This window comes from Lemur catta, chromosome 1, assembly GCF_020740605.2.
Source record: "Lemur catta isolate mLemCat1 chromosome 1, mLemCat1.pri, whole genome shotgun sequence".
Lineage (NCBI taxonomy): Eukaryota > Metazoa > Chordata > Mammalia > Primates > Lemuridae > Lemur > Lemur catta.
The window spans coordinates 173,350,698-173,639,055 of NC_059128.1; the positions used below are offsets into that span (position 1 = coordinate 173,350,698).

The 288,358-nt window shown below is 40.3% G+C and overlaps 4 protein-coding genes, 1 long non-coding RNA gene and 1 pseudogene across 8 annotated transcripts; 4 read left to right on the plus strand and 2 right to left on the minus strand.

Annotated features, from left to right (window-relative positions):
* The first annotated feature begins 11,522 nt into the window (after window positions 1-11,522).
* Window positions 11,523-123,958, plus strand: RASA2 (RAS p21 protein activator 2). 2 transcript variants are annotated; one of them, XM_045539357.1, is made up of 24 exons: window positions 11,523-11,695; window positions 33,512-33,629; window positions 39,159-39,262; window positions 49,544-49,638; window positions 59,248-59,324; window positions 72,356-72,439; window positions 74,122-74,194; window positions 77,762-77,838; window positions 78,781-78,882; window positions 85,199-85,355; window positions 85,665-85,813; window positions 86,301-86,415; window positions 86,845-86,919; window positions 88,152-88,275; window positions 90,498-90,604; window positions 95,324-95,407; window positions 95,841-95,918; window positions 99,760-99,833; window positions 100,373-100,482; window positions 116,624-116,706; window positions 117,356-117,564; window positions 118,284-118,387; window positions 119,086-119,275; window positions 120,884-123,958. In XM_045539357.1, the coding sequence occupies exons 1-24, from the start codon at window positions 11,557-11,559 to the stop codon at window positions 120,912-120,914; spliced, it is 2,559 nt and encodes an 852-aa protein (XP_045395313.1). In that variant the 5' UTR covers window positions 11,523-11,556; the 3' UTR covers window positions 120,915-123,958. The 2 variants fall into 2 exon arrangements, with proteins under 2 accessions (XP_045395313.1, XP_045395314.1); XM_045539358.1 differs by having other exon boundaries at window positions 100,373-100,479.
* Window positions 123,959-157,463: 33,505 nt separating this feature from the next.
* Window positions 157,464-199,498, plus strand: LOC123630070. Of its 2 annotated transcripts, none has more exons than XR_006732588.1 (11): window positions 157,464-157,506; window positions 160,863-161,091; window positions 162,862-163,014; window positions 170,410-170,558; window positions 173,160-173,300; window positions 174,042-174,187; window positions 178,042-178,137; window positions 187,767-187,899; window positions 196,518-196,624; window positions 196,954-197,134; window positions 198,789-198,831. XR_006732588.1 is itself a non-coding variant. In XM_045539359.1 (11 exons), exons 2-11 carry the CDS (start codon window positions 160,912-160,914, stop codon window positions 199,362-199,364), a joined length of 1,230 nt encoding a protein of 409 aa, XP_045395315.1. In that variant the 5' UTR covers window positions 157,464-157,506; window positions 160,863-160,911; the 3' UTR covers window positions 199,365-199,498. The 2 variants fall into 2 exon arrangements, 1 of the variants encoding a protein (XP_045395315.1); XM_045539359.1 differs by lacking the exon at window positions 196,954-197,134 and adding an exon at window positions 199,353-199,498 and having other exon boundaries at window positions 198,789-198,901.
* Window positions 184,131-184,640, minus strand: LOC123630091 (annotated as a pseudogene).
* A 7,709-nt stretch (window positions 199,499-207,207) lies between the features above and the next one.
* RNF7 (ring finger protein 7) lies at window positions 207,208-215,599 on the plus strand. Of its 2 annotated transcripts, none has more exons than XM_045539361.1 (3): window positions 207,208-207,514; window positions 212,856-212,903; window positions 214,665-215,218. In XM_045539361.1, exons 1-3 carry the CDS (start codon window positions 207,340-207,342, stop codon window positions 214,781-214,783), a joined length of 342 nt encoding a protein of 113 aa, XP_045395317.1. In that variant the 5' UTR covers window positions 207,208-207,339; the 3' UTR covers window positions 214,784-215,218. The 2 variants fall into 2 exon arrangements, with proteins under 2 accessions (XP_045395317.1, XP_045395318.1); XM_045539362.1 differs by having other exon boundaries at window positions 207,251-207,507; window positions 214,665-215,599.
* An 18,699-nt stretch (window positions 215,600-234,298) lies between these two features.
* Window positions 234,299-267,605, plus strand: GRK7 (G protein-coupled receptor kinase 7). The gene is made up of 4 exons (XM_045539363.1): window positions 234,299-235,071; window positions 236,362-236,799; window positions 258,476-258,750; window positions 266,961-267,605. The coding sequence occupies exons 1-4, from the start codon at window positions 234,460-234,462 to the stop codon at window positions 267,295-267,297; spliced, it is 1,662 nt and encodes a 553-aa protein (XP_045395319.1). The 5' UTR covers window positions 234,299-234,459; the 3' UTR covers window positions 267,298-267,605.
* A 5,644-nt stretch (window positions 267,606-273,249) lies between these two features.
* On the minus strand, window positions 273,250-273,593 carry LOC123630113. The gene is made up of 2 exons (XR_006732591.1): window positions 273,478-273,593; window positions 273,250-273,362 (listed from the first exon to the last, which is right to left on the minus strand). It is a non-coding gene; the product is annotated as an uncharacterized LOC123630113 (long non-coding RNA).
* Window positions 273,594-288,358: the final 14,765 nt, after the last annotated feature.

The following is a 288,358-nucleotide window of genomic DNA, read 5'->3' on the forward strand; positions in this document are numbered from 1 at the left end:
TGGAATAGATTAGACCAAGGAGTTCCCACCTGCACCAGAGAAGAGGCCTTGAAAGCAGCTGAGTTGAGTGTTAACAGGCCTTCACGCACTGGCCACGATGAGGGAAAGGTGAGTCAGCAGCAAGCCTGGGGGCGGACATTCGCGGAAAGAGCCAGATGGAGGATGTGGGGTCTGGAGTGGCAGCCAGAGCGAAGGCTGAGCCATCAGGGAACACAAGCAGGCCGTCCAAGCCAGGCGGGACCAGACCATAGGTTCTGTAGATCTAGCCTCAACCGCAGGTACTCACAAAGCTCCCAGGGTAGAGCCAGTCTCACCCCGAGAGGCTGGATACTCACCCCAGGGAGTACCCAGACCACCCCCACCCCCACAGCAGAAATCAGCAAGGATGTAGAAGATAATGCATGGATCTGAGGACTCCACCTTCTCTCTGTCTCGACGGGGTCCTTTAGCCACAATTCCATAAGAAGCCCAGACACTGTCTTGAAAAGATAGAAAAAAAAAATGTAGGTATGTAAGAGACTAAGCATTTTTTACCTAAAGGATGGACGATTTACCTAATGTATCTATTTAAATAGTTGTTCCAGAATATTTTCCCTCTATTCAGTGGTTGGAGGTTCATAAGGAAGATAAGAACAATTTTAGAGAAAAGAAGATGCTACGTCTTCTTTGCACATCTGTGAGCAGGGTGAAAAAATCTGCAACCTTCACACATATGAGTGTCGCCAGCTTTTCCCGTCCTCCTCCCCGCTGCTAAATTTGGTGCTGTTCGGGCTGTTCAGTCCCTCCCATCCACCCACACCCGACTGTGTAGAAGAGCTCAGAGGGTCCAGACCAGATCTTTGGGACTTTCAATCCAAAAGCAGGAAAATAAGAGAGGGAGAGAAATGGCATATGCTACATGGGTAGATTCTAAGGAGAAAAGAATAAAAGAAAAGCTTTTCTTGCAAGAGACCATGGAGAGCAGGGGCCAGGAATGTATTCAGACACATCGTGTGGGAGTGGGAGGACAAAGAGAGATGCAGGGAGAAAATGGGTGGATGGCAGAGCCTGATACCGTGGGGAAAGAGAGTGAAAGAGCCTGATTTTGTTGGATATTAGAAGACAAGAGGAAAACCATTTTCATAAGAACTGCTTTACACCTGTAGTCCCAGCTACTTGGGAGACTGAGGCAGAAGGCTCAGATCACTTGAACCCAGAAGTTCAAGACCAGCCTAGACAAACAACGTAGCGAGAGCCCATCTCAAAAAAAAAAAAAAAAAAAAAAAAAAAACACTTCTCTAGACTACATACTTGGATCTCACTTATATTCCTTGGATTTAATAGTAAAATTCCTATCATGACTTTGCCTCTTTGAACTTCCCCCATTTAGGTACTGAACAACACAGATCTCAACTATGACAGGTTTACAAACATAATGACCCTGTCATTATACAAGAGGGTGATTTGTCTCCTAGGGACATTTGGCAATGTCTGCAGACATTTTCTATCATCACAACTGGGAGATACTGCTGGCTTCTAGTTGGTACAGGCCAGGGATGCTGCTAAACGTCCTGCAATGCACAGGACAGTCCCTCACAACAAAGAATTGTCCCAGCAAAGATATCAACAATGCCACAGTCAAGAAACGCTGAAATAGAAAAATGGAAGAAGGAACACTTGGTTCCTTACACCTTCCCTTTCCAATAACAAATGAAAAGACAGCTTTTTTCATTTGAAACGTTTTTTCAAGCTCGTAGTATTAATTCTTAAGCAGCACTACATACATACAGTAATCTCAGCCTAACCATAGAAACTGGTTTCCTAAAATCCTTTAAGGTGGAAGAATTCTGGTTGAAGAATTCCAGGCCCTGTGGAAAAATAATAAGTTTCTAGAAAATTCATGAACAAACCTTATAAATATTTTTGTTCTCAATATGAAAATGTGAAAGTAGCACACCAAATAAGATAGCTATCCCATGTAAGACATGACCACCACGGGCAATCATGGTTACTCTCCATCCTGTGCTCACTGCCAGAGAATCCTCAGAATCCAGCTCTCCTCCCATCCCACTCCTCCCAACACTTTCACTCAGCTACTAGCACATCTGTACATAAGATATAGATACATAAGATACTTCTGGTACATAAGATACATCTAGTATGTAAGATATTCACTAAGAAGGGTTATCAGGGGTAAGGATGTTAAGCATCCGTGGTATATTTGACCCCATGTCCAAACGCTTTGGAGTGCAAAGTCTCCTAATACTGACACCATGGGGGACAGGGGTGGGGAGGGAATCTTGGACATAGAGAGCAGTGGGACCATAGCAGCATCAGCATGGAACCACCTGGCACATTCAGAGAACTGCAAACATCTTTGCATGTCAGCACATAGAGTGCAGGAATCTATCAGTTAGATTTCCTGGTTGAAACAACAGAATCTAACCTAGCTAGTTTAAGCAGGAAATGAATGGTTTAAAGGTATTGGGTAGCTAACGATCTCTTGGAGAGTCAAAGAGTAAAGTTGAGAAGTTTTTCAACCAATAACAATACCCAGGTCACACATCTGGTCAGTATGCACAGACACCGTGATTTGCACAGGACACAGTGGCCAGGGCCTCTGCCTCCACTCTTTGAGGTCTCTCTATTATGCTGTGCCACCTTCACTGGCAATGTCTTCTTCCTCACACTTGTGTGAACTGAAGTTATTCATGGCTGTAGTATCCTGGGGAAAACTGAGTCATCTGCATCCGGTTGCAAGGAAGGTTATGAACTTCAGAAGGCTCAGGCTGGACTCAAAGTCCCGAGGCTCATTCAAATTAAGTAAGAAAGAGAGCTGTGATTGATTGGCAGTGTTGACCGTGGATATAAGAAAGGTAGATATGGTAATGTGTTACAGACTGTTTGTGTCTCCCCAAAATTCATATGCTAAAACCCCAACCTCCAGTGTGACTGTATTTGGAGCTGAGGCCTTTAAGGGAGTAATTAAGTTTAAATGAAGTTACACGGGTGTGTGATTCAGTAGGACTGATGTTCTTATGAGAAGAGACACCAGAGAGCTCCACTCTCTTTCTCCCTCTGCATGCAGGCACCAAAGAAAGGCCATTTGAGGACACAGTGAGAAGGCAGCTGTCAGCAAGCCAGGAAGAGAGCCCTCACCAGAGACTAAATCAACTGGCACATTAATTTTGGACTTCCAGCCTCCATAACTGTGAGAAATAAATGCCTGTTGTTTAAGCCACGCAGCCTGTGGTATTTGTTATGGCAGCCCCAGCTGACTAGTACAGACTTGTGGTACACAGGTCACACAGTTCCCATCACTGCCTGAAAACTTTCAATTTGCAATTTCTTCATTAAAGGTTTTTAGGTAGGAAAATCATATAGTCCAATTTTCATTTTTTGAAAGACAACTCCTGTAGCAACATAAGATGGGTAGAGGTGGGGAAAGGAACAGATAGAAAGTAGAGAGCCTAGTAAGGTGGTGTCACAGTAACTCAAGGGAGAGATGATGAGAAGCCTAGCTAAGCAGTGACAGAGGGAATGAGGAAGTAGATGGATTTAAAAGACATTAAAGGGGTAGAATCTACTGGATTTGGTTATTAAACAGAAAAGTCAAGGAAGAGCATAGAGCAAGAACTCCCTAGTTTTTGGCTTAGGTAGTTGGGTAGGTGAAGGTGAAATTCGTTCAAGCAGAATATGGAGGAGAAACATGTTTGGGAGGAAAATTAACTCATTTTTACAAAATCTCACAGTATTGATCCACAAGATACTTATTAGTTACATGGGAACCTGGCCACTTTTTCAGAGGACAAATCTGGTAGACACTACTCTTAACCAAGGGAATGAAGTTAACATTGCCAATAATTGAATAAATGTTCACCATGTGCTTCCTGATAAGATGAGTTAAGAGGAACTCAGCATTGCTTATGAAGTATCCTTGCCAAAAATTCATAAGACAAAATGAGAGATATTCTACAAAATAACTGGCCTGCATCCAACAAAAATAACAAGCTTGTGAAAGATAAGGAAAAACCAAAGAACTGTTCCAGACTAGAGGGAAATAAAGACACCTAAGAACTGAATGCAACTCATGATCCAGGTTTTTTTTGTCCTATGAGGATTATTATAGGCCAGGGTGCAGTGGCTCACACCTGTATTCCCAGCACTTTGGGAGGCCAAGGCAGAAGCATCGCTTGAGCCCCGGAGTTTGAGGGTTCAGTGAGCTATGATGGCACCACTGCACTCCAGCCTGGGCAGCACAGTGAGACTCTGTCTCAAAAAAAAAAAAAAAAAAAAATCATCATGGAGCAATTAATGAAATTTGAATACAGCCTATAGATTAGCTAACATATTGTTTCAATATTAATTTCCTGATTTTGGTAAGTGCACTAGGTCACTTAGGTAAGAGAATTCTTGTTTTTAGGAAATATACTGAAGTATTTAGGGTAGACAGGCCACATCTCAAATGGTTCTGGAAGAGAGAGAGAGAAAGAAAGAGAATGGCAAAGCATAAAAGCACATATTGTTACATTTTTAACATTTGGAGAATGGATAAAGAGTATACTTAAGCCTGAAATTTATATCAAAATTAAAAAGTTCTTTAAAAGAATACATTTATTCTGGATCTGACAAGTTAGACACAGATGCTTGTGGTTACCAAGGTTCAGTGAATTTTTTTTTTTTTTTTTTTTTTTTTTTTTTTTTTTTTCAGAAATGAGTGTCTTGCTACATTACCCAGGCTGGAGTGGAGTGGCTATCCACAGGTACAATCATAGTGCAGTAAAGGCTTGAACACCTGGGCTCAAGCAGATCTCCTGATTAGCTGGGACTACAGGTGTGCCATTGCACCCAGCTTCAGTGAATTTTTTGTCTAGGGGTCAGTATTCTTCCTCCATTCCTGGACAGTGAGCCCTTGGTGACTTTATCTCCTGGGTTCAGGCCATCTCACCTTCCCTCTCCCTCACTGGCATCATGCCAGGCCTGGCCAGATACCTCTGGAAGACGTACAGTGGGCTGCGCCATCATGTCTGCTTTTTCCAGTCATTCAGATTACGAGGCTTCACAGGCCCTGGGGCAGGAGCAGCCTGGGTTTGGTATGGAACTCACTTTGCCTTCCTGGCTCAGTCTCAGGGTCCCGGCCTAATCAACCTCAACGTTCCTGAGCCTCATCCCTCTTGGACTACCCTCCTTTCAGGAAGTCAGACAGGGTTTCTGGACTACTCTCTTCCCAGAGTGGGGAGACCTCCCCCAGGCAGTCTCCTTTTAGGGTCCATTGCTTTCTTCTGTCTGGGGGTGATGAACAGCAAAGTTGGCCGCCCCCTTCTTACTTCCTTGGTGCAATGGGACGGTACTATGGGTGCCTCCTCATATCCTACTGCAAGAGGCCAGGCCACCAGTGCAGAATTTGCAAGAGTCTGTGAGAACCATGCTAGGGGCCAGTGTTAGCCATCTCCCCACTCTGGACTGTAACAGGAAGAGGATGGAAGAGTTTTCTGGAAAGTGTTATTACTGTGCAGTGGCATTTCTCCATGTCCCTCTCATGAGTAAATGCAAAAGAGTGTCTCCTCTCTTCTTAAGACAAGTGAAAGTAATCACCAAGCGAGCCCTCAGAGAACTTGGGAGGTGTCCCTGGAGTGTGACAGACCTGAGAAAACTAATGGCAAGCAGCTGAGGCTACTAGCCTAAGGTAGGGAGGGAAACGGAGAGCAGGAGCGAGAGAGAAGGCGGGTGAGAGGGAGATGCACTGAGTGGGAGCTCGCCTTCCATAGCAGGTGTGCACAGACCACCCAGGAGGGACTGACCTGGAGACTTCAGTTAAAGAGCTTCATCCTAAGTGGGAGGTGGCAGGTGGGTTGACCCAGCAGAGAAGTGGACTGAAGCAGTCTAGGAGCCGTGTGTTTGAAGTTGTCTGTTGCTAGCCGGAGGAGACGTGTTCAGAACAGAGATTCTCCAGGCAACCCACATAAGTAGTCCACGAAGGAAAGAGGTTGCTTTGAGCATCAGACTCTGAAAATAGTAATGCCAGATCTTGCTAGGACCTGACAGCTCAGATGGGGCCATTTCTCCTGTCCCCTCGTCCTCTGGACCCTGCCCACTCCAGAGGAGTCAGCAAACTCAGCAAGTGCAGAAGGAGCCCAGAAAAAGAGCAATAAGTCAACTTCATCCTGCCCTCTCTCTCCTGTAAACCTCCCAGCTTGGGGCAGGTCTGAATTATCACAGGAGAGGCGATACTTTAACTTTGAAGTGAGAAGTTTTGATTATTATTCTGAACTGGACACTTAAATTACTGAAATGACATTTTTGGTAACTAAAAGTGACTGAAAAAGCAGTGGAGCCTGTGAGACTTCACTCAGGGCTGGGAAAGCAGTAGCTGCAGAGGAGGGAGAAAAGATCTTAGAGGAGGAAATCAAATTGTTTTATACCCTATAGAGTCCCACTTGTGAATAAAATGGCCACTGTAGAATTGCTGGCTCCTCCTCCAAGTCAGGACCCTGCCCGTCTAGTCAGGTCCCCTCCTTCTGGAGTCCTTTTTGGTCTCCAGGGCAGCCTGTGCCTTTCTCTGCTTGAATAAGGTTCTCCTATGTCTCTCTTCTGGAGCCAGCTTTCTGTTGCTGTGGGCTAACCCCCCAACCATCTTTTTCACCTCAAAAATACCATGAAGCTGCTCAGACCTTTCTGTAACCATGAGGAGTGACTGCCTCCCAGAAATGGGTTCTCCCAACCCTCACCACTGGGAAAACTGCCCACTGGGGGACAGATTTTCCTAAGATGGCAATGAAGTGGAGTGATTAGTGATGTGCACTGCAGTCAGATTGCATCGGTTCAAATTTCAGATACTTTATTTACTATCTCTCTGACCTACACAAGTTCTTTAACCTTTCTGTGCTCAGAGACATCATCTGTGAAACGGGAATAACAAACAGCAACAATCTCAGCCTGTATAGGTCCACATGAAGAGTCTAGCACTCAATGAAGAGTGAGCACTCAATACATGGCACCATTTGTTCCTGTGTTTTGCTAGAGAGTAGAGATACTCTTCAGAAAAGCTCCCCTCGGGCCTGCATTCTTGAATCTCAGTCCTCATCGATGTTTTCTCCTACTCTGAGTTTTGCTACAAGAGGGTGCTTTGGGCTAGCTCTGTAGCCAGCTCCTTCCTAGCTCCACTCAGGTCTCCTTCCCGTTTCCTGAGAGCTGGGAAGAACTCCAGGGCATCATCTACCCAACCTCCACTCTATTATTCTCCTAGGGCACTGGGGAATGGACTAGGATGTGACACACAGATCTCCAACCTGCCATAAGCACAGCCAGATGGGTATCCAGCTCCACACTCCTTCCCTGACTGCCAGAGATGCAAACTTAAGTGTATGCCAGTCAGGTTGAGTAACAGCGTTCTCGGCCTCAGGAGACCTTAGCTATGTCTGAGAGGATGGAAATAAGCTGGGTCATGGCCTATGGTCCTCTGACCTGGCTCTCACCAACTGAATAGAGCACATCTCCAAGGTTTACGTTGAATGGATAGATCAATCTGCCCTGACAGAGAACTTTTATGAGTGCAGAGTAGAAGATGAAACAAGTGCATGGTTGCCCAACTTTTCCAGTTTTCTTTTCACATCCATTGTTTCACTAGTCTAAAATGACAAGAAGAGTGTACTGGGAGGATATGTCATGACAGCTCAAAAGGAAGGGGGCTGAGAAATGACTGAAATCACACTGGCTTAAGGGTATCAACTCCCATGCTCCAACATTCAGGCTTTTAAAGTCCTCTTCTAGGAACTAAGCAAACTTGAAAATATTTTCAATGGAGAAGCTAGAGGCTTTAGGATAAAAATTTGTCCACATATTTTGGACACATCCTTGTCATGGCCTTATTTGATCTTGAGTTAAAACATTAAAGAAAACTTAAGTTTTCTTAATATTCAAGGTCTTGCCTCACTTTCCACCACTCCAACATTATCAAAAAGAAAAATGCTGATTGGATTTAGAAGTTGTTTATAAAAAGTAACTTGAGTGCATAGTGCTTAATATGCAAATAGTACTCTGATGAGATAGATGGGAAATCAAGTCATCAATGACCAAAGGAACCTGCCTCCCCAATAGTCCACCAGAAATAATTCTATCTTATGGGTATACAGCCCTGTGAAAATGATCTACATTTAAATATTAAAAAGCAAGCACATTTCTCTTGCCTGATTCACCAGAAAGAAGGTAATAAATAACAAAGGGCCAGCAGATACTCCTTATGATGCCATGGTTGGTATGTGCTGATTCAAAAATATGACAAGTTCTCAAATTAGTTTCTAGTAGCAGAACATATTTTTCTTATTAAGAGACAATGTAGTTTTCCTACATCAGCCATTATGAAGCAAGCCAGTGTATGAGTTAAAATGACTGAATGGGTTAAAAACTGGTGAAGCAACAGGAAAAGACATAGTAGTGAATGGTTGCTCACCAGAATGGAGAGGGTTAGAGATAGGAGTGATGGCCTTTAAATACATTCATTAATAATTTGAGGAAGGAAGTAAAGTGCAAGTCTGTGTATGATGCAATATTGTTCCAGTTACTAAACATCATGAAGAAATGAGAGGAACTGTAGATGAATTTAAAACACAATGCAGGGGCAATAAAGGGGATGAGATGGAACAGCCTTCTTGTAATTGTACTATGAGTAAGTTTTATTAGTCTTTACAAAATTTTATTTCCCAAATATTTTATATTAACGAAACATTAACCCTACTAAAGAGCTCTTCAAAGTAGGCCAGTATCAGTAAAAAAAATTAATGTCCTTAAATGTTTGTTCAGAAATAGAGTAGTTAGAAGTGACTTCAGATGAAATGGAGTTTTGGATTTTAGTGAAACAGTATGAGCCTGAAATCTGCAACAGGAAGACTGCCTGGAACAAAAAAAAAGTGGAGTGTCACTTCTTGTAAAATTGTTTTCATACTTTTAGTGACAATTTCATAATAGAGTTATGGACTTGGAGTTCAGCTAGTGAAAAAGAAGGGAAATTAGAAGAATCTGGTATAGGTATTGATACTTTAAAGAAAGGAACAAACCTTCAAAAATTAGCTTTTAATTTCAAATTATAAGTTGTTATTAAAGTTTTCCATTTCTATTTTAACCATGTGGACAGGTATGATAATGAATAATAAATACAAATCAGAATTTTCACAAAAGGAAAACTCCAGTCTGCAGAGTGGAAGAAATAAGTGAGCTAATAGGATTCCACCCATTCATTCAATAGGTATTTCTTGAGGGAGTTTAAAAAGTGAATCTAGGAGAAGAGATGAGACAAGCACACAGGCTCATGTAATACCATTGTATTACAGAAATAAGAACCCCTGTTTACGAGAGAAAGATAGATGGACAAAGCACTTGGCCAAGCTGGAGGAAGGCAACAGAGTTCGGCTGGTGAGAAAAGTGCCTCAGTGTGTCTGGAGATAAGAAGAGTCAGGTAGGTTGGGTCCAGGCCTAACCTTGCACATTTGGCTGAGGAATTTGAACTTTATTCTTTAGTTATTTCTAGCACTGTTCATGACCTATAGCATACACTTACTTGCTGGCTGAAGGGATGAATGAAGCCATTGATGTGGTTTTTTTTTTTTGAGCAGGCAACTGACAAACTCCAATTTTTGCTCTAGGAAGATTAATGTAAGTGGTGTGTAAGAGGAATGACAGGGATGGAAGACCTATTACAAGAATTCCAGTCAAGAGCATGAGGTCACATTTCCTGAGTTAATCCTACTACGTGCTCAGCATTCTGATAGATGCTTCACCCACATGCTCTCAATAATTATTTAATCCTAATAACAATCCTTTGAAGAAAGAAGAGTAAGTATAGCAGTCCCATTTCACCGTTAGAGAAACAGGTTCAGAAAGGTTGAGTAACTTGCCCAAATGTCACATATGTAAAAGGGCATGCCTTTAAAAATAAAGCAAAATCCAAACTATAACACATTGATACTCTTCAAATGAAGATAATTTTAACAAGGGCAATGACAGGGGATGGAAAAGAAGGGAGAAAGAAAGATTTTAGCAGAGTCAGAAGGATGTGGCATCAGAAAACAGTATGGGGACAAGGGATGAGAAAAAAATTCTAGCCTGAATAACAGTGTATGGGTATGAACTCAGATTTGGAAAGAAAGATAGGAAATTAAGTTTTGGACTTATTGTTTGAAATGACAGGAAAGCACCCATATAAGAGGAGATGAGTCACTTTCTCCAACAGGTGTAAAGATCACATAGAGGGAATAGGGGTTACGCACAACACAGGCAGAACTGGAAGCTCTGCTCCTCAGCACCAGACATATGCCAAACTCTGGCCGTTCCCTCTGGCTGCCCGGCGTTTGCACCAGCTGCTTCTACTTCTTGGTACACTTCTGCCTCTCCCTGCTTGTCTTCAGTTCACCCCATCAGGTGCATTTTCTAGGAAGTCTCTCCTGACTCCCCAGTTCCCCCACCCTACTTCTTGTCTCCCAGTGTCTCTGTCCTTTTCTGTGTCTTCCTCCAGACTGAGCTACCGGAGGGCAGAGGTTCTCTTCACCTTGACCTCTGAGTAGTCTCTGAGGTTATCACTATGTCTGATCCTTAAAAAGTATCTGTTGACTGACTTCTGTTGTTGTCCTGGAAAAGAACCACCCTGCCCTATTAAGTCACGGTTTCTTCCTTCTTAGGGCAGCGCAGTTAACAACCTCATGACCAGGAAATCATCTTCCTCATCACATACCAGGCAGGGTATTATTCATATGGTTTACTCACTGTATAGAGTTCCCTTGAAATAAAGCTAACAATTAGCTTTACAAGATTTACAAATTTCAATCAACTTTTAAACAAGTCCACTTGTGGTGGTGGTGGGGAACACTTCTTTGCTCCTTCTGTTTCCAAAATACACAGGTGGTGGTAGATGCTTCAGAATTTCTCTGTGGGAGGGTCGCGGGCGCTGTACTCATGGTGGAATTGGAGTCTACGGTCCTTTTCTTGAACCGGCTTTTGCGGAGTAGAGGTCTTAAGAGTAAAGCTTTGTGTGTGAGGTGTTCGGCTTGGCGGTGGGGAGCTGGTGGATATCATTGGGGGAGTCGCTAATGCGTCTCTTGACTCCTTTTGAATAAGGTAGTTTTGAGGTCCAGCCATCTACCAAATTCCATTCTATTTTCTTTCCACTTGGAGTTCCCCTGATTGGGAAGGGCCTGTATTTTTCCCAAGCGTTAGGAGATGTGGAGGTCTGTTCATGGGGGAAGCCCAATTCCCAGGAGGATTTAGGGATCGCCCGCCGGCCGGGGCTTTCTCTGGGGGTTTCAAGGCTGCTCAGAGCCATGACTAGCAGCCACACTTGGCCTGCGCCACAAGGCTGGGGTTCGCCTCTTCTTGGGCAGTCCGGGTTTGTGGGAGGCGGGCGCGGCGATCGCGGAGACCCGGGCGGGGTGGGGGCGGAGCCGCGGCCGGGCGGGGCGGGGCGGGGCGAGCCAGGCCGCGGCCCGGGGGCGGGGCCAGGCGCGCAGCTAGCCGGGCCTAGGCCGCCGTTGGGCTCCGCCTCGGCCGGCTACGCAGGCGGCGGGGCTGCGGCACGGGCCGGGCGGCACCATGGCGGCGGCGGCGCCTGCTGCTGCTGCTGCGAGGGCTTCTTCTGAGGCGCCGGCGGCGAGTGCGACGGCAGAGCCCGAGGCCGGGGACGAGGACAGTCGCGAGGTTCGAGTGCTGCAGAGCCTGCGGGGCAAGATCTGTAAGTGGAGGCCGGGCTGAGGGGACACCCCGGCGGCGACGGCCGCGGGGCTGAGGGAGCAGCGGGCGCGCGGGGGCGGCGGCACCGAGACGCGCTGGGATCGCGGGGCCGAGAGGGGTCTGGGGCCTGGGCCGGGCGCCAGCGCTGGGCACGGGCGAGGCTGGAAGGGGGGGTGTGTTGGGGGAGGCGTCGCCTCGACGGGGCGGCGTGGGCTGGAGTTGCTCCTCTCCGGAGGGAGTGGAGAGCCGGGGATGTGCCCGGGGGGCTGGAGCTGCGCCGGCGTAGGGGGCTCGGCAGTGGGGCGCGGCCTGGACGCGGGGCCGCCGGAGCCCGGGGCGCGGCCGGGGGCGTGCGCCGGGGGCGTGAGGAGCTTCCGGCCGCCCTCGCACGCAGGCCTCCGGGCGGCTGCGGGCGCCGGGGAGCGGCCGCGAGGTGGGAGCCGAGCGGTAATTATGAGGAGGCGCGGCCGGAGGAGGAGGAGGAGGGCAGGGAAGTGGGACTGGCCCGAGGGGAGGGGGCCGCCTGTTTCCTGGGCTCCAGAGCCTGTGAGAGGTTGAAAAAGGCGCCCTGAGCTGGAGGAAGCAGGCCGCCCTGGGACCCGAGTGGCTGCCGCGCCGGGAGGGGTTCGGGCCCGAGCACCTGTGCCGGCCCCACCTCGCTGCGGCGGGGACTTGAATTGAGAGACGGCGTGACTGACAGGGACTTCAGGCAGGATGTAGTGGCTTCCTGTGAGCAGGTCTCAAAACACAGTCATCCAATCCGCACTTAACCCACTTAATTCCTTTCCTTCTCAAGCATTTAATTGTTACTTTTGTGAGCGAGGCATACCAGTTGACGAAATACAAAATTTGCTCAGAGTCTTGCTATAGACCATTTGAGTTCAGTCATTTGGACATTTTATTTTAAAAAAATGATCCTTTAGTGTCAGATTGCCATTTTTTTTTCACAGTAGTTTATGCAGACGAAGTGCCTTTTCCCCCGTATTTGTAAGATACATCAATAAATGTCATTTTTGCATTCGTCGAAAATTAGCATTATTTTCTTTTTTCAGTTTTCTTAGGTTGGAAACATGCTTCATGTTTTATGTAAATAACCTTTAGTTATGAGGGGTACTTTTCACTTTGCAGAAGACTGAATTGCAGTAAAATGGCTAACCATGCTCTTTCTTGGGCAGGATGTAAAATTTTCCTCTCCTTGAATAGTGATATTATTAATCGAGCTCAGATTCTCACACTTTCCTCTTTTCGGTTGTTTCTCCTTTCAAGTGTTTGGGGTTTTATTTAAACCTCAAAAGCAAACATTTTAAATTTTCTTTTTATTCCCTGAAGTAGTCCTGGGATCCTTAAGAGATTACAGTTCTTAAAACCTGAAAATGACACCAGAGAAATAGATCTTAGTTCCTAACATTAAAGTTACCTTCTAGGATTTAAAATCTTTCCAGAATTCAGATTAAATCTTATCTTTAATGTGTGCTTATGTCTAATTTAATATTTGAGGAAACTGTAAATGGACCAACGTTCTCCCCTTGAGCTGATTTTCCATATTTTTGCCACTTTACATTTTAGTGTCACTTGATGCTAGGCTCTGTTCATTGTAGTCTCACGGATACATAACTACAGGTTGTACCATGGAACTGCATGTACCCATGTCTTGGAACTGAGGGTTAGGGTTGGGCGACTTCCAGAAGGACTTTGTTGTCCTGCACTTTCAGCTGCTCCATGGCAAAGACCACTAAGAACAGTTTTGTAAGAGGGTATCACTGTAAGTAAAACTTGAGTCTACAAATTTAAAAAAACAATTTTGTTTCCATGGTTTACAGTAACCTCACCACCCAGACTTGGAGATTGATCATCCAGTTGCTGGGAATGATATTATTGCTTTAACCATAATCAAGGTATTACATCTGTTATCCAAGTCAGTTTCTTTGCTGTTTAAATTGCTCAGCTTACAGCTCAGGTCATGGAGTGTCAGCTTCATAGAAAAAAATGTATCAGTATACTTACATACAGAAGGCCATGCCCCTATTTCTTTACCCTCCTTTTAACTGGTGTCATCTAGAGATGGTTGACATTCAGAACCTTGTGAAGAGATGCTGTTTTCTGTTTCCCTGAAACTGACATGTGGGTTTTGTAGGGTGGGGGCTGAGAGGTTGGAAGTGTTATTAGCAGGTGCTGAAGTTACAGAATGGGTTGACGGTGGTTCTGACAATGAAGATATTAAGCAGCTTGAAGGGGAGGGGGTAACCATGTCAGTTTTCCTCTTCACCATGCTAGGAAACCTTGGAAGAAAGCCTGATAGTATCCACAGGCCTCGAGATGTGCTGGCAGATTCCAAACTAACTGATTGGGAGCCTTTGATCTGGAGAGTTAGATCTGTAGGACTGAAAGTGAGCCAGAAAGGAAATGTTCTTATTTCTGGACTTGAGTAGGACCTTTCAACTCCAAATCATCCCAATCAAAAGTGAGGATGAATTGATTTATATATCTTTAAAGTTCTAGGCTAATAGTCCAGGGATTCCATTCTTGTGTTTATTAGTTTTCCCATATACATCACAAGGTGAAATATTAGATTGACAGATTGAAAAACCATTTTTGTGGCCAATTTTAAACAATCCACTAAAATTAGCAATTTCAGATAAGACAATATTTTGTCTTATAGACTGATCCCCAGTTTTCTGAGATCATTTCAGTGCCCTAGGAAACCATGGCAGTTTCAAATGGTCTGCTTCCTTAAGTGTATTCAAGAGGCAAGTTTGGTGATTAGATATCCTAGGGTTGTCATATGAAGCCTTGATAAAAGAAATTAGGGGTGTACTCCACACTTCATTCATCCTTGGGTCTGAATTCCTGTGCAGTGAGTAGCAGGTATGCTAGCACACCTGAAGCACATTTGCATACTCCTCTCCCTTCCCCCCAAAACCCCACACTCAAGCAAAGAAGGGGATTGGGACTTTCTTCTTTGTATATCTTCAGAGTTTATGCTATTATTTTGTGACCTCCTTCTTTTTAGTTACCACTTTTTTTTTAAGTTTGCTCTCACCCAATTAAATCACATTGTAAAAATGTTGCTCAAAGCACCCATTGCCACCTTACGCATGGGCTTATCTTCTCAAAGTATACCAGATTAATAAGAGAGCCAAATGTGAAAATTTGTGTGAATTTTTAGATGTGTGGTACAGCATAAAATCTGTGGGACCATGATGTGTTCCACAACTCATTTGGTCTCCCTGTTATCTTGAGACCAAGACCTAGGGCTATTTGGGATATAGTTAAGTGCTTAAGCTTAGAGGCCTACTGACTTAACAAACCTGGGTTTGAATCTTTACCTAATTTCCAACTTTTGTTAACTGCTTTGTGCTTCCATATTCTTATATGTTAAATGGGGATAGTAAAAACACCTATCTCACAGGATTTCTATGAGGATTAAATAAGCCTTTCTCCCCACTCTTTCCCCCTAAGCCCCAGGAGCTAGGTGAAACATGGACCATCTCTTAGGAAAGAGTAGAGTATGAGATAAAAACTAATCTATGTCTGATGTTCTTGTCCAACATGTCCTGGGGTTTCCTGGTGTACAAAGCTGATTAAAATCAGAAAACCTGTATTCTGCTTCATGCATTTTAATTAATATTCATGTGATTTAAGGCAGCTTACTTAGCTTATCTTCCTCATCTTAAAAATAGGAATAATTTTTAAAAATAGGAATAATGCTTCATCACTAGCCATTGTGCACATGTTCCATCTGCCTGGGATTGTCTTTCTTTTTTCCACCACCCCATATTTATGTCATATTTATGTACTATTCTTTCTTCAAAGGCATGCTGTGTGTGATCTGCCCAGAGCTTTCTTTGGGCCACCTCCACCGCCATCTCTGGCCAGAGGGTGTTAGGCATTTCTGCTGCTGGGGAATCACAATTCCTTGTCCATTATTTATCATAGCATATTTTTAAAAAATTATTTGTTTATTTCTCCCATTAGACTGTGAGCTCTTCCAAGGTAGAATTCATTCTTACTCATTTTTGAAAACCATCCTGGTGTTAGCCAGGTGCCAGAATAGGCCTTTAGAAAATGCCCCACCTCACATGTTATTGTGAGAATGATTTGAGATACTGGATATGAAAGTGTTTTGTAAATTATACAGCAAAGCAAACTAGAAGATGTTAGCATTAGTAAAAGAAACTGTATGGGTCTGTGTCAGAAGTTCATCCTTCTCAAAATTACAGTGCCCACTAAGTTTAGGTCTGAACTGATGCCAGAGTTGCCTCATTAGGAAAAGGATTAAATTTTTCTCAGTGTTCTGACTGCTTATTATTATGGTGTTTGAATATTGTTACCAGACTGTATTCATGAAAATTGTTACTAATTGGTCCTGGATCCTGGAAAAGAAAATTCCATAATCATACTTTACATGTTATTTTTATTTGACATGGCAGGTTTGAATTTTTAAGTAATACTATAAAATATAAATCAAAACATTTTATTAACTATCCAATAGAGTTGAGAGGAGGAGATTTAGAAGGGTTTATTTATGCTAAGAATTCATTTTTATCAGATATTTGAAATAAGATGATGAGTTATTTAATAAATTAATAGAGAGAGATTTAAAAGGGTTTGTTCATGCTAAGAATTCATTATTGTCAGAAACTTCAAATGATGAGTTATTTAGGATGGAGGAAGAATCTATCTTTCAGAGGGATGGAAACTGGAGAGAAAAGGGTTCTTTGTAAAAGTTCACAGAGCAGTCTGCTAATCATTTGCTCTGCGGAAGACAGGAGGTAAACCTCAATGAGTTCATAGAGTTGTTTTTTTTAAAACTTAGAACTCTTTGAATAGACCCTTAAGTGACTGTGAAACTAATGTAGCTAGCATAAAACCGTATCCTTTTATCCTTTAATCATAGATGCTAATCCTATTTCCTTGTTAATGTGCTTATGAAATTATTTGACAATAATATCAGATTATGTGTTTTATCTACTAATAAAGTTCTGTGCTCTTTCAAGAACTGTTAACAAAGTTTTGTTGTATAGTCATATTAATGTAAATTAAGAAACTTTTTATGTACATTAGGACATTTTTGTGGCATATCTTTAGCTTTGTCAATTTTGTCATCAAAAATCCCTAGCTAAAATGACTCACCTTATAAGGTTATATCAGTACATATATAAACACCAGTGAACTAGAACTGACAAATTTGTTACTGTGAGCTTGATTCTAACGATGCCATTAATGACAGAATGACTTTGGGCAAATTCTTTAACCTTGGTGAGCCCTTGTTTCCTTACTTGTAAAATGAGAGGTTTGGATATGGTCTTTAACATCCCTTTCAGCACTTTGATTATTTGAACCATTTGCTTTAAGACAGTACATCAGATACTTTTATTTTAGTACTTAAATGTATTTAGTATACTTGTTTTGCATAAGATTTACTATTTTAAAAATACTTATCTAGGATTTATCCTAAAAAATTTTGTTTTCTGTGACCATTAACTAATTAATTCAGCAGTACATAATACATATCTGAGTGTCTGTTAGGGGACAGTAGTCCACTGGACTGTGAAATGGGCCTAAGCTGTGAACGGGATGAAAAAGGTCCTTACTGTTTTATCCTAAAGTCTAAGCAATAGTTGTTTTTAGACATCTGTTATTCTCAGAGAATTACAGAAATTTAGAGCTGGAAGGTAGAGAACGAATCTAACACTCAGAGATGTCAAGTGTCACACAATTGATGGCTTGTTGGGCACTAGTCCACTGTTATCAAAGTTCTTTCTAGAATGCTACATGGGATTAATGTATTACTATGAATGTTGCAAGTGTACTATATTTAATATATGAAGATCACCGTATCTGTTCAGAAGTGGTAGTAGATTTTCATTGTGCCATTTACACACTCTTATCAGTTCCTTCTTAAGAACTTTGTGAATTGGTTAGTATGGTGATAAAACTATGGTTGTGACCTAGGTGGAGTTGAACTTGGATGTTTACATATTTGGGTCAAGTTCTACATCAGCTGTTTTCATTCCTGACTGCCCATCAGCGTCACCTGTGAACGTAAAAAAAATTCTGATGCCTGCTTTACCCCAGATCTACCGAATAAGCATTTCTGGGATCTACCTGGACATTTTAAGGTTTAAAAGGTTTCATAGTGGGTGATACTGGGCAGCTAGGCTGGTGAACCTCTGCTTTTGTCAGTTAAACAGACTGGGCACAAATCCTACCTTAATGATATCAACCTGCTCTGCTACCATTTAAAGGGCACCAGTTGAAAGTTTGGTGTGGTCACAGGGAAGTTTTAATTTGCTTATATATTTAAAAAGATTTATTAATTCATTTGATTAGATAATACAAATACCTGGTACAAAAAGATATATATACATTGAAAAATATTCCTTTTTTCCATTATTCCCGCTCCAAAAGCAAGCATTACCAGTTTCTTGTGTTTCCTTCCAGAGATTAAACATTAACAAACATAAATATATGTGTGTTAATATATCCCTTCCAACACACAAATCGTAGTAAGATGTACACATTGTTATGCATCTTGCTTTTTTACACTTAACAATATAGCTTAAAGATTTTTCATCTCCATGTATAGAGAGCTGTCTCATTTTTTTAACAAATTCATAATCATCATCTGGGTATGCTACAGTTTATTTAATTCATTCGCTATTGGTTGACATTCAGGTTATTTCTAATCTTTGCTATTGCAAACATTTACTACAATGAATAACCTTGTATGTATGTCATAATAATATGTGTCTATCTGTAGGATTAATTCCTAGATGTTAAATTAATGAATCAAAGTATGTGGGCATTTTTATTTTGAAAATACAATGCCAAATTGCCTTTCACAGAAACAATAGCAATTTAGGCTCCCACCAGCAATGTATGAATTACTATTTCTTTAAACCCACATAGGGTATATTTTAAAACATCTTGATCTTTACTGGTCTGTAAAATGAAAAGAAGGTATGATATGATTTGTAGTTTTAATTTGCACTTTTAAGTCAGGGTGAGGGTCTCTTTATATTTTTAAGGGCCATTTTCGTTTCCATTTCTTGTTGAACTTGTCTATTTTATTTGTTCTTTTTTCTACTGGGTTATCAGTCTTCTTATTGATTTGTAGGAATGCTTGATGCTATAAGGAAGTTAGCTATTTGTTTTTTTTTTTTTAGTGGAAAGATTTTTAAAAAAATCTATGTGCTTTGGCTAATGCCTGATTTTGTTCTTGAAAAGTTGATTGTGAGATCCAGTAAGGGCAGTCATTTGTTGATTTCCTCTACTTATATAGTGTCTGATGTTAGAATAGAGATAGAAAAAGAACTATTTGAGGAAAGGTAGGTGAAGACTTACAAACAGGAATTAAAAGACAAACAATAGGTTGGGAGAAAATATTTGCACCATATGCTTCATAGAAAACAATTATATAACATTCTGTGCCAGGCACTGTGTTAAAGCGCTTTATGTATACTAACTAATTTAATCCCTACAGTAGCTCTGTAAGTACCATTATTATCCCCATTTTACAGATGATGAGGAAACAGACACAGAGTAGCTAATTAACTTGACCAAAGTCAGACAGCTAGTGAGTAGTAGAGTTGTCATTCAAATGGACAGACAGGCTTTAGAGTCCATCCTGTTAACACTTAACCTACCATGCTATACTGCCTCTCTATTTATTAGTGTCTAGAATATATAAAGAATTCATACAAATTTAAAAACAAAAGAAGCCATTAGAAAAATAAAGAATATGATTCAGCATTTCACAGAAAAGAAAATACAAATATCCAGCAAGCATGTGAAAATACTGGTAAAGTTGAACAAAAATTAAGCAGGGAAATAAAAATTTTAAAACATAATCAACTTATAGCAAAAGAAAAGTTTGTTTATTTCAGTTTTTGGTGAGGGTTTAGGGAAACAGATACTTTCCTTGCTGTTGCTGTGAGTGTAAATTGATAAAGCAGTGTTGGAGAGCATTTTGACAGTATCTGCTAAAAATTTAAATGTATATACCATACGCATTTTTATTTCTACCTATCTATCCTACAGCAACACTTGTACATTCACAGAAGAGGCATATACAAAGATGTTTAATGTTGCCTTGCTGGTAAAACGGAATAATTAGAGAGAGGAAAATGGCCAATGTGTTCATGTACATATTCTATAGCATTTAAAAAGAATAAGGTATATCTATGTTATGTACTGAAAAAAAAAACCCCAAGTTGTTAGTGTATGTGTTTTTTAAAATCTCAAAAAATACGTGAAATGCCAAGTTTTAGAAAAAAATTCTCAAAACAATATTTTATCTTTTGTGTGTATGTATGTATATATACATATATGTGTGTATGTGTGTATATATGTATATGTGTGTGTGTATAGGGTTAGGGTTAGGGTTAGGTTTGGGACACACAGGGTGTCCCAAAAATTGCACTACATAGGGAAAATGGGAAATTGTAGACAAATGTACCTTTATTTACAAAACATTCATTATAAAATTTTTCCTTTGTATGTATGGAGACTTTTGGGACACCCTGTATATATGGGTAAATACATAAAAAGAGGTCTGAACAAATGTACAACATTGACAAAGGGAATTAGCCTTACCTGTAATGGTTTAAATTCCTATAAAGAATGTATAATACTTATATATTATGTTATAAAAGATGACTATTGGTATAAATGAATTTGATACAATATTAGTCATAAGCTGTGAGAATCTCTCTTGCTCTACTTTTGAAGACTGTCCTCTCTGCAAAAACAAGAGTAACCAAATGTTAGGTTTTGTAATGTGTTGAGTATATATGGAATAAAGTCAACTTTTCTGGTAACTTTTTATTTTGATGTAAATTCAAACTTAAAGAGAAATTGTAAAAATAATATAATGAATTCCCATATGCTTATTTGACTAATTATTTATGTTAAAAAAGTTGACTTTCTAAAAAATTTAATACTTTGTTTCAGAGGAATGTGGTAAAAAGTTCTGAATAATTTTGATCCTTTAAAATATAACATTTGTGTGAGTGGTGTAGAATATCTTAGTTTTGAATTTGTACGGTTTTATATAAAAATTTCTTAGTAAATAGGAAGACATGAACTATGTTTATTGAGTTTTTACTGGTTTCCAGGTGCTGTGTTAGGAAATAAATTACAAATTATTTCATGTAATCTAATTTCATGAAGAAGACTGTTATTTCTATTTTAGAGAAGAAGCAACAGACAGAGAGGTTATTGGCTCAGGATTTTAAGGGGGCAGAGCCAGGTTTTCAGAGTCTTTTTGTTACCAAAGTCCATGTCCCTTTCTCTACCAAGTTAGATGGTATGTTGGAAGAAATTGATGAGCACATTTATATTGTTAAGAAGTTGATAATTACTCCTAAATTGGCTATGGGTAATGTAATGGATATTCAATAACATCGGAATGTTCAAATGCTACAAAAATTTATCTCAGGACTGTTTTGGGGTTGACAAAAATATTCTTTTTTCTGCCTGGTTCTGCTTCTGTAGGTTTGTGTGTGTACTTTTGAGTGGTTCTTCTAGAACATATACATACACACACACACACACACACACACACACACACTCATCTTTACATGCACGTGGGTACAACTTCTTTATGTATCTGAGTGACACTTTTTTTTTGACAAGTACATGATCAAAACAAGTCCCAGTTTGGCTATCTGGATGCTGTTAGATATGGTCTGCCCTGCCTGAGCTCTGCCAGCACCTGGCTTTGGGCCTTTCTTTTGCTTGTCATACCAGGCTCTCTTGGTCACCTTAGGAGCCTTGCTAAGTTTCATGTAACTATAGGAACAATTGTTCTAGCCCAGGATTCCCACCATATGTGCTTTCAGAGTTTGGTTTCCTACTTGAGAAGGGGTCTGTAAGGAACTTAGAGACCAGCACACGTTCAAAACTGAAACCGGAAGTGGGCAAGGCAAACCACAGGAAGGTCCTGCCCGCAACTTGGTGATGTATCTCTATAAGCCATGGATGCTTCCTGGCAATACCTTGTGAAACTTGCCTTTTCATGTACAGTAGTTTCCTAACTTCTTGTTCTAGACTAAGCTTCAGTCAGAGGTGATTAATATGATAGCAATATAGATAACTGTATGATAGTTATTATGCACATGACTTGTACAGAACAACTGGCCCCTAATTATGTTCAGTAGACGTTCCCACTGAGGAGTTGCAGCTTACCTAGTAGAATATTTTTGAGGAGTTGCAGTGGAATTTATGCCTTAACCTTGACTTTAGGCCTTGTCTGTAATTTTACTTATGATAGTTCAGGTCTTACAACCACAAAGAACAGTTCTTTGTTCACTGAGTCCAGGCTAACTACCTAAATTGTTGGATTCCTAGAGTCCTTTGCCCTCTCAAGTGCTTGCTCAGTGGTACTACCTTGTTTTATCATAGTGCCTTAGGCAGAACCAGATTGCTGGTAGGAATTACTTAATGTGTTGACTTTTTAAGATTATCAATTGAGTGGGATTATAGAATCTTGGATTATTTACAGATATATATCGTTTCCTGGGAGTGAGGAAAATTGCCTGACAGCCCAGTTATCTGACCATGTTAATTTATGCATTGGAAAACTCTACTTACTAGTAGATATTTTAGTAGTTCCCATATGCTTATTGATATCATTTCTCATTCTCTGAATAATATCACAGATGTTTCACTTTCCAGTGGTGTTTTCAAGATGACAACTAAGGAGGGAAATAACAGCTACATAATTTTTTCTTTTCACTAGTTCTTAACACCATCCCCCCACCTTTTCTTTTTTTGCCTCCACACACTACAGCAATCTGACATACTCTGAAAGTAGGGGAATGAATATGAGACTCTTTAGAAGGTCGTGTGTGATGAAGGCAGTTCTTCTCTTCCTTTCTCCATTGAGAACTGTTAAAGATAAGTGAATGGGAGAGCTTTTTCTTGTGTAAGATTTCTTTATCCTATATAAAATATTTATTATTATGATAGGTATATGGAAATTGAATGATAAAGGATAATGTAGCGTGTTCAAAGCATGGTTTTCTGCTACTTTTCTAGTATTCACTTAACCTCTCAGAACCTCTGCTTCCTTGGCTATAGATTGGGAATAGTATTAATAGGGTGGTTGTGAAAAGACTGAATGACTTGGTATACTGCCTGGCATATGCTGAGTTAAGTGTTGGCTCTAACATAAGCAGTAGTGATATTCAGTGAAGTATATTTTCATAGTTTTCTTAATGAATAATTTATCTAATATAAACTTACTGAAGTATTCGTACTTATATGTATATCCAGTTCTTATAATGTTCCTCAGATTAAACTGGCAATAGGTAGTAATATCTAAAAACATTAGAAATCAGTGTTACCGTATGCTTTTTAAATTTCAAATGTTATCTTTCAGAATTTTAGCGTTTTGGGGAACCTAGAAGATTAACTGGTTAAAGGGTTGCAAACTCAAATGTGCAGAGACTAGGTATAATGAAATAAAGGCAGGCAGAGATTGTTATGATTTAGTAAGGTGCGCCCGTCTACAGATTCTATTTAGGACTATGTAGCCAGATCTTTGATTATTAAAGAAAAACTAGAAATAGGGATTTATTTATTGTTAGCTCTCCTAGTTTCTAGATATTGGCCACAAATAATTGCTGCTGCTTTTTTTTTTTTTTAATAAATACTGTGTGCAGACCAAACAAATCTCTGGCTAGCTGACCCCCAATTTGTGTCCTCATTTTAGAGATGTGGAGCCTGAGGTATAGAAAGGCCCGGTGTTATTCCATGCATTTCTTATAATCGAAATGTATTGGCCAGGCACAGTGGCTCACATCTGTAATCCTAGCACTCTGGGAGGCCAAGGCAGGAGGATTGATTGAGGCCCGGGAGTTTGAGACCAGCCTGATCAAGAGTGAGATCCCATTTCTACAAACAAATTAGAAAAATTAGCCGGGCATGGTGGTACATGCCCGTAGTCCCAGCTATTCAGTAGGCTGAGGCAGGAGGATCACTTGAGCCTAGGAGTTTGAGGTTGCAGTGAGCTAAGGTGATGCCACTGCTCTCTAGCCCAGGCGACAGAAACTCAGTCTCAAAAAAAAAAAAAAAAAGAAAGAAATGTCTTACTTCTGTAATTAAAGCCTCACTAAAAAAATGACCTCTGATGTATTCAGTTGTTATATTATAGATTATCTTTGATCACAACCTAATGGCTTGGATGAAGGGAATTGTATACAGATGTTAGTTTTTAAGAATCTTTAGCCAAGGAAAGGCATTAATAGTATTTACTAAATTGTTCATTATAGTTACCTATTTTTACACAGGAGGTTGATAAGGACGTACCAAGGACTAAGGATATACAGATCATTAAATACAAAGTTCATGTTGAAACTCAGATGTCCGTCTCCAAAATACATTAATTTAACTTGCTATACTATATCAATACTTGCATATGTTTTTAGACGTATGTATACCTTTTTCCTATTGCAAAAATTGAAATTAGACTTTAGAAGAAAACTTCAAAGACCTTGTGATATATAACCATTGTATAGATTGTCTTATGCTTACTTATGTGTAATTAGATGGTACAACAGCATTTTAATTTTACTCTAAACTTGTCAACCCCAGAGATTATATTTTTAAATATACATTTGAACCATTCTTACTAATTTTTTTGTTATGAATGTAAATGATACAATTTGCATATTTTATGTCTTTTCACCATCTAAAATTCTAATCTTCTGTTTAGTTTTATATTTCTGTTACAAGTTGAGCATTCCAAATCTTTGAAATCTAAAATGCTCCAGAATCTGAAACTTTGACCGCCAGCATGGCACTCAAAGGAAATGTTCATTGCAGCATTTTGGATTTCAGATTTTCAGATTTGAGATGCTCAACCTGTAAGTATATAGACCTGGGCCTTCCAGATCTTTTTCAGACAGGAATATGTTCCCAGCACTGCTGCATCCAGAAAGACCTTTACAGTGGAATGGAAATACCCTAGGCTTTGGGGTTTGACTTTAGTCACATCACTTTGCCAACTCTGTAACTGTGAATTTTTTTTTTAATTTATGAAAGGGAACAGTAATGCTTACCTTACAGGATTATTGTACAGATCGAATGAGACATTTGAGAAAATGTTTCACTGTCTTAGAGCATCTATTTGATAAATATTTATTTTCTTTTCTGACTTGTCCCAGTAGTGTCTTCCTCTAGGACATGTAGAAACATACATACAGACTACAGCTATAAATGCACACATATAATGCCTCCCAAACATGCACATATGTGCATACTGACATACATGTGCAGAAGCACATACACCAAAATCTCTACCCAGTAGCCTGATATTTGGAATTCTAGTCCTAGATAAAATTTTGTTTGGGAGGATCTGGATTCTAATGACCTTTGCATAGAATCATTGATCTTGTACACAGAGAGTTGGCCATCTCTCCACTTCTGTTAATATAAGTTATCTTATCAATTTTGATTTGGTGGTGTTTATCTTCTTGCTTTAAACTGTGTACTTTTTGACAATGGCTAAAAGCTGCTGTTTTCTATAAATAGCTACATGTATCCCTTCTTCCTTCAGGTATTTACACAGAAGTTACTTAATGAAGCCTTCCTTGGCTACCGCACCCTCTGTCATTTCATGTGGTACCCATTCCTACTTAACATTTATTACTATTATGGCATAAATTTTTTACTTATTTGTCTTATTATTGATCTTTCCATCTGTATTAGCCTAATGAGGATGCAGACTTTTGTCTATTTTGCTCACTGTTGTATTCCTAGCATCTCAGGAGGCACTCAGTAAATATATGAATGTGTGAATTTCAGCATTGGTTTGTTTATTTTCAATACATCCATAATACCTATTAACACTAAAGTTCTTATATTCAGTGCTTTTGGTAACTGTATGCAGGAGACTTTTCCTTTTTTTTTTTTTATTTTAACCTTCGGATCAGTTACATCAAATGGAAAAAAGAAGCTTACATGCAATTTTATGGTTTGTGATGTGACATTAGAACCTCTTTTTTGCCTGTGTGAAAGTTACTTACATTATATACATTCATACTTATTCACTAGCTATTTTATTATCTATTATAAACTAAGCATGGTGCTAAGAATTGATTCCTTCCCTCAAGAAGTTTATAGTTCAGTGAAGAGACAACCAAGTCTCCTTTGCTTGGTTTCTTATCATCATTATTACCTCAAAATGTTAGAAAGCTCTGAGAGTCAGTCTGCAAATTTCTTTCCTACATTTTTTTCTCCTTGTGATCTGGTATAGTCTCATGGTTTTGCAGATATTACGTACTTGCTCATGGTTCTCAAAATTTTATCTCCAGCCAGGACTCTTTGTCCTCTTGACATCTGTACTCAGATGTCTAATAGGTATCTCAGACTTAATATATTCAGTACAAACTCCTGAACTCCCTCTTCAACAAGAGGCTCCTATCTCTGGAAATGGCATCTCTATTCATCCAGATGTTCAGGCCCAAACTCTTCGAAGTCCTCCTTAACACCTCTTTCTCTCACACCCTACAGGCAAAATATTAATAAATCCTGTTGGCTCTATATTCAAAATATATGGCCAGTTGACCCCTTCTCTCCATGCCCATGACTTCTCCCTGATCCAGCGTATTTCTAATCAGGATTATTACAATAGTCTCCTGTCTAATCTGCTGCTTCTACTCTTTCTCTTCTGCACTGATTCTTCTAAAACATGCTTTTCTTATGCTCAAACTCCCTCAATAGCTTCCCACCTCACACAAAAATAAGCCTAAGACTTTCCAGTGGCTTACAAGGCTCTATTTAACCTGCCTCCTCTCCCACCCCACTCCATCTTTTACCATTTTCTCCCTCTCTCCACTTTGCTTATTATTTTACAACCATACTGGCCTCCTTGCTTTTCCTCCAGTGTGCCAAACTGTCCTGTCTCAGGGCCTTTGCACATTTTGTTTTTTCTGCCTGGCCATCTCTTTCCCCAGATATTTGCATGACTTATACCCTCAGTAACTTCCTTTGAGTATCTGCTTAAATATCTTAATAGAAATCCATTCCCTGATGCCCTATATAAAGTAACATTGCCCTCTTACCTCTCTCCACCCTTTGAGCCTGCTACTCTCTCTCTTAACCTACTTCGTTTTCTTCCAGGGCAATAAATATTATATACATACTTAAGAGTTGGTGATGTTTCTCTCCCATGTCTAAATTGTACAACAGTTCCAAATGGGCAGAGACCGGTTTTTATTCATTGTTTTATCCCCAGCATTTAGAACAGTACCTGGCATGTTGTAGGCCTTTAAATATTTGTTGAATGTAATGCAACAAGTGCAATACAATACAATCACTATGGTAGAAGTACATATAAGGTACAGTAGAAACATAGGGGAAAGAATGGCATGACTACCTAGGAATTGAGGGAAGATTTTACAAAGATGCCCTTAAACAGAGATTTTTGGGGGAAAAAACAGGTGAAGGCATTCCATACAAAGCAAATAGCATCACAGATGTACAAGGCATGAGAGAATACAATGTGTTCAAGGAACCAGAAGCATAGTACTGCTGGAACATAACTTGTGGAGGTAAAGATTAAGTAGATGAAGCTGAACATGTAGTCAATGGTATCGCATCATGGAGGACTGGAGGGTTTTTATGCCAGACTAAGGTATTTTAGATTTTTATCCTGCAAAGTGGACAGTGGTAGGTAGTGTGGAGTCATTGAATGCTTTTGAGCATGGAATGATATATATTTTTTTATATATGCATGTGTGTGTATGTTTATATGTTAGGTATCTCTAGCAACAGTGTGAAGGGTATCAAAGCTAAATACAGCATTTTATTCAAGATATATATGATGTGAGATAGGTGTGATGTGGAAAAGCAATACTATCACGTGTGGGCAAGGGGGTATTTCATTTTATGGTCACATGAAAACACTGATGTATATATGAAGATGTTCTTGGCATACTTGCAGTACATTTGCAAAAGAGAAGAAATGTCCAGTGGAGGATTATTCTGTTTGTCTTTGAAAAATCCATGCTTTAGAAGAGGAGACTTAAAAAAATTTAGTTAACAATTACGTTTTAAGTCATAATGCAGACTAGAAAAGTGCTTAAGGAGTACCAGTTATGAATTAAATAAGAAAAGGTATTGTTGGCTGAGTATGGTGGCTCATACCTGTAATCCTAGCACTTTGGGAGGCCGGGGCAGGAGGATTGCTTGAGGTCAGGAGTCCAAGACCAGCCTAAGCAAAAGCAAGACCCCATCTCTACAAAAAACAGAAAAATTAGCCAGGTGTGGTGGTGAGCTCCTATAGTCCCAACCACTTGGGAGGCTGAGGCAGGAGCATTGCTTGAGCCCAGAAGTTTGAGGTTGCAGTGAGCTACAGTGATGCTACTGCACTCTAACCCAAGCAACTGAGGGAGACTGTCTCAAAAAAGAAAGATGTTGTTACAGAATAAAAGAAGTTGTACTTGAATGCCAGCTTCTTTTCTTCATAGAGGAGCAGTTGGTTGTCATTTGATATGCCTCCTCATCTAGATTCATTGTTGAAGGAAATAGTGACAGTAGCAAATACAATCAAGTTTACACTATTTGCTATGGGGACAATATATCTGCCTTTGTAGGACGAATATCTGCCTTTGCATATTGCAGTACCCTGCATGCACAGAATTTTTGAAATGAGGGATGAACTATAAAAACATTTCTTCCTTTCATTCAAATACAAGTAAAAACCATTGCCGTTATTTCAACTGGCTTATTCAAGTATCATCTTAACAATATATTGAATCTTATTACTTTAGGGTCAAAATATGATTTTTAAATGTAAGGATAAGATGGAGGTATCCAAAATGGTACATATAGTTTGAGTGTTAATTGACACTCTCAAATTCATGAAAACATAATACTATATTATTGAGCATATTTTGAAAATCATATCCAGATGCTACAGCAGGAGATGAAGAAATATTTTCTGAAGATAGGTAAAACCATACATAGAATTAAGATCCATTTCCCAAGTTGAAGTATTCACCTTTTGAGTGTACTATGCTATTCAACTGACTATCTGATGGACCACTGAAAGTAGTTTTCAGTGGGAAATTGCTTTATAATTTCTGAGTCCACGTTTGCTACCGATAGCCATATCTACCTGGCAGATTTACCAAACTTGTGGCCAGTGATGTAAAGTGAGATTTTCCAATTTGTTAGAAACAAAGGTTAGAAAAGAAATCAGTCAAGATTAGGTTACAGAATCAACTCTAGCTAGTTTAAGCAGAAAGAGATTTAATAAAAGATTTTAAGTGGCTTATAGAATTGTAGGAAAGACTGAAGAAACAGATTCTGGGTTGAACTTTCAGTAATGGCATTCAAAAGCCACATTGCAGCTGGGCTACCAAGAGAGTTACTACCTTTTTTTAGGTTCAGAAAGGCTCTTGCAGAATTGTGAAGCTATAACTTTTAGCTGTTTGCATCAGAACCTTGCCGCCTCTGCTATGATCAGGAATCTGCCGCTATTAGGAAATAGCCATCAGCAAGTAGCCACTTTAATCAACAAACTATTGTCACTGCTGCTGCCTCTAGAGCCAAGCTATGCCTTTCACAAACCTGTACTGTAGAATGGATGCCTTGTGCCCTTCTTAGTATTCTTGAAACCTATGACTGAATACTAGGACTTCTGCAAATACTGCTGCAGAACAGGACCATCTCCATGAGAGTGCTTGCTAGTAGAAGCAACCTAAACTCAATCTCCATTCTTTTCTGTCCTCCAAATTTCTAGTGAGTGCATCTCATTGGTGGTACTTAAATCACATCCACAATCCTAGCTGCAAGAGAGGCTTGGAAATGTAGTTTTTAGCCTTCTATTATCTGTGGTGCAGGAAGGCATACACTGAAGGAGGTTGAAATGGATATTGAATACTAATCTACCATACCTTCTGCAGGTATAAAACCTGATTCTCCTTAAGGCTAGCCATCATTAAATAGGCTTATAGATAAGTTGAGGAAAATTGCAAATAATACCATCAAACAATGCTGAGAAACTTGTTTTTTAGTATATTTTTATTGTTTTATAATAACACATTTTAAAAAATACCTGAAATTTGTCCTGCACCTCTATGATGAATTAAGTAGTCTGTGGATGTCAAAAGTTTCCTCACATTTAAGATGTGGTTAGTGGATAAAAAAATCTGAAAAACCATCAGAATGGGTTACCTAAACTGAGGAAAGTTTAGTGTTGTCAAATACTGAAGAATGATCAAATAAGGTGGGAACTGAAATAATTTGATTTGGTAGCACTTAATATTATCAGTGTTCCTACACGTTCTAGACAAGGAGTAGAAGGTTCTTCTAGACAAGGAGAAGAACCTAATTGAAGGTTTAGGTTGTGAGTGGAAGGGAACGGTTGGAGGCAGTGATTATAGAATAAATTTTCCAAAAGTTTGGCTTTTAAGGGGCAGTAGATTTGGGGGGAGGGTCCAATGTACATGCTTATTTATGTAACAGAATTGCTAGAGCTAGTGAGGCTCTACTCAAATATCACACACAAGCAAGTACAATCTTCCAAAGTTCTTCACTCTTGTCTTTTTTGTGTAGCTGGATGTGAAGTGTGTACTCTTAACATATTCTCTTTCTGCTTAAGTTAAGAAATACTGTCTTTCTGATAATATATAATAGGTACAACATTACTTTTGTCATGTCTCTAACCATTAGTCATTTTACTTTATGTTGTTTCTAATGTGCCAATTAATTACCACTGTAGTTTGCAGTTTTAATTTAAAGCCCTGATAGCTGATTTAACATATTTGTATGATTGGTGAGCTGGGCATTGATTAGATGAATTAACTTTCAATATAGTTTATTTGAATTTCAGTCAGTAATGAATGTTCAAAAAGTAAAAATTATAATTGCTTTTATAGGAAATGATGTTGGGTGCATTTTTTAGATTACAAAGAATGTAAATTTTTATTTATTCTAAGTAAATATCTGATACTGTCAGGTACATTGGATTCTCCAGATAAAATAACCCTATTGTCTCCTTCTTAAGGAGGAGAGGGTGGTAGAATATCTGCACATTTATACTGTACTGTTTTCTCAGGCTGCACTTACGTAAGTGAAACAGGAACATGTTCAGGGGAGTAATTTAGTGTTCCAAATTCTCCCGTTAGGTATGGAGCATATTTATTATGATCTAATTCCAAATTGTTTATATTCCAGGCCCTATATGGTGACCTAGCTGGACTTTGATTTAAAAAAAAAAAACCCTTCTTGATTATGCAGAGGGGAGACATCAAAGAAAAAGGAGAAGCTAAAGGAGAAGGTTGAAAATAATAAAAATAGAATTGCTGGACAGTATTCTGGAGGTAGTAAGAGGGAATGGGGTAGAGAGAACACAGGTAGATGAATGAGCTTTGTATAAGAAGAGGTATATCTAGTCTTTGGAGGCAGAAGAGAATGGATGGATACAGATTCAGATATATATTATTTTTATGTGTTATTTTTCTTGTGTGGAACCGGTTTATTTGTAAGGACCAACCCATTTTAGGCAATTTTGGGGTCATTTAAAAGGTTAAATTCCTTGATTCTGACTTGAGATGAACATAAATTTGTTTATTCCATTTAAGTGGTGACTTTTAAAGACTCTCAATAACAAATTTAATAACAAGAGTATATTACTGGTACCTTTCCATTGGTTTTCTTATTTTAGCTTTTATAAATTATTTGTTCACTGAATTTTTTATATGTGTTTCTTATGTTTCTACTAGACTTCTTTGAAAGATATTGGTTTAAATGGCCTTTAAAGTTGAAAGAAAGATACTTGGGTTTATATAATCCAAACCTTCATCAGGAAACCCATGCTTTAGTGATTTGTCTGAAGTCATGCAGCTGCTCAGTAGCAGAGTTAAAACAGGAATATTGGTTTTATGATTCTTAGGATAATACTCTTTCTTTTATGCCAACTATATTACTTTCCTAGTGTACTGGTGTACTAATTTCAGCACCCATGCTTTTGTGTGTCCATTTGGCCCATGAGTATCTCATGAGAACTTCAAAACTAGTCTTACTGGGTTCTTTCATATTCATTCCTTCAACAAATATTTCTCAAGTGTCTACTGTATGACAGTCGCTATATAGATCTTGGGGATCAGCAAATTCCCAGGCTTCAAGAATGGGAGAAACAAAAGGTAAACACTTAAGTAAAAATTAGCAGAGGTTTAAATAGTTATGAATGCTATCAAGGAAATACAACGGAGAAATAGAATATGGTGGCAGGATTATCTATTTTAGATGGTCAGGGAAGATTTCTGAGATAGTAACATTTCAGCTGAGACCTGAATGATAAGAAAGCACCAGCTATGTGAAGTTCGAGGGGTAGAGCATTACAGGCAGAGGCCCTAAGCTTGAATGTGATGAATGGTTGGCATGGTTGATGAATGGAAAGAAAGTGAATATTGTAGGGGGTGGGGGTTTAGGGGAGCAGTGGGAGGAGAAGGGGTCAGAGTGGACAGTTCAGTAGGGCTGTGTAGACCATGGTATAGAAGTGGGACTTTATTCTCAGTGAAATGGTATGGCATTGGAGCAGGGGAGTGACTGACCTGAATAATATGTTTAGAAGCTCATACTGTTTGATGGAGAGTTGATTGTAGGATGGGGAAAAGTGGAAACAGAGACACTAGTAAGGAAACTGTCATGTTTGTCCAAATGAGAGATTATAATGGCTTGGACTTGGTGCCAGTGAAGGCAAGAAAAAGTGATTGGATTTGGGATTTATTTTGGAGGTCTGCTGAATTTGCTGCTGATGGACTGGGTATAGGGAAAGAACGTGTTTTAGGGGGAGAAATCAGATAGTTTGTCTGGAACTTGTTAAATTCGAGATGCCTACCGGATTCCACGAAGGCAGTTAAATACTCATATCTGGTGTTGACGAGGAGAGGTCAGGTCTGGAGGTACAGATCTGGGAGGCATCAGCATTAACACCATATACTGCAGGAGTTTGCGTAAAGAAGGAAGAGAAGGTGGTCCAAAACTGAGTCCTGAGGCATTACAACATGTGGAGGTAAAGGTAGGGGAAAAGTCAGCAGAGGGCTAGTGATACAGGAGGAAAGCCAGAAATACTGTGCTGTGGAAGCCAAGAGAAGAGAGCTTTTTAAAAAGGGATGTTAATGTTCACTTGTGTTAAATAGTGCTGCAAAGTCAGGTGTAATGCAAACAGAGAAATGACCGTTTGATTTGGCAATATGGAAGGCATTGGTGACCTCAGCTAGAGTAGTTTCAGTGTTACGGTGGAGTCAGAACCTGATTAGAGAGGATTGAAGAATGAATGAAAAAAAAAATGGAAACAATGACCAGAGATGATGCTTTTGAGAAGTTTTGGGAAGGGAATCTAGAAATGGAATGATATCAAGAGGGAGGAGGTGGAGTCAAGGAAGATTTTTTTTATTTTTGTTTGCTTTTTTAAAATTGGGAAATTTCCATTCTTGTTCAGTGCTAGACAGAATGATCAGGAATTAATGCTGATTCAGGAAAGAAGGATTAATTGTGGAGTAAACTCATTGAAGTAGCACTGGTGGGATGGGATACAGAGCACAAGTAGGATTGCCCTTTCATAGGAGTGGGGGTGCTATGATGTAACATAAAACAGGGACCTCAAATGTCACTTTACATAGCCCCTCCTTTCAGTCTTACCGGTCTCCTTTAGACAACATTGATTTTTCTCTAATTACTTGTGTTTTTTTCCTGTGCCACATGTTATATGTTCTTTCAGATTGAATTCATCCTATAGAAGTCTTAGCAGGAAGCAGCTGTTGATAATTAACACTAATTTTAATTTTTGTGCCAACAGGTGAAGCAAAAAATTTATTGCCATATCTTGGACCCAACAAAATGAGAGATTGTTTTTGTACCATAAATTTGGACCAGGAAGAAGTTTATCGTACCCAAGTTGTTGAAAAATCTTTAAGGTTGGTAGAAAAATTGGTAAATTGTCATTATATATATTGATTGATAAATTTTATGCATTTTCCAGATTGTTATCATAAAGAGGACTTTCTTCTTCTGAAACTTTTACTTTTCTTTTACATTCTGAATTTCTTTTTAGAATTACAGAATGTCAGAGGTAGAAGGAGCCTTAATGTTCTTTGAGCCAGACTGACCACCTTATGCTTGGTTCCTTCTGACAAGAGCTTTGACAAGTGGTCATCTGACATTTGCTTAGTAATGTTCCAGTGACCAAGGAGTTCACTGGCTCCTAAGCAGCCTATTCAGTTTTTGAACTATTTTGACTCTTAGAAAGCTCTTATATTTAGTTGATTAATGTTTATTAAAATGAGAACCTACTATATATCAAGAATTTACTGGATTGTATTTATTCATATGTCCATGAGAACACGGTAGACACAGTGCTTGCTTTCATGTGACTTTTCATTGCCTCAAAATACATCTTCCTCTAAATTGTCCCTAATTCTATTCCTTGCATTTCTGTAGAACAAGTTTCTTTCACATGACACTCCTGTCAAGTTTTTGAAAACGACTATCATATACCTCCATCTGTTCTCTAGGCTAAAGTTTTCCTATTCGTTTGAACTTTCCTCAAAGTACATTATTATTTTGTTTTTCTAAAGAATAAATTACTTCTTAAAGTTCATACAAGTCATTTAACTTAGTAGTGCATTGTCAAGGAATGAATTTTCATCTCTGAAAGTGTAATTGCACCTTGAGAGTATCATAGTAAATTCTAGTTCATGAAATTGTAATATGCCACCTCTGCCCTGTTGTAGTGTTTGTGGACATGATTTTGGTGCAGACCTGTGCTGGGAGGATGCAGTCGTGTTCAGAGATAAGAGTCACAACAAGGGTACAGGGAATTATTGGAATGAGCATGTGGTGGATGAAATAATGAGTGCCATGACTTATGTGAATTGTATTTTAGACCAGTTGTATTTCAGGGATCTGTTTTTGATGCCTTTTTTCCAGCATTTTTCCCCCCTTATGTTTTGTGTTTTCTTTTCTAAAGTTTCCCTTTATGTCTTTATTTTCAGTTTTTATAATTTTGAATATCTATTGAGTTCTTGATAAGAAAAGTATTATATAAAACTGAAAATAGTAGCCCAAACAGATTTGAAGTAATAAGTCAACTGTTCCTGTTGTATTAGAGTTTTGGTGTTCTTTATATTTTATAAATATAAATTTTATTTATATTTATAAATGTATATTTTATAAATATAAATTTTATTTATATTTATAAATGATGAAACTGAGTCACTGAAAGGATGAATAATTTGTCATATAATAAATGAATTTAGAAGCAAAACTGAGATTGGGGACCTGAAACTATTTAAATCTCAATTTGTTATTTAAGGTACACTGATTCTGTAACACACAATAATCAGTGATATACAAAACTAACGAGTAACTGCCAATAAATTGGATACTTGGGGTAGATTCTAGTATGTAGCCTTGTAAATGAGTAATTAAAATTAGTCTTCTTTTTTTTTTTTTTCACCCTTACCTTTCTAGATATTTGTGTTGAGGAAAACGATGAAACCAGTTTTCTTTATCCACCTTAAATTATTTTTATAGACGCACAGCAACTTGGGAAATATTTTAAAGCTAGCAGTGGCCACCCTTAGGTAATTTAAATATAATTATAGCAGATGCTTCTTGGGTTCTGGGTGCTCCTGGCATTTTCCCTTGTGGAATAGGGAGAAAGAATCTGTAGTAAAAACCCTTGCTCACCTTGTTTTCATTTCAGCATTCTCTACCCTTGTGGATATTTGTGATAAGCTGTTAAGCCAAAAGTCAGTAGATGCCATTTGGATTTGTTGTGGGTTCTGGATAGTATATGTAGTCTGGATATAGAGTTTTCATAATAGGTGAACAGAAGTCACATATGGAAACTACAGCTCCTAAACCTCTCCCTCAAATCCTTTTAGGAAATAGGTGGTGTATATAAACATCGTAAACGTGACACTATTTGTACCTGGTGCTTCTCTTGCCCATGTCAGGAATTTCTTCAGGAGTCATATGTATGATCATAAGTCAGTGATACCAGTACAGTATATTTTTAAAGACAGTATAAATTTAGTCATGGCTCCTTACCAACCTTGTTAAAAATTTTCTTCAAATGGATTGATTATTTATTTATTTATTTTATTTTATTTTATTTTTTTTTTTGAGACAGAGTCTCACTTTGTTACCCGGGCTAGAGTGAGTGCCGTGGCATCAGCCTAGCTCACAGCAACCTCAAACTCCTGGGCTTAAGCGATCCTACTGCCTCAGCCTCCCGAGTAGCTGGGACTACAGGCATGAGCCACCATGCCCGGCTAATTTTTTTTTTTGTATATATATTTTTAGTTGGCCAGATAATTTCTTTCTATTTTTAGTAGAGACGAGGTCTCACTCTTGCTCAGGCTGGTCTCGAACTCCTGACCTCGAGCGATCCACTCGCCTCGGCCTCCCAGAGCTAGGATTACAGGCGTGAGCCACCGCGCCCGGCCTGATTATTTATTTTTAATAACATGAAGATATGGTTACCCAGATGTGGGGATTAGGTCATTGAGATTGTGATGATACAGTGGTACAGATGACTTAATAATTCTCATGTTGTTTTTTTTGGCTTTATAATGTACTTAAAAATAATAATTGGGCCAGGTATGGTGGCTCATGTCTGTAAACCCAGCACTTTGGCAGGCTAAGATGAGAGGATCACTTGAGTCCAGGAGTTCAAGACCAGCCTGGACAACATAGCAAGACCTCATCTCTACAAAGAATAAAAAAAATTAGCTGGGCATGGTCACACATGCTTATAGTCCCAGTTACTCAGGAGGCTGAGGCAGGAGGATCACTTGAGCCAGGAGTTCGAGGCTGCAGTGAGCTATGATTGGGCCATTGCACTCCAGCCTGGGCAACAGAGCAAGATCCTGACTCTAAAAAAGCATAATAATATTTCAAAGTGTGTGTGATTTATAAAGAAAATTATCCATTTTATAATTGTTTATAAAATGATGTGAAGAGAAATATACATCATGTCTTTGCCTAATAGTTGTTTTTGCTTTGGTTTCTATGTTGAGATTAATTAGAAGACTCCAGTTACTTTGATAGACCAACTTTAAAAAGTTTATTTAGGTTACATTTGAAGGGAAAAACACAGTGACAAAAGTCAACCAGGCATTATAGCAACTAAAAAGCTGAGCCAACTGTTATTTCTGAATCAGAAATAACTTCTGTAGGAGTATTTTACTTTCTATTTCAGCTTCTCTTTTAGTTATGACATCTTAAAGATACTACATTTCAGAATGATATTTATCTTTTTTGTGCTTTCACCATTCTTAGGAAAGATACACTCTTGACAAAGATATTCACTAGCATTTCAGAGATTCATGTCTTCATAGAAGAATTTAAATTTATCAAAATAGCAATCTTAAAATGAACTTGTAAAGACAAGCTATTTCACAGGAGAAAATCTTTGCAACTTGGGAGTAGGGAAAGGTTTCTTTCTTAGAATACAAAAAGCACTAATCATAAAAGAAGAAAATTGATAAATTAGATTTTCTCAAATTAGAGGCTCCTGTTCTTCAAAAGACACTGTCAAGAAAATTAAACAGCAAGCCACCCCTAGGAGAACATATTCTGACAAAAGGACTTGTACCCAGACTTTAATTTAAAACAAAACAAAAAAAACTAGTAACTCAGTAAGAACACAGAAAACCATTTAAAATATGAGGAGAAGACTTGAACAGATAATTCACAGAAGATGATATATAAATGGCCAAGAAGCACATGAAAAGATATTCAACATCATTAGTAGTCAGGGAAATTCAGTTTAAAACCATTTCTGGTCCGGGAGTGGTGGCTCACACCTGTAATCCTAGCACTTTGGGAGGCCGAGGCAGGAGGATCACTTGAGGCCAGGAGTTTGAGACCAGCCTGAGCAACATAGCGAGACTGCATCTCTACAAAAAATAGAAAATTTAGCCAGGCATGGTGGCACATGCCTGTAGTCCCTGCTACTCAGGAGGCTGAGGCAGGAGGATCACTTGAGCCCAGGAGTTTGAGGTTACAGTGAGCTGTGATGTTGCCACTGTACTCTAGCCCAGGCAACAGAGTGAGACTCTGTCTCAAAAAAACAAAACCCGAAAAACCATTTTTGTCACTATAGATTCTGGAACATAATCTGCAATGATAGAAATCAAATCACTGGTTGCCTGTGCAAGTATGGTGGGGGTAACTGCAGAGGGTCACCAGGGAATTTTGGGGGAGGTAGAAATATTTTATATCTTGATTAGGGTAGAGATTACATAGGTGTATAAATTTATCATGTCACATTCCCTAGAATAGCTAAAATTAAAAACACTGTCAGTACGAAAATGTGAACAACTGGCGTTATTGCTACTGGAACTGTAAAATGGTACAGACCACTTTGGAAAACAGTTTGACAGTTTCTTGTAAATTAAATGCTCACCTTTAACTCAACAATTTCACTCTCAGTTACCCAAAAGAATTGAAAGCATATGGCCGTAAAAAGCCTTGTGTAAACGTTTATAGCGACTTTAAGAGCCTAAACTGAAAACAAGTCAAATGATATCACTGGGAGTATGGATTGCGGCATACAATAGAATACTCACCAATTAAAACAAATGTACTCTACTGTATACACAAGAATGTGGAAAAAAATCTCACAGGCATTAAGCTGAGTGAAAAAAGCCAGACTTAAGAGTACTTATGATTCCATTTATGTGAAATTCTTGGACAGATACATAATGATAGAAAGCAGTTCACTGGTTGCCTGCGGCAGGTACGGTGGGGTAACTGCAGAGGGGCATAAAGTACCTTTCTAGGGAGATAGCAGTTTTCTATATTTTGATTGAGGTGGAGGCTACACAGATTTATAAATTTATCAAAAGTCATCAACCTCTATAGTTTAAGTTGTATTGTATTGTATGTAATTTATACCTCAGTAAAGTTGATTTATTTATTTTTGCTGCTCCGCCAATAAAGTTGATTTTTAAAATAGCTTGTTTTAATTTTGAAAATATATTTTTAAAGTAACATTTTATATAACATTACCCATTTTAGATATTAATGTGTTATTTTGGTTAATGTAGCTTTATATATTTTTAAGACAGTGATGGTGTGAATGACTTTGCCCTCAGGTCTCATTTAGGTCCACTTTAGGTGAGTGTGATCCCAGGCAATTACTGTATCTTCTGTCTATGGGACTCCTGTAAAGCTTTGTTTAGAACTCTTCCTGGCAACATAGGTTTTCTCAGAGTTCAGCTTGGTTTGCCTAGAACATAGTTGAAACTTAGCATTGAGAATAATTTGGAGCTTTTGAAGTTCTTTTCCATGGTATTTTAGTTTACAATTTCATCAACTTTATTGCAAGTGATATTGAGTAGTAATGCTATTATTATTAATAGTGATATCAGCCAATTATTATTAAATTATTTGATACTATTTGAAGTAATGAGCTTCCCCCCTTTTCTCTTTAGCCCATTTTTCAGTGAAGAATTTTACTTTGAGATTCCAAGAACTTTCCAGTATTTGTCTTTCTATGTTTATGATAAGAATGTTTTACAAAGAGACCTTCGCATAGGTACGTACTATTTACAATTATCTTTAATCACAACATTGGTATTTCTATTCATTCTTTAAGTATAAAGTGTTGAAAAACTGAGGAATAATATATGCCCTACATTTCTAATCCTTTATATAGACTTCATGTTCATTTGTGAATTTGATTTTTAATTTGTATGTTCAGTTTAGATGACACTTCCTTAGGGAGGCCTTTACTGATTCCCTAGTCACTGTGTCATATGTTTCCATACTACCTGATGGTTCCCATTCCATAGTACTCAGTATGCTTGTTCATTAGTTCTTTGTTTAATATCTAGATTCTCTAGTTAAATCTGATATTTATGAGGGCAGAGACTTTGTCTCAAAGAGTGCCTTACATTTAGTAAATGTTGGATAAGTATTTGAGTGATTCAAATAATGATTTTATACAAAGGTTGCAGTATTGATCCCTCCAAAGAACATCTGTTTTTGAGGTTTTTCTAATGGAGGTAATAATTCACTTTAATCTAGTTATAGTTTTCTTTCTATCCATACTGGTGATCAATAAATATATTTCTTAAATAATTGTCTGATAGTGGGGTGCAGTCTGTGGGCATGGACTAGACCAAAGCTGACTGGCCACCTATTTGTCACATTCATGGTCTTTGTAACACTATCCTTGTATTTTAATAATAGGCAGAAGTCTAATTTACATTGTCCTCTCTTTTTCTAGTGTCTTGAGTTTCATCATCTCCATCTCCTTTCTGGTTTGAAACATTATCAAGTATCCTACAGCTTAAAAATTAAGCTTTATTTGACTTTGTCCTCTTAACTAACTTCTAATGTTTCTCTGCTTTTGCTATTGAACTCTTTAACAAATGGTCTATATCCATACTCTGCTTACTACTTATTTCTTTTTAAGTATCTGTAATCTGGCTTCCACATTTTTCTAAAAAACTTTTTTGGAGTTTGCTACCATCATTTTAAAGCAAATCAAATCACCTTTTCAAACAATATATTCTTCTTAATTATAAAACTATTACGTGTTCTTAGTGACTGGTAATAACTCTGTACAGGAATAACTACAGTTAATAATTTGGTATATTTCTGCTCATTTTTTATTTCATGCATTTATACATTATATTCAGCTTTTTTCCCTTTTTCACTTAATATCATCTAATGATCCTTTCCCCACGTCACTAATATTTTTCAAAAATATTTTTTATATAATATCCTTTATATAAAAATGTATTATTTTAATCATTCCCTTGTTGGTGAATATTTATGTTTCCAAATTTTTGATATTCCAAATGGTGTTACTGTGAACAAATATCCTTTTGCATAAATTTTTGCATGTCTCTTTTTCCTTAGGATAAGTTCCTGGAAGTGAAAATTGGGTCAAAGGGTATGAATATTTTTATGATTTCCTCTATGTATTTCTACATTGGCCCCCAGAAATATTGTACTAATTTTCATTTCCCCAAGGATGGCATGGGCATAGCCATTTCACCACACCCTGGCCATTCTTGGATATTATCATTGAAAAAAAATTTACCAATATGATAGGCAAAAAATAATGTTATTTTAACTCGTCTTTTTCTGATTTTGAGGAAATTTGAGGAATTTTTCATGTTTGTTGATCTTTGCATTTTTCTTCTGTGAATTGTTCATTTTTCTTTGGAGTTACTTTGCCCATTTTTCTTTTGGTTGGAGTTACTAACTTTTATTTATTCTAAAACATTCTTATTTGTTAGATATGTTAACTTTTTTCAACCATATATATACAAAATATGTCTCTCTCACAAAAGTCAGTTTCTTAGTTTTTATCATCTGCCTCTGTGTCACATTTGACTCTCTAGATTGCTTATTCAACTTGTTGGAAGTCAAGTAATACATATTTTAACAGTGTTATATATTTTTAGATGTCTTTCTCCTTCCGACTACATCTTTACTTATATGCAGACTCTTCTGTTTCTAGCAAGCCCTTAATTATGGATCACCCCTCAGGCTTCATCTTCAGTTCAATTAAACATTTACCACACACTTCCATGAGACATAAAAACGATGAGACTTTTAAGATTTTAAGATGAGTAAGACTCAGGTTGCTCCCGTGCTATCAGAGAGGTAAACTTGTAGTCTCATACTAATATAGTATATTAGGGTTTATGCTGGATGTATGAGCAAAGTACATGGGGCATTGAAGGGAGAACACCTAATTTTGTTTGGTAGGGGATTAATAGAGACTACCAGGGTATGAAAAGGAAGAACAATTTCAAGATGTTAGGGATTGGCAGAAGCAGAGGAGAAAAGTGAATCTTATATTTGTAGTGTGTCTCCTGGAGTATATAAATTACTTAGGAGGAGGGTGATGGAAGGTGAAGCTGGGAGTATAAATTGAAACCAAGCTGTGATGAACCCTAGAAACCATTCCAAATTCCAAAAGCTAAGGAATTTGGAGACATTGGTTTTGAACCTTTTGAGAATATATGTAACTATATATAACTGTGTGTGTGTGTGTATATATATGCGTACATGCACATATTGTATATTATACTTTATATATGTAATCTGTATGCATTGAGTTTGTAGTTTGGAAGTTACTGTTGTAGGCAATGGGAAGTTGGTGATTTAGAATAGGGAGAAATCAGAGGCACAGTATTGGAAAAAGAGACTGTTATGAAATGAGATCAATACGGAAGTGGCAGTGGAAATGCCGCTAAGAGAATGTACTTCAGAGGTTTCAAATAGAATTTAGGGACCAAGGGGATAGAGGGAGTATCAGAAGAGGGAGAGTTAAAAATGGTCTTGTTTTTTCTGTGGCTGTCATTAACTGAGATAAGGAACACAGTGAGAAGCATTCAGTTTTGAGAGGAGGGGTTAGAAAGGGAGAGGATGACTGATTTGAAGAAAATTAAACTTTTATTACCTGGGGAACATCTTAATGGACATTTTGGTTGACAGTTGGAAATACAGATCTGAAGCTTAGAGAAAAAAAGAACTGGAGACATAGATTTGAGAGTTATTAGCATTAAGTGCTACCTGAAGCCTGTGCTGGAATGGATGAAATTACCTGGCAGCAGATAAGGATGGTTTCAGGGAAAAAGAGGCTTCAGCAAAGATTGAGAAGGCATATCTGGAAGGCAAGAAGAGAGATGGGAGAGATTAATATTACAGAAGGCAAGGAGATCTTTAAATGTTGACAACTAGAGAGGTAGAGTAGGATAAGGGTTGGATAGGGACTATTGGTAGTTACTAGCAACCCTTGAGAGAGTATATAACTTTGACCATCATAATATCTTGTTAAGGAAATGTTTAGTAATTTTCATTGTCCCTTTATACATATTATGGCCTTCATATAGTATTTCTTGAAAAGGCCCTTTAGTTGAGGTTTATAATTATGATTTCCAAATCTGCCTTTATTTTTTGTTTATTTTTAAAGTAAAAATCAATTTGAAATAAGATAATTTTTAGTAAAACTAAGTCCTTTATGGAGTGGTATCAGCCGTAATTGTTGCTATGAGAACTTGTTTTCTTAAATAAGTTTCTTTTTTCTTTTTTTTTTTTGAGACAGAGTCTTACTCTGTCACCCTGGCTAGAGTGCGGTGGCATGATCAATCTCACTACAACCTCAAACTCCTGGGCTCAAGCGATCCTCTGGCCTCAGCCTCCTGAGTGGCTGGGACTACAGACGTACGCCACCACACCCGGCTAATTTTTTTTATTTTTAGTAGAGATGGGTCTCACTCCTGCTCAGGCTGGTCTCAAACTCCTGAGCTCAAGTGATGCTCCCATCTCGGCCTCCCAGAGTGCTAGGATTACAGGCGTGAGCCGCTGTTTGTGGCCAATAAGTTTATTCTTATTAAGGGATAAATGTTCTCCTTTTAGTGGGAAATTTGTTTTCCTTTTACATGTAGAATTATTATTAAAGTATACATAGTACGTTATCCTTTCCAGTCAGAAAATAGTCTTGATGTTTTTACTTGTAAGTTTTTAACATTTTTGTAGTTTAACATGTTTTCCTTTGTCATTAACTCACAGTTGTTTTTGTTTTTTTAAATTGTGAGCTATTGGAAATTGAATTCCCTCAATTATTTTATAATTCTGAGTTGCCCAATTGTAGATTAAACTGCGACATAACATGTTCTGGAAATGAAATTTAAGCTAGAGTTGAGAGAACCATCTTTTAAACTAAGCTCTGAGAATGTGTATTAGTCAAGTATAGCTTTAGGGGCTTGTTCATTTTTAATTATCTAAGTAATATATGCATTTTTTTCTGTAAAATTTTTTAAATTATGGCATTATAGATAATACTAAATTACTTTTGACCACTGCCTTTTCCCAGTCCTCTTCCCAGACGTAGTAACTGTTATCAGTTGAGGGCATAATTGTTTATTTTAGGCATCTTTCTATGCTAGGAACAGTTAGTGCAAAAACTGGATTATGGATTAATTAAAAACTTGAGAACTAGCATCATGCTACAAAAAGATAGAAAATTGTAAAGTTAAGGTGTCTTTTACTGTGTGATATATTTTCTTAATTTATAGTGTCTTCTTAAAAAGAAAAAGAGAAGAAAAAAACTTTAAGCGTGTATTTACATTTCCAATGAAGATTTTAGTAATATTGAAATTAAAACAAAAATTTTATCTCCTAATATGTATTTTCTAATTATTTTATTTTTTAAGGGAATCTAGAGCTCAAACAAATAATCTGTGACTATCTTAGTAGATTTTTGTCAGGTTTTTTTTCTTTCCCCTTGGTTCAGATCCATGTAGAGATAAGAGGATTTTACTAGGATGTTGGAGACCTGAATTCCAGTCATGGCTCATTAACTGTCCATGTGACCTTTATCAAATCACTTTCCTAGACTTGGTTTATCTATAATTTAAGGCTGGGTTTAAAATAGCTAGTGTCTTTTCCAATTCTTTGAATTGTAATTTCTGCTTGCATTTAGCTCTTAAGTCAAATCACTGTTTTGAAATTGCCTATGACTACATTTTGGTGTCTGCACAGGGACTGTATCAGTTATCTATTGCTGCATAACAAATGACTCCAGCATTTAGTGGCTTAATACAGTAACCATATATTTGCTCATGATCCTATGGGTTGTCAGTTTGGGCTGAGCTCAGCTGAGTGGTTCTTCTGCTTGTCTCACCTGGGGTCACTAATGTGCAGTTATCTGGGAGATTGATGAGGGGCTGGATGGTCTGACTCATATGTCTGATGGTTGGTGCCAGCTATTAGCTAGACTTCCCTCTCTCCACAGGATCTCATGGTTGGTTCCAAGAGGTCAAGCCCTACTGCACAAATGTAGCACATTTGTTGATGTCCCATTGGTAAAAGCAAGTGATTTAGCCAACACCAGAGTCAGTGCTGAAGGGGACTGCACAATGGCATAGATACCAGGAAGCATGTTTTATTGCAAGTCTACCACAGAGATCAAAATGCATCCACCTAAACCCTATACACTAAGGATTCTAAGTGTCACCATTGGCTCTAAATTGCTGCTGTTGGCTATCTATCAGAATTTGTTCAGCCCTTTTGTTCTATTTCATTTTACATAGGCATTAGCTCTTGTCACTATTCTTATTGGCTCTTTGAGCCATTTCTACTAGTGCCCAAGTAAGAACAGAACTATCAGGATTTTGGCAATTAGTAAACTGTAACAGGTTGAAATTTCTAAGAATATATTGTATCTAAAAATGGGTCCCAAAGATAACACAGTATTTACTGATGGAAAGAAAATGCTGCTTTAAAATGGTATTGCAAAGCTAAGAATACTTTTTTTACTTAGAGGCCAAGAAAGGTGGTTTCTGTGCCCACAGTTCCTTCATTTCTTTTTGTGTTTCCTTTCCTTATCTGATTTTAAGGAACTAATACAGCATCTAGTGTGTGTATGTTTTCTTTTTCTGTCTATGAGTTTGTCAGGCCAGTGTGAAAATGAAATAATGCCTTTAAATGATTTGTTGGCAAATTTGTTCCTGGTTGTTTTCCTTGAAGTTGGTGATTTCATGACTATTGAAATAATTAGTTAACTTTGCTTAAAATAGTAAACACTAAACTAAAACAATCTTTGGGAACATTAGGGGCACAGAATAGGTTTTTAAGATCATAAGAGTTAAAAGTCATTTCTAATGCAGAGGAGGCAAACCACATGTAGACTACAAGTAATTCACTCAAGATCACACAGCTAATAAGTAACAGAATTGACGCTAGGTTGCCAAATTAGTGTTTGTGTTGGAAGGAACATAAATAGGCATACCTCAGTTTTGAAATCTGGCTTCAGCACTTGTTGGTGGGCAGGTTTTTAAATAATATTCAACTTTCTTCATCTGTCAAATAGTGATTATACCCTGTATTTCCAAGATTGTTATGAAGATTAAACAAGAAAATATGTAAGAATGTTTGCTACCTGGAAGATGTTCAGTAAATGCTACCTTTTCTTTCAATTCAATGCTCTTTCCACTGTATTAGGATGCCTACCTTTAATAGGTAATGCCTGCCAGCTTAATGAAAACTCAAAATAACAAATAAGAATTATGGAGGGGGTTTTTGGAGGGTCTTACTTATATTCCAAAAATTTGTCCCTCTCTTTCCTGTCCCTGTCTTTTCCTTCCCCCATACTTCCTTCCCATTCACCCTCCTACCTTTTTTTCTCTTTTATTCTCTGTCTCTCTTCCCCTTCCCACTGCCCTGTTTTATTTCCTAGAGCTGATGACGTATACTTCTTTTTCATATATTATATAGCCTAATAAAGTGCTGGACATGTTGTAGGTATCCTCCTATCTAATGACTTCAAATATTTTTAATTCTTTTTTTATTTTATTGTTATTGTTTTTTAATGTGTGGTCTTGCTAAGCTGCCCAGGCTAGAATTGAACTCCTAGGCTCACACAATTCTCCAGCCGTAAGCCTCCCAGGTAGCTGTGACTACAGGTGTGCACCACCATGTCCAGCTTTCCTCTATCATCCTTATATAACAGTTTCTCTGCCTTCTTGGAATCATGTACTCCTCCTTACCTACTTCTTCAAGCCAACTAGCCTCATGCAACTAATATTTACATATCAGAAACCAGCATCTTAAAAAGGAATGTAAAAATAAGAGTTACCGATAAAATCACAGTGGCTTACTTATGCAGCTAGTCAGGGAATAGTTTCCCTCTCAATTCTTTAGTGACAGCGAGTATCATGATATGGAATAGGGGGAAACAGATGCTTACTTCTGGAATTTTTTACCTGTGACGCTGAGAGAGAATTCTCTTTTGGGAAGGCACCTGTGACAGAGAAGATACATTTCCAGTGATCTGAGTTATAAGTCATGAATAGGGCACATAGATTCCTAGTCTAGTTTTTAGAAGCATTGTTAAATAGACTTTGGTTGGGGGAGACTGAAAATCAGATCACCATTTAGAACACAGTGCCAGGCCGGCTCACACCTATAATCCTAGCCCTCTGGGAGGCCGAGGCGGGTGGATCACTCGAGGTCAGGAGTTCGAGACCAGCCTGAGCGAGACCCTGTCTCTACTAAAAATAGAAATAAAAAATTATCTGGACAACTAAAAATATATATAGAAAAAATTAGCCAGGCATGGTGGCGCATGCCTGTAGTCCCAGCTACTCGGGAGGCTGAGGCAGTAGGATCGCTTAAGCCCAGGAGTTTGAGGTTGCTGTGAGCTAGGCTGACGCCACGGCACTCACTCTAGCCCGGGCAACAAAGCGAGACTCTGTCTCAAATAAATAAATAAATAAAATAGAACACAGTGCCATTGTGATTATTTGTTGAATGAGGGAATGAATTGATCAACACAATAAACTTCCAAATAAACTGTTTTAAAAACTCTCTTTTTAAGGTTGAAGCTTGCTTTAGTGATGTTTGTATATCTCATATGTATGCAAATGTGGACATCTATATGCAGATTCATACATTACATAGAAAACTAAAAATTACAGAAATTGTAAAATAGAGGTTTTCACTAGGAGTCTACTGATGAGTTTCTGTGTAGTCTACCGATGACTTACTGTAAACTCTCTTAAAATTATATGCCAGACATTATCTATGCCTTTTTCTGGGGAGAAGACATAAAAAATACAGCGTTATAAAGATTCTTAAAGGGAGGGGGATGGTTCCCACAGGTAAGAACTTTAGCTATAGGATGTATAGATCTATTTCTGTATGTATGTATGTATATTATTTGTTTTAAAAAAGTATCAAACTCTGTTACACATTGCCTTAACATTTTAGTTATACTTGGTGTGAAATCCATGGTAATTAGAACTACTTGATAGAATTATCATAATCATAATTATTTGTGGCATACAGTATTGAATACTTTGTCATAATTTTGTGTCCTAAGCCATTCCTGGCATTATATTGATTTGCCAAGAATTTGATACCATGCATAGGTAAAACTCATCAAGAGATTTATAAGATTTGTGTCTTAACCTAAACTCTTTCAGTAGTATAAGGAATATTTGGGTGTTCCAGTCAGTGCCTGATTTCTATATTTGGCAATTTAATCTGTATATTCAGTACTAGAAAAATTTCTGTTTTTACCATTTTTATCTTAAATTTAACCAAAAAAGAACTGAAATACATTATTTTCCGAGTGCCATTTTGTACATGATTTGATGAACTATAAAGGCCATATATTCACACAAAATTTTGATCTTCACGTTAGATTTCATTGAAAATATTTCAAAGAAAGTTGTAAAGATTCATATTTGTTGTCAAGGCCAATTAATTTGAAAATTTTATATGTTTTAAACTTTATGTATTAATATATGTTATATGGTTGATAAATTTTCAGTAGGCCTCCTTTGAGTTGTATTAATACAGTTGCCGCTCTAATAAAAATATAGCTATGTATTTTAATATTTTCCTTAAAGTTACGTGCATATGTATTGTTTTTATAATTTGAGTTCCAAGTCAAGAAAGGGAAGATAGGCTTATCAAATTTAATATGGTTAATTTTTTTTAATAACAGCTTTATTTAGATATAATTCATATACCGTCAAATTCACCCTTTTAAAGTGTGTGTATCATGTTCACAACTTTTTCTTTAGTGGTTTGGAAAAAGAATCATATACATTAGAAAAACATGGTAAAACATCAACAATTAGGGAATCTGGGTAGAGAATATGGAAATTTTATGTACTGTTATTGTAACTTTTCTCTAAGTTTGAAATTATTCTAAAATAAAATATTTTTAAAATGAAAAAAGCGTATGATGCAATGGTTATAGTATATTCAGAGTTGTGCAATCATCATGACTAATTCCAGAATAAAACTTTAAGCACAGTTTTTATGTTTGTTTTCCTATCATTCCTTTCTTTTTCACTTGATACACAAAAGTTTATGAATCTTGACAGAAAAATTTCTTTAAGATTTTCTTAAAGTTTTCATATGTTGAACTGAAAAACTAAGATGTGTCTTAAGTGAAAGGAAATGAAGTATTAATGTAATTAGAACACTTAAAATGAAAATTCTTATTTGACTAAAAGAAAGTTTACTTTCTTTAAAGAAAGTTAAAGTAGTTAAAGTTACTACTATATTGAGTTAGTCTATATCCTTTGTTGAAGCTTTTGTGTAGAATCCTGGAATAAATTGTCAGTCATATGCAAAAACTCTGTCTACTTCTTAAAACTTGAATTGAGGAAGGAAGTGCTTTGTACCAACATGGCAAATACTTTATTATAATAAACATTCCTGTTTCTTCCTCTCATACTACTATGTTCATTGTACTCTCTCTTCCTCTGAGAGGTAGAAACTCTTTAGAGAACTGCCTTAATTTTTATATGCATTGGAGCAAAATAATCAATGTTTGCAATGTTTTCAAAAAAGCAAATTTTTAATAATAACATTGTTCTAATCTCCCATAATTTTCAAGTCAATTTTCACTTTAGTTAATGATGTATGATATTGTTTTTTCTTTTCTCTTAATTGGAACTTATAAACTCTTAACAACATATGGTTTATTCATAGTGTTAAAAGAATTGGGGAGATCAGTTTGCACTAACATCGTACGTTGCTTTTTACACTGAATGTGCTCTGGGTAAAAATGTGAATCTGAATAAGTATTTAAAAATACAGTTGCATGTAAATACAATGGATTTTTTAATCTGATTCCCTGATTCAAAATGACCTAGGGAAAATAGACACTTTTTCATTTTTTGGAATATAGAAAAGTGCTTTATAAAAATGGATTTTTATGTCAATAGGTACAAATTATTTAAAAATGTTTTCTACCAAGTATTACATAACAGTGCTAATGAGTTTTAGGATTATACAAAATGTTTTCTTATATTGTTTTACTTATTTTCTGTAGGAAAAGTAGCCATCAAAAAAGAAGACTTATGTAATCACAGTGGCAAAGAAACTTGGTTTTCACTACAACCTGTTGACTCCAATTCAGAGGTTCAGGTAAATATCAAGGCTCAAGTAATGCAAGAGATTGTCACACAGAGAAAAGGAGTGAAAAATGAACTAATTATTACTATTCATGTAGGTAGAGCCTATTATACCTTATTTTAAAATCTGGCATCAAATATTTTAGAGCTTTGGGTTATGTAGAGTTGGAGGGAAATGGCTTTGCTATGTTATTTCAAGAATACTCACATGTATGTGTGTGGCGGGGGGGTTGAGGAAATGATATTAGGGAGGACTTTTTTTCCTTGACTTAGTTCTTCTATTTGAGTCACAGTAGCAAATTATTATTTTTTTAGAGGGTAAAAAGTTTTAAGGGAAAAGATATGTTTTATTAACTCTGAGGAGAATCTCCGGAAGTCTGATTTCATCTGTTCTCATCAGGATACTCTGTTTGTTCTCTAATAAACTAGATTTGGGAAAATGTTATTTATTTAAACCATGCCTGAGCCCACTGTGCAGAGCCTTCGCACCCACACCCACCCTTCCTGTTGTTTACCTCTCTTTTTATCTGAAAGGGTATCATCCTTACTTTTTTTTTTTTTTTTTTTTGAGACAGAGTCTCGCTTTGTTGCCCGGGCTAGCGTGAGTGTCAGTCTAGCTCACAGCAACCTCAAACTCTTGGGCTTAAGCTATCCTACTGCCTCAGCCTCCCGAGTAGCTGGGACTACAGGCATGCTCCACCATGCCCGGCTAATTTTTTCTATATATATATTTTAGTTGGCCAGCTAATTTCTTTCTATTTTTAGTAGAGACGGGGTCTCGCTCTTGCTGAGGCTGGTCTCGAACTCCTGACCTCGAGCAATCCACCCACCTCGGCCTCCCAGAGTGCTAGGATTACAGGCGTGAGCCACCACGCCCGGCCCATCCTTACTTTTTTAATCTGTTTTTTCTTCTTGCCAAAATAATAAAGAGGCCTTTTACAGATTCTGTATATGAGTAAAGATATGTGTATGTTTAGCCATGTAGCTAAAGTTTCTATTTGTTTCTGGAAAGTCTGAGGTTTTCTGTCTTAGAAATTGTTATTTCTATCCAAAGGGAATCTTTTTTTTGTAACCCTGTTTATTTATAAAATATGGTAAGGATTGTGAAACCATTTCCCGAGGGCATAATTGCAAGCAAGGTTCTTCCTCTCTAAAAGAAGTTATAATTTGCCACTGTGACTCAAACAGAAGTTTAAGACAAGAAAAAAGTGCTGTACCCACACCCATAGATAATTTGCAAATAAAGTGCCTGTATCTCCATTTCCTCATAACCTCTCAAACATCCTCTTTGATTAAATGATTAAATTCTCAAAAATTAAATATTTGTGTACTGAAACCCCTTAACTACAAAATATAACTCATACTTTCCCTGTTTTATCTACTTTATCACATTTTAATAATTTTCTTTCCATTGGACCATAACTATTATTCAGATCTCAGTTATACAGTATTGTAAATGATTCATGTGAGAGGCAATGTGAAGAAGTGGAAAGGGTTTAAATTAGAAGTCAAAAAATGTAGGTTCTAGTTTTTTTCATATGTGGTTGCTTAACTGACCTTGAATTTCATTTCTATAAAATGGGAATAAAAGTTGCCATGTTTGATTTATACAGTTGTGAGAATTAAGTAAAATAACTTTAAAAGTCACTAATTGCTATGCAAATATAAAATATTGTCTGTTTACCACCAGTCAATCTGGTGGTCCCTAAAGTGCCTTTATTAAAAGGAAGATATGAACGTTTTAGATTAAAGTACTAGTTTTTCTTTTTAATAGGTTTAACAAAAAGCAAGATAGGAAAAGGCTTTGAAAAATTTGGTCTAAAATAAAATTTGAGGGTTATTTAAAGATTTACTTTATTAAGTACATTCTTCTTCTTATGACCAGTATAAATTTCCTAAAGGATTTAAGGGTTCCAGCTCTCAAAAAATAGAAATCTATATAGAATACTCTTTATATAATTCTTGAAGATGATATTAAAGATTAATATGGAGACACAAGCTTTTATTTGATGGTGTTTATATACATAAAACTTATCTCTGAAACATGAAAATTCTGGAAGCAGCATTTACCTATTAGATATAATAGTGGCATTTTAAAATTTGCTAGGAGTTATTTTCATGACCAGGAGTTACTAACCTTTACAGCTCTTTTGTCTTAAATGATACTTAATTAGTAAGATTTATTCACTATGTAATATAGATTTTAGAAGGAAGAGTACTTTAGCAGGTGGGAGGGATGCATAACACTTTCAGGTTAATGTTAAGATAATGGTACTATTGGGAATATTATTGTCTGGCCCCCAAACTGATCTGGGAATACTAAATTAACTTTGGGAGTCTAGAAGACATAAAAACAGCAGCCCATGGTTCATACAGATCCTACTTTGTCAATAAATTTGTTCGCTTCCATAAATTTTATAAAATTTTACAAAAATATCGTGAAAGATAAGAGCAATTAATGGAGAAAACCATGTGACAGATTGAGTTCAGGAGGAACTCAATCTAATAAATACCATCAGTAATTATAAAGTAATTATAACATGATATACCAAGCACAGTCCTAAGTACATTAGTACATTATGTCATTTAATCTTTAAAATAGCATTATGAGGTAGGTAGTATTACCTCCATTTTACCAATAAAGCAAATGTGATTGACAGAGATTAAATGACTTCTCCAGAGTCACAGAACTACTAAGAGGTAGAACCAGGAATCCAAAAGAGATCTGTCTGATTCTAAAACTCCTAACTACAGTGCTTTACTACCTTTCACTATTCTGTACTATTAGTCATAAAAAGGCTTCAACAGGTTTGGAGGATCACTTCAGTAACATCTAAGTATAAGGAACAGAAGCCTGCACAAATTAGCACAAAGAAAAAGGGAGGGCACATTGGTAAGTTTGTAAGGAGCTTGGAATGTAATTACAGGAACTTCATTTACTATGGCCAATGTGAGCTAGAAAGTTATCGGGCATTTGCAGAGGAGCTGCATTTTAAATGGAGGTTAGGTTTTTATAACAACAGGTAATAAAATTCATATAAGTAAAAATTATTTTTGAAAAGATTCTAATTTCTCATAAAGTACACTGAAGTATTGGGTGATTTGTTTTGGTTCATTGCCACAGAAAATGGTTGGCTTGCATTTGAGGCCATGGTGAATGAAAAATATATACTGTATCTTTAAACTGTAGATCTGCACTCAGTGTAACAGTAGATACTGCAAGAGGCACTGAGACCCACTGATTCATTTCTTCTTACTCATCCTCACTGTGCTTAGTGAGTATAAATGCTCACTGTTTAAATACTGTTTTTTTTCTTTCCCTTTCATTTTGCAAAGTGAATAGTTAATGTTTTCTCTCTATCTTTCCCTCTCATTTTAATAACTATTCACTTTGGAAAATGAAAATGAAAAGAAACACCATTTAATGATTATTTGTATGTCTGATGAGACTGCATGTCTCTTCCTCTGCTTTTCTCTGTAAATATGCTCCAGTTTCTTGTTGACAGCCAAAAATACCACACCAGTCTTTCAGTCTATGTGACCATACAGCCTTCTTATCCTCCAAGATCTGACTCAGTTTTCTACCACAATTTAGAAAACTTGGCGAAACTTGGGTCAGATGTCCACTGCAGTCTAATTTGATATGGTTGGAGGAAAAGTCATTGTAGGGCAGTTCATTTTGGGGCTTTGAGTAGTCAGGTTCCCTAAGGAAGGGGTTGGGGTGGAGGAAATGATTGGCATCTCTACCTCAGAGCGGGAGATGTTTGGTTTCCTAGCTCTACCACTAATTGGCATTTGTACTCAAAATAGTTGCTAACGTATTGTTACCTGAACATCTTCATCTATGAAATGAGAACTTCAGTATAACAGGTCCCCTTGGTTGTGAAGTTCTAGGGAAGTAACATGCAGAAATGTAATTTACCCCTCAAAAGAAAAGATCTTAATAATATTAATAAGAGGGGTTTTGTATGAAAACAGATGAAAAATTTTCAAGAACTATAAACCTCTTACCTTGAACTGTGTCCCAGAGACAGCTCTTTATTGTTGCTGTCAGTGCTTTATTTTTGCTGTCAGTAATGTTAATAATTATTTTCAGTTTTATTTCTAACACTGTAAGATATTATTAGTAATATTTCAGAGTGTATTTTTCTACCATTTTAAACTTATTTTTTTTGTCTTGATTCTACCTTTTGCTGTTCTGCAGTTTTCTTTTCTAGGTTGAACCATTCTCTTAACTTGCTTTAATCTGTTTTCAGACTCTGCAGTGGGTCAGAGGAAGAACACAAATGGCTCCTGTTACCAATGACATTGTGTCTTTAAGTCTAGTGGACATTTTTCAGTCCTCTTTTTACTTGACCTTTTAGCAGCTTTTGATACTGGTGACCACTCCTTCCATTTTGAAGCATTCTCTTGCTTAGTTTCTGGTCCTAGTATGGTTCTGGTTATCATTCTGCTTCATCTGATATTCCTTCTCCATATTCTTTGCCACATAGGTAAAGTTAATGTGGATTATGCTAGTGCCTTCTATAAATCCTCTTTTGGCTTCACTGATCTGCAGCCATGCTGCTATTAATTAGGTCCTGGAACTGACAAGAAACTTTAAGTATTTTCCCTTTCTTATTTTCTTAGGCACTAGGATAAAAAAGCATGTTTTACGTAAGACCAATTAAAACCAAATCTCCCATATGGAGAAGTTGCTGCTCTCATTAATTAAGGGTGTTTGTTTCACACAACTTGTCCAAGCAGTAAATCCAGATGTACTGTCAATCATGGCCTATTTGACGCAATTAGTTAGTTAATAAGTCTTTACCAACAAGCTTGTCTTGAATTTCTGGATCATGCCATAAGTTATTGATTGTTTTAGAGGTTTTTTTTTTTTTTTTAAAATATGTCCTCTGCCTTACCTGTTTGAACAGTCATTTTAAAAGAAATTCGACAATTATAGCTAATAATATATATACCAGGTTTTTAAAAAACATGTCTGATTAAGACAGAATGAATGCAATAGCATAATTCATTGTTGCAGGTTGATTTTTAAAAACTCCATTTGTAAATTTTTGTATGTGAAGTAACAGGAATGAGCTAGAAAAATCTCTCCAGAAAGAATTGTCATTAATATAAGAGATACTAATAAAGCCTGTATTTTGTTTTTCATCTGACAGGTAATTGTGTTCAAATTATTTACAAAGGTAATTTCTATATATAATAACATCTCTCAGAAATACAGAGTTGAGTTTTCCCCCCCTCATAGACAAGCATACCTTGTTTTATTGTGCTTTGCATATACTGCATTTTTTACATATTGAAGGTTTGTGGCAACCCTGCATCAAGCAAGTTTGTCTGCCTCATTTTTCCAACAGCATATGCTCACTTTGTGTCTCTGTATCAGCATTTTTTAGCAATAACATACTTTTAATTATGTTCATACTTGTAATTCGGACACGTTCATTGGTTTTTTTAAAAACATAATACTATTACACACTTAATAGACTACAGTATAGTGTAAACTTAAGTTATATGCACAGGGAAACCAAAAAATTTGTGTAACTTGCTTTATTGTGATACTTGGTTTGTTGTAGCAGTCTGGAAGCAAACCTACAATATCTCCAAAGCATGCCTGTAAAAAAATTTTTCACCAGTTGAAACATACTGATTTCTTTTATGTGGAAATGGTAGTTAAAATTTAGTGGTTTTATGATAAGAACAAAAAAAGTTTAGAGGATTTTAAGTGCATGCATTGTGTTTTGCCCAAACACAGTATTCATCTGAGTTTCTCAAACTATATGCAGAAATTACGTGGTATTTTCTATATGGTACCAAGAATATATGAAATATAAAACTGAAACAATCACAGGTATTTCTGTGTGAATTTTTTGTAAAATTAATTGAAATAGCATATAAAATACTAAACCTTCATACAGTACCAGAATATTGTAAGTTCCCCAAAATTCTCCTTAATTCAAAGAAACGTAATTTGCATATATCAGCCTAACATAATCAATGGTATGAAATTCATATAGAATAATACCTTCCAAGAATTTGTTGTTGTTTTTTTTAAGCCAGTCAAATTTAGCAGTGGGGGTTTGTATACCAATTTTAGTGACACTAATGTTGTTATAAGTTCTGATAACCCACTACCATTGGACTAGCCAATTTGGTTTATTTTTAATTAAAAGTATACAATATATAGTACAAGATATCTGATTTTCCAATATTTTCTGAGTTATATAAAAAGTATACTGTTATTGAACTTTCCTTAGGAGATTGAATAATAAGAAAGCAGTTGTGGCCCAAATCACATTGCATGTTTGTCATCAGACATAGTTCCTTGTGAGAGAGTCTTATTGTTGCTGTTTTACAGGTGATGTCTATTTTCTCTAGTTGCTCTTTTGGGATTTTCTCTTTATCTTCTATTTTCAGCAGTTTTACTGTGCTGTGCCTAGGTGTGGCTTTCTTTATATTTACTATACTTTTGTGTTCCTAGGAATTTTTCAATCTGTGGTTTGATATCTTTCATTGGTTTTAGAAAATTCCAGGCAATTACCACTCCATCTACTTTTATTTCTGCCCAGTTCTTTCTTTTTCTTCTCTACTGGGATTTCAGTTACATGAATAATAGGCCAATTCACTACGTCTCATATATTGCTTGTGTTCTTTCCCTCTCTATGCTTCTTCATGGATATTTTCTACTGACTGACAGACATCCCATTTCACCAATTCTCTTTTCAGCTGTGGCTATTCTGCTGTTACAGACATTTTTATTTTGGTTTATTACTTAGTTCTAAGTTTTTCATTTGATTTATTTTGTAATTTCCAGTTATCTGATAGATTTTTCATTTAGTTTTTTTAATCTTAAAAACTTTTAAAACAGCTGTTTCAAACTCTGCACTTAATTCCAATGCCTGCATCTCCTGTAAATCTGCTGCTTTTGCCATTTTTTTCTCTTGGTTTTCAGTCTTCTGGCATGCTCAGTAATTTTTGATGGAATGCTAGACATTGAAATCTGAAATATGTTGGAGATAATTTGAGGCCCTGAGCGATAGTTTTTTCCCTCTAGAAAAAGTTAATGATGCCTCCCTACCCCCAGCAACTTCTGTTTCTATCTCATGGGCCAGAACTGCATCATACAGCCATCCGTGGTCTCAGAGGAGGCTAGGAAATGTAACTGGACTCATAATTGCCCCTCCAAAAAAAAAAAAAAAAAGACTTGTTTTGCTACAATCCAAATGTATAAAATGATAGATACAGATATAAGCAAAACCGAACTTTTATGTGAAAATAGTTGGGAAGACTAAATAATGTTCCTAAAATGGTCACAGATTTGAGCTTTTGTAACTGAAAAGCAGCTCAAATAATTTTAAATTTTTGTTTATTTTTCTTTATGAAAGCAACACAGTAGAAATGTAGAAGCTTTGAAAACTGTAGAAACTTTGAAAGTCTAGATTGGTAGTATAAACTTTGAAAATCTAGAGCAAAAAAGAAAAGTGAATCTTCTGCAATCCTACCAACCAAAGGCAACTTTTATCAATATTTCAGTAGGTGGCCTTGAAGTAATTTTATACATATATTTTTTATTTTTACAAATTATTATATGCCCTATTTTGCAACTTATTTTTTTACTAAGTATGATGTACATATTTCCATGTTAAAATATACAATGAGATGTAGTGTTTTACAGTTTAGAAATTATAATTTTTTATTTTAAGTCATAATGCCTTTTAATTTTAGTGTTTCACCCTAATAGTATGTGTCGTGTGTGTGCCTGTTCTGTCCCCACTCGCTTCTTGAACAGGTTAATATCCAGTTATGTTATTGTTGACTAATACCAAAGGAATGTTCTGTTTACCAGTCAGTGGGAGTAATGGACATATTAGGTAGGCTCTGACTCAATGATAATGATTCCTGGTAGAATCCCATTAAATGTCTTTTTATTTCTAGGCTTGACTTGATACAGTACTGTGATTTTAGTCGAAAATAAAATGATTATATGTTTTTCTACTATATTTTAATTTTTTAATTGTTTTGGAACTAGAGTAGATCCTAGACATTTCCTGAGAGACAGTTGGGAGTACCTTGTTAGCATACAATTTCTATCAGAAAATGCATGCATGTTAAAATAGTAAAACTGTTTTGAGATACAAATGTTTGTGCAGTTGGCTAGGCTCCCTTGCTAGCCAAGTTACACATACATGCTGGCATGACAGAAAACATTCAGACTTCTAGTTGAGTAAATTGCAAATTACTGCATATGATGGACCATCATGGTCACTCTTGAATAATAGAGTTTGTGAATATTAAATGCAGGAATAATGAAAGGCCTAGTTTATAAATTATATATGATTTTATAAATATCTGTACCTAGATTTTTAATGGAGGATTTATTTTAGTTCCAGCTCCACCTAACTTCTCATTTTACTACCACTGATGCCTTTGTTAATTTAGAGCTTAGCTTTCTCATACAGACTTTTGTGTTAAAATCCATCAGTATTTGTTACTCATTATTTACTACCTATCTAACCCTGAGCTATGTAGCTAGTGGACCTCAGCATTCCTGTATGACAAGTCCCCATAAAATAGTGCGGGTAATTCAGGTTAGATTTCTGTGAAAGAATGTCTGAAAAGGGGTTGTTCCAAAAAGGAACAGTGACTAGAGAATGAACTTTTCTACTTCTGATGGAATCACTCACATCATCAGCCCCTAGACATCACACCCCTGAAGTCTCCACTTGGCACTGTGGGAATTTGTCCTGTCAGCTGGGTGGAGGTAATCCAGCACTGATTCTTAACCAGTTTAGAATTGCTCATCTCCAATAGCAGGGTAGAAATATCAAACTCTAGATTATATTGTTCCTAAGCCTTTGTTTCTTGAGAAGTTGATAGTTTGAATTCCTTTAAATGTATACTACTAAATTTTTAAAAATCCATCTATTAATGGCTGTTTAAGAAAGTGCACCTTTATTTTCAGTATCACATCTTCCCATCAATACTCTTGGCTATATATTGTTATCTTTTGTTTATTGTCTCCCCAACTAGATTGTGAGTTTCTAGTAAATAGTAACTGTGTTTTAGACATCTGTGGATTCCTACCCACTCCCACAGTGGCTCCTAACATAGTAGATATTCTATAAATCTTTAATGTTTGATAAAAGTAAATATTGACAAATTGAGTCTTTACTGACTTTTAGTTTTAAATTTATTGTTTTAGAATTGTATGATTTTTCTATCTTTTAATGATACCACCTCTGTCCTTATTGTTGGTTTATCTTTTCTGAAAAATGCATCCTACATTTTATCATTTGATTTTATTTCAAAATTTCCTAAAATATAAGTGTTATCTTTCCTTTTAATCTATGATAATTGAGATACATAAATACTTATTGAACTGGGCATAAAATTCTTAAATTTGAATACCATGTTTGAAGTAAACATTTGTTTATCTTTTGGAACTTTGATCTAAGTTTTTGGCTATTAGTCATTTAACAAATACTTACTGTAGACAGAGCTCTGTACTAGTGGTAAGTGGATAATTACATATGAGTACCATTTGAAAAAGTACATACCTTTAATATTTTGTCAGTAAAATAGATGACTCAGTTTTGTAATTTTTTTTTTGTCATTATAGGGTAAAGTTCACCTTGAATTAAAACTGAATGAACTGATAACAGAAAATGGAACTGTGTGCCAGCAACTTGTTGTACAGTAAGCATATTTCTTGTACCAAAATAAACTGGAAACAATTCTCCATTTTGCATTCTTTGAATCTTAAACCAATTCCTTATTTTAAATATTTCAGAAACTTTTTCAAAAATTAAACTCTGCTGTGTCATTTCTTTATTAAGTTGATTGTCAATTTATTTTTCTCATGTTTGGTCTATTCAGGTTATGGTGAATCATTAATTCATTTAACCAATATTTATTGAATGTAGGTTAAATTATATATAGGCATTAGGGTATTATAGGGTCACAGATAAGGGTGTCTAACTACCTGGTAGAGGAGAGTTAGAAAAACTTCCTAGAGGAGATCCTCTAGGAATTCTTACACGATAGAGCAGAGCTTTAGAGACCTTGGAGCTAGTCCTAAATGCCCACCTGAAGATTACCAGTATTGATTCCTACCTATTTTGAATTCCTTTTTAACTTTTCCACCCTCATGTCATATTTTATCACCCAGATTCTAATCTTCTGTTTTGGAAATCTGTTTTAGCCCAATCCTGACTCTTTCCCTCCCTCCAAACCTTTACTCTGTGTTATCAACAAACTACCCATGTCCTTCTTCTGGATGTTTTCTTTGTTTTTGCTTTAGTTGGTATCTGAATGTCCCCTGAGGTGCTGAGGTACTTTCATAGCCTTCTCAATCAGAGGCTTTGTTTTTCTATTACACACACATATCTTAGGGCCAGAGCCAGGGAATAGAGTAGATGTCCTTCTGGGAGTAGAGTAGATGTTGCTCTTCTCTTGCTGCTCCAGGCAATAATTTATCTCCTTGCTGATTGTGAAAACCTCAGCTCCTTTGAGGCATTCTCTGTATGTATAAATATATCTATCTAATAGTATATATAGTATTACTTAGTTAATTTTCTTTCTTTTTATTTATGTATTTATTTTTAAGAAACAGGCTCTCTCTCTGTCACCCAGGCTGGAGTGCAGTGGTGCAATCATAGCTCACTACACTGCAGCCTTGAACTCCTGGGCTCAGGCGTTCCTCCTGCCTCAGCCTCCTGAGTAGCTGGGACTATAGATGTGTGCCACCACACCCAGCTAATTTTTTTAAATTTTTTCATAGAGACGGAGTCTCGCTGTGTTGCCCAGGCTGGTCTCGAACTCCTGGGCTCAGGCAATCCTCCCACCTTAGCCTCCCGAAAGTGCTGGGATTACAGGCATGAGCCACTGTGCCCAGCAAGTTAATTTTTTCTGAACTCTTTGAGGGAAGGTTATGTTCATTATGACCATTTGTCTCTTCATATAACACTGTATATATCCTAAGAATAAGGTTAAATAACTCCAGTACATTTATCAAATTCAAGAACTTTAACATTGTTACCATACTTTTTTCTAATCTGTAGTAGTATTCTAATACTTTAATTTACAATTATTATATTCCCCTTTTGTTAACTGTCCCAATGATGTCCTTTGAAGCATTTTTTCCCTTCCAAGAAAGGATCCAGTCCAGGATTATGTGTTATGTTTAATTGATATGTCTTTTTAATCTCCTTTAACCTGGAATAGTTTTTAGCTTTTCTTTGTCTTTCATTTGTATTCACATTTTTAACGAATATGGGCCAGTTATTTATTTATTTATTTTTAATGTTCTTCAGTTTGGGTTTACTTACAGTTCAAGATTTGTTTGCAGCTTTTCCCCTCTTAGACTGAGAGCATATAGTGAAAAGTGTTGGGTCATTAAGTATGAAATGTGCGATTTCCTTAAGTACTAAGTTCAGCAGTTGGTATCTCTGACATTTCACTTTGACACTTCTTTTTTTTTTCACTATTGTGAAGATACATCCTCAGTCTTTCAAATGCCCATTTTGGCTTGTGATTATCTTTCACATTTTTTTTTTAGAGCAATTTTTGTGAAACCATGGATAAGTCAAAAATTTGTGTTATTTTTGAATATGAGTTCCATCATGAAACCAATGCAGTGCAGGCAGCTTGAAATATCACAGAAGTGTTTGGAAAGGATGTGGCTAATGAACGCATAGTACATCAATGGTTTGAGAAATTCCATTCTGGTGATTTTAATTTTGAAAGTGAGCCATGTGGGTGACCTGAGACCAAGGTGGATAATGATGAACTGAAAGCTGTAGTGGAAGCAAATCCATCTCAACCTATGTGTGAATTAGCAGCAAGGTTTGATGTTACTATTCCAACAATATTGGGCCATTCCAAATAAATTGGCAAGGTAAAGAAGCTGAGCAGATGGGTGCCGCATGAATTAAATGAGCATCAGAAGAGAAATCATCTCAAAACTTGCCTTTCTTTGCTGTCATGACATAAAGGCGAACCAGTTCTACACTGTATTGTTATATGTGATGAAAAATAGATTCTTTTTGACAATTCGCAAGCATTCAGCATAATGGTTGGATAAAGATGAAGTGCCAAAACACAGTCCAAAACCAAATATTCATCCAGAAAAGCTAATGATGTCTGTTTGGTAGTCCAGCAGTGGTATTATCTACTACAACTTCACGAAATCTGGTCAGTCAATTACAGTGGATATCTGCTGCAACCAATTGTACAAAATGATGAGGATCCTTGCGATTAAGCAGCAGAGATTGGTCAATAGAGACAGGCTAATCCTCTTGCAGGACCACATGTAACAAAAAATAATGCTGCTCAAACTACAGAGGCTGGACTTGGAAACTCTCTGTCATCCACTGTATTCACCAGACCTTGCACCAACTGTCTACCACTTCTTCCAGGTTTTGGACCACTTCTTGCAAGGGAGAATATTCAATTCTCAAGAAGCTGTGGAAAACGCCTTTTGCGATTTCATTGCCACTCACTCTCCAGGCTTCTTTGCTGCTGGCATAAATAAGCTACCGTTAAGATGGCAAAACTGTGTCGACAGTTTAGGAGCATACTTTGATTAATTGTACTGCTTCTTATTTGAGATATAATAAACTAAACTTTTGACTCAAAATTAGACATTTTATATTTAATGACCTAATACTTGGATTAGACCTCTTTCCACTACTCCCTCCCACTTTAGTTTAATTATGATGGTCATTTGAAACACAGTTGAATTGGTTTGGTTTGGTTGCATTCATTTAAGATTTTTTTCTCCCCATCTTCGTTGGTTTAGTTTTATTTTTGAATATGCAGAATATTAGCATGATTTCAAAAGTCAACACTGTAACAGAAAGTTCCCTCTCCCCACACCTTTTGAGGCAACCATGATCTGATTTCTGTCTGTACAATTTTTGCCTTTTCTAAAATGTCATTTGAATTATAGTCTTTTGTGTCTGGAGTCTTTCGCTTAGCATAATGCTTTTGAGATTGATCCATATTGTTGCATATATCATTCCCTTTTTTATATATTATTTATATCTAGTCATAGCTTGGGTAGATACAGTTATCCTCATTTTACAGTTGACAGAACTGATGGACAGATTGGTGAAATAAGCCCAATTCACACAGGAAGTGGTAGGACCTGGATTTAAACTCTAGCAGTCTCTTAGTCTGTTTGCGTGTTGCTGTTAATATAAAGGAGTACCTGAAGCTGAGTAATTTATAAAGAAAAGAGGTTTATTTGGCTCACAGTCCTAAAGGTGGTACAAGAAGCATGGCACCTTCTGGTGAGGACCTCAGAAAGCTTCCACTGATGGCAGAAGGCAGAAGAGAGCCAGCATGTAGATCACATGGCAAGAGAGAGGGGAGAGATACTAGGCTCTTTCTGACAGTCAGCTCTCATGAAAACTCACTGACTCTTGAGAGAATGGCACCAAGCTATTCGTGAGGGATCTGCCCCTACAACAAAACATCTCCTACCAGGCCCCACCTCCAACACTGGGGATCAGATTTTAACAGGGGATCCAAACTATAGCAGGCAGTTTGATTTTTTAAAAAAAACTTCTTTATTTTGAGGTCATTAATAGATTTATAGGAAGTTGTAAAAATAGTACAGACAGATCCTTTGTACCCTTCTCTCCATTTCCCTCAGTTGGTTAAATCTGAACCACAATATTAAAACCAGGAAATTTACATTGGTACCATGTATTTATATAGTTATATATCATATTATCACATATAGATTTGTGTAACTACCACCACAATCAAGATACAGAACTGTTCTATCACCATAATGATGTCCTTTATGCTGCCCCCTTTATAATCATATCTCCTCTCCTCTCTCTGCCACCATCCCTAACCTTTAGCAAACTCTGCTCTGTCTCATATCTATAATTTTGTCATTTCAAGAATGTTGAATAAATGGAATCATACAGTATACAATCTTTTGAGATTGGCTTTTTTCACTTAGATTCATCTAAAATGTTGTGTGTAGTTTCTTGTAAACAGAATATAGTTAGGTCACTTTTTTTTTTTTTTTTTGCACCAGTCTCTCTTATTTGGTGAATTTTTACCTTTTTAATATATTTATTGATATGTTAGGCTTAAATCTGCCATTTTTGGGTTGTTTTCTATTTCCTGGTTTTTGGTTTTGTGATTTCACTTCCCTATGGATTACTTGAACATTTTTTAGATTTCCATTTTAATTTCTCTATAGTGGCTTTAAAAAAATTTATAGTGTATCTCTTTGTATAGTTTTCTTAGTGGTTGCTTTAGGTATTACATTATGCATGCATAACTTACCATAGTCTACTGGTGTCAGCTTTTTACCAGTTAGAATGAGGTATAGAAACCTTATCTTCTTTTAAATCTCTTTACCCTCCACCACTTATAATGTACTTTGTCTTAAATATTTCCTCTATGTACATTAAGAACATCAAACAACATTATAATTTTTGCTTCAGCCATCTAACAAAATTTAGAAGAGTTAAAAGGAGAAGGAAAGTGTAAGTCTATTGTATTTACCTGTATTTTTTCTCTTTCCATGTTTTTTTTTTTTTCCTTCCTGATGTTTCAAGGTTTCTTCCATCATTATGTTTGGAGAATTTGCTCTTAACCACTCTTTAGGGTATGTGTACTGATGATACATTTTCTTAGTTTTCCTTAATTTCAGAATGTCTTGATTTCCTCTTCATTCCTAAAAAATGTTTATACTGGATATAGAATTCAAGTTGACAGTTCTTTCTGTGCTTGAATTAATCTGAATTAAAATTAATCTGAATGACAGTGGATTTCCCATCAAAAACCATGGAGGGTTTCTGGCCTCCATGGTTTCTGATGGGAAATCCACTGTCATTCAGACTAATTTTCCCCTGTAGTTACTGCATCATTTTTGTCTGACTGCTTTTTAGATTTTTTTTCTTTGCCTTTGGTTTTCTATATTTTAGTTTGTGATGTGTCTTGGAATAGATTTCTTTGGGTTTTTTCTGTTTGGAGTTCGCTCAGCTTCTTGATTATGTACATTTATGTCATTTTCCAAATTTGGGGTATTTTCAGCCATTATTTCTTCTAAGATTTTATCAGCTCTGCTTTGTTTCTCCTCTCCTTTCAGAGGTCGAGTAACCAAAATGTTAGATCTTTTGTTACAGTCCCACATGTCCCTGAGGCTCTGTTCTTTGGTTTCCCCTTCACCAGTCTATTTTCCCTCTATTGTTCATATTGGGTAATTTCTTTTTTTCCCCCATTTATTTTTTGTTTATATATATTCACGGAGTACAAGCACAATTTTGTTACATTGATACATTGCATTGTGGTGAAATCAGGGCCTTCAGTATGTATATCACTGAAGTAATACACATTGTACCCACCAAGCAACTGCCCATCATCTACCCCCTTTCACCACCCCCTGACCCCTTGGAGTCTCCATGTGTCCATCATTCCACACTCTGCTTTCATATGTACACATTATTTAGTTCCCACATGTGAGACCATGTAATATTATATTTGTCTTTCTGTGTCTGAGTTACTTCACTTAAGATAATAGCCTCCAGTTGCAACCATATTGCTGCACAAGACATTATTTCATCCTTTTTTATACCTGAATAGTATTCCATTGTGTATATGTGCATCTTTTCTTTATCCAGTCTTCCATTGGTAGATACTTAAGTTGATTCCATATCTTCGCTATTGTGAATAGTGCTACAATAAACATACAAGTGCAGGTATCTCTTTTATATATTTATTTCTTTTCCTTTGGGTAGATACCTAGAAATGGGATTGCTAGATCATGGTATTTCTATTTTTAGTAATTTGAGAAATCTCCATACTGTTTTCCACAGAGTTTGCACTAATTTACATTTCCACTAACAGTGTTTTGTCTGTATCTTCACCAACATCTGTTACTTTTTTGTCTTTTTAAAAATAGCCATTCTATTTGGTATAATATCTCATTGTGGTTTTAATTTGCATTTCTCTAATAATAAGTGATGTTGAACATTTTTTCATGTGTTTGTTGGCCATTTGTTTGTCTTCTTTTGAAAAATGCCTATTCATGTCCTTAGCCCACTTTTTAGTGGGGTTTTTTGAGGGTTTTTTTTGTTGAGTTGTTTGAGTCCCTTGTAAATTCTGGATATTAGTTCCCGGTTGAATATATAGTTTGCAAATATTTTCTCCCATTCTGTAGGTTGTCTCTTCATTCTGTTGATTATTTATTTTGCTGTGCAGAAGCTTTGTAGCTTAATTAAGTCCCATTTGTTTTTGTTTTTGTTGTTGTTGCCTGTGCTTTTGAAGTCTTAGTCATGAATTCTTTGCCTAGACCAATGTCCGGAAGAGTTGTCCCTAGGTTATCTTCTGGGGTTTTTTTATAGTTTCAGGTCTTACATTCAAGTCTTTAATACATCTTGTTGATTTTTGTATATGATGAGAGATAGGGGTCCAGTTTCATTCTTCTGCATATGGCAATCCAATTTTCCATATTGGCTAATTTCTATTGTTCTGCCTTCAAGTTCACAGATTCCTTCCTCTGTCCTCTTCATTCTTCTGTTGAGCCCCCTATGGAGTTTTTTCTTTTGGTTATTGTATTTTTAAGTTCTAAAATTTACATTTGGTTTTTCTTTATATCTTTTATTTCTTTGTTGAGACTTTGTATTATTTTGTTAAGACTTTATATTTGTTTTAAGCATATTCATAATTATGCATTGAATCATTTTCATGATGGCTACTTTCAAATCCTTGTGAGATAATCCTAAAATTCATATCATCATGGTTTGCATCTGTTGCCTTTTCTCATTTAGGTTGAGGTTTTTATGGTTCTTGGTATGAGGAGTGATTTTTCAATTATATCTTGGACATTTTGGGTATTATGTTATGAAACTCTGGATCTTATTTAAATCTTCTGCCTCTAATGTGCTGGTGGAAGAAGGAGAATGCTTGCTCATTTATTGTCAGGCGGAAGTAGAAGTTTAAGTTCCTGACTCAACCTCTGTTGACACCTCTGGTGGTTTGGAGGTGTTACAAAGAAAGCTATTGTAAATGTTCACAGAAAGGTCTTTATATGAACACATGCTGATCTACATTCTTTTTTTCCTTCTCTTCTTTTTCACAGAGCTTTTGTTAAGCCTCTACTCTCCATACTCATTGAATTGCAGCAACAGAGCTCCAGTAGTAGCTTTGTGGAATTTGTTGTTGATTTCTCACCTTTATAGATATTTTGAAGTTCATGATATTCCCAGTTCTTTAGTAGTGCTGCAGGCCTGGTTTCATATGGTTTTCTTTGTGCTCCTTGCTGAATTTTTGGTTTTGGGGGTAACATGGAAAGATTCATATCCTAGTAGTTGCTATTATCCTCCAGATCTAGAAGGTCCCCATTGCAGCATTTTTTGAACTTTACTAAGACCTCTATCTACTGATCTTTACCATGTTCTTACCCACTCCTGCTTTGACTTCTATCTACATCTTTTTCCATGATCTTTCACTACAGTCATTTCTTGCAGCTTCTCTAAACTTCCCTGTTCTTCTCTTCATTCCTCTTATTTATCTGGAAAAATCCTAATATGAATGAATGCCACAGCCTCTCCTGTGTTCAATCTGCACCTGAATATTGCTGAAGAAAACCACACTGGCTGATTTCACTTTATTTATTTATTCATTCATTCATTTATGTATTTATGAATGAGAGTCTCACTCTGTTGCCTGAGCTAGAGTGCTGTAGCATCAGCCAAGTTAGCATCAGCCAAGTTAGCATCAGCCGAGTTCACAGCAGCCTCAAACTCCTGGGCTCAAGCAATCTTACTGCCTCAGCCTCCCGAGTAGCTGGGACTACAGACATGTGCCACCATGCCCAGCTAATTTATATATATATATGTATGTATATATATGTATGTATGTATATATATATATATATGTATATTTTTAGTTGCCCAGCTAATTTTCTTTCTATTTTTAGTAGAGATGGGGTCTCTCTCTTGCTCAGGCTGGTCTCAAACTCCTGAGCTCAAACGATCCGCCCGCCTTGGCCTCCCAGAGTGCTAGGATTACAGGCTTGAGTCACTGCGCCTGGCCTGATGTCACTTGAAATTCATCATCATAGGCCTCACCTGGGCACTTTTATCTGCCCTGGAGTTTTATGGTGCTTCTCTAATATACCTACAAAATTCTCTGTCACCCGAGACTAGAAACTGGTTAAGTCTCCTGAATCTAAATCTTCAAACTTGTATTTGCATCCATCTTTTTGTTCTTATGTTATAGTAAAGGAGGCGCCCCTTCTCTTGTTGAGAGTGAGTTCTTCCATCTGAGCTCTAAGTTCCATCTGTTTTCCCTGTTCAAGGACTTTGCTCCTTCAGTTATTCCTTCTTTCTCCCATTTCATCAGCATTTCCCTCTCCCCTGGATGGTCTCATCAACATAATAAACATGTTCTAGTATCTCCCATCCTAAAAGACACGCCTCCTCAGACCTCATCTCTGCCAACCCACACTCCACCCCTATTTACCATCAGTATTTCTGTGCTTTCCTTTGAGTGCAGATTTCTCAAAAAAAAAAAAAAAAAAAAAAAATGGAGTAGGGAGTATGTTTGTGTGTGTACGCTAGCTCTATTCACAAAGAAGGCCTAGAAGCAATGTCATCCCAGTAGTAATGACCATACATAGCACCTATATCTTGGTTTCTAAATACTATTCTTCAGTCAGCACTGCCTAGTAGATCTTTCTGTGATGAAGAAAATATTTTATGTCTTCACTGTCTAAAACAGTAGCTACAAGCCATGTGTGGGTATTGAAAACTTGAAATATGGCCAGTATGACTGAAGAACTGAATTTTTAATTTTGTGTAAAATTAATTACAAAATTAAAATACTGTGGCTAATGGCTACAGTATTAGTGCAGCTTCAGTAAAAGAACTTGGACTCCTTTTTGCAGTGTCTGATTTCAGGGCTTGGGCAAGGAAAGTATGAGATGAGCCTGGAGCATCTTGTAGAGCCAGAGAGTAAGGAAGTACTTAAAAAAAAAATGGGGATATGTAGAGAGGACATTGAAGCCAACTTTTGAAGGGACTGCAAATGACAAAATATGGGACAATTTAAGCCTCAAAATAAATAAGGATAAATAGTGGATTAAAACCTATAGAGGGCTTCCAGCAATATGGTGGACTAGAAACAGCCTGCACACACTGCTTTCAAGGAGAGGATCAAAAGTTGCAAAAGAAAAATAAAAAAGTTGCAGATAGATACTCACCTACATATGGATCGTCTTAGAGCATTGTGAATCATCAGAGAAGCAACTGGAGACACACAAAGTGAAGGAGAGGGAAGCTGGGTGAACTGCTAGCAGGATTGGAAGGTACCTACACATGAGGAAAGGTCAGAGGATAGAACTCCAGGGCTCCACACTACCCCTGCAGATACTGTAACCCAAGCTGCAAGGGCCCACCCACCACACCACCATCACAGCAGGCCTCCAGACCGATCAGGGAGCTGCTCAGAGACCAGCATTGCACCAGAAAGCAGGCACAGCAGGGTTCCACTGGCTTCCAATTCCAGATTGCTTCAATTGAAGCCATTCTAAGCTCTCAGCCCCAGAGTGCCCAGTCTACACAGGGGTCAGCTCCACTGTAGTTGCTTCCCCAATGCCCTGGCTGGGCTGGGTAGGGAGCGGGCAGGGCAGGCACTCTTAACGTGTCTTGAGACTGGGTGCTGTGTGCCCTCCCCACCCCTGGTAGTGGGGGGTCCGAGCAGAGCGGGTGCCCATGGCCTCTAGCAGCTGCCACCACCAGTCCTAGGCAGAGAAAAAGCCCCAGCTGCTGCAACTCTCCTGCAGTGTGCTGTTTGCCTCCATGGCCCCACCAGCCGTGAGCCACCCAGCTACCATGGCCCTGCCCAGCATGAGCGGCTGTGACTCTGCATGAATATCCCCTGGCACCTGTTCTGACTGTGACAACCACAGGGGAATGGGACGACATAGGAGAAAAGCTGCATTACAGGCTCTTAGTGCATCTCCCCCGGAGTAGGACACACGTGCACCATCCAGGGACTTCATTTCACTGAGTAAGAGAGTTCCAGCAGAGGAGAACAGGTACACTGCAAACTTACCTGTTTTGAGCTGAGAAAAGGGGTTTCAGATAAGAGGGAACCAGCATAAGAACACTAGCAATGCAAATAGCTGTTTCAGCACCCTCAAAGGATCACATTAGGTCTCCAGCAATAGTCCCCAACCTAAGTATTAAATGGCAAATAAGTTGAATGAGATTGATAAAGAAGTTGAAAACTGGCGTGGTGGCTCACACCTCTAATCCTAGCACTCTGGGAGGCCGAGGCAGGCGGATCATTTGAGCTCAGGAGTTCGAGACCAGCCTGAGCAAGAGTGAGACCCCCTCTCTACTAAAAATAGAAAGAAATTAGCTGGACAACTAAAAATATATAGAAAAAATTAGCCGGGCATGGTGGCGCATGCCTGTAGTCCCAGCTACTCGGGAGGCTGAGGCAGGAGGATTGCTTGAGCCCAGGAGTTTGAGGTTGCTGTGAACTAGGCTGACGCTGTGGCACTCTAGCCCGGGCAACAGAGTGAGAGTCTGTCTCAAAAAAAAAAAAGTTGAAAACCAACACAAAGAAACCAAAAAAAATAGTTCAGGACATGAATGAAAAATTCTCTAAAGAGATAAAATAATGTAAGAAAAGATAGAACTTAAAAAAATGAGAGTCATTTAGGGAATTTCAAAATATAGCAGAAGGCCTTAACAGCAGATTAGACCAAGCAGAAGAAAGAGTTTCAGAGCTTGAAGACAAGGCTTTCAAATTAATCCAGTCAGTCAAAAATATAGAAAAAAGAATAAAGAAGAATGAACAATCACTGAGAGAAATACGGGACTATGTAAAACAAGCTAATATAAGAATCATTGGTATCCCTGAGGGAGAAGAAAAAGCAAAAAGCATGGAAAACCTACTTAAGTTTGGCAGAAAACCCAATTTTTAACCATCTTATGCTTAAAAATTAAAGAGTATTTCTGATGATTTTTATACACTTATACTTTTGGTTTATGGGCATCATTGTTTTGGTTTATGGATATTTTTATAAGCCTTTTTATACTGTATTGAATTTTTCTTATTTATAACTCATAAAATTACAGTAAACTGGGTTTCTATAATTAAAATTTCTCATAATTAGTATGTATATGAGATAAATTTGGTGTTGCAAGGAGAGTAATAATATTTTTAGGCACAATGGGAATATAGAAGGGCACTAGACTTTAGTAATAGAGTTAACAAAGTAGAAGTTGCTTCAAGGCCTGCTTCTTGCAAGTTGCCTTACCTCTTTGAGCCTTACATTGTTACTTTTTCACATAACCTCCTTGAGCCTTGCTTTCTTCTTTAAAATGGCATGATAATCCTCTTCTCAAAGGCAGTTGTGAGAATTAGGTGCATTTTGTGAAAGTGCACAGTAAATTGCAAATGCTATATAAAAATCCGGTGTCATTTTGAGGTTTAGCTGAGAAATGTAACTTTCAAACAGCATGTATGGTGGGAAAATTTGACTGTACCTGAGCTTAATATTAAAAACCAGAATTATTATCTTGGCCTGTGCTTTCTTTGGTTAGTTTAAAAAATTTTTTAATGTGAATTTTGATGCTCAGTTTAATAGAAATGAGTCATACTATCATTTCTCTCTACTCGGAAGTACACCATTCATACTTCAGCCACATATATGATCTGTGGTTTATGGAGAGAAATAGGGTGTTGCTCAACAACCTACATCTTTCAACAAAGAATGCTTTTCAGTGACACTCATGAGTTTTTCTTAGATATTGGAAAATGCAGACCCTTAGACATTAAATTAGAACTCAGTAATATTTAATGAGAAAATTTGAAGAACAGATAACAGTAAGTTGGATTTTGTGTTTTCTGTAAATACCAATAACTATATAATCTGTGCAGTGGATTAGATGACCTTGGTTTTTATAGTCTAAAACATTTTCTGCAGAACTGTGCAGGCTCTGTTACTAACAATTATGTGAGTCCTGCCCTATATTTATGAATCAGATTTTTAAGTGGAAACCACAGTTGTTTCCTTGTTTGTCATTCATGCTTTAGCAGAGGATATGACGCCATAGAGCTGGGTTGATTTGTAGTTTCTCACTTAAGGTTTGCACCGCTTTCTTTTCCTCTGTAGAAGCCACAGCAGTTTTGATGTATTATCAAACCACAAAATGTACCTTGTTGGGTATTTAGCTGGAGGAAGTGTGTTAAATATTACAGGTTGAGTATCTCTTATCCGAAATGCTTGGGACCAGAAGTGTTTCATATTTCTGATTATTTTGGAATTTGGAATATTTGCATTATATATTATTACTGGTTGAGCATCCCAAATCCAAAAACCCCAAATCGAAAATGTTTCAGTGACCTTTTCCTTTGAGCATCCTGTCAGCGTTCAGAAAGTTTTGGATTTTGGAGGATTTGGGATTTCAGATTTCAGATCTTCAGATTTGGTATACTCAACCTATATTTGCTAGTCTCAGGACTGCTTGTGATATTCCTGTTTAGTCCTATTTTGAAGATATAGCATAAATAAATAAAGGCATACGTACCTATATTTTGTGTAGGTAATATATAACCAAACAACTGCAGACATGTGGAAAACAATTTTGAACCCTTTAAATGTATTAATTGGTATTTAAAGATAATGTCTTATATTGTTTAATGTGACTCTAATATGTTAAATCTCTTTTGTTCTACTTTAGCATCAAGGCATGCCATGGGTTGCCTCTCATAAATGGACAAAGCTGTGACCCTTATGCAACAGTTTCTCTAGTGGGCCCTTCTAGGTAATGTTTACTGAATTATTATTAGGTTTTTAAGTTTTCAAGTTTGATTTAAAATTTGAAATGTAAGGTTCTAAAAGCCAATGCTAAATAGTTACTTATGACACAAAGTAATGAATGCTTTGAAAGAAAAATCTTTAGGAGTTCTGTCATATGCTTGTAAACAACCAAGTCCTCTTTTTACAGATAGAAAATGGGTGCCATTTCAAATCTGCCAGACTCTTAGGCTGTGGGGAACAACCTCAGTTTTATACTATTAATGTAGTACTTTAAAACATAAACTTGGCCTTCTTCGTTCATCAGCATTCCTACATTCACATGTCCAAATTTTATGCAGGTAAAATTCTGTTTTAATAAATGCCTTCTCAGAAAAACAAGGTAATTTCCATATTTTTATCTGGAAAGCAGCTCAGGAATGAAAATTGCCTTTCTACTCATGAGATCTGCCCTCTGCAAAGAGAATTCTAAGCTATAGACAAACTGCTGAAGTACTAGAGTGTGGGGAAGTGTGCTATATCATTGATTTAATGGTTTCATAATTTATGAAAAAACCTATAGCACTTACTGTATTTTGTGTTATGTAACTTCATTGTGGTTTCTTTAAGGAACTGATTAGTCTGAACTGTGTCTACAAATTGAATGTTTAAAATCATGACACAAAAAGCACAATATTCTCTCAACACACACACACACACACACACACACACACACACACAACACACACACACACACCCCTTCTCAACCCCAAGATCTCTAGTTATTCTTATTTTTTAGAAAATTACTAACATACCACTTTGAAAAATGTATTTGTACGTGTGCCTAGTACCATGCCTGGTACTTACTGGGTGCTCAAATAATGCTATGCTATTATTATTACAGACAGTTTTAAATTTAGAAGCAGATACTCAATCTTGTAATATTAAATGTTATCAGAGGGATTTATTTTTGCATGTTAAAATATTCAACCTAGTAGAGCTATTTTTGGTTTTCTTTTTTAATCTGTACCTGACAAATTCTTTAGTGTAATTGTTTAGTAATATACAGTTAGAAACTATTTGGCATATGAATTTGTGTTTTATGCCACTCATTTCTTGTCTGGGGGGGAAGTCACTGTTGGTTTTGCTGTTGTACCACAGTTGTATAAGATGTTAACGTTGGGGGAGACTGAGTAAAACCATGGTATTTCCCTGTACATTTCTTTGTAATCTCCTCTGACTCTATAATTATTTCAAAATAAAATGGTTTTTCTTTAAAAAAAAAAAAGTCATTATCTTAGCTGAAGCCCAAGTAAACTAAGTTAAGAATATTTTTCATGTTCCTTGGGTATTTTTCAACACAGATAAACGTACTCTAAATCTCATTGTCTCCCTTCTCACAATTTATTCTGAATTGCTTATATAAGTATAATGTGTTTTAAAAACTCCTAAAAAGCTTGGCAGTCTAGTATAGCCATAGAGAGAATAATATAATATTGGCATATATAGGATATGCCAAGCTTATATATTCTTTGATTTGAGTTTGTAGGGACACATTAATTTTTTCCCCTAAGTAATATTTAAAACTACGGTCTTCCCTGAGTCACCTCAACTTATAAACAGAGGTCAGGCTCCCTGGTTGGAAATAGCATGTTTTATAATTGTGTACTGTTAAGTTCTACAAGGTAAAACTCTACCACATTGGAACAGGAATGACCAAAAGAAGACAAAAGTAAAGAAGAAAACAAGCAATCCGCAGTTTAATGAAATCTTTTATTTTGAGGTAATTTTTTGTTTTATGTAAATGTTAACATTAAATATTTAATATTGAATGCTAGTTGATTTCTTTTTTCAAACCATAACCATAGAAATCATTTTATCAATTAACGTAACTACGCATTTCTCTCCTGAAAGCATTAGAACCATGGTGTAATGCAATGGAGGATCAGCATATAAAACGAATAAAAGCAGAGCTCTCTCTGACTTGGGAGTGAGAAAGGCTAGTGCCACTCCCACTCCCCAGTCACCCTCCTCCTCAACCTCCTCCACCCCAACCGCCTCCTACCTGAGAGGCAGTAGCCACAGGATTCCCACAGTGTACCATTTGCAAACCACTAGTGAAGTCAGTGTGATTGTCATTCAGTAGATCTGAGTTCCAGTCCTAGTTGACTTTGAGAATCACTTAATGAGACTGAAGTTTCTTATCTTGTGAAAGGATAGTGTTATTAATATAAAGGAAAACAGCAGCCCTGCCTGATTCAGAGTTTTTCTAATGCCCAAAGCATGTGAGACTCCTTTGAGACTATAAAATATTATATGATTAGAGCCTTATTAAAGTTTTTTTTAACCTAATTCACTCTGTGGACACATGCTTATTTTCATAGAGATCTTCAGCTGCCTTGAAGTTGTCTCAAATACAGTTCTTTGAAGTTCTTTACTTCTGGAGCATTTGTTAAAGAAATCGTTTTTCAACCAGCTCAGGCAACATAGACCCTGTTTCTACAAAAAGTTTAAAAAATTAGCCAGGCATGGTGGTACATGGCTATAGTCCCAGCTGCTGAAGAGGCTGAGGCAGAAGGATGGCTTGAACCCAGGAGTTTGAGGTTGCAGTGAGCTGTGATGACACCACTGAACTCCAGGTGACAGAGTTAGACGCTGTCTCAAAAAAAAAAGAAAGAAAAGAAACCCTTCTTCATATTATTTGAAAACTACAGAAAAAAATAAAAATGAAACTCTCCTAAAATATTGTGTTCTAATAGTGGAACAAGTTGCAGTTGATATTATAATAACATGTAGGGAAGGTTTGAAAAAAGGAGTTATATTTTGCACTTTTTCTTCTATGTGTGTGTTTTTCTTGGTATTTCAAAGTGGAGAAAGTGAAGTTACCTCTAGTCATGCCCGATTACTGTACTTTAATAAAGCAACACAGGCTAAAGAAAATGCCAAAAGTGAAGTATGTGAACTGTGTGGATGGAAGCAAGGGAGAAAAAAACAAAAGAAAGTATACCAATGTGAGACTTTCCATTTCCTGGCTAAGGACTTGGTGCAGATGTATCATTACGTCTAACCTGGGGACAACAAAGAAGACAGCAACTTAAAGGGCTATTCACACTCTCCATTAGTGCACATACCTTAAAGGTCAAATAGTGTGGAATCTACTATGCTTCATGGATCCTTACAGTAAGCAGATGGGTCTTTGAAAGTCAAGGTCTGACCTGCTTGCTCTACCAAGAGTGCCTGTTAGGCCTTGAAACATTCATTCAGAGGGCCCTTTGCTGAGTTGGTTATATAGATAGATAATGATCAATCTGTGTTCTCTAGCTAAAGCAAGAGACGCAAAGCACATGAGCATGCGTGTACGTAGCAGTAAAATGCAGTATATATTGGGGAGGTCAGATGAGCTCTGCTCCAGCTGAAGTGGTCAGGAAAATCTTGAAGGAAGGATGGATTTTCTTAAGTAAAAGGAAATGGAGTAGAAACAAGGAACATTTTGAGCTTGAGAGGCACAGAAACAGAAAAGCAGAAAGTTACATCCAAAGAACAAGTAATGATTTAACTGGGTTTGTTTAAGGAAATAATGGGAACTATGATCAGAAAAATAAAATAGGACAAGCTGATGAAAGTCCTTGAGTGCCTGCCGAGGGCGCTTAAATGAATTGAATGTTTTTGAGCTTGGAAGTTATAATGGTAAAGCAGTGTTCTGGAAAGAATTAACTGTGATCTTTGACCAGGTGGCTTAGGAAGAGAGAATAAAGATCAGTAGACTGTTGTAGTTTATGTGTAAAAAAAAAAAAAAAAAAAAAGGAGGAGGGGCATCTGTTTCAAGAGAGTAATACAGAAATAGAGAGGAAGGGGCAGATGAGAAAGATACTCCGAAAGGCAAGGTAACAAATTGGTTATAGAAACAGGGAGAAAGGAAGGAGTTGAGTGTTGTCTGCATGGCTTCAAATCTGGAAAAATAGAAAAGTTAGAAGAAAGAAACATTTAAGTGTTTTAGTTTTGTAGCATAATACTTGAGGTCTAACATATAAAATCCTCCATTAGGGAGTTCGTAACTAAAATTTCAGATGGGTAATAGTTGTAGATCGAGACTCAAGACTTTTTTATGAAGAGTCAAGAAAGCCTAGGGAGTAGAGGCATACAATAAAGGAGAAAAGTAAAGAATCTCAGTTCTGTCACTTATTAAGTATTCAACTTTGAGTATGTCACTTAATTCTATACTTTAGCTTCCTCATTTTCAAGATGAGGATAATAAATCTAGCCCTTCCCCCTCTCAGAACAGTGTTCTGATGAACAAAGGAGATAATGGATGTGAAAGCACTTTGTAAACCATATAGCACTGTGCAGCTCCAAGTTGTTTTTAGAGCAAAATGAAACATAAAACCTTGGAGAATACCCATATTTATAAATTCTGAGAAAGAAACAAAGCAGCAGAAGGTTACCAGGATAGTGCCTAGGTAAACTGAAAGAAAAAGTGCTTTTGGGAAAGGAGGTGTGGTTGTGTGATCACTACATCAGATAGAGAGGTCAAGGAAGGTGAGAACTTTTAATTAAGCATCAGATTTGGTGATGAAGAGAGATTTTAGGAGGGTGATCTGTGAGGAAGTCAGATTATAAGGAGTTACTGTAGTGAGTAGATAGGAAGTACAGGCTTTAAGAATGGTTTGCAGTTTTAAGATACCTGTTTAAGAAAGGAAAGAGATAGAAAGACCATAATTTACGAGGAGAATTTTTCTTAGACTTGAGTGAGGTGAACAAGCTGGTAAAGAAAGCTATAATTTAAAATAGTGAATAATGCTTGCTGCATGCTTATTGCATACTTTGGGTGGGGTAGCCTTAGAAAAGAGGAGAATCGTCTGATCCTCTAGTTGAGAAAAGGATGAGAAAACTCATCAAGGTTGATAGTCATTGAGGAAGTTCCTGCCAATGGCCTTGATATTTTTAGCAAAGATGTGAGAAGGAAATATAGGTAGGATTGGTATCTTGAGAAAGGTGGGGAAGTCTTTAAACAGTTGTGAGCAAATGCAGCTTCATTGAAGTAGGATGTTTTCAGCCTTTAAGTCACCAGCTGACTGACTACCTATCAGCTGGAGAACCTAATGGTGCTATATATTGAGTGGACAGGAATGGCATGGAGGCAGAGATTCTTTTGATTTTTTTTTTTTTGTACCCTTATTCTTACCTGCCAGCTACTTCCACAGTTGTTTTTATATTCAAGTTTGGGGTAAAACTTAGGCATTTTCTTCTGTTTATATCTATAATTGAATGTTTTGAGGGTACTTATTTTTAAGTTCTAGTAGAAAAAAGATACTTAAAAAAAATTTTTTTTACTAAAATATTTCATTTACAGGTAACCAGATCCAGTAGTTACACCAGAAAGTCCCAGTTCCAGGTAGAAGAGGAGGACATTGAAAAGCTAGAAATTAGGTGGGTGCCTTGAGGTTTTACAGAACTGATTTCTTTCTGTGCCAAAAGAAAATCCTAAATTTAACTGAAAAAGGTGAGTGAACCAACTGTAATAGAATTCTCTATAGCAAGTTGGTTGATGAAACTTAGAGGAACATGCATCTAATTTAAATCAAAATTGTCTTTTCAAAATCTGATTTCTTTGCAGAAATAGTCCAGATATATTTATTTTATAAACAAAGATGACCTAATTTTTACCTATATTGTATTAATTTTTAATTTTTCCCAAATTTAATTGTTCATTAAATTTCTGGATCATAGCATAATGAATGGAAAAGAAATTATATCTCAGCAAATTTAGAAATAATTTTTTTATTCTTCTTAACATATCTGCTGTCTAACAGAAATGTCAGTGAGGTAAGAAGATAATTCAACAGGTGCATGTGTTTGAAGTTTGTGCTGTTTCCTAGGTCTTAAATATCTATGCTGTTTGGGAAGAGAAAATTTTATAAGTGCATGTGTAGGTGTGCTGTTAACAGTGTGTTCATCTAAATGGTATATTAATCATGTGTTTGTAGTGATCAGGTAATGTATTTTTTAAAATCACCTATCTTTACATGTTAATTGGTTGTAATCCCGAAAGAAACTGTAGTCTTTTGTTGGTTTCTTTTCTCAAATTCAACAAAGTAACTCTAGTCCTTATTGCTATAAGCTAAAAAAAAGCCTAGACTTTCAAACTAGGAAATTTAAGTACCTTCTTTTAGACTATTTAAAATTACTTTCTGTCCTTTGCAATAAAAGCAACTGTAGTAGTTTGCTTTCCTTGTCTGGAGAGTGAAGTATATGACATTGCTAACTCTCTTTCTTTTAAGCATGTAAAATTAATGCTATAATGCAAGTCAGAGTAATTTGAAACTATTTGGTGGTGTGTTCTCTTAAACATTGTTTGCAAAAAATTTTCAGGATCGACTTGTGGAACAATGGAAACCTGGTCCAAGATGTTTTCCTAGGTGAGATTAAGGTTCCTGTGAATGTGTTAAGAAATGATTCCTCTCATCAAGCCTGGTAAGAAGACAAGCATTCTAGTGAATTCCATAGTTTAATCCTCTTTAATACAGTGTATATGCAAATAAATTCTTACTATGAACATATTTTAACTTTGCCGTGGAATAAGGCAAATGTCATTAACATTGATGTGATCATTAATTTATTGTTGCAGAAATACAAGAACATTGATAGTTTTATGACTTGACCTGTGGTACTGAGATATAAGAACTGAATTGTCGAGGAATATTTTTCTGTTCAAAAACAAAGTCTTAATTCTAAGGAGAAATAGAAAACATTTAAAACATTATATAAGAGTTGCCCATGTAAGATGCTTGGTCACAAATCAACATGTGCAATTCAGAAGCTTTATTAGTGGTCATGGGAGCTATAGATATTTGAAAGCAAAGGGTTTTTCATTCGGGGGACTCAGTTGTTTATGGGAACCAACCAGTGATTTTCCTTCACCACACTCCATTGAAATGCCCTATGAATGATCCAGTGTTATTTTCTGAATGTCCAGGGTCTTGATGTTGTTGAGCTGATTCAGTCGATAACACTTTTCAGGAGCTCTAGGGGTTCAATTATGGCTACCATATTATTTTACCCTTTCATGACTCTAACAGTGATATTAAAATGATGTGAGATTAAACTTAGTGTTCAGACATTAAACTGATGTTAATTTCTGTACCAGAATCTATATGAAACTATTGTTTTTTTCTGTCTTCATATCACTTAAAAGAATGTGTATCTTGTCTCTTCCAGTAGGTTGCACAGTATCTTTCAAACTAGACATGGGTTTCAACTGAGTATTAATGAACCCATGCCTTTGTCATTTGCCTTTTAAGGACCACTTTTTAGAACTCAATTTCTGCTGCCTAGAAGAGGAGTGTGTAGATGTTTTTTATAGGCATCAGTCTTATTTGTCTTTAAAAGAGCCTGCCTCTCTTGATTGGCCATCAGATATCTTCATTTTAAACTATTTCATCCTTAAGCGGTTATCTATCCCTTGTAGACTGATTTTTAGATTCCCAAAATTTTTATTTTATTTTTACTACTCCTTAATGCATATCTAAGATTTATTAGTCTTCATGATGACATTTTGTATGTTATAATTTCTAAAATGCATCCATGGAATAGAAGAAAATTAAACTTCACCATGAAAAATTGATGAACGTTTTGGGCCCATCACCTTCCCCCTACACCGTGTCTTCTATCTTCCATAAAATAGCATACATTTTAAAATGAAAATTTCTAAACTCAATTTGTCAAGTTTTTAAAATTGTATGCTATACTACTCAGCACAGAAGGGAAAAATGAGTTATTGTGCCTGTCAGGGCTAATATTCAGTTGATAATGCTTTTCAGGAGCTCTGGGAGGAACTGTAGATGTTTGTATTTAAGTAAGAGTATCTCCAGACATGTTTTCTAAATTTGGAACAACTTTGTGCAGATACCTTGGCAGGATGTAAGAGCATTAACAAACAGAATGTTTCATTCAGAACAAATAAATTGTATTCCTTATAGGGTTGGTTTTTTTTTTTGGCCAGTAGTATAGATATTTTTAAATAACCTGCCCAAAGTATAATTGGTAAAATTTATACAGCAGGATATAAACATCTGCTAATTCACTTATACTTCCATAGATGTAAGGAAGTATAAGAATGTGAATGCCATTTCCTTTTAGAGTGGAAGTAAAACTCTTAGCCTCCTTCCTCAATTGTAGAGCTGTAGCATCACCTTGTGGGATTGATGGTAACTGCATGAAAACTCAAGAAAAGATTTATTTACCCTCAGGATTTCAGGCATATTCTTTCTAATCTTGGTATTAGGAAAGAATAATTAGGGTTGAAAAAATGTCAGTTTGCTTTCCTTTTTTTGCATAATTTCCCTTAGTATTTGTCTATTATAGTCTTCCAAAAACTGATTTTTGATGGTTCTAATTTAATTGTATTCTCAAATTATAGCACGATGATTCAGTCTCCTTCCTATTCTATTCTTGGCTATTTAGTTCCTTAGTAGTGATGTGTGTTTTTTCCTGATACTTCTCTCAAATGTTAGGATTACCTTGTTACTGTTGATATTAGCTAATTTTTTCTTTAACCTATATAGATAATGGAATTTTATAATATACTCCTATGGTTCATAGGGTCGAAGGTAAAAATCTGTCCCCTGCCTCTGACCCCCAGCTATTCAGTTTCCCTCTTCTGAAACAGCCATTGGTTTTGAGTTTCTGAAAATATTTTATGTACATACAGGAAAATACATGTATAACTTTTCTCCCCGTCTTTACAAAAATGGACACATACTGTGTCATGTTCTATACCTTGCTTTTTTCACTTAATATGGTAGAACTTCATAAACATTTGTTGACTCTTGGTAGTATTAATAGTTAATTACTGCCTTTGTTCAAATCCTCTCTCTGCTATTAACTACCTGTGTGACCTTGGACAAGCTACTCAACCTGTTTGCTTTTGCTTTCTTTAGCTATAAAATGGGGATGATACAAGTAGTGCCTGCCTCCTAAAGTTGATAGACAATGAAATGAGTTAATAAAAATGAGCTGCAAGTACTGTTAGTTGGTGTAACTCATGCTATCATTGTTATAATTATTAATTATTGCCACTGTCCTCACCATTATTCCACATCAGTACATATAGAATTTCTGCATCCTTTTTTTTTTTTGCATAGTATTCCCTTGTTTGAAATGCTATAGATAAAAAGAACCTTAGGGATAATCTAGTTCAATTTCATTTCACCAGTTACCTGAGTGTCAGAGAACTTAATGTGTTTTACCTTTGTGTAATTGTACAAATTGGTACAATAATTTTCCCCAAATGATCCAAAATGTAAAAATAAACATTAAGAAAAGAAAATAGATATCATATAAGTGTCTTTTCATATTGTAATTTTTACTTTTGAAAGTGAGATTCACATAGTAAATAAACAGTTGGCTTTTTTCAACATAAGCACTTTATACATGATTTAAAACTAGATTAGTATTTTACTTAAGAGGATTTGGTTTTCTAGTTTGCTAATTTTGACACCTTTTGTCTGAAAACATTTTCTCTCTTTTTTTTTTGTCTCTCATTTTTGACATATCTCTTTACTATATGAATTTTTAAAATGTAATAAGTCTTGTATCTTTAGTTAAAAAAAAAAAAACCATTGATAAGGAACCAGAAATAACATTGAGGTATTAGTAGAACTGTCTGTTTTCAATTATTCTCAAATAATTGAAAAACAATTATTTTCCAGCTTATGGAACATTATGTACAAATAATTGTAGTTTAGGGTTAAAATTTTCCAAATGCTAATTTTTTTCTGTTAATGGGCTGTCAAAATTGCTAACTCTTTGAGAGCATAAGGACTGCTCTTATGCTTGTCTAATTGTATTATTAAATGAAAAAAAATGTGAGAGCAACTTAATGCCACTTTCAGTTAATTTTCTTTATTTTCTGTTTCTTATTCTTTCAAACTGAAATGCTTCATTCAAAAACTGAAGGAAGTATATTTGAGTTTAGGGGGTTTTCTTGCTTACCTAGACCTTATTAGGTATACCGGATATTCCTTAACTATTTAACAAATCTTGAGGCTTTTCTTTTTATCTCTGATTCATACAGAGGATTACTTAGTTCACAGGGATCCTTCAGGTGGCTTATTAAATTGAGACTTTGTAATAATATTTTAAAATAATAATCACATTTATACAGTTATACAGATAACTATCTATAATTACTATTCATATATTTAGGTGGTAACAGTTATATACTGTATATATAGATGTTTTATATATATAAATAACATTTACATAATGTTTACTGTGTGCTAGGTACTATTCTAAGTGCTTTACTTATATAACCTCTTAAGGTACCCCTTAATTAACAGATGAGGAAAACAAGCACAGAGAAATGGAGCGACTTGCCCAACTTCATGCAGCTGGGATTTGAGCCAAACTGTCTGACTCTAATTTGTACTTGGGTATATTTTTTAATATATTTAAAACTCAAAAACAGTCTCTGTTTTAGGCTTTTGGCAAAGATTTGAGTGTCCCTTGCTTATAAAATATTATTTAAAAGGGTTGGGCATGATGACTCACACCTGTAATCCCAGCACTTTGGGAGGCTGAGGTGGGAGGATTGCTTGAGGCCAAGAGTTTGAGACCAGCCTGGGCAACATAGTGAGACTCCATCTCTACAAAAAATAAGAAAAACTAGCTAGGCATGGTGGTTCATGCCTGTAGTCCCAGCTTCTCAGGAGGCTGAAGCAGGAAGATACCTTGAGCCCAGGAGTTCGAGGCTGCAGTGAGCTATGATTGTACCACTGCACTCCAGCCTGGGCTACAGGACCCTGTCTCTATTGGGGCAAAAAAAGAACAACAAAGTAAGGGATACAGAAGAAAACACTATGGTAAATGATGACAATTATTGCAGCCAAGTGATGAGTACATGGAGTTGGTGGTGAGGGTGTTCATTATTATTATCATCATCATTCTTCTCTCTACTGTTGTGAATGAGCATTTCCCTAATAAAATGCATTGGTTGTCAAAAAAATGTAGGTACCTGTGCCACTTGACTCTTTGTATTTTTTTTTATAAATTTAGTACTTAGCCTTCTGCTTTAAGTGTATAAGGCTCTGTGCTATCACTGCAACTCAGGTTCACTTTTAAATGTGCTGATTAAAAATGAGGTGTCTGAATTTGCAAGGCTGCAGAACATATGCTGGATTGTGGGAAATTGACCAAAGTAATGCCCTTGTCAGGAAGGTTGGTGATCAGCAAGCTAAACTTCCCTTAGAGGTACTTCTGAATCAAACAGGCTTGTTTCCTGTGATCTCATTGGACATATCTTTAAATCACTCTTTCTCAAATCAGAGAACAGACATTCTAAAAGTTGGTCTTCCAAGACAGGAATTCCTTTTTTGCAGGGTAGTGACATAATTTCTGTATAATTTCTTCTCCTCTATTATCCATCCCTTCATCCTTTAAATTTTGCTTGGTTAATTCTCTTGTTCTCTTTTCTATCCTCATCTTTTCTTTCTCCAGGCTAATAAATATTCTATTAAACTCTCTTGAATTTTTAAACAAATTTAGTCTATTAGAGGAGGCCATAAGTGATAAAAATTAAGTATCAAAACTACTGATACTTTCCTTTATAAAAAGCATTTCAGCTAATAAGTGAAGGAGGAATGAAAGAATTATAAAATTATCATTTTGATGATTAATGGCTCTAGGCAGTGATCATCAGTGTCTGCTAATATTGCAAAAAGAGAAACAGACTTTTGTGCCTCTTGGTGAAACTATACAACACTATCAATGAAGTGTTCTTGCCAGAACATCAAATCTGAATCTAACCAAGCCTCTAAATCAAACTACCAATATGTAGGAAATACAGAGAGGACAAAGGAATATGATAAATGACATTCTGAAGATAGATAGTAATAGAGTTAACACAGTCACAAATGTGGATCAGGACAAACTACCTGATTTCTTGGGAGTTTGGGGAGAATCTATAAATTAAGAGAGACTTAAGAAAGCTGTTAACCAGTTATAGTCTATGGACCTTATTTGGATTTGAGCAAAGTGTAGAAAACCATTTATGATAAGTTTGGGAGAATTTGAATACTGAGTAATAATGATTTGTTTAAAATGATATATGAAATTATAAGATACTTGGGAATTGCTTTAAAATAATGCAGGAGTGGGACAGGAGAATGGGTGGAGACATGGCTGAAATAATATTAGTCTTGAATTGATAATTGTTAAAGCTAGGTAATGGGTACATGGGCCTACTATTCTCTTTACTTTTGTATGTGTTTTTAAATTTCCATAATAAAAAGTGTGTTTGAAAAACTGTTCGGTTTCTGGTTTTGGTACTACAGACTTAAGTTCAAATTTTTACATATAGAACTTACTTTGAAACAAGGTCACTTATGCCTTCTAGTATGTCTTATTTATTTTAACTAAATGTTTCTTTCTTGAATTCAGTTGGTAAAAAATTATTTTTGATAATACATAGGATTTTAAATGTTTTGCCTTTTGTTATTTTTTTCTAAACTTGCAAGCTAATCAAACTTTTATTCAACCCCTTTGAGATCTTAATTTTTATATTCTCTATATTTTTTGTTTCCTGAATAAAAAAATCTATAGCTTTCTAGTCCAATGTATAAATAATATTAAGCTTCTGAAGATTAGAAGCCTGTTACTTATGAAGTGCCCTAACCATAAATACTAAGTTGACATTTTTGATTTAGTTCTTATTATAGTTTAGCTGTTTACTTACCTCACTAGCTTGGATGCTCATTACCGTCTCATGGAATTGATTGTATTTTTACTGTAGGTACTTGCTACAACCCAGAGACAATGGCAACAAGTCATCTAAAACTGATGACCTGGGATCTCTTCGATTAAATATATGTTATACAGAAGACTATGTGCTTCCATCAGAGTACTATGGTCCTTTGAAAACTTTGCTGCTAAAATCACCAGATGTTCAGGTACGTTGAAAATCTTAAGGATCTGATTTAATATGAAAAGGCTAAAATAATTCTGTAAATGATGAGGAAAAGATTCAGAGTATCAAGTCTTACTAAAACAGTAAATAATGTGTGTTTGTGTGTGTGTGATTTACTGTGATTCCAATGTGTGCTCCCAATATTAGTTCTGATAAAAATTTAAAATATTAAATATTATATATAACAGTTTTAGTTAATGAACATATTTTAATTACTTTTATAGGTTAGTGATTGAACATTTAGTTATGTTTCCTTGATTTTGTGCTTGTTTTCTACCTTTCTATATTCCAGCCAATATCTGCCTCAGCTGCTTACATTTTGGGTGAAATATGTCGAGATAAAAATGATGCTGTTTTGCCTCTTGTACGATTGCTGCTGCACCATGATAAACTTGTTCCTTTTGCCACTGCTGTGGCGGAATTAGACTTGAAGGATACACAGTAAGAGTTATATTTTATTAAGTGTTAATTTCATGTTGTTGAAATTGTACCTTAGTTTGACAAATTGTTTTTATAGTCTGAGTTGTTCTGTATTGACCATCCTTACCATATAGTAAGTAGGCTGAAACAAAAGGCAGTTCTTTATCAAAATGTATTCACCAACCATAAGGATAACAGTTAACGAAGGAGTTTTTTTTACTCAGTAATGAAATTTCCTTTCTTACTAATCTGCTTCTTAGTGTAATGATTCACGTATCATGAAACACCATAGCAGAAGGTTTTTTTTATTGATTATGTATAACTCTTATATGTACATGTATGACATTCTAAAAAGCTGAAAACCCTAATGGCAGCAAGCTTTTAAATAGATGGTAAAAATTACTAAAATCATATATATGACCAAAGTCAAATATCTCATATTATCAGTTTCACAGCCTTTGTTTACTATACTTGGTTTCATCTATTTCTATTTCTATTTCTATTTCAGAGATGCAAACACAATTTTTAGAGGAAATTCCTTGGCTACCCGATGTCTGGATGAGATGATGAAAATAGTGGGAGGGCACTACCTGAAAGTAACATTAAAACCCATTTTGGATGAGGTACACAATATACCTCCAGTAATGATAGTTTGTGGCCTTACTATAGTGTCTCTTTCATCAAATGATGTACTGATGGGAATGATATATTCATTCATGTATTACTGAAAAAAATAAGGCTGAACACTTTGGAAATAAATTATTTACTTTTATATTAATGAATTTTTACTGAAAGGGCACATTGTAATGTAATGTACGTAATTATTTCTTTGTTATGGATTTCTATTTTAGCTAGAGTTTTGAATATAAATATTTTTTGGTATAGTTCTTAAAGAAAGTTGTATATATTATATAAGGTATCTCTGGATGGGGATTTTAAACTTTGTTACAGTTTTAATTTTTTTAATTAACTTGCTATCAGAAAAATACTAGTCATTTTCATTTTGTCAAATTATTTAGAAAAAAGTATTAACTGAAACATTTATTTTCCAGATATGTGAATCTTCAAAATCCTGTGAAATCGATCCTATTAAATTGAAAGAAGGAGATAATGTTGAAAATAATAAGGTAAATTCTTATTATATTTATAACTGCATTAAAATTGGTCTTAATTGTGTACCTGTCTCCCACTTACATTGTAATAATGCTATCTGGAGGGATGCAGTGCTGTTTATTTATTCTTTACATAAGCCTTTATTATTAGCAGCATTTCCTGGGACTAGTTTTTACAATGGTATTTCCTCAATGGTTTCACTTTATTTTTGTTCTAGATTATCTCTTTTTGGCTCCAGTGACGATAGTGGGTTTAGGCTGTATCTAATTGCAGCCCCCATTCTGGCTATTCCTTTGGGGTTAAACAGATCAGGCTAAGTGGCACAATGACTTGGTCAATCAGTACTTTTAGTTGCCTTTGGGAAAACAATGATTGTGTTAGGGTCACAAGTTTTCATTGCAGTGGATTACAGTGTCACAATGTCCTTGTGCTTGTATAGTCAAGTTATTTCCTTGATTTCCCTTTGGATCATTTTATTCCCTGTTGCTTCTTGTGAGGTTTATTCACATATTCACCTCTTATGTCTATCAATTCTAAATCTAACTTATTAAATTAGGTCAGTATGTAAATTATTCTTTAACTCTGCGGTCCCCAACCCCCAGGCCATGGACTGGTAGTAGTCCTTGGTCTGTTAGGAACCAGGCCTCCCACCAGGAGGTGAGCGGGGCAATCTATCAGAGCTTCATCTGTATTTACAGCCATTCCCTATCACTCGCATCACCTCATAAGCTCTGCTTCCTGTGAGATCAGTGGCGGCATTAGATTCTCATAGGAGCGTGGACCCTACTGTAAACTGCGCATGTGAGAGATCTAGGTTGTACCCTCCTTATGAGAATCTAATGCCTCATGATCTGAGGTGAAGCTGAGGCAGTAATGCTAGTAGCACTGGGGAGCAACTGCAAATACTGATTATCATTAGCAGAGAGTTTTGACTGCACAATAAATGTAATGCACTTGAGTCATCCCGAAACTATCACTACCCCACTACCCCCCCACCAGCACCCCACCTACTCACCCCCCACTGGTCCGTGGAAAAATTGTTGCCCATGAAACTAGTCCCTGGTGCCAAAAAGGTTGGGGATTGCTGCTTTAACTGAATGAGTTTGGAGAAGGGAAGCAGGGCTTTAGAAAATACTAGATAGTGACTGCCTAATAAGTCTTATTTTCATTACTTATTTTTTTCATAAAGGCTTTTGAAGATGTGTGAAAGTCAAAATCTTAATGTTTACCTTTTTAAATCCTGCAGGAGAATCTGCGCTACTATGTAGACAAGTTATTCAGTACAATTGTAAAATCAAGCATGAGCTGCCCCACTGTAATGTGTGATATCTTTTATTCTCTAAGGCAAATCGCTACTCAGAGATTTCCTAGTAAGTGCCTTGTTTTACTAAACAAGCCATTTCTTTTTCTAAATTTGATTTTTTATAGGTATTAATTGTATATTTGGTTTGTGTGAAATGTTTGAGGTTTATAGGTAGTCTTTAGTTTTTCAAAATGAATCTAGCTTTTTCATATGAATCTAATTTATTTTTCTTATAATCTCAAAACATACATTCCACTTTATTTCAATATAATGGCAACTTTATACAAATAGCAAATCAAAATCACCATTAGATTTAAGAAAGGCAAAAATGTAGAACTATAATATTAAATAAGTAAACATTTATACCAGATGCTTCCAGTTGCATGCATTCAAATAATGGGAATCTTTAGTTTCATACAATTGACTAGATTTAACAGTTTGAGAATACTAAGGTTTTGGTGGTGAGAGATTTTTACAGAAATGATTTTAGACATTAGAAATATTTCTATTGCAACATTCATAGAATTTTGAGGTACATATATCAGTAACTCGCATACTTTAATTTTGAAAAAGTAGCTATGTCCAGGTTTTGCTTAGAAGCATTTCATAAAATTAAGAGTTACTATCTCTTACCATCAGTACTTGGAATTATTCTAATTTTAATGCATCTCTGATAAGTAAATAAATTGCTGTCTTTTGAGATCTGCCTATATTGGGGGGTGGGGGTGGGGATTGGTGAGGTAACGCAGCTACTTAAATTATCAGTCTTAACCAGATATACGAAACTGTAAATTTATTTCTGTAACCATCCCAAGAGATTTTGCTATTTTATCATGTTCTTCTAAGTGTGTGTTCATATGTGTGCACACGTGTACAGCTAACTGCCCCTTGCTTAAATTTACCCAATATTAAAGTGGTGGGGCTGTGTTGTTTAACTAACATACAGATAAATTAAGATCTAGATGTCTTTGCTAATTATAGTAAAGACTCAGTTAACTTCAAATAAGTGTACTAAATCTAGGCTTCATAACAAAAATAAGGGGAGCAAAGATACTAACACATGGAAAGGCGAAGTACTGATTGAATCATGATAATCACATTGACTACTTAGTGAACAGGCATAGTGGTAGCCTGCATTATTTCCCACTTTCAACTTCACAACACCATATGAGGTAGTTACTGCTCCCATAAGATGGATATTAAACTGAGGTTTAGAGAAGTTGAGTGACTTTATGAAGATTACATGGCCAGCAGGGTCTCAAACCTGCTCTTGGCCTACTCCAGAGCATGCGCTACTAATCACTGTACTCTACACTAACCAGTGATCTTGGCCTTAAATCTGCTTTAGCTGTTTAATTCTTGTTTATATAAATGACTGAAAATACACTGTATTTTTTTTTATAAATGCAAATATATCTCCTTAACTATCTTTTTGTTGGCTTAAATATCCTCAGTAGACTACAGTAGTGACTGTTTTGTTGCCATAAAATATTTTATATTCTCTCATTTGTTGTTCTTCCCATCCTGGGAGGATGGAGGTGAAGTGGGGTGGGGTTAGGCAGCTGGTGAAAAGCAAGTATTATAAAAGAGCAACAAATTAAATGACTTGTCGATGGTTACCCATTGAAAAACTTAAAAGAGTTAAAACTCAAACCAAGCCCAGAGATTCTTTCCCTCACCATCTGCTTCTCCACCATCTGATTGTTAGGTGAAATATTGACTCCAGCCTGAAACCAAAGGTGTCAGTGAATGATCAAAGCCACAAGGAGTGTTCAGTTCATCTGCATTTTTATATGGAATATTGATAGATTTTTTAAAGTAAAAATTTCTGCCTAATTATTTTTATTGCATAACGTTTGATATTATCAGCATTTTTAGGGGAAAACTGAAACAACCTAAAAGTGAAAGCAAATCTTGTATCCTAGTCTTAAGAGATTTGGTGGTACCACTAGGTAGTGCTAGATACTGCTTTTATTTTTGTTGTAATTTCAGGAGTCTCTTCTTGCAGATGAGGAAAAAGGTATTTTTCAAATTAAAATATTTCTGAAAACCTAGCAGCTTTGCCTTTTCTTTATTATTTCTTTTGGATTTTTTTTTTTAGTCATAGGATTTTTTCTTTTAATTTAGTCATAATCATTATTATCATTTCATCAACTCAATTCTTACTAGACAAATTGTATTGCTCTCCTATTTAGTTTACATGGGTTTTTTTTTATATTTTTTACTTTTATCATCTTTGTTTTCAATTCAGTGTTTTTGTGCATGACATTTCACCATTTTTTTCTGCAGATGACCCTCATGTTCAATATTCTGCAGTGAGCAGCTTTGTATTTCTTCGTTTCTTTGCTGTAGCCGTAGTATCACCTCATACTTTTCATTTGCGACCTCATCATCCAGTAAGTGTTTGTTCTTCTCAAAGCTTTATTCCATTTTTATTTATTTTTATTAAAATGAAAAGGTAAAAATGAGCCAATTTCACTTGGACGTGTTTTCTTATAACTGATACTGAAATTTACTCAACATTTTTCTTGGCCATTTCTGTCTTTCAGATGAGGCTAAAAATTCTGTTTTTCATTATTGTTAAAAAGATATTACACTAGTGATAAAATGTTAATTGTTGAAGCTTGATGATGAATACAAAGAAGATTTATTATATTTGTCCCTCTGCTGTTATGTGTGTTTTTAAATTTCTATAATACAAGGATTTTCTTTTTCCATTGGTTATAGGTTTAGCTTTGTTTTTTTTTTTAAATAGAACCTACTTTCCTAATTTATTAAAATGGTTTAATCTTGCAGATATTTTTAAATTTCACAGAAATTTGAAGAGGCTCTTTTTTGAAAAGTGTAGGAACTTTTATTGGAACATAATTTGGTATCTCCATATTTTTACTTGTTATTCACATGAAGTGATATTGTAAATATATGAAATTTAAATTTTTTAAAGCATATATAATCCGTTTATTCTGCAGTGCTATTTGCTTACCAAAATCTAAATCTCCATTGCATAGTTTTACAAGTTTTCTTAATATTTAAAATTCTTTATTATTTTTGCTATATATATTAATTAATGAGATTCCTTCTCATATGGTGTATTTTTATTGATTCTTTAGCCTTTTATGTTCCAAATATTTTATAATCTTATATTAATTGTTTTTAGTTGCTTATTTGTATAACAGATAATAATAGCCAACATTTATTTAGTGCTTACTTCAGTACTAGGCTTTGTTCTAACTACGTTATGTGTTTTAACTTATTTAGTCCTCCTAGTAACCCTATGTGGTAAATTCTGTCATCATCCCCATTTAAAGATAAGAAAATCACAATACAGTAACTTCTCCAAGCTCACACAACAAATAAATTATAATTTGATTTTACTTAATTTGAACTGGATTAAACTGAGATTCTAACTCAGTCAGTCTTCACAGTCTGTGAGCTTAACCCTGCTCCTTCCAACCTCTTACACAGGCAGATGTTCAAGTACCTATAATGTATCAAAACATTATGCTCAGCCTCAGAGATTCAGTAATGAGTAAGATACTTCCTAAGGAAACTCGCTGTCAAGAAGAGTTACTCATTGAATAATGTAGTGTAGGGAAGACACATGGATTGTAAACTGGTTTCTGAATGTCTGCTCATCCTTCTGGACAGCTGCATAACATTGCTACTCATTTAACTTTGTGAGAACTGAGTAGAACCATGCTGCAATGGCAGCAGCACACCCTTTCTTGCCAAAGGGTAAATGGTATGTGAGTAGCCACAGCAGAGAGTGGGTCAGTGTCCTTTTCTTCACAAGGCTATCTTTTCTGTTGCTGTGTTACTAAAGCTGTACAGAACTCTGGAGCAATGAAAGTTTGGTAGCAGCATTCTCAACATAAACAGAACTCCTACCTCTGAACTTGTGACTTTGCTTTGTTTTCAGACTAGGATTTGCATATTCCTGTGATAGATGTTGAAATAAAATCCTTCTAACCACAAACTGCATTTGAGGTCACTGTTTTTCAGTCAGTATACCAGAAGGACTACTCCAGAACTGTCATATAATTTTATTTGCTTTTATCTCTACTTTTATTCCTACTTTTTAAGAACCTTTCAATCTAATTGGGGAAATAGGACAAACACGTAAGATGCACAATCTAAAAAATACTGCATACATAAATCTAAAACTAGTACCTGATTACAATGAAAAAAAATAAAAGAAAAATTAGCACATGATTAGTACCAAATATTAGTATTTTTCTTTGGCATTAGTACCAAAGAAACTGAAAGCAGGGAACGATCCCAGTGACCTGGAGGTGATAACATTGTCAAGACCACTATCGAAAGTTGCAGAGCGGTTGGGGAAGAGAACTGATTAAAGGTTGTTCGATTTTATATTTAGATGTTCTTTGAATTTTGAGAAACCAGTTTTAGTAGAGTTGAAGAGAAGAAAATCAGATTGCAGAAGATTAAAGAATAGGTAGTTAAATGCAGTTTTACCTAGGAAATATATCAAAAGTGAGCTTGCCCTGCTGCAAAAAGACATGGGCAAATTTAAGCATGTACACATGTGCACACATACATATATGAATGAATAATTTTTAGAAAACACTAATTTCAAAATATGGATTATGTTAACATTGACATTCTGTCCCCCGTTCTCTGATAACTCCTTTTAAGACCCAGCCAAGGCAGATTTCCCTAACCCATTAGTATGTTACAGGCCTCTCTTACATGTGCCTATATCATCCTGTGGCTCTCTCTGTCATGGCATTTGTCATACTGTTTTATAATCATCTGTTTGTAATCTTTGCATGTGGATTATTGATACCTTAAGAGAAAGGCTGGATCTTTTTCAGGTCTGTGTATCCCAAGCACATAGCACAATTTCTAGGACAGGTAGATACTCAGTAACTGTTTGATGAATGAAAGGTGGTAGCTGAGAAAGGGAGCTTGTCACATGATGAGTCTTTCCTAAACTGGGAAAACCTATGAATGGAAGGGAAGAGACCAGCGGAAAGGGAGAAATTAAAGAGAGGAGGGGAGCTTACAAATGCCAGATGGATACCCTGAAGGATTCAGAAAGAGTATCTTTTTGGTTTTTTTGTTTTTCGGATGTTTTTTAAAAAGATGGGATCTCTCTCTGTTGCCTAGGCTGGAGTAGAGCGTCACACTCATAGCTCACTGCAGCCGCAAACTCCTGGGCTCAAACAATCCTCCTAACTCAGCCTCCTGAGTAGCTAGGACTATAGGCTTGCAACACCACAGCAACTAATTTTTTTGGCGAGGGGGGCAGGTGTGGAGACAGGGTCTCGTTATGTTGCCCAGGCTGATCTCAAACTCCTTGCCTCTTGTGATCCTCCCACCTCAGCCTCCTGAGTAGCTGGGATTACAGGTGTGAGCCACTGCACCCAACAGAAAGAGTATCTTCAAGAGAAAAACTAATGGGGTTAGCCTTGGAAAAAAGAATAGCTGTTCCTTGGAAATATATGTTGAATCATATGGATCACATGAAATTGTTTTATTTTGATCAAAAGTAGCCAAATAATAGCAATTTCATGTGCTGTTTAAGGAGAAAATAGGACATGTGAATGTATACCAGGTTATTTTGAGGTGAGAAATTGAATATTTCAGTTGAATTTAATAAATGTTATATCCACTAAGTACCGATGCCAGGCTGCCATATAACTAAGGTCCTGATCATCCATGAAAGGCAAGGTCACCAATGAAAAATTATGGTGGCAGATGGTAGCAGGAGAAAATTTAGTACAGCTTATATATAGATTACACCAGGAAATCAACAGTATCTGAATGACGTGATTGTCAGATAGTAGTCAGGGCCATGTAAACAAACCTCTGATGTGCGGAAATTATATAAAATATGCTTTGTTCTTTTTTGTTTTAAAGTAGTGACCTGAAACACTAAATTTAAAATAAAATTTGAACAGGGAAATCTTGGTGAAATTCAGTTTACTAGGACATTTTGAAAAATTCTATTTTCTTCAAAGGCAGAGAATTGTAGGGACCTTTTATAGATACAATGAAATCCTGGAGGTCCTAGCTAAAATATTTTCTGAATAATTTTAATTTAGGTGTGTAACTGTTCCGTAAGTATTATCATAATGATCACATCCCAGATATTCCTTCTTTTCCAGATTGCCTTATATCCTGATCATCTCTTCCCCTTCACCTTCATTACCTGTTTTCAATGTGGGGATACTAAAATACTAAGGAATGTCTACCAAAAACTAAACTAAAGCTTTTTGTGTCTCAGTTTTTCTGGGTATATCTTTAGAGAGAAGATACTGTTTACTTGAATCCCTAAAACAAAGAAAAATGGTCTATGTCTTGATAAAGGCGTTGTTTGCACAGATGTGTGGATTGGTGGAAACTCAACAGGCTATACATTTAAGACCTGTTCATTTCACTGTATGGAAATTATACCTCAATTGAACAAAAAAAAAAAAAAAGAAGAAGAAGAAGGAACAAGGGCTCATGGAACACTATTTAGTCAATTTTATTTACATTTACTTATTTCAGGTAGACAGGCCTGAAAAACACCATGGATAATAGACCCAAATATTTGCCCCCCGTAAGAGTCTATATGAACTGGGTGACTTCTCATTTCCTAAGATACATTTGGGTCTTTGCTTCCATGGTGACAGGAGTTGATTGCACAAGCCATATAAAGTATTGAATATGCTTGGAGATAAGTTGAACACATAAAATTTGGAAAACTTAAAATTGACATTTTAAGTTATAAGGTAGAAAAAGGTAGATGCTTTTGACATCCCAAAAGTGAATATAATTTGTTAGGTAATCCAACTTAAGATACTGTACTAAACAACTTATTTATCTGTAATATTGATCAAATTGTGGCTTTAAAAAGTAAGACATCATTAAATAAAATCACTTTGGGAGGAATTGTCAATTACATATGGTTTCTTTAGTCTCTTAATTCCTTAGTCCAGTGAGTTTTACCCAGCCTTAGCTAGATTTTAACTATGTTGGTAGTTTGAATGAACATTTTTGAGTCACTGTTTTAGAGCAATGTAGCCCATTCACTCTATTCTACTTTTTATACAAATTATATTTCTTGAAAACTTAACAGGAGTTTTGGTTTTTTTTACATTCTTTAGGATGCACAGACAATTAGAACATTAACTCTCATCTCAAAAACCATTCAAACTTTGGGAAGCTGGGGAAGTCTATCCAAAAGCAAGGTAAGCCTTTACATCTTTTATTTTGTTTTCACACTTCTAAATGTTGTTATATCCTATGGTTCTTTCTTCTTCACTTACCTTCTTCCAAATTAAAAACGAAACAATACTGAACAATACATATATACAGACACAATAGCTGTCTTTTAGGTAGATATTGCTTCCTAGTCACCTATTAAAGAGGAGTTTCATTTAAACTGATAAACCTAAGAGGGGGAGCCACTCTAGTAAGAAGATGAAGGAGTGATCTATTTATCGGTTTGTCTATGCCATAATCATCTAACAGCTTTGAAAGAAGTCTTCAGAAGCTCTAAGCCTATAACTCTCTGGAAATATTGAATCCTTTTAGGACTTAATCCTCAGCTTAAAAATACAGTTCATTATATTCTTACTTCTCTATTTAACACATATAAATCCTGTGTTTGTTTTTTCTTAGTCAAGTTTCAAAGAGACATTCATGTGTGAATTTTTCAAAATGTTTCAAGAAGAAGGATATATTATAACAGTTAAAAAGGTATGATTGTTTTATTCTGGAAATGTTAACTTTTCTTGTCATACAGCAGGGTGGAAATAACATTTCATATTATTCCTAGGAGTCTCCAGTTTAAAAACACAATAATGTGTTTAAAAACACAATAAATAAACTGTCCATCAAAAAGACTCCCTTTTTCCTCTTACACAAGCTATGTTTTTCAGCTGCAAAAATACCTAAACAAGTTTTAGCAACAGCTACTTTTGCCAGTGTTTTTGTAACACCATTACAAATGTGTCTAGGATTAGGATTTCTCAGAGCATCCCTATTGACATTTTAGGCCGGATAATTCTTGATTGTGAGGGGCTAGCCTGTGCACTGTATAACATTTAGCACCATCCCTGGCTTCTACCCATTAAATGCCAGTAGTGTTTGACAGCCAAAATGCCTCCAAACATTGCCAAATGCTCTCTGAGGGACAAAATTGCCTCTGGTTGAGAACTCCTCCTGGTCTAGGGGTAAAGGCTTAATATGATCCCTGATGTGTAGTGGGCACTAGCCATATAAATTTATGGTAGTAACCTGAGGAAAGTTACTATAAATTAAAATGTACAAAAGCCTACAGTATATAATATCCTAACCTTAGATCTACAACACACAAAAATTACTGTGCTTAGAAGTTGAAAATGTTTTGAAAGGATCTTTAATTTCTGGAGTCCATAGTCCTGAATCATCTAAACAAAATGTAACATTATTGTAAAACCCTGAAAACTTGTAAAGAAAAGTTGTTTTGAAGTACATCTAAACTAGGCTTGAAGAAAGTACTGTATCTTATTTATCACAATCCTAACTTAATGAATCCAAATTAGCAAAGCCAAATTTTAAAGACTTCATTCCATTTCTGTAGCATGATCAGCAGTTCATTGCCAAAGGTATATTTTGTTACAATATATATTTGGACTTTAAAAAAAAATACTTTTATTAGGGACTCAGTAAATGAAAATGATTTAAAAAGTTAAAATCCAGGAATTTTTTTCATCTAGAATGTTGTGCTTTCAACCAAATTTTTTTAAGGCAACCATTGAAGGCTTTTGAAGAGAAAGTCTTTCAAAAGAATAGGCAAAGAAAAAGCTGCCCTTTTATTTTTAGGACATTGTTGAACCATTTGTGAGACTGTGTAGGCAGACTTTTGTTGGCAAGATTATGATGTACTGTCTTTTGTTTGGGGTTGTTTTTCCATGTTTTATGACCTAGGCTATGGTAGCATCTGACTTTTTTTTTTCCTTATAGAATGTGTAAAGTTGATAATGTCAGCAGAGAGAGGATTTAAGGGTGCCAGGAGTTTAGTCTGTTCCTGATCTACCCTGAGTCACCCACTCACTTTCTAATGGACTGTTACCAGAGTATGCCTCCTGTCTCAGATTTGGTTCTAGAATCCTAAGCTGGCATAGAATATTTTGCCCTAATATCCTAGTTTTATTTATTTTTTGAGTTAAGTCTGGTATGTGGAGTGCTAGAAATTGTAAAAGCTTATGAAACCAAATTTCTCATTTCATATTGACACTTTCACTAGTGACATTGACCATCACTCCTAAAGAAAATAGTTTATAACTCCAAATTGTATACTATTCCCCATAGAGTTTAGGAAGGATAACCTGAATAGTTCTATAAAAAGGGTGACCCTATAATTTGGTGTCTAAACCAGGACACTTTGACTATGAATGATTATTGTGAGACAATAGGCATGGTCCTGTCAGGAATGGTTGTGAGCAAACTGGGACCTACAGTTGCTCTGTCTGTAGTCCATCTTAATTAATGTGTTTTCTTTTACTTTATAGTTTGTATTTATCCCATAGTTCCTTAAAATTATGATAAATAATTATAAATAAATTTATAAATATTTGTTAAATCAATCAAATGGCATCAGGTAAATACTAAGAAATGAAATATTCAAATAACTCTGTTACTTTCCATTAGTGGATGGTCCATCTGTGAGAACTGAAGATGTGATAGGACACTTACTTAGTTCCCTTAGCTTAGGTACTTGTACTTGCCTCATCCACATATAATGCAAAAGGAACTTTGTTCTTGTTTTTTCACTTACCAAGATTTCCTTCCAGCAAACTAGGAGTAAACATTCCATTTGAAAACCCCACAAGTATGGGCTCTGGTGGGCAACCTATAGCCAGTCTAGGAGAATTGTCCCTACAAATTCTACTTTACATCTCCACTGAAGCCTCAGTATCATCCTTACTGGAATGTGCTTTGTTTTTAAGTCCTAAGCAGAACAACATAGAAAAGTATAAAGGAAAAGGCAAGGAAATTCAGACCTTCTCTGAGTTTGTAATATCCAACTAATGAACTAAACAAATGGGTAGTTCATTTAGGGGGCAAAATAGGTTTCTTCTCTAAGAACAAGAATTATTCCTTGAACTGCTAATTTCCCTTTCCGATGAAGAGATAGCTACATGCTAGGAAGCCATTGACCAGTCATGGTAGCATTTTTTTTTTTTTTCTTTTTTTTGGTAGAGACTAGATCTTGCTATGTTGCCCAAACTGGTCTTGAACTCCTGGTCTCAAGTGATCATCTCACCTCAGCCTCCCAAAGTACTGGGATTACAGGCTGAGCCACCACACCCAGCGAAGGTAGCATATTTATGAAGTGAAATGCCCTTCCCTGGGTGACTTGCCATTACTAAAGACGGATACTCCAAATTTTGTTAAGCTACCACATTCCCACATTCTCTGTAGGAAGTTTATAAATGGTAATTTGATTTCCAGATTATCTCAGAGAACCCACTCACATTTCATTTATAACTGTGAAAGACCATCTTTCAGGGCTAAAATCAGTTATGTGTAGTAGAAGTCAGTAAACTCTTTTCTGTAAAGTGCCAATGAGAAAATATTTTAGGCTTTGCTGATCACATAAAGTTTCTGCCACATATTCTTCTTTGTTTTTGTAACCCTTTAAAAATGTAACTACAGGTTGAGTATCCCTTGTCCAAAATGCTTAGAACCAGAAGAGTTTTAGATTTCAAGTTTTTTCAGATTTTGGAATATTTTCATTATATATGTTCTTACTAGTTGAACATCCCTCATGTGAAAATCCAAAATTCGAAACATTCCAGTGAGCGTTTCCTTTGAACGTTAAGTTGCCACTCAAAAAGTTTTGGATTTTGGAGCATTTGGGATTTTTGGATTTGGGATGCTGAACCTGTATTCTTAGAAAAACAGGCTGCAGGTCAAATTTGGTCCACTGGTCCGTAGTTTGGTGATCCTTGACCTACGGTAAAGGTTCATAATCCTATATGTAAAATCTTAGGGACCAGAAGTATTTCAGAATTCAGTTTCTCAGAGTCTCAAATGGTAATCGGTATATACTATATGTAACAGCCCCAGTGGAGCCTAGGGTAGCACCCCATAATCAAATACATTAATTTTCATGTAGCATAGTATTAATATGTGAATCCTCACACTAAATAAGATAAATTCAGACTATAAATAGCCTTACACCAGTTCAGGTTAAGTTATATCCCCAGATGAGTTTACTATGAATCAAAGATTAAAAAAAAAAACAACTATCTATATTCAAAGCTTTATGTATTTCACAATTGCAGTTAAGGAATTTTGGTTTGATTTATTTCTATAGGGAAATATATTTTGGGTTTTAAATAACTTAAGAATAAGGTTTTTATAATACACCTGTCATTTGTAAATTAGGGACTTCTACAATTAAATACATGTTTTGTTTTATAAATTATTATTATGTCTATTTTTTAATATTTAATAACTTCACAATATAATCAATGACATGTAAGATAAACTAAATTTTTCATAATGTACCTTATCGCACAGTGTAATATTTGCCCATTTCCCTATTTAGTTCTTGGATGAAATTTCATCTACTGAAACTAAAGAGTCCAGTGGTACGAGTGAGCCTGTGCACCTGAAAGAAGGGTAATTTAATGAAATTAGAAATGAAAATCATGTTTCAGTATAGACATTAAGTAAGTACAAAAAGCATGAGTCTGAGAGTAAGGAGATCTGGGTTTGTGTTCTGTGCTAGAACTGCCTAAGACATCAGTCAGGTAAGTCACCCTCACTATCCTACAAACTTTGGGCATGACTCCCTGGCCATACAGACCCAGAGTTAAAAAAGTTTTGCTATTATGGTAAGATTGTAGGTATGAGAGTGCTTTGAAAAAGTGATAGCACTATTCAGTCTTAAAGTGGTTATTATTGGAAGTTAAGAGAGGGAATCACTCATGTGGCCCTTATTTGTTCTGTATAGCACAAATGAGAATATTAAATTAAAACTTTATTGCCTTAGTATGGCCAAAATAAATGCAGGAGTCATAAATGGCAAAGATATTTTCATATATTTAATATAATCTTACACAACTATTCATATCATTTAAAATCAAAGGACAATTCTTTGTTTTGGATTAACTATTTTAATTTTTGTAGCTAAATGCTTACATCTGTTATTTTGGCAGTGAAATGTATAAAAGAGCTCAGGGAAGAACTCGGATTGGAAAAAAGAATTTCAAGAAAAGATGGTTCTGCTTAACAAGCAGAGAGCTCACCTACCACAAACAGCCAGGTAGTTGTGTTTATGCTTTATTGTGGGGTTTTTCCTAGTCCTTGGTGAAGATTTCTTTTTTGCTGCTTAATGCAACTCCAGTGAGTCCTTTCACTAATATTACTGTAGTTTATAGTTTCTCACAGTGATACATACACACTAAAAATGAAATAAATATATGACTAGTGACACGATGTAATAACATTTTTCTCACATTTCTTGTCTTGCTAAAAATGATGTTCCTTCAGTGTGTTCTGTTTTCTAAAAATCCCTGGTAAATCTCTGCTATTTTACAATCAGTATATAAGGAGCAACAGTTAAACCTCTTAGAACTTGGAAGTTTCTTTAACTCTCAGAACCAAATTATTAAGATTCAATACCTAATAAATGAGAATATTTCCATGGTTTGCTGGAAAATATCAGCCAAAAATGCCCACAGTCATACCACAGATTGTGATCCCTATATAATTATCAGAGTCATCATAGGCTGTTGGCCAACCTAACCCCCCAAGATGGAAGATTTAATAATTTGCCTCCTGAGAAAACTGTTGCCTTCACAAATGGGTTATTAAGTATGAAATGTCCAATTTCCTTAAGTACTACCTTTGACAGTTGATATCTCTGACATTTCACTTTGACACTTGTTTTATTGTGAAGGTATATCCTCATTCTTTCAAACGCATGGTTTGGCTTGTGATTATCTTTCAAATTTTTTTAAGAGAATTTTTGTGAAACCATGGATAAGTCAAAAATTCGTGTTATTTTCAAATATGAGTTCTGTCATGGAACCAGTGCAGTGCATATAGCTCAAATCATCAACAAAGTGTTTGGAAAGGAGGTGGCTAATGAACACACAGTAGATGGATGCTTTGAGAAGTTTCATTCTGATGATTTTAATCTTGAAAATGAGCCATGTGAGCTACCTGAGGCCAAGGTGGATAATGATGAACTGAAAGCTGTAGGAGAAGTGAATCCATCTCAACCTACGCATGAATCAGCACCAAGGTTTGACATTACTATTCCAACTATTGGACCATTTGAAACAAATCGGCATGATAAAAAAAGCTGGATAGACAGGTACCACGTGAATTAAATGAGTGTCAGAAGAGAAATCATCTCAAAGCTTGCCTTTCCTTGCTGTCACAGCATAAAGGTGAAACATTTCTGCACCATATTGTTATGTGTGATGAAAAATAGATTCTTTTTGACAATTTGCAAGCATTTAGCACAATGGTTGGTTAAAGATGAAGTGCCGAAACGCAATCCAAAACTGAATATTCATCAAAAAAGGCTAATCATGTCTATTTGGTGGTCCATTGCTGGTGTTATCCACTACAACTTCATGAAACCTGGTCAGTCAATTACAATGGATGTCTACTGCAACCAACTGGATGAAATGAGGAGGATCCTTGCGATTAAGCAGTAGAGATTGGTCAGTAGAGACAGTCCAATCCTCTTGCAAGACCACATGTTGCACAAACAATGCTGCTGAAACTACAGAGGCTGGACTTGGAAACTCTGTCATCTACTGTATTCACCAAACCTCGCACCAACTGACTACCACTTCTTTTAGGTTTTGAGCCACTTCTTGCAAGGAAAAATATTCAATTCTCAAGAAGCTGTGGAAAACACCTTTGCGATTTCATCGCCACTCACTCTCCAGGCTTCATTTGCTGCTGGCATAAACAAACTACTGTTAAGATGGCAAAACTGTGTCGATAGTTTAGGTGCATACTTTGATTAATTTTACTGATTCTTGTTTGAGATATAATAAACTAAACTTTGATTTGAAATTGGACATTTCATATTTAATGACCTGATATTTGTTTTAAAAAAGCTATCTTCGTATGATGTGATTTGAGAGCTCCACAGAGGTAAAATTTGTGCCTCAGTAGATTGACACGATGTTTAAAATGCCCTCCTTTTAAGTTTATTCCTTTAGCATAAGCATTATCCACAGAAGGCCATTAGTTTCTGATATTTTAGCAAGAAGAAGTTAGCGTCTAGATTGCACACAATAGAATCCCTTTCATCAAAAGTGATCAGGATCCAAAGATGTTCACTTAACCAAAAAGGTCAAAGTAAGAATCATTAAAAAATAAAAAGATACATACATATCTTAAATATTTATGTATTTGTTTACCAATCTTTTGATAGAGAACCAATATCTTTTACTATAGAGCTATAGATTAGATTTCCTCTTTTGTCTTTCTTATGTAAATATACCCATAATGCATCACTTTTCGGGTGATTTCATCAAAGTGAATCTAGAACCTAGAAAATTGAAAAGTAATCCAATTACAGAATCCTTTTAGATTTTCAGGATAGTCACCCTAGTCTTTTACAGCTGTCATACCTCCATATAAATCATCTTTTTTTGTGTGGGTTTGGGTCTCCTCCTTAGAAGCTTTTTAAAGCATTTTCTTCATTTTCAAATAAATAATAAGCCTCTTGGTAGGGGCACTTACTTTGTCACTTTACATAATATTTTAAGTAAATTATAATTACAACATGGAAAACTAGCATAAATTGGTGTGGGAACAAACCCAATGGACTTGATAAGCAAAACAGACTAACAACCAGTGGAAGCAGAAGAGTGCAGGCTTAATAGAGAGTTCGCCTAGCAACCACAAGCATTCAGCATCCCATGAGCATCATGCCATATGTTTTACAAAGGAGATGGAGAGCTTCAGTTAATCCATCAAATCTGTTAAGTAAAGATGTGTTAAAGAGAATTTCTGCAGAATTTCTCTCTTAACAGCAGAGAGTCTCTGGAATGATAATACAAACATCAGGCATAGGGTGCTTTCAGCAGAATCTAGACACATGTTAAGTAGAGTGCTTCAGTAGAGATTCTTGAATAGTAGAGTGATAAGAAAAAATTTTTATTTAATTCTTCCTTAGGAACGGCTTAGCCAGAATGACTACATATGTCCAAATATATTAGTAAGATACAAGAAACGAAATGCATTTTATTTTTAGGCACACAGATAACTTGTTATAGCATTTACATATTCAAATAACTAAAGATCAATAGGCTATGTACTTGCCCTTCCAGACAGGATTTTTTTAAGCTAAGCATATTTTGAATGTTTTAGAAATTATACGTTATATTGACTACTATATAAATATTCTCACCAAGGTATAGCATAGGTGCTAATTATTTTTATATTAACAGTACATTTAAATTAAATTTAAGATAAGTTAGTCATTCCCTATAAGTGAGTTATTTTTCCTCATTTAAAGCATTTTTTTAATCTAAACCAATATTCTAAAGTCTTTTTTGATTTATAATCTTCTTTAAGAATTAGATAGCTATGGGCCACCTACTTCTGGAAAACTGCATATACAAATGAGGATTTCATAGATCCAAAGTCCGTCCACAGAGTTCTCAAGTTAAGAACCTCTTTCTATCTAGTGATCTTAAGAGGATAAAATTCTGTAGAATGATTAGGCTACTTAAGGTATAAAATAGACACATTAGAAGCTACATTGTTTTCAGGCCTTAACAAATTTTAAATGTTGGAATGACAATGGAGAAATGAGGCATGAGGTTTTGAGATTATTTACCAAAGCCTACAGTTTTAAGCATCCATGCTTTTTGTTTTAACTATTTTGATGGATTTTTCCAAAATGTATTACATGCTTCCCTGCCTTCTAAAAAAGAGTTCATTGAACGTAAGTTACATTTTCTAGATGACTTGGGGGGCTACCATTGATAATATTAATTATTATATGGTACTCTGATTTAGTGATGTTTTCAGGGCTGCTTAAAGGTGTGTGCAGATGTTTACTCCAGCTAAATGCCTTTACTCCCCAGCTAAATGCCTTGAACTGCTATGCTTTTGTGTTCCTGTGTTTGCTTTACATAGTTTTTCTCTCTCTCTCTAAGTAAATCTATCACCTTAAATTTCTTGTAATAACCGTGAACCAAGACCAGCCTGAGCAAGAGCGAGACCCTGTCTCTACTAAAAATAGAAAGAAATTGTCTGGCCAACTAAAAATATATATAGAAAAAATTAGCCAGGCATGGTGGTGCATGCCTGTAGTCCCAGCTACTCAGGAGGCTGAGGCAGTAGGATCACTTAAGCCCAGGAGTTTGAGGTTGCTGTGAGCTAGGCTGACGCCACAGCACTCTAGCCCAGGCAACAGAGTGAGACTCTGTCTCAAAAAAAAAAAAAAAAACAGTGAACCATAATATACCATCTTACTCCCATCCCTATGACCCACCTCCATTTTTTACTGCTAATGTCCTGAGTGAGGATGCAAGTACTGTGTTTGTTAAAAATTATACGTAAGAATAAAAGGCTTTGAGTGAGGATGTTGGGACTTTTGCCTGTGAATAAAGTACCTGGGCTTGGCATTCTCTGGTTGTTCAGCAGATGTTTTTGCTTACTTCCCGTTTCCTTCTTGTTTCCTAGATACCCAAGACCGCTAGTTCGTAGTCTCTTCGAAGCAACACTTACTATGTGACTTGGGTATCTGAAAGAATACCTCCCAAATTTTCTATAACATGGTTCTAAATCATTGAGTCTTTCATTCTATCTTCCTGCTACACAATGGTATTCTGAATCAAATATTTCTACCACTTAGAATCAAATAATATGACCCTTTCACAATTTTCTGGAAAAAGAATTAACAGAATTTTCTCAGTTTTAAGGATTTTTCTCCAATAAGTATAAATTTTTGATGCCCACTTAGGTCATTGCTAACAAGCAATAGTAAGCAACTAAGTATACAGTTTAAATCAACATGTAGCGAGTGAATATCAGATACTCAGTTAGCTGTTAGTTATGATTACTTTGGCAGGTTTTTATGGGCCTGAGTGATTACACTTACAGTTTTATATTACTATACTGTAATGTATTCATTTTCTACATAAATGTTTTCCTAGTTATATGCTGGAAGTAAACAAGTTATTGATATTCCAGCCTCTTTATGTCTCATCCAGCCTCATCTTATACGCTCTCCATATGTAGCTTCCCCAAGCTAGTTCTTGTAGTTCCTTTAAGTTGTGCTCTTTAATAGTCATGCTTTTGTATATGTTCTACTTAGAAATTCCTTTCTTTTCTTCTTTACCTGTATAATCTATTGTCCTTCAAGCCCCAGATTGTCAGCTTTTTATGGAAGTTATTTTTAAACCTCTGGCCACCTATTCCCTTACTTTGTTTCTTTAGCTACCTTCGCAGTAACATCTGTCACACTGTGTGATCATTACTTTTGTCCATCTCTTTCCCTAGTCTTTAAGATCCTTAGTGGTAAGCATCATATTATTACTAGTGGCATAAAAGCATTTAGTAAATATTCTTCAAAGAACACCCAGTATTCCACATGTGCTATCACCTGAATTACTTGTATAACCCATTGCTCTAGATTTCTGAAATTTATACCAAGCATACTAATAGATTATTAACAAATTCATCTTTGAAATTTCATTCTTATAGAAAAAGTAGCTCTTGCCTACTTTTGGGAGACCTATTACACACAGATGTGTATACACAACTTCCATGTAATATCAAATGTCCTAACTCATACAGCTTATGGGCAATGTAAAAGAAACTTCCATGATGTTTTAAACATAAATGCTCAATACATTGAAGTTGACTTGGTTTTCACCCACTGATATTTTCATACATAGGCTCTACAATATTTTTTTCTTTGATAGCTGAAGAACAAAATACATCATTGATTCAGTCATGCATTCAGCAGGTACTTTATCAGTACCTACTATATGCCAGACACTGTTCTAGGCACTAGAGAGAACAGTAGTGAACAAAACATACCGAAATCCCTGCCCTTGTGGATTGTATAGGTTAGTACTGATAGACAATAAACCGCAGTAATAAAAAAAGAAAATTATATGTATGGTTATAAATGAGATGAGCAAAAAAGAATTAGGGAATAGGAAATGATGGATTCAGTGAAAGAAGTTAAAATATTAAAAGGTGTAGCCGGAGAAGGCTTCACTGAGAAAGTAACATTTCAGTAAAGATCTCAAGATAGTGAGGGAGTGAGCCATGTGACTATTTGGGATAAGAGTGTCACAGAAATAGCTAACAGTAACAGTACCCAGAACAAAAGCCCTGAAATAGAAGTATGTCTGGAGTGTCTAAAAGATAAGAGAAAGCTCTTGTAGCTGGAGAAAATGAGGGAGAGGGTGAATCATAGGAATGAAGGTCAAAAAGATCATAGAGGAGCTAGATACGAAGGACTTTGTGGGCCACTATAAGGCTGTTACTGTGAATAAGATGGGAAGGCATTGGAGAGGTTTAAGCAGAACAATGACATTGTTTGAGTTGTGTTTTAGTGGGATCACTCAAGTTGTGTGGAGTGTCATGTGAAGAATAGAAGGAAGGGGCCAAGGAGACCAGCTAAGAAGCTGTTGTAATAATCCAGGGGAGAGAAGATAATGGCTTGGACTAGTTGTTAACAGTGGAAGTGGTAAAAATGGATCCCATTTTGGATCTATTTTAAAGATAGTGCTTAGAGAATTAGATACAGGGAGTGAGAGGAAGAGGCGAGTCAAGGATAACTCCAAGGATTTGGGCATGGGCAACTAAAGGGATGAAGTTGACTTTTTAAAAATAAACACATGAGGCCGGGAGCAGTGGCTCATGCCTGTAATCCTAGCACTCTGGGAGGACAGTGCAGGAGGATCGCTTGAAGTCATGAGTTAGAGACAAGCCTGAGCAAGAGCAAGACCCTGTCTCTAATAAAAATAAAAAAATTAGCTGGGCAACTAAAATAGAAAAAAAAAATTAGCCAGGCATGATGTTGGGCACCTGTAGTCCCAGCTTCTCGGGAGGCTGAGGCAGGAGGATTGCTTGAGCTCAGGAGTTGGAGGTTGTTGTGAACTAGGCTGACACCACAGCACTCTAGCCTGGGCAACAGAGCGAGACTCTGTCTCAAAAAAAAAAATAGACACATGGGCTGGACATGGTACCTCACACCTGTAATCGTAACACTTTGAGAGGCCAAGGCAGGAGGATCACTTGATCCCAGACCAGTCTTAGCAACATAGCAAGATGGGGGTCTCGCTCTTGCTCAGGCTAGTCTCAAATTTCTGGCGTCAAGCATGGTGGTGCATGCCTGTAGTCCCAGCCACTTGGGAGACTGAGACAAGAGGATCACTTGAACCCAGGAGTTGGAGGTTGCTGTGAACTAGGCTGACACCACTGCACTCTAACCTGGGCAACAGAGTGAGACCCTGTCTCAAAAAAAAAAAAATAGGCACATGAAGAGTTCTGGTAATAATAGAACTTGTGGCTTGTCTTAGACTGACTCCTTGTAAATAACAGTTATAAACTTCGGGTAAAATATATAAAATAGTTCTCTGAAGAATTTGACCTTTGAAAGAAAGGAATCATGCTGGCTAAGGTATGTATACAGCTTTTCTCCCTGAAAGTACTCCCAGCCTGTACAGTTTGAGTGGCTAAAATTTAAGCAGAAAGCTGCAGTTTTATTGACTTGAGGTGTCAAAGGATGGAGTTTAGGGCTCACAGAGAGACTAGAAATTGAGAAGAAAAAAAGGAAGAGTCCTTCGGTCTGCATGTGAACTCTCCTGAAATCCATAGCTGACTCTTAAATTGCTCAAGTAAGGAGGAACTCCAGAAAGGCTAGTGAAGAACAATAACTGAAAGATTAAAAAAGAAGAGTGAGAGATTTCAGCTTCTGTCATCCTCAGGGGAGACAGAGGTAGCTCAGGAGTAAAGATTATGTTCTAGGATTAAGAATAAACAAAGTAGGCCGGGGTGTAGTGGCTCACGTCCATAATCCTAACACTCTGGGAGGCTGAGGCAGGAGGATTGCTTGAGCTTAGGAGTTCAAGACCAGCCTGAGCAAGAATGAGACCACATCTCTACTAAAAATAGAAAAAATTAGCGGAGAGTCATGGCATGTGCCTACAGTTCTGGCTACTTAGGAGGCTGAGTCAAGAGGATCGCTTGAGTCCAGGAGTTTGAGGTTGCAGTGAGCTACGATGACACCATTGCATTCTACCCAGGGCGATGAAGCAAGACTGTCTAAAAAAAAAAAAAAAGACTAAATAAAGTGTAGTAGGAGCAAGGTATAAAACCAACCCTCAGGGTGATCAGCTAATGATGTAACTGTTCAAGGGAAGGTAACCAAACTTACAATCTCAACAATGTTTCATCCATCATGTCCAGTGTACAATGAAACATTAACATCTTGAGAAGAAACAGGGAATTATGGCACATAATCCAGAGAAAAAGCAGTTAGTAGAAGTAGACCCCTATGTGATCTACATGTTGGAATTAGCGAACATGAACTTTAAAGCCACTATTATAAATATTTCAATGGCTTAGTGGAAAAAAGGTAGTCATGATGAGTAAAGAAATGGGGAATTTGGCAAAAAAAAAAAAAAGAAAGAAAAAAGAAACTATAAAAAGGAATCAAATGGAAATTTTAAAATTGAAAATTACAATACCTGAAATGAAAACTTCAGTGAATTGGCTTAACACATCAGAGATGTCAGAAGAAAGGTTCAGTGAACTTAAAGATAGATCAATAGAAATTAGCCAATCTAGAAACACAGAAAAGATTGGGGGGGGAAATTAATAAAACTTCAGTGACTTATGAAACAATATCAGGTAATCTAATATATGCATGGTTGGTGTCCCATAAGGATAGTAGAAAAAGAATGGGATAGAAAAAAATATTTGAAGAAATAGTGGCCTCAAATTTCCTAAACTTGGTGAAAAAAACATTAATATTACACACCCAAGGAGCTCAGTGAACTGCAAGCATGATAAATACAAAGGAAACTATACTTATACATACAATAAACCAGAGATAGGAGAAAATCTTCCAGAGAAACAAGACAAGTTACATACGAGAGAACAACAGTACAGTTGACAGCCAGCTTCTCCTAAGAAGCAACCAAAACCAAAGGACAAATGGAATGACCTCTTTAGAATGCTGAAGTACAAAAATTCTCAACCTAGAATTCTAGCGAAAATTTCCTTCAAAAATGAAAATATCTGTTAGGTAAATGAAGGCTGAGAGACTCCATTGCAAGTAGGCCTGCACTATAGGAAATGCTAAAGGAAATTCTTCAGGCTGAAAGGAAACAGTACCAGGTGAAACTTAAATTGGAAAGGAATGAAGAGTATTGGAAGTGGTAAATATCGGGGTAAATGTAAGAATGTCTTTTTTTCCCTGAATTTCTTTAAAAAGCAACTGTTTAAAATTTGTAGCATTGAATCTGTCAGGTTTATAATATGTCTGGATGTAAAATATATGACAGTAGCACAAAGGAAGGGGGTGGCATAAATTATTCCAAGGGTCTTATATTTTATGTGAAGTGATATAAGAATAATTTTAAATGGACTATGATGAATTAGGCTGTATTATTGTAATATTTAGAATAAAAAGTTAGAAAAAACTGTGTATAACTAATCCATCCCCTCTCCACAGCCCCAAAAATAAATAAGTAAAAATGTCAGGAAAGGAAAAACAAATAGCAAAATGATAGCTTATGCCCAACTATATCAATAATCACAATAAATATTAATGAACTACATTACCTTTGAAAGAGACTGTCAGACTAGATTTAAAAAAGCAAGATCCAATAATATACTTTCTATGATACATGTACTTTAAATATGAAACACAGATTAAAGGTAATTGGGTAGAGAAAGAAATAAAACACTAAGCAGTAATCCCAAAGTTGTCTTCAAAACGTTTACCAAATATGTACAGATAAAAAAAGCATTTATGAGGAAGACCTAATCCTAAATGTGTACATAGCTAATGACAATTCAGTGTACTTAGAGATAAAATACAGAATTGATATAGATAAATTCACAATTACAGTTGAATATTTTAATATTCTTTCAGTACTTAACAGCTAGGCAAAAAATCAGAATATAGACATTTGAAATAATACTATCAGTCACCTTGATCTAATTTACATTTATGGAGCACTGTGCCAAACAGATGCAGAATATATATTCCTTTCAAATGCACATTGGAACATTGACCAAGGTAGACCACCACATGCTAGGGCATGAATCTCAGTAAATATCAGAAGGTTGACATTGTACAAAGTATGTTCTCTGACTACAACAGAATTAATAATGATAATGATATCTAGGGAAGCCCCAAATATTTGGAAATTAAATAGCATACCTTCAGATAACTTATAAGTCATGGAAAAATTAATAAGGAAATGCAAAAATATTTCTAGCTAAATGAGAATGAAAATGTAACAAACATGTCAGAGTTTGTGGGATATAACTAAAGCAGTACTTAAAGGGAATTTGATTATCTTAAATGTTTATATTCGAAAATAAGGAAAATCTTTTAGGCCTTAGGTTAGGCAAAGATTTCTTACATACAAGTTTGGTCTATAAAAGAAAAAATTGGTAAATTGGACCTCATCAAAATTTAAAACTTTTGTTATTTCAAAATATACCATTAAGAAAATGAAAAGGTAAGCAACAGACTAGAAGAAAATATTTAGAAAACACTTATCTGATAAAGATTTGTATCCAGAATTTTAAAAACAACTCAAAAAGAGAACAAGCCAGGCACAGTGGCTCATACCTGTAATTCCAGCATTTTGGGAAGCCAAAGCAGGAGGATTGCTTGAGGCCAGGGGTTTGAGACCACTCTGGGCAGCAGAGACCCTGTCTCTACAAAAGAAAAATTTTAAAAATAGGAGGCTTGAGGCAAGAGAATTGCTTGAGCCCAGAAGTTTGAGGCTGCAGTGAGCATTGATTGTGCCACTGTACTCCAATCTGGGCAACAGAGCGAGACCTCGTCTTTATTTTTACACACATGCACATGTATGACAATAGATATGAACATTTTATCAAAGAAATTAAACAAAAATCTAATAAGCATATGAAGAGATGCTCAACATCATTATATATTAGGGAATTGCAAATTAAAATCACAATGAGACACCATTTCACCGCAACTAGAGTATCTATAAGACAGACGGTACCAATGTTGGTGAGAATGTGGAGAAACAAGTCCTCACACGTTTCCAGTGGGAATGTAAAATAGCACAACCACTTTGGAAAGCAGTTTGCCAGTTTCTCGAACAGTTAAACATAAAACTACCATACGTGTAACCTAGAAATTCCACTCTTGGTTATCTGCCGCAAAAGACATGAAAACATATGACCACATAAAGACTTGCAATGAATGTTCATAACAGCATTATTCATAATAGCCAAAACTAGAAACAACCTAAATGTCCATCAGCTGGTGAATGGGTAAACAAAATGCCACGCAATAGAACACTGTTAGCCATAAAAAAGAAACTACTGGCACATGCTGCATCATGGATGAACCTCCGAAAATTACTCTGAGTGAAAGAAGTCAGACCCAAGAGATCACATACTACATGATTCCATTTACATGAAATGCCAGAAAAGGCAAAGTTAATAGAGACAGAATGTGGATTAGTGGCTGCTCAAGACTGGAGGTGAAAACCAGGATTAACTATAAATGAGCATGAGGGATCTTTTTGGGGGAACAAAGCTGTTGTTCTAAAACTGATTTATGGTGACAGTTGCACCACTCAGTAGAGTTACAAAAAACATTCAGTTGTACATTTGAAACGGATGAACTTTATGATGTGTAAAATATACATTTACCTGATTAAAGCTATTTTTTAAAAGAAAACAAAGGATTAAAATGAGTTATATGTGGCGCATGCCTGTAATCCTAGTACTCTTGGAGGCCGAGGTGGGAGAATCGCTTGAGGTCAAGAGTTTGAGGATGCAGTTAGCTATGATGATGCTACTGCACTCTAATCTGGGCAACAGAGCAAGACTGTCAGGGAAAAAAAATCGGATTTTGATAGTTTTATTTTAGCTGTGTTCCTTGGAGCCAATAAAGAGCTGGACTTCTGTTTTTGTTATGATGGTAATAATATTTTTTAAATTGAGATATAATTGAGACTTAATTCACATACCATAGCAGTCACCCTTTTAAAATGTACAATTTATTGGTTTTTGGTATATTCACAAGGTTGTGCAATCACCACTAATTCCAGAACATTTTTATCACCTCCAAAAAGAAACCCTGTACCCATTAACACTCAGTCCGCATTCCTCCCTTTTCCCATCCCTTTGGCAACCACTAATCTACTTTCTGTCTATGTGGATTTGTCTGTTGTGGATGTTTCACATAAATGGAATCATACAGTTTAATATAACCTTTTATGACTGGCTTCTTTCACTCAGCATAATGTTTTGGAGGTTCGTTCATGTTGTAGCATAAACCAGTACTTTATTCCTTTTGTGCTGAATAATGTTCTATTATATGGATATACTACATTTTGTTTATCCATTCATCAGTTGATGGACATTTAGGTTGTTAACAGCTTTGGACTATTATGAATAATGCTGTTGTGAACATTCATTGATTTACAAGTTTTTGTGCGGACATGTCTTCACTTCTCAAGACTACATACCTAGGAGTGGAATCAGTAAGTTAATATGGTAATTCTGTTTAACTTTTTGGGAGGTAATGACAATTTTAACTGCAACCTGATTTCAATCATTGAATAGGGAAATTTAATGCACTCACATTTGTTGTGATTACTATGATTACTACTTTGTATTTTCTATTCACTAGGTTTTTCTGTTTGTTGGGTTTATTTTTTCTTTCCTTTCTTTTTATTGGAATGATTAAGCATGTGTGTTTGCTCACACTCTCTCTCTGTCTTTCTCTATCTTGTGAAGGAATTTGGACATCCTGTTTCTATTTTTGAATTGTTGACAGATGAATTTAAACTTACATGTTTATCTTAATATCCACAGTTAATCCAAGTCTCCATTCAAGCTGGGAAAGAACATTAGCATGCTTTTGAATCGTTCTTTTCCTTGCATCTCCCTAATGAAGTCATCTGGAATTTTAATACTTGGTTCTCTTGTTTCTTTTACCTTTTTACATTATGCTGTCTAATGATTTTGTATCCTTGCCCATCAGTTTTCGTGATTTCTTTGCCCAGCACTGTTTCTTATATGATGCATCTGTTTTTTTCCTGGATTCATTATTATTTTGCAGGAGTACTTCCTCAGTGAATGATCTTAGATAGCCTTTATGGCTGATAAATTTTGTAAGTCCTTGTATATGTTAATACAAAAAAGTCTTGATTTTACTCTTACTCTTGATAGTTAGACTAGATTTTTTTTTAGATTTAAAAATTATTTTCTTTCAGAACTTTGAAGACACTACTCCGTTTTTCTACTAGTTTCCATTGCTGCTAATGAGAATTTACTGTTAATCTGATTTTCAGTCTTTTTATTCTTCTCTATAGAAACTCTTAGGACTCTCTTTATCCTTCAAGTCGTAATGTGTTACTGCCCACTATTTAGGTATTTGCCTTTTTTCTCCTATCCTGCCGATAACTTTCAATCTGAAGATTTCTGCCTTTATCTCAGGGACATTTTCATCTGTAATTTTCCCTGGAATACTCTTTCTATTCTGTTTTTTTAATTCTTATTAGTCAGATATTGAAACTTCTAGATCCATCCACTGTGGCTCTTAACTCTTCTCTTTTACTTTATATTTCTTTGATATTTTATACTGTATTTTTGGAAACTCCTCAGCAAAATCTTTCATTTTACTAACTCATGTTGCATTTCATTCCTGTTAACACTATTAACTGTGAAATTAGCCCTGATGATATCATGACAGTGTATGTGCCTGGGAGCAGTATACTTTGTCTACATATGCTGTGTTATAATTTGTCCAGAAATGAATAAATGTAGAATTTTTAGGGTCTGTGCATGCTTTGTGTATTCAACAAATCTAAAAATAGAAACTCCCTGCAAAATGTTAAAATTCTCTGACTGGAATCTTTGTGGTGCTCTTAGAGATCAGTACTCAAAGACATGTGTCCCTCCTGCCCCTCAATTCATTATACTGCTGATTTCCTCAGATGTTATCCTTCTTGTTACATGTGTGTCTCTCCTTCAGAGTGCTGATTTTCCCTAACTGGTGATTTTTTTTGCTGATTTACTCATCCTTGTGTTTTACAATCCAGTCACCTAGTTGAGTGTTCAGTGGCTTACCTACGAGTGCTTATGAGGCAGGGGCAGAGGTACTGATGCTTGCCTTCTAGTGTGGGTACTCTGTACTTCCCTCCTAGGGTCAGCAGCTACCTGTGACATTGCACTGCTCCGCAGCCCAGTATGCATCATTCTGCTTGAGCCTGCAAAGACATGCCTCTGTTGACTGCTGCTTAGCCCAAACCAAGGAGCAGGGAGGGCCTGATTGGCCCAGCTCTTCCAGATGTAGCTCACTGATTAATTATCCTGATGTATATCTGAGTTCCCCCAACCTCCAGCTGTCTGAAGTCCACTGGCTCTGGCTTGAAGTTCTCCCCTAACCACTCCTACTTTTGCAGATATCTTATCCTACATCTGGCTTGGACTGTGGCTTCTTCAGTTACTCCCTCCCTGCCCTACCCTCCAGTCCGCCACCCCCGTAAATGTCATGTTGTCTGCTTTCAGGAGATTGCTGATGATCTTTTTTAATTTTCCTATGCATTTATAATTGATATCTGTTGAATGTAAATGTGGTTTCTCAGAAAGGTTTTTTTCTAATCACACAATTTAAAGTAACTTCCCAATTACTTTGTATCATGCCATCCCAGTTTATTTTCATTGTAGCATTCATCTTTATTTAATATTTGTCTTTTGTCAGTCTTTTGAGACCTAAATGCATGCACGCTCTTATGTGTTCTGTTTACTGCTATATCATACGTGGTTAGAACAGTGCCTAGTATAGAGTGGACATTCAATATATGACAGTTGAATTAAGTGACTTTATCTTTTTTAAAAAATTGTATATCCCATCTGCTTGAATTACATAAATTTTAGATGTTATACCAGAAACCAGGCTTAGTAAATATTCTATGTTAACATCTCTGTTCAAGACCAAAAAAAACCTTTATTAACCAAATAGTTTTCTTTGCCAAAAAAGCTATACATTAATTGGTTCAGTAATATAGAATGCAAAGTTCTGGGCAGGCACTCACACCTATAATCCCAGCACTTTGGGAGGCTGAGACAAGAGGATCACTTCAAGCCAGGAATTCGAGACCAGCTTAGGCAACATAGCGAGACTCTGTTGCTACAGAAAAATTAGCTGGGCATAGTGGTGCACACCTGTAGTCCTAGCTACTCAGGAGGCTAAAGCAAGAAGATTGCTTGAGCCCAGGAGTTTGAGACTGCAGTGAGTTATGATCATGCCACGGCACTCTAGCCGGGACAACAGAGTGAGATACTGTCTCTTAAAAAAAAAAAGTGATGTTCTTAACTTCTGGCACTTCAGTCCACATGTCATTAAAACAAAGCTTAGGGGGAAGTAAAAGCAAAACTTTGATTTTCTAAGAAGGACATTACAAAAGGACTAGAAGTCAGTTATATTTGCTTGTAGTTTCATGACTATATGAAATATATTAATAGTTTATTCTCAGGTAAATTATAAGTTGAAGTACATCATATTCTTATGCCATATTATTATGGAGCTCCGTTAGCAAACTCAAATTTCCTTAACCAAATTTCTAAACTCATAGAATAAGGATTCACTCTAGCAAATAATATTTTTACTTTGTTCCCTGCATCTCTTAGAGTAAACTTTGTAGCTTCAATCAGCTGACCAGCCAATATGTGATAATAATGAACAATTTTTCAGTTTAGAAACATTATTTTGAGGATTGATCCCATAATTAAATATTAGGTTAAAAAAATAGAAAAATTGACTTAGGTAGTCATATTCACTGCTATGTAATAATTCCATGAAAGAAAATTCCATGTCTTGGCAAATTTTGAATAGTCCTCTATTTCTAAGTATATTATTTTTCTTAGTCCCCATATAATTAACATTACAAAATTTTATAACATTCTTATTTTCTACATAGGAATCAAATTTAGTTACACATTTTTCTTGAAAATATTTTAATTTTGTATTGCAAAAAGTAGAAAAGTCACTTTATAGAAATTAATCAAAATTTATCTGTTCCATAAAACAAAAAATATTTATATATACATCATCTGGAAATCTAGGTTATTTGTACTTTTGCCATCAAGAGGATTAGCTTAAACCTTACAGAATTAACCTCTCATCTTTATAAATCTGATGGAAATTATTTTAATTTTGTTCTACTTTTATTATTTAGGCAAAGATGCAATTTACACAATTCCAGTAAAAAACATTCTTGCTGTAGAAAAACTGGAAGAGAGCTCTTTCAACAAGAAAAATGTAAGTTATATAAATAACTGTTTAAAGCTTTCTGAACTGCATACATTAATTGAAATTTTTTAGGAGGTTGTTTTAGTGTTAACCATTAATCATTAACAGTTTGTAAATTGCTAGCTCAAACTCTGCCTTAAAATTGTCCATTATAGTTGATGCTTCATATAGTCTGCCTAGATTATTAAGTTAAAAATCCTTTTTTCAGTACTTCCCTATTAACAGACTTCTGTACATGACATTCAAGTCTCTAATATAATCCAGCCTCTCTCTCCAGTTTTGTCTTCTGCTACCGTTCAGTACATGCCATACACTCAAGCCAATCAAGATGATTTTCTTGTTCCTCTGCTATTTTCCCAGTGCTTTGCCTTTGCTCATACTTTTTCTTCCATCTGAAATTCTTTCCCATTATTCTTATTTATATGATAGTTCATTTCTTTGGACATGTGTAGCTTCTAAAAATTATGTTCTGTTGTACTGCTTAGTACCATGTCACTTAGATTGTCTATGGGACTAACTTGCTTGAAAAGTAATAATTCATAAGGTACCTTAGCAGTTATCTAGTCAAGCAAACTAGATTTCTGTTACGTACTTTTTTTGTGTTTTGTGTGGTTTTTAGACTCTGTCACTAACTTTTTATCTTAATTGCCTTATGAAGATGTTCCAAGTGATACATACGGAGAAACCACTCTATGTCCAGGCAAATAATTGTGTAGAAGCTAATGAATGGATAGACGTGCTCTGCAGGGTGAGCCGATGCAATCAAAACAGGCTCAGTTTTTATCATCCCTCTGCATACATAAACGGAAACTGGCTCTGCTGTCAGGAGACGAGTGAAAACACCCTCGGCTGCAAGCCATGTACTGCGTAAGTTTGTTTCTGACTGAAAAAGCAATACTTCCAAATATGGTATATCCATACAATGGAATATTAATTGGCCATAAAAAGGAATTCACTACTGTTACGTGCTACAACATGAATGAACCTTGAAAACATGCTAAGTGAAAGAAGGCAGACATAAAGGCCATATGTGATCACATTTATATAAAGTGTCCAGAATAGGTAAATTCATAGAGACTATGAAAAGTAGATCCGCATTGCTAGGGGCACGAGGGAGGGAGAAATGGGGCATGCAAATGGATACAGGGTTTCTTTTTGGAATGATGAAAATGTTCTGAAAGTAATAGTAGTTGCACAAATTTGAAACAAAATTAAAAAGGCAATGTAAATAGAAGCACAAACTTGAGCAAGACATCAAGGATAAAGGGTCCTTAACATTCTCTTTCTAATTGCATAAAACAACCTTTGTAGCCCTGTAGACTTAAGTAATGATGTATTGTTTTTGTAATGAAGCATAGGTTCATTATGAAAATGATTTTACTTTAAAATTCCCCTCCTTATGAATAGTCACATAATGATCACACCTCTCTTGGCCCCATTTTATTTAACTGTCAGATGAAACTAAATTTCTGAACTTCTTTTTTCAAAATTCTGTGATACTGTTTTTAGTCTCAAACCATCAAAAGTCTTTCGCATATTAACAAAGTAAAATTTTTCCAATGTCTTTAATTTTATTTTTACTATAGAGGTGTCCCTGCGGACATCCAAATAGATATTGATGAAGACAGAGAAACAGAAAGAATTTATTCCCTTTTTACCCTCAGTTTACTTAAGCTGCAAAAGATGGAAGGTAAATGCATAACTTATCTATTTTTATATAACCATAATCTTTCATTACCAATTCCTGAAGTATTGCTTTGGCATTTTTAAAAAGTTGAAAATACGGGCCGGGCGCTGTGGCTCACGCCTGTAATCCTAGCACTCTGGAAGGCCGAGGCGGGCAGATTGTTTGAGCTCAGGAGTTCGAGACCAGCCTGAGCAAGAGCAAGACCCTGTCTCTACTAAAAAAATAGAAAGAAATTATCTGGGCAATTAAAAATATATAGAAAAAATTAGCCGGGCATGGTGGCGCATGCCTGTAGTCCCAGCTACTCGGGAGGCTGAGGCAGAAGGATTGATTGAGCCCAGGAGTTTGAGGTTGCTATGAGCTAGCCTGATGCTGTGGCACTCTAGCCCGGGCAACAGAGTGATACTCTGACTCACTCAAAAAAAAAAATTGAAAATACTCATAGATCTACCAAAATATTGTTTATATGAAAGTTGGCAAACCTCCAAAGGGGGCATTTTTCATAAATATGTATAAAGGAAAAATAGTACTTTTGCATAAATTTGATTATTCTAATTAATAAAAATCTGTGTATTTTAATTATCTATGCATTGCCAAGGGAAATCTCTCCAACATGAAACACTTGAAAAATTCTTATTTGTACTACAAATTACATTTATAGAATTTCATTGTCTAATCAGAGATTTTACTGCTCCTTGTAGAGGCTTGTGGAACTATAGCAGTCTATCAAGGACCACAGAAAGAGCCTGATGATTATTCTAACTTTGTAATTGAGGATTCTGTAACAACCTTTAAGACAATTCAGCAAATAAAAAGCATAATAGAGAATCTGGATGAACCTCATGAAAAGTATAGGAAGAAAAGATCAAGTAGTGCAAAATATGGGAGCAAGTAAGTAGTTTTTAAGCTGCTATAAACATATTTTTAAACAGTTTGAGATTGCCTCTCCTGCCCTGTCCTCAGCCCTGACCTACAGGCCTCCTGTCTGCTGTCACCTGCCAAGACCTGGCTCAGATCCTTTCTCTTATGCAAGCTGGTCACTGAAACTCAAAGCACCCTTTGTCTTTTCTACTTCAGTGTGTTGGTGCTATACTTTAACACCACTTTTAATGTCATATTCCTTGAATAACAAGTAGTTTTCCATTTTTATTTTATTTTTAACTGATCCTTCTCCTTTATATCTCTCACAGTAGCTTATACATAGTAAGTACTTTTAAAAAGCTAGTTGTGAAAATGGTACAAATAATTTATAGTTGATTTTTTGGATCCATTTCATATGTAGATGGATGCTACAGTGGATAACAACAGCAACAGCTAACATTGGGAGTTTGCATCCTATCATTTAGACTGCTTTTAGCAGCAAGTAACAAACACCCAATTGAAGTGGCTTAAACGATAAGAAATTTTTTAGTCTCACAAATTAAGTCCTAACTTCTGCAGTTGGTTAATTCAGCAGCACAGCATTGTCATCAAGGAACATCAGCCTCAATAAGCTAATTTCTGGTCTTCCTAAGACGTGTCTACTGATAGTCACAGATAAACTGCAGTAGTTTCAAGCCCCACATTTTTATATGGTAGTGTCCAGAGGTAGAAAAGGCTGTTTCCTCCTTACTAGGAGAAAGAAACCTTTTCTAGAATTACCCCCAGGCTCCCCTGAAACACAGGGCTTCCCAATATTAGAACAGAATCAGTGTCCTTTTTGTAAAGAAATGGATAGTCAGGGTATGGTTCTTGAGCCAGCAGATAACGGTGTTTTCCACAATATACACTCTCTCATTGATCCTTACATCAGCCCAACATGGTTTTATCCCCACTTTACAGCTAGAGAAACTCAGGCTCGGGGGAATTAAATGCTTTGCCAAGGTCATACAACTGATTAGTGAGGGGGCTCCAAATCCTGGCCTCACCACTGTAAATACTCTTTGAAAAGTTTGTGTATTAATAACTATATTTTTTATTTATGAATATTAAACATCAGTTCAACAAGTATAAATATTTATGTTCTTTCTGGATAGAAAGCTCAGTTCATTAGAAAGGTTATTGTAAGCATCCTAATCCTGTTTTCTACATTAGTATAATTGGTTCTCTTCCAAGAATAGTAATCCAGTTTTCTTGGAGCCTTTGGAAGTTTCCATATGAGGTCCTAGTCAATATTTGACCATCTTTCTTAAATTGTACCTCCTCCCCATACCCCTATACTACCCCTTCCCACCTTTATTTTTCTTTATTAAAAAACACCAACCTTTCTTGTGCTAAATATTTTACTGACTTTATTTTCTCTGTACCAGGATGTAACTTCCATGATGGCAATGGTTTTGTCTTCTAAAATAATGCCTAAATATAATAGGTCATCAGCAAATATTCATTGAATTAATGAAACAAGACTTGACATGAGAGATTATCATGACAAAATTATAAATACTTAATGGATTCTTTATTTGTCACTTTTTAAAATTTTATATTTTTTAACGTTTGAAAAATGATTTTCTTGTTTTCTAGGGAAAATCCAATTGTTGGGAAAACATCCTAGAGTTTGACCAATTGATTCAGAAGAACTGGAAAATAATTATTTTTCTTGGTATTTTTAAATTCATCATATATTTTGTTCATAGTATTTAAGAATGAACATTGGCTTTAATGTCACCTGCATTCACATTGTATTTAATATTTAATAATTGAAATTAATTGGGAATCCTGGAATTGATAGATTACTAGAGAATTTGAAGCCCAAGATTCCCTTGTATGTCCAGATCAATGTTTCTCCAACTTCTTTTTGATAGAAAGACTCTTCCTAAAGAAGGTTCCTAAAGAAGCTGTGTAACAGAGGGAGAACTCCTCCATAGCAAGAAACCGTCTCTTCTTGTAACACTCTGTTCTGTGGACTTGTTTTACTACCATTAGTGCCTGCTCTTTACTGCCAACATTGTGTTTTACTAGAAAATCCCAATCCATGACAATTCAGAGCTTTCCATTTAGTTCATCTAGACCCTCTTTAGTTAAAAAAAAAAAAAAGAAAAAAAAAATTTTTTTCCTTTGGTCCATCAGTCATTACAGGTTACATTAGAGATAGCTGCAAAAACTTTAGAAAACTGCCAGAGCATCTTTATAAGTTGGTAGGTCCTTTTGCCTACTTAAAGATGTAAACAGAACTCAGATAGGAGGAATCAGGGAATCTGTGCTATTATGTGCATCTTGTTTACATTTGGAATGAGTGATGGCAGATGAACTAAAATGAGACCACTAAATTTTCTTCATTGTTTTAAATATCAGGTACTCATTTTCTTGATTTGAGAGTTCAGATTAACATGACTTCTAAGGACATCTTTTCTGAAAAAGAAGAGAAAGTAAACAGTGAACGAAGGTGGTAGAAAAATCACTTGACTTCACCTGCTATTTCATGTTGTAATAAGGGCCACCATAAGGATGCCCTCCTCATAGTGTTAGGTTGTGATCTAACTCAAGAACAGTCACTCGGCGCACTTTACTAATCTGGACTGCCCCAGATTATACTTTAGGTACTCCATGGTATCTAATCTTTATGATCAGTTGAATGATCAGTGTTTAAGTCTAGAAATAATGCTTTCCTGAAAATGTTTATATTTCATTGCTGTTTCCTTATTGCCTGTTAGCCAAATGGAATTTGGGCAAGCAACTATTTGAATACTGTTTTTCCCTAATAATTTACTTTTGTCCTAAAAACCATAACTGTAAATAAGCAGTCGAAGCAAGTTACCACCTTGAAGTTAAGAGGGATACACTTTGCTTCATCAGTATTAAAAACCATGGTACTCTTTTTTTTTTTGTCTTTTTTAATTCAAAACATTTTCTAAATGTGGTACTTTGAACCTTGGAGTATTTACATATGTTTCTGTTTAAAACTGTGACTTATTAATGTAAGTCTAGCTAGTAGTGCTTTTTTGTTTCCCTGAGCATAAGCTATATTTCAAGATAGAGTTTGCCAATTATGTTATTGGTGGGTAATTGTTGTTAAAGTATATTTTTATTAGGTAATTATTTTTAAAGACTATTGGCACACAATCAAAGTTGTTCCATAAATGATTATAACCAAGCAATGTATTTCTCTAAATGACTGTAAAACCAATTGGTTATATTTAAGAATCAGTACTAGGTAGTTATGGTAGATTATTACTCCTGGCCCATAAGACAAGTTTGAAAGAGTCCTTTAAATTTTATGAGCGTGTAGATTCCATAAACTACACTGATTTATAAATATGAAAGAATTTAGCCATTTAATAAATTTCTCATTCTCAAATTTCATTCAGATTGTTGAAATTCCTTTTAAGAGTCTCTGAAACGTCTACCTGCAACGGACATATGAGCATTACCAAGTACTAATCATTAGTCTTTAGTGGCTTTTTAGTCCTCCGCTATGTTTTTTTAAGGCAAAAGAAATATTCTTCTAACATTTATAATATCAAATCCCCAATTGTTTTTAAAGATCATGGCATGATCAAAGGGACTAAAGCTATGTGCATACATAAGTTTGGATTTGAAAGGGAGAGTTCAGTCATCTAGTTACTTTCTTCACGTGACACTTTTAAACAGCAAGTTTGACTGGAATTTACCAGCTTGGCACAGCCTGAAAAGACATAATGTGAAATTAAATTAATTTTCTTTGAAAGTCTTTTGAAATAAGACACCATGTCAGTAGGACCCTAAGATAATCAAGGAATTTGCTTCCAGGGACCTCATTCCTCTGCTGTTACTCGTGAATACTTTGATTTTTACTACCCAATCTGCTTTCTCTGCCTTTCTCTATCTAAAAAAAATACATGGCAGCTCACTTCACCCTAAAAACCTGAAAACCCCAGGAAGGAAAGAAAAGGATGTTATGGGATGCTTGCCATAAATGCCAATTCTGATTCTTAGTTTAGCCATTTCCATCAGTAAAAATTGTGGTGATCTGTTGCTTATTTTGTTGTTTTGTTTTTGTTTAGCTTTGTTTTTTTAACATTCATTTAATTAGATGATGGAATAGCAAAGGTTTTACTCCCAGGAATATAATTTATCAAATTGAACTTTTTTATTAGCCAAAGAAATGTTTTTGATATCACGGGTAATGGTTAAATGTCAAAACTAGGCTTTTTAATTTTATTATACCAAAAAAAGGTGACGAATGATGTGGCTTTTGTTTCTGTTTCTAAAGCCTGATTTCATTCATCAGAAAGGCATGTTCATGCCAGGTTTTGAAAAACAGATCTTATTTTTAAGTGAAAGCACCTTTAATTTGTCCTAACGGTACATCCTGTAAAGACAGAATTCTGAAAAATACAAGACTCATTCTTGAGTTAAATTACCAATCTTGATTGATATTATCTGCTTTCATTTTTATTAACTTGGAAATTAATATGTTGCTAGTAAATATTGGTTTTTACAGTGTCCAGTTTGAAAATGTAAGTTATCAAAACTTAATGTAGTGAATTTGTGTAACCATGTTGTATTGTTGAGAATGTATTTTTATTTAAATTTTATTTTCTTATCAAGAGTATTATAAAAATTAAAAACTTTTTTAACTGTCGCTTGGAAATAACTCAAATAAACTACAAGCCTGTCTATTCTTTGTGAGACCTTACTTTCTTACTGATTTAGGTATTTCTTGTTGTTTAAAATTATTATACCTTGGCTATTCGTAAGGGAATAGTGGAGGTGAGAAGTCTTCAATAACAAAGAAAAACGAAGCAATCTGGAAAGTGTTTGGTATTCTTTTCTTGCACTTTTCTAGGCTGATTTTTGATGGGCTGTGTTTTTATTTGTTTATTCGCTCATTCAACAGACTTGTTTTGAGGACCTGTGGGGTTCGGGCACCTTGGAGGCACCTATCATTCCCTAGAGCCATGCACATCTGGTGTGGAGGAATATATTCCACTCCTGTCTGGGTAAATAGTTTAGAGCTGGGTTTTCCAGCCTATGTTTGACTTTTGAAGAATCCCACTTTCTACTCTTCTCAAAAAAGAAGTCAACATCAGAGCCTCTGGTTACTCAGGTCTTGCATTGACCCCTGCAGGTTAACCTACCCTGTAGCTTAACCTTCAGTGCATCACCCTTCAGGATGTTAGAATTTCACCATGTTGTGCCATTTTGAGGAGTTATGTAGAAAATATAATGTTACAGCACCAAAGACCAGGTTAGTGGGTAACTTGTGCCCCAACAAGAGAAGCCAGGATCCTTCCCCATTAGTGCCTCAGCAACACTGTTAGCATCCCTAAATAAACCTTTCATAAAACACAGCCCCTGTGACTCCAGAGGAATTTAAAGTTAATAAAGAGGAAAAGATAGGATTCTGAATCTCTAAGCATCTTATTTTTATTGAAACATCAGAATCCCTCTCAGACTAGCCCATGTATAGAACTTGTGAGAAACATCAGACTTAGGGTTCTAGTCTATGATATGAACAACTTAGTTCTTTGAGGGAGAGGGGGCCATAATTTAGTTGAGTTTCCCTTTCCAAATTGTATGATTCCAAAATGGGAGCTACCTGAGGCCAAGCAGAGTCCCTTTATCACACAAGAATTAAGAAACAAGACATAGCTTGGCAGTGCTGGCATATGGTTTTCTACTACTACAAGTAAATGGCAAATGACGATCTCTGCAAATCCTTCTGAGAATAAACTATCTTGGATAGACATGACACACTTGAAAATAAATTGACCAACATTCAGAGAGACCTTGGGTCTTAATTCCTTATACACATCCTCACCTGAGGTTTGGTCTTTTGTGGCCAAAAAGTTTATTCTTTGGCTTGCCATTTTTGCCATTTGACTTCTTGGTTTGGGGACACCATTTGCCACCATACTCTGAGCTTGTGCCTATATTTTATATTGACAGAAAAGAAGGCATGACTTTTTTAATTAAAATAAAGTCCTATTCCCATTAAAATGCCAATGTCATTTTTCACAGATCTAGGAAAAATAATTCTATGCTTCACATGGAACCAGAAAAGACCCCAAATAGCCAAAGCAATCTTAAGCAATAAGAACAAATGAGGAAGCATCACTTTACCAGACTTCAAGCTATACTACAAGGCTATAGTAACCAAAACAGCATGGTCCTGACACAAAAACAGAGACATAGACCTATGGATCAGAACAGAGAACCCAGACATAAAACTATCCTCATACTGCCATCTGATCTTTGACAAAGCAGACGAAAACATACACTGGGGGAAAGAATCCCTATTCAATAAATGGTGCTGGGAAAATTGGATAGCCACATGTAGAAGACTGAAACAGGATCCACACCTCTCACCACTCACGAAAATTAATTCATGATGGATAACAGACTTAAACCTAAGACATGAAACTGTAAGAATTCTAGAAGAAGATGTTGGAAAAACTCTTCGAGATAATCAGTCTAGACAAAGAATTTTTATAAAGAAAATCCCAAAGGCAATCACAGTAACAACAAAAATTAACAGATGGGGACTTGATTAAACTAAAAAGCTTCTGTACAGCCAAGGAAACAATCAATAGCGTGAACAGACAACCTATGTAATGGGAGAAAATATTTGCACACTATACATCCAATAAAGGCTGATAACCACAATGTATAAAGAACTCAAATTAGCAAGAAAAAAATCAACTCCATAAAAAATGGGCAAAAGATATGAACAGAATCTTTTCAAAAGAAGATAGACTGATGACCAATAAACATGAAAAAATGCTCAAGTCTCTACTGATGAGGCAAATGCAAATCAAAACCACGAGATATCACCTAACCCCAGTGAGAATGGCTTTTATCAAAAAGTCCCAAAGCAACAAATGCTGGTGTGGATGTGGAGAGAAGGATACACTTACACACTGTTGGTAGGACTGCAATTTAGTACAACCTGTATGGAAAATAGTCTGGAGTACTAAGTAAACCAAAGTTATTAAAACTGAAAGATTTTTTAAATTAAAAAATTAATTTTTTTAAAAGACAAAAAAAAATAGTGTGGAGTTACCTCAAAGAACTAAAAGTAGACCTACCATTTGATCCAGCAATCCCACTATTGGTGTTTACCCAAAGGAAAAAAAGTCATTTTATCAAAAAGATACCTGCACTTGAATGTTCATTGCAGCACAGTTCACAATCATAAAGATGTGGAATCAACCCAAGTGCCCATCAATATGTGAGTGGATTACTAAAATGTGGTATATGTATACTATGGAATATTACACAGCCATAAAAAATTGGCAAACCTTTTGTAATAACCTGGAGGGAACTAGAGACCATTCTACACAAAGTATCAAAAGAATGGAAAAACAAACACCACATATACTCGCTACTGGAACTAATCGATCAACATCATGTGCACATATGGTGGTATTAATAAAACTCAACAGAAGCCAAGTAGGAGAGAGGGGAGAGGAGGGAACAGGTAAATTTACACCTAAAGGGTACAGTGCACACTAGTTTGGTGATGGGCATAAACTGCACAAGAGTAAATCGTGTAATCAAAATGTTTGTACCCCCGTAATATTCTGAAATTTAAAAAAATAAAGTCCTATCAAGTTTCATTGTTTTCTGCCTTATATTCCAAATCTTATTTGTTTCATACTATCAAATAAAACCTTCGTGCTTTTTATTGATTTGCTTTTTGAGATGGAGTTCAGTTTTAGATACATAAATTTTACTCATCAAGAAAATTCTTTTATCTGGAGCAGACAACATTGTTTTCCAAATTTAACAAATTTCTCAGCTCCATCAAGAACCAAGAAAAACACATTGCCTGCGGAGTTAAAGAGGCACCCATTATTTTAGATGGATTCTCAATGCAGAATTGGGATAAATGATCCCTAGAGATGTATATCAGAATCTCCCTGAAAAAATGGAGGGGCCAGGAGAGGGAAGGTATATAGTTTGAAAAGATGTAGTCCATATTATAATTTTTCATTTGAAAATGGAACTACCAAAAATAAGTAAATCTTGATGGATACAGATTCATAGATGAGGGAGGCCATGATTCTCACCTGGAGACCTCTGGACCCTGAGATTTTTGTGTTAAGTGTGGCACATTTGTTTTTAAAACTAGGCAAACACTGGAATATAGGCTAAAGTGAATTCCAAATCTTAACCCCAAGTCTCCATCCTGAACAGAGACAAAATTGTGTGTCAGGAGTAAGTTTACAGCAAAAATCCCTGCCTCCTAAGATGTTACATTTTGGGAGAATGAGGAAGACAAGTAAAGTATGTCAGATGGTGGTAAGTACTATGGAGCAAAGTGACCGTGGGAAAAGGAGACGGACTGCTATGAATAGAGTGAGGTGGAAACAGTCTAAAATGAGGTGGTCAGGGAGGGACTCTCTAGGGAAGGAGACATTTTGGCAAAGATCTAAAGAAGGTGAGGGAGGGAGTTATGTGGGTATATAGGGAAAGATCTTCCTGGGCAGAGAGAAACCTTGCGATACTCTCTAGACCAGCAAAGGTTTGGGTGTGGCCGGAGCCGCATGAGTTGAGGGGAGTGGTAAGCAGGAGACCAGGGCAGTGGAGGGGTCTAGTGGCTCAGTGATGTGCACCTACCTTTCTTGGATTGCTCTGACTGCCGGGTTGAGAAAAGTCTCAAGGAAGCTATAGGAGGAAGCAGGAGGACAGGGTGGGCTAGTACAGCCATCAGGTGAGGGTTGATGGCACAAAGGGTGGTGGGAAGTGGTCAGCGTCTTGTTATGTTTGATGGTGGAGCCAACAGGATTTGTGGACAGGTGGAATGTGGGGCAAAGAAAGGAGTCTAGGAAGATCCAGTAGCCTAAGCCACTGGAGGCAGGGAGATGACCTTTACTGAGACAGGAAAGACTGTAGGAGTAGCAGGTTTGTATGTGTTTATCTGTGTCCAAGTTAATGATTCCTGGAAGCCAGGTCCAATTAAGTCAGTAAGTACCAGTGCATATTTTATCTATTTTTACACGTTTATTACAACTTCCTCACTAGATTGGAAATGATTCCAAAGATGGGAAGGGGCTTTATCAGACCCCACAGCCCTTGCCCTTAGCTGACAAAGGCTCAATAAACATTCCAAGAAGGGGTGACATGCTCTGGTTAATGGAGCAGCGAGGGCTAGGCTGACAGTCAAGACTGAGCTCAGAACTAGCTTTATAATAATCTTTTTTTTTTTTTTTTTTTTTTTTTTTTTTTGAGACAGAGTCTCACTCTGTTGCCCGGGCTAGAGTGAGTGCTGTGGCGTCAGCCTAGCTCACAGCAACCTCAAACTCCTGGGCTTAAGCGATCCTACTGCCTCAGCCTCCCAAGTAGCTGGGACTACAGGCATGCGCCACCATGCCCGGCTAATTTTTGTGTATATTTTTAGTTGTCCATATAATTTTCTTGCTATTTTTAGTAGAGACGGGGTCTCGCTCTTACTCAGGCTGGTCTCGAACTCCTGACCTCGAGTGATCCACCCGCCTGGGCCTCCCAGAGAGCTAGGATTACAGGCGTGAGCCACCGCGCCCGGCCAAAACTATCTTTATAATCTTGCACAAAAAACCTCTTTGGGTTTGGGTTTCCCTACACATGTAAAATTTTTAAGTTTATAGCTTTAAGAAAAAAGTGTCAGACCCCTACTATGCACTGAGCACTCTGCTAAACCCAGGGGTAGTAAGATGCTGTCCTCTAGCTGCTCACGGTCAAGCTAGGGACTGGCCCAGAGTGATCTGAAGATTTTTCCCAAGTTCAATACCCGGACAACCCCTAGGGTCCCTGCCACCCACCCCTCAACTATTTGTGTAGATAATTCAATTCCTTTAGTGGACCCTTCCGGACAGGATGTTCCCAGATTCTCCCCAAAACTCCATGACCATGGACCACCTGAGCAGCCTGGACACTCTTCAACCCTGCAGAACATATTGCCATCCTCCTCCCATCATCTTTTGGGGAATTAACAGAAGAGAGTCCTGGTCATTCATGAAATAACTGACTTACAAATGAAAGAGCCTGGTGCAGGAAAAGAGCCCAGTACCCATTCTGCGGGTGTGTAGACAAAAAGCAGCCTTAAAACTACAGAGTTGGCTCAAATAAGGAGCGCAGGGACTGACCGTTGCGTTCTAATGCGGCAGCACACACCGGGAGGAACTGAGCACGGATCTCCCCTCCTCTGGCCGGCCAGCCTCTTCTCCACCCCTCCCAGTGTTGACAAGGGACTTGGAGAAATTAAAACCTGTGCCAATGATAGTATAACCATCAGCTGGGGACTCAATTGAAGTTTTTTTGGTAGTGGTTTAAAAGAAAACTAAAAATGCTAAATTTCAAAAATATTTGTAGCAAGAAAATAAAGCAAATCGTTATCTCAAACTAATTTTTATATTTAAATGCCCTATTGTATCTTGGAAATTTTCAACACATTTTACTTAAATGCTTAAGTAAATAAAGAGATTTGCTCAGTTACAAGATTGAAAAGCTTAAATCTAGTCACTCTATGTGAAAACATTTTTTCTGCATATTGAGAAATATATGAAAACCTTTACAAACAGACCACTAAAAGGTAGTAGGGAAGCAAATTGTATAACCTGCACACCTTAAATTCTGTATAGCAGTCAGTGAAAGTGCTGAAGGTTAGTTAACCTTTGTTTTTCAGCCATCCTAGCAAAGGGGAGGGAGGGATTCAAGTTTCCAGTCGTAGTTCAAGGGGTGTTTTCTCAAACCTGGACCTAGTTTCCCTGCAATTTCCAGCAATTCCAGTTCAACAAGCCCCACAGGATGGAGATAGAGGAGGAGCTTGTCCTTTGGCCTCCTCTTCACTGGACTCCTTCACTTGTCATGTTAGGAAGACAAAATGGATTGGGGGTCGGGGGGAGATTTTTCCTCAACCCTGCCACCTTCCTCAGGGCTCCCAGAGACCCTCTCAGGGCCATATAGGTAGGCTTTACAGCGTCAGTGCTCTCATGCCCTCCGCTGAACTAAAGCACACAACAAATTCTAAATAAATGTTATTTTACTACAAAGCCTGGGACTGATCCCCAATCTCATGAGAGGTGCCCAAAACACTGGTAGCCCTCTTTCGACCCTTGATGCCCACTCAACCTGTGGGGGTCCACTGCGGACCACACTTTAAGAGCCATTGGCTGCTCCGTCTCTGCATAAGGCGGGCTCTGCCGGTGACAAAGCAATGCCTGGATGATTTATTTCATACCCTTAGAATAGCTGTCCTCCACCAGAGAGGATTTTGCCTTCCAAGGGACATCCGGCAATGTCTCAAAGGATTTTAGGTGGTCACACCTAGGGAATTGCTATTGGCATCTGGCGGGTAGAGAGCAGAGATGCTGCTAAGCGTCCTACAACACACAGAACAGACCCTGCAACGAAGCGCCGGGTCCACAATGTTGGTGGTGCCAAGTGTCTCCAACAGCTAACAGCACAGGCCTGAGGGACAGCCTGGTGCCACTGACCCACTGAGCAGCCTTGGCCTGTTCCCCACCCTCTGCAAAGCAGTTTCCAGCATGAAATGGAGAAGATCATGACATCTGGCTGGCGGGGTTGGTGTGTGGAACACAGAGTCACACAGCTCAAGACCTCGAGCGTACGAGTGGGTGCTCAGTGAACGCCGGGCTTCATTTTCAGGCCTGTCTACGCTTCCCTCTGAAAGGGGAGCACTGCTCCCTTCTGCTCAGCTACAGAGACCTGGTTGTAACAGGCCAGGGCACCGGGACGCCCGGTTCTCCTCTTGGCTCTGGCCCTGACTTCTCTCTCATACCTTCGGTCAGTGCTGGGGATACTCGTGCCAGGGTGCGGGGGGAAGGCCACCAGGGCTGCGAACTACTGCGGAATCTCCCCTGTGCAGAGAAACCCTGCTTCCCTCAGAGCTGCTGGCTCAGCGGAGCAAAAGTGACTTTGTGGGACTCTGTGCTGGGTGAACTGGCCTTACCTGCGCTATTGACAGCCCTGCTGTCCCCCAGCAGCACGGCCGACGCCCAAAGGCCTCCACACCATGCCCGGGAGGAGCTGGGGGGGCCGCGGGGCCTGAGCAACAGACAGCCAAAGGGCTCCCTGAGGGACAGGGCTCAGATCCCTGCTCGAGGCCCTGGTGGCCAGCAGGGCACAGAATGGGGGCAAGCTGCGACGGTGGCCCCATGCCAGGAGGAAATTTCTTACTGTGCTGAACAAAAACTATCTCAGGCAGGTCCTCCTCGCCTCTCAGTTTCTTCCTCTGTCCTCCCTCCAACCCTCTGGCCCTGGACCTGCCCCTTTAAGCCAGTCCCACCTGGTTCCAGAACAATCCCAGATTGGGGCAGAAAGGGCTTTGAAGGTTTCCACTGCAGCACAGCTTCAAGAGTGGATTCCACCCAGGCTAGGGGTGCCAGATTTAGAAAATAAAACATAGAACACCCAGTTAAGTTTGAGTTTCACAGAAACAACAAATAATTTATTAGCATAAGTATGTTTCATGCAGCAGTTATGTATTTTTATCTGACAATCCTCCTCTGTCCATATTCAAAGCACAGTCCCTGGGCAAGAGCGGCTCTTACGGTTCTGAAGGGAGGAAGGTGCCTGCAGGGGAGCCACCCCCTGAGCCCGGAGCAGCAGGAATTTACAGTCAGCTTTTTTTTCCTTTTCTTTTCTTTTTGAGACAGAGTCTCACTCTGTCACCCGGGCTAGAGTGAGTGCCATGGCGTCAGCCTAGCTCACAGCAACCTCAAACTCCTGGGCTCAAGCGATCCTCCTGCCTCAGCCTCCTGGGTAGCTGGGACTACAGGCATGCGCCACAACACCCTCAGCTAGTTTGTCTATTTTCAGTAGAGACGGGGTCTTGCTCTTGCTCAGGCTGGTCTCAAACTCCTGAGTTCAAGTGATCCTCCTGCCTTGGCCTCCCAGAGTGCTAGGATTATAGGCCTAATTCTGTCATCCACCATGCCTGGCCTATAGTCAGCTTTTGAAGGGAACATCTTCAAGTCTCCAGAAGGTCCTTAGCTTGAGGATGGGACAAGATGCCCAGCAGGCCCGGAGTGGGCCCAACTTGCCCTCCCTGCCCTCCCCCTGCCTCCCACCCACCAGGGCCTCGGCACTCCCCAGCTCCTGGCCAAGCCTCAGGGGGGACTCTCAGGAGACTCGCAGGCCCAGCCTGTGCTCCATCAGGTGAATCAGTGCCGGAGGGGACGTGTGTGTCTCAGAGCCTGGAAGCTGGAGTCAGGGTCCTGGGCTCCATTCCTTGTCAACATGTCCCCTTAGGCAAGTCCCCTGATGATGCCAGTCTCCATTCCTTTCTCTGTAAATTGGAAACAAAGTCCCCTGCTTTCCTCATGGGGTCAGGTGGGGTGGAAGTGTGTGGTCGGTGGTAAAGGAGGACACTGTGTTGAGGGTGGTTACTATTCCTGGGAGCCCTAAGTGTAAGTCTGTGCAAGGGGCCGCGGCTCTTGCACAGAAAAGCAATCTGCTTTTTCCCACTTGAAAACCTAATGGGCAAGAGTGGCTGCAGCGTGAGGCACCAGGGACTCTTCACGGTCTTCTAACAGGAAAGACTATCTGCCGGGGTGCACCAGAGTCAGTCCCCCCTTGGAGCAGGAGAAGGACCACCCCCGTTCCTTCCAGCCCAGAACCCTCACTGTTTGAATCTTCTCACATTCCAAGAATCATCTTTTTGGAGCATCTTCTACCCTTTTTCAAATTCCCATGTCATCTGAACTTTCATGACCTGGGAGAGAGAGCCCAGAACAAGCCCAGACCACCCCCCAGCCTCGCCTGGCCCTACCTCAATGCACAGTTCCCCCGGATCGCCAGGGCAGGGCAAGGTCTGGTGCCCGACACTGGTGTCAAAGTGGACCACTGTTCTAGAAGGGGGGATGGGGCTGAGGCGGGGGGTATTAATATGCATTTTATGAGCACTCTCCTACATAATCCTCACAACAGTCCTGACACTGAGGGAGATTCTGCTGCCCAAAGAGGCCGGGTGACCTTCCCAAGGGGGAGGCTGTGGCCCCAGAACCATCCAACTTGTCAGGCTTAAAAGAACTTGAAAGCAGCCTAGTGAGAGCCTCAGTGCCTCGGTGGGACCTCAACTCCCACCAGGGAGCAAGGAGCAGAGTCCCGGGATGTGGCCAGGCCCACTGACCAGCCTCCAAATGGAGGGGCCCAGAGAGGGGAGCCTGGAGCTCCAGGAACAGGGTCGCTGGGTGAGGAAACAGGGGCTGTCATGGGCAGGCCCGGGGAGGTCTGACCTGCAGCCCACCTCAAAGACACCACGTCTGACACGGGACAACCCAGGAGTGTGCTCCTCTGAGGTCCAAATGGCTCAGCAGGAAGTGTGGAGGGCTGCCGTGGTAACGAATCGGCGGCCAGGGGCCCAGCCAGACCCTGGGAGACAGGTGCACCACGGTGGCGGCACCAGGCCAGGAGCCCTGAGGGCAACCCCGCGTGTGCCCTGAGACTACACAGTACTTCCAAGGGCACTGTGCCAGGATGGGGCCCGAGTTGAGTCACCCCTGCCCTCCCAGGGCCTGCCCCACCCTCCCCTCCCCACACTCTGCTCAGCTCCCTCCTCAGTGCGTGTGCCAGACAGGCCACTTGCCCCTGCGCCTCCAGGCCCAGGTCTCAGGCTGCCTGGACTCCCACAGCGTCTCACTGGCTTCCAGCCCTCGTTCACTGACAGCCGCCTGCACAGCCCATGGACGCCGTCTCAGGCAGCCCAGACGGTACAGGGGCCAAGGCGCAGGCCTCAGCCTCCCTCCTCTCGCCAGGACTGGGCTCTGACACCCAAAACTCAAAGGCCCGTAAGTTCAGGCAGCCACAGAGAATCCAGGATAAACCTCTCTAAGCAGAGTCGTCTCCGGGGAACCTTCCAGGAAGTTCTCAGGTTCCAGGCAGATGCTCGACCCCCAAGACATCCCTGCTTCACCCAAGGCTGGGAACCAGCCAGAGTGGCCTTTCTTACCTCTCCCTATTTAAGTGCAAACCTGGGGACAGAGGGTCTCTTCTTGAGCCTCCACAAATCAGCTTTCCAGCTGTGAGTTCGCCTTGTGGCTTAGGAAAGAAAGAGAAACACGCTGGTGCTTCTCCAAGTGAGGTCCCAGGAGCACCCGGGAACTTGATAAAACGGGAAATGTTCAGGCCCCAGCACAGACCTACTGCGTCTGCGACTCCGGGCTGGGGCTGAGCCATCTGTGTAGCACGGCCTCCACAGGACTCTGACAGCGAGGTCCGGGAGGGTCGCCAGGTGCGGCAGACTCCGCCAGTGTTCCACCTGACACCTGCTGGAGCGGGTGCAGAGGCAATTCCTGGAAGCACCGGCTCAGTCTGCCCGGCTCTGCTGACTGGCTGTGGGCGTTAGCGTTGGGGGAAAGCCCGGAGCTCAGTGGCCTGGAGCCATCCGAGATAAAAAATTAAAGTTCCCAAAATATTATTGTTGGGAGTACTTAGGAAGGCTCTAGTGTGGTGCCTTTTACACAAATATTGTGAATCACAATAACTGTGTTTATCTTCTTTTTCCTTCAGCAAATAAGGAAATATCTGTGGGGGTGCTGATATTTATTTATTTTTGAATGAGCATCGTGGTAGTGGAAATATCTCGTACGTGATTATAGAAGCCTGGGGCTAAAGCACTGCCCCTGGGGAGGAGCGAGGAGTTAATTGGTAAATAATGCAGATGTTCCCTCTTCTAATCAAGAAGCCTGGACCTGAAAGGCCCTGTTTTGGAGTGACATCACTCCAGGCCTCTTGCTCCTCTACCAAAGGCCAGAGCTGGTCAGTGTGAGCAGAAGGCGGTCCTGGCAGAGGGGCTGGTCCAACAGTCTCAAACTACAAGGCCTTTCCTGTGCCTCCATGTCCCCTGTTTCTCCGCCTCATGGAGGAGCTGAGAAGCCAGGTGCGGCTCTGGACTGAGGCCCCTGATCTTGTCTGGAGCCGGCCACTTGGGAAGAGTCCACAGGGGCAGATCCCTACTGCGGCCGCTGTAAGCCTCCACCGCAAACCACATCGACCGATGTGACTCATGCGCTTAATGCAAGAGAAAACAAGGTGCTCCATGTCCCGTGTTGATGGAGCACAGAAAGGAGGGACAGCCCTGTTAAGAAGCTAATTAGCAAGAGCCTGACCCCAAAGCAGGGATGTGTCCCCTGACTCTACGTTCTTGAGAAAGAGGCTGGCTGTGGCTGGCATTTGGAGAGAACACTGGTTTTAAAAATTGGATTAGGAGAAACAAAAACATATATCCACACAGAGGCTTGTACACGAAGGGTTACAGCAGCTCCATTTCTAACAGCCAAAAAGTGGAAACAGCCCAAATGTCCATCAACAGGTGAATGGAAACGGACTATGGAACGCCGCTCAGCAGCATAAAGGAACAATGGCAGATAAACGCAGTCGCGGGGGTGAATCCCAAGGTCATAATGCTCAGTAAAATAAGCCGGTCAAAACAGAGGATGTACTGTGTGATTTTTGTGCACAAAATTCTAGAAAGTGACCGAAAGCAAATCAATGGTTGTCTCGGGGAGAGGGCACAAGAGCTGGGAGGGGTGACCAGGGCACAAGGGAATCAGGAGTGGGGGTGACGGATATGCTCACGTGTTGGTTGTGGTGGTGGTTTTCACAGGGTTCAGGACACACTTCCCCAGAGTATGGCACCTTGGCATATTGAATATTTTAAGCTGAAGGAATTGAGGAAAGGGTCACGCTTACCTTCCCCCACACGCTTTTCCCTTGAGCAGTCATAAGGGCCATCTGAGAGGTGCCCCCCATACCTGGAGGAAAGGAACATCCTCATCTCCGAAGACACAGGATCACAGAGAAGAATCCGAGGAGACAGGCCTTGCTAAATTCCCCGCAGTTTATTACCATTACATCATACCTTTGTCCAGCTATGTCTCTCCATGGCTGCCCACGCTTCATCAAACTTCACATAAAAATACGCAAGGTTAACTGTTTCTTCAGGTCTTCATTTCCTTATGAAGATGCCCGTGTCATGTAAAACTTACGTTATATAAATCTCTATGCCTTCCTCTTGTTAACCTGTCTTTGTTATGGGGCCTCAGTCATAAACCCAGGGTAGGTGAAGAAAAGACATTTTCCCCCTACAGTTTCATGAGTGGCTCAGGTGCCAAAACTTACCAAACTGTACACTCAAGTATGTCACAGTTTATTATATGTCAATACTACCTCAATAAAGCTTATAAATACATGGGTTGACAATTCTCTTTCTTAGAGAAACTGGTCACATTTTTGCTAGAGTCTCTCTTCTTCCTGACTGTGTTGGAATCATACAGATTTTTGTGACGAGCTGTGGACACTAAGAGGGAGATGAAGGCTGTTCCGGGGTGAGTGATGCACGCGTTTGTGAGTGTGTTTGTGAGTATGAGGGGCAGGGAATGAAGAAATGTACCTTCTTTGTATCAACTTTAATATTAGTAATCAACAACTGGAACATTTGTGATCTGCCAGGCTGAGCATTTTACAAATATGATCTTATTTAATGCTCACCCAAGCTTTTGAGTGGATATCATTGGACCCATTTACAGAGGAGGAAACTGAGTCCCAGGGACACTAAGTGGCAGGCAGACCTAGGATTTGAGATGGATTTGTAGCACTATACTCTAACATGTTAAACTGTGGCCATTTGGGGCTGATGTGATTACAAGTGAATTTTATTTCACATATTTTTATTTTAATGTATTTTCAAAACTTTCTACAATGAACATGTACTATTATTACTAGAAGTATTTTTAAGCCTTTATAATTATTATAACCACTTACAAAGTGGTTACGTTGTTGCAAACAATACTTTAAAAACTCTTCTCCCATGAAGGTAATCCACACTGCTTGCTGAGCCTATCAAGTGCCACGCGCTTCATCTTTCATTTTAACCTTTACTTGAGAACGAGAAGCTGGGGCTCGGAGTAGGTGAGTTATGTGCCCAAACTGACCGCGCTAAGGAGAGGGAGGGGCAGGATTGGAACTCGGAGCACTTCGCTGTGGAACAACTCACCCTTTTCATGACGCCAAATCCCACCACACCCTACCGATTGTTTCACAGCCGCCTGAACTGCTCGCAGTCCCCTTCCAGGGTCAGCCCCCCTGCACGTATTTAGCATAGCCGGAGGCATTGTGTCCACCTGTCATTGTTCTGTTCTTCTCCACTTCAGACTGTTTTGGGTATATTTTCCATGTTACTATGGGAAGATTTTCCACTTCTCATTGGTTCTTTAAGGGGCCATGCAATATTTCATGCAGCTGGTGTGTTATAACCACCAATCTACAATTTGTCTGCAATGAGCTTTTCAAGGAGCTAAAAAAGCACCTGGTAACTTACATTTCTCTCCAAAGATAACAAGAGAGAGCACTGGAAGAGGCAGCAACGCCCTTAGGATTAGAGGCAGGTTATTCACATTCCAAAACATGATGGGGAAAGACTCAGAAAAATTAACTCTTTTGTCCTCAAGAAGGCAGGCAGCAGGGTTTGGGGAAAAGCTCAAAGGTATTTCTCCATGTTTGTTGATGCTTGCAGAGCACTTGCCATAGTTCACTTCTACTTTTCAACAAAATCGCCCATTTTTTTTCACTCACTGTAAAATAGAGAACACCCACCTAATCTCTTCCTTGGGGAGTGCACTGATTCATTATCTTGCCACATGCAATTTTTGGCCATTTCTGAGTTAGGGAAGCGTGAACACTGATATGATCTTATAGGACGAGGGTCAGCAAACTACAGCCCACGGGCCAAGTGTGGCTCATCACCTGTTTTGGTACAGTCCACAGTCTAAGAATGGTTTTCACATTTAAAAAATTATGGTAAAATACATAAACATGGCATTTACCATCGTAACTGTTTTTAAGCATACGGTTCAGCAGTGTTAAGTACATTCACATTGTTGTGTAACCAACTTACAGAATTTTTTCGTTTGGCAAAACAGAAACTCTCTATACCCGTTAAAAAACAACGTCCCATTTCCTCCTCCTCCCAGGCCCTGGCAACCACCGTGCCACCTTCTGTCTGGATAAATTTGACTACTTCAAGTACCTCATATAAGTGGAATCATACAGTATTTTTGTCTTTCCGTGGCTGTTTTATTTCACTTAGCATATGTTTAAGGTTCATTCATCTTGCAGCATGTGTTAAAATTCCCTTCCTTTATAAGGCTGAATGATATTCCATTGTGTGTCTATACCACATTTGTTTATCCGCTCAGCTGTTGATAGATACTTGGGTTGTTTACACCTTTGGCTATTGTGAATTATATTGCTATGAACAGGGGTGCACAAATATCTCTTTGAGGTCCTATTTTCAATTCTTTTGGACATATACTGAGAATGGAATTGCTGGATCATATGGTCATTCTATTTTTAATTTTTTGAGGAACCACCATACTATTTTCTATAGTGACAGTGCCATCTTACATTGCCACCAAAAGTGCATAACTGTTCCAATTTTTCCACATCCTCATAAACACATTTTCTTTTCCTTTTATAGTAGCCATCCTACATATTTTAAGTGGCTGAAAAAAATCAAAAGACAAATAACATCTTACAACATGTGAAAATTACAAGACATTTGAATTCCAGTGTCTGTGAATAAAGTTTTCTTGGAACACATCCAAATTCATTCATTTACATATTGTCTACAGTTGTTGCTTCCATACTATGGTGGTTTCAACAGAGAACATATGGCCTGCCAGCCTGAAATATTTACTATCTGGCCCTTTACAGAAAACGTTTGCCAACCCTGCTCTAGGGTCTGCAGCTTCCATGACAGTGGGTCCAGTTGGACTATACTTGAAAGCCACATAGTAACACAGAGTGTTCATCTTTGGAGTCTATGCAATCAGTATGCCTCCCATCTGCCTCCTGGGCCCTCAGCCGCTTACTCAGTGAAGCCCCCAGCTCTGACCCATCACCTCATCTGAGGGCTTTGTCACCATCCGCGATGCCAGAACCCACCAAGGCACTGCACCTCCATCACCTCCAGACTCAGATGAAGCACTTGCTTCAGGACCTGTGATCTGCTTCCCCAGTGGCTGCCCTGAGAGCCAGGTGGCACAACCTGGAAGTGCAGGGGACTTAAAATTAATCCATGAAAGACAGGAATCAGGAGGCAGTGGCAGATAAATTGTTTTCTCTTCTTCCTGCTGTTCCAAAGTACAGTGGTTGCATTTAGCTTGGGCATAAACATACCCGAGAGTGTGGCCAGTGCAGGAAGTCACCACTTCGCATTTGCTCTTCGTCCTTCTGAACCTTTCCCTCATACCTGCTGCCCTGGGCTTGTTAGTTCCAACTTGCTTTCTAGGGAACCCAAGCTATGACACCCATGAAAGATTTTTGTTTGATATATTAATTTCCCCAAAGATTCACAAACTTTTGCTGTTATACAACCTCAAAGGCTTGACTCTGTGCGTATGAAACATGTATTTAATGAAATGTGTTTATTGGTATATTTTAGGTTTTCCTAAAATGTACCATGTCATTCACTTTGTAGGAAAAAACAACAACAAAAAACACATGACACATGTTAGTATTTGGTCACAGGCAATGCAACAAAAAATACTTTCAGAAATTAATTTAGGACACATATGTCAAGGCTTTTGTTAATTACTTAGAATATAAATATACTGTCTCTAATATATAAGAGCTTCTAGAAATCAATATAAAAACCAAAATAGGAAAAAAGTCAAGAAAAATAAGCAAGGAATATGTGCAGCAGGTTTACAAAAAGGGAAATATGGCTTTTTTACATATAGGGAATACTCAACCTCACATGTAATTTTTAAAAATTAAAACTATAAGATACTATTTTTCACCTATCACCTTTGCAAAAATAGAAAGTCTTATACAATGTGAGCTAGGGTAGGAAGAAATAGGTATTTTTAGAAATCGTGTTAGAGATATCTCCTACAGAGAGCAATTTAGCAATATCAACCAAATTACAAATGTATATGGCTGCTGACTAAGCAGATCCATTCAGGCATGTATCCGATGGATATACAGATAGATGTGTACAAAAATCATGTGTATAAGGTTATTCTCTGTAGCCCTGTTTGAAATGGCAAAAGACTGGAAACTTCCTAAATATCCAGTAGGGCTGGTTAAAGAGTTGTTATATCTATACAAGAGTACAAAAGAATGAGAAATACTTGTATGCACTAATATGAAACTAACTCTGAGATTTAATGTGAAGTTAAAAAATGGCAGAGTACAGAACAGAGGGTTCATTGTGCTATCATTTGTGTAAAAGTGTGCATTCTTTACACAAAGAATATCTTTGGAAGGACATACATGAAAAAAATTAACATTGTTTTGAGGTAATTGGGGGATGAGGGATGAACTCACTTTTCACTATATTCCTTTTTGTACCTTTGAAATTTGAAATGTCTGATTATATTACCTATTATTCAAAAAATTAAAAGTTTTTAAAAGATTAAAGTAGAAAACAAACTTCACACATAGAGCAATATGGTAGACTGGATATCCTAAAAACCCCTGACTATAAAACACCTAAAATGTTTTTTTAATATTTTTAAATGCATGTAAACTGACATGAAACTAAGAGAAATTTTCAGAAGCCAAAATTAAAGAGAAAGTACAAAACTAGGAAAGAACCAAAGCTGAGGATATTGACATCAGGGCATGAGGAAAGCCCTGGAGACGAAGAGCTTAGTTTTCAAGGCTCAGGGAGGTGAAGGTGCAGAAGCATTGCCTAGGGCCGAAGTAAGAAGGGAGCTGGCACACAGCATCTCAAACGCAGCTGGGGCCTTAAAGGTGACACCCTTAGTGAAGGAGTAGTCTAGGGAAAATACCCACTCCACAAAGGGAGGTAACAAGAAAATTTGCCAACCCCAGATGATCTTGACTCTGGCTAGAAGGGACAAAAAGGCTTCTCTGAGAAGCCTGAACTCTCCAACTCATTCGAAAAAGTCAATACCACCTTGATACCAGAATAGACAAAAGGCAACAGAAAAAAGGCCAATTTTGTTCAGGAACATACAAGACAAATCCTAAATAGAATATCAGCAAACCAATCTAGCATTGAGTGCAAAATATCATGTGACATAGAAAATCTCCAACTAATTCATCACAACCAGTTACAGATTCCTTTGTTCCTTCTCCATTCCCACTGCTTCACTTGACCAGCCTAAAATAAAGGAAAAAAGAAAATCTATTCACTCAATGGATCACACGAACAGATTAAAGAAGAAAAACAATACCTCAGTAGAGAGAGAAAAAGCATCAAATAATGATTAAACAAAGCTACTGAAAAACTAGGAACCAGATAAAGGATATTTTATTGCCATACAATACTATGGCAAATGTCATTCTTAATGGTGAAACATTGGAAGCTTAAAAAATGGAACAATAGGCTGGGCGCAGTAGCTCACGCCTGTAATCCTAGCACTCCGGGAGGCCGAGGTGGGTGAATTGCTCGAGGTCAGGAGTTAGAGACCAGCCTGAGCAAGAGCAAGACCAGTCTCTACTAAAAAATAGAAACAAATTATCTGGCCAACTAAAAATACATATAGAAAAAAATTAGCCGGGCATGGTGGCACATGCCTGTAGTCCCAGCTACTCGGGAGGCTGAGGCAGTAGGATCGCTTAAGCCCAGGACTTTGAGGTTGCTGTGAGCTAGGCTGACGCCACGGCACTCACTGTAGCCCGGGCAACAAAGTGAGACTCTGTCTCAAAAAGAAAAAAAAAAAAAAATGGAACAATATAAGAATGCCTGCTGCTATCATAACTCAGCATTGTACTAGAGGTCCTAGCTAGCACAAATAAGAAAGGCATAAGATATAAAAGATGGAAAGATTGGAAAGGAAGAAGCCATTAAATCAGCTGATAGTTGGAAAAGTAGCAGATACAAAGATGAAATCCCTTTTTGTCAGACTCAAACAAATTAGAGCTGGGAAAGCTCAAAGACCTTAACGCCACAGGTTCCCCACCCCTTACCAAAGACTCTACAGCCAAATTAACAGAATTAATAAGAAATTTGATCAAGATTGTTGGACATAACATCACATGCAAACATTAATTGTTTCTGTATACTAGCAACAGTGGAAAAAAACTGTGATTTTTTTCTTTTATAAAATACCATATACAACAGCAATAAAACAATTAATGTACCCAGGAAGAAGTTTAACAAAAGATGCATAAGACATTTATGGAAAAAATTGTGAAAAGTGATTGAAAGAGGGGAAACTTTCAGTTGAGTCTTGAAGAATGAATAGGAGTTTTCCAGGTGGAGAGACATTCCACATCAGCAGGACTAGATTTACAAAGCCAGAAGGCATAAGAGAATATCATGAGGAAATGCAAGTACTTTAACTCCCTGCTCTCACAGATGTTTCCATGCCACGTTTTTATTTTTGCCATTACGCTGAAAGCAAGATGGTCGGGTCTTTCATTTTTTCAAGCCACTCTACCAGCACAAACAGTATAAACTAAAATTGAATCTCTGAAATAAATGAGATTCTGGTTCAAGCACGAGGCAGTTAAGTAACCATGACCAGGGTGGACTCATTCATTGTCAAGGTGGTGAAGTGGCCCAGCCAGTCAGACCACAGGATGTGTCCTTGTGCATCTTCTTACAAAGCACTTAGGGTAAGTCTGGGAAGGCCTTTGCAGAGCCCAAGGAAAATGTTGTGGTTATTCTGAGTAAACTTGAACATGGCTTTGAGGGAAAAAATAAATGTTTGTGAGAGCTTTCTAAATTTTATGTACTTTATATCTAACCACATTACAGTTACAAAAAGAAGGTAGTGACTTTTCTCTCCCATCAAATCTTTAACCAGTCGGATTAATTAACAAAATGAGTAATCTGGAATCCAGCTTCCCTCCACACCCCCTTCTACGCTCTGATAGAAAAACTGAAAGCGAGAGGGGAGGGGACATATTTCTAGAAGTTAGGTGCCCTGAGAAAAGCGACTGGCCAGTATGGTGTAGAACCTGCACTATTGATCAGTCCATGTGTAACTGAACTGCGATGACATCAGGGTGGCAAGTCTGAGCCAAAGACCTGCAGCAAGAATCCCTTTAATCTTAAAAAGTATCTTCCACTATTGTTAGAAAGTCATATTACTATTACCCAAATTCTCCAATAATTGCTTTTCTTTGATCAGTCTTTTTCATATACCCTGTGTTTGGTTGAAGGGTGTAGGTGTTTTAATTACATTATTACATTGACCCAATAAAACAGGCAGAATCCATGGAAACATAAGCTGACATGGTTTTAACTTTTAGTTGTTTTGGTCTCTCAGCAAGAAAAGGCAAAGACTCTCAAAAGAGTCTATTAATCTCTCAAACATGACAATTGGGATAAGGATGGCAGGAATCCCTCCACCAACACTTGTTCTTAGAGGATGAGGGTCTTGTGGTTCACTGACTGTTTTTTCAGTAACCTGAGTTTTGTAGGGCTTTCTTTTGCTTTCACTTTTGGTTTTGTAGCAAGGAAGGAGTAGGCAACTGAGAACGCGGGTTTGCAGTCAGACAGACTTTGTTGGAAGCCAGATTCTACTCCTTCTAGTTTTAGCAGTTCCCCGTTCCCCTGTTCCCTCATCCAAATAAATGTACCGAAGTGCCATTATTCCTTTTTATTTTCTTTTTCTTTTTTTGAGACAGGGTCTTGCTATGTTGCCCAGGCTGCATTCAAACTCCTGGGCTCAAGTGATCCTCCTCCCTCAGCCTTAAATGTGCCATAATTTTTTAACCACATAGTTTCCATTTCTTTATATCTATGAATAACATCATATCAAATATCTTTGTATGAAAATTTTGGTTCCCTGTGGCAGACACTGTTGGCCGCTTACCCAAAAGCCATTCGCCCTCCCTCCCCTGGAACTACCCAGTGTTATTCGGGCAGCCTGGTGCCTGCAGAGCCTTGGGTGGCCTGAGCCCTTCACGGCAGTCTCACTGCCCTTACTTCAGGACATGTCTAGGGGGCAAACGGAGGGTTCCAGAGACTTCTGGGAAAAGCAATTCTTGGAGAAGTTCTGTTTTGCCCCTGTTTCCTTCTTTTTCTCCTTCTTTTTCTCCTTCTTTTCTGTGTGGCCATTGTCATGTGAGGACAGGATGCTGGAGCTACAACACGCAACAGCTGATTGTGTCTCCGTGAGGAGAGACAACACTGTCCTCCCCTGCAACTGTGGATGGCAGAGGGGAAGGAGAAAGATCCTGCATCCTTCATTATACCATGGAGACACCAAACCACTTCCATGAGTTGTTACTATCAATACATGAGCAATAAATGTCTGATTATCGCAGTCACGTTAATCGAGTTTTCTGTCATTGGCAGCTGAAAGCATTCCAGCTCCTACGCCTAAATTTAAATTACTTTCTAGAGTAGGATCCCAGGTGTGGAGTTTCTAGCTCTGGATTAATGATATATACTGACAAATCTCACTCCAGACATGCTTCCATGTATACCCACATCTGCATATAGGAGACCGCCTTCTCACCACAGCCTCCTCAGTATTGAATCACTGCTGATTTGGTAACCAAAATTTACTATCTCAAAATCAGTGCCTGTTCATCTGCATTTGGTGAAGCGCAGTGTGACTGGACTGATTCTAAGAGAGCCTCCTGGCATCCCGCCCAGGAACTGTGGGAGTGTGTGGGGGGGGAGGGTTGACCGGAATCGGGCTTCGAGAAGCAGCGACAGTGTGGTGGCAGGATCAACAGTAGAGTCACACTGGAGGGACCAAGAACTCTTCCAGGAGAGGTCAGAAATGCGAAGGCAAGGGTGTCAAGCCGGCCAGAGATCACAGACTAGGGCAGGTCCCACCAGAGCAGCTCCCATGAATACACCAAAGGCTGTGCCTTCTCAGCCAGACTGTGTGGCTCTGCTGTGCGCTTCCGCCCAGGGATTGTCCTAAAGATACTCCTTTGCCCCTGAGAGTTTTTCTTGATAAAACCCAAAACACAGAAAAATGGAGGAGGCCCAAATGATCTAATATCTGCCACTGTAAACTGCTCAAATTTTAAACAGAGCCGAAATTAAATATGGGAATTAAGTTTCCTTACATTCGAACTCAAAAATAACACTTAATGCTCTTTGAGTCAGTTGGCATTCATTCAGATAGACAGAAAACACTCCAGGTATTTCAAACTGAGGGAATTCTTTAACAAAGTGGTTAGAAGATCTGGAAGAGCAAAAGGAAGAAGGAAGGGTGCTGGAGAAACAAAAAGATAGAAACAGATACGCAAAGGCCAGAAGCTGCTGAAACCGCCCTGAGTGGGACCCTGAGTGTGGGACCCTGGGACCCACAGGTCTGGGACCCTGAGTGTGCTGCCATGATTTTGGAGCCACTGTTGCAGTTGGTTCCAAATCCATCAAAGAGATGGAACCACTGAAAAGGTTCTACCTCTATATGGGCTTCTAGGGCATAGGAATGACCTCACTTCTGCTGCCTCGACAGAACTGCCAGACCTGCCAACAACTGCCACAGCATCAGGGTCAGAGCTGGCCTCCCCAGCCCCTGCCTCCTGGTCTCCCGCTGTGCCCCCATGGGTGGAGCCCACAGAGATCAGCCGGCAAAGGAGCCTGGGGAATGTAGTTCGAAGCTTCTCAACCCCAGCCCTTCAGAGTGTACGAGGCCAGGTGTGTGGGCTGAGAAAAAACAAGAAATAATTTGCACATTTTCATATCAAATGCTACAACTTTCTACTCTAAATTGGACTAACTTGTTTTTATATCTTATTCTGGGTGAATTTCACATGAAACTAATGTTGCTCTGTGAGATATTTTTCCTAAAAGATGGCCGTGAGCAAGCTGTAGTGGCCATTCCGCACAGAACACGGGCGCTCGGCAGGGAGCTGTGCTGTCCTTCACGGGCAAAGATGATGGTCCTGAGGGCCCGCGTCAGCCAGAGATAGCTTTTAAGAGGTGCTGATTCAAGGTGTACTTTGATATCCAAGTATCTGCCCTTGGGAAACCTCATTATAGGGAATACTTACTGTTTTTCTTTGACCTTTCCTCTCCACCTTTCATCTAGCAGTAGCACCCCTGCCTCCCTCTGGTGCTCTGTCCTGGTCCCGGTGATGTGGGTGGCTGTGAGTTGCAGGTGAGTCCCACACCGTGGCAAGAGGAAGACCCAGCAGATACTTCCTCTCCTGGGAAGTCAAATACACACTGGCATAGAACATGGCTGCTGAGAAGTCATCTAATGGCGGCATGGTATAAGCAGTGGTACATGCCCAGGTCCCCAGAGGTGACTTGTTTCTACCATTCCCAAGGCCTGGTTGTTCGCTTTCCTTCAGCACTGTATTTATTAGTCAGGGTTCTCCAGAGAAACAGAACCAATTGAGAGAGAGAGAGAGAGTGTGTGTGTGGGGGGGGGGGGGGGGTGGGTGTGGAGAGAGAGAGAGAGAGAGGGAGAGAGAGAGATTTATTTTAAGGAATTGGCTTGTACAATCATAGCAGCTGGCAAGACCAAAATCTGCAGGGCAGGCGCACAGGCTGGAGCCCCAGTGAAGAGCTGATGTTGCAACTCAAGTCAAAGGCAGTGTAGAGGCAGAATTGCTTCTTCCTGGAGGGCCACTCAGGGGAAGAAGGCCTTCTCTTAAGGCCTTCAATTGACTGAATGAGGCCCACTCACATATGAAGATAATCTGCTTTACGCAGAATCTACTTATTTAAATGCTAATCGCATCTAAAAAATACCTTCACAGCAACACCCAGACTGGTGTTTGGCCTAGCCACGTTGACACTAAAATTAATCATCACAAGAATTTTGCCAATAAATCTCTTTTTTCCTCAAGTTAATCAGAGATATTTTCTGTTGCTTGCAGCTACAGAATACTAACTGCTACAGAAAGTAATTTGTTTGAACACCAGGCTGTTCAAACTGAAGTTTGACCTAGCCGCTGATGATCCATGTCAATAAATCAGAGATTTGATTGTGAGTAGGGGAGGCCTTTTTTGTCTGGCATCTCTTAATTTTAATATATGAAAATCTTCATTTATTTTGGAATAAAAGTTATGTGATAACAATATCAAAAATGGTAAATATATGTGTGTGTGTGTGTGTGTGTATATATATATATATATGTTATATATATATATGTTTCCTGTCTCTCACTAGTTCTTATCTGTACTTGCTAATTTTGGACCTTAGTCCCCTGAAAATTTCTTGGAAATATTTTTGGGTGTTTCACATGTACTCACAGAGTTGCAATGTTGTTTCTGCTTTCCCTGTCATCTGCTGGCCCCTGTCCCAGCTCTGGTTGGTCACCACCACCCCTGTCAGGCACTGTCAGTGCCACCAAGCCACCTCTTCCTCTTAAGGACTGCTGCAGGGGCGCATGAGGCCTTGGGATGCCGGGCACCTGCAGTGAGGCTGGCTGGGAGCTTGGCTGGGGCACCATGCTCCCTCGTTCCCCACTGTCCACACTTCCACAGCAAATCAACCACAACAGCCATGCTTCTTAGAGCCCTTCTCCCTTCCACAAGTCAGGCTGGCTCCTCTGCCCCTTAGGAAGCCTCCCTGGTCTTCTATGTCCCGTCAACTTCAGGTAAGAGCAAAAGAGCTACAGTCCTTGGCACCTTGGATAATCAAATCAAATTTTAAAACCTTGTGACACACTATCACTTTGATCTAAATGATCCACATTCTCAGCCTTCAAAACAAACTCATACACCTGCTGGCTAGACTATGTAGACAGGTCTTCTTTATCCTGATATATCATAAAATTGAATGGAAGAATTACCAAACTATAGACATTTTGGTTGGGATGTCAGGTCATTTAGTTAACAAAGAAAAAATAAAACTACTTGCGGGAACACAAAACATTGACAACTACAGAATCTAAAAAGTAACAGAAAGTTTACCTATTTCCAGATATGTGAGCTAATATAATAGGAAATGCTTTCTGATGCTTGCAACCACAGATTCCAATTGATAAACCTGGCTGTTCAAACTTAAATTTTACTTAACCAGCTGATACTCTACCTCAAGAAATTATCAATTTTACTTGATAATAGATCTATTTTCAGTATATAACTACTTAATTATTTATGGAAATATCTCTATTTTAGAAATAAAATTATTTCATGCATTAAAATACCATGAAGAGTTAGAATTATGTAGAATAGTGAGGATTGGATGAAACAAGGAGAGTTCAAAAATGAGAATGTCACCTTCTCCATTGTGGTGTCTTAGGCTTATGAGAAAGAAAGCTGTGGGAGTGAAATAAAATTTCTAAGACTAACTTTTGTACTCAGTAATTTTCTTCTGGACCTTAAGCTGGATTTTGGCTCAGCAAAAGCATCAGCTGTTTGTCTCTGCCATCCCACTCAGAGCCCACATGGTGCATGCCTCTCCTCTCATGCTCAGCAAGCCTTCCTGTGCATTTAGACTTTCTGATCAGAAAAAGTGCATTTTCTCATCTGCTGGGCTTTGCACCACTGCCACAAGGACACTTGCAACATGAGAACCTCAGTGTACAAGAGTAGTGATTACAAGTTCATAGTCAGATTCTATTCTTGAATTTTCCTCTTCTCCATCCAGGAAAGGAAACTTGGGAGGATCACTGGTATGGGGACAATTGTGGACCTTGCAGCTGGGCTCCCAAACTCGATGAGCTGTGGGCCTGCCAGCTTTCTCCATGGTGTGTAGTCCATCTTCACTTCACAAAATGGGGGAGAGATAAAAAAAAAAAAAAAAAAAAACCACTTTGGTTTTCTTAATGCAATATTGGTGTTTTTCTTTAAGAAATTATGTCCTAGACCTTTATCAAGAGCACACTAAAAGTCCAGGAGATTGTACAAAGCATCCCTTTACTTCATGGTCACATCAATCTTTCAGCCCAGAGTCCACAGTGGTTTGGGAGTGTCTCCCTTCTCTCTTGAACTCATCCTGCCCAGATTCCCCAGGAACATGGTTCTCAAATGGAGGCCCCTGGGGCTCCACACCTGAGAGCCATCCAGGTCCTGGGCCCCTCCACAGCATCCATTCCGTCTGCACAATCACTCCGTTCCCCTCCTGATGGGGTGGGAGGAGGGCTCCAGTCCTGGAGATGAGGCATCTACAAAGCACATAGGCCTTCACGGTGTTAAAAATGAGCTTCTCTTAGCTGTTGACTGTGTGCATTAAGCTTAAAAAGTATTATTATGCTAAAAAGTGGGGGGGCCTGCATTGCATTACTAAGCCTCTATCTGTTAACTCAACTTCAGTAAGCAGCAGACCCCAGGAGAGAATTGCTGGGACTGGAGGAGGATGAAAGGCAGAAAAAATTCTGTGCTACCACTAAGTAAAAAAATTGAATATTCAAATTAATTTAAGTTAATTAACTTGAATAAGAAAAAAGTTGTCAACTTCAGCAAGAAGACTTTGATGTTATAATTTTGCCGTGTTTATCAGCAACCACTAAAAGAGGTGCCTGATATCTTGCAACAGATAGCAAAGTCCGGTAAGAAGATTCAACTTTAAGAAAAGGCAATGAATTTCATTCATTCTGGCTCTTCTGATATGCTGCTCTTGCTCTGTGATCTTTAACGTGGCAGATTTTTGGAAATTATTTTCCTTCAAATACTCGACACAGAGAAGTTGACCATGAGAATGAAAAAGCTGGCAAGATGATTTTTTTTTAAAGTGGGGACATTGGATTTGGGGGGGAGAAGAAAGGACTTCCAAACACTAGGTGTATGAGTCAGGATTCTCTAGAGAAACAGAATCAACAGGATGTGTGTACAGATAGATTTCTCTGAAGAAACTGGATCACAGGACTACAGAGGCTTGGCCAAGTCCAGAGTCTGATGTGGCAGGCCAGCCGGCTGGACACCCAGGGAAGGGTGGTGGTTTGAGTCCAAAGGCAGTCTGCTGGCAGAATTCCTCCTTTCTGGGAAGTCAGTCTGTGTTCTAGTAAGGGCTGCAGCTATTTGGATGAGACCCACTCACGTTATGGAGGGCAATCAGCTGTACTCAAAATCCACTGATTTAAATATTAATCTCATTTAAAACACACACACACACACACACACACACACACACACACACACACATCTTTGCAGAAACATCCAGAATAATATTTGAACAAATATCTGGGCACTATGGCCCAGCCAGGTTGACACATAAAATTAACCATCACACTAGGCAAGCCGCGGTGGCTCCGAGTTCCCAGGAGTGGCTCCTCGGGGAGCAAAACCGTGGACGTCGCGGGGAGGAAGCATGCAGTCACGGTCCCCAAGGCCACGTCTGGTGTTGATGGGCTTTCCGCTTGGGGTGTGGAGGGGGAGCCAGCGGCTTGCGCAGCAATCAGAAAGACCAGGCACCAGAGAAACTCCGAGCCAGAGAGTTTGGAATTCGCAGGGCGGCGGTCCTGAGACTGGAACAGGCGTCGGAATCACCTAGAGAGCTCAGAACAGACGGCTGGGCCCCACCCCGGAGCCTCAGAGTTACAGTCCAAGATCGCGCGTCGCTATCAGTTTCCCAGCTGACCCTCAGGCTGCTGGTCTGGGGGCCACAATCTGAGAGCCGCTAACCCAGGCCTTGCTATTCAAGGTACGGCCCGCGGATCGGCAGCGTCGCCATTCCCCGGGCGCCTCGCACAAACGCAGGGTCTCGGGCCCCTCTCTAGACCTGGGGCGCAGAATCGCACGTTGACAGGGTGCCCATGTAATTCGTGTGCACATTAAAATTTCAGAAACACGAATCGCCAACCTCATTTTGCAGATAAGGAAAATTAGATCAGGGTGGTTGAGCACCGGGCTTGGGGAAGGGGAGAGCTGCTTCCTGACTCCCGGTCTCAACACCTTACAGCCCGGTGCGCTCCGCCCCAGCTGCGCGTTAGTCCGCTTGGAGAACCAACGCTGACGCCCGGGCCCCAGAGTCCCATGTCACTGGTCTGGGGTAGGGCCCCGGGCCAAGGGTCTGCTTTTAACACTCCTAGCTGGTCTAACGGAGCACTGACACAGCCCACACTTGAGACTTACTTTCGTAGCATCATCCCATTCACCTTGTTGAAAAACTGTCTGAGACTTGCTTTCAAATGTCCTTCATAGAGTCTCTTGTTGGAAAATATTCCCTGGTCCTTTTAGTTACAGTGTTCACTTGGGATTTTTTTTTTTTCTGGTCAGAACCTGTTTCAAAAACACCTGCAAATGGTTTGCAAGGCCAGTCCTCACTGAGCCCACAACATCTAGTGCCTATGAATTTCAGACTCGCTCAACCCCAGGAAAGCCTCCTCCGCCCTCTAAGCAGCCCCCAGAAGGAACCCCTCCTTACGTGTCTGGCGCAAGGGTCTCACTATTTCCTCACTGCAGGTTTTGCTTCTACTTTGCATGGAGACCCAGTCAGGACTGAAGGACAACTACGGGAAGAGCCAAAAGGAGAGGGGAGCGTTCCCAGAACTCTGGGGCGGCTGCCTGTCTAAGGGTCCACGTCCTCCCCTTTTTCTCCTGTCAGCGCTAGGAGAAACAGACACACAAGTGGAGGAGAGTTATTTGAGGCCAAGGTCCAGTAAGTTAGCAACAGTCCCAGCTGCTGCTGGGGCTGTGCTCTGTCAGGCGGCTCCTCGCACCAACTCCTGAGCCTGTTTGAGCCACTAGAGACAGGAGGGGCTAAAAGCTCTGGCTTTGAGGTGCTCTGTTAAAGCCTAATGACCAGAGATTACCAGAATTTAAGACGTTAGATTTACCAGCCTTGCTGCAGCAGGAGATAACGACCCCTAAGGAAGGCGAGGAGCTCAGGCAGAGGGAGCTGGGAGGGGCTTCGCACAGGCTGGGACCTGCCCCAGGTGACTGCAGGAGGGAGGTGGGAGGTGGGAGGAGGGAGGTGGGTGGGGGCACTCCTAGACTGCAAGCGGTGCAGAAGCACAGGCAACTTGGTAATGGAGGCGGGAGCACCAGAATTGGCTGTCCCTGGGGGAGGGTGGCAGTCCTTCAGCTCCATCAGAAGAGGGGGATGTTTAGTCACGTCTGTGCTTGGAGAATGGCCTCTTCTGTCTTCATCCACATGTGCTGTTGGGAGGCGGGGAGGATGTCTGAACATTGTTTATACACAGTTTGAAAACCATGGTCTGTCGGCCAGCAGGGCTGATTTTCACTCTTTCAGTTCAAAACCCAGTGTTCTTCTTGGGAACCCAAAGTGATTGAGTCTTCCTTTCTTGCCTCTATAATCCCTGTCCTCATCAGAACAGTTACTATGGGTTTCAGAGATGGGTGAACAACACGAATCCTAAATAAAACACCAATCAAAAATGTGATCCCTACTCACCGCATACTTTTTAAATTTTGGAATTGAGTGTTTGTGCCTGTCTGAAGATGCATCAGTTAAGGGGTTCATATTTCTGTAAACCCCCATTCTGCCGTAGGTGACAGAAATCTGAGCAGCTTTGCCTTAAGTAACGAGAGCCCAGAGGAGGGCGGCCCAGATGGATTCAGGGACTCCATGATGCTGCCAGAGAGACCCTGGCTCCTTCCACCATCTGCTCAGCCGTCCAGGGGGTGTTTGACACAACATCTGGTGATGACTGCAGGCAGCTTCACCTTCAGTGCAATGACCATATTCCAAGCAAAAAGAAATGGAAGAACAAAGATGAAAAGCTCAAGCCACCTAGGTCTGCCTCTTTTCAAAGAGTTTATGTCTCATTGACCAATGCCTTGTCACATGGTAACCCACAGGCAGGGAAGGCTGGGGAATGTTGCTTCCCTAGCCTGGCTCATGGGCCCACATGCCAAAATTGAGTTCTGTCAGCAAGGTAGAGTGGAAAATGGATATCGGGGAGGTCACCAGCAGTTTGGCCATGCACCCCCTAGGACCCTGTGAACCTTCCATTATTGATAAAGAGGGTCCTAAGGGTGATAGTTATGTATTGGCAGTAGAACAGGTTACTCAACAATATAATGGCTTTATCTAACAAACGCTTATTATCTCACACAATTTCTGAGAATCGAGATTCTGGGAGTGGCTTAGCTGGGTGGTTCTGGCTCTGGGTTGCTCACAGGTAACTGCAGTGACTTGAAAGCTTGACCGGGTTCTAAGCCGTCTTACCCACATGGCTGCTGGCTGGAGGCCTCTGTTCCTCACCAGGTGCGCATTTCCCGGGGCTGCTTGAGTGTCCTCAGGACCTGGGGGCTGGCTCCGCCCAGAGCAGGTGAGCTGCAAGGGAGAACAAGGAGGATGTTGCCACACTTCCTTGACCTAGTCACACACTGTCCCTTCCACCATGTTCTATTTGTTAGAAGCGAGTACCTAAGTCTAGCCCACACTCAAGGAAAAGGGAATTAATCTCCATCTTGGAAAGGAAGAGTGGATATATTTGGGGATACATTTTTAAACCACTGCATCAGGAGCAGGCCCCCCCCACACACCCTGAGCTAGTCTGCCCCTGCAACTGCACCGTCCTCCTTTGTACCTCTTCTTCCTATTCCCACTTCCCCTTTCTTTCTCCTGTTCCTTTTTTTTTTTTTTTTTTTGTCTCTTCCTGGGCTTCCTCTTCTGGCATGTGGTTTCTGTACATCTAATAGCAAAACAGCCTCCCTCTGCCAAAAGTGAAACTCATCTCAAAGGCCTCCTAAGAGCTCTGGTGCTGCATGAGCAGGGAGCGACGCTCCGGTGGGGTGGGCTGGTGCTGGTTCTGAGGGCCTGATCAGGGCTCTAAGCACCAGAAAGGCTGTCCCTTCTCTACGTAAATCAAAAACCAAAACAACACTACACTGCAGAATACAGATAATGAAGCCCACAAAGTTCTGACTTCTCCTAAAACTATTTTGGTAGGTTTTCTTTTATTTTCTTGTTTGTTTGAAATACAAAATAGCAAATTCTATCTCTACATATGTTGTTTTGTCTCCCTGCTTTGCAGGAGTCCTAAACACATGCTTAGCCTCTTGGGCAGTTCGTCCCTGGTGAGTCATATCTAAAACTGTAACAACTGTGAAATGACAGTTCCAGGCTGTCCCTGATTTACAAATGCTCAGCGCATGGGAAATCAGTATAGTACTGACAAACTGGCAACTATCTCACCGCTGCACTGGCCATCCCTGTCACCCCTGCAGCTGACAGTTGCTGTGGTCCAAGTTACTAGTTATCTCCAGTATCTGTCTTTCCCTCCTTCTGTAAGTAACAGAAGCTTCCATTTTTAGCTGGGCATCTGTCTACCTAGAATAAAGACTACATTTCCCAGCTTCCTTTGCAGTTAGGTATGATCATGTCCCTAAGTCTGGCCAATGGCATATAAGCAGAAGTGTCACGGGTGGTTTCCGGAAAATGTCCTTAAAGGGAGAGCATGTGCCTTTCTTTGTCCAGTCCTTCTTCCTTCTATCTGAAATAGGGACAAAGTGGCTGGAGTTCAGCCTCTATTTGGGGCCATGAGGTGGAGGTCACACACTGAGAGCTTGTTTGGAGGTTCTAGCACGGGAGCACAGCTACTCGTATACCCTTGATGGAAGAATGGTCCTCCCCTATCAGGGAAGATCGTCCTCTTAGACCAAGTGTGCAGCTTTGGGAGTGGTGAGGGGACACCCGCTTTGCCAGCCAGATCAGCCAAATCAACCCTGGCAATCAATGGGGTGACAGATGTCGCAGCAAGATGGCCCTCACATCAGGAAGTCACACAGTGTGGATGGAAGGGTAATAAAGTAAAAGTGGCTTGGGTTCTTCATGATCTTGGAGCTTCTGCAGCAGCTCCGGACTGCTCACTCCTGATCTTCATTTACATGAAAGGGAAGTGAACGCCTACGTTGTTTTAGCCAGTGTAAATGGGTTTCTGTCACTAGCAGCTGAAAATAATCCTAGTGATGCAGTTCCTTTAAGAACCTGCCCACTGTGCACACAGGGGATTCCTCAGCTCATCTCTGACAGTCCACCTAGTTTCTGACCCTCCGTCTGTCCCTGTCCTCCTGGGCTCTGCCCATTCCTTTGCGCTCTGCTCCACAAGCATCTATCTGCTCAGAGTCGCGGTCAGTGGCCTACAGGCTCCCTCTTAACCCACTCTAGACCTCCCCTCCCTCATTCCCTCCTCTGGTTTTGTCTAGGGAAGGCTGGACTAGTCATGGTGCACAAAATATGGACCCTTTGAGGACAGCCCTAAGGTCCAGCCGAGAGAGGAAGGGAAGAGGCAGAAAAAACCAAGGGGCACAGGCTGGCTCATGGGGGCACGCTCACTGCAAAGTCATGTGTGTCCAAATTCAGGAGCCCTCCTTGCCCTCCTCGACCTTCCTCACTTCTTCTCTGTGAGCCAAAAATTCTTCCCGTCAGAGCCATTTGGGTTTAAATGTACACTTAGAAAACTACAGCCAGCCCTGCAGGAATTAAGGGGCTATTTTCCATTTGCAGTTTACTGTGAATTTGTTTAATCTGACTTCTTTTTTTATTCATTTTTTTTCATTAAACAAGTATTCATTAAGACCCTATTCTATATCCTAACAGAGATATATTAAATAGATAATTTATTATGTGCCAAGTACAGAAGTCAGAAGCCCACACAGGTCTCACCGGCCTAACATCAAGGCGTGGACAGGGCTGTGTTCTTTTATGCAAGTTTGGGGAGAATCCATTTTTACACTTTTTCTGTCTTCTAGAAGTTTCTAGCATTCCTTGGCTCATGTCCCCCTTCCTCCATCTTTAAAGCCTGCAGGAGCATGTAGACTCCTTCTCACTGCATCTCTTGGGCCTTTCTTCTCATCTCTCATCTCTGCCTGACCACACCCTGGAAGGTTCTCAACTTCATGTTCTCAGACTCTTGTGATTGGACTGCCCCCCTCCTCCAGGTCTGTCACTTTAATCAGCTGCAAAGTCGCTTTTACCTGTAAGGTCACATATTCACGTTTCCAGGCTTAGGGCATGAATATTTGGCAGGACTTTATTCTGCCCACCATATCCTCCTAATCCTTAATTTACACACCCCAAAGCCACTGCCTGCAGTAGGTTTCTTAAAATCCATTTTCCTCTCCCATCCACTTCTTGGAAAGCTTCAGCTGTTTTGTACCTTTCTCCTCAATATCCCACAGAAAAATTCCTTCATGGGCCCAGCCCCTGAGCCTCTCCCTTTATCCTGACGCCCCTTCCTCCTGGGACTGGGAAGGAAAAAACAATAGCCACAAAATGAAAGCCTTCTAGCAGGCAAGAGCAGCAGGGCAGGGACAGGTTTGTAATCTGGGTTCTGTGATAAATCGAGGTAGGGGCTGGGACTGGTCCACAGCGGACTTAAGGTGCGGGGGGAACAGGCTGGGCATCTTCACTTTGGGGGCCTCTGTCCCCCGATGACCCACTGATGAGCAGGGACACTGGTCCTCCTTCTCCAACTTCTCCCCCTGCCAGACCTCCTCCCCTCACAGCTCCATTGGTGTTAGGTTGGGATAAGGAGGAAGGGGAACCGATGTTTTGGGGATTGAGTTCTAATGAGAAATAGATGATGTTAGGAGGTGCTTTGTCTATAGGAGGAACAAACTGACCGGAAGGGGGGCTTCCAAGAAGGAACAGGTGATGCGTCAACGGGTCCCCAAGGACTGACCAGATATTTGGTCTATGATAAGGGGTCTCCAAGGACTGACCAACCAGATAGAGGTAGAAAGGCCACAAAGTGGAGCTATGGCCAAGGTCACAAATGAGGATCTCTGGAGCATGTGTACAAGTAAGGTGACAGTAGCCTCAAGTGACCTACTCTCATTAACGTAGTAAAAAACCCACCAGCGCCAGGACAGTTTACAAATACCATGGCAACCCCTGGAAATTGCCTTACAAGGTTAAAAATGGGGAGAGTTCCCAGTTCCAGGAATTCTCCACCTTTTTCCAAGAAAAACCATGAATATTCCACCCCCATTTAACATATAATTAGAGAATCGCCATGAAAGGGAAAATCTTGTTAAACTCAGGGTCTCCTCCAGTCGCCCGGTTGACCATCCCTCTCTGGAACGAGCTATGCTTTAATAAACTTTGGCGCTTTGCTTGCTTGCATCTGCTTGGTCTGCTCATTTGCTCCTGGATTCGGTACCAGGAACCAGTCTTCGGTACTGGGAACCAAGAACCAGGGAACGCGGACCTGACATCTGGTCCCCACACCTGACATTGGCCGGGGCAGGCTTCACCCGCAGTGAGGACACCAGGATTTCTCATTTTCCCCGAGTCCGAGCTCGAGATGCGACGAGCCCTGGAGCGGTGTTTCTGCCGCCTCTCCCTCCCGCGCCCGGGCCCGCGGCGGCCACTGTCCCTCCAGCCTCCGCCCCTCGCCGCCGTCTCCATGGCGCGGACGGGACGCGGGAAGGCGGCCGGGCGAGGGACGCAGGGACCCGAGCGCGAGTGAGTGCGGACGCCGCGCGGGTGGGGAGCGAGCCGGACGCGGCTGCTCCGGCAGCCCGGACTGCAGGGCCCGGGGTTAAACGCGCCAGACCCGGCTGGGGGACCGGGGATTGTGCGTGCTCGCGGGTGCCCCTTCCCTCCCGAGGCACACACCCCCCCCCCGCCCGCCCACCCGGACATCCCCAGGGCAGCGGGGCCGGCGCGCCGCAGCTGGGCTTTCCCCAGGCTGGGCGGGCAGCGCGGATTCTCCAGGGAGTGTATTGAAATGGTTGCGTGCATCCGGAGCCTTGGAGAAGGGATCGGAAAGCACCCCTCCTTGCCGGCCCTCTTCTTGTCCCCTGAGACTCCGAGGTGGCGCCGGCAGCTGTCCAACCTGTGCGCGCAAGAAACTCAGCACGGGTCGCTTCTTCCCCTACCCCTAGGGACAGAGCGCAGCGTCCGCCCGCCCCTTCTCTCACCCCTTCAGCCACCGCTGTCCCACCTCCAAGAAGCTGGGGAGGGAGAGCCCCTTTCAGATGAGTAAAACTTAGCACAGGGTAGAGCACATATACCTTAGACCTTCAATAACTATTCATTAATGATTTGATCAATCGATGCTGGCTTTGAAGAGCCTAGATATTTGCTAACCTGGGCCACAACACTTAATATATACAGAAATGGCATAACGAAATGCTTTTGATAAAATATTAAGTGAAAAACTCAAGATTCAAAAGTGTCTTAATAGAGCATTTACAGACGCCATGAGGGTGTAGTTTGTGCATCTGTAAATACTTAGAAAAGGCTGGTGAGCAATATCCCATGTTGTAAACAGTGATACTGTATACCTGCGGTCCCCATTCCCAGGCCGTGGACTGGTACCGGACTCTGGCCTGTTAGGAACCAGGCGGCACAGCAGGAGGTGAGCTGCAGGGGAGCAAGTGAAACTTCATCTGTATTTACAGCCGCTCCCCATCTCACATCACTGAATAAGCTCCGCCTCCTGTCCGATCAGCAGCGGCATTAGGTTCTCATAGCGCAAACCCGTGCACCTCATGAGAATCTCATGCCTGATGAGCTGAGGTGGTGATGGTATCGCTGGGGAGCGGCTGCAAATACAGATTATCATTACCAGAGAGGTTTGACTGCACGATTAATGTAATGCACTTGACTCATCTCAAACCCCGTGCCCTGCCCCCCCAAATTTGTGGAAAAATTGTCTTCCATGAAAACGGTCCCTGGTACCAAACAGATTGGGGACTGCTGCTGTATACTGTCTTAGTCAGCTGGGCTGCCATAACAAAATACCATAGACTGGGTGGTTTAAAGAACACAAATGTATTTCTCCCAGTTCCAGAGGCTGGAAGTCTGAGGTCAAGGTGCCAGCAAGGTAGGTTTCATGCTGAGGCCTCTCCTCTTGGCTTAGGGGGGTTCACCACGTGGCTGTGTGCTCTTGTGGCCCTCTTCTTTGTGCATGAAACAGTCTTGGGAGGCAGAAGTCAGGTTCTGCTCTCAGCTGGAGCAAGCCCTGTCTTTCCGTACCTGGGCCTCCCTTTTGTCACACGTGAAATGAAAGTATTACCAGGCCCAAGATGGCAAACAGGCTCCAGGTAGCTGCCAAGTCTGGTTGCTCTGCTGCAGCCGCCTGGAGCACAGCTTTGAGTCGAGTTCGGAGGCGACATCTGGATGAAGGCCATGAGTGGGAGAGTGGCAGGGTGAACAGTCATCCTGGTTTGCCCAGTACTTTTCAAGTTTTAGAATTCAAAATCTTTGATTAGACAATCTGTAAAGTTCTAGTCAGAGCTACAATACTGTGATTGTGCCTTACTACAGTACCTGACTGTCTCTACATTCTGCCGGGTTCATTCCCCCTTTCCAGGTTGTTTTTCACTCATGGTGGGCTCATCAGCAGTAAAATACTAATACAAGTGTCTAATTTGAAATTGTGAATGACCTCCAGCTAATAGGTCATGTGGCATCCAACAGATGTTGCTGGCTTTCTCCTGACAATTTAAAATATCCCATAGGGCCCTGTAAATCTGTGGCAGTGCCCCTCAGGGTACAGTGTATGCTTTGGGAACCATGGTTCTAAGGCATAAAGCGTTACTACAGATAAAGAGAGGTAATAAATAAAAACAAAAGAGTAGACCTCCCAGGAAGATTTATCAGTTCCAAATTTATAGACACCTAATAACATAGCTTCAAAATATAAAAAACAAAAATTGGCAGAATCAATAGCAGAAGTAGTCATTCCCATCCATATACCTGTCTCAATAACTGATAGAATGAACATATAAAAACTTTAGCAAAGATAAATATAATGGGAAATCACTGGAGAGGTTTAAGCAGAAGAGTCTCACGATCTGATTTATATTTCAAAAATGTCACTCTGGCTACTGGGAGGGAAACGGACCTAAGTGGGGCAAGGGGGTTGCTGCAGTCAAGCAGATAGAAAAGCACTGGAGGTGGCTGCAGAGTCAGGTTCCTTTTGAGGTTTGCTTTCCTTGACAGCCCTGTCTCTTCCCAGTGTCTTTCGGATGTTCCCCCAGGCCTGGATCCAACAAGAAGAGCCCCTTTAGATGTAAGACAATAAACACATTTTTGGACAGTCTCTAGCTGGAAACTTTCCTATGTGGGAAAACGCCAATAACACCCATAAACCTTTGTCTATGTGAATCCAGGTCGGAGACCCCATCATTCCCTTAAGTCATCACATGGAGGGACCTTTCTGGACTGGATAATTTAAAGGAAAAAATCAGTCCCGATTGGGTGGCTTCCTGTGCCCAGCAGAATAATAATAACAACATCAATAGTAATAATCAAGTTTATTGAGCACTTCCACTCTGTGTCAGGCATTGTGCTAAGTGCTTTACAAACTTATCTCACTCAATCCTTAAAACAACCATAATCCATTTCACAGAGGTTTGAAAAGTCTTCATAATTTACCTAAGACCACCCAGTGAGTTAAGTGGTAGCAACAAGACTAAAATCCAGCCCTGCTCGCCTCCAAAGTCTACATTCTTAACCCCTATGACATACTGACTGGCAAGAATTGTGTCTGTGAAGAGAATTATACTGTTTTTAGATCAGCATGCTCTTGATAATATTTAGTACCCAGTATTAATGTTAATTACATTCCTCTGTAACTGAGTTTCGTGGATACTACCCCCATTTTAAAGAATCTAAAAAAAAGAACATGGTCCTACGGAAACGGAAACTGACAATTCATTTCCACTGTCTCTATCTTGACTCCCTAGTCACATTTTAAGATAAATGAAGTCTTTAGATGTTCCAAGAAGGTCATGCAAAAATATTTGTCCATTTTTAGTTGGCGAGGTGTGTTCTGCTCCTTAAAAAGACGTCTGTGTGTTGGGTTTCAGGGCCAGTTACTGATTTCAGAATCCAAGTGAGATCTAACACTATAAAACAATGTCAAGAGTAAAGGAAGGAAAACGAAAAATTAAAGGGGCGCCCCTGCCCATCGTTCCAATTCTTCAAAAGTTCCTGAAAACGTATGAGAAGCACTGTGCGCAGTCTCAGACGTCCGTGTGTCCAGCCATCGAAAGGGACCTGAAAAGCAGCATTGACCGTGACCGGGTCCTCAAGAAGGTGAGTGTATGGTCTAGTTTCCTTATTCTTCTCTGAAATGAACTGGCCAGGGTTTACTCCCAAGGAGCATGGTTCCTCAGTGCCCTCAAGCCCAAAGCTGGCTGTGTCACCCTCTCTGCATTCCTGACCAAGCAGAATCCAAAGCCACCCACGGCCTGCTTGCACTTCTACCTTCCTGCTCCTCCCCCTCAGCTGTCCCTCCCACCCCTTCCAGCCCACCTGCCTGTTCTCACACCACTTCCCCAGAAAGGACTCCCCCATCGCCCCCGGCTCCCCTTCTATGCCACATCTGGAAGGCCCAACTCAAAGGTCACCTGTTTGGTCACCGTCGCAGGACCTCCCCTCTCAGCATTCCTGCCACCCACCTGACCTCTTCAAGTGACTATCTCCCTCCCTCGGCCATGGGTGTGTCCCTGTCATCAGGCCAGACCTCCCCTTGCCCACGCCTGCCATCCTGAGGCCTGGCTCACTTGGAGTGAGGTCAGCACACTCGGAACTCTGACTCCAAAAGCACTAGGTTTCAGAAAAAATTCTGAAGTCATTTCTTTCTAAGATTAAATCTAGGGCTTGGGTGTGAGGGGAAAGGAGGAGAGAAGAGGTCAGCACTGAAACAAAATGGGCAACTTTCTAAAAGGGGGCACCTGAGAGACTAGAAGGGAGAGCCTAGCACCCCAAAGACAGACAGGCCAGCCTCACAACTTTTCTACACCAGCCCAGAAGGCATGATCAAATACCCAACGATTTCCTAAAATGCTGAGCGCTGAAACAAGGCACCAAACTAAATGAAATTATTAGACAAAGATGGGCACTTAAAAAATGAGAGATCGTTATTCTAAGGTGACTTTGGCCGGAATCCCTCTCACCATATTTTTCCTGAATGTGTTTTGGAGGTGGGAAGGTTACATTGCGCCTCTCGCCAAAAGAACCTCCTGAAGTTCCTCTCTCATCTTCCCTCTGTCCTCTCAACTTCCTGCCCCTCACCTTCCCCTGAGCCTCTCCCCGACCCCACTCCGCCCTGCTCCACCCGCCCTCCCAGTTCTCTCTGATCCCTTCTTCCTAGTTTCTTCCCTAGGGTCCGCCACAAGTCTCCTTGCTCATCCCAATAGACGACCTTCCCAGAGCTGCCAGCCTTTTTGCAGTAAAATAGTTACTAATTAACTATTTTCTACTGCAGCTCTTATAATTAGCCCCCACCTCTTAATCATAAGGGTTAATCATAAATCTTGTTCACATTAGTCACTTCAGCAATGTTTTCCAAACTTTTAAAAAATTACAATCACCATTAGAAATACAATTAACATCCTGACCCCATATGTAAGTACCAGTGCACCAGGGCAACCATACGGGCTGTTTATGGTGTGCAGGTTGCTTAGTTGGGGTCTCCATTTTGATTTTGAATGTCACTAAAATAAAAGTCTCATGAGACTCATTATTATCCTTACTCCATGCGATGCGCTCAGATAATTTCCCTTCTTTTCTATCTCATTTAAAGGAGAAAAAAGAAAAACCTGGTGGCAACCCTCTAAATTGATTTCCTGACCCAATTTACCTGCTGGAAAAGTCTGTGCCCTATAGGACTTTTCACGGAGCTTTGCGCATGGCAGGAACTTCCTAAGTTTGTGTTGAATTACCACCCCAGTGCACACCAAATCAGATGTTCATAATTATTTTAAATATTGTCCAATGACAATATTCCTTTTCCACATATTCAAATACATGGACTTCTTTTTATGATATCCAATATGATGTAGTTTTTTTCTCATACTCCAGTTTACGTTTGTAAGACCTGATGACTCCCCACCAACCACCCTATCAGTGTCCTTGGAACCTTTGCTCATGACAATTCGAGACGAGTGTTACACGCTGGGGAAAGAGATCTGCATCTGGGGCCTTCAACTGAGCAACCCAGAGATTGCCAGACTCGTGAGTCATGGTTTTAAAAATATTCCCTCAAACCTTAAAATTGAATGTAAGCATATTACGTAATGTGCTGTGGCTAGAGTTCATTTGGTTGCCAACTGATATGCTTCAGGGTTTTATTTGTTTTTAAAAAACTGCATTTTCAATGAAATAGCTCAAACATGAAAATGGAGAAAATATTAGAACTGACATCTATGGACCCACCACCCAGATGTAATACACTTTTCTTAAGGAATAAAATTTGCAGATATTTACAAATATAATAACTAAAGCTTTGTTTAACTTCTTTTCCCACATCTACTTTCCAGAGGTACCATTAGCCTAAAGTTGATGTGTATAACTTCATGCATATTTTATACTTTTATTACATATGCATGTATGTGTTTATTTGCATAAATGGACTTGCACTGTGTGTCTGATTTTATGACTTACTTTTTTACTCATGTTATGTTGTCAAGATTTCTCCATGTACATTAATTTTGACTGCTATCATATCACAGGTAACCTTCATTTTTGAAAGATAGTTTTGCCAGATATGCAATTATATTTTATTTTTTTAAATTGAACTTCCATTACTGCTAATGAGAAGTCCTATAAAGGACTCTGCTTCTGGAAAGGGTAAATCAGATAATTCAGGCCAACTCTTTCACTGAAGACAAGATAAGCTAACACACACACACACACACACACACACACACACACACACACACGCATTAGGTAAGTAAGGGATCCATGATGAGAGATCAACAATGAAGACCCAGGGAGAAGAACATCACAGGGATAATTATCTGTGAGGGCATTTGAGTTTTAAAATAGCAGTTGAGAATCTGAAAAGCTACACTGTGCTTTTGACAATCTTGTCAATGCTGGGAGACCCTAACTTTCTGGGGAAGCCCTAATGAACTCGCTCTTGCTTTGGGTTGAGACTATGCAGGGCTACAGTCTAGGAACAAAGCTAACCCACAGGTAGACAGGTCCTTAAGGGACTATAGATTACTTTTTGATCAAGTCCTGAACTAGATTGAGGGATCCTGGATTGCTGGTGCCCTCATGGGTGCAGAAACATATGAAAATACTCCCTGGAAGATAATTATAACATCTTAGTCCTCAAATTATGCCTATAAACAATTTTGTAAAGATAAAGTCCAACATGCTAAAAAACAGTTACTTGAAGAGGCAAGACAACATGAACAAAAACTATGCAGACTGTAGAAACAATAGACTATATAAACAGGCCCACGGAGACTCAGATATAAGATTCTAAGTTATCAGACATTTATTTCTAAAGATCTATGTTTAAAAGGTTCAAGGAAATATAAGACAAAAATCAAGATTTTTGGCACAAAAACTTATAAACTAAAACTAAAAAAATGAGTTTAACAGCATTTTTAACAAAAGAAAGAAAAGTCAGAAGAGAAGGTGAGAGATGTAGTAAATAACTGAGATAATCCACATATGTGTAATTGGAGCCGCAGGGGAAGAGAAGAGTGAGAATGGGGCAAAAGCAATACTGGAAAAGATAATAGCTAAGAAATTTCTCAAACTAGTGAAAGACATAAACGACAGATGCAAGTATCAACTATCAATCCCAAACATGTAAGAACATAATAGTAACACTATGAAAGACCAAAGACAAAGAGAAAACCTTTAAAATTAGTCAAGGGGCAAAAATAAAACTGTTATCTGACTTTTCAACAGAAACAAAGGAAGCCAGTAACTAATTTAATATGTTTAAAATGCTGAAGGGAAAATGCTAACTAAGAGTTCTATATCCCACAAAAATATTTTTCAAAAATGAAAGTAAAATAAAGACATTATTAGGCCAACAGAAACTGGAAGAATTTGTCACCAGTGGAGCTTCCCTAAAAGAAATACTACAGCATATTCTTCAAACATATTTACAAATAAAACAGCTATAGCTTTGTTTCACTTCTTTTCCTGCATCTACTTCCCAGAGGTACCATTAGCCTAAAGTTGATGTGTATCAACCCCATGCATATGTTATACTTCTATTACATATGCATGTATGTGTTTATTCTTCAGACAGAGAAAAATGATCCCAGATAAAAGGTCAAAGATGCAGGAAAAATCAAACAGCCATGAAAATGGTTTTCTTACAGAAGTTGAAAAACCGATAGTAAATTTTACATAGAGATGTAAATGGCCAAGAATAAATAAGACAATCTTGAACAGGAAGAAGATAGTGGGAGAATTTGCTCTAACAGGTATCAAAACTTCTTATAAAGCTACAGAAATTAAGATCGTGTAAATACTGCTACAAGGACAGATAAGTAAACCAATGGGAAAGAATGGAAAGTCTAGAACAGAACCATACTTTTATGGACATTTAGTTCTTGATGAAGATGACAATACTTGGCATTGGGAAATAGATGGTCGTTTTATCAATGATGGTGAGACAATGGGATTTAAGTATGAGGGATGAAGAAGCTTGATCCCTACTTCACATCATACTCCCAAATCAATGCCAGGTGGATTACAGATTTGAAAGGCAAAACAGTGAAGTTTCTAGAAGATAATATAAGAAAATATCATCACAACATTGAGGATGGAGAAATACTTTAACAGGACACAAAAAGCATCAACCATAAAAGAAAAGATTAAGTTGAAATCCATTAAAACTAATAACCTTTGTTCATCAAGAATCACCATTAAAAGGGTAAAAAGGCAAGCCACAGAGCTAGAAAAGATATTTGCTACATATATAATCAAAAAAGGCTCTTGGGCACCACATATAAATAGCTCCAACAAATCATTAAGAAAAAGACAAATAATCCAATAGAAGTATGGTCAAAACTTGAATAGACACTTCACAAAAGAAGACATCAAATAGCCTATAAAAATATTAAGAGGTGCTCAACCTCATTAGGAATCAGGGGAATTCAAAATAAAAAAAATGAAAAAATACCATGCCACAACCAATAGAACAGTGAAAATAAAAGCATATTACCAATTGCAAATGAAGATTTGGAGCAACTGAGATTTTCATACACTGCTGTGGGAGTGTGTATCGGTACAATCACTTTGGAAAACCATACTGTATTACCTACTGATTCCAAAGTCTATGATCCAGCAATTCCACTCTGTAGGTATATATCCAACATAAATGTACCTACATGGGCACAAGGAGACATACGCAAAAATGTTCACAGAAGCCAAGAACTGCAAGCAACTCGAATTTCCATCCACAGTAGAATGAACAAATAAATGGTGGTGTATTCATATAGCAGAACACTATGTAGCAATGAAAATGAACTGACTGTAGCTATACAAAAGTAAAATATGATGACTCACACAAACACAGTCTTGTACAAATGAAGAGAGGCACAAAAGAATGCATATTGTATGCTTGAATTTATGTAAAGTTCACCAAATAGGTAAAATTATAATGTTTGGTTATCATAAAATTATGTTTTAGGGAGGAAAGAGGGAGCAGAGAATGGGAGAGGGCACTAGTGGCCATTTTCCTAGTCTCTTGCTTTTTTCTTTTTTTAAAGATAATCCCATGTTTTATTTCTTTGAATGTCCTGAAATTATTTCATATTCTGTGTCTAATAGTTTCAATAATCTGAATTTTTTGGGGATCTGATATTGTTATCTCTTGCTTCTACTCGCTCTTACTCATGGTTACATTCCTGTGTGTGTTTTTGTGATTTCTTTTTTACCATGAACTCATATTTCCAGAAAAAATCCTTGTGGCAATTCCTCTCTTCTGAAGACAGCTTCCTCCAGACCCAGAGAGTATTTGCATTTGCATCTGCTGTGCACTCAGTGTGCCACCATCCCAGGGTTACACCAAATCCTTGACCTAGGTTTCTTCAAACCATCCCAGTGGTATTAATTCAGGGTGCAAAGCTGTATTCAGACTAGTTTGTGAGTTCTCAGGGGATATATTTTGTCCCTATATTTATCAGTTTGAGAAAGGCAATTTTCCCTGGGGTTCATTAGGGGAAAGGAGAGTTGGGTTTATTTCTAGTTCATCCTTACTCTAAGGGCATAATGCTGTGGCCCACTTTGTGTTTTGGGCCACACCTTCATGCAGAACTTTCTACTGAACTCCTCACTTTCAGTAGCCATGGTTTTACCTCCTATTCTCTGGATTCCATGATCCATAAAAACCAACACTCATTTCCACTGCTTCAGTGATGCTCTCCAAGGGAAAGCTGGCGTCAGTGCTCTGCACACCCTCCCGGGCTCCCATTCTCCCTCATCCATTGACCACTGGGTATTCCTCACTAACCCACTAGCCAATTCCAACATTTTTAAAAAGTATTTTTAAAATTCTTAGAAGAAAGTGTGGAGAAAAAGCTTCTTGGCATTGGGTTTGGCAATGGTTTCTTGGCTATAACACTAAAAACACAGGCAACAAAAGAAAAAATAGGTGAATTGGACTACATCAAAATGGAAAACTTCTATGCACCAAAGGGCATAATTATCAGTGAAAAGGCAACCCATGGAATGAGAGAAAATAATTGCAAATCATATTTCTAATAAGGGATTAATATCCAGAATATATAAATAACTGCTACAACTCAACAACAACAAAAAAACCAAGCAACTTGATTTAAAGTGGACAAAGAACTTGAATAGACATTCTTCAAAAAAGATATACAAATGGCCAATAAGTATATGAAAAGATGTTCAACGTCACTGATCACTAAGGAAATGCAAATCAAAAGCACAATGACATATCGCCTCACACCCGTTAGGAGGGCTACTACCAAGAAACAGAAAATAACAAGTGTTGGTGAGGATGTGGAAAAATTGGAAGGCTTGTGCACTGTTGGTGGCAATGTAAAGTGGTACAGCCACTATGGAAAACTGTATTGCGGTTCCTCAAAATATCAAAAATAGAATGACCATATGATACAGCAATTCCACTTTTGAATATATACCCAAAATAATTGAAACCAGGGTCTCAAAAAGATATTTGCACACCCACGTTCATAGCAGCATTATTCACAATGACTGAAGGGTGGAAGCAATGCAAGTGTCTATCCACAGATGAGTGGATAAATAAAATGTGGTGTATAAAATGGAATATTACTTAGCCTTAAAAAGGAAGGAAATTCTGACACATGCTACAACATGGATGAACCTTGAGGACACTATGCTAAGTGAATAAGCCAGACACTAAAGAACAGATACGGTATGATTCCACTTCTATGAGGTACCTAGCATCGTCAGATTCATAGAGACAGAAAGCAGAATGGTGGTTGCCAGGGTCTGGGGGAGAAGGGAGGGTACTGAGGAGCTATTGTTCAATGAGTCTAGAGTTGCAGTTTTGCAAGATGAAAAAAAAGAGTTCTGGAGATGGATGGTGGTTAGGACTGCACAAAAATGTGAATGTTTAATACCACTGAACTGTACACTTAAAAATGGTTACAACGGGCCGGGCGCGGTGGCTCACGCCTGTAATCCTAGCACTCTGGGAGGCCGAGGCGGGTGGATCACTCGAGGTCAGGAGTTCGAGACCAGCCTGAGCAAGAGTGAGACCCTGTCTCTACTAAAAATAGGAATAAATTATCTGGCCAACTAAAAATATATATAGAAAAAATTAGCCGGGCATGGTGGCGCATGCCTGTAGTCCCAGCTACTCGGGAGGCTGAGGCAGTAGGATCGCTTGAGCCCAGGAGTTTGAGGTTGCTGTGAGCTAGGCTGACGCCACGGCACTCACTCTAGCCCGGGCAACAGAGCGAGACTCTGTCTCAAAAACAAAAAAAATGGTTACGACGGTAAATGTTATGTGTATTTTACCACAGCTTGAAAATAAATTTAAAAAGGATATTTTAAATATGTAGCCAGTATTTTTAGTTGCTTTTATTCAGAGGGTCAATCAGGGTACCCAGTCCACCCAAGCAGGAAATAGAATGCTGTCCACTCATGTTAAAAGTGATCCTTCACAGTTCCTTAAAATCCAGCCCTCGTGCTGAGCCCGAGGTTGCTGAGGAATTCTATCCTGCATGGCCGTGGTCCTGCCCACAGCAGTGCCAGTGCCCAAGGGTGACGGCACAAACTCTGAGTGGGAGCTTTAGGACCCGGTCAAGGGACTGTTCCTCCCAGATCAGTGTTAACACAGGCCTCGACATGCCACATGGGCTCCTCTGTCAGGAACACGGCTCGAGAAACCCAATCCAGCACTCAAACTAGGCGTCTGTCATTAAAGACGCCTTGGCACCAGCTCTGTAGTTAAGGTTGCAAGTGCCTTTTTAATCTCAGCCAAGATATAATTTGGAATCCTACATCTGACCAACATGTCATTACCTCAAAAAAAACCCTAAATCCTCCAACTCCACCAAAGCCTCCCCTGGGCTTAAACTCTGAACTGAAGGAATCCTCAGGCTCTGGAGGTTTTAATTCCTAAAAGGTGCTCTTCACGACATTGTCATGATTGGTATTTTTACATATCCTCTCCTCTCAGGTAGGGATTTAAGTGTCATCAGTATCCTTTGTTACCACAAGGAATGACCTTGCCATAGACCCTGCATTCGGGGCACTGTGGGAGCATGCGATGGTGCCAGTCCGGATGCTTCCATGTGAGAAGCACCTGGTTACTGAATTTGCACAGTCCCATTCTAACCAGACCTCTAAATCCTAATATTCATGGCTGTGAATGACAGCTAATTTTTTATTTAGTTATAATAAGATTGGCATATCTACACCTCTCTACTAAAAATAACACAACCGTAGGAGGATAAGTTTGTTGATTAGAACATCAACAACTGTCTTAGCTCAGGCTGCCACATCAAAGTACCACAGACTTGGTGGCTTCAACAACAGAAATTTATCTTCTCACAGTTCTGGAGGCTGGAAGTCCCACATCAAGGTGGAAGCTGGGTTGATTTCGTCTGAGGACTCTCTCCTTGGCTTGTAGATGGCTGTCTTCTCCCTGTGTCTCCACATGGTCTTCCCTCTGTCCATCCGTGTCCAAATTTCCTCTTCTGATAAGAGAACAAGTCATATCGGGTAAAGCTTTACCCTAATGACCTCATTTAACTTAATTATCTCTTTAATTACCCCATGTCCAAATACAGCCACACACTGAGATACTGGGGGTTAGGACTTCAACATAGGATTTGGGAGGACGTGCAATTCAGCCCATACCAACATCTAAGATAATATCCTCCAATATAACCTATGTCATCGTAAAGCTTGGTGTTTCCCATATCGTTCTTCAAGGAATTTTTGTTTTAAAGGGAAATTATTTTATTTTCATGCCACCTTTTCCTTAGGTAATTATTAGCAGAAAGGTAATTGAAATAATTAATACAATTGACTTGGTAATTGAGGAAATTAATACAATTGACTTGTGAGCAACATATTAAAGCCAAAGGCCTGTTTGTCACCCTTGTGTAAGTGTCCTTACACCTTGCATTCTAGGCTTCGTTTCTGGAACTGAAGGGGTGCACCACCTGCCCATTCACCACCTTAGAAATCGTTGATTGCAAGATGGATCTGTGGTCTGTAGGGCGCCTTGGGAAGGCTCTGCAGTTCAGCAGTTTGCATTCTCTTGTCCTGGACTACTGCAAGTAAGGCTGGAATGCGGAGTCCCTGCAGGGCTCTTACTGCCGTTCACTAGGGAAGCAAAGGCAGGGAGGGCCACGTCTGGGTTCCTTGTACCTCATAAGGCATGGCTGAAAGAGAACCCTCTTACACCTCCTTAGAGTTAATGTTTCTGAGTAAATGTGAGGGTTCCCCAAAAGACTCTCTTTTCATTCATTTATTGTTTCAACAAATATTGGTTTATGCAAGACACCATGCTCACTACTAGGGAAGATATGAACATATGCAAAGGAGAAAGTCTAAAAGTCACAAAAGATGTCCATGTCCATTTTTATGGTAGTTCAGCTAAGGGCAACCACAGTTTCCTAGGCAGTGGGCTAGTGTTCACCAGCAGAGGAGGTAGGGGGGAAGCTGGGGTGGGGGCAGAGCAGGTCCCTCAGGGGCTGAGGTGCCCAGCATGTTTGCGGAGGGTCTGGGAGGAAACTTATAATGATAACACCAGCTAAAGGTTATTGAGGGTTTACTGTGTGCCAAGCACACTGCATGGATTATTCATTCTCCAACAACCTTATGAGAGATGTACCTTTTCTATTCCCAGACTACAGATGAGCTAAGACTTATTCAAGGCCATTCAGCTCTTGGGAATGTTGCCTTGATGTGAATCCAGGTTGTCTGAATCACAGCCCACCTCTGATCCACAGCACTAGATTGCCTGGGGTCTATAATTTACCATCCACAAATAATTTCAAATAGCTTGTACGATCTGGAGAAAGTCATAGAACCTTTCTGATCTATAATGAAAATATCTCTCCACTTTAGAAGGGTGTGATTCTGTGACTCTTCCCATGCAGTCAGATGGGAAGAACCTTATACCCAAAATGCCAGTGGGCTGTGCGGAGGGCAAGAGACTCATGCTGGAGAAGTGAGACCACAGCGGCACCAAGACCCCTTAAAGAACTAGGGTCCCGTCAAGCCCCGGTGGTAACAGTGGACAAGTTCATTAGCAAAAGCTGAGCGGAGGGAGGTCTCTGCGGAGGTTCTCCAGGTGTCTGAATGCTGGGCGGGGCCCTAGGCAGGGTGCTCTAACAGGGCAGCAGAAGGCCAGGTGCTCAGGACCCTGTGCAGTGACTGCAGGACCTGGCTGGGAGTCGCCCCAGCTTCCCACACTCTGCTGGGAAGAACCCGCGGCTGAGAGATCCCTGTAGACCCCATCTCCTCGGAGGGACACCCAGAGACTTGCACTGGTGGGAAGAGGAGAGAAGGAATTCCATTTTCAGGAAACAGCTTGTTTTAATTGTCCTTTGAAATAGTGCTGCTGAATGGAAGACGCCTAGTGTCGTCAGGGTTGCATCGCTGGGCATCACCAGTGGAGCCCTCAGCCCTGGTAGAGTTGCAGGTTTCTGGCCCTGGGGATCGCAGGTCCTTCCTTCCCCTGACAGAGTGAGGCCCACCAGGCAGGACGCCCTCCTCTCTCCTCCGCATCCCCACAGCCGCCTCGGTAGCTGGCACATTGTGGGCCCTCAACAATACTTGTTAATGAGTTAATACATTTAAAAGTTATTTCTGTTTAGACTACCCACCTCATCTTAAAGTTCAAGCCTTGACATTCCAAATTTCTTGAAGATGTTGCTTTACTTCGCCAAACCTCAGTTTCCTGACCCGTAAAATGTTACCATCACCTTCCCCTGGAGGCTGCTGAGGATGCATGTGGGTTCACTTTGCAAAGTAGAGATGGTAGTACAAGAGGGAACAGCACAGGGCTGTGAAGGAGGGACAAGAGGTGGAACTTTCCTGACCCTGCTCTGGACACACGTTAAAAGGCCCCTCCTTGCAGCAGTCTTCCCAGGGCCCTCCCATCTCTGCCCCCTGGGCCATCTCGCCTCTCTCCGGAGTGGCCAGCTTTGGGGTTCAGAGCTTGTTCTCTCTCTGCTCCCTTGAACGGGTGGTTCCAGCATCTTCTGCTCCCTTTACCAGGAGGCAGACTTCGGGTCTCCTTCCCTCCACACCCAGACTGCCCCCAAGGGCCAATCCAGCCCACCCCCACAGCCAGCTCTGGCCCTGGAAGTTCAAGTTAAGGATCAGCAGAAATGCCTCTACCCCAGGGAGGGCATCAAAATTAATAATCCAGTGCATGACATAGGTTTTAAAGTCACTAATTTATTCCTGTTGTGAACATTGTCAGAATTAAAACAGAGTCATTCGTGTTTAAGAAAAAAAAACAAAAAACTGACCAATAGAGCTGGGGAAGGCCAAGAGAGGAGGGAGGGTTCTCATGCACAAATGCCTGGGAAAAACAACTATCACAAAAGACTCTGGAAAAGCCACAATCATGCACAAAGGCCATCACAAATGCTTCTGTGAGGACATCCACCCACCAATTGCCTATTCAGCCTTAGACTGGCGCCACCCTTGTTATTGATCCCTGTAGCCAAGGATAATTATTTCAAAACAATTATGTAACCTCCTCATTTTTGCTTTAAAAACCCTTGTCTTCCTTTACCTCCCTGAACACGCACACAGTTTACTATGGCCGTGTATTCCCATTGCGATGCCGATCCCCGAATAAATACCATTTCCTTTCAGAGAACCCCTCTCTCTGTTAGGTTGACACCTTCCTTTCTTTTTAGATTTGGAAATGAAGAAATTGAGAGCATTTTCGCAGGCCTGGAGAACAACCAAAGGCTTCAAGGCCTCAGTCTGCGGTACTGTGGTCTGGGGCCCCAGAGCGGACCCCGGCTGGCCTCGGTCATCAGCCAGAGCGCCGTTTGGTGAGACGCCTGCCCTGCCACCCCCTGTGTATCCTGGCACTGTTCTGTCTTGAGTTCTACAACCCACTCTGATTTTAATCATCTTTTTCTCCCCTCCAGTTATTTTTGTTTTCTTTTTCTTTTTTTTTTTTTTTTTTTTTCTTTTTTAAGGCACAGTCTCACTTTGTTGCCTGGGCTAGAGTGAGTGAGTGCCGTGGCGTCAGCCTAGCTCACAGCAACCTCAAACTCCTGGGCTTAAGCAATCCTCCTGCCTCAGCCTCCCAAGTAGCTGGGACTACAGGCATGCGCCACCATGCCTGGCTAATTTTTTTTCTATATATATTTTTAGTTGTCCAGATAATTTTTATTTCTATTTTTAGTAGAGATGGGATCTCGCTCAGGCTGGTCTCGAACTCCTGACCTTGAGCAATCCACCTGCCTCGGCCTCCCAGAGGGCTAAGATTACAGGCGTGAGCCACCGCGCCCGGCCTGTTTGCTTTTTCTTAACGCTAAGAGAAAGATCCTTTAGTCAGGTTTGAGAATCAAGGATGTCATGCTGAATGACATGTCATGTTTTTGGCCAGCTGACATGGTCACTAAGTCTATTTTTTATGGTATGGCCTGTTATTAATTAATTATTATGATTATTTATTTATTATTTTATGACGAGGTATATCATTTCATCAGATGAAGACCTCAAATCCAAATCTGAGGAAGTGGAGCTAACATCACATAAACAATGTATTTTACCCCCTTCCCCAGTGAGCTGCACCTTGATGGCAACTACTTGCAATGTTCCGGAGCTCTGGCTCTCCTCAGACCCCTGGCAGAGTATGCAGAGATGCAGGGGAAAGGCCAGCAGGCCACAGCCTCACCAGACACCCGAAACCCCTGTCAGCTGCTCCCAGGTGAGTACTGGGGAACTTGGCACCAAGCTCCTGTTGGGGCCACCTAAAAGGAGGAAACTGGCTTTGTGATTTAAAGCGACCTTCTCAGCAGTCAGCTGGGATTCTTTTCCTGAGTATGTGCCAGAGACAAAATGATGGTCCCCATAGATGCCTTTGTCCTCATTTTCAGAACCTGTGCATATGTCACTTCACGTGGCAAAAGACCCTTTACAGATGAGGTTAAATTAAGGATCTTGGGATAGGGAGATCATCCAGGATTATCCTGGTGGGTCCAATGTAATCACAGGGATCCTAATAAGAGGGAGGTGGGAGAGTCAGAAAGGACACGTGACAGTGGAAGCAGAGGGTAGGGTGACGTGAGGAAGTGGCCAGGAGCCAGGGAGTGCAGGAGGCCTCTAGCAGCTGGAAAAGGCAGGCAAACCAATTTCCCCTAGAGCCTCCAAAGGAACGCAGCTCTGCTGACACCTTGACTTTCGCCTGTAAGACCATTTCAGGCACTGCACCTCCAGAACTGTAAGATAATAAACCTGCATTGTTTTAAGGCACTAAGTTTGTGGTCACTTGTTACAGCTGCAGGAAACTAGCACAACATGTTAATCAGACTCTTTAGGTTAAAAGTGAAAGCAACCCAAACAGGATTAAAGAACAAGATTGGTTTATTGGCTCACGTGACTGAGATGTCCGTGAGTACGGCTGTCTTCAGAGATGGCCGAATTCAATGGCTCACATCATGTCATCAGGAGACCCAGGGCTTGCTGCTCTTGGCTCTACTTCTCTTCAGAGGGGCAGCCTTCTTCCTCCCCAGTCAACCGGGCCTTCTCCAAGCAGGAAAAGGCAGTTGGTGTGCCTGTCCGCAGTCCCAGGGCTGTATACTCAGGACTTCCAACCAGCCAGAAAGCGTGAGCTCCTTTCCTCCAGTGACTATGGAACAAATCCCACAGGAAGGTTCTCATTGGCCCTCCCTGGGTCACAGACCTACCCTGGGCCCAGTCTCTGTGGCCCAGGCCATGGTGAACCATGACTGGCTGGAAATGATCACACACCTGTCCTGTGGGGCAGCTGGGACACTGTGACGGCAGCCCTGCCAGCATCCCGCGATTCGCAGGGGGCTGTGACAGCCCCCCAAAGAGCAGACAGAGGGAAGGACAAATGCAGGACAGACAAGAACAACAGCTGCTTACTCCCCTATAAATGGCATTTCGTGGCTGACATTTGACTTCAGCTGAGAGTCCTATACTGGGCAGGGGGCAGGGGATATAAGAGAGGGAGACTGAATCTGGCAAGCCTATTCCTCCATTCCCAACTTGTGTGAGCAACATTTCTCAGCACTGAAACTATAACAGTGAAAAATAGAAATGAATTGGCACTGAACTCTGCCTCATGCCAGTAGTAATATTCTTCAGTGAATACCTGAACTAATTGTAAAAACAAACAAATAAAGCAGCACCATCCGTCCCACTGAGCAATGTATTCATTATAATTTTATTTTTATATTTAATTAGGATTTATCAGTATGTGTAAAATACATTGTATGAGCAATTATATATTCCTAACTGCAGAAGAAATGTTAATACTGTAGAGCCTTATGATCACAAGAAATTTTTAAATTTAAATAGTTGTATATGTAGCCTTTTTATTACAGAGAAGTATCACAGTATGATCTATAAAAGACTGTTGCATATAAAACTCTAAAGAGTAAGTAAATGGAAATACAAGTAGAAGCACAAGAAGAAAAAGGAATAATGTAAAGGTTTCAATTGCTAAAGAAGAGTTTGTTCATGATGTTTTGTGTTGTTTGGGGTGTTCTAATGAGTGATGATGAGTATCAAATTGCTAGGAGTTTAGAATCCATTCAATCCATTTAAGAGAATAATATAACAGATTTTATTTTTAAATGTCAATATTTGCCATTCTCCTTTGAGGAGAAATCTCATCCTTTGAAATTATAAAACTTACGATGAAAAATGTAAATGCCAACCTAACAATGTGCAAGATAGCACATGAGCTTTTCAGTATTCCTCTAGGATGGCCTAAGAGCAAAATACTTTTGAGAACACTGCTTTGTAAGACCCAAGTGTTTGGTTTTCTCCCCTGTTCTGTGAGCTACACCCAGGCCTCCCTGTAACTTCTCCTTCCTAATGGAGTCAGGCACAGGGGCTTTCTGTTGCTGACAAAGGGCCCAACGGCCTCACCACCCAATGACAAGTTTGTTTTCTTAATTACTTGTTGTAATGTATAAATGCAATCTTTTTGTTTGTTTGTTTGTTTGTTTGTTTTTGAGACAGAGTCTCGCTTTGTTGCCCAGGCTAGAATGAGTGCCGTGGCGTCAACCTAGCTCACAGCAACCTCAGACTCCTCGGCTTAAGTGATCCTCCTGCCTCAGCCTCCCGAGGAGCTGGGACTACAGGCATGTGCCACTATGCCCAGCTAATTTTTTCTATATAGATTTTTAGTTGGCCATATAATTTCTTTCTATTTTTAGTAGAGACGGGGTCTTGCTCTTGCTCAGGCTGGTCTCGAACTCCTGACCTCGAGCAATCCACCCGCCTTGGCCTCCCAGAGTGCTAGGATTACAGGCGCGAGCCACTGCGCCCGGCCTAAATGCAATCTTAATAATGATGCTCCTCTTCCTTCATCGTGTGTGCGTCTGTGTGTGCGTCCGTGTGTGTGTGTGTGTGTGTGTGTGTGTGCCCTAATATGTGCCAAATACTCATCTAGGTGCTTGGGATACTTCAGTCCATAAAACAGACAAAGCTCTCAGCTCTTGCAGAGGGGCTGGGCACTCAGTGTGCTTGTGCATGTGCATGGGGGGTGGGGGGCGGCGCAGGGGGATCAGAGCATTTTTTAAAGTTGTAATAAATATACACATGCTATAGTTTGTTAGCAAGTGATAATTGCCATGGAAAAAGAAAAAGCAAAGCGAGGTGAGCGAGTGTGGGAACCTGGAGAAGGAAGATGGATGGGACGTGACTGTAAGTAGACAGTTGAGCACAGACCTCCTTGAACAGGTGGCATCTGAGTGCAGACACAGGAGGTGAGGGGGTGAGCCCTGCCGATAAGTGGGGAAGAACATTCCAGGCAGAGGAAGTCACCTGCCCCAAGAGAAGGAACCGCCTGTCCCAAGGCCCTAAGGCCTTTGCACTCAGGAGCAGCAGGAGGGTGCCTGCTTGTGCAGAGGGTAAGGCCAGAGCGTGAGGGGCCTGTTAGCTACTGAGGAGCAGAGGATGACTGATGGGCCTCAGGTTTGAAAAGAGCCCCCCAATCACCATGGCAAACAGCCTGGGGTGGGATGAGGATGGGCAGGGAGACCTGTTGGGAGGCTGCTGTCATCAAGGCAAGAGGTGTCTACCCGGGTGAGACTGGGACATAGCAGGGAGGTATGAGAAGTGGTCAGAGGCTGCACTATTCTGTCTCCTACACACTGGTAGGGTGCAAGAGAAAGGAAGAGTCCAGAATGACTCCAGAGTGATAATATTCTAATATATTGCTTTACACATGCCAAAAGGTGTTCCTCCCTGCTCAGGAATCTTAGGGATTTGGAGCCACTTTTACAGAGGGCCACGTGTGTGTGTAAAGAAGAATTAACATGAGGCCTGGCGGGATGGTTCTTGGGCCCTACTTGATTGTGTGTTCACCTCAAGTCTTCAGGAGAGAAACACGAAACCACAGGCCTGAACCGAAGTGAATATGATCTTGACAGCAGGTCAGATAATTCTCCCTTGTGAGAAGTATCTCTGCCCAAAGTGTAAAATAAAAACAATAGCCAGTGTCAAAGTTTGTCAGAAACCCATTCATTTGACTTTGAACAGTCTGGTTTTTTTTAATCTTTTTTTTTTTTTTTTTTTCCCAACCAGCCGGACAGAGAGGTAGTTCAACTTTGAACCAGATTACAAAATCATCTGAAGCTGTAACAGTGAAAACTACTTCAGGGAAGAAAAAGAGAAAAAAAGGTATTTTTGTTTGTTGTTTCAACTATTCCTTCCACTTCCTTTATCTTCTAAGTCACTTTTCTCCTTTCTTAGGCTGTGTGTTCTCACTACTAAGTAATTGCCCCAAACAGAGACAAAAACTCAAGTGGAGAAAAAAGAAAACCCAATGTCTCGTGACCTCATGTAAACCAAGCACAGAACAGCTTTGCCGTGGCCACCAGAGGAATTCTTCTTTGGCGCGTTCAGCATTCCAAAAAAGGATCATGGGGCCTAGGCTAGTTTGGGAGTATTATTTCTGCAATGAACAACCAACGAGACCTGATACATTGAGCTTGGAGACTTCCCTCCTATAATTGTTACTTAGACTCAGAAACTGAGTCATTTAGAAGGAATTTTAAGAAATCACTAACACCATAACCGCTGAGCAGGGTTACACTAAGTAAGAAGTTGTCCGAGTGTTAAAGTTTCGCAGCTAAGTGTTAGAGACCGGAAAATCCCATGCCAGCTTCACTACTTGGAAATTCTAAAGAGACAGCACAAGATTATCACTGGGTGTGTCACCAGCAGTTTTGGGGAAACTCCTCATGGAAGCTAAACTAAATTTGTGTTGCTTTGTTTCAGTCCATTTCATGTGTTTTTATACCATTAGTTTGGAGAAAGGCAACTGGCCCTTACAGTCAAGCTTGTCACCCTTGGCTTTCTCTTCTTCAGTTTTAATGTTCCTGTGTGGTCTTTTTTCTGTCCTGGAATTATCCTTGCATCTCCTCTGTGAAATCTCACTGAATTAGAAAATTACAAATTTGGCTGGGCACGGTGGTTCACACCTATAATCCTAGCTCTCTGGGAGGCTGAAGCGGGAAGATCGCTTGAGCCTAGGAGTTTGAGGTTTCTGTGAGCTATGATGAGGCCACGGCACTCTAGCTAGGGCGACAGAGTGAGTCTATCTCAAAAAAAAAAAGAAAAAGAAAAAAAGAACATTACAAATTCTTATGATCTAAATGCCAAATGAAAATTCAAAGTTAGAAAATTTATCATACCTTATCTCTGTTGTCAATGTAAATATTGTCTTTCCACTGGATGGTGCTGGTAGATTTTAGAAAACCTACTAAAAGGAAAAAAAGAGAGAAAAGAACCATGCTAGGTTCTCATTTGTTTTAGGTGGTATCTTAATCAGTTTGGGCTGCTATATAACAGAATACAATAGATGGGGTAGCTTAAGTGGCAAACATTTATTTCTCAGTTCTGGAGGCTGATTCGAGTGGAGTGCCAGGATTAAGGCCCTGGACGATTAAATATCTGGTGGGGGCCTGCTTCATAGACAGCCACCTTTTATCAGTGCTCTCACATGGCAGAGGGAGGGCTAGAGAGCTCCCTGGTGACTCCTTTATAGGAGCACACATCCCATCCGGGAGGGATACTCCCTCATGACCTCATCACCTCCCAAAGGCCCCACTTCCTAATACTGTCACACTGGGGTTTAGGATTTCAACGTATGAATTTTAAGCGTACACAAACATTCAGTCTATAACAGACAGTTACCATTTGGGGATATTTTCAACCAAAAATCCTTTCAGAGGATTTGGCTGGGGTTCCTGTGAGGATAAGGATGATCACCACTCCCAGGAAGGGGACCGACCCTGCACTGGCTAGATGACACCTGAGGGCAGAGCAGTGCTGGGTCACCAATTCTAACTCTTCATCCAGACGTAACAGAAAGTGGTAAAAGAACAAAGATGGAGTGTCTGACTGCATCACACTGCGAGTAAACTCAGCGTTGCAGAAAGACCAAAGGGGAAACTCTATTTGGGAGCTTCAGTGCTTCTGAAGGCTGGAGACAGGCCCTGATCACTTCTATTTCTTAAGCCTTCCTGATTTATTTTTTTAAAAAACTAATTAATGGCAAAGGTTAAAATAAATTACACAATATCTGAAGTCTTTACATTTAACAAGATAACTCTTCTAACACATAAAAGCACAGCGAATACAAGCATAACATCATTAGGCGATGACACTAGGGTCTGACTGTGAGGCCCTCTGTGAATGTGACTCTTCCTATGTGCCACCCCCACCCAGGCCCTCACTCTTCATCTATGTAGGCCCTGCAGGTGCTAAACCCCCCTAGAAGGCGGATGGTTTGAGAGAAAAGTCAAAAAAAGAGCAATATGACAACTCATCCTTCAGCTCTTAAATAAAAACTATGTTGAGGCCCAAGTTACAACAATGCCTTTCAGCTACTCAAACCTGGCACAAAGGCACCAGACTTTCTTCTTTTGACCTTTGTGAGCCATACGGACCCTCTCACCACGCCCCCTGGGGAGTCCAGTGCCTTACAGTTTTCCAGGGAAGAGGTTAGAGGCCTTGAAAAATGGCAGGTTGCCTGTGGCCATTCTTTTAGTCAGCATTGATGGGATAAAATTTCCTCAAGGCCTGTTCTGGGCTGGTGTGTGTGGGCTGTAGCCAAATAGCCCCAGTCCCTGCCCCAAAGACTTACCTTCTGGTCACTGCAGCTGCCTCAACAGAAAATGGTCATTGAGGGCCAGTTCTGTGTGGGCCACAAGGTGTATTCTTGCCTTCAAGTGTTGTATTAGTCTGTTCTGGCTGCCATAAAGCAAAGTAGCATAGGCCGGGTGGCTTACACAACAGAAATTCACTGCCTCACAGTTTCGGAGGCTGGAAGTCACGATCAAGGTGTTGGTAGGGTTGGTTCCTCCAGAGGGCTGTGAGGAAGAGTCTGGTCATGCCTAATACCTTCTGGTGGTTTGCGGGCCATCTTTGGTGTTCCTTGGCTTGTAGATGCATTGCCCCAAACTTCACCTTTGTGTTCACATGGCATTCTCCCCGTGTCTGTCTCTGTGTCCATATTTCCCCGTTTTATAAGGACACCAGTCATATTGAATTGGGAGCCCACGCTATTCCGGTATGACCGCATCTTAACCAACTGTATCTACAACAACCCCACTTCCATATAAGCTCACATTCTGGCTGCTGGGGTTAGGACTTCAACATATGAATTTTCCGAGGGGGACACAGTTGAACCCATGACAAGGGGCCTCTGAATGTGGTTTAGAGATGGGCTGCACACCTGTGAAACAAACAACCACACAAGGTAGCATGTGCAAGGGCCAAACATGGACACTGGGTTCAGAGAAGGGCGTTCTCCCCCAGGGTGGAACTGGGGAGAAGGCTTTGTGAACGAGCCGATCTGTATGGAGAGAAAGGAAGGACTTAGGTGAGAAAGACAGACCTTAACAAGGCAAGCCATGAACCCGCAGGTTTGGATAGAACAAGAGGATGTGGGGAGGGTGGCCCTGGCAAGAGGGAAGGAGGACTTTGCATGTCAGGCCAAGAGTCTAGACTGCACCCAGTAGACAATGGTAGCCATGCAGGTCTTTTGTCTCCCAAGGAATCCTTTGCCTCAAACAATAGAAACAACTTTGCATCTAATACATATTTATTGCATAGTTTCCTGTCATGCTTTCCAGAATTCACAAAGGAAATTAAAAAACAGCTTCCCACATTGGGCAATTGCTTTTGCAGTCATAAGGTGTTTGTTTGGGGAGTGAGTTTGGTCTTGGTAGAAGAGTTCTATTTGTTTAAAAATAAAGGATCAGATTGAGCTGATTTACATCAACCTCCTGGGTGAGCAGTCCAGATGGTTTCCATTTGGTCCTAATTGGAAACAGCCAAACTATTTTTATGCACGTCCCTTTGTGGACAGGAGGCTTTTGGCCTGCTGCTTGGAAAGTTGTCCCCACAATGCCATATGAGTCAAATGCCCATTCAGAAGCCTGACACCCCCTTATTCCTCCTCTCATTTGGAGTAATAATTATAAGACCTTGACAGCTGTACATTGAGCAACCATTGCGAAGCTGAGAGAAGCAGAAAGTATTCCATTTCTATGCCTGCAGAAGTTAGACATGTTTGTCCAAACCAGTCTAGCCCAGAGCACCGCTGAACATGCAGAATCATGAGATCAGTGGTTCTCTAACTTGAGCAGCTTCAGGGGCACCCAGGGAGCTTGTTAAAACACAGATCACTCGGCACACCCCCCACCCCAGGTCCTGAATGGTAGGTCTGAGGTAAGGCTAAAAAATGTGCATTTCTTTCAAGTTCCCAGCGGCTGATGCTGCTGGTCCAGGGATCATACTTTGAGAACCATTATTTTAGACTTTAAAAAAATCACACTGGCTGGTCTCAATTTATTTTGCTTATTGAAGAAAATCAGAGGGCATGTTGAGGCTCCTAGATGCCTCTTCTCTGCCCTGGAAGCCACAGAACAAACAGAATCCAGACCCATCTCTGGTCAGGCTTCTCTGTCTCCTCTGTGCTCAGCTGGGCCCACTCTGAACCCCAGGGCTCTCTGAACCATGGGGATCTAGGAACGGGGGAACGCTGGGCCTGGAGCTCCCTCAGCCCTCAAGTGCATGATGTCCGGCTTGGCCCGTGCCTAGTCACAAACCTGTGAGGTCCAGAAAGAACCAGAAGATGGCAGAAGACCAAAAGCCACTGAAAGGTCATCAGGAATGGCCATCTGGAGATAAGATGGTTTCCCTGAGCCCAATTTAGCCAGTCCTGCCTGCTGCCTCAGGCCCCAAAAGTTCCCAAGAGACCCAGTGAGGACTCAGGGGTACCCTGTCACCTGGGCCTGTTCCACTCCCATCCCAACCCCCATATTATAATTTCCAGGGCTGTTTCACTTCTGGAGGATTTTGGACAGGGAGGGCAAGTACGTGACTTAGGCATGTACAGGGGCAAAATCCAACCATAAAATGGTCCATCCACAAGCTTGTGCTGGGTCAGACCTTTACGAGAGTATCATGCCACCCAAGTGGCAAATACACTTCCCCAAATAAGGCATTGTTGCTTATATCTTAGCCACAGTCCACAGAAATGCCAGCAGCAGTAAGGAATGCAAGGGCCAAGTTCAAAAGTCAAGATGTAATCTTCAAAACGGCTTTATTAATTCCAAAACAGGAAGTCACCAGTTAAAATCCTGAAATTATTTCATTGGGGTTTCATCCTGGGGTAATGGCTAAACAATGGAAATCTTTATAGAAGGGTTTCAAGGTCCAAGGTGTAAATCATCCAACACTAAGTACATTTTGCTTAAATCCTGTAATCGAGCAAACAGACTTTATGTTCTGTTTATAAAACTGTGAATTACACAGGAAATTACACATGTTCCTTGTCAGTGGAAAGATGCTATTTTTAACAAGCTTAAAAAAAATTCAGCCACAAAGAGAAGGTCCTACCAGGGCCTGGCATCCACAGATGAACATGAGTAGTGGTTAAGCAGAACACTCTGATGTCCACTAGAATGTAGGAGGCCCACCTGTTCCGGTGGTCCCAGGAAGGGCCAGAGAGTGAGAGAGGTGAGGAACCTCTCTGGGGGAATGTTGTTTCCATGAAAACTTACACCTGACCTTTTGGAAAGAGAGCTCTCTCTGGAAGGAATGAGAAGAGGTTCGTCAGCTGGGTAAGAGAAGGCTCAGGGGAGGAAGGTGCCTGGCGTGTTAGGCAAATGGGAAGTCTGATGTTCACCACAGAGTAGTCGGTGGGAAAGTGGCTGGAGATGTGGCTCAAGAGGCCAGCGGACCCACGTGGCCAAAAGCCATCAATGCTAAGTTAGGGAGTTAGACTTTCTCCTATGTACCAAGGGTGAGCCTTAATGTTTTTGAAGCAGGACAGTGACACAGTGAGAGCTGGGGTTTTCAAAAGTATCTTGGGCAGCTTTGCAGAATATGCTTTAGAGAAAGAAACATCTGAACGATGTGAGACTTAGGAGGGTTTGGTTTGTTTTTTTTTTAGTTTAAATTCATTTTACTTTTGGACAACCTACCTGCCATGTTTTTTCTTAAAAAACAATGTCTCTGCTCCAAATACATCACAGTCAAAATAAGTGAAGAGCTCAAGATGATCCCAGTCCTATTTGTCTTAAGCCTGGGTATATGTGGATGACAAGCAGCAGCGGTTATCATGGTGGGTGATAGGTCCAAAGTAACTGCTGACTTTGTTAACAGCTTTCCATTTCTAAGCCATCCTTAAGGAAAATCACATATGGGGTTGCCCATCCTCTTGGTAGTCCAGTTGGGCAGCCACACCACCCGGATTGTGTTTTCACCAATAAAGAATGGGTAGGTTTTGAAATTAACAAGGATGTGGTTGATGTGTTCTGCAGCCCCTGTCATTAAAGGTTTTACTCTTTCTGGTCTCTGTTACTCAAATTTGCCTTTGATTGATTTCACGTGTTCTTTGACGTGCTCCTTGTAGGCTGCTTCTGTGTTGCTGATTTCCTGCAAGGGATGGACAATATCCACACCAGTGATTACTGCGCTTTAGTACCTTCACCCTGGGGGCCCTCAGAAGTGGCATTGCCACCAGTGAGCGGGTCATCAATGTTACTGTCTGTCCAACAGACCATCTTCCCCTCCACCCCCAGACACAGCCCATTTGCAATCTCCCAGATCATGTAAATGTCACAGAACATTTCGTCATGGCTGATGAGGTCCCGGTAGATAATCATGATGGCAGCCTCAGGGAGCTGGCACAGGAGCCTAGAGCGGTGCTAGGGGTGGGGGCCGAGAGCGTGGAGCAGGGAGCCGGTGGCAAAGCAGGATTCTTTTACTCTAGTTCAAGTAAGAGAGGATAAAATGGAGACCTGAGGCTGCGGTGATGGAAAGATAGAGTATAGATATATTTAGGAGGGAGAATGGACAGGATCTAGCAGCCAGATCAATGGGAGTGGTAAGAAAGATTCTGAAGTCAGGGACACCTGAGGAAGTTTGGCAACTAACCAGAGAGAAAACAGAAGGAAGCACAGGGTTGGCGGGTCCATACTGGATCTGTGGAGTGGCTTCCAGGCAAGGCTTGCCGGCGTCAGAAATGTATGTCTGCTCATCGGGGAGGCAGTGGTGGAAGGGAGGACGCCTTGCACATGGACGCTCTCCGTCAAGTTCCTCCTAGTCTGGTGTCACAGGACTTGTGAAACCCAGAGGTGACACTGGGAAGCAAGCCACTAATACTGTGTACTAAGTGCCACAAACACTGTTATTTCACAGTGCTTGCCGGTCAGTCCTCACAGTGCTTCTAGGAGATAGGTATTATGATCTTTTTTTCACCAACGAGGAAATTTGGATTCAGAGAAGTTAAGTGACTTTCCAAGAAGTTGCACAGCAGTTTCCAGAGGGAGGTTTTAAACCTGGGGATTTTATGAATTTTACTACATCACCCTGCCTCTTAGTCACATCTAGGCATAGCCATGTCACTGCTAAGTTCTCTGAGACAGAGAGTAAATTAAAGGGGTCATTGTTGGTGAGCATGTTTTTGTTTTAGTAAACATTTGTAAAGACATGTAAGATTAGGTAAAAAATGGGTTAGGGTGAATACAGCTGGAGTGGATCAGGTACTACCAGGGCCTGAGCACGTTCTCAGCCTTATACCAAGGAATTTGTTCTCAACCCAAAGAGAGGAATTTAGTTTTGCTTGGACTTTGATTAAAGTCCTGGAGCAGAAAAGCCCTGTGCTGAGCAGCGTCAGCCTTCCTGCTTTCCAACAGGGGCTCTAGGACTCGCTGGAGGGCCACACTCTGGAGAGTTGTTTACACGGGCATTTTCCAAACTGGTTATTTTTCATGGGCAAAGATGACATTGTCACCTCTCTTACCATCAGCTGGAGGGAGATTTGGGGTGTTTTTCCCGAGGGTGTGCAAGTTGTACCAGGCCAATCACAGGCCCGAAAGCAACCTTCCTCGCCAAGGGCCCATTTGAGCCACGCTGGCTCAGCTAGGGGTGTAGATTGGCTGAGAAGGTTTCTTTCTTTGCAACGCTGAGCAGCAGTAACGGAATTTAGCCTTTGGCCTTCAGCCTTGCCCCTGTTGGCCGCTGCTGCTTTCTGGCATGCCGGAAGGGGGCAAAAAGAAATCAGTGCCACATGTGATCAGTATCCACATCATTAATCATTCTGGGCAGTCAACTCAACTTTCCAAAGGCATTTATGTTTGTGAAGAGATTTTATAAATAGAAAAATTATATTCCATTCATGTTCATGAGTCAAGGCATTATTAGTGACAGTATACTTGGAAAAACAATGAACAGTGAGATAACAGTTTCCACAATATAATTGCACTTTACACTCTACTAGTCATTGATTCATTTATTCAACAAACAATTATTAAATACCCACCGCGTGCCAGATGCTGTTCTAGCATGAATGGTATAACACTATTTCATCATTCATGACAGCTGACATTTACTATCACTGCCATGCCCTGGAGGTGAGGACAAACGGGATTGAGAAAAGTTAGGTTTACCCCCAGTAAAACCAAAGGCTGGGCCAGTTTTCATCCCTGCACCTGTGTTCTGAAGGAAACAAAGCCTGTCTATCTCATCCAACAATCCAGCAGATTAGATTCATATCCAAAGAAACCAATGGAACTCTTTTTTTTAATAAAAAAAATAAAAAGCCTACTTTTTCCTTTTTTTCAACTGTTAACCTAGGATGGCCCAATGTCCAAATTTGCCTTCTGTCTCTTTATACTTGATTGTCATTGACTCTTCTCTCTTCCTTGCTCTTCCTACACACTGGTTGACATTCTCTTAATATCAGCTTCATAAGGGCAAGATTTTTGTCTCTTTCGTTCTCTCTTGGAGCCCCAGTGCCCAGACCAGTGCCCGACACATCATAGGAGTTCAAAAATATTTGTTGAATGCTGAATGAATTCAAGTCTTATCTAGCCCTGGGGTTAGGCTCTCAAGTCATCACAGTTAGTGCATAGTTAGTTAAATTTAGTTAAATGGGCCTTTAAAATCCCTTAAATTGCCCATACAATGCAATATATGGACATATTATCTCTAAGCTTCACACAGTTTCTTCCCCAGCTTTGGAACAGATCACCTGCTCTTTCTTCAGCTGGGCACCGAACGAAGTGGCTGGCTAGTGTTAACAGGGCGTGCATTTAAATGTAAACATTTGGAAGCCCTAGAAAGCGATTTGGCTTTGGGGCTGGAGCTCAAGATCTCCTATCTCACGTTTACCGAGTGGATGAGCCCGCGTTATGGCCACAGCGATTTTTCTTCCTCCATCCCCTTCCTGTTTTTCTCTTTGCCAAACTCCGACGCTCGAACTGGTATACATTAAATGTGTACACGATGCTGCTGCACGGCAGCGACAATGGACTTTATAAAAGCTGCATAGACTGACGAGGGTGAACCAGACCCCAGGACCCCTGACCTCAGTCATGAAGTCTACGAAGTCTCCTTCAAACTTCTAGAGCTCACTTTTCAGGCTCCTTTAAAGGACTGAATCCCCTTATACAGCCTGTCACCTCCCCAGGATCAGCATACCAAGAAATTTCTAGAGACATCAATTTTCCTCTTTAGTAAAAAAGTAAAGGCAACAATCTAAATCTTAGATGGAATTTCCTTTCATGCAGAGCAATGTTGGGCTTCCTGTTGTAAAGACCAAAGAATGTACTGAGCACAAAACGAGGATTTTTAAATCACTTATGCAGTATCTCCTTGACTACGTTGCAGAATGCATCTGCTCACACAAGTCCAATAAACACTGTCTTAAAAAAATAAAATCAGCTTAGCTGGTGATAAACAGGGGAACGTTTCTCTAAAAATAACAAAGTTCTCTGATTCTCTTCTAGGAATCAAGAAGAAAAACGAAGGTTTGACTGAAGCTGGTCCTTGGTTGGTGAAGTTGCACTTGGCAGATAACGGCATAGATGGAAAAGGAAGAGGAGAAAATGACTTGTTGGAATTCACTCAAATTTTAACACAGTGAGTAACAGATTAAGAGGTTTTATTTATTCACCTTCCAAAAGTAAGTGTTTGAATTAAGTTACCGGGACAATGATGTAATCACAGTTTTTTAGCAGTTTCCAGTGAGGTTTCTCAGCCCTGAGAGGGAAGCAGTGACTCACCTTAGTCTTGGTACCTGACGTGGCAAACAGTCATGTGTGAACCCGTAACGGGGTCTCAAAGACCGCACTAGAAGCTGCATTTTAAGAAGTCTGCAACTGAGGAAAGACAGGTGGTATGACCTCCAGATTCTTCTTCCCTAAAGTCAGGATATAATGTAAAATATGAGCAAGGTGACCTGAGGAAGAAAGGCAGCCTACTGGGGAGTAAACACTGTTTCGTGTTTGATTACAAAGTTGTCCCAACCTCCTCAGGCAGAAAGATGCAGCTGTTCTCGAAAACATCTGGAAAGTAGAATATTTCCTTGCCATGTTTATCCTGACAACCTTAGGCATCTCCCTGTCCAGCTCTACTGAATCTATATCCCCAGTGGGCCAAGCCACAAGTCAGAGTTTGCAGCTACTGTAGGAAAAACTTTCTGGGTGGAGATGGCTCCAGACTATACCGTCTCAGGCAGTCGGTAGTGACAGCACCATGTGACAATCAAAAGTAACAGAACACAGCCAGGGCTTGCAGCTGGAGGATAGATGGCTGTTTATTATTCTAGAAGAAAAAGATCCCCTCTTTAATGTACATTACTTCCTTATTCAGGAAGGATGGGAAGATTTCCAACTTGGATAGTTTTGCTGCTTTTTCTATAACAATTTTATTAATAAACTTCATTTTATTACCTTTTAATACATTGCTAAATTTAATATATTGCTGATATATTATCCTTTTAGTATATTGCTAACATTTTGTTAAGGAGTTTTGCGTCTATGTTCATGAGGTATATCAGTCTACCCTTTTCTTGTAATGTCTTTGTCTGGTATTAGGATCAGGAGAATTCTGGCCTTACAGAATGAGTTTGCTAGGAAATGTTACCTCTTCTTCTACTTTGTGAAATAATTTGTGTAGCATTGGCATTATTTCATCCTCAAATATTCAGTAGATATATCAGTGATAACATCGGAACCTGGAGCTTTATGGAAAGACTTGTAACTACAAATTTGTTTGCTTTAATTGATATAGGGATATTCTGGATATTTTATCTTGGGTAAAGCTTTAGTAGTTTGTGTCTTTTAAGGAATTTGTTTCAACTAAGTTGTCAGATTTATAGGAATAAAGTTATTCATAATATTTCCTTAGGATCCTTTTATATCAGATCTATAGTGATGTCTCCTTTTTCACTCCTGATATTGATAATTTGTTATTGATAATTTCCAGACCAGTCTGAGCAAGAGCGAGACCCATCTCTACTAAAAGTAGAAAAATTAGCTGGGTGTCATGGCATGCACCTGTAGTCCCAGCTACTCCGGAGGCTGAGGCAGGAGGATTACTTGAGCCCAGGACTTTGAGGTTTCAGTGAGCTACAAAGATGCTATGGCACTCTACCTAGGGCAACAGAGCAAGACTGTCTCAAAATATATATATATATATATATATATATATACATATTAGCATAATATATATGTCTTCATCCTTTTATTTTTAGCCTGTGTTCTTATATTCAAATTGGGTTTCTTGTAGACAGCATATAGTTGAGACTTCTATTTTATCCATTTGACAAACCTGTCTTTTAATTGTTTAGACCATAACATGCAATGTGATTATCAGTGTGATTGGGTTTTTAATTTACTATCTTGCCATTTTTTTTTCTATTGTTATTATCTGGTTTTTGTTCCTTTTTAAAGTAGTCTTCTGCCTGTTTTTGGATTGAGTAATATTTATAATTCCATTTTTATCTCCTTTATTGACTCATTAGCTATATTTCTGTCTTTTTATTTTAGTGGATGCCCTAGTGTTTACAGCATTCATTTTTAACTTATTATAGTCTACCTTCAAATAATATTACACTACTTCACTTATGGTATAAAAATCTTATAAGTAGTATACTTTCATTTCCCTCCCTTTCTTTGTGCTTTTGTTGTAATGTATTTGACTTTTACAAATGCTATAAATCCCATAATACATTATTATATTTGTTTTAAGCAGTTATTTTTAATAAGGTAGTCTTTTATACTTATTCACATATTTACCATTTCTAGCATTCTTCCTTCTTTTGGATATATTCACATTTCTGTCTGGTATCATATCCTTCTGTCTGAAAGACTTACTTTTTACGTTTCTTATAGTCCTGATCTGCTAGCAATAAATTCTCCAAGCTTTTGCATATCTAACAAGTCTGTTTTGCCTTCGTTTTTAAAGATTTTTTTTGCTAGATATAGATTTCTTGGTTGACAGTTAATACTTTTAAGAAGTTGCTCCACTGTCTTCTTGTGTTGCTTCTGAAGAGACATCATTTTATGTCTGTTCTTTTGTATATAATTTGTCTTCTTTTTTTTCTGACTGCTTTTAAAACTTTCTTTTTATCACTGGTTTTCAGCAATTTAATTATGACCTTCCTTAGTATGATTTTCTTCTTGTTTCTTCTGATTGGGGTTTGTTGAACTTCTTGAATCTATGCATTTACAGTTTTTATCAAATTTAGAAAATTTTGACCACTATTTTTCAGGTATTTTTCTATCATTCCTGATCACTCCTGTCTTTTTCCTTCTGAAATTCTAATTACATATATGTTAGGCTGCTTGATTTTGTTCCACAGGTAAATAATGTTATGTTCATTTTTTTCAGTCCATTTTTCCTCTGCATTTCATTTTGAATAGTTTCTATTGCTATGTCTTCACATTCACTAATCTTTTCTCCTGCAATGTCTACTATGCTGTTAATTCCATCCAATATTTTTTATCTCAGACATTGTACTTTTTAATCTCTACAAGTTCAACTTGAGCCTCTTTTATAGCTTCCATTTCAGTCTTCATACTTTCCTCACTTTCTTGAATATAGAGAGTATACTTAAAATAAATCTTTTAATGACTGTGACTACTAATTCTATTATAAGTGTCATTTTTGAGTGTTTTCATTGATTGATTTTTCTTTTGGGTCAAATTTTCCCGCTTCAGTAATTTTTTTACCGGAGGCTAGACACAATGAATTTATGTTGCTGGGTGATGAATTTTTTTAAACTCCTTTTTTATTCTTTTTAATATTTGGAGGCTTTTTTTTCTCTGATGCAGTTAAGTTCCTTGGCAAGAGTTGGAGTCCTTTGAGGTTTGCTTTAAAGTTTTATTAGAACATATCCAGAAGAGCTTTTATTCTAGGATGAATTTGGTCCCACTACTGAGGTAATACCCTTTTTAGGACTCTACTTGGTGTCCTCTGTATTAGGAGGTTTTTACACTCCGGGTGGTGGGAATTTTAACTGTTTCCAGCCCTGTATGAACTTCAGAGATTGTTCTACCTGCTCCCGTCCTGTGATTCTTCCCTAGCCTTAGTAACTTCCTCAAAAGTGTATGTTGATTAGTACTCAACCAAAGATTTGGGGTAAACCCTCCGTAGAATGCACAGAGCTCTCTCTGTAAAGGCCTCTCCTCTCCAATATTCTATCTTATAAATTCTAGCCATCTCTACCCAAACTCTTCAGAACACACTGAACATGATAGCAGAACTGGCTACATAGTTTGTGGGCACCCAGTGCAAAATGGAATCTCAGTGAGACCAACAGAATCTGATTGCCCACCTCCTCCCAATGCTGCAATCTGGAAACTCTCTTCAGGCAGTAAGCTGGCGCACTCACAGGGCTCATTTTGTGTGTTCCCCCTTTTCAGGGATCATTGTTCTATGCTGCCTGTTTTCCAATGTCTGAAAAACCACTGCTCAATATATTTTCTCTGTTTTTTTAAATTGGTTTGGGGGGTAGGGTAAATCCAGTCCCTGTTAGTCCATCATGGCCAAAAGCAGAAGTCCTGCTTCATTTTATAGAGCAACTATTATCCAATAGATGCTAAGAATATAGTTTTATTACTCCTCACATCAACCCTAAGTCATAAATGTTATTTTTCTCACCTTATAGATGAGTAAATTAAGGTTCAAAGAGAGTAAATCAGTTGCCCAGAATGTCAGAATTGTAATTGTAAAGTTGAGTTTCAAACTTGGGTCTTACTGGCTCAAAGTCTAAGCCCGTTTCCTTGTTTGAAGCACCTCCACCCTCACAGAACCCTGGAGTATGCCCTGTTCCCCTCCCCACTGAACTCACCTGTTTCACCCTGACTCTTCCTACACCACTCTTGGCTCTCACCCATGATGGCTACAACCTGCCTTTGCTGACCACTTTTTAGCCACTGTCCTTGATTTTGCATTCCCTTTCAACTATTCTTACTTTAGTGACCTAACCAACTTGAACTCGTAATGACAGCTTAGTGCAAATTTAACATCCATGGTTTTTGAACCATTTAACTATTCTGTGTCTTTTCAGCCTCACCTCATCTCATGGGCAGTTGGTGACTTTCTGATGTGACTTGTGCGGTGAGTTGCATGCTCACCTCAAGCACAGCTACCCCTCTCCATTTCCACCTTCACAGATGCGATGCTCACTCTCCCTCCACACTCCTCTGCAGTGCCTACAGCTGTGCGTGGAAGTGGGAGCACTGTCTTTGCAGCCCCGGCCCACCCTGTCAGATCCACTTCTGAGCCAGCTGTAGAGAGAGTTGGCAGAAGATCAAACAGACTCCAGGAGTATTTCAAGGAACACCTTTGTGGCTCATCACCTTTTATCATTTGGGTCCTGAATATGTAGGAAGGAGGAGCTCAGTGGATGCAAAGGGAGCTAGGGGAATAATTGTCTGGGAGCCTGTTAGCATAGTCAGCTCATGGGACTTGCTTAATTGAATATACTTAGAATGGCTTATGTATATATATTTATGTTGGGGTAACATTTGGTGATGGAGAATATGAGACACAAACCACTTGCCTACCTGCTGGCTCTAGTTACCCTTGTGATACCGACCAGGTTCATTCTGCCTATGAGCAGTAAAGCAATCACTGTGACAACGGGCTTTGCAGAAGAAAAAAGATTTATTCACAGGACAGCCCAGCAAGGAGGAGGAAGAACAGCTCTCAAATCCACCTCCTCAAAGATAAAGTTTAGGGATATTTATGGGTTAGAGAAATGGGTGGTCTAAGGCATGGGAAAAGATGATTGGCAGTGGGGAAAACTGAAGTAATCGGTGATCTGTACAGGCATGGTTGGGGCTCACGGCTCTTCATAGGATGCAAGTTCATGAAATGGTGGTGTTAGCATGATCTGAGAGTGGGGGTGGTGTTGGCCCTCTGACGTCCTAAGGCCTCCTCTCCAGCATTGGCACGGGCCCAGTTAGAGGGCCAGTGGTCCCAACCAATTTGAACTGGACAGGAGCTGCCCCCCAGTTCCTGAAAAACAAGTTAAGTGACCATTACCATGGTGACATACAGAAATGTTATTTTTAAGGAAGCAATTGGAGGTTAAATTACAGTGTTTAACAGCATGGCTTTTAGCTACACGGGAAAAAAAAATAACAAAAACCAAGTGACCAAAAGAAAGCAGAGCAGGTTAAGTTTGGCAGACCTAACCAGATTAGCCCCTCGGTTTCACCTGGTACCACCCGGGTCTATCCCCACCTTCAGGTTAACTAGTCTGGGGACAAGGGATGGCAGGCCTTTGTTTGTGATGAGGCCTGACCCAGCTTTGCTGCATTAGTCTACCCCTCCAGCCAGTGCCAGTGGCTTCCTTGAGCTTAACGGAGGAGCCAAATGGCCCGACTGCTTGCCCTGGTCGTGAACCAGGCCTCGCTCTGATCGGGACTCACGGAGCGTCGGTCCACGGGCTGGCAGAGCAGTGCGACAGCTGCAGGCTGGCCCTTCGTCAGATGCTTTCAGCTCTGAACACACGCATCACGGTGGCAGAACTGGCTACATAATTTGTGGGGACCCAGTGCAAAATGGAAACTCATGAGCCCTTATCCAAATATTATGGAGAATTTCAAGATGACAGTAGCAGAGCACTAGACCAAGCGAGGGGACCTTCAGAGGGTGGGGCTCTGTGACAGGGCACATGAACGCACTGTTCACGTGCACCAGTGCCGGGGATTCCTTTCCCCTGTGGTTTTTGTTCTGACATGAACTATTTAAATCATATTGTTTTCTTTTTTCTAAAGTGTAAGAATTAAGAACTACTGGAGAGCAACGTATATTTTCTTGGTATATTTGAATCAAGCAGATTGCCTGGCATCACAGCCCTGCCCCTTGATTTACTAGCAGTTTGATCCTAGGAAAGTTAAATAGCTTCCCTTCACCTCAGGTTCCTCATTTGTAAAGATGGAGATAATAATAGCGTCTAACTCAAGCGATTGTTATAGGGTTAAATGTACGTAAGGAGCTAAACACAGGGCCCAGGGCGCCAACTATGAATAGCACCTTTGTACAATTAGAAAAAGAGTCCCTCCAGATGGATGAATCATAAAGATACCACCTCTGAGCCAGGAGGGGGGTCCCTTTTGAGGTCCGTGCTTCAGGGCCCAGAGCTGGGCTGGATTTCAGCCCCGCTCACCCCCTTGGAAGGCACCTTTGTGCAGGACACAAGTGCTCACTCCTGTGGGGGGCCTGGTCACAGCCGGTGCAGAGTGAACGTTCCGTCAAACCTTAGCTCCTGTGAGGCTGCATGATGCAGTGGCTAAATCCATGGCCTCTGGAGTTGACCTAGATGCAGAATTGTTGAATTATGAAGTTTGTCTTCCACACTCCCTGCCTTCTGTGTGTGGACTCCCTGTCCCCCTCTCACCCATCTTGTCCAAAGAAATTGGACACAGCCAGGCAGTTAAGGAAGCCAAAGCTGGTCAAGTCCTGACTAGACAGACTTTCCCTGGGAGCAAGACCTTCAAGAGGGAGAGTCTGGCAGGGCCATCCAGCCCCAGCCTTGAATTCTGGCTGCTGAATTAGTGGAAAGTATGTACAGCAAGGAAGGGAGTGATGTCGTATTCCATGCTGACCCCAACTGAAGTTTCATATCCCCAGCATGTGGTAAGGGCTCAAAACTCTTTTATTGATTGATTGATTGAGACAGGGTTCAGTAGCTGGATCATAGTTCACTTGGTATCTCAAACTCCTGGCCTCAGGAGATCCTCTTAGCTCACCCTCTCAAGTAGCTGGGACTACAGGTGTGCACCACCATGCCTGGTTAATTTTTTAAATTTTTTACAGAGATGGGCTCTTGCTATGTTGCTCAGGCTGGTTTCTATCTCCTGTCCTCAAGTGATCCTCCTGCCTCGGCCTCACCAAGTGCTGAGATTGTAGACATGAGCCACCATGCCCAGCCTCAAATTGTTTTATTGATAATCATATGATAGTTTGTTTCAGAGCAGAGTCCATGTGTTAAATGCTCTTAATCCTTCCAGTGCTGGCCAGGCACGGTGGCTCACGCCTGTAATCCTAGCACTCTGGGAGGCCGAGGCAGGAGGATCATTTGAGCTCAGGAGTTCAAGATCAGCCTGAGCAAGAGCAAGACCCTGTCTCTACTAAAAATAGAAAGAAATTAGCTGGACAACTAAAAATATATGGAAAAAATTAGCCAGGCATGGTGGCACATGCCAGCAGTTCCAGCTACTTGGGAGGCTGAGGCAGGAGGATTGCTTGAGCCCAGGAATTTGAGGTTGCTGTGAGCTAGGCTGATGCCATAGTACTCTAGCTCAGGCAACAGAGTGAGGCTCTGTCTCAAAAAAAAAAAAAATCCCTGCAGTGCTAAGCACATAATATGCACTTAATAAGTATGCACTCAATGTGCAGGCATCATTGGTATTGTGTTTGCAAGATGCTTTCATATAAACCATTATTCTGATTTCACCACAATCTTGTGAAACAGGCAGGATAGCCCTTTTCAGGCCAGTTTTACAGACGAGAAAGGTGGGACCTTTCTCACATGGCCTGCCCATGACCACATGATTTGACAAGGGGTCAAACCCGACCGGAGGCCGAGGCCTTCACCCAGATTCCCCGTCCATTGCTTATGCCAGAGATTCACAAAGACCAGTCAGAAGGCCACTGCCAGGCCTACACTGTAAAGAATTTTCAACAGTCCTCAAAGAAAGTAGAAAAATAAAGACAATGCAATTTATTTTTCATAAAGCTAAACTTATCTGATTTAAACAGCTATCCTTTATTTTGAGACTATACCCTTCCCAATTTTATGTAAAGATATTTGTTCTTTTATAGCATTGCTTGGTGAGAGTTGTTATTTATTTGATGTAATAAAAGTTGCCAAAGCTTTGCCAGTCCCTCCAAATTTTTGGACATTTTGCTGGTGTGTAAAATCGAAGCAACTTGGAAGTCCTGCACAATATCGCACCATGTCTTTTGAATAAGTAAATGAATGGTGGATTTAAGGCAACTAAAAGTCCTCATTCTACCAATTTACCTAGGAGAAGCATCCAAACTAGAGAGACTAAATTGGGGAAAAGTGGCTTCAGAATATCTTCAGTCTCAAATTGGGTCAGTGTATCATCTTGGGATTGGGGTGGGAGGGTGATGGAGAGAATCTAAAAAGAAAGATCATTCTCTAAAATAACTGGACAGAGTTTCTTTACTTGGCACAATGCCATTTTTTTTTTTTTGTCATTTTCTTTGAGCAGTGTGATCAAATATTCTGCCCACTTAAGGGAAATTGACCTTGGAAACAACGTCCTGGGAGAAATGGCTGCTGCTGACATACTTGAAGCACTGAGAGCCAGAAAGACAGGTAGAGTGCTTTCAGTTTATATGTTTCTCTCTGTCGACACCTGCTCATTGCCAAACACTGTAATACAACTTGCTCGACTTTTTTCATTTAAATAACTGGCCTGGACTATGTGATGACCAGGAACACAGCCACGGCCCGTCCACCATTGTGTCAACCCATCCAGTGACTGGCAGAGTTCAAGAAATTTTATGATGTCATATGCAGCCTTCAAACTAAGTAATGAATGCTTTTAAAGTGAAATTGTCTCTATTGCTTTTTTCCTCTCTCTCATCTTTCATCCTCGCATATTCCCCAAGAAACTCTTCTCCCATATTCTATTCTCCCCGCAGCCCAACCTGCAAGGATTTCTCCAGATATCAGTTGGGAAACTCCAGTAACAGCCCCTGTAAGGTTATGATGTGCTCTCTGGATCATCAAAGAATGGTTAAATTGTGATTGGCATAGGGAGAACATTCTGATCCTGCAACCCCTTGAAAAGGAGAGAATCACATTTGAAATGAATTGGTTCAGGTCAGTCACCCCTGGTCTCCATCACCAATATGCACGACCAGAATTAATGATGGCTACTCTCGCAGCTGATAGAGGGGAGGCGAAGAAATGTCATTTTCAATGAAGCTCAACAAACCACTTCATAAACAGATTTGAAAATACAAATCCGATGTTGTGAAAAGTGGGGAGCACTCTTGGTATGTTACCAGTCACGTCAAGAAGAGAGAATTAAGTAGCACAAGCATCCAGTCTTTACATTTCCCTAGTGCAATGCTCTAAGAGATGTGACAGGATTATATACTGCATTTCTCTTTTAATGCTGGCAGGGTTTTTGAGAGAAGAATTATAATGATATCACTATCTATCATATTGCCATTTTTTAAACTGAAACTATAGCATTTTTTAACAGCCAATTAAGTGATTCCAAGATTTTTAAGTTATCCCTTTATTTTAGAGAATTAGAATATCTACTTCCTATTCCATTAGTTAAATTCAGATTCAACAGAATTATCCTGTTAAATTTAATTCAAATTTAGTTTTGATTTAAGCTCAATAAACTGAAGGCAGGTTAATGCTTTCATTTTGTTTTTCCTGGCACTGCAGTAATTTTTTCATTATACACTGTGACAGAAGACATTACGAGACTGCAGCCAGCTTTCTGACCACTGCTGTAATGAATGCTAATGATGTTCAGTCTCAAAGGACTTGATGGAAAATGATTATCACTGAGTGTGTATTTGGAGCTGGAAAACATCACGCTTGCTTAGTAAATGTTTTAATTTGCATAAATGAGAAGATAATTGTGAAATACCCACCTAGAAATACAAGTACTCATTTAAAAAGCATTAAAAAGTAATTTATAGTTCAAGAAATTATTTTGTCAAATATAATAGTATATATCATGGGTAGCCTTAATGCATCTAGAGCATTTCAATCAGATTGCTCATTTGAACGCCAAGGAAGAATTGTCAAAACAAGGTTCAGTGGTTGGATTCTGTAGGGAAAATCTCTTGCCACTTAGGCCTAATGGCATCATTTTAAACATTAAAAGCAGTTAGTGGCATCACTGATTATAGAACTAATGATCTTCTATTAATTTCTTATGTGTTCTTACCACTTGCAAGTTAACAAGCTAATTTCTAATTCTAATTCTAATTCTAATTTGTTCATGAAATCCAAATGAACAGCCTGAGGTCACTTATTTGACTACCAAGAAGTTCTTAATGACCTACCGTTGATGATGGAATACTCACAATGAAACCTTGCTCAGAAACATCAGCAACCTCATTAAAAAAAAAAAAAAGATAACAAAAAGACAAACTGTTGTGCACATCTTACAGGGTTGTTTTTTCACTAAAAAGGAAACAGAATACTTCAGGACCATTTCATTTTTTCATTCTTTACTTATTTCTTTCAGTATACTCTATCATCCAGGTAAAAGATATGACAGTGAGAATGGGAAAGAAATGACAAGTATGGGAGGTTATTTCGGAGGTAAAGTAATTGTTGTGATCCCTCACATCAAGAAGATATAGGGAAGGGTATCAGGTGAGAGGAAAGTTGCCCAGCTAAGAAGAATGTGGGGAATGCTTCCCTTAGAAGCCTGAGACCCAGTCCGTCCAATGGAGCTCTGAAATATCCTACCCATTTATGAGTATGTTCTTCCCCCATGCAGGTAGACTACCAATCTTAAAAATCACAGTCACTCCCCAGATCTCTTCAGACACCTTCAGATCTATTTGGGAAAATAGCAAGAAATCTGGTATTACCCGTAAAAAGAAGAAAAAGGTATGTTCTTGGATGTGTGTGTGCGTGTGTGTGTGTGTGTGTGTGTGTGTGTGTGTGTGTGTGTGTGTGTGTGTGCCGGTCAGTAGTGGCCACCAGGGGGAGCTGTATGGACCCTGGGCACTCAGGCTGGGGTAGACCTTGCCGTCAGCTGCAGGTGCATGAGGATTTAGGTTCCAGGTCACATTCCCCTAAATCATCATTCGATTCTGATGGCTGATGATTGTACCAAGAGACAAGCAGTAAGTGAACAGCACAGTTATTAATGCAGACCCTACCTCCCTTCAACTCCCAGCCCCACCCAAATCCTAGTTGCTGCTGGCCTACTCTTTATGAAGCCTGTGCTACCTCTTAGGAGGGAATGCTTTACCTAGGTTTATTTTATATTGTATGAAGCTGAACTTCTTTTTTTTTTCTTTTTTCAATTTACTATTTCCTGTTCATTATTTCACAGGCTAAAAACTGAACATGGATGCCATGGACAGCACCTGTTTCCACAGCCAAGCAGCACACCTGTAAAAATATTGCTTGTTCTGGAATGATATCTTTTACTGTAAACAAGCCCCTTTCAAGTATTAAAATTTGATAAGACTATTTTATGAAGGTTCAGAGTAGTGTTAATCCTATCACACTTGTCATTTTCTAAAATGTAGGTTTTACAAGTTGGCCTTAGTAAAAAGAGGTGCAGTTCTTCTCTGGGGCTTCTCTCCTGCATGTGAAATTTATAATTTGAAGGAAGTCATTCTTTATATAAAAAAGAAAGTCTGCACTTGAATGTTTATAGCAGCACAATTCACAATTGCAAAGATGTGGAAACAACCCAAGTGCCCATCAATCCATGAGTGGATTGATAAAATGTGGTCTATGTATACCATGGAGTACTACTAGCCATAAAAAAAATGGTGAATTAATACCTCCTGTATTATCCTGGGTGGAGCTGGAGCCCGTTCTTCTAAGGGAAGTATCACAAAAATGGAAAAACAAACACCACGTGTACTAATTAATTGGTACTAATTGATCAACACTAATGCTCACATATGGGAAGTAACATTCATAGGGTGTCAGGCAGGTGGGAGGGGGGAGAAGGGGGTGGGTAAATCCACACTTAATGGATGCGGTGCACGCTGTCTGGGGGATGGGCACGCTTATAGGGCAGTACAAAGGCAATTTACGTAACCAAAGCGTTTGCACCCCCGTAATGCTCTGAAATTAAAAAAATTAAAAATTAAAAAAAGAAAGTATTATCTTTCATAAATATACCTAGAATTAGGAACAATAAGAATGTTTAGAAATAATAACTTCCTAAAAGATAACAAGATAACATTCCTAAAAACAAGGATTTCCCCCAAATGAGGAAACTTCTAATCACTCTGCCGCACTGTGAAGATGCCAGACAGCCCCATGGGAGGTGGAAGAGGTGTAATTGATCAATGTATGGATGACAAGTTGGACGAGTGGAGTTTTATATGCCTTGACAGTGTGGTGCAGGGACGAAGAGCACGGCCAGGGAGTTAGATGAACCAGAATTCTCTGTGGACCACCTGCTGCTGTCCAAGCAGGTGACCTTGGGCAAATCAGTTCACTTTATACACCTCAGTTTTCCCTTATGTAAAATATAGTTATGAATAGCACCTATTTCATGTGGAGCATTGAATGAGACAGCATGTGGCAAGGTCAAGCATTTTAGAACAATGCCACGTTCATAGTATGCACTTAAAAATAGGGCCAGGCTTGGTGGCTCATGCCTGTAATCCTAGCACTCTGGGAGGCCAAGGCGGGAGGATCGCTCGAGGTCAGGAGTTCGAGCCCAGCCTGAGCAAGAGCGAGACCCCGTCTCTACTAAAAAATAGAAACAAATTATCTGGCCAACTAAAAATATATATAGAAAAAATTAGCTGGGCACGGTGGCGCATGCCTGTAGTCCCAGCTACTCGGGAGGCTGAGGCAGCAGGATTGCTTGAGCCCAGGAGTTTGAGGTTGCTGTGAGCTAGGCTGATGCCACGGCACTCTAGCCTGGGCAACAGAGTGAGACTCTGTCTGAAAAATAAATAAATAAATATAAGTGGCTGCTGTTACTACAGTTATTATCGTGGATGTTAGAATTGAGTGGCTTCAGTTATTTCACCTATGACAGCTACTCAAGAATAATAGAAAAGAAAAAAAGACAACTCAAGACCTATTCATTTTGATGTAAAAACAAAAAATTTCATTCATCCTACGTACAAATTTACCAAGTGCTGGGCAAGTTCATGGAACCAAACTAGCTGTGGAGGTAGGTATCGGTATAGTAAATTGTCTCCACTCTCGCGGATATTAGGATCTAGCTAAGAAGACAAGAGCCTCATATATTAAAAGTGAACAATACAAGAGTCAGAATAATATAAGTCATTAGGCAGGATAAGAAAGGCTATAGAGTAATGAGATCAATTTAACAAATTAACCAGAATTTATACATCTAATTTATAAGACTTCATGAGAAATTGTTCCTGCTTTTTAAAAAAAAAAAAAAAAAGGCCTTTTTGAAATTTGAAATTTGCCACTCATAGCCACTGGGTGGGAGTATAAAATCAACGTGCCTCTTTAAGAGGTCTTTTGGCAATGTCTATTAAAATGAAAAATGCATAGCCTTTGACCTAGCCATTCTATAATACTTTTAGAAATTTGTTTACGCTCAGATATGCAAGCAAACGTGTATGAGGAACTGCAGTACTGTTTATTTTACATTGGAAATAGCTAAATGTCTCTCAATGGGTTCCCAGGGAAATAAATCCCAGTAAATGTATGTGGTGGAATACTATTCAGCCACAAAAAGAATAATGTGGATATGTAAATGCTCATATGGAAAGGTATCCAACTGATACTATTTTAAAAAGCAGGCCAGAGAATAGTATGTGTGAAAATTTTATATTAAAAATGAGTTGATATGGTATGATCCAGAAATTTCACATGTGGGTGTATATCCTAAAGAATTGAAAGCAGGACCATGAAGAAATATTTGTACACCATGTTCATAGCAGCATTATTCACAATAACCCAAAGGTGGAAGCAGCCCAAATGTCCTTGACAGACGAATGGATAAACAAAATGTGTTATATACAGAACACAGAATGTTATCCAGCCTTGAAAAGGAAGGAAATTCTGACACATGCTACAACACGGATGAACCTTGAGGACATTATGCTAAGTGAAATAAACCAGTCAAAAAAAGACAAATACTGTATTCTTCCACTTATGTGAAATACTTAGAGTAGTCAAAATCATAGAGACAGAAAATAGAATGTTGGTTACCAGGACTCAGGGGAAGGGAAAATGGGAGTTATTGTTTAGTGGGTACAGAGTGTTGTGTTTGCAAAACGAAAAAGTTCTGAAGATTGGCTGCACGACAATGTGAATACATGTAACACTACTGAACTATACATTTAAAAATGCTTAAGGGGGTAAGTTTTATGTGTATTTTACCACAATTTAAAATTTTTAAAGGAATTAATGTACTGCTTGTACAAATATACAAATTTCTGGAGAGTCTATTAGCAGTACTTGAGTTTTTTAATTGTATACCTGTCTTGCTATTTTAATGTTTTTATCATTTACAAGCTGTCAATTCTTAAAAACTTAAAATTGTTTGATAAATTATGATGAACTTGTTAAACATCAGGAACAGCGCTCTTTGGTTGCTACATGACCTGGTGCCAGAAGAGTAGAAGAAACACAACAAACGCGATGATTTCCTGGGAGGACAAAAATATGTGGTGGCAAAGAATGATCAGTGAGGACACAAAGATGAGTACACGTTTCCTAAGGGCAGAAGGGAATCCAATTGAAGCAGGTATGGTAAATTCTGTCCAATTTCAGAGATGTTAAAATGTGAAAAAAAGAAGGCCAGGCACAGTAGCTCATGCTTGCAATCTTAGCACTCTGTGAGGCCGAGGCTGGAGGATCGCTTGAGGTCAGGAGTTCGAGACCAGCCTGGAGCAAGAGCGAGACCTAGCCTCTGCCAAAAACAGAAAAAATTAGCCAGGCATGGTGGTGTGTGCCTGTAGTCCCAGCTACTCAGGAGACTGAGGCAGGAGGATCGCTTGAGCCCAGGAGTTTGAGGTTGCTGTGAACCAGGCTGACACCATGGCACTCTAGCCCAGGCAACAGAGCAAGACTCTGTCTTTAAAAAAAAACAAAAAATGTGAAAGAAAGACAGGCCAGGATATGTTTGGATGACTATGCAGACCAATCTGGCAAGGGTCCTAGAGAAGAGAGCCAGGGATGGTTGAGGGCATATTGTGGCAGGGCTTAAATGACCAACTGGGACGTTTAGATTTTGTTCTGATGATATTGTGGAGCTGAGGAACATTTTGAGTAGGAGAGTGCCAGGTGGAAAAGTGGATGTAAGAAAATGAACCAGGCACATTAGATTGAGTGCCAGTTAGATAGGGGAGGAAAGGCAGGAAAGAAGCCAGGACACAATCCAGTGGTAGGGGGATGAGGTTCAGACTCCACAATGGGAATGGAAAGTTGAGTTGATTCTAGAAACTTCTAAAGAAAGAATGAACAGATAATTATACCTGAAGGGTGAGGAAGGGGGAAGAGTCAACAGTGACTGGTTTCAGACCAGAACAATTATACCTAGGAGAGAATTATACTTCAAGTAGAGAAAGGGAACTCTTGAAGGGAAGCTGAATTTTGCAAGAAAGGTCATGAACTCCTTTTTCACCAGCTGAGTTGGAAGCAACAATGAGCCATTCAAGCAGACAAGACTGATATCTAGCAGGAAAAACTCCAGCAAAATTTGGAAGAGAGTTGTAAAAGCATGCACACAGTGTTATACACATCCACACCTATGATTCAAGAAGATCCAATGTAAAGCAATTTTAGACAGATTGATCAAAATGGATCCTGAAAACTCTGCTTTCTTAGGACAGTCTTAAGTTTTCTAAAGAAGGCATCATGAGATTTAGGCACAGGTTTTTCAATTATATTTTTCATCTATTCTGAAATATTCTACATATCTTTCTTTGTTTACCTCTGAAGTTGATCTACAGCATACAATTGATGATTGATGTCTTATATTGAATGAAATATGGTAGTTTGGGGGATTTAAGGAATTCTCCAAAGAGATGCAAATGAACTGGACGGTTCCATCTGATCAAAGAAGACTAGCAAATGCCCAGGGACCTCCGAGCATGGACACAATTATTTCCAAGAAAGAAGATGAGCAATAGCTCTTGTTTGACAAGTGTGATGGAGAGTGGACTTGCTTAGAAGGGCATTCCCAGGAGGATGTAGCATATACATTTGGGGCTGGCTTTGATCTCTAGCTTCTAGGAACAGTTTTCTTGCCTTGTCTTTATAATTTCAAACATTCGTCCCTTTGGGGAAACCAAGACAGTTTAATAGGCAAATTTCACCAGGTTTGGGCTTTTTTCTGCTAATACAATAAAGGAGTTCAGAATATGCCACTGTGGCATAAAGGTTATTTTAAGCTGAAGGCATTTGAGAATTAACAGATGCAGGATGAGTTGTTTTATTTTGTTTTGCTGAACTCTCTTGTCTTCCTAAAAGTGGTGCCTCCCAAAAGAATTCAACTGCCATAAATTCCCACCCAGCAGTTTCAAAACCAGGGAAGATTGACTCCTATTACCAAAGACAAGATGTCAGCACTGGGACAGTAAATCACCTAAATAGACATGTCACAAAACTATCACATCTCCATCTATTCTCCTAAAAGCCTATTTACCTTTTCTAAAAGTTATTTCCCATAAGTGCCCTTTCTCCTGCTCCCTTACCCTTATTCAGACAGTATGTGAGCAGCAAATTCTAATTGCCTCTTTGAGTCATACTTTTCTATGAACTCTGACTACTTCTGTGAATTAAAATGTCTTTTCTCTTGCTAATCTGTTGGTTTAATTTGCAATCCCCCAAGGACTGAATGTAAGAGGGCAGCAGAAAAGTTTTCCTCCCTGACAACAGGAAAATTTATTTTAGTAAAGATTAATGGCATAGAAGAAGGGGGAAACGGGTGAGGACCAAATAAACAACAAAAATGTCCACTTGCACTGAGAGACACGTTTTTCTTAAAGAACTGAAATATTTTGCTGAAGGAAAATCCCAAAATGAAAGCAACTATATCTTCAACATACTGAGCATAAGGAATGGGGACTGTGCAGCTGAGGAAATGGGTCCCAAAATTCAGAGCTTGAGTCTGGGCTTGTTCACACACCCCTGCGGTAGAATGGGAACTGAGCAAGCATGAGGCAGGCAGATATTTGTTTTACTGCCTTCTTCTCCAAGGCCCTCTATAGTTGCTACCCTTTGGGTGCTTATGATTTGAGACAAACCCACTTGGGGGGTGAACCAAAGGGAGCAAATCACAGGAGTCCACTCCAGTTGGCCCAGGCCACGTCTGAATGCCCAACAGCAACCTGAATTTCCTGCCTTTGTTCCTGCTCCCTCTTCTCCCCAGTGGATGCTTGCTTCTTGCACTAAACTCTCACACATGGATTCATTCCTGTTCTCTGTCATCTGAAAAAGTCCTCCTGACATGCAGTGTGTCAAAATTGTACTCCTTATCCACCTTCCCACTTCCCACCCCATGCTCCCTCCTTGTTTCTGTTCACAAATTTCACCCTGGCAAAGACGGCTCTGTCTCTGGATTTCACACCTCAGCACAGGCATGCATGTACATTCCTCAAGCTGAACCATCCTTCTGCCTTTCGGCACCTTCATCTGAGTTTCCTTCCTTTTCTCTTTCAAACTTCCCAGTTCTCACCAACTGGGTGCATTTGATTCCCATCTGGTCCCAGCCTTACTTCTCTATTAGAGATCTAGTATTTACAGCCATCTCTAGTTAGATATGCAGTCTTTCAATATGTACCAAACATGCGTTTTGTGTGGTTCCTCTGGTTTATGTTTGGCTCATAAAGTTGGTGTGGCCAGATTCATGTCTGCACCACCATCAGTCCTCCGCTGTGGCCACAGCTCAGAGAGGTTTGCTCTCTTCACTCTTTTCCTGCCCATGAGGACCTCCCACCTCCCCCAACTCAAACTTCTGCTCTCCGCTTTCCCTCACTACATCTGTCCTCAGGATATCCCCGTACCCTCGAAGCACTTAACACACCACTGAACAAACAGCACGTTTCCATCTAATCAAATGTGACACTGTGTCCATATTTATGTTTCTATACATTTATGCATTTGCTTCCCCTGCCAGACTCCTTGAGTCTGGTTAGCTTCCACGCAGGCACAAGGCTTGAGATCTGGAGATGAGGGGATGGTGGGAGGCTCTGAATCCCCAACCTGACACAGGAGGTGTCCACCACTAGGTGGTGGTGGGAATCAAGCATTCCTTAGGCTCTCTGTGCTTCTGCTTCCTTATCTTCTCAACAGAGATGTCCAGTCGGCTTTGCTTGCGAAAACATAGATTATGACCCTGGGCTATCAGTAGAACAACCCCTGTAATAGGAGTGTGATCTTTGTTACTTCCTTTCTGTGGAACTCATTACTCCTACATACAAAAAGAGGAGGTTAAACTAACTTTAAATGTGGTCCCCAGGGTTCCTGGGATCCTTTTCAGGGATGAAAGTGGCCAAACTATTTGCATAACAGTATTCAGAACTATTTCTCTTTTCACTCTCATTCTCTTGTCAATGTACACTACAGTTTTCCAGAAACTACAGCATATGTGATGTCACTCCTCTAATGATTCTAAAGGGTTTATTACTGTTATTTTTAAATGAGTACATTTTCAATTTTTTGTTTAATTTCTTAAAAAGGAAACATCGATCTATCTATATCTCATATATCTCCTACATAAACAAAAGGTCTTTAAGGTCCTAATAATTTATAAGTGTAAAGGAGTCCTGAGACCAAATAGTTTGAGAAGCACTGAACCAGATTTCTACATCTTCAAGGGCATTCATTTACTCACAACAAAATTGCGCCTCCTAGGCCGGGCATTTTTTAGATACCAAAGATAAGGTGGCGATAGGAACATGGTCCCTAAACATGGTCCCTGCTTTGATAGTTTTACATTTTGGGAGGAAAGAGACAAATGAATAAATTAACAAGATAATTTTTCAGAGTGGCAAGTTTAATAAAGGCATAAAGCAGGACACGTGTGCACACTCTGCACGTCTGCTCCGACGTGAGTAACACGCTACTCTGCAGCGGCCCCATTTTAGCCCAGCGGCCCCAAACCCCCAGCCCTCCCGGCTGCCCCAGGGCGGGGACTCAGGGCGGGGACTGCCGGGTCTCAGTCCCCGCCCCGCTGGCGCTGGCGTAGGTGACGTCACCTGACCGCGTCAGCCAATCGCGGGCGCACCGGCTCCAGCCACGGAGGTGGCGCGCGGCCTGCGGGCGGCGCTGTGGCCCGTCGGGCGGCCCCACGGAGCCGCCATAGCCACCCGCCTCCCCCGACCCAACGTCTCCGCCGCCGGCCCCGCGCCGCCGCCATGGCCGACGTGGAAGACGGCGAGGAGCCCTGCACCCTGGCCTCTCACTCCGGGAGCTCAGGCTCTAAGTCAGGGGGCGACAAAATGTTCTCTCTCAAGAAGTGGAACGCGGTGGCCATGTGGAGCTGGGACGTGGAGTGCGATACGTGCGCCATCTGCAGGGTCCAGGTGATGGGTAAGCGTTGCACGCCAGGCCGGGCCGAGCTGCGGCCTCCGCGCGGCTGGCTCCGGGGCCGGGAGTGACGGGCGGCGCGGCCGAAACCTCGGAGAGCCCCTGCCTGGGGGAGGGGGCGGGGGTCGCCCTGCCCGGGCGTGGGCGACGCGGGCCAAGCCAGTGCTGCGGCCGCCGCCTGGGCCGTGGGGTAGTTCAGCTGGCGCCCAGCGCCTCGTAGCTGGTGTTGTAGGGATAGAAACGGGCAATAAACGGAGGAATGAAAGTAATTTCAGATATTGACGGGTGTGACCAAGAGAATAAAACTGGGTGATTTGATAGGAACCGGGAGGAGCCACTTCGGTTTTTGTAGCCATCCCACTCCAAAAGCATACCGCAGAGGGGTCAGGGTAAAGGCCGTCATTCAGCTGTGCACTTTAATGGTTTGGGCCAGAACGCTAAAGTGATGCGCAGGAGTCGTCTTCCCCAAAGAACGATACCCCCAGGTCTGCTCGAGAGGCGCCGGGGAGGAGGGTTTGCCGCCATTGCACTTCCGTATTAGCTACTGCTGCTGTTCGGCTGGCTTTTAAATCTCGGTTGATCTAAGACGGGTCAGATGGCACTAGCTTGGCTTGAAGGGTCTGTAGTGTGGTTCAAGAATATTTAAGTTTCATGGGAATTGAATAACGTAAGCCCTGTATTAAGAAACATAACACTTCATCTCCATTTTGCCTCCCTCCCCATCGTAGGATGACATTTCCTGGAGAAGATACTGCCCTGCTCTGAGTCATGTGTTTGTAGAGAACCCTCTTTTACAAATATGTCTTCTTTTTATAATATTTTGAATTAAACTATAGGACCGAATGAAACATTTCAGAACAGCTTAATTTCATTATGTTTTATATGGTTCTGTTTTAAGATCTCAGACCTCTTTGAAAAAGAGGTGTTATTTAAATACAAATTAAGTTTTTTAATAGGATATTTTAAATTACATTGAGAGCATCTTAAATTGAGTTGTTCCTTGAAGGAAACTGAAGAAAACTGAGCTTTCTGTAGTTTGAAAACTTTGTGATTTGTCCTGAAAAATGAGAGAATTGGAGAACATAAAAATAATTGCTTCTTTCTTAGGAGATGAGACTTTAAAACTACCAGAATCAACAGATTTTGCAGTTTATGCTCTCTTTTTCTTTTTTCCATAGGAGCTTGTTTCAAAGAGGATTTACAACAACGAGATTCAATTTTTTTTTCTTTTGAAACACCTTGATTTTAGACATGCTCCACTTATTTTACATATTAGCTTTTAAAAGTATCTAATTTATTTGCCTGCAGTGCAGCTCCCCTACACCCCCACCCCTTCCTTAAGAACTAGGATCATAATTTCCCGTTTGGGAGGCATTTTCATCTGATCCAGGAGTACTGATCTTTTTATTCTTTTGCAAGACAAGCTTTGCTAAAAATTTTATCACCTAAATTTCCTTCAGTGTAAAGGAAAATAAACTTCCTTTTAGTTCCTTTTTAGTTTAAAAAGAATGTTCCCAAAGGACATTATTAAAGAATTTCTCTCTTAAAAATCTATTTTCTCCCCAAAGAAAAAACATTTAGTAAGAAGTGCAGAACCTAAAATAATGACTGAAAAATTGCAACAAATAAACTTTACTGAGATATTTAAAAGTAGGTCAAAGTATGTGCTATAAATGACAACATTAACTTTCTAATTATAGTAAGTATTCTGCTACTGCAGATTAATGTTACATATTTACAACAGCTGTACTTTGGGTTCAGGAAAAGTATTCTGGACTAGACCTTTGTATTTTATTTATAAGGTGTTAAAACTCACATAGTCGTCAAGTGACGGCAGAAGGATATTTGCTTTTCAGACTTTCCAGTCCTTATATTAATATTATACTTGTTAGAAATATGCTGTTTTAGATGCTAGGAATGTCATTGAAATAATTTTTTTTCTTTTATCTGAAATTTTAGGATAATTTGTATTTGGCTCAGTTTTTGATAATGAATCTAAATCAAAGCTGTGAGTATAATTCAGAGACTTCTAGATTCTGCAGTATGAACCCACTTAGTTCCTATTCCTTAATATTTGGAATTTATGTTACACACTTGAATGATTTATTATACTTTTTGCTTCAAGATTTGCCTATCAGTCCATCTCAATGTGGGTAATACTCTTGGTTTCCACTCTCCTTTCATTCTGAAAGGAGCACATGGCACAGGAGCTGATAAGGAAGAAAAGAGGTTTGCTAGTATAGCCAAGTTATAATAGCCAGCATGGCTATATGTTAGTTATATAGCCTGCAAGACTGTATGTTAACTTGGACATTTCACATAACCTTTTGGAGCCTTCATTTTCTAATTTGTAAAAGAGGCAGTTAGGATCACCCAACCCCTAACATTCTAAAGATTTTGTGATTGCACAGAGCTAGTGCCAGGTACAGGTAGCATGTCTTCACTGTTACATCACAATCCTTAGAATATGTATTAGATTATTAAGTGTGAAATGTCCGATTTCCTTAAGAACTAAGTTTGACAGTTGATGTCTCTGACATTTCCCTTTGACACTTCTTGTTTTATTTTTATTGTGAAAGTATATCCTCATTCTTTCAAACACATGGTTTGGCTTGTGATTATCTTTCAAGTTTTTTTAGAGCAATTTTTGTGAAACCACGAATAAGTCACAAATTCACATTATTTTCAAACATGAGTTCCATCATGGAACCAATGTGGCACAGACAGCTCAAAATACCAACGAACTGTTTAGGAAGGTTGTGGCTAATGAACGCACAGTACGTCAATGGTTTGAGAAGTTCCGTTCTGGTGATTTTAATCTTGAAAATGAGCCATATCAGTGACCTGAGACCAAGGTGGATAATGATGAGTTGAAAGCTGTAGTGGAATGGAATCCATCTCAACCTACACGTGAATTTAGCAGCAATGTCTGATGTTGCTATTCCAACAATATTGGACCATTTGAAACAAATGGGCAAGGTAAAGAAGCTGGATAGATGGGTACCACATGAATTAAATGAGCATCAGAACAGAAATCGTCTGGAAGCTTGCCTTTCTTTGCTGTCATGAGATAAAGGTGAAACATTTCCACACTATATTGTTACATGTGATAAAAAATGTATTCTTTTTGACAATCACAAGCCTTTGGCACAGTGTTTTGATAAAGATGAAGTGCTGAAAAGAAACACAGTCCAAACCTGAATAGTCATCAAAAAAAGCTAATGGTGTCTGGTGGTCCATCACTGGTATTATCCTACAGCTTCATGAAGCCTGATCAGGCAGTTACAGCAGATGTCTACTGCAGTCAATTGGACAAAATGATGAGGATGCTTGCAATTAAGCAGCCAAGATTGGTCAATAGAAACACACCAATCCTCTTGCAAGACAATGCTCAACTACTTTTCACACAAACAACACTGGACTTGGAAACTCTCTGTCATCCACCGTATTCACCAGACTTTGCACCAACGGACTACCACTCCTAAGCTTTGGGCCACTTCTTGCAAGAAAAAAATATTCAATTCTTGACAAGCTGTGGAAAATGTGTTTTGAGATTTCATCGCCACTCGGTCTCCAGGCTTCTTCGCTGCTGGCATAAACAAGCTACTGTTAAGATAGCAAAAGTGTGTCGATAAATTAGGCACATACTTTGATTAATTTTACTGCTTCTTGTTTGAGATACAGTAAGCTTAACTTTTGATGCAAAATCGGACATTTCCTACTTAATGACCGAATAGTTGTTTGCCTGTCTACCTCCCCATTTGCTGGTGAACTACTTGGGATCCAGCCTTGGTCATTTTGGTGTCCCCAGTGCATAACTCCATGCAGAGTAGATGCTCAGTAATTGTGGAATTAAAGAAAGCCACAGGAGACAGTGGTTGTTTTTAATCCACACTGAAGAGACCAGGGCAGTGGTGTTTTTTTAAAGGTAAGAGCATGGGGAGAGGAGCAAACAAATGCCTGAGCATAATCCAGTGTAAGAAGAGAAGCAGGCAGGCTTCAACTCCACCATGTTTCTATTTTTACAGAATTATTTTTCTTCTATTTATGTTAAAAGCTGGTTTTGTTTTTTTCTGTTGCTTAGAATTTCCTTTTACCTAACCCTGACTTCTCTTCCAGCTAGTGAATGAATCCATTTTTGGTCCCTAAAATATTCTGTATTACCTCCTTCATCAAGCTAACAGTACTACAGATTGAATTTTGAAAACTTCTCATATACCCTTTAGGTTCCCATTCTTAGTATTTACACCCAAGTAATTTATTAAAATACTTTGCTATTGTTGAGTAGATGCTTTGGGCTCAGACTTACCTGTAAAGGGAGGATTTTCTTAAAAAGGAAAAAAACCTAGTATTTTGGGGTACCTAGTATTTATTTTATCTATAAATTCTCACAAGTATGTATCATCCTCACTTAATATATAAATACCTCATGATAGTATTCCTTTTTTGTTTTTTTAAACAAATGAGGGAATTGAGGTTCATAATTGGTCCAAGGCCATGGAACTAGTAAATGCCAGTGAAGTGAGTCTTGACTATAGCTCTCCCTGGCTCCAGAGCCCTGCTTTCCCTTCTATTAATACATCTCACTGCCTTTCACCAGTGTTGTTTGGATGACTGTCAGTAGTGACCTATTAGGACCATACAAAATTGTTTATTTTAAAGGAACTGTCAAGTGTCTAGGGAAGAAAGTAAGAGGTTACTTTGTATGAGTTGCTGAAGGAAAACTTCTTTGTCAATAAGTATGAGTGACTCAAGAAAATTGTTTATGAAAGAATCAGAAATTTTTTTCAATTTAATTTTTGTATAGGCTATACAGTCACATAGTTAAAAAAATTTAAGAAGGTATATGGCAAAAACTTGCCTTCCCATTCCAACTCCGCCCAGTAAACTTTATTATTGATTTCTTGGGTATTCTAGATTTTCTTTATGTGTATATAAACAAATACCAATACATGTGCATGATATATTTAAAAGAGTGTCTTGAAAATAAACTGCCTCTGAGCATGCCCAGTGATCTTACAGTAACTTCCAATGTAGTGGAGGATGGCATGTTTTTCTCCGGTGGTTTTCTCCACTGGCGCTGTCAAGGCATCTTTTCATCAGAGCTTGTAAAAACAGAGGGTTTGTTAACCCTTGTGAAATTGCTCCTGGTCATACGTAAATCAGTAGAATGCCTTATATTTTATTCGTCTTTAAATAGTTATGTTCAGATGAGAAATTAATTGTGTGAGTCTTTTATCTCCATCTCTAACCCTTAAAGGCTTTTATTTGACTTTGAAGTGTCTGAATTTTAAAAATTGCATTCTGAGCATCAGAATGAGAATTGCTATTTGTTTACTTTTAGATGCCTGTCTTAGATGTCAAGCTGAAAACAAACAAGAGGATTGTGTTGGTATGTTGTAATTTTGTTCTCTTGCTTTTTCAACTGAAGGTTTTCTCTCAGTGGGGTTGTTTGAATTTGTAGTTAAGATTGACCTTATCAATACACAAAAATAAACTGTAAAGCAATGATCCATTATTAATATAAAATGTGTTGATTCTCAAAAAGCTTTAATGGAATGAATCTGTAAGACGTTTTATAGCTGTAATCAAGATGAACTGGATATATATTGCAGACATGGTCATAATAAATATTTTGGTAATCAGAAAAGAAGTAATTATCTTCTGTTAAGAAAATTATAAAATGAGGGATTTGTCAAAACATTATTTGACAAAACATTATTTGGCTGTGTTGTAGGTCAGTTTTGGTTCTAATAAAGCATTTCAGTTTTCAATACTCTGATACACCATTTAACTTTTCAATTAAGGTAGGAAAAACTCTAAGTCTCAAGTCTTTTTTTGGAATGTAGTTTGTGTATTGAAATAAATTTTTTTTATAGTCTTAGACTAAAAAAGTTGTCTTAGACTAAATATTTAAAGCAATTTAAAGGTTTTTATGTCCTAGTTCTTGAGGTGATCACTTCTAGATTGCTATATAAAAGTTTTTATAGATTTTTCTAAAATAAAAGATTAACTTTGTAGTTTTTTTTGCATGGTTTCTATACAGCTTCTTGATGATTTATGCAGTTCTGATCAAATCCTGTTTCTTCCTCCTGAAACACTTAGGATTTTTTCCCATTGCCTCCCATATTCTACAGCCAATTTTCATAGGAAGTAGTTTTTCTTCCCCTCCCCCTTATTTCTTTCATTTAATCTTGTCAAGCAAGGAGCAAATGAATCCCAAGTTTGAGATTGTATTCCAGATTGTGGGTGATTTCCCTTGGTTTAAAATTTTTCTTTCATGCTTCTTGTTGAAAAAATACTAATTTGGGTTTTGTGAGGAGCAGGCCACTTTGATCACAAAGAGACCTTTCTCTAGCCAGCCACTCTGAAAATTGCATTGTCACATGAGCAACTGCACTGCTCATTTATGATTTAACACAACTTACCACTTCTGGAAAACAGCTCAGTAGATATACAACTGATAATGTTTAGAAGCATGTCATATGTTTATAATAGCCTACTATGAACTGAGAACATTTAAAACTCACTATATCTTGATAAATTAAAATCAGGAGGACATTTTTCAATAAAATAAAGCCCAGAGATCTCTAAGGTCAGTGCATGACTGACAAGGTCTGGGATCTACGGAAGGTTCAAGTCCTTTAGTCTCCACACTTCAAGAAGACAGCATGTGGTGCTATGTGGGAACCAAAGGTCATCAACATCACCCACATGTTGTAGAACAGGGATGGAAATTCCCCTAAACAGTGACTTATATCTTAAATGTAACTTACACATTTATTAATAAGTTTCTTTGTCTTTGTAGATAGTAAAAAAGTACTTTGGCCAATTAACCATATTTTTTCAAGATTATGAACCTTTTTTTTTTTTTTTTTTTTTTTTTTAGTATATTTTTGAATTTTTTTTGTAAAGACAAGGTCTCACTCTATCACCCAGGCTGGAGTCCAGTGGCACATTCATAGCTCACTGCAACCTCAAACTCCTGGGCTCAAGCAAGCCTCCCACCGCATCCTCCAGAGTAGCTGGAACTATAGGCTTGCGCCATTACGTGCAGCTCCATGAATGTTATTCTTAATATAAAATAAGCTAAAATTTTTAGTTTAGTAATTTAAATTGAAATATGTAACATCAACTCTTCTTTTTCTTTCAGTGGTCTGGGGAGAATGTAATCATTCCTTCCACAACTGCTGCATGTCCCTGTGGGTAAAACAGAACAATCGCTGCCCTCTCTGCCAGCAGGACTGGGTGGTCCAAAGAATCGGCAAATGAGAGTGGTAGAAGGCTTACTTAGTGCAGTTGTGCGGAGCCCTGGTGGATCTTGTTACCAAGTGCCCTACAAAATCTCGAACACTCCGGGGGATTAATTCTTCGAATAAGGAGTCAATGGATCTGTGGTCCTTTGAGACTCATCAGGGGCATGGTTTAGCATTTTGACAGTTTTCTTTTCAGAAATTCTCCACAATTAAGAAGATAATTTATTAAAGATGGTCTTTCCTACCTCTGTGGTATGAGTCACGCACACTACTTAGAAGTGCTATAGAAAAGGAGAGAACTCAAAATTGAGTGACTTTTATTATTTTCCTGTTGATATATACAATGAATTGTGGAAGCAGTTCCTTTCAGAGAACTTGTTGCATGCTTGTGGTTGATCAGTTAAAAAGACAGCATATTATAGAAGCAAATAAAGTGCAGTTTAAAACCCAATTCTTATCCTTAATTTTTTCCTAACACTTATTTGTGGCAGGGAAGGGGGTAATCTATGAAAGCTTTATTTGATAGGAGAATTTTAAGTTTGGGCCATTGAACAGGGTAAATAAAATTTAACTTTTGGGCATATGGAATGTTGATTGTCTTTTATCATTCTCAATCATTGACTCATCAAGAAAACCTAGATCTGCAGTTACCTCACTGTTCAATTATTGAGTAGTAAATGACAGAATTATTTTCTGGTTCTGGTCAGGTGATGTTGTAATTTAACTGTTTTAGGTGTAAAGTTGAGGAAGAAAAGTTTACCAGTGTAGCATTGGACCAAAAGTTTATTTTATCACACAATGTTTTAATAAATGGTTTATTGTCTTTACCTTATTTGAATTGTCATTATTACAATTTTATGGTCAACCTTAAACTTAACGTTCATAAACTAATTTGTCAAGTAAATGCTTTCATTTAATTTGAAGAAATCTGTATACTCTTTCATTTGGCAATAATTTAAGGTTTATTACCTGGAAACACAGAAATGCAAGAAAATACTTAAGTTTTATCAAACTCATTCACATTCAGGGTAGGTTATTTCATAACAAATTATGACCACAAGTTCATTTTGAGTTCTTACATAACAGAGGCCACTGATAAGAATTTAAAAGATAAAAATCTTAACTATTCACATCTGATTCAGTTTGCCATTCTGGATCCTTCTAAATCTAAAGGATATGGATACATAAAAGAATGTTAAAGGTAACAATTAAAATTCTGTATACTTTCTTACTGGCTACTTTTTATTTATCAGACTTCTCTGGAAATGTTTGCTTTATTGTATGTTTTTTCATGGTTGTCTTTGTAGGTGCTAAGAAGATTAATTATACAAATATGTTTGGCCATTTGAATGTGTTTATCATTGTGCAATAAACTGTGTTAGTAGCTCTTTGACCTTTTTAAAAGGTTGTGTCCATAAGATGTGAACCAAATATTTGACTTTGCAGTGAAGAGGGAAGTAGTAAGAGTGTCGGGTTACTGTCAGTATGAACGCATGTAAATGCAGTGTGGGGAATGGTAATAATTAGATTTTCCACACAGGAAAACAACAGTCCCACCACCTAACAAAGCTGTTTATGTTCTACATCAGCATCTGAGGGTAGAAGAGGAGGAGGGACTGGGACAAAGCAGCACTGATCCTACTCATCATGGGGTGATTGATAGCAACTCATCTACATAGCCGTCTGAAAGTTTAGTACATACTGTTTCATCAGAAAGGACATACTGTGACATTTAATTATGGGTTCCAACACAAAAGTTAAGCATTAAAGAGGTTTTTCTTTCCATTTGATTAAATGATGTTTATTTTACTAGTGTACTGGAAACAAACAGTAGTCATCTCTAGCTATTTAATTTTCCATCTATACAACTTGCATTGCTGTATTACAGCTGACATCTAGTTCAGTAAATCTTACCCTGTCAGTCCCATTGCTTCCTTTTTATAGAGAATATTGTGTCCCCTTAAGTATATTTCCTACATACATACTTCAAGTATACATAATTATATAAAATAGAAATGAAAGGAATTTATAATTCAATTGTATTTCACTAGGTAAATACTTGGGCAGAAGACATAATGAACTAGGCCGATGCTGTGTGTGAGTGTGTGCAAGCAATCATGATGTGGACGGCAACAATGTAGACTGATGTAGTGACTCAGAAACGGGCATTTCCATAGATAGGACTTTTTTCCTCCAAAATGATGTACTGAACAAAAACTGTACAATTTTCACTTACACATTAATTGCATATTCAGAAACTTCAATGAATTTTAAAACCATGCAAAAAAAATACTTCCTGTTTATATGTAAAAAGTTGGGTTCTGGACTTGGATCATTGTAAACAGATTTTTCTACTCCACGAATGGACTAAAAAAGTCATGCAGGATGCTGATCTATCTTTCATCATGTGAGACTGTCCCATACATGTCAAGACATCTAACTTCCCTGCCCTCCACCCTTTAAAAGCAAGTGTTGCTATCAGTCTTTGTGCCATTTCCAAACACATTTCCAAAACATCCCCTTTAGAGGTAGTGCTGGCTTTGGAGCACTGGTCTAAATGCTTGTATGAGCACTTAACTGTGTATACTTGGGTGCCACAGTCTCCCAGAAACATACTAAAATGACCCAGACATAAAATAACTTCTTTAAAAGGCATAAGAGTTCAGATTTTTGAATGGCTGCTATCTTAAAAAAAGTACATAGAGCCAAACCTTGCTGATCAGTGTGTATGTATTCTAGTGGTGTGAATAACTCTTGAATTAGTGTTTAATACCTAAAACACACATGGGGTTCATGAATATTCACTTGGCCAAGGCTTTTAGACCTAAAGAATAAGCTCAAAATTGTTTTAACCAAAGCTAGTGTAGAAGCCTTTAGGATCAGAAAAAAATTTATAAGTGTTCCTTTAAAGTTGAATAGACAAAAAAAGTAACTAGGCCAGGCACGGTGGCTCACACCTGTAATTCTAGCACTTTGGGAGGCCAAGGTGGGAGGATTACTTAAGGCCAGGAGTTCAAGACCTGCAAGAGCTAGACCCCTGTCTCTACAAAAAATAGAAACATTAGCCAGGTGTGGTGGCACACACCTGTAGTCCCAGCTACTCAAGAGGCTGAGGCAGGAGAATAGCTTGACCCCAGTAATTTGAAGTTGCATTGAGCTATAATGATGCCACTGCACTCTAGCCCAGGCAACAAAGCAAGACCCTGTCTCAAAATAATAATAATAATAATTAGTAAATAAATAGAAAAGTAACTGTAAGAAGAACAAAGCACTTTGTTATTTTTAAAGATATTGTCAAGGATCCAGGCTCAGTGGCTAGGACTACAGAGTCCTAGCTACTCAGGAGACTGAGGAGGATCACTTGAGCCTAGGAGTTCAAGGTTGTAGTGTGCTATGATTGCACCTGTGAATAGCCAGCCACTGCACTCCAGCCTGGGCAACATCGAGACACCATCTCTAAAAAAATAAATAAGAAATAAGTTGTTGCCAAGGGCAAATCTGGGTAATGAACACTTTATGCTCTGAAATGAAAATTAGGAAATTTCAGTGTTTAGTAAACCCTTGTTTATAAAAATATTTAAAGAATAAAGTATTACTGATATGGATATAAGGAAAATTGAATGAGAGTACAAATAGATTTAAAAATTTTTATAGTGAACATTTGAATGATAAAATAATGAAAAATGTTTGCATGGAAATTCCTTTTTGCCATCTTTCTATCCTTCCACTTCTGCCACGGTTAGGTTTTGCTCAACATAATAAGTCTTACAGGGGAAGTATTTTCTCTATATTTTGATACTCTTACTTAGTGGCTATAGAGCCAGGATACCTAGATTGGAATCCCAGCCCCACCATTTACTTGTATGATTTTGGGCAAAGTACTTCATTTCTTCATACCTTAGTTTTCTCAAGTACAATGCAGATAATAATAATACCATCCATCTCCTTAGATTGTTTTTAGGATTGAGGACTAAATGGATAAACTCAGAACTGTGTCTGGCACATGGACCAGTGCTACTGTTTGTGTTTCATTTTAGTCACTTTTAGAAGCTCCTTTAATAGAAGAGTTAATTTAAAACTAATATGTTTTCAGTTATGGGGCAAAGCACTCCTAACTGTTCTCAATAAAAAATTTATAAGAAAAAGTTCATTGTTGTCGACTTGTTTAGATTACTTGTAGCACTGTGAGTTTTTGTGAAGAATAGTAATGAGGCCTTAATGACTTCCCTGTTATATTTTGCCAATATGATTTCCCGATTTTATATTAAGAAAAGGTTTTTTAAATGTTGAGCTCTCATTTTAATTTTAGGTTTTCCATCATGATAAAAATATTTCATTGGAATCTTACAAATATGAATATAGGAGTATATTTTTTTACCACTTGATTGATTTGGGGGATATTTGGATGGTTTAGAAAATTGACCTTTTTCTACAACCCTCAATTTTCATTTTCATAGTCTTTCAGAGCTGGAGTAAGCTTTGTCTTGTCTATACACTTGGTGAACCTGAGTCAGTGGTTAGAACAGAATCTGCTTTTCCTAGGTTGGCTGCAAGGAAGCACTTTTCCTGGGTGAGTGTAGCTACAGGATAACATAGTAGTAAGGCTGCAATTTTAGAGTCAGTCAGCCCAGCTTGGAATCTTGGCTCTATCATTTACTAGCTGTGTGATTTTGCACAAAATCCTTAACTTCTCTGTGCCTACTTCCTCAACTAAAATAAGAATAACAATGTATCTACCTCATAGAGTTTTTATGAAGAGTAAATAAATTAATACATTTTAACTGATAGAATAGTACCTAAAACATAGTAAGCATTCAATAAATGTTAGCCATTATTGTAGATCACTGTTGACGCTGCTGGTTTCTTTGCCTTAATTATAGAATGACGTTACAGAAAGGAATATTGTTCGCAGTGATTCTTGTGAGAATTATAATGTCTGTCTGTAGCCACAGCCTGTGAAAAATAGCTAACAGGAGTTTTTAGGAGAGTGGTTTTTAACCTTTTTTAAAAAAAACACTCCAATACATTCCCACAGTGGTTCCCAGAGAAGTGTGTGTGTGTGTGTGTGTGTGTGTGTGTGTGTGTGTGTGTGTTTGTGTGTGTGTGTGTGCATGTGTTTAACAAACAGGGTAAGGAGGAGAGTTAGAAAAAACTGCTCAGATGAAAATCTTGGTTAAAAACTCTTGAAACTGGCTGGGCACTGTGGCTCACACCTATAATTCTAGCACTTTGGGAGGATCACTTGAGTTCAAGACTAGCCTGAGCAAGAGTGAGACCCTGTCTCTACTAAAAATAGAAAAATCATCTGGGTGTGGCGGTGCACAGGAGGCTGAGGTAGGAGGATCACTTGAGCCCAGGAGTTTGAAGTTGCAGTGAGCTATGATGATGCCACTGCACTCTAGCCTGGGTGACAGAATGAGACCCTGTCTCAAGAAAACAAAACAAAACACCTCTTGAAACTATCTCAACACAGGTGAAATGTCCTCTGCCGTTTGCATTTTATCCTAGCCTCTAAGGAGATGCCTGCCAACTATGTACATTTATCGAGACTTAAACTCTTTAGTGGTGATCCTTATTTTATACCTTCATGGTAGATTAACTTCTGCCATCCTAACTCTAGCTCTGCTTTTTCTACTCTTACAGAAATTATGTATGTTTAATATTATATGTTTATGTAATAGTAAAAATTTATTATTTATTACATGCCTACTGTATATGAGGCTTTGCCATAATGCTAGAAAGAATTTTCATAAAAATAACTCTTTTATCTTCCGAGACTGCAGGATCTGTCAGGAAATGTTAGCTTTACAACAGAGTTGTAAAGTACTGAAGCTTCTGAGAAGACACAGTGCTCTGGGAAATGCCACATTCACCTGCAGCATATGCAGTATTTGACTACAAGGACCATGTCTTGTGTGGATTATGAAAACCTGTTTCTATTTTATTTGACAGTATGTGGTAAGTGGTATGTACGCGCCCTCTATATAGGACAAGCAGGGGTTGCAGGGAGGGTCTGCCCACTGACAAAAAGATCTTACTGAGGAAAAAAATAACGATGATTTCTTTCTTAAAGGGTGTAGATCTGTGCTGTCCAGTAGTGTAGCCACTAGTCACATGTGGCTATTTAAAAATACACCTTAATTAATTAAAATTAAATTTAAAAGTTAGTCCCTTGGTTACACTAGCCACATTTCAAGTGTTCAATAGTCACGTGTGGTAGAGGCTTCCATGCTGCATATTACAGAATGGAACATTTCCATTATTGATCCAAAATTATATGAAACCCCTCAATAATGCTATAAAAAGGATTGTTGACATAGTTTCCTATTCCTTAAGTTTTATACGAATTTCTTAAATTTTTAAAATGACTTACTGTTGGAAACTATAAATTTATGTAGCTGCTTTTGTGTCTTTGATAGATTTATAGCAGTGGTTCTCAACCAGGGGTGACTTTGCTTCACAGAGGACATCTGGGCATTTGACATTCATGGCTGTCACAGCTGGGGGTGGAGGTGCCACTAGGATCTGGTGGGTAGAGGCCAGGGATGCAGCTAAACATCTACTGTGCACGGGACAGCCCCCACAACAAAGAATTATCAGGCCCCAAAATGTCAATAGTAGTGAGGTTGAAAAACCCTAATTAATAATAATTCATAAACATATTTTTGAGAAGTTAGAATTCCCTACTAGAAACTTGCTAAAATATGGTCAATAATAATCAAACTTGTGTACCACTTACTATGCGTCAAGTTCTCTTCTAAGGGTTTTTCGTATATCAACTCATTTAATCCTCACAAAAACCCTTTTCTATTATTAATATTATCAACTTTTTACAGCTAAGGAAATGTAGGCACTGAGAGGTTAAGTAAGCTGCTGCTGTGGACTGAATTGTGTCCTCCAACATTCACATGTTGAAGCACGAACCTCCGATGTGATTATATTTGGGGGTAGCTGGCAGCCTTATAAAGGAGGATGAGAGAGATCTCGTGCTTGCACCCAAGAAAGCCACGTGAGGGCACAGTGAGAAGGCTGCCACCTGCAGCCCCAGGAGAGAGTCCTCACCAGCCAGCGACCCTTCCGGCACCTTGATCTTAGACTTGCCAGCCTCGGAACTGTAAGAAAATAAATTTCCGATGTTTAAGCCACCCAGTCTACGGCATTTTGTTTGACAACCTGAGCGGACTGCTACCTGCCTACGGTTCCAAACCCAGTGCAAGGAAAGCAGGCTGCGGACGCAGGCAGTCTGGCCTTAGAGTCCGTTTCCTTCACCACTGCCTTATCCTGTGCAATAGAACACCTGCTCTGAACATGGTTTCCTCCAAAATTGCTTTTCCAAAATTTGTTCGCATTTTCGGCTTTTAGTTCTGTAAAGCTACACACAAACTTCTTCATTTATGGAGATATTTTAGAGCTGCATATTCCGTGTTTTCCACTATTGACCAAACCATTTCATTGTGCTCTATACCATTTTATTGTGCTCTAGTATACTACTGTCATATCTCATCTAAATCCAGACATTCATACACTGAAAGGGAGTTTTTGTGTTTGTTTTAAAACAATAAGAGCATATGAAGAGAACATTGGTAAAAAAAAATAGCATATTAAAATGTTTGGTACATTTTCCATAAATGCTAAAACAATACTGGAGCAGGTTATCACTAGCACTTATCAATGGTTTCTAATTTGGTTCCTAGAGGAGATAATGTAGTGAAAATGTTAAGCCCTTCTGCTAATGCAAAAGTATAATTATGTCTCAATATTTGGGGTTCCTTGAAAAGTCAATTGTACTCTTGATAAAGCCAAGCTCAATAAAGAGATAATGGCGCATCACATAAACAGTTAATTTCGTGATTGGCATGGTGTCTTAAACACTAGAGAATCAGCTGGCAATACACTGGGCAGCAATCTCAGAAAGCCTGACTGCACTGGCTTGAACAGATAGGGGTCCCGTGTCTCACACACTAAGAAGTGCACGGGTGAAGGCCAGGGCTGGTACAGCGGCCCGTGGTGCCATCAGGAACCAGGCTGCCTGCTGTCTGCTGTCTCCTGTCTGCTCTTGACTTCATCAGCGTGAAGGCTCTTCCTCGTGTCCTCTCCCTCACGGTCCCAAGATGACGGCTGTCTTTTCAGGCAGGCCTCAGATTCATCTTCTTGGGGAAAAACGAAAGGCAAAACGACCTTTTTTTCTTTAGCAAGACTTCGACTCGTGCCTGGGGAGGGCTGCCTTCCCCAGTGTCTTCAGTCCGTAGCTCATTGGCCAGAATTACTTCGTCGTGTGGCCACTTCTAGATGCAAAGGAAAAGCAGAGATGAAGGTTTTGGCTCTTCAGCTTTCACAGTAGAGGAAGAAAAGGGGAAGAGTCATTGGGAAGGGGTGTTGAACAATCAACCTACATCATCTGCCACAATTAGTGTCAGCAATTAACGCTTGCTAATACTTGGGTAGTTGCTGCTACAAGTACTTTCTTTTCATGGACTCTTCGAATTGAAAAGGACCTTAGACATTATTTTATCTCTGAAATGACGTCTTTGTGTTTATATTTTTAATATGCCAACTTACATAGCAAGTTTTTTAAATGGGCCTTTAGCACACATCCATTATGACATAAATTTAGCTATTTCTTTTCTTTCTTTTCTTTTCTTTTTTTTTTTTTCTGGCGACAGAGTCTTGCTCTTTTGCCCTGGCTAGAGTAGTGCCGTGGCGTCAGCCTAGCTCACAGCAACCTCAAACTCCTGGGCTCAAGCGATCCTCCTGCCTCAGCCTCTCAAGTAGCTGGGACTACAGGCATGCGCCACCATGCCCGGCTAATTTTTTTTCTATATATACTTTTAGCTGTCCAGATCATTTCTTTCTATTTTTAGTAGAGTTGGGGTCTCACTCTTGCTCAGGCTGGTCTTGAACTCCTGACCTCGAGCAATCCTCCCGCCTCAGCCTCCCAGAGTGCTAGGATTACAGGTGTGAGCCACCATGCCTGGCCTAAATTTAGCTATTTCTTGACTAAAAGTAAATGTCTCAAAATATAACTCCATATAGAAAAAAATATGACGTTACATAGTCTGTAACACCACTTTTAGATAGTTTCCCAAACTAATTTTCTGCAGAGGTTCTAGAGATGGCTATCATGCTTTAAGGCCATAATCAACACCCTTTTACGTTTGCTACTAAATAGAAAACATAAGAAAATACATTAATGGTGTTCCATTTGTCTTATTGTTCAACTCTTCAAGAAAGCATTCAAATCAAAATAATTGTGTTTCTCATCTTGCTCTGGCCCCCCATGGAGGTAACCTGAGAAAGCTCGTTAGTTAGAAGCGCTACATTTTCAAAAAGTTTATCAAAATGCAAAAGAAATAAGTAATGGAAGAAGTGATTTTTTAAAGGAAAAATGTTTTATTCATCCCATCTCTCTTCTAGAACATTTTTCAGGGTTTTAAATATACAAAATCTTGGAGCTGCCCCCAATTATAAGATGGAAATTTTAATGTAGCCTGAAATTCCTCTGTGAACTCCGAACTCTCACTCTTCTAACAATAAGCTTAGATCTTCTTAAGGATAAAAAATATGTGCTTGGACCCTTCCCATACCTTATGCTGCAAATAGCCATTGATGGCCCCGAGGCTGAGGTGCTGGGATTCCGTGGGACTGGTGGCACTGAGGCTTTGTGAGTGCATGCAGACACTCTAAAAGAGCTTGGGAGTGTTGGAGTCCTCCCAACTCCACCACTCCCTGCTGTTAGGTCGTTAGGGTGGCTGCAAAGTAAAAGGAGCTACTCCGAAGTCCTTGCAGAAGTCTCCACCTCAGCTCTCAAACCCACCAACTAACTAAGCAAACACCCAGATCCTCAGATCAGCCCAACCCTCTGCCAGCTCCACCTTCATGGCCTTCATGGACCAAGGCAGAAGGGGGCCCAAGTGCTCCACATGAGACCACCCTCTACTCCGACTGCCAGCAGTAGCCACGTGGAGCTCCAGGGTCCTGCATGTGCATGGCAAGGCCGGCGCCCCTCCATGCCCCCACACTCAGGGTCTGGCTACCACAGTCTGCTTTGAGTCCGGCAATCTCATCCAGCCCCTCGTCCTTAGTTAAATCGATCAACACAAGAAACCAGGTTTCCCAGGTCACCTCACATCCTCTTAGCTCTACTTCCAAGTCATTCTTTACCTCCCCTTTTATTCCTCCATCTCCCACTCCTCCCCAACTTCTGAAATTCTTCCTCTGTGCCCTCTGATTTTGGCACCAACAATATTTCCTCCATCCTCAGCCTTCTCTGAAAGTTTCCTTCACGTTCCTCTCACTATAACCTGGTTCTGCCCCGAGAACATCACTTCTTCTGTAACCCTCCTACTCCCCTCATCCAGCTGGACCTGGCAACATGCAAGATGTCTTCACTTCTCCTTGTTGCTGCTCCCCCTCCTCCCTAAAAACACTCAACTTTGAATCTTGTGTCATTCGACGTTACCACTCACTATATCTTCCTGTGGCCCCACAAGTCACTCCCCTTCATTCTTTGAAGATCTTCTCCCAGCTCTGTATCACTATTTTGATAATTCCTGGTGCTTTCAATGCCCACATAGATCATGCTTCCAATACCCAGGCCCCGCAGTCCCCTGAGCTCCCCTCCTGCAGTGGCCGTGTGCTCTCCCCCCACCTTCACTGCCACTCACTCCCGTGGTGATAGCCTTGAGCAAAACTCCCCAGAAGAGTAGCTTATACCAGCCACCTCCAGTCTATCTCCTGCAATTCTCTATTGAACTGACTCATAAGGCTTTCATCCCACCACACCCTGGAAACTGCTCTTGGCAAGCTTCCTAGCGACCTCCAAGTTGTTAAACCCATTGGTCAGTTCTCAGTCCTTACCCTACTTGACCTCTTGGCAGCATTTGCCACAGCTGATAACTCTCCTTGCCACTCTTTCTTCATTTGGCTTCAAGGGTCCACCCTCTGCTGGCTTTCCCAGTACCCACTGCCTCACCTCCTTGAACTCCAGGGCTCAGTCCTTAGACTCCTCTGCCCTCACCTCCACAGCAATCACACCCAATCCCGCAGCTCTAAATGCCATATCCTGGGTGACTCCCAGTGGCTATCTTCAATCTGGGCCGCTCCTGTGGGCGCCATAGATCCGGTGGCTGTCTCACAGGCAGTCTGGTCTTAACAGGCACAAGACTGAGTTCTTGATTTTCCCCACAGCCTGCTCCTCCACAGGATTTCCAGATCAGTTTATGGGAAAGTCATCCTTCCAGTTACTAAGGCCCAAATCCTTGGAATCACCCTGGTTCCTTTTCTTTCTGTCACACCCACGTTCAACCCCTAAGCCCCTCCACTGACTTCTTACCAGGGTTACTACAGCAGCCTCCAAACTGGTTTTTCTGTTTTAACTACCCATTTTGTCTACAATCCCACTGAAGTATCCATCTGATTGTAGCAGTCCTCTGCAGAAAATCTCCAGTGGCTTTCTGTCGCACTCAGAATGGAAACTAAGGTCCTTACGATGGCTAACAATGCCTTCCTGGTCTGCCCCATTTCCTCCTGGGAGCATTTGCTGCTGCTGGTTCCTCACTCTGGTCCAGCCGCCCTGGCCTTCTTGCTGTTTCTCAAGCTCCCCAGGCACCCACTGTCCCGAGGGCTTTGACCTGGCTGTCCCTTCTCCCTGGAGTGCCCTACCCTCAGGTGGCCATGGCTCACCCCTTTACCTTTGCGGGGTCTTTACTATCTCGTCACTTCCTCAATGCAGCCTTGCCTGCCATCCTATTTAAAATGACAGCCTCTCCCTGTGCCCCCAGCACCTCCCTTCTGCTTGCCTGCGTTATTTTTCTCCGCAGCACTCACCACCATCTGTGGTGGGTTGAAGAACATGGCCACACTACTTCGTGCCTATGCCTTTCAATCAGGGCTGGCTTGTGACTTGTGACCAATGGGATGTGGCAGAAGTAATGATGTATCAGCTCCACAGCCTAGACCTCCAGAGACTTTGCAGCTTCTGCCTTCACTGTTTTTTTTTTGTTTTTTTTTTTTTTTAGAAAACTACCCTGAGGCCATTACGCTTTGAGGAAGCCTGGGAGCAAAGCCTACAGAGAGGCTCAGCCACACCCGCTCTCCCAGCTGAGCTCAGCTGCCAACCCACCCACCAGCTGACTGCAGCCACTTGAGTGGGCCCTGCATAGACAAGTAAAAGGCATGCCCAGGGAGTTACGTGTGGATTTTAGTTGACATGACTCGGTACTCAATCCTGCTTTATCAATTCCCTTTTATACGTCAGAGTCATTACTTGCAATGTGATGTCAGGTATGAGGTGTTTAAATGTCTCCAGATGAATCTGGTGTTGGATTTTCTTTAGCACAGCACATGTCAACAGTCTGGCCTGCTATTATGGTCCCTACTACATACAGAAATGAGGCTTTCGTCTCATTTGCTATTACCAAATGACTCCAATGTTACTGTTATTTATTAAACTTGGGTGTTTGTCTTTAAAATATTTTCAACATAACCTCCCCCAGTTATGCTCACCAGTGGACATTTTACTGGAGTCTATATGCTTAACTTAATTTTTTCATATAATTTCCTTATTTGCTCAACTCTCAATTATTTTTATTCACCACTGAATGTGAAAAAAAACTTTTTAGAAGTAGATTCACTCAAATTTGTAGCAAACACGTAATACTCTTCTTCATTCAAGAATACAAAGTCTTTTATATTCTACTAAAAATAACTTTGACTGTTATCCCCTCGTTTCATTCTTCATTATAACCACAAAACATTTTTTCCAGATAATTCCCATATTTTCCCCACATATCAAATATATGGTTTGTGGAATTTACTTTGCTTTTTTTTTTTTGTTTGAGGCAGGCTCTTGCTCTGTTACCAAGGCTAGAGTGCAGTGGCATCATCATAGCTCACTGCAACCTCAAACTCCTGGGCTCAAGGCCTACAGGTGCATGCCACCACCCCCAGCTAATTTTTCCATTTTTTGTGGAGACGGGGTCTTGCTCTTGCTCAGGCTGATCTTGAACTCCTGACCTTACGCAAGCCTCCTGCCTCGGCCTCCCAAAGTGCTAGGATTACAGGCATGAGCCACCGTGCCTGGCTTATTTTCTTTTTGTTTGCTAACATTGTATTGTTTTGTCTTCTCTCTTAGTCTCCTCTAATAAAATCTCTTACTTTCCAGGCAATTGTTTAATAGATTTTTAAAATCTCATTGTGCAAACATATGCAGTTCATTTTTTTCATTACATCTGACATAATTCATTTCCAAATTGAATCTTTATCAGGAAGTATTTTCTGTGTTCTTCAAATATACCAATTACTTAATTTTCTCTCTCAGATGATGTGGTTCTTTGTTCAAGAATATCCTCTGTTATGAGTATGCTGTCATCATTAAAACAATTAGAGTCTTGCTAAGAGAGGAAGATGTTTGTGCTATGCCAGATTATGGATCTTAAGTTTCAATATTTATGAATTTAATTTATGATAGAAACAAGAAACTTTAAACAGGTCTAAAGATTCTTTTCCCCCTATTAAAGCATGTGCAAGTTCTTCTATCATAAGTAGCCTCAAAAGCAAAATTTCTCACCATCTGTTCTTAGTATGATGTGTAAGGAAGGTCAAGCTTCCTGTTGATACATGGATATTTCTTTCAGATGCACAGTAACTGTTTCACTATCAATCAGAATAGATGCTTGGTTTTATATCATGATACCATGCAAGCCTTGTAACTAAAAATCTATTTAAATAGGAAACCGAGCACAAGAATCATTTGTAAACACAATCCTAGCTTTCTTCTTTGTGTGTCAGTCTGCATTTTTTTGACCTCCAAGCTTCTCTGTGCCACAGGAACAGTGCAGAGTGAAAAGAGCCCTGGAATGGAATGTGAGACCCTGAGTTCCTTGTCCAAGTCTGGCACTTTTTTTTCCCCTAGCCTCAGTCTTCTCCATGTACAGGAAGAGCTTAGACCAGGTCAACACTAAGATTATATGCGTTATATTTAACTCTGTGATTGTTGGATAATGTTTGGAGGTAATAGGAAAATGATTGGCTTTAAACTGACATTTCCTGAAGTCCAGAAAAGGAATTGCTCCCTCCTCTATGGTCCCTTTGGATGTGCTGCCTACCTCTAGAATGGCCTTTAACCACACTGTACCATGGCTATTATGTTAAATCGAGCTACCAAACATAAAGCCCTCGCAACCAGACCCACCCGCCTTCTCTCTTGTTCTGAGTGCAGACCTGCTCTTCTCCCTGCGGCCAATCCTTCACCTGTGCTTTGAACACCCCTCCTCTGCCTTCTCAGGAAACTTACATGTTTTTCTTATATTTTAACCTTTCCCTCTATCCTGAATCCTTTCTGTCAGCTTTTAACATGCATAAGACACTACCATGGGCCAGGCGCGGTGGCTCCTGCCTGTAATCCTAACACTCTGGGAGGCCGAGGTGGGAGGATCATTCAAGTTCAGGAGTTTGAGACCAGCCTGAGCAAGAGCGAGACCCCATCTGTACTAAAAATAGAAAGAAATTAGCCAGACAGCTAAAAATATGCAGAAAAAATTAGCTAGGCATGGTGGCGCATGCCTGTAGTCCCAACTACTTGGGAGGCTGAGGCAAAAGGATCGCTTGAGCCCAGGAGTTCAAGGTTGCTGTGAGCTAGGCTGACGCCACGGCACTTGCCCAGGCAACAGAGTGAGACTCTGTCTCACAAAACAAAAAGACACTACCATGAATTTTTGTCTCCCTCCAGCTCCCCATCATATATCTCTCCTCCTCTTCACAGCCAAAGTTCTGCTGTTGCAACCTCCACTTTTTCATCCTCCTCCGCTCCTCAACCCACTCCAGTCAGGCTTGCAACTTCATTGTGCCACCAAGCATTCTGCTGCAGAACCCCTTGATTTCCATCTCACCTGATCAATTATCATGTCTTTGTCCTCATCTTCTCAGCCTCTCAGCAGCATTCAAAGCTGTTGGCCACTCTCTCCTTGGCTTTTGTGGCACCACACTTCCCAGGCTCATCCTCCTCTCCCTGACTGATAAAGGTTGAAGATCCTCAAGGCTCAGTCCTAGTCCTTCTTCAGTCTCGCTTAGCACTCTCTCCCCTGACGGATTCTTCAATGCCTATATCAATTATCACCTACACCCCGATGACTTGCAAATGTGCCTCTCCCCTAGAAATCTCCTCTGAACTCCAGACCCTTGAAACCAATTGCCCACCTAACATCTCCACTTGGATATGTCACAGGCACCCCAAACGCTACACGTCCCAAACTGAACGTAAACCACACCTTCTTCCAGGTTTTCCGTATCTTGGTGAATGACTTAATCATCATGCAGATCTCCCAAACCAAAACCCTGGAGTTACCCCTTCATCTCCTTCTTCCCGACCCTCCATAATCACCAACTCCTGTCCATTTTGCCTTCTGAATAGCTTACGACTCCTTCTGCTTGTTTGCCGTCTACTGCCATCATCATTGCTCACCTGGGCTGCTGCTCCCACTCTATTTATCACACAGCAGCCAGTGAGATCTTTGAAACACAAATATAACCATGTTATATGTCTAAACACTCTAGTTGTCTACCATCATTCTTAGGAGAGAGTGCAAATCCTTAACAGGATGGCTTGATTGACAATGGCGTGGAAGTCGTGCTGGTGACCATCCTGTTTGTTCTCAGATACTTTCCCTGGCTCTGCCCTTCTCTGATCTGTATCACTAGGGGGAGGGGCTCGCCCCAGGCAGGGTCTGCAAGCTTCATTTCCCAGCCTCCCTTGCCCTCTGGCTTGTGGCCAGATTCTGCCAATGCGGAGGGATGCCAGGGCATCTCTCCCCCTCTCTCAGCCTCATGTAGGATCCCTTCTCTGGCAGTGGCTGCATCTCCTCCAATATTTCAGCTTCCACTGGACACACTCCTTCTGTGGTCCCAGCTCCTACCAGACATCCCCTGTAATACTTTTCTGTGGTTACCGTATGAATTACCACAAGGTATTTTTTTAAAAACCAACAAGGACACTACAAGGAACACCGTACATTACTACAGCTGGAAAGAAATTTGGCAGCATGTACTAGCAGCTTTTAAAAAGTAAATAAATAAAATAAAAACCAACAAGGTATTTTTGGTTACTTCAAATTATAAAAATATAAAGTGTGGCCAGCTGTTGTTAGGAAGGTGAAGACTTCATTGCTTTACCTTCCAGTAGAGGGTTCCTACTGAGGGAAAATAGCAAAAAACATTTACTATGGAAGGATTCAAGTCAGAAATTGAAAAATAATCTGGAGTATCTTATTAATGCTAACACATTAGAGTTCTGCTTCAGAACTTCAACTGCTCAAAATAATCTTCTATTTGTTTCTGAGACCATATAATATCACATTATATTGCTTCATAATTCTTGATCCTCAAATAGATGTCCTGTTGAACCATGAAGAGAATTGCACATTTTAAAGGATGGTCACATTCTTACCGGGAACCTAACTTTACTGTTTACTATTTTCCTTGAACAGTTAACCTTAGGATACATTTTCAACATTAAAAATCTTTAGAAAGAAAAGCAAACCAAGCATACCTTACTGCTAACCATTAACCTAAAACCTTTTTTATGTTCTTTGTGTTTCAAGTGTTGTATGACATTAGAGCATTTTACAATGACGAACACGCATACCATAAATAATGCTTTCAATCTGCAGTCCCCAACCCCCTGGGCCGAGGCCTGGTGCTGGTCTGTGGAAAAACTGTCTTCTATGAAACTGATCCCTGGTGCCAAAAAGGTTGGGGACTGCGGCTGTAAATGATACAAAAGGTAATGAAAGACCTAGGCAGAGGGCATTGTTTTTTTCTTTTCTCTGGGTTCCAAAATTGGTCATAAAAATTGCTAAAATATTTTAGTTGCTTTCTACTATCATAAAAGTTATGATTTTTCATTCAAAATGAAATATCTCCTCTTTTCATATGACAGAGTTTAGTCTTCTTTTTATGGTAGAATATAGTAAGTCATTTAGTTGCAATAGTTTTTTGTCAGAAATCTTGCATGTCATTTAATGAATCTGATCTCCATGTCTTCCAGCTCCATGGACCACCACAGCTTTCCAAGGTCACGTGCAAACCCAGAGTAGCTGCTCTATACTGGGTGCATATTAGACACAGGAACCCATCTTCTACATCGCTATGCCCAGCACTTGGCTCCACTTCTAAGGCAAAGATTCAGTGCTGTTCTTTAATTGGACCTACAATTGCTGTTTCCTTGAGAAAAGCTCCAGATCCTATTGTTAGCAATCGCATAAAGTATCATGTTTGAAATAGACCTCTCTATATTGTCAGGTGGGTAAAACTTTAAAAATAACAGTTTATTCTGTTTAAAATTGCCAGTAGACATCATATTGTCACTTTATTACTTCTAATTTTTTGTCAAATATTATTTAAATTCTGTTCTCATAATTCTGTCAGATAATTTTTAATTAATAAGAGAGTGACATTTTTACCCAGATGGTCTATGGTATTACTTATTAGAAAACAAATGATAAAAAAAACTTCCTCTATTTTGTGAATGACGAAGTTGCATAAATAAAGGCTAGTTCTGTGTTGTCTAATTAGTAGCTACAAGTGACCGCTTAGCATGTGAAATGCGGCTAGCTGGAATTGAGATATGTTGTAAATGTAAAATACAAATCAGATTCTGAAGACTTGGGACACCAGAAAGCATGTAAAATACCCCTTTAGCAACTTTCGTATCAATTACGTGTTGAAATAATATTTTAGATATGTTGAGCTAACTAAAATAAAATTATTAAAGTTAATTTCCCCTGTTTCTTTTATCATTTTAATGTGGTTACTAGAAACATTTAAATTACATGTATGGCTTCACATATTTCTATTGGACAGCAGTGGGTTAAGTGGCTGCTCAGAGATGAAAGAAAGTGTGAGTGGAAGCAAACAGTTCATAGCATGCAATTTATCAGGGAAAGCATTTTTCTCCAGTGATAAGGTGATGACAATTCCACCATTTTCTCCAAGTTCTACCCTGTTCAATTGCCACTACATTCATAAGAAGCGCAGGAAAAGGCAATTCCTCATCCGAAGAAATTCTTGGACTGATTTTTAACTACTCAGAAATGTGGACCAGGATATCAAGAACAAGAAAGTACCAACACTTCCTGTTTCCGAGCAGATGGCACGATTGCGAGCAGTGGTCACCCGTGCAGATCGCCCGTCTCTGCGATGGAGGTGATCGTTCACAGCGCAGCAGTGCAAAGCCAAAGGGCACCCACGAGTTCATTACATAATTCTCGGTAGCGTGAGGCCACGTGTGTCTCTGTTCTGGGGGAATGGTCGGAGCTCTGACAGGCAGACCGAGGCGGTCATGGCGATGTTTTGACAAAGTGTGCACTAGAGCTTGTTTGTTTGGAAAAAGACTGACTAGCTCTTCCCCCCTCCTTTCCCTTCTCTCTCTCTCTCTCTCACCCTCTCTCTCTCTCTCTCTCTCTTTTTTCTTTTAAACACTCTGGCATAATACTGAATGACTTTGTTTTTAAGCTGCCTTAGCCTTGCTTTGTGAAGAAAAAGCCTGAGTATTCTTTCCCTGTAGGACACAAGTTGTTATTTTTGGAGCAGAGGTTCTTAGCCTGATCTCTGTCTAAATCAATTTCTGTCTTGGTGAAGTCGTGATCTGTGACAGCTCTGGGTGTCCTCCACAGAGGGAAGCTTCTCTGCTTTGTGAGGAGAGTGAGCAAAGACATCAAGGGGTCACGCCTGCAACTTCACTGCTCTTGGTCTCAACGTGAAGGCTCCTTGGCATTCAGGGATCCCTCATTAGATTGTGCCTTGGAAGAGTTCCGACCGCATGCTGTGGGGTGGCGTGCTTTCTGTCTTTGGGGTCATGGAAAATTCTAGTCTCATTCAGAGCCCAGACTCCAGGCTGACTCCCTTCATCTCTCTGTTTCAGGCATATGGCTTTTTCTACTTATTTCACTTCATGGTATGTTTTGGGTTGAGATGACCCCTTTCTCCCTTTTAAACCCAAGGTACTTCTGGTCACAGATGACTCAGAGCCAGGAAGGGCACAGCTAGAGGATTGCTGCAGGCGGGTCAGCGAGCCGCTGGCATGGCAGAGCCACTCCCGGGCCTCGGGGAGCTCCTCTCAGGACCCAGAGTTCAGAGCACTCCCTCTGTCACCTGCCCTTTGTGTCAGGCTACTAGACGCAAGGAGGAAACCTCTCCAACTTCTCACAGCCCCTTTTCCTGACCTTTATTCCTAGGCATTTGTATAGCTTGAGCCTGGCAGGAAACATGTACAATTAGAAACAGTTTAAAATACTGCTGTCAGCCACAAATAAGATGACAACTTATTATTATGCCTTTTGAACACTGGCATAGCTGAATATTCAGGGAACAGGTGTGTGTGGAGAAAGGCCCGCGACGACAGGGCCGAGTGGGGGAGGTGGACCCGGGCAGGTGTCCCATTCGCTGGTGCGGGTGGGAGCGTGACCTGGCAGGTGCCCGTCCCTGGCCGGCTATACATAGCCAGCCAAAGCTTCTTACGAGAGAAACCTCTTTCCGGACCCTCCGCCGCTCCCAGCCGCAGACTAGAAGACTCCCTGTAAATCCCCTGTTAGTGATTGAACCTCAGACAGAAAGCCAGCCCTCTGGCCGCCAGACCAGGCCGGCCGCAGCCCTCCATCCCTCCGTGGCTCTCCCTGGGAGCGCGCCCTGAGCTCAGCCATGGTGGACATGGGGGCCCTGGACAACCTGATCGCCAACACGGCCTACCTGCAGGCCCGGAAGGCCTCGGACAGCGACAGCAAGGAGCTGCAGCGGCGGCGCCGGAGCCTGGCGCTGCCCGGGCCGCAGTGCTGCGCCGAGCTCCGCCGCGGGCTGTCCCCGCACTTCCACAGCCTGTGCGAGCAGCAGCCCATCGGCCGCCGCCTCTTCCGTGACTTCCTCGCCACGGTGCCCACGTACCAAGAGGCTGTGGCCTTCCTGGAGGAGGTGCAGAGCTGGGAGCTCGCTGAGGAGGGGCCCACCAAGGACAGCGCGCTGCAGGGGCTGGGGGCCGCGTGTGCGCACAGCCCTGCCCCGGAGCACCCGCACCCCTTCCTCAGCCCGGCTCTGGCCACCAGGGCCCAAGCAGCCACCACCAAGGAAGAGCGAGTGGCCGTGGTGGAGCTGGCCAAGGCCGAAGCCATGGCCTTCTTGCAGGAGCAGCCCTTCAGGGACTTCCTGGCCAGCCCCTTCTATGACAAGTTTCTGCAGTGGAAACTCTTTGAGATGCAGCCAGTGTCAGACAATTACTTCACTGAGTTCCGAGTGCTGGGGAAAGGTGGTTTTGGGGAGGTAAGTGTCTGAATAACCAGGCTGGAAAGTGAAACATGGAGCATAAAATGGGGTTATGTTGCCTTTTTTTTTAATCTCAAGGGAGCTTACTTAGAACTAATTTTAGTGCCACGTGTGGAGAATTCCTAGTCCACTCTCCCCTCCTCCCTTCCTTCTGGTCACCATGGCAAATAAAACAAGTGGCCTAAGAGAGACAAGCAAAATGTGGACTTGGCCAAGAATCTTTCATGGGGTTTACATCAGGAACATGCCGACGACCCTGGACGCTTTGGAGAAAGGTAACAACATGTGATGGAAGATCTCCTTTTCTCCTCACTTGGGGTAATGGAGGTAATTTGAGAAAAATGGAGATCTAAGAAAACATTCATCTTGAAGTAAAGTTGAGAACCTGTTTTGTACCACTGCTTTGCCCAGTTCTTTCTTTAAGTAATAAAAAATTTTTTAGGTAAAATACATAACATAAAACTAACCATTAACCGCTTAAACATGTATAATTCAGTGGCATTTTGCACATTTGCAATGTTGTGTAACCATCACCTCTGTCTGGATCCAAGACATTTCATCACCCCTATGCCCACTAACAGTCCCTCCTTATCCCCCCTCCTCCAGGTCTGGCAACCACGAGTCTTTTTTCTGTCTGTATGGATTTGCCTATTCTGAATGTTTCGTACAACATGACCTTTTGTGTCTAGCTTCTTTCACTCAGCATAATGTTATGGAGGTTCTCTCATATTATAGCATGTATCAGTACTTCATTCCCTTTTATGGCTGCATAATATTCTACTGTGTGGCTATACTACATTTTGTTTACTCATCTGTTGATGGACACAGGCTGTTTCCACCTTTTGGGTATTATGCATAGTGCTGCTATGAACATTTATGTACAAGTATTTGTTTAAATAATTGTTTTCATTTCTCTCGGGTACATGCCTAGGAGTAGAATTGCTGGGTCATATGGTGATTCTATGTTTAACTTTTCGAGAAGCCACCAAACTCTTTTCCACATTTTACATTCCCACCAGCAATGTAGGAGGATTCCAGTTTCTCCACATCCTTGCCAACATTTGTTATTTTCCCAGATTTTTTTATTATGGCCAACCTAGGGGGGGTGAAGTGGTATCTCATCGTAGTCCTCGCTCTTTCTTGAGAACCCTCCTTACTTACAGCTTCTCCTTTCTCAGAAGCCTGCCCTCTTTTCACCTTGGCTGATTTCTGCCCCCTCCTCCTTTAGCCTCCCCTCTCCCACCCCTCTACAGGCCCATCTACTTCTGTCTCTTTCTCTCCTTCAAGGTATGTGCCGTCCAGGTGAAAAACACTGGTAAGATGTATGCCTGTAAGAAACTAGACAAGAAGCGACTGAAGAAAAAAAATGGCGAGAAAATGGCTCTCTTGGAAAAGGAAATCTTGGAGATGGTGAGCAGCCCTTTTATCGTCTCTCTGGCCTACGCCTTTGAGAGCAAGTCCCATCTCTGCCTGGTCATGAGCCTGATGAATGGCGGAGACCTCAAGTTCCACATCTACAGCGTGGGCACGCGGGGCCTGGCCATGAGCCGGGTGGTCTTCTACGCAGCCCAGATGGCCTGCGGCGTGCTGCACCTCCATGCCCTTGGCATTGTCTACCGGGACATGAAGCCTGAGAACGTGCTTCTGGATGACCTCGGCAACTGCAGGCTCTCCGACCTGGGGCTGGCCGTGCAGATCCAGGATGGCAAGCCCGTCACCCAGAGGGTGAGTGGCTCTCCACTTGCCCCAAGTGCAGGGCACAGAGTCAGAAAGGAGGGGACAGGGCTGTTCTGTTCCTGGGGCAAACAGAGCCTTGGACTTAATTCTCCTGATTTTCCTTTTCCCAAATCCCTTATGTTGTCATCTTGCCTTAAGTGGAATAGTGTGAGGGGATTAGCCTAAATGGCTGTCTGGGGACTACTTTGCTCTCTTCTCCCGGCAGACAGGGTAGGGGAGCCTTCTTTGTGAGATGGGGGTGGTCTGTGCCTTCATGGTGAGATGGAGACAGCTGAATCCACAGTCAGGGTCTAAGTGTGTTCCACCAATAACCACCTCCATGGCGCTGTGTTCCTGAGCCAACAGAGCCTTGGTTTCCTCTTCTTGAAAATGAGGGAGCTGGACCCTAAAATTCTGTGATCCTAGAAGGTAAACTTTAATAGGATAAGAAAAAGAAGGATCCCCTAACACCTAGCACATTAAAAGTAAAATATCTCCTTTCCTGTTGAGTGTAGAATGAAGGATGTTTTACATTGGATGAAGGTGAAATTTTAAATGAAAATATATAGAAGAAAACAAAGGTAACTGGTGTCTATTTGGATCCAAGCAACTTGCTGAAAATTCTTTGGTTAAAAGGGGGATTATAATTGAGCAATTATGTTAAATGAACAATACAAAGATCTTTGGAATTCTAATATGTCTTTACCACTGAGTTTCTCTGCACAAAGATGGGAGATTCCCCAGGAAGACAAGTGCCCAGACCATCTTAAATGTTCTCTTAAAACTTTATTTTTGTACAGTTTTCGGCTTACAATGCACAAAGAATGAGACAAAGAAATGAGGAAAATCCTGGCAAGTTTGGGAAACCACTGGTGATTTTATGAGGCCATAATGGAAGGGACATGGACAAGCTATGTAGGGCTCAGCTCATGCACAGGTGGAGTTCTGGAATGCCTTCTGGTGGGGGCCCAGGAGCTATTGAAGGGGAATGGCATGATTAGATTTGCATCTTAAAAAGACCAGTCCAGCAACAATTTGGAAGGTAGGTGGGAGGCTGGGAAGCTAGTTAGGAGGCAAATGTAGTGGCCCAGGCAAGAGATGGTAGGAGTCTGTACAGGACAGGGGGATTGAAGAAGTGGGAGCAAACTGGAGCTCCTGGAAAGAAATCTAATGGGATTTGGAGGCCAGCTAGGTATGGGGGTGAGGGAAGGTGAGGAAGGTGAGGGTCTCTAGCTCCAGAGACTAGAGGAAGAACATAATGGTTGGAAACCTGGCAAGCATAACTGTAACCATACTGTCTATGAGGCTCCTGTAGAAGAGGCAGGCAGAGATGTTCACTGGGCAGACAGAGGGGTTTGGAGTCATCATGGCTTGGGAAGCAGAAGGCATAGCTGAGTCACTTGAGAAAGAGTCGAGGAAGAGGACCAGGGACAGAAACTAAAAAATACCAATATGTGGGGTATATAGAAGAAGAGGGGCCCTGAAGAGGTTTAAGAAGTAGAAGGAGAGGCAGGAGTGGTATAGTCATGGGAACTGTATCAGTTAGGGATGGATTTCAGTTGCACATCATAGAAAACCCAGATAACAATGGATTAAACAGGAGAGGAATTTATTTTTCTTAGTAACAAGGTGTGGAAATAAGCAGTTGTTGGCATTAGTTCAGCAACTGCAGGATGGTGGGATCCACATCTCTATAGTTTAATCCTTTTCCATATGTTGCAAGATGGCTGCTCTAGCCCCAGCCATCAGGACCATGTTCCAGGCAGGAAAAAGAAGGAAGGATCGGGAGTAAATGGGCATGCATGCGGTAGCTGAGTGTGCTCCCCTTTAAGGAGCTTTCCTTCATGCCCAACCAACAGCTTCCACTTAGATCTCATTAGCTAGAATTCTTATCCGGCCACCCCCTAGCTGCAGAGGGAACTGATAAATCACATGCTTTGGGGGTGAGGAAAAGGAGGGGGTTCTAATTAGCAAGGAAGAAGTCTGGATATTGAGCAGGTAACTAGCAGCCTCTGCCATAGGAGCCCAAGGAGAAGAGGACTTCAGGGAGGAGAGAGTGGGCAGCAGCGTGAGTGCTGCGAAGATGTTATGCAGCACTGGGATGTAGCAATTAGGAAAGCACGGTGTCCTCAGTAAGAGCAACTCTCAAGGGCTGGTGAGGTCTAAACTCAGACTGTGGTGGTTGGCTTGATCTGGAGTAGAGAGTGAGGCTAGGGAAGGAGGGAAGAAGGGAAGCTGGTCCCCAGAGGAAAAGCAGGAGGAGAACAGCGTTTCTCCTCCAGGTGGGGAGGAGGGAGCAAGTTTAGATGCTGAGGCAAGAGCCAGCAGAGAAGGTGCTGGTTCTACAGGAAGGAAAGGTGAACCCTGGAGGAGAACCTGAGGACGAACTTAAGCAACACAGTCTCCTAAGTGGGCGGGAAGGAGGGACAGCTGGGGGAGCGGCAGTTTGCCTCCTTGGGACCTTTCTATGGAAACAGAATGTCGTGAATTCATGTCTGCCTATGCTCAAAAAAACTGAAACACATTACTTCCTGGCTTTGCATTAGTATTGTCCATTATGCAGAGGAGAAATGTTCCTTCTGTGTCTCCCATATACACACATTGTGCGAACTGTTGATGTATCTCCACCTCTCTGGAGGCTTAGGGGATACACACAGCGTTGTCACTTTCCAGTCTCCCTTCTCAGCCTTCCTCTGGCTCTGTTCCTGGACCAAGAGAATTTTCTTGGACAGTTCCTCCAGAGGCTTCTGCATGCCATGCTCCAGCTTTTTGGAACCTGCAAGAAACTTTCTGTGCCTCCCCATATTGTCCACTATAACAAATGCACTCAGTGGAGGCATTTATTGCTTAGAGACCTTTGGCTCTTTTACCTCGGCATTCCTCTGTGCCCATGAGACCAAACTTCAGGGTTTAGACCACTTGCCCCATCCGAGGAGTTTCATGTCTCCATCCCCAGGCCTGCCCCTGAAGCCCAGGAGACCACCAGGAACGGGCAGAAGGAGATAGAGAGCAAGATTGGAAGCCATTAAGCAAGAGAGCAGAAAGAAAAGCTCCCTTCTTCACTGCTTACCCCTCTACATAGCTAAGTAACTCCCTTAGGTTCCTATTTATTGCAGCTCCCCCACATATAATTGGGCCCCCAAGTGGATTTTAAGGTCATTGTATTCACATTTCACAGAAGAAATGGAAAATGACATGTTCACAGACTTCTGTAACCACAAACATTCAGTTGTGATGTCAAGATAGTATATAAAAAAATTACTGTGAACATTAGAGAGAAGGTGCTATGGTTTGAATGTGAACCCCAAATTTCGTGTGTTGGGAATGGGTTAGATTATTGGGCTAATGGGTCATCACGGGCGTGGCTGTATTTTTTTAAATTATGTGTGTGTGTGCGTGCACTACTATAATACTTGAAGGAGATGCATTAGATAAATATTCCAATGCATAATATATTTTTTGCCTGTATCTCAATAAAACGGAAGGAATCATGATCTAGTAGAAATGGGCTCCAGAGTCAGATCTGAGTTCAAATCCCAGATAAACTATTTAAGAGACCTGTCACCTCGGGCAATCTATACAACCTCTTTGAATATCTATTTCTTCAGCAATAAAATGCAGATTTTTTTTTATTTCACAGTATTATGGGGTACAAACACTTTGGTTACATAAATTGCCTTTGCACCACTGGAGTCAAAGCTGCAAGCGTGCCCATTCCCCAGACAGTGAGCACTGGACCTGTTAGGTGTGAATTTATCCATCGCCTCCTCCCCTCTCCCACCTGCCGACACCCAATGAATGTTACTTCCATATGTGCACATAAGTTTTGATCAATTATGGTGAGTACATGTGGTGCTTGTTTTTCCATTCTTGTGATACTTCGTTAGTAGAATGGGCTCCAGCTCCACCCAGGATAATACCAGAGGTGCTAGTTCACCATTTTTTATGGCTGAGTAGTACTCCATGGTATACGTATACCACCTTTTATTAATCCATTCATGGATTGATGGGCACTTGGGTTGTTTCTACATCTGTACAATTGTGAATTGTGTGCTATAAACATTCTAGTGCAGATGTCTTTTTTATGGAATGTCTTTTTTTCCTTTGGGTAATCCAGTACTAAGATTGCTGGATCAAATGGTAGTTCTACTTTTAGTTCTTGGAGATATCTCCATATTACTTTCCATAGAGGTTGCACTAGTTTTCAGTCCCACCAGCAGTGCATGAGTGTTCCTATCTCTCCACATCCATGCCAACGTTTGTTGTTTTGCCACTTTTTGATAAAAGCCATTCTCACTGGAGTTAAATGATATCTCATTGTGGTTTTGATTTGCATTCCCCTGATGATTAGAGATGTTGAGCATTTTTTCATATGTTTTTTTGTCCATTAGTCTATCTTCTTTTGAAAAGTTTCTTAAGCAAAAAGAACAAATTGGGAAGCATCAATTTACCAGACTTCAAGCTATACTAAAAGGCTATAGTAACCAAAAAAGCATGATACTGGCACAAGAATAGAGACATAGACCAATGGCACAGGACTGAGAACCCGGATATAAAACCATCCTCATATAGCCATCTGATCTTTGAGAAAGCAGACAAAAGCATACACTGGGGAAAAGAAACCCTATTCAATAAATGGTGCTGGGAAAATTAGATAGTCACATGTAGAAGATTGAAACAGGATCCGCACCTCTCACAACTCACAATGGATAACAGACTTAAACCTAAGGCATGAAACCATAATATAATAATTCTAAAAGAAAATGTTGGAAAAACTCTGATAGACATTGGCCTAAGGAAAGAATTTATGAAGAAGACCCCAAAAGCAATCACACCAACAACAGAAATAAATAAATAGGACCTGATCAAATTAAAGAGCTTCTGCACAGCCAAGGAAACTATCATTAGAGCAAAAAGGCAACCTACAAGAATGGGAGAAAACATTCACATGCTACATATCCGATAAAGGGCTGATAACTAGAAACTATATACAATTTAGGAAAATCATCAAGAAAGAATCAAATGACCCCATTAAAAAAGTGGGCAAAGGAATTGGTGACTTTATAAGAAGAGGAGCGTGTTAGCACATTCAGCCCCCTCACCATGTGATACCTTGTGCAGCCTTGGGACGCTTCAGAGAGTCCTCACCAGCAAGAAGGCCCTCACCAGATGCAACCCCTCCGCTTGGGGTTTCTCAGTCTCCATAACTGTAAGAAAAAAAATTCCTTTCCTTATAAAACACCCAGTTTTAGATATACTATTATAAACAACAGAAAATGGACTAGAAAAGAAGGTGAGAAGGAAAAAATCACCCTGATTATGGAGGTTGATAACTGTATTGACTCTGTGCTATTCCTCCAGAAAAGTTAAGGCATCATGACTTTGGCAATTTGGCTAGTTTCTTCTCATTCAGCAACTCATCGTCTTGTATAAATTGGGATTGCTTTCTGCTACATATAATAGATACCAGATTCTGGTATGAATTTGGCAGTTCAACAATTTCAAGAACAAGATCTCTGTGAAAATCTCTTGGCCTTTTCCTCCTTGTCACAAGATGGCTGTTGCAACTCCACACATTAAGCCTGCATTCCAGGAAAGAGAAAAGCAGAGAAAGGAAAAATATCCACAGACTTCTGCTTACAGCCCATTAACCAGGACTATGTCACATGTTCACCTCTAGCAGCAAAGGAACTGAGAAATAGAGTATTTCATTTTCTGGCCTCTGTTTTAGGAGATGTTAGGAGATAAGAGGAATAAGATTAGGTGTTGGGTGAGCTGACAGCATCTGGCATACCAGCCCCTGGGAAAAAAAAATATTGATGAGGATTAGGAAATCTGATTCAGCTTCTTTACTCACACAGATATTAAACTGGAAAATAATTGTTACAATGGTGAAGTAGACAGAATTCTAAGGTGACTCTCTCCCGGCATCCTTGCCTTTGTATAATCCCCTCTCCTTGAGCATAGGCAGGGCCTGTGAATATTATGAAATATCACTCCCGTGATTATGTTACATTATAGGGCAGAAGGGATTTTGAAGATGTAAATAAGGTTACTAGTCAGTTGACTTTGAGTTAATCAAAAGAGAAATTATCTAGGTGGGCCTGACCTAATCACACAAGCCCTTTCAATATGGTTGTCGAGGTCAGCAGAAGTCAGAAATTTAACATACAATAGTGCACCACTACTGGCTTTGAAGATGGAGGGGACAGTGAGGCAAGGAATGTAGGTGGTCTCTAGGAGCTGAGAGCTACCTCTGACTGACAGCCAGAGAAGAAGCAGGGACCTCCTTCCTACAACCACAGTGAACTGAATTCTGCCATCAGCACATGAGTTTGGAAGAGGACTTGAGCTTCAGGTCAGCTCAGCCTCTTGATTTCAGCTTTGTGAGACCCTGACCAAAGAGCCCTGCCTTGCTGTGCCCAAGCTTCTGACCTATAGAACTGTGAGCTAATAAGTGGATGTTGTCTTATGCAACTAAGTTTGGGGGTAATTTGTTACACAGCAGTTGAAAACTCATACAAATAGTTAAAGGAAGGTAGCCAGAGAAAAGATTGTTTGTACGAAAGCATCAAAATTAATGGAGAAGATACCAAGGTGCTGGACATTGCTAGAGGGATAATATAATATTTTCCTTTCCCACCAGGATCAGAATAATAGAACCAGAGGCTGTAATTGAATTTAGAACTCTGGACGTGATTCTTCCACGTGGGTAGCTCTTTCTTAGGTACGAGCTGAGCCTCGTACAGGCCTTCCATGCTGCTCAGGGACACTGGGTGAAGCACTTTGGATGTTGCTCTATAGGCAGTAGGGAGCCATTGAAGGTTTTTGCATAGAAAAGTGCTATGACCAGAGTGATGCTTTAGGAAGATGATTCCGACACTGTTTAAGATGGCTTGAAGGGGAAACAGACTGGGGTTGGGGAGAAAAGGGGACCAGCAAAGAGCTACCGTAATGAACCACATGAGATAATATGGGCCTGAGGTTGGGCCCCGGGCTCTGAACAGTCTGTGTCCAGAGCTCAGCCCCCTGGCCTCATACCTGGGCTCCATCAAGACCCAGATCTTTACTTCTCTTAAAATGTGGCTATCCTCAGTGGAGGGCTGGGGGCACAGAACCCCTGCTAGAACATGGTGACTTCTGCCCCCCGGGATCTCCTGCCAGCTGGTAGCTGGGCAGTGAATCGGGGAGGCACTTCAGGGGAAGAAAAGAGCAGGGTGGCTCTGCCTCGGCTTGGAAAAGACTGGGGCAAACAGGCATGGAGGGCTTCAGGGCACCGGCCTGGGAGGCCAAGAACCTGAGTTGTTGTCCAGCTTAATCACCGATTCCCTGGGTTGCCAGGGGACAGGCCTCAAGATGTCTTTTAATCTCTACCACTTTAAGAGTCTATGAGATAGTCTTTGAATTATTTGGAGGAAAAGACTTTTAAACTCAAAAGATTAACATATAGAATAAGTTACTGTGATTCACTGGACTATCAGAGTTCTCATGGGACAAAGCTGTGTGGGTTACTTAAGATCTGACCCAGGTGTCTGAGCAGCGTCCCCCATCTGCACGGCTCTCCGTGCCGCCCTCCCCCTCGGCATGTGCTCCCCGCACGGGCCGCCTGTAGTAGCCCCACGCCCATCCTACCTGGAGAGAAAACACTTCTTTACAAATAGCTTCTTCACAATTCCCAGGAAAGCCTCGCAATGGACAGCTCAGGTCACGTGCCCAACCACAACCCATTCCCCTGGCTGGACTAGATCACGGCCTGTCCCAGGAGCCAGAAGGAGGGTCTGTCCCAACTAAATCTCATAGACTGAGAACAGAGGAATGTGTTCTCCAAAGGAAAATCAAGATGCAAAAGACAGGGAATGGATGCTGAATAGGCAAAAAACAGCAGATGTCTCTAATAACTTGTGTTACCTCAATGGTTTGAAAAGTTTAGAAACTTTCTGACTCTTTCTTTAATCAAGGGATGATGGAATCTAGACCCTTTGCAAAAAGACTCTGTGAGTTAGGAACTATTTTTAGCCCCATTTTACTAATAGGGAAATTGAGACCTAGGTTAAGTTGCCTACCCAAAGTTACACTACTAGGATGTGATATAAACCCAGGTCCTTCAGATTCAAAAGCACTTACAGTTTCGACTCCACCTTGTTGAGCTCATGCACAAGGCAGCACATGGCCTATGGTTTTTAATTCTATAAAAGGCTCTCCATTTAGTAAAACTCAGAATAAGTGCATGTGATGACATTAGCATATCTGTCCAGTCTAGTCTGATATGGACACCAACCACGAGCCTAGCTGAACCTCTGACAGAGGAAGACTTCAGAAAATGCTCACCCCACCTACACAGGGAATGACAGTGACTAATGTTTCAGAGCCAGCCTCCCACACATGGGCACAATATAATTAAATGTGGTCCCAGCCACTGTCTACATTCCCTTACAATGTAATAAGTACTTCTGCCTGTGCTCAGCTGGCATCTATAATACATGCACACAATGAAACTAATTTATATAATTTTTTAGAGACTCCAGGTAAATAGAATAGGAATTTTGGGCAGCGGGGGATCATGTTGGGACTTTTCAAATTCAACGTTCTATTCGGAGACCAGTTACCTTCAGATTTTACACAACATGAGCCTTTAAAACTTGCTATTTTGTCAGGAACAGGAATGAAGTTAGAACAGTGACCCAAAGCTTGTTACATGTTTAGTTACGTCGTCCTGCCTTGAAGCCTCTGACTCAATGTTACTGATGGCTGGCAGCCCCTAGGTAGTGTCAGGATGGGGACAGGTCACCGGGAAAACCAAGGCAGGATTAGAGAGTTGGGACTTTCAACCCACCCCCAAACCTCAAGAGGGGAGAAGGGCTGAAGGTTAAGTTGATCAACAGCAGCCAATGATTTAATGAATCATGCTCAAGTGATGAAGCCTCAATAAAAACCCAAAGGACGGGGTTCAGACACCTTCCAGGTAGCCAAGCACATGGAGGCTTTCTGGAAGGTGAGCAAGAACACACCCACATGCAGGGAGGGTGGTACACCCCACTCCACGGGGAAGGAGGCTCCTGCTAAGACCCTTCCACCTGGCCCTAAGTATCCCTTCATCTGGCTGTTTGTATCCTTTAAAATGTCCTTTATAATAAATAGGTGAGCATATGTGTTTCCCTGAGTTCTGTGAGCTGCTGTAGCAAATAAACTGAACCAAGGAGGAGGTTTTGGGAACCCCGCCTCACGGCTGGCCAGTCAGAAGCTCCAGAGGCTTGGACTTGCGACTGGCGTCTGAAGTGGGGGGCAGTCTGGGGGACTGAGCCCTCAACCTGTGGGACCTGAGGCTGTCTCCGGGTAGACAGTGTCATAACTGATTTGAATTAGAAGACTCCCAGCTGGTGTCTGCTGCAGAATCTATTGCTTGCTTGATGTGTGGAGAAAAAGCCCCACACATCTGGTGTTAGAAGCGTGTTGTGAGAGTGTAGTGGGAGAAACTGAGTTTGTTTTCTACCCAGGAGCGTTCTCACAAGACAGTGCCATGAGGAAGGCAAGACTGGGCAGGGAGAAGCTGACCCTCAGAGAGGTGGGACTGAGACCTCAGCCAGTCCTTCGGGGAGCTCTGGAGTCGGGATGGCCCTTCTGAGTTGTCCCAAATTGAGGTGGGGGCCAGGCTTGTGGATCCCTACAGAAGCCAGCCTGTGAGCAGCTGCGCAAAGCGGGCGGAAGCCTGGGAGGCAGTCCCCTGCCGCAGAGGGCAGCTCCCAGGGAGGGTGCAGCTGGGAGCCATGGTGCTCACCACCCTAGCCAGGCCTAGCTGCATAATTTGCAAAGCTCAGTGCAGAATGAAAATGTGGGGGCCCCTATTCAAATACCAGGAAAAAGCTTTCTCCTTCCATGCTCTATTTTTCAACTAGTCATGGTAGTTTTTATCTGTGAATGTCACGCTCCCTCAGGCTCTGGGATACTCAGAGGAGAGAGTGGGGACCCTCACAGGCATCCAGGGCCCCACCCCATAATTGGACCTAAGGAAGCACTTGCTGACCCCACCCCTCCCTGCACCCAAGTCCAGGCTCCCACCAGCCCAGGAGGCAGCAGTGGCTGGGCAGGGGCGGGGCTAGGGGTGGGGGAGCAGACAGCCAAGAGCCCACCCCTGGGAGGCAAGGGGGTGGCGAGAGGCGGGACTATGAGCTCAGGCCCCAGGCCTCCATGGGCTCATTGGCTTTCACTTAAAAACACAAATTCAAAGATAAATTATTACAAATGTCAAGACAGTCACTGCATAGCATTTAAACCCAGCACAGAAATGCTTCTGAGCACAAGGTCTTGTCTGAGGGCACTGGAAGCTGGTCTAGTCCCAGCAGCGGGGAAATGGGGGCCAAGAAGCACAGTATCCACTGCAGCTGGGGAAGAGCATTTCAGGCCATGGGAATAGCCAGGGCAAGTGGCTTTGGGGGAAATGAAAAGAAGCCAGGAAGTGGCAAGCACATAGCAAGAGGGAACATGGTTCAAATGAAGACAGAGAGGTGGCAGTCCTGGCATTAAGGACTTTGGGTTATTGCCTAAGAGCCTGAAAGCCTTTGAAAGGATTTAACCAAGGGGACAACATTTTTAGAATTTTGTTTTGAAAAGATTACCCCAGCTGAAGTGAGAACAGATTAGAGGGGATTCAGGCAGATTGTGGTCATTTGTAATCAAGGTGAGAGGTGATGGGGCTTGGACCACAGAGGGGGTTTTGGAGACAGAGCAAGCACAGTGGATGAATTTAGGAGAGATTTCAGAATGAATAGGCCTCAGTGATGGTTTGGATATGGGGTTGAGGGAGAGGGGGATGTGAAGGATAATTTATTAGGTACGGTTGTGTCACAGGCACAGACTTCGGCCCTAAGTACACAACAGGGAACCAGAAAGACAAATGCCTGCCTTCATGAAGCCCCAGGAGAGGCAAGAGATCGACAAGTAAATGGGCAGTGACAATACAGGGTGATCAGGGTTGTTGGACACCAAGCCCAACCTGGGGCCTGAGGTCACAGGGTCAGCAAGGGCTTCCAAGAGGAAATGACAACCAAGTCCAGACTTGAAAGGCAAGTAGAAGTTGGACAGGTGAAGAGGAAGGAGAGTGGGCTAGGCAGATGGGTCGTATAGCTCAGTGGGCCTCGACTGAGGGCAACTTTGCCAAATCTCCAGAGGATACTTGGCAATGTCTGGATACATTTTTAGTTATCATAAATAGGGAAGTGCTACTGGCATCTAGTGGGTAGAGGCCAGGGATGCTGCTAAACATCTTATAAAGCCCCCAGTGACAAAGTTACAGAATGTCCATAATGTCACAGTGGAAAAACCCTGGCATACATAAGGGCCTGGGGCGCTGTCACAGAACTGAGTGGCTCTACAGTGCCTAGAAGGTGGGGTCACAAGGTGGCAGGGGTGATAAAGGATGCAAATGGAAAGTCTAGCAGATGCCAGGCCCTAGAGGACTGGAGCAGTTAGCAGTTAGATAAGTGCATTTGAATCCATCGCCAAGGTTGCCGGGGAGCCAGTGAAGGCTTCTAAACAGGGAAGCGACAAAATCAGCCTTGGAAGGACAATCAGAAAAAGGGTATTGGAGTAAGGGTAAAAATAGGGAGTGGGTCAGACGAGGTGGCACATACCTGTAGTCCTAGCTACTAGGGAGGCTGAGGCAGGAGGATCACTTGAGCCCAGAAGTTCAAGCCCAGCCTAAGCAACAAAGCAAGACCCCATCTCTAAAAAAGTTTGTTTGTTTTTTTTTAATAGAGGAGTGAAGCAGGGGGTCAGGGTCCTGGGTGGATAGGCACATTGTCTAGTGGAGTTGTGGGAGTAGGGAGAGATTGAGCCAGGGGGGCCTACAGGGTGCAGCAGGAGTGGGCTGTCACGTGAAATGACACGGTCCAGGGACCAAAAGGTTGCTGCATCACCTAATTGTTATAGACACATGTTAGAAGTTCAGAGCATCCATTTAGATCACATTCAGCTAATGAAGTACAGTCTTCTGGGTCAATGAGATAGAAGGATCTTGAGCTTTCCAATCCTGGTTCTGCCACTTACTGTGGCTGCTGTGTAGAGATGCACAGGCTGACCCCTCACGTGGGGCACCAGACTCCGGGACACAGGGCTGACATCTCTGTGGGGCGCTGGCTGGCTCCACAGACCAAGCCATTCTGAGTGTTTTCTTCTCCCTAATTGGCACAGACATGCCACGTAGCTTGGCCATAGACCTGCACATGACCCCAGGCAAGTCAGGTCTCTTCTCTGAGCCTGGTTAATACCGCCTGCTTTAGGGTTGATGAGAGGATTAAGAAACAAGGTAGATAAATGCCTCGCAGAGAGTCAGCCACTTGGTAGGCACTCAGGAAATGATTGCACTAGAAGCCCAGCACCAGACCCTCAGTCACAATCCCCACTGTTGCGAGTGTTTCTGCTTCACCTGACAGGTACCATAGCCACTCAGGTGACCTCTGCTGCTGTGCTTTGTTCCCTGCAAGGCAGAGGGAACCAGCAGGACCCCAAGGCCCCCAGTTGAGGGGCAGTGGGCAAGGGAGCAGCTTGCCTAGAGGCTGAGCCGAGCAGGCACACACAGTTGTCTTGCTTCCTCACAGCCATGTGGGGTTTCATTTGTAGTTTATTCTGAGCACCTGAGAGGCACGGTGGAAAGTGTGCCTCAGCCTGCTGCTGGATAGATTCACAGAACATGACACCACTGAAGAACACACTCAAGTCAAAGAACCGTAACCACTGATCTCTGACAACGTGCCAGGCTCTGTCTTTCAATCTGATGGAGTCTTAAAGGCTTCTGAGCTTCTCTTCTCGCGTCGCTGTCCTGCCTAAGACAACCAGAACCCAGGCATGGTGACAATAGTCACTGACATCCGTTGTGCTAGTAAGCCTTCCATGTGCCAGGCCGCTTTCATCTTCATCACAGTCCCATAAGGTAAGAACTGTTGAGGCTCAGAGAGGTTGAGTAACTGGCTGGGGGTGACCAGCTAATAATTAGCAGAGCTGGGATTGAAACCACAGCAAACTGACGTCATGTGGGAGTATTTCACCCCAGACTGTATCCTAGCCAAAAGCATTCTAGCAGGGACCCTTCCTTTGGAGCCCCCGTGGGGGCTCTCTGAAACGGGTGTCCTTGCTGGGGTGTCAGGGAGGCGCGCAGGAGGCGGCGGCAGATTGCGGCGGCGCGAGGCCGGGACCCGAGGCCGGGGCGCCAGGCCGGGGGTGAGGCCGGGGCCCTCGGTGCGCGATCGCACTCGCGCCTGAGGCTGGGCCCCCGCCGAGCACGCGGGCGGGCGGAGCCTCGGAGCTGAGTCCCCGGGGGTCCCAGGGCCGCATTCCTCCGAGGTCTGCAAAGGCCACTGCTTAAAGGCGCAGAGGAGCAGCTGGGAACGAGAACAAAGCGGCCAGGCCCCCCTCGGAGGAAGGAAGGAGCGAGCCCCAGGAAACAGCTGATAGCGCTAAGCTCAGCTTGTTTTTTTCCTCTGCTCAACAGTTCTCCTGCCACGGCAAACAAAAGATGTACATTCTGATTCCCTCTTCTGTTTGGATTGTGCTGTCGACTGGATCTGGTTTGTGATGAGCTGGGGGGAAGAGGCATCCGCGGGCGGTTTCTTGCTCCGCTTGCCAGTTTGCTGGGCCGCCGCCGGGAATCGCAGAGCTTCCCTTGCTGCTTCCTTCTGCCGCCGGCCTCTAGCCACCCGGGGGCCGACAGGGACATTTCTTTTAATGGTGGAATTGAAGTTTGCCAATTTAGCAGGCGCTGGAGGCTTAACCCATGACCTCGACAGCCCCGCACTACACACGCGCGTGCACACACATAGACTTTTTCCTGAGCATATAAAAGGATTAAGACGTGAACTGTGTGCCCTCTGGGCCCCAATCAAAGACCCCTCCCTGTACTTTGCACTGCGAAGGTCGCAGTCTACTGTTGTCCAGAGCCACACTGGTACTGCTCAGGCCAGCCTGGGCCTGCCACTTAGCTCCCAGGGCCCAGGGCTGAGAGTGACAACGGCAGGGTCCAGCATCCAACAGCAAGAGCACTGCAGGGGGTATCTGACAGGTGCCGACAGGCTTGGGATCTTAATTCCACCTTAGAGTGTCCACCTTTCCAAAGTCTGGACACCTGTAGGTGACAGGTGGCCCTGATGGGACTAAGCAATCCTCTTGAGATTACTGTACTAGATGAACTTCTTGCTGGCCCGTGGGGGTGTTGGGGGAGGAGCACAGGCACTGCCAGCCTTCCTAAACCCCGGCGCTGGCTGATTCTTGATGTCCTGCAACGCTGGCTCCACTTTGTTTTGCCTGACCAGGTGTTGCCTATGTGGTTCTGCCAAAGAGCACTATAAAACCAAAAGCAAAATAAAACAAACCAAAAAAAAAAAAAAAAGATAAACCACGTGAAAAAAAACCTGCACTAAGAGGTCTGTTACTGCGGACATCTGGGTGATCCCAACAGCCCTGTTGATTGATGGCAGTTCTGGTCACAGGGACTGAAAGAGACTCTTCGGATGCCACCGAGACTGAGGTGCAGGGTCCTCTGTGACTGCAGGAGTTAAACTGAGCTGTGAGAGGTCAGCGTGGCTGGACCCTGCCCCATGCTGCTTGGCGCGGTCTCCTCCCACCCCACTCTGAGGAGGCAGTTCACATGCAGAAGACAAATGGCATAAAGGGCAGGCAATTAATTTTTTCAGCTGGAGGCTGCGATGGAATGTGGGTGCTTAGAGTCTGGCGTGCGCCTCTGATTCCATTCTCCTCGGTGAAATACCTCCGCTCTTCAGGGAGGTGGTGCCCTTCAAAAGTCCATGGCAGACATTTTCTGTCTTTAGGACCAAGAGGAGAATTTAGTCCTGAAAATTATTCGGAAGGAATCTGAGGCTACCCTGCTGGCTGGCTGTCTCGCGTGTTTTCCTCTACACCAGGGGGCTACAGAGCTGTGATGATGGCGAGCCAATTCTTCACTTATTTTTGGAGGATGGGAGAAAGGTGGTCCCAGAGCATGGCTTAGGGTCTGGTCCCCACCCTGCAGAACCTCTGTTGTGTGGAGCGGCCCAGCCGGTCTGATGAACAGAGAGACAGGCACAGAATGGAGAATTCATTGGGATGAGGGGAAGGGAAGCATCTTAAGCAAAAATGGACGAAGAGCAAGAACTTAGTATTGGCACATGGGGAGAGGAAATAAGAGGACTCTAAGAGGGAGGGACGAAAGCCTGAAGGGAACCTGCGGGCGTGGGGAGCATAAGGAAAAGCCACTTCACCTCCTTCCACAGAGACAATATAATGTAGTGGCTAAAAGTGTAGACCTGTGGATGAATCTTAGGTGGGTGACCCTGGGCAAGATTTAACCTCTCTGTGGTTCAGTTTTCTAATCTGTAAAATGGGGGATAAAATAGCCACTATCCCATAGGTTATTATGAACATTAAATGAGACATTCACATAAAGCACTTAAGAAAATATTTAGCATGTAATAAGCACTCAATAATGGTCTCCGTTATGATTTCCAATTTTGCTCCCAACATATGTTTCACAATCCATTGTTCACGACAAGGTACATTGTCCACTTTCACCCTACACCTTGTGAGCAATGTAGGTTTATCCGGTGTCCTCGTTAGTGATTTTAATCCTTAATATCATTCACCTTTGAAAAGTGCTCACTGGAAGGGTCCACACAAGAGCAAACTTACAATAAATGTTGCTGAGCAGAACTTAACTGATCACCACTGTTTCAACTTCATGCAGATGTTTTTTATGGTCTTTCTTCGTGCCTCTCCCACCTCAGAAGAAGAGGTTGAACCGGAGAGAAGCAGGACCCAAGAACATGAGGCCCAGCTGAGAGTTGTGGGAGCGAAATAGTATGTCCAGGGAGAACCTCAGCTCCTTCCCCATCTCAGTCCCCTGAATGAGGGCACACAGGCTGATACCTCTCAGGTGGGGTGTTGGAGGGTCCCTCACAGAGCAAACTGACCAGACTAACAGAAGAGGTGGACAGATAATCACAGGGGGGTCCCCCGGGGAAACAACTTGGCAGGCTCACCCTAGGGTGAAGCCCATCCGTTGACACGCTGGGCTCCCGCCTGACTTCTAGTCAGATTGTGCTGTTTCACTCTCAAATATGAACAAATAGCCAAAGATCATTTGTCATTTGAAAAAAAAAACCTTCAAAATGAAACAGTACCAAAATAAACAGAAGAAAGAAACTTGTAGAAAATAAGAACGATGCAGGGAGTAGAAGAAAACATTTTTTAAAACCCATAATTATATCTTTTGAGATTTTAAGAAAAGATATGGCATCTATGAAACAAGAACAAATGCTATAAAGCAAGGAACATTCAGAGAACAATGAGGACATTTGGAAATAAAAAATACATAAATACATTTGCAGAACAACATGGCCAAATCTCAAAAATATGTTAAAATAAATCAGACACAAAAGATTCCCCACCATACAATTCCATTTATGTGAAATGCAAGAACAGACAAAACTAATCTATGGTAACAGAAATCAGAAAGTGGTTGCCTGAGAAGTAGGGAGGAGAATTGATTAGAAAGGGACATAAGAGGACTCTCTGGGTGGATGGAAATGTTTTATATCTTGTTTGAGTGGTATTTATGTGGGTGAATTCAATTATCAAAATTTGTTGTACTGAATACCTAACACCTTACCACATTATTGCATATTAATTACATATTAATAAAACCATATTGGCAAAAATGAAAAGTTCAGTGGAAAGATTAAGCCTCTAGGTCTAGCCATCAATTTACAGGAAACGCAAAGAACAGAAGACTATGTCAAATGACACCACAGGGAGGCAGTCAGCAAAATCTGACTGAGGGAAATGCCACAGTTTCATCAGTTTTGTGTTTTTTTTTCAACAACTTGCCAGGGTGGAGAAAAAAAGAGAGGAGGAACATGTAAAAGGGATTTATGAAACATACCAATTAGTCACTTTGTATGAACCATATTTGACCCAAATTTAAACAAACTGATTTAAAAGTTTATAGGACAACTGGAGAAGTATAAACATCCAGATATTTGATTATATTAAATAATTGTTATTTTTTCAATGAGATAATGGTATTGTAGTGCTTTGCTTTGTTTCATTTTGTTTTTAAGTGGCCTTTTGGAGAGTCATAGTGAAAAACAAGTGGTGTGATGGCTAGGACAGTCAACGACAGGGGAGTGGCAGGAACATGGATGAGATGAGATTGACCCTGTACTGGTGACAACGTTGGGTTTATTACTCTAGTCTCTCTTCTTCTGTATATGTTTGAAATTTCCCATAACAAAATACTTTAAAAAAAAAATAGACAAGTCAGAGAAAAAATAGAGGAACTCTTCCTCCACCCACACCCCCCCCCCCAAAACAAATAAAAGACAGAGGTAGAAAATAGGAGCCAAAGATAAGAAAAACAAAGGATAAATTCAGGATTTCCAAGAAATGAGAAGAGACAAAATGGAAGGGAGAAAATGATCAAAGAAATACTATGAGAAAATTTCCCAGTACAGACAGCCACTGGTTTCTGGATTAAGGGGCCAGCCAGTAGCCAGTACCATGGGTGAAAAAAGCCCCACACCAAAGTACGTCGTTGAGAAATTCATAATGTTGGTGGACTGGGCCACAGACCTCACCACCTTCCTACACTCCTCTACTGCTCGCCTTCCTCCCTGTCGGCAGCACAGCTAGGCTGAGTTGCAGAACTGGATGAAAGATCATGCGGTGGAGTGTGGAACCTTATTCCCTGGGCAGCTGCTCGTGGTCTGGATGACATACCGGGCAATACAGACAAATCAGCTCTTTGGGTAATCTTTGACCAGTGGAAATGGCAGATGGGAGGGACTGGGCAGCTGGATTCCCCTCCCCTACTCTGTCCCGCGGCTCCTCCTTGGGCCCCTTCCAGAAAAGCCCCTTGTGCCTGATGAGCCAGCAGCCAGGCCGGCATCACATCCCCCCTCCTGCACTCCTTCTTGCCTCCACATTCTATTATAAGCAAAGTCAAAAGAATTTCACATCGAGCACCTGTGAAATACCCACTACCTAGAGTTTACCATAGACATATTAAACAGTTTTATTGAGGTATAATTTAAATACCATAAAATCCACCCATTTAAAGTGTACTGGGTTTTAGTATATTTACAGAGATGTGAGAACATCACCCCAATCAATTGTAGAACGTTTTCTTCACCCACTAAAGAAACCCCATACCCTTTAGCAGTCACTCCCAAGCCCTAAGCAACCACTAATCTATTTTCTGTCTCTGTGGAATTGCCTACTTTGGACTTTTTGTAGGAGTGCAATCATACAATATATGGTCATTTGTGACTGGCTTCTTCTATTTAGCATAATGTTTTCAAGTTCCATGTCGTAGAATGTATCAGTGTCATCCGTGTTGTAGAATGTATCAGTGCTTCATTCCTTTTTGTGGCAGAACGATATTCCCTTGTATACCATGAATATCTCACAGATTTGTTTTATCACATGTCTGTCCACCTATCCACTCTCTATCCATCTATTTAATCCATCTTGTACCTTTTATGTATTTCCAAATAAGCTCACTCCCTTTTTCCCAACCTTCAGCACTTTCAGCTTGCTCACCTCTCAAATAAAGCTCACATCACTGCCCTATGTGCAAAGGAGGCTGGAGGTGGTGCCTTTAGTCATCTGGCCTCTACAGTAGAAAGAGGCAAGGGAAAGGGGAGACTGGGAGTAGATTTTGCCACCTTGGCATACAGTTTCTCAATCTCATTTACATCTCTCCCTCCAGCCCCCTCCCACCATAGTCGCCTGCAGATCCTATATTCCAGAAATGCCAAATTCCTTACAGTTCTCTGAACACCCCACGTTTTTCCTGTCTCCATCTCTTGGACATGCTCATTGCCTGCATAGCCTTCTAGGTATGACAGATCCTTTTTTTTTTTTTTTTTTTTATGAGACAGAGTCTCACTTTGTTGCCCTGGCTAGAGTGAGTGCCGTGGTGTCAGCCTAGCTCACAGCAACCTCACACTCCTGGGCTTAAGCGATCCTACTGCCTCAGCCTCCCCAGTAGCTGGGACTACAGGCATGCGCCACCATGCCCGGCTAATTTTTTCTATATATATTTTTAGCTGTCCAGATAATTTATTTCTATTTTTAGTAGAGATGGAATCTCGCTCAGGCTGGTCTTGAACTCCTGACCTTGAGTGATCCACCCGCCTCGGCCTCCCAGAGTGCTAGGATTACAGGCGTGAGCCACCGCGCCCAGCCTAGGTATGACAGATTCTTCCCTCGTGATTCAGCTCAGCCGTGGCTCTCCCGTGAATATGCCCAGCAAGCACACGCCTTGGACCTCCTTGCTTCACACTTCCATTATGACATTTACTCTACTTTATTGAATTAACCTTCTGACCCCTCTGTCTCTACCAGTCTCCAAATCCTCAAGAGCAGGAGCCAGGCCTTATATGTCTTGGTATTCCTGGAACTCACTGCAGGGCATGACTCAATAAATGTTTGCTGCATAATGAATGGAAAACATCTAGTCACCATCTTTACTTTACTGTTGTTTATTTAACAAAAGTTTTGTTGAGCATGCACCAAAGGAGACTCTGTGATGAGTGCCTGAATTTGGATACAAAGATGAGTAAGACTATACCCTGGGCCTTAGAGGCGCCTACAGGATCCTTTTGTCTGGACAAATGCAAAACTGGACAAGATGCCAGGACAACAGATGTAAACCAGGACTGTCCTGGGCACACCGGAACATATGGTCACCCAAATTATATACCAGCTTCTCCGAAAGCAGCAGTGCCATGCTGACTCATGCTCAGCCTGTTAGACCAGAGTCACTTCCAGAATTTCCTGGTACAGGTCAATTTTCTTCCTTCATTAGTACTTGGATCATATATGTTTTTTTCATTGTTGTCATCCATGTAGAAATCATCTATAAAATGTCATATTCCTAAATCATTACATATACAGTGCACCTAAAAAACACCTCATGGACAGCGAAACACTTTCCAAACTTTTTTTTAAAGAGGTCTTGCTATGTCACCCAGGCTGGAGTGAAGTGGCTGTTCTATCACACCACAGCCTCAAACTCCTGGGCTCAAGCAATCCTCCCACCTCAGTCTCCCAAGGAGCTGGGACTACAGGCACACACTGCCTTGCCTGGCTTTGCCAAACTTTTTCTGTGTACAGAAATGCATAGCTGTAATCAGTGCATGACGAACATTACATATATAGATTTCTTGGTATTAACAATAAACTCTGGTGTGTTGTCTTTATTGATGGGCCTTTGGGTGTTTCCAACTTGTGATGATTATGAATAATGGAACATTTCAATATAGATTCCTTTTTCTTTCTTCTGAGTTATTTCTTTGAGGTACATACTCCAAAGTTAAACAATCTGGTTAAAGGACAGGTACCATTTGATACTTTTTATTTTCCATAGTTCTCTGTCATATTGATCTCTTGAAAGTGTGAATCAATTTACAGAGCACATTTATCTGTTTTCCAATATGCCAATAATTTAAATTATCATTTCTATGTAATAATAGAAGCTATGGTCATTTTAGGGTGTTCTTTATTTATATTTTTAACTGCTGCAGAGGTTATTCTTTGTATTATACTTTAACCAAAAGCAGCCATATAGTTTTTGTAAAAATATATTCTAATGTAAATACATACTTTATAATTACAAGGTATGTTGTAGGTGTTCACTAAATATTTATTGAATAAATAAATGTACTAAAATTACACGTAGTCATAAAAAGACAAATACTGCATGATTCCACTTATTTGAGGTACCCAGAGTAGTCAGATATATAGAGACAGAAAGTAGGATATTGGTTGTCAAGGGTTGGGGGGAGGGGAAATGAGAAGATGTTGTTTAATGAGTATAGAATTTCAATTTTGCAAGATGAAGAGTTCTGGAGATTGGTTGTACAACAGTGTGAATGTACTTAACACTACCGAACTTACACTAACAAATGGTTAAGATGGTAAATTTTGTGTGTGTTTTACCATTCACACCACAAGTATGCTACCATAAGTATATATATACATGCACCCAATGATCATTTGGCATATATAGTCAGTAGAAGTGTGCTTACAATAGATAGTCATGCATGTTAAATAAAATTTCATGTGTGGAATTTTCTCACTTAAAATGACAATGTTAATTTTTCAATGCAGAGCCAGACAAGCAGAGATGTGTGATATTAATATCATTACACAGCAAATAGAGTAAGAAATGTCATAGACTAGATAATACTATATGAACGTTCAATATTAGTAATAAAGTGCTCAACTTTAAAAAATTCATATTATCTGTAAATTAAAAAAAAAAGAAGCAGAGCTTAGAGGATGTTAGAGATATCCACTTGAATTTTTCATCTTAAAGATGAGGTGAGGAGACTAAGAGGCTAAGTGATTTTCCCACTTCAAGGGCAGCCACATCTGTTCCTTTTATAATGACCTCAGCCAACAATTCTTTGTCTCATTGGCCAGAATAGATCACATGGCCTCCCTGGCTGCACCAGAGGCTGCTGGGAAAGCAGGGAAAGAATAGGATAGATACATTGCCACCCCAAACAAATTAGGGTTCCCTAAACAAAGAAAGAAAAGGAGAATGAGTATTGAGTAGGCAACCAACAGTTTCTGCTACACTCACCTTAGTGTTTTTGTTTTGTTTTGTCTTGTTTTTTTGTTTGGGATGTTATAGGCTGGAACCAATGGTTACATGGCTCCTGAAATCCTAATGGAAAAGGTGAGTTATTCCTATCCTGTGGACTGGTTTGCGCTGGGATGCAGTATTTATGAAATGGTTGCTGGACGAACACCATTCAAAGATTACAAGGAAAAAGTCAATAAAGAGGATCTAAAGGAAAGAACTCTGAAAGAGGAGGTCAGATTCCAACATGATAACTTCACAGAGGAAGCTAAAGATATTTGCAGACTCTTCCTGGCTAAGAAACCAGAGCAACGCTTAGGAAGCAGGTAAACTACCATATAACAGAAATGGTTGCTAATATCAGCATTGCCCACAGTGATTTGGAGATTATTTTAGATTTGTGGCAAAGTCTTGGAATTAAGCATTATTATTTTCCTTTTATTATTTGCATAGTATATGACTAAGTATTTCTGATATTTTCAAACATGTTGAGCACTTGATATAGAACAATCGCCAAGATATTATTTATTTATTTATTTATTTATTTACTTACTTACTTATTTATTGAGACAGAGTCTCACTCTGTTGGTGAGGCTAGAGTGCCATGGCATCAGGCTAGCTCACAGCAACCTCAAACTCCTGGGCTCAAGCAATCCTGCTGCCTCAGCGTCCTGAGTAGCTGGAACGACAGGCGTGCACCACCATGCCCAGCTAATTTTTTTTCTATATATTTTTAGTTGTCCAGCTAATTTCTTTCTATTTTTAGTAGAGATGGGTCTCACTCTTGCTCAGGCTGGTCTTGAACTCCTGACCTTGAGCGATCCTCCTGCCTCGGCCTCCTAGGGTCCTAGGATTACGGGTGTGAGCCACCAAGCCTGGCCAACCAAGATATATTTTAAAGCAAAAAAAGGAGGTGCAAAACAGCTAGCATTTAAAGAAAGAGAAAAAGAATACATAATTTAAATAGTTGTATAGAATATTTAAGGGGAGTATACAAGGAATTTATAGGATTGGTTACTTCTGATGAAGGGAAATTGGGGGCTGGTGACAGGGATGCAATTAAGGATTTTCAATGTATACCCCTATTGTCTTTTGAATTTTGAGCCATGTGAATGCATTATCTATTCAAAAGTGATTTAAATGAACACTTTAAAGCAGTACTGATAGTCATAGGTCTGGAACATTGTGCCCCTTTCAAATGTCTCCCACAAAATGTCATCAATCATTCAACAGATATTTATTGAGTACATATGATGTTATCAGCTGTGAAGTACAGTTAAAATTTGTTTTGAGGAAAACCAAGTTTTATTGCTTCTGATAGAATAACAAGATCAAGATATCCTATTGCCAACAAAAAAATAAGTTAAAGCTGACCTGTGAAAAGACCCTTGGCAGTGGGTGACAGTGCTCTATAGGGAGAAAATTGAGAGCTTTAGATTTACAAACATAAATTCATGTACCAGCTCTGCTGTATACTGATCATTTTACCTCAAGCAATTGAATTACTTTCCCTGAGTCTCAATATCCTTGTATATAAAATGGGGGGAGGTTATGGATATAATGGTTAATTTTATATGTCAACTTGGCTAGGCCACAGTACCCAAATATTTGGTCAAACATTATTCTAGATGCTTCTGTGCAGATTTTCAGATGAGATTAACATTTAAATCAGTAGACTTTGAGTAAAGTAGATTACCCTCTATAACGTGTGTAAGCTTTATCCAATCAGTTGAAAGCCTTAATAGAAAAAGACTGATCTTGCCAGAGGAAATGGGAATTCTGCCAGCAGACCACTGTTGGGCCCTTGGGTTCAAATTGCAGCTCTGCCCTGGGTTTCCAGCCTGCTGGGCTACCCTGCAGACTTTGGACTTGCCAAGCCTCCGCAATTATGTGAGCCAGTTTCTTAAAATAAATTCTCTCTCTCTCTCTCTCTCTCTCTCTCACCTCTCACACATTGTCAGGGAGGAAACACTTTCTCTCCCTCTTATGTTCAGATCTTGAGGACATGCAAATTAAACTGACAAAAGACAGATTAGCAAGAGAAAAAATAGATTTGTATTCACCTACCTAGGTGGGAGTTCACAGAAAAATGTGACTAGAAGACAGAATATATACCATCTTAATAGAGGAAGGGGAGGGGGAGACGGGGCACTTAAGGGAAAACAAATGACTTCTTGGGGGCAGGGGGGAGAGAAAGGACACTTAATTTTTGCCTTTAATTTTTGACCTGATTTTTTAAAAATAGCCAAACAAAATTCACTTGTTAGTAACTTTCAAATCACTTCAGCTCAAAATAATTTTTTTTCACAGTGATGCAGCGGGACCCCTTCAACACCATGTGGGTTCTGTTTCTCACTACCACCCTAACAAATGCAGTGGGATGTTTTGAGGTTTAGATATGTATGTAAAGGTAGATAAAATGTGTGTTGGGAATTAGTCCATAAGTGATAGCAACAATTATTAATTTGTTCTAATGGAGATATCAGATAATATTTTGACTAAACTATGAGCTTGAATGTCTTAAATTACTTGGATTGAATTGTTAAAATCTAAAACATATATATTTAACAAATATAAAATCTACAACCATAAAGTACTATAACTGATTTTGAACATAACTCTATGACATAAACAGCCAAATTATTCTAAATCTTCCAAGTAATTGCCATTGGAGGTTTTAGAAGAAGACTATAGAAGAGCCTTAGCTCAAAATGTTCAAGCATACAGGCAAACTATTAATTTTTTACCTGATTTTTAAAAAATAGCCAAACAAAATTCATTTGTTAATAACTTTCAAAGCTTGACAGATAGCCAAACTAACTAGTGAGTATTCTGAAATTAGATAGAACTCTGCATTATATGGAAGTCAATATGGAAAAAATTTTTCCTGCATAGATTCCAACACGGTATTAGTAAGGTCAGAACAGGCTATGTTGTGATACCAAGCAAACCCCAAATCTCAACAGCTTAAAATTTTTTTTTAAATTGCTTTTCATTCATACAAAGTCCATGGTGGGCCCAGTGGCTCCCCGGGCCATCTCTCTTCCAAGCAAAGACTCGGGGATCCAGGCTGTTGCCATCTACACTACACTGGGACTTATGGCCACAAAGGGTGGTGGCAGAAGAGAAAACATAGAGAACTTATGGAGATTTTTACTGCCTCAGCCAGGAAGTGACACACTTTGCACGTCACTTCACACACACTTCTGTCAACTAGAACTAGTCCTCAGATTTGCCTAAGGGCGAAGGAGCTGGCAAGTGTTGTCTTCTGTGTGCCCAGGAAGGAGAGGCAAACGGGATGCGGTGACCACGATGATCACTGCCATCTCCATCCTCTTGGACCCCGAGTTCAGGGAGTATCAGCAGGCACACGCGCAGTGGCAGAGTCAGTAGGGACGTGAACGGTCTCTTTAGATGATGCCCCTAAAGGGAACACCACCCACTTGGATGCCACAATTCACGTTTGAAAATCCATCTCAATACTTTATAACCACACCTTGGGTTTATAAAATGAAATATTGACAAACTTCTTCAGGGAAATGCCACCTTAAAGCACTGGATCATTGCCTGAATCTGCTTCATCAAGCAAAGCCTTTCTAGTAAAGCATCTGTTGTTGTGACTATTTTGAATAAGATTGTTTACAACATTAGAGAAAAGGCATATAAAAAAACAGCTGTCGGCCAGGCACGGTGACTCGCGCCTATAATCCTAGCACTTTGGGAGGCCAAAGTGGGAGGATTGCTTGAGGCCAGGGATTCGACACCACCCTGAGCACCATGTTGAGATCTTGTCTCTATAAAAAATAGAAAAATAAGCTGGAAGTGGTGGCACATACCTGTAGTCCCAGCTACCCAGGAGGTTGAGGTGGGAAGATCCCTTGAGCCCAGGAGGTTAAGGTTGCAGTGAGCTCTGATCTCACTACTGCACTCTAGCACTGCTCTGAGTAAGACCTTATCTCAAAAACAAACAAACAAACAAACAAAAAACACACAAAAAGCCCAACCTTAAGTGAAAGAGAAAAGCTCCCAACATTTTTATTCCAACTCTTGATGTTTTTTTAAAAATTTATTCAACTGAGACAGTGTTGGATTAAGGTGGTAGGCATCCTGAAAAGCCAAGGCCTAGACAGCATGTTACACAGCATTTGAAATGAGTTAAAAACCATTCTCCTTCTTTAGACTCTGCTGAAGAGGATCACTGTCTTTGCCTTTATGGGTCTGGGAGTTAATTTTGCAGAGAAGCCAAAAGCTTTTCTGAGCATTTTACAGGGATCCAGACAGGGTCAACTATAATGTGTTCCAAAATAAATATATATTCTTTTAAAATAAAAGGTAAAGATGACTTAAGTTTTTTATAGATTTGATTCTGATCAGCCAACACAGCAGAGCAAGAGCAAATAAATGCTCTTGCTTAAAGAGCAAGAGCTCTTAACTGCAACTTAAATGCTTCTCTGACACACAATTTCATGCCAGTACCCATTGTTCTTGACAGATCAAATCCTAGAGTGTGGTCTTCGTGTATGGGCAGGTGGCATCTTGGCTTCATTGGCTATTATAAGAAAATCTATCATAATCTCTGTGTGGGGGTTGATAACAGAAGAGCCTCTGTTAATGCTTGGAAATATATTCCTCTCCAGCAAGCAGGAGTCTTCCTTGCAGCTGCCAGTTTGGCTATTACAATAGAGGCCGCCTCCCTCCACAGCCTCTCCTATTTGTCTAAAGTGCACTGCACAAAGCTGCCAGGAGAAGAGTCAAGAGTAAAGTAATCCTCATGCTATTTTAATGACAGAACTGTGATGACAGTTGGTACTGCCAAAGATCAAAGTGATAAGCTTCATGGTAGCCCAGACACAAGAAGGAGGAATAGAGCTCAGAAAGCCTGGTCTTCATTGGTAGCATCTGCAACCATAGACATTTCTTGGCACAAGGTTGAAGATATGGGTCCTGCCCTCCAGGCATATCTAGTGGGTTTGCTGAAGAACAGAAAGGAAACCTTGAAGTGGTCCATGGTTCCCTGGTCTTCCGTGATTAGTTGCAAAAGGGCTGCAGTCAGCCAACTCTGATGGACAAACCAAGAACACCTGCGCCTGGCATGCTTGAGGCACATTTGAAAATTGCCCATCCTGATGACTCCCAAGGTTGCCAAGCTCCTGGGCACTCTCCATGTTAAAGCTGTTGCGAGTGAGTTTTAAGGGCCCCTCTGACACCTGGGCCAGCGTGTTCCTGCCAGCGGTCATGGAAGTGATACAAGCTCCTTCCCTGTGGCACCTAGTCCCGTTCCAGCTCCTTCATTCTCTTTGAGACATACAGGTGTAGGGTTCATTCCTGATCTACCTGGATGGAATTCTAGCTCTATCCTTCTTCTGCAACATTTAAAATCCATCTGACACCTTAGAAAGGTGAATGTTTCTTTACAAATTATACCTCAGCAAACCTGACTTTTAAAAAAATCTATCTTTGAAGCTTCAATTTATCTCAGTAACCCTCCCTCAAGGCTCTTAATCTATAAGATGTAAACCACACAGAAATGGGGCAGGAGGTTCTGGAGGCGGGCAAGCCTGCATTTTCCTTTCATTCAGTGGATGGGAACATGGTGGCTTTTGGAAGAAAGGAGACACTTTGTAGCACCTCTTGATGCAGCTCCCCATACACAGTGGGGGAAGTCCAAGAAGTTCTAGCAGACTATTCTGGATGGGGCTAGGCCTAAGTCACAGAACACCAACCTGACCGTGGCTGGACATCAGACGCCTCCAACTGTTTCTCTTTTCCATAATAAAATTTGATTACAATTTTTGCTTTGAAACAGTCATCTATTTTCTCTGGCTTCCTCAGATGCCCAGCTACTTATAAATGCAGAAACAAACAGAGAAGTTAAAAATATTTCATCACCACTCGCTCTCCAGGCTTCTTTGCTGCTGGCATAAACAAGCCACGGTTAAGATGGCCAAACCGTGTCGATAGTTTAGATGCGTACTTTGATTAATTGTACTGCTTCTTGTTTGAGATATACTAAACTACACTTTCGATTTGAAATCAGACATTTCACATCGAATGACCTAATACAGGCATTAGAGAGGGTTGCTGTGCTAGTTAAATGTAATAATGTAAGTGAAGAGCTGAACATTCTGTTAGCTGAGAATAGGCCCTAAATAAATGTTAGTTATCCTTATTTCTGTCATTATTGTGTCATTATTGTGTTTAGCCTTTAGTCATCCTACTGGGCAGAGTCTGTTGTAGTTATCCCCCGGCACAGGGGAGTCTCTGAAGAGGATATGTGGGGCAAGCTCTCAATCCTTTTCCAAAAAGCTTTTTGGCATCTGGAATGAAAAACATAAAGGAGAGACTATGAACGTGATTAATTTGTGTTAAGGTTGATTTATGACAGAAATTGATTTCTTTCTAAAGGAAGACATTTCTTAATCAGACCAGGAAATCTATTCATGTTTTTAAAAAAGAAAAATTCATCTTGAATCTGATACTACAAAACAACCCCCTTTTTATTTTGTTAAAGCCTAACTTTAAAAGGAACCAAGAGAAGTATGTTAGGCAGCCTCTAAGGTGGTTCCCAGTGGTCCCTGTTGCCTGACATTCACACCCACATGTAATCCCTTTGCCTGTCATCTGGGCTGCACTTACTGACTTGCTTCTAGCAAACACAATGTGGCAGAAGTAATCAGATGTCACTTCCAAGATTAGGTTATAAAAAGACTATGGCTTCTGTCTTGGGTGCATGAGAGCTTGGTCTCTCTCTTTCTCTCTCTCTCACTCATCATTTGCCTTGGGAAAGTCCCCTGCAATGTTACAAAGCCATCCTGTGGAGAGGCTCCTGTGATGAGGCAGGGAGGGTTGACAATAACCACATGAGTAAGCTTGGAAACAGATCCCCCAACCTCAGCTGAACCTTCAGACGAGACCACCCTGGCCAACAGCTTTACTACAACTCCACAAGAGACTTTGAGACAGAGACAGCCAGTTAGGCCCTGACCAGATTCTTGACCCACAGAAGCTATAAGATAATAAATGCTTGTTGTTTAAAGCCACTAAATTTGGGGGCAATTTGTTACATGGCAATAGATGACTGTATGAGAGATTACACAGTAACATACTTTTTTCTCTTATTCTAAAGCAGATACTGTAATAATTTCTAGCATAGGGAAGGAGGGTTTGATAATAATAACCATAGTCTTGAGCACCAAATGTATACTCATTTATACTACCGCAAACTACTAATGTTTTTTTTTTAAGTCTTTAAAGAAATACCACCCAGATTATTGTGGCAGTTGGGGAGGTAGGTGGCTGTGACTTCTAGAAATCATATCATGCTATGAATGAGGAATATGAGTGTTGTCTTTTAAAATGTGAGTGGTGGCCCATCGCGGTGGCTCACGCCTGTAATCCTAGCACTCTGGGAGGCCGAGGCGAGTGGATTGTTTGAACTCAGGAGTTCGAGACCAGCCTGAGCAAGAGTGAGACCCCGTCTCTACTAAAAAAAATAGAAAGAAATTAGCTGGAAAACTAAAAATATATAGAAAAAATTAGCCAGGCATGGTGGCACATGCCTGTAGTCCCAGCTACTCGGGAGGCTGAGCCAGGAGGATTGCTTGAGCCCAGGAGTTTGAGGTTGCTGTGAGTTAGGCTGATGCCACGGCACTCTAGCCCAGGCAACAGAGTGAGACTCTGTCTCAAAAAAAAAAAAAAGAAAAGAAAAGAAAAGAAAAGAAAAGAAAAAAAAAATGTGAGTGGTGGGGAAGGGGGAGGATGTGAGGCTAGAAAAAAATTTTTTAAATAGGAAAAACATGTGTGTGGAACAAAGATATACTTAACTTGTTCTGTGAAGAGGCAACAACTAGAAGCTGCCGCAAGCAGGTCTGGCTCCGTGGAACTTCCCTGGTATTTCCATGAAACACCAAGGTAAAAGTCATGTCAAGTGTTTGACTTTCAAAATTACATGTATAGGCTGGGCGCGGTGGCTCACGCCTCTAATCCTAGCACTCTGGGAGGCCGAGGCGGGTGGATCGCTCAAAGTCAGGAGTTCAAGACCAGCCTGAGCAAGAGCGAGACCCTGTCTCTACTAAAAATAGAAAGAAATTATCTGGCCAACTAAAATATATATATAGAGAGAGAAAAATTAGCTGGGCATGGTGGCGCATGCCTGTAGTCCCAGCTACTCGGGAGGCTGAGGCAGGACGATTGCTTAAGCCCAGGAGTTTGAGGTTGCTGTGAGCTAGGCTGATGCCACGGCACTCACTCCAGCCCGGGCAACAAAAGCAAGACTCTGTCTCAAAAAAAAAAAATTACATGTATATGTGAAAGCTGTCTGCAAACAAAGAAAATGCTACGGTTTATGTATAATGGAATTTGAGGTGATTTTAAAAGTTATTGTTTTTCAAAGTTATTCTTTATGTCATTGTATTGTCTTTGTCATTAAAATGTAATGTACTCTAAGAAAAGAATGCTGCACACTTTGTATTGTTAGAACATTTCCTATTTTGGTTTGGTAACTATGTCTGAGGCTGATCATCTCCTTTCTTCACAGAGACAAGTCTGATGATCCCAGGAAACACCCTTTCTTTAATACCATCAACTTTGCTCGCCTGGAAGCCGGCCTAATTGAACCCCCATTCGTGCCAGACCCTTCGGTGGTGTATGCCAAAGACATTGCTGAAATCGACGATTTCTCCGAGGTTCGGGGGGTGGAATTTGATGACAAAGACAAGAAGTTCTTCCAAAGATTTGCAACAGGTGCTGTCCCCATAGCGTGGCAGGAAGAAATTATAGAAACAGGACTTTTTGAAGAACTGAATGACCCCAACAGGCACACAGGTTGTGGGGAGGGTAATTCCTCCAGGTCTGGTGTGTGTCTGTTATTATAAATTGTTTTCTCCACCGGGCAGGCAGCAGAAGTCTCGCTGACATAATCCTCAAATGTTCCTAACCCACAGAAATCGGTTGAAGGTGGGCTGATCAGTTAGGAGAGACATTGCAACCACAGAACAGTTCAGAGAGCAGGAGAGCTGACGTGTTTTCTTTTCTTTTTCTTTCTTTCTTTTTTTTCATAAAGATGAGTAAAATCTCAGTTTTCACTAAAGGCTAGCAAAAGGAACACTCGGGTTTATTTTGATAAATTAAGAGCATGAGCCCTGCACCATCACGTCCCTGGGAATTACGCAAAGCCCTAGGAACAGAGAATGGAACTTTGTGGTGTGCCCAGAAAATGAGCATTTGCAATTCTTAGTAAATAATCATTTTAGGTTTTTCTTTGTTTATATCCTTTCTTCCCTTCATCTTTTGGTATTTCTTTTACTTCTATACTTATAAAAAGGATGTTGAAGCTGGAAATAAACATTCCTGATGTTGTCCCCTTAAAAAGGAGTGGATTGCAGTATTTTAGATTACAGAATAATTTTCAATTTCACTCATAGTTTCTTTTTCATGTTTTTGAAATGATCTGCTATCATAATGTTGAAGCATTTTAGATGTAAACATCCATGAAGTCTGTGAATTAAAGTATTCGGTAAGTTTAGTTGAGTCCTTTAAGTATTATAATATGCTACAAATTGCTGACACTTGCAATACCGTATGCCATTGGTTCCTAAACTTTGCTAAACTTTGGGATCCCCTAGGGATCTTTTAAAATACCAATGCATGGCTCCCACTCCTAGACATTCTGATCCGCACCCTCAGGTGTGGCGTACAGCTTGGGCACTTCGAGTTTCAGAAGCTCCCCAGGTGATTCTAATGTGCAGCAAAATTTGGTAGACACTGCCATGTATTAAATACATTTACATGTTACTATACGTGGGTCCTTATTTTGGTTGTTCAAAACTTCAATCATACATTTTGATGGTAACTATTCAAATATCCCCAAAGCATGTAATTTTAGCAATTGCAGGGTAAATGAAACTGAAGACAATCTGTATTCATCTTGTAGATTCCTCTTGTCCTTGCATACTTCAATTCCTCACGTCTTGGGATCTAGATTTCCTGGCTACTTCAAGCCCTGAAGGAGACATTCGGGCTTAGAAATTGAGTTGAACAAATTGTAGGCCCCATTTCAAGAGGCTGCCCAGCCAGCACTGTACTGTAGAATATTTCTCAAAAGCACAGCCACAGTGAGAATGCTGTCGGCAAAAAATATTTGGGACACAAATATGAATCTGCAAAAAATATTTGGGACACAAATATAAATCTGGGTGATATATTTAAAAAGAAAGGATATCTGTGTGCATAATGAAATTTCATTTGTTCCATTGGTGAAAAACCTGGCTGAAATCATGTTAAAAGTCTTGCTCCTTGAATAAAGGATGCAAGAGTTGCAAATATACTGGCCAAGGAACTTTTAGTTAACTAGAATCCAACTGACAGAAGCATTCGCCTACAAGACAGTATTAACCATATCTGGCCGAGTGAGAAGAACCCCTCTGGGAGTTGAGGCCAGGCCTGGTGCACATGCCGCTCACTCTCTCACTCCTGCCCCATTCTCAGCGTGCTCCCTGGTGCTCCAAATCCTAGCCTGAAGAGCTGCACAGTCCTCACCAAAGCAGGATACAGTTATTTTGTGCCCAGTAGATTCTTTTTCCTAAGACAAGAAAGTAGATGAAAAGTTGGTAAAATCTTGGTAAAATTTCTAACAAGTCTCTTTTAACAAAAAACTGATTAACAGTGAGCAAAACTCCATTTCCATAATAGAATTCTCAGGATTTCGCTTCATAGACATTAGAAATAAAAATAACATCTTGCCAGGATCCAGTGGCTCACGCCTGTAATCCTAGCACCCTGGGAGGCTAAGGCGGGAGGATCACTCAAGGTCAGGAGTTCGAGACTAGCCCGAGCAAGAGTGAGATCCCGTCTCTTCTAAAAAATGGAAAGAAATTAGCTGGACAACTAAAAATATATAGAAAAAATTAGCCAGGCATGGTGGCACATGCCTGTAGTCCCAGCTACTCGGGAGGCTGAGGCAGAAGGATTGCTTGAGCCCAGGAATTTGAGGTTGCTGTGAGCTAGGCTGACGCCATGGCACTCTAGCCCGGGCAACAGAGCAAGGCTCTGTCTCAAAAAAAAAAAAAAAAAATCACCAAGTATGTATTGAAGTCTAATTATACAAAGAACTTCTTACTAGGTGGTGTTGGGGTCACCATAAAGATATAAGACAGCCATGTAAGAAAGGCAAATATGGTATAGAAGTGAATGCAGACTCCTGCTGGTGTTACTATTCACATTTTAAAAGAGGAAACCAAGGCTCGTAGAGGTTTTGTAACTTGTGCAAGTCCCACAGCTTTGCAGTGTTGTTGTGAAGACTGGAAATAATGTATATGAAGCACATAGCACGTGACTCGCATGTAGTAGGGGCATGAACCAATTGAAGACTCTGACCAGTACGTAATGATGAGTTGAGAGGAAGTGATTCTAGGTCAGGGAACAAAACGAGTAAGGGCTGAACCAGGCCACCTTAACGAAAAGTTACAGAGGAAGTGAGAGAAGGAAGAGAGCTGGGTCCCAGGAAGTGGTTGAAAAGGAAAATTTTCAAGCACAATTAAAGAAAAATCTAACTAGAAAAAGTGGGGACATCAGGACCAGAGGTGACATCCAGGCCTCTTTGTCATATGCCAGGTGGGAAACCACATGGGCCGAGTCAAAGTGAAGGAAGCTCATCTGGAACTTGGGCAGGGCAGGGACAGGCCAGATTGGGGAGATCAAACACTGGAGATGGAGAGAAATGCAAAGGGACAGGTGCAGGTTGTGGTGGGATTTAAGGAAAGACATAAATAAGATGCAGGAAAGGAAAGAAGTGATTTTTGAAAAGAGATGATGCTTGCTTATTTTTAAAAAGTTAGAATGAGCTTATGTTTTTATAGAAAAGTTCAATGAACATAATGAAATGTCAGGGGAAACAAAGATATATAGGAGTTAAACATTGAGACAAAGAAGAACCAGGGACAAGTCACTTTTATTCTTTCAGTTTGTCAAGGATTATTTTGAGTGTTTGTTTCTCAAAGGAGTAGATAGATTCCATAATCTATTGGCAAAGCAGAAGATACAGATGATGTTTTTGTAGGATATAATGATGATGAGTTATTGACTTTAAGATTGTAAGCCACAAAGTGTTAAAAAAATTATTCTTAATTTTTGTTTTGAATATGAATTTTATTTTATTTTTTTGAGGCAGGGTCTCACTGTGTTGCTCAGGCTGGTCTCGATCTCCTGGCCTCAAGCAATCCTCCCGTCTCAGCTTCCCCAAGTGCTACAGTTACAGGTGTGAACCACCACGCCCAGCCCCTGAATATGAATTTTAGTATGTTTCTCGTTTAGGTGACCAGACATGAATGTAAAATATTTCAATAATTTAAACCTTGCTCAGTCTACCAGATCAATTTTTAAAGATCATTATATTGTGTATATCATTAGGGCAGTTCAGTAATAAAACTTACGTCAATTGTTTAGACAGTAAAATGTGACAAAAACTAGTTAGTGAAAATAAATAATCCTTGCTTCTTAAATGGTTGTTCTTACAGTTATAAACCTTAAAGGGGGGAAAAATGACACAAGAAATATAAGGGAAAAAGCTAAGTACAAAAAATGTTTTTTGTCTGGAAGATCTACTATATTTGCCATTTTGATTATCAAAAATAAAAGTAAAGACTTGCAGAATTTTCTTGGGTCATCCAGGAAAAATCATTGCAGTAATTCAGATTTAGTTAGTCTTTCAATATGTATTGGTGCCTGTCATGTGCCAGGCTCCATTCCGGTTTGGGGAGATATGCTAGTTTTGTCCCTTTAGGATTTTCAGTTTGGAAAGTGTGTTTATTGCCCCTGGGTATCAGTAAATCTTTATGTCTCTCTGGGTGGAGATGAATTTTGTACTTCCCATTTTTTCCCAAGGTTTCTGCACTGAGCATATCATTCTTTTTAAAATCAGGAAAAAGCATATTATTTAAAGCAAAGCAAGACCAGTCATAATTGGAGGCAGGTCTGGGGCACATGTGCAGGCTGACCCTGGCAACAATTGGCCCCCGAGGAACCACCCCCTTCCCTGCAAGGGCATCAGCCTGGGCACTGGGAGTAAGGCCGGGCTCTACCACCAGGCTAGCGGTCTCCCTGGATAGAGCCAACAGTTGGCACCTAAGGCTGGGCCAGGTCAGTGGTTCCACTATCTAGACCATGAACTGTCTAGACGGGGTGAAGTTTTTACCTAATCTCAGAAAAATGAAAGAAAGAATAATGTAACAAGCTTTTCATGCACTATTCTCTTTAAAATACCTTCTTTTATGAGTACTTAAAATATCATCTTTTATTAAATAGTTCATATTTGACAAAGGTAAACACTGGAGACCTCCTAACTATCTCCCCAATTTTTAAAAACAGTTTACTGACCCACAAGATCTCAAAATCTGGGAACCTCTGGGCTGGATAACCTTGAATGACATTCCAATTATAGGGAAATATTTGTGCTTCATTGGAAAACCACGCATTGTCTAGAGAAGGTTCTGCATACTTTTTCTATCAAAGATGAGATAGCGAATATTTTAGACTTTGCAGATGGCAACTTCTTAGTTCTGCCTTTGTCTTGTGAAAGGAATCATAGACAATGTGCAGAGGACTAAGTGTGGCTGTGTTCCAATAAAGCTTAACAAAAACAGGCGTGGGGCTGGATTTGGCCACAAGCAGTAGTTTACTGATCATAGTCATAAATAAACTCATTATTAAACTGGCTGGGTTATCTGATTCTAAGGGAGATATCGTACAACTCTATACATTGTAGGTAAACTAATGGGAACGTAAAATAACTCTCATCTATAGACGTGCAAATGAACCCTTCTCCTCTGTCCTGTCTGCCTGGGCTGCCATAGCCAAGTACCACAAACTGAATGACTTGAACAACAGAAATTTATTTTCTCTAGATTCTGAAGGCTTGAAGTCCAAGACCAAAATGTTGTCAAGGTTGATTTCTTCTGAGGCTTTGCTCCTCGGCATGTGGATGGCTGTCCTCTCTGTGTCTTCTCATGGTCTTCCCCGTGTGTTTCTTAGTCTCCTCTTCTTATAAGGGAATCAGCCACATTAGTTTAGGGCCCATCCTAATGACTGCATTTTAACTTAATTACCTCTTTAAAGATCCTGTCTCCAAATACAGTCACATTCTGGGGGGTTAGGACTTGAACATATGAATTTGCAGGGATGTAATCCAGCCCAAAGCACCCCCAAGCCAGTTTTATGTCCATTTCCTGATTCGTTTCAACATTGCTTTACTCCATATAAATTTATGCTTTTTTTGACTTCTTTGCACTTATTGTAACATCTTTCCTCGTTACTGAGTTAAATAAAATCTTTAATATGTGTTCATTTTTATTTCTATATGACAATGATGATTTTATCTTTTTTTGAGGAATATCCGTTAACACAACCCAGAATGTCACAATGAGATCGAGGAACCCAAGGCTTGTTTTTGAAATTCTGGTTCCAAAAGCAAAGATTCTCAGCAAGAGCACTGTCTCCTTTTGTTCTGTTATGAAACACACAACAGAGAGAAGAGCACTTAAAGAGAGTAAAGAAAGGGCTGGGGCGGTGGGGGCGGGGGCGGGGGCGTGTTGGCAACCCCAGAAAGCAGCTAGCATTTCCCCAGGAGTTTGGTTGAGTTTCATGAGGCCAGCTGACTATCGTATACTTTTAAAGCATTTCGCCCCACCCTGCCTCTCCCTTCTGCATTGCCAGCTGTCATGTCCATTCCTGCACCCAGTCCCTGGATGCAGCAGAAGTTGTTGTCGGGGAGAGAGAGCGGGAGGAGAAAGCCAGGAGCCAAAAGAACCAAGGAAGAAGCTGCAGCAGTTCACCTGCTAGTTGTGCAGTGTGCGGAGCCTCCAGGGCCACCAATGCAAACATGCGTGTTCCAGAGGCACAGCCAAGGCGAACGCCATTTCAGAGTTCCTGTACCAACAACTCGCCTCTGAAGGTTGCCAGATAAAATGCAGAACGTCCAGTTAAGTCTGAATTGCAAATAAACAATGAATAATATTTTTCTGGTATAAATATGTTCCCAATGTTGCATGGGACATACTTACAGTAAAAAATTATCTGTAGTCCACGAGTGCAGATAATCGACTAAACACAGTGTGTGGTCAGGATTAATTAAAATTCAGGAAAACTCCTAGCATACACAGTTAGTGCTCCATTTGGGTTGCTTGGGTCTGAATCTAACATGAATCTACCAGATCTGTCCTCAGATACAGCTTCTGGATGTGTTTTTTTCTTTCTTTCTTTCTTTTTTTTTTTTGAGACAAAGTCTCACTCTGTTGCCCTGAGTAGAGGGGCCGGGCTGTCAGCGTAGGTCACAGCAACCTCAAACTCCTGGGCTCAAGCAATCCTCCTGCCTCAGCCCCCCGAATAGCTGGGACTACAGGTGTACCCCACAATGCCTGGCTAATTTTTCTATTTTTAGTAGAGACGGGGCCTCACTCTTGCTCAGGCTGGTCTCAAACTCCTGAGCTCAAACGATCCTCTAGCCTTGGCCTCCCAGAGTGCTAGGATTACAGACGTGAGCCACCTCGCCGGGCCAGCTTCAGGATACTTTTTGCAGCAAGTCCACGTGTGTGTTCTCACCTAAAGAAAGTTGGCTGGTTAGTGTTGCCAACATGACCACTACTACTACCAATAATAACAACACAATAAAAGTGTCCATTTAATGAGCACATACTATGTGCCAAGTACTGTACATGACACTTTTTGCATATTAATTCTAATGCTTACAATCATTCTGTAAAGTAGGTATTATTATTAACATCTGCATTTTATAGGTGAAGAAAAGAAAGCTCTAGAAATTAACTGACCTTCATAAGGACACAGTAAGTTCTGAGTTAACCCAGGTCTGTCTGAGAACACTTGGCAATGAGGCACTGGTTTCCCAAGGTAGGAACTTCCTCTGTTCCTGTTCCTTGAGCAGAGGTAGTGGACTAAGCCCAAGGAAGAAATAATTTTTGAAAAAATATTTTATAGTCCCTAAATGGACTAGCAAGCCAGATGACAGTGAGGCACCCAGGGCACAATACTGAAGCTGGAACTCACTCTCAGGGTCTTGCAAGTGCAGCAGTGAGACCTGCACAAACCTGACAGTGCAAGCATCCTTAAATTTTGCACCCTAGATGTCCCATTCCACTGACCCTACTTCTGGTCCTATGGATTAGGTAGCTGAGATGTAGATAGAAAAAATTCTTTTGAAACTACATTTCTCAATTTCTTTGCATCCTCAGAAACAATCATCTGTGTTCATTCATTCAGCAATGTGAATTCAGGGCTTCCCATGTGGTGACAGGAATACAACCCAAGATAAACCATCCACACCCTGAATATATCCCCCTCCTGGATTGTCGGATATTTTATCTTTTACCCTTTGACTGGGTATCTCTATTAGCCAATATGGATGTATAATTTGTTCTGCTTCTCTTGTTATCTTTAATTGATGCCAAGGATCAAGCAGCACAACACCCCAAGCGGTTATTTAGGAACCCAAATCCAGTTTCCCCTCTTCCTTTGCTCTTTAAAAGAATTTCTCCTAGGTTTATGCTTTAGAATTCTTATTTTCAAAATGCTGTGATATTAGGACTTGTAAGCCCCTTATTACATCTCCCTGAAAGTGGAAAGTTACAGCCAGGCTAGAGGACACATCCAGATTGGATCCTGATGAATGCTGTTTTAACAAATGCCAGCGGAATGAGGGGCGAGGGCAGTTGGGGCACATGTCACAACCAGTAAGGAGGCAGACAATGGTGAAAGAGCAGCTCAACCAGACAAACACTCACATGCCCTGGGAGTGGCGTGCCCTCCAGGCCTGGCCTCTGCTTGGCTGTGTTTTAGGGCTGGGCCCGTAAAATAGCACAGCAGACACTGTGATGCTGAGCTTTGTTCAGACATGCGGATTTTTCAACATTGTTATAACTTTGTATGTCTTCGTCAGCAACATTTGCTGTCACGGTTCCATGTTTGATCAGTTCTCACTTAGGTCTGATGTGCAGTCTGTGGACCTTCTGGTCACTTTGTCTCTCCACCTCACCCAGCCCATTTTTGGTGACTTGCTGCTTCACTGTGCCCCACTCCATTGTGTGTAGGAATGAAGAAAGGAAGAGAAAGAAATGCATCCATTCAATTTTAGAATAGGAATTTAAGGTCTAAACCATTTACTGAAATCTGGATTCTCTGAGAATTTACATAACATATTCTATCTGCTCACCTTCTCCCACCCTTTTGTTTCACAGCCATAGACTAATCAGCTCAGCTAATTAGCCTCAGATGCTACTGTAAGTTGATAGTTCTTGTGCCTTGCACTGAGACACACAGAAGGAGCAGATGGCCTGCATTAGCCCTTTCACATTCCCTTCATGGTGAGTACAGAGCCAAAGTGACTATGAAGCCCCAATGAGAAAGGAACAGTAATTCCTCATATAGTTAGAGTTTAAAATTTTGTTAAAGTTGTTATCAGTTTTTTTTCCCCATTAAAAAGTAACACAAGGCCGGGAGCAGTGGCTCACGCCTGTAATCCTAGCACTCTGGGAGGCCAAGGTGGGAGGATTGCTTGAGCTCAGGAGTTCGAGACCAGCAAGAGCAAGACCTTGTCTCTACTAAATATAGAAAAATTAGCCTGGTGTGTTGGCACATGCCTGTAGTCCCAGCTACTCGGGAGGCTGAGGCAGTATGATCGCTTAAGCCCAGGAGTTTGAGGTTGCTGTGAGCTAGGCTGACGCCAGGGCATTCACTCTAGCCCGGGAAACAAAATGAGACTCTGTCTCAAAAAAAAAAAAAAAAAAGTAACACAAGATGAAGCAAGTTTGGTCATGAATTAATTGCTGAAATTCAGTGATAAGGACATTATGAGGGATAGAAACTATTGCTATTTTTTCCGGTTTTGCTTATGTTTTAATTTTTCCAAAAAAAAAGTTCAGAAAATGCAAAACATATTCATTGTAAAAAAATTAGTAAAAAACTAAATATGAAAAAGAAAATGCCAATCACCATTTTGAGGTAAGCACTGTTTATATTTTGGTGGATATATCTGGCAGACTGGTTATGTATTTGGTAGATTTGGTAGATTATTTGACAATCAATCTCTCTCTGTCTTTATATATTTGTATGTATACATGGATATATCTCCATCAAATTGCTACAGTTATATATCTCCTTGGTTCTTGTTTTTTTTTCTTTTGTTTTGGTTGAGACAGGGTCTTGCTCTGCTCCCCAGGCTAAAGTACAGTGGCACCATCATAGCTCGCACCAACCTCAAATTCCTGGACTCAAGTGATCCTCCTGCCTCGGCCTCCTGAATAGCTGGAACTACAGGTGTGAATCACCACATCCAGCCAATTTTTCTAGTTTTTTGTAGAGATGGGGGTCTCACTCTTGCTAAGTCTGGTCTTGAACTTCTGGCCTCAAACAATCCTCCCACCTCAGCCTCTCAGAGTGCTAGGATTACAGGAATAAGCCACCACGCCCAGCCTTATTTCCTTGGTTTTTGACCAGATTTTTTTTAGAATCTGCTTTTCAACTTAACAATATGTTATAAGCATCTTACCCTGTCAAAAAATCCCTTGTTAATCATTTTTCACAACTGCATTCAATTCCATAGCTGCACCATAATTTAACCAACCCTCTGTTTTGATTCCCATTTTTCCTTATTATAAATAAACCTATAGTGAACATCCTTATAGCTCTCTTGCAATCCTTTATTATTATTTATCATAGGCCTAGAGTGAAATTTAGGGGTATACATTCTTTTAAGATTTTTGATAAATATTGCCAGATTGACCTCCAGAAAGGTTGTACTGAGTTGCACTCCATGAGCCATGGGTTGTGGCCTTTTCATAAAATAATACAAGACACAAGCAGCACTGAGGGATTGGTGGCCAGTTACCTCTTTGGCCTGATTATCACTGGGTTGCCATGTGTCAAGGACAGGTACTACTTGTCTGCCTCAGTATTTCCATTAAGAAAATGCGAAGAGTGTAATTCTAGACTTTTAAGGTCAATTTATTTATTTGTTTTTGAGAAAGGGTTTTGCTCTGATGCCCAGGCTGGAGTGCAATGGTACAGTCATAGGTCATTGTAACCTCAAACTACTGGACTCAAGCGACCCTCCTGCTTCAGCCCTCTGAGTAGCTGGGACTACAGGCATGGGCCACCAAGCCCAGCTAATTTTTCTATTTTTTGTAGAGATAGGGGTCGTATTATGGTGCTCAGGCTGGCATCGAACTCCTAACCTTAAGTGATCCTCCTGCCTTGGCCTCCCAAACTGCTAGGATTAAAGGCGTGACCACTTCACCCAGGCTAAGGTCAATTTAGACCTTATCTGATCCAACTCCCTCATTTAACAAATGAGAAAATTCTGCCCCAAGATCTCACAGCTAATTAAAAATGGAACGTTCTGGCTAACTTGTGTTACAGAAAAGCTATTGTGATGTCATAGCCTTAATGACAATTAATAGTTAACACCCATTGAGTATTTGCTCCATGCTTTCCATGAATTAATCATTTTCTCCCATCCTAACCCCATGGTATTGGTACTGTTATATTTCCATTTTACATTTAAGTTAAGGGGGCACTAAGAGGTGAAGTAACTGGTCCAAGGACACAAGTACTTTGAGGATCCCAGGTTCGATTCCAGGCAAACAATTTCCAAAACCCAGATTTAACCATAGATTACCAGTACATTCCTTACTTTTAATTGTGGAAGGGAAGTTTTATCTATAAATGCCTTTCAGGCCAAGGTGGTCCCACCCAATTTTCCAGTAGCACAAGGATGACTGGAATCTTGTCCCTGCTATTTTTTGCTATCACCCAGCCCCACCCCTGTCGCTGTTCACCTCTCCCTAATGGAAGGATTTTTTAATCTAACTTCTTCTTCTTCACATTTTTTTAACTTCTTTTCTGATTGGTGATAGAAACTCCTATTCTTGAATCAAACCCTCTCCAGGGATAGCCCGGGGAGGACAATGTTTGCAATTTCCCTCTCCTTAATCTGGTCACAGTTGGATGTCCAGACCTTTAACTCTTCGGCAGCACTGGAAATGACAGACACCCACCAATTGTGTATTCTGAATAGTTACTAATTGGCGGCTTTTCCTGGGGTCTTCCTGTCCGAAGAAAAGAGTTCTGGCTGCACTTGGGCTATTATTGGTTAAAACAATGAAAGTGCTCACAATGGCGGTGAGGAAAAAGTTACTGGGCCTGGAAATAATGTAACCTGCAAATAATACCCAGGTCTCTTTGGAGAACAAGAGGGCAGATTTTTAAAAGCTCTTTCTTTCTTGTGTCCTCAAAGGTAGCAAAACACGATGAATCACATTGCCTGGACAAGGGTAACCCTTGCCTTAATTGCATGGCTGGCAAGGAGGCCATGTCCGCAGCCCTCAACGGCAAGGGACAGCAGGGACAATGGACCCACTTATAATAATAAAGTCCTTCCCAGGCCCAACCTACACTTAGAATTCTGAAGGAGAATGTGGTCATTAAAGAACAAGACAGCCACGGGCAGATTACAATCTTATATTTTTGCCAGAAAGGAGCACCCCACCTCATGAATCATCCAGCCACTATTCTTTGTTTGGCTTTTTCTCAGCTCGTTTCCTTAGTTCTATCAATCGCCAATTTTTTTTTTCCGCTTGAGGAAAAACCTCACTTCGAGTTAATCCCCTGTCCCTGGTGCCAAAACCTGCCAGCAACACAGCCCACATGCGGTAGGGTGTGTCTTCAGCAACAGAATGAGAAAGGACGTGTCTTGGGATGTCTGGGGCTGCAAGCTGGGGACAGAGAGCCAAGATACCCTGACCTTCTGCCAGGCACCCGGGTCCCACCACATGGCTCATTTGCCATGGGGTAGTCGGCCAATTCACCCACTTCTGGTTGAAGTTGAGAAGGCAATTTCAGAAGGGACATTAAGGCTGGGTGAGGTGGCTCACGCCTGTAATCCTAGCACTTTGAGAAGCTGAGGCGGTAGGACCGCTTGAGGCCAGGAGTTTGAGACCAGCCTGAGCAACATAGAGAGACCTCATCTCCACAAAAAATTAGCCAAGTACTGTGGTGCACACCTATAGTCCCAGCTACTCGGGAGGCTGAGGCAGGAGGATCACTTGAGCCCAGGAGTTTGAGGTTACAATGAGCTATGATGCACCACTGCACTCTAGCCTGGGCAACAGAGCAAGACCCTGTCTCAAAAAAAAAAAAAAGAGAGAGAGAGAGACAGAGAAGGGACAGAGACGTTAAGAAAGCAGGGTAAGAGACCACCCTGGACAAACCAACTATCTATCTATGTGTTCTGGTGGGTTGTTCAGGCAGACCTTAATGGTTACTAATGAAACATTATTATTTCTGTGGCTGCGTGCAGTTCTGGTCTTCAGCATCCCGCATGAAGTGGCATTCTGCCTGTTGATAACACCCTGTCAGTTCTGTTCCTAGTTGGGGCCCACAGCTCTCTGGCTCTGAGTAATCTGCATGCTCTCCCCTTTGTTCACTCCTTCCTCTCGGTCTTTTCCACCATCACAGAGCTTCATTTCAGTCTCTGCCATTTCCTCTCTCCTCAGTGGTTTCACTGAGATTTCTCAATGTTCTTGAACATGGGTCAGCCACTTTTATATTTTTGAAACTCTAAAAACTTTGAGAAAGTAAAGAAGCATTTAGAAACACCTCTCAGAGATACAGGTGACCCTCACAAACAATGCATCTGCTGCATTGAATTCAAAATTCGTGATGAAAATTTGACTTTCAAAGTATAGAAATTCTAAGCTGAATTTCAACAAATATGTAAACTTCTTGTATATGGTCACTGTCTGATAGATTAACCAGGCTGAAAGGCAGTAGAGGGAAATGGAAAGCATGTGATCTCCAGAATCAAACCTGCTTGAGTTCAAATCTCAGCTCTTTTTCTAGGTATAGGTCCTAGGCCAAATTACCCAAGGTCTACCCATCTGTAAAAAACGGAAGTGAGCCTAGCACTCTGGGAGGTCGAAGAGGGAGGATTGCTTGAGCTGAGTTCGAGACCAGCCTGAGCAAGAGTGAGATCCCTGTCTCTATAAAAAAAAAAACAAACAAAAAAACATCTGGGAACGGTGGTACATGCCTGTAGTCCCAGATACTCAGGAGGCTGAGGCAGGAGGATCACTTGAGCCCAGGAGTCTGAGGTTGCAATGAGCTAAGATGAAGCCACTGCACTCTAGCCTGGGCAACAAAGCAAGACTGTCTCAAAAAAGAAAAAAAGGAGCAGTGAGCCAAGTAGCCCATCTCATAGGAGTGTTGTGATGATTAACAATATTTTTATAATTAATTACTTAGTAAGAAATCACATAAGTGCACATAGTAAGCACACAGGAAATGTCAGCTATTATTTCAGAGGGTCACACGATGCCAGGAGGATATGAATGATTTGGCTAATGAAAGTCCGTCCTTTGTTCATGAGCATTTCCCAGAAGATGGGCTCATTCTTACCCTCTTATATTTATATTTGGTGCCAACAAATCCTGGACATCCTAGAATTTGTGTTAATAATTCTATACTTATTAACAGTACATTTTGATTTTCAAAGTTTGGCCTACCATTTTATACCCTGGCTTTAATTGGATGTGCTGAGAATCTTCCAGGTCAGTATTTCCAGGAATTTCCCTTTATTTTCCTGTGCCTCAGTCTTGAGGTGTTCTGTATAGGTCAAAAGGGAAGGTCATGATTTCCTCTTTTACCCACAGATATAAGCCAAGTTTAAGATTTTCTCTGGGGAACCTACACATGTGTGCACACACACATACACTTTTACACTTGTATAATGCTAAACAATTTATAAAGAAATTTCAAATGTGCTCTCCTTCAATCCTTGGGATAACACTTTAAAATAAGCAGAGCAGCTATTCTTACCTTCCTTCCACAGGTATGGAACCTGACACTTAGAGGACTGAAGGGACTTGATCGCTCCTCCATTCCCCAGTGACGCCAGGAATTTTCACACCTCTAATGCTGGGCCAGTGCTCAGGCTTCTGCCTGCATGTCGCTCCTCTTCTTCAAAGGTCAGCTCAAGTGTCACATCTTCTGCGAAATGCCTTCCCACTCAGCCCGTGTAACTGCTCACTGCTCGGACCTCCCACCGTACAGACTCCTGCTAGGACACGGCGGGGGTGCCCCGTGCTCTGGGAGAGAAACACCCAGGTTTGAATCTCTAGCCCTTCCTTTGCTAACAGGTGACCTGAGACAAGTCCCAGCCCCACCAGGGCTCTGTGTCTTCTTGAATAAAATGAGGATAACATTTCTACCATTTATCGGGCATCTGTATATGTTAAGTGCTCTACAAGTTTGCTCATTTATTCCTCCCCAGAGCCCTAGAAAGAGGTATTATGCATACTATACTCAGTTTTATAGATCTCTCATGAGCAAGTTTTGACCTCAGGCTATCTAATTTTAATACATGGAAATTTCTTTCTACTAGATTATCTTCTGCCTTTTAAACTGGCATGATTCTTTTGTGATCCCTGCCACCCTGAATTTAAGTGCCCTGAGAGGGTAAATGAAGTAAGTATGTGAACAGCTTTGTGACTCAGTAGTTGGGCCACCCTGAATTTAAGTGCCCTGAGAGGGTAAATGAAGTAAGTATGTGAACAGCTTTGTGACTCAGTAGTTGGGTTGATCTTCTGTCTCCACCCTGTCACACAGTCTTGTTGATTGTCATCCACCAGAGTGGCCTACAAAGTGCAAACTCAGAGGAGTCCGCACTATACATCCCAGATGTCGGTCACAGATACAGGATGTTTGAGTCAACTCGTGACTTTCCCCAGAAAATGCTGACCCTTTATCTTTCTAAACATACACAGACACAAGAATGCACAGACAATTTTTAAACTGTGAAAAACTAGACTCCAAAAAATGCACAAAACATAAGAATGCAGCTTAAAGAATGATTATAAAGTGAAAACCCACTTAACTACCTGCCAGGTCAGAGAGCCCATCACCGGCACCCAGAAGCCCCCTCGTGCCCCCTCCCAATCATGACCTCTACCCTCTCTTCTACCAAGGGCAACCACTACCCTGGCTCTAATGGGAATCACACCTTTTCTTTATAGTTTACCACCTAACAGGCATCCCTCAACACTTAGTGTTATTGAACTGTGTATGAATGGAGTCATACAACATGCACTCTTCTGTGTCAAACTTCAGTCACCCAACATTAGGTTCGTGAGAGCCACCTCACACGCGTTCTGTGTGAGCCTCGTTTGGTTTTGTCCACTGCATGAATATGCCACAATTTATCTGTTCTGTTGTTGATAGATACAGAGATTGTTCCAATTTGGGGCTTTGATGAATAACAGTGTTTTGAAGACCCCTGGTATTCTTAGCCCAGGGGTCTTTGTCACTAATCCACGAGGGTCTTCTCTCTCTCTACTGTCCAGAAACAGTGCTTCCCCTATGCACACAGACACACACACATTGCCCCCCCACTCTTACCACCTTGCCCGCTGTCCAGCTTGGAATGTTAGAACATGACAGAACAAGCTGGGAACCACAAGCTGTTGAGGAAATTGGAGGTCAAAGACTTTCCGGAGGCCTCCTTTCCTTTCTGCCTCAGATTGGACTTCTGATAACAATAGCAACAACAACAACAAAAATACTTAAAAGCATGAGAAGAATTCTTACTCATTTACTCCAGGTCTGGGGGGAAATGAGAGAGAAAGTGCTGAGCTTGTTGATGTTGCGGGTAAGCCGGGCCCAGGCTCTTAAAGCCAAAAGCAGGGAAAGGGGCTCCACTTCCGCACAGGGGCGGGGAGAGAAGTGGCTGGCAGCACCCCCTGCTGTCTGGGTTTCTGCGGCCGTGCAGGGCCTAAGCCACAGGCACTTTCCAGATAATTGGGAGAGCAGGACGGCGAGGCTGGCAGCAAAGGGGCTCTGCAGCCACAGACCATGCAAGAAGCCGGCCGGGCAGGGGACTTTCAGCTTGCTCCAGCAACCCTGCTCCGAGACAGCGGGCCTGGGTGGGCGGGAGGCACAGCCCCCTCTCCTGCTGTGCCAAAAGGTGTCTGAGTGAACTCTGCCCTGCGGAGAGGGCGCATCTGACCGCATGGGCTTCTCCCTAGGGGACCAAAAGTGGAGAGTGTGAGCAGAGTGAGACCTGTCTCTGAGCCAGCCCAGCGGCTCCCTCCTCAACCCAGGGCTGCCCAAGCCTCTGACAGGAACCACCGGCTGCCAGGGTGTGTTTCGTATTGCCAGTGTTTCACCGTGTTGCACTTAAATGTTTTCAACAATATACTGTTGGCAGGGACATAGTTGGCACCAGGTTTCTGGAGGGCACTTTGGTAATAAGAGTCAGGAGCCCGGGCGATGCACTTTCCCTCTGGCCCAGCACTTGCACTTTCGGAGCTATCCCAAGGAAATGGTCACCACACTAGTGTTTACAATGTGGTGAAACTGAGACAGACAGCCACAATACGGCACCGGTTCAGCAAACCTCTGTACTTCCTTATAGGAATGTTATCAAGGAATATGTTATAGCATGGAATATTTACTCTGCAATAAGAAAAGAAAAAAAAAATTACTAAATGACATTTAGTAGCATGATTCCAAAGGGGCAAAAAGACTGAAAGAATATAGTTTCACAGAAATATGTCTCTAGATTCATATGTAGTTATAGGATCAGTACGTACTATATGTAATGTTTTTAAATCTTTATTTTTTTATTACAAGAGTAATACATGTTCATTGTAAAAACTCAAAGTGAAAACACCACTGTCTTTATTACAGATCACTCCTTGGAGGTAACCACTAGGAATAGTTTGATGCACTTCCTTCCAGAGCCATTTAAACTTTCAAGTGCTTTGCAATTTACCAAACAAACATCTCTTAATTCTCACAATAACCCCTGTGGCATAGTATTTTACGGATTTTTAAAGCTGAAGAAACAGGCTCAAAGTGGTTAAATCTGAAACTCCATGACTATTTTCTGGAATACAAAATGCATGATCGCACAAAGAGTTACGTCAGCCTCGAGTGGTAGCTCCCAGCTAATTGAGAGGCTGAGGCCAGAGGATCAGTTGAGCCCTGGTGTTCAAGAGGCTGCAGTGAGCTATGATGAGGCCACTGCACTCCAGCCTGGGTGACAGAGTGAGACCTCGTCTCTCAAAAAAAAAAAAATTTTTTTTAAATAAAACTTTTTTTAAAAAAGTTATGTCCTTGGCTGGCCCTAGATCACTTTGTAGAGTCAGTTCTTTGTCCCCTGGGAAATTAGATTTGGAAGAAATTTTTTAGGATGATGGTCTTCAATGCCCTCGAGGTACAGGAGGTCCCTCTGCCCTGTGGCCAGAGGTGGCCCTCCAGCTGCTTTGTGCACATGCCCAGCGACAGGGTCCCTGTTTCCTTCGTGGGGCTGAAAGCTACCCATCTGCGATTTGAATTCCCTGGCCCAGTTCTCTTCTGAATCCAAGTCCTATTGGTGGGTCCTGGCAAGCACAGCAAACCAGTGGGCTGGAAGCAGCATTCTAAGAGGGGAAGTGCAATTATGATGAAGGAAAAAGGAGTTAGACCAGAGGTTGGATTGAGAGTCCGGGCTGAAAGCTAGTTCCAGGCCTCAGAAAATGAGTCAGGTGAACAGGGGGATGAAGAAGAAAAAAAAAAAAAAGCTTGTGGTGTCCTGTGTGTTAGGGCAAGGATGCCACTGGACTGCGTCCAGCATCTAGCCCAGCATGGAGTTGGCTAGACACTCTGCAATGATGCAAAAATCCACTTACTCTTCCATGTAAGAGCGTTTCAAATATTCGCAGCCCCCATCACGATTCACCTTAATCTTCTATTCTGAACATCCCTGCAAGGATCTGATGTCCTTTAGCACCCAGTTAATATTTCTTGATATAAGGTGCATTTTATCTTTTCCTTTTTTTTTTGTTCTGTGTTTTTGGGGGGGTTTGTTGTTGTTTTGTTTTGTTTGAGACAGAGTCTCCCTCTGTTGCCCAGGCTGGAGTGCGGTGGCATCATCTTAGCTCACTGCAACTTCCAACTCCTGGGCTCAAGCAATCCTCCTGCTGCAGCCTCCCAAGTAGCTGGGAATACAGGTGTACACCACCACACCTGGATAATTTTTTCTATTTTTAGTAGAGACGGGGTCTCGCTCTTGCTCAGGCTGGTCTTGAACTCCTGAGCTCAAGCGATCCCCCCGCCTCGGTCTCCCAGAGTTCTAGGATTACAGGCATGAGCCACTGAGCCTGGTGGAATCTTTTCCTTGTTAATTTGGTTTTAATTAAGCATGTTTACTGATCACTAGAAGAAAGCTCTATTCTAAACTTTTTTCATTGGGGTGAGACACAAATGACTTCACCTCCATTAATAAGGGACAGTAGGCACATGGGCATTTGTTGTATTATTCTTTATACATTTGTGTTGTGTTAGATATTTCATTTACCAGGTCCCAAGTCTCCTTAAAGGATGTAGGAGCTCAGTTTCTTCCACTTTGCACAAACTACCACGTCAGCTAATGGGAGCCTGGGAAGCTTCCATCTTCTCTAGGGCCACACAGGAATACACTTCGCACTCTAGCAGAGGGGTGGCCTCCACTTCTAAGGACAGCAAACATTCTTTAATGAAATAGCTGGTTGATCTTTAAGTCTTGCTTGGGCTCCCTTGCAATTCTTCCTTAATTAATGGAATTATGAGGAGGTTAGTTGATTATGCTAAACCATAGAGTAAAATATTTGATACAGAACCCCAAGTTTTCCTTTTTCCTCTATACACACACATAGAGGAAACACACTTCTGCCTTCTGGGCAGTATCCAATTGAGATTTAATGTCTTAGGTCAATAATTTGGCAAGAGTGATAGAAAATTCCAAGTTATATTCCTTTTGCAAATGAGAAAAAAGAGAGTATGACATCTAATTATGTCCAGTTTAAATATTATAGTCCCTATGTTTCTGATTTAAAGCAAAACACTCTGCAGATGGGAAATGGCCCTCAAGCTAGCTATTTGGTTTCTTGAAGACCAAAAGTCCCCTAAAGAGTTACTTGATTGAATCCAAACTTTTCACCTTTGCATTCAAGACTTATGCTAGTAAAAAGAGAGAGAGAGAGAGAGAGGGAGAGAGAGAGAGATGTACTAGGAATTTAATACTATTGCTGTTATAAAAACATACAACTTTCAAGTATATTCATTTATTCATTTGCTCATTCATTCGGTCCTGAATGATAAGGAGCCAACCATGCACAGATCTAGGGAGGAGCACTGCAGGGAAAGGAAGCAGCAGGGCCAAAGGCTCTAAGTGCAGTTGCGCTTGGGAATTCCTGAGAAATCAAGAGACCAGCAGAGCTAGAGCACAGTCAGGTGAGGGGAAGAGAGGCAGTCACACAAGCCTGTAGGCCAGGCGAGAGGTCCAGGCTGGAGACTTAGATTTAGAAGCCATCAGCAAACACATGGTATTTAAAGCCTTCAGACTGGATGTGAACACCTACTGAGTATATTTAGAGCTCTGGGATACGTCCGCCTTTAGAGATTCAGCAAACGAGAGGAGGCTGAGAAGGAATGGCCAGTGAAGTAGAAGGAGAACCAAGAGAGAATGGAGTCCCAGAAGTCAGATGAAGAAAGTGCTGGAAAAAGGGCCAGAAGATCTTGTATATCAAATGCTGCTGAAAAAGTTTAGCAACAATGAGGACAGAGAAACACCCAGTAGATTTGAGAGCATACAGGCCCTGGAGACATGGACAAGTGCTATTTCTATAGAGTAGAAGAAATAAAAGATTGGCTGGAGTGGATTCAAGGGAGAAGAGGAGAAAAGAAAGTGAAGACAGATAACTGAAGAAGTTTTGCTGTAAAGGGAGCAAAGAAATGGAGAAGTAGACATGGGTCAAGAAAAGTTTTCTTTTTTTCAGAGGAGGAATTGCAGCATGCTTGCATACTAATGGGAATGGTCAGGAAGAGAGGAGAAAACTGGTGGTGGAGCATATACCCAATAGAAATGAGAGCTAATGTCTACTAAAGATGCACAAGAATTTTCATAGCCACTTATTCGTAATAGCCAAAAGCACAACCCAAATAACCATGGGTAGTGTTCTGGTTATCTGTTACTGTGTAACAAATAATTTCAAAATTTAGAAGCTTAAAACAACAATATGTCAGTATCAAATCTCATGATTCTGTGGGTCAGGAAACCACACTGAGCACTGCAGAGACAGCTCATTTTGCTCTGTGATCTCTGTCATTTTGGCTGGGATGACTTGAATGGCTGAGGGATGGTGAGCCATCTCTTTTTCTACCCTGAGCCTCTGCAGGTGGCTAACTTGGGCTTCCTTGCAACATGCTGCCTTCAGGGTAGTCAGACTGCTTATCTATATTGATTCAGGGCTCTAAGAGGAAAGAAGCAGAAGTTGCCCATTCTCTTAAAAGCTACGCCTAGAGTTAGCATAGGATCACTTCTACTGCACTCTGCACTCTACTGGCCAGCCCAATTCAAGAGGACACAGACCCCACTCTCAATGGGAGGAATGTCAAAGAATTTGCAGCCATCCTAAATATGCCACAATTAGTAAAATAGGTAAATAATTTGATGAACAGTCATACGATGATATACTTCACATCAGTAAAAAAAGAATGAACTACTACTACTTGCAGAGAGTGAATCTCAAAGACAATGCTAAATGAAATGTCAGACACAAAAGAATACATTTTTTAACATTCCATTTATATGAAGCTTTGTTTTCACAATCTAGGATGACAGAGGACAGAATGGTAGATACCCTTGAGAGGTACTGACTTGGACGGGACATGGGGGAGCCTTCAGGGGTGCTAGAAAGCTCTATATCTTGATCTGGGTGGCAGTAACACAGGCATATATATGCAAAATTCATCAAACAACACACTTAAGATTAATCTTCTTCCCTATATTTAAGGTATCAACTAAAAAATCTAAAACATAACAAAAATGATGCAGGAAAGAGAGGAGACAGTTGCTGG

Excerpts from the sequence above, each read along its gene's own strand:
- GRK7 (XM_045539363.1), top strand. The coding sequence starts at position 234,460 with ATGGTGGACATGGGGGCCCTGGACAACCTGATCGCCAACACGGCCTAC. Across the intron at positions 236,800-258,475 it reads GCAAGCCCGTCACCCAGAGG|GCTGGAACCAATGGTTACAT; the intron begins GTGAGTGGCTCT and ends GGGATGTTATAG. Across the intron at positions 258,751-266,960 it reads GAGCAACGCTTAGGAAGCAG|AGACAAGTCTGATGATCCCA; the intron begins GTAAACTACCAT and ends CTTTCTTCACAG.
- RNF7 (XM_045539361.1), top strand. The coding sequence starts at position 207,340 with ATGGCCGACGTGGAAGACGGCGAGGAGCCCTGCACCCTGGCCTCTCAC. Across the intron at positions 207,515-212,855 it reads CTGCAGGGTCCAGGTGATGG|ATGCCTGTCTTAGATGTCAA; the intron begins GTAAGCGTTGCA and ends GTTTACTTTTAG. Across the intron at positions 212,904-214,664 it reads CAAACAAGAGGATTGTGTTG|TGGTCTGGGGAGAATGTAAT; the intron begins GTATGTTGTAAT and ends TTTTTCTTTCAG.
- RASA2 (XM_045539357.1), top strand. The coding sequence starts at position 11,557 with ATGGCGGCGGCGGCGCCTGCTGCTGCTGCTGCGAGGGCTTCTTCTGAG. Across the intron at positions 59,325-72,355 it reads TGCCAGCAACTTGTTGTACA|CATCAAGGCATGCCATGGGT; the intron begins GTAAGCATATTT and ends GTTCTACTTTAG. Across the intron at positions 86,920-88,151 it reads ATAATGTTGAAAATAATAAG|GAGAATCTGCGCTACTATGT; the intron begins GTAAATTCTTAT and ends TAAATCCTGCAG.
- LOC123630070 (XM_045539359.1), top strand. The coding sequence starts at position 160,912 with ATGTCAAGAGTAAAGGAAGGAAAACGAAAAATTAAAGGGGCGCCCCTG. Across the intron at positions 170,559-173,159 it reads CTTGTCCTGGACTACTGCAA|ATTTGGAAATGAAGAAATTG; the intron begins GTAAGGCTGGAA and ends CTTTCTTTTTAG. Across the intron at positions 196,625-198,788 it reads ACTGAGAGCCAGAAAGACAG|GTAGACTACCAATCTTAAAA; the intron begins GTAGAGTGCTTT and ends TCCCCCATGCAG.